This window comes from Balaenoptera ricei, chromosome 19, assembly GCF_028023285.1.
Source record: "Balaenoptera ricei isolate mBalRic1 chromosome 19, mBalRic1.hap2, whole genome shotgun sequence".
NCBI lineage: Eukaryota > Metazoa > Chordata > Mammalia > Artiodactyla > Balaenopteridae > Balaenoptera > Balaenoptera ricei.
Window position 1 is genome coordinate 59,343,123 of NC_082657.1, and position 240,785 is coordinate 59,583,907.

The 240,785-nt window shown below is 49.8% G+C and overlaps 7 protein-coding genes and 1 long non-coding RNA gene across 24 annotated transcripts; 3 read left to right on the forward strand and 5 right to left on the reverse strand.

Moving 5' to 3' along the window:
- Positions 1–15,070: 15,070 nt before the first annotated feature.
- On the reverse strand, positions 15,071–65,093 carry MBTPS1 (membrane bound transcription factor peptidase, site 1). Of its 4 annotated transcripts, none has more exons than XM_059903680.1 (26): positions 65,003–65,092; positions 55,775–55,830; positions 54,288–54,332; positions 54,100–54,181; positions 53,089–53,574; positions 52,117–52,374; positions 48,972–49,178; positions 47,293–47,403; positions 46,753–46,862; positions 45,048–45,164; positions 44,529–44,596; positions 40,740–40,842; positions 39,266–39,417; positions 37,775–37,936; positions 33,655–33,799; positions 29,492–29,680; positions 28,887–29,059; positions 28,284–28,399; positions 27,651–27,807; positions 26,780–26,904; positions 26,001–26,078; positions 23,332–23,472; positions 21,375–21,506; positions 20,391–20,517; positions 17,071–17,201; positions 15,071–15,889 (listed from the first exon to the last, which is right to left on the reverse strand). In XM_059903680.1, the coding sequence occupies exons 5-26, from the start codon at positions 53,255–53,257 to the stop codon at positions 15,693–15,695; spliced, it is 3,168 nt and encodes a 1,055-aa protein (XP_059759663.1). In that variant the 5' UTR covers positions 53,258–53,574; positions 54,100–54,181; positions 54,288–54,332; positions 55,775–55,830; positions 65,003–65,092; the 3' UTR covers positions 15,071–15,692. The 4 variants fall into 4 exon arrangements, with proteins under 4 accessions (XP_059759663.1, XP_059759661.1, XP_059759664.1 ...); XM_059903678.1 differs by having other exon boundaries at positions 54,288–54,395; XM_059903681.1 differs by lacking the exons at positions 54,288–54,332; positions 55,775–55,830 and having other exon boundaries at positions 65,003–65,078.
- Positions 65,094–66,698: 1,605 nt separating this feature from the next.
- On the reverse strand, positions 66,699–83,676 carry HSDL1 (hydroxysteroid dehydrogenase like 1). Of its 3 annotated transcripts, XM_059905076.1 has the most exons (7): positions 83,596–83,645; positions 77,393–77,544; positions 76,305–76,363; positions 73,181–73,406; positions 72,057–72,502; positions 71,620–71,847; positions 66,699–69,511 (listed from the first exon to the last, which is right to left on the reverse strand). In XM_059905076.1, exons 4-7 carry the CDS (start codon positions 73,398–73,400, stop codon positions 69,413–69,415), a joined length of 993 nt encoding a protein of 330 aa, XP_059761059.1. In that variant the 5' UTR covers positions 73,401–73,406; positions 76,305–76,363; positions 77,393–77,544; positions 83,596–83,645; the 3' UTR covers positions 66,699–69,412. The 3 variants fall into 3 exon arrangements, with proteins under 3 accessions (XP_059761059.1, XP_059761058.1, XP_059761060.1); XM_059905075.1 differs by lacking the exon at positions 77,393–77,544 and having other exon boundaries at positions 83,596–83,676; XM_059905077.1 differs by lacking the exons at positions 76,305–76,363; positions 77,393–77,544 and having other exon boundaries at positions 83,596–83,662.
- A 116-nt stretch (positions 83,677–83,792) lies between these two features.
- DNAAF1 (dynein axonemal assembly factor 1) lies at positions 83,793–111,336 on the forward strand. Of its 3 annotated transcripts, XM_059905560.1 has the most exons (12): positions 83,794–84,036; positions 86,142–86,277; positions 86,728–86,819; positions 88,447–88,668; positions 88,807–88,973; positions 91,907–92,028; positions 100,591–100,757; positions 102,084–102,341; positions 107,132–107,241; positions 108,908–108,964; positions 109,857–110,229; positions 111,011–111,336. In XM_059905560.1, the coding sequence occupies exons 1-12, from the start codon at positions 83,913–83,915 to the stop codon at positions 111,115–111,117; spliced, it is 1,935 nt and encodes a 644-aa protein (XP_059761543.1). In that variant the 5' UTR covers positions 83,794–83,912; the 3' UTR covers positions 111,118–111,336. The 3 variants fall into 3 exon arrangements, 2 of the variants coding, with proteins under 2 accessions (XP_059761542.1, XP_059761543.1); XM_059905559.1 differs by having other exon boundaries at positions 83,793–84,036; positions 109,857–111,090; XR_009499150.1 differs by lacking the exons at positions 109,857–110,229; positions 111,011–111,336 and having other exon boundaries at positions 83,793–84,036; positions 107,132–108,111; positions 108,908–108,942.
- On the reverse strand, positions 104,443–109,480 carry LOC132354027 (uncharacterized). The gene is made up of 3 exons (XR_009499151.1): positions 109,020–109,480; positions 108,692–108,914; positions 104,443–107,272 (listed from the first exon to the last, which is right to left on the reverse strand). It is a non-coding gene; the product is annotated as an uncharacterized LOC132354027 (long non-coding RNA).
- A 320-nt stretch (positions 111,337–111,656) lies between the features above and the next one.
- On the reverse strand, positions 111,657–120,566 carry TAF1C (TATA-box binding protein associated factor, RNA polymerase I subunit C). Of its 10 annotated transcripts, XM_059905556.1 has the most exons (15): positions 118,608–120,407; positions 117,792–118,015; positions 116,633–116,714; positions 116,354–116,451; positions 116,189–116,278; positions 116,020–116,093; positions 115,157–115,395; positions 114,944–115,060; positions 114,730–114,847; positions 114,572–114,643; positions 114,293–114,428; positions 113,993–114,136; positions 113,318–113,492; positions 113,093–113,230; positions 111,657–113,015 (listed from the first exon to the last, which is right to left on the reverse strand). In XM_059905556.1, the coding sequence occupies exons 2-15, from the start codon at positions 117,927–117,929 to the stop codon at positions 112,153–112,155; spliced, it is 2,484 nt and encodes an 827-aa protein (XP_059761539.1). In that variant the 5' UTR covers positions 117,930–118,015; positions 118,608–120,407; the 3' UTR covers positions 111,657–112,152. The 10 variants fall into 10 exon arrangements, with proteins under 10 accessions (XP_059761539.1, XP_059761540.1, XP_059761533.1 ...); XM_059905557.1 differs by lacking the exon at positions 118,608–120,407 and adding an exon at positions 120,425–120,566 and having other exon boundaries at positions 114,730–115,060; positions 117,792–117,930; XM_059905550.1 differs by lacking the exon at positions 118,608–120,407 and adding an exon at positions 120,425–120,514 and having other exon boundaries at positions 114,730–115,060.
- A 4,604-nt stretch (positions 120,567–125,170) lies between these two features.
- Positions 125,171–130,844, forward strand: ADAD2 (adenosine deaminase domain containing 2). Its single transcript, XM_059903773.1, has 10 exons — positions 125,171–125,630; positions 128,420–128,560; positions 128,916–128,963; positions 129,051–129,176; positions 129,258–129,408; positions 129,486–129,653; positions 129,728–129,957; positions 130,053–130,296; positions 130,533–130,653; positions 130,740–130,844. The coding sequence occupies exons 1-10, from the start codon at positions 125,171–125,173 to the stop codon at positions 130,842–130,844; spliced, it is 1,794 nt and encodes a 597-aa protein (XP_059759756.1).
- Positions 130,845–140,363: 9,519 nt separating this feature from the next.
- On the reverse strand, positions 140,364–152,040 carry KCNG4 (potassium voltage-gated channel modifier subfamily G member 4). Its single transcript, XM_059903774.1, has 2 exons — positions 151,201–152,040; positions 140,364–141,134 (listed from the first exon to the last, which is right to left on the reverse strand). The coding sequence occupies exons 1-2, from the start codon at positions 152,038–152,040 to the stop codon at positions 140,364–140,366; spliced, it is 1,611 nt and encodes a 536-aa protein (XP_059759757.1).
- Positions 152,041–197,282: 45,242 nt separating this feature from the next.
- Positions 197,283–225,377, forward strand: WFDC1 (WAP four-disulfide core domain 1). The gene is made up of 7 exons (XM_059904361.1): positions 197,283–197,652; positions 211,179–211,362; positions 215,315–215,398; positions 217,404–217,544; positions 221,883–221,924; positions 223,151–223,223; positions 224,941–225,377. The coding sequence occupies exons 1-6, from the start codon at positions 197,509–197,511 to the stop codon at positions 223,207–223,209; spliced, it is 654 nt and encodes a 217-aa protein (XP_059760344.1). The 5' UTR covers positions 197,283–197,508; the 3' UTR covers positions 223,210–223,223; positions 224,941–225,377.
- The last annotated feature ends 15,408 nt before the right edge of the window (positions 225,378–240,785 follow it).

Genomic DNA, 240,785 nt, shown 5'->3' on the forward strand with positions numbered 1-240,785 from the left:
CCATCGAGATCAGCACCAAAGGCTTTGCTCGTGTGGTCTCAAGCCCCTGACCGTGCCACCTCCCTGCAGCGGCTCCGTTTATACTTTGCGGGCTCCCGGAGCTGGACGGCGTCGCGGGCCGCAGTTCTGCTGCAACCACGTTGAGCGGTGCTCACCGTGACCCAGGCCTTGCAGCAAGCGCTCCCCGCGTCCTCACTCTGAATCCCGAGGGCTGTCACCGCGGTCCGTAGAGCGCAGGGCTCCCGCGGGTGGGGCAAGAGGCTCAAAACGTGAGCGCTGGCCAGGGCCAGGGCCGGAAATCAGCCCCGAGTGTGTGTCATCTCAAAGCCAGCAGTGTCACGCTGGCTCCTGCACCCGCCCAGACCCTGATGGTGCCTGGATGGGAGCGGACGCGTAAGGGAGGGGATGAATGGGTGAGCAGACGGCAGGATGTGAGGGGCTGGGGTGCACCCCTCCGGAATTCACATGGCTCTCTCCCCCCACATCCACCCCGAGGCAGTGAGAAAGGAGATCAAGGGCCCTCAGAGCGGCCTGGCTTTGTACTCCTTAATCTCGGCTCTGGGCGCCCGGGGCACCCCCCTGTCCCGCCTGGGTCCCTCATTAGCTGCCCATTAACGTGCATGACTTAGAAATTGGCCACTGGGCTGTGAAATTCCACTCAATGGGGAAAACCTCTTAATTCTGAGGGGCTTTGATTTGCACTCTGCCCAGTCTCAGGGCTGTGTGACCTTTCCCGGGGAGGAGAGGTGCCCCTTGGGGCCCCATCTGTGTGGGTGGGCAGCCCTGGTGGCACACGGGGCTCAGCCCAGCACCCCACACACGGCCCCGCGTCGCCCCCCAGGGGAGCACCGTCAAGGGATGTTCCAGGGTCCCTCCTTTCCGCCTCCACAGAGTACTGGTCACCTGTCAGGTTGGGAACTTCAGGGAGAAAGTGACCTCAGCTCATCTCTGCAAACCTTTGTCTCACCCTTTAGAAAGTTCTGGAAGACAGACCGGGGCAGGGGTCGGGGGGTGGGGTGGTCTCAGCAACCAGAGTGCCTAGGACTGAGATCCAGACCTCACTGGGGTCCCCTGCGAAATGGTGGTAACAGCCCCTGTCTGCCCCGCAGGGCCCTTAGGAGGACCCAGTGAGAAGAGGGTTACTGCTGTTGAAATACGCACGGGGCAAATCCCATGATCTGTACATGTCTGTGTTTTTACCTCCGCCTGCTTCTGAGCTAGGACAATGCTCTGAACCTGGGCTGCACAACACCCGAGGGACCCTTCAAACTGCCGGCGCCAGGCCCACCCTCAGAGCTTCGGATGAAGCTGGTCTGGATGGGCCAGGCACCAGGTTTTCTATAAAGCTCCCCAAGAGGTGTTCACGTGCCGTGAGGAGGAGGAGGTCAGCCCTGTGCGCCTGGGCTCACAGCCCCTGCTCAGCCGCAGCTTTGTGCCCCGGCTTGGCCCGCAGAAGCAAGGGAGTGTGCATGTGACTGGGAGGGCGGGCAAGTGCGCAAACCTCAAGTCCGCCTCAGCGGAGGCCAGGGCCTCGGGGCATCTGTGGGGTCAGGAGGGAAGAGGCACAGGGGTCTGAGGCCTGGGCGGCCTGGGCAGGGAGGGGAGGCGGGCAAAGGTGATGGGGAATAGGCACGGGAATCTGGAAGCACCCAGCAGAGGACGGCGCCGGCTACCGCCTGCTGAGACGGGGTGGAGACCCAACAAGGGCTTGAGGGATGAAACTAGCTGGCACTCCTGAGAGTATTTTCTTGTTTCTAGTTTCATATTTTGATCCCAATAAGCAAATACCACCTGTGTGCCACCTGTCAAGGCAGCCACAGGCCAAAGACTGTTAACTGAATCTGCAAGATATTCCCTCAGGGGGCGCACAGAATGACACACATGGTTAACATTTAGAATTTTCAGGGGTTTTGCCTCGGACAAGGTCAAGCAGGGATTGCTTCATCTTTTCTTCAGCTTTGTGCCCTGGCTTGGCCCTCACAAGGCGGCTTAATAAATGAAAGGTGGAGTGAACCAAACACTGAAGGAATAAAGCCTCAGGTCTGCAGATACAGGAGCTCGTGGACTTCTCAGGGCGACAGTTAACCTCTGCGGGAAACGGCGCCAGCGCGGGGACAGGAACCCAGTGTGGTCGGTGGGCTGGCTGGCGGCTCCCAAAGATGTCCTCACCCTCGTCCCAGAACTTACGGCTGTGTCACCTGGCCAAAGGGACTCTGCAGGTGAGAGCACGTCCAGACCTTGAGACGGGGCGAGTATCCTGGGTGGTCTGGGTGAGACCTCATCACCATCACAGCGTCCCGAGAACAGGGACACAGCGGGGTCAGAGGGCAGAGACGTGCGGACAGAAGCAGAGGGTGGAGTGGTGTGCACTGCAGGTGGCGGAGGGGCCCCCGGCCAAGGGATGCGGGCGCCTCCAGAAGCTGGAGAAGGCCTGGCAATCACTTCTTGCCTGGAGCCTCCAGAGGGAACCAGCCCTGAGTTTAGCCCCCCGAGACTGATTTTGGACTTCCAACCTCCAGAACTGCAGGGAATAAATGTGCTGTTTCAGGCCACTGCTTCCTGGTAACTGGTTATAGTGGCAGCAGGAAACGGACATACCCAGCATCGCGAGTTCTGACAGTCGGGCACCTCTGAGAGGCTGGAGGCCCATGGCGTCCCCACCCCCCCACCCCCAAGCTCAACAGCAGGGGTCTTTTCTCAGCCGCAGAGCAGAGGTTGGGGGCCTCCAGGTGACACACAGCCCAAGGGCACAGGCCTTGCTGTCCCCTCCCTCTTTTGAAGGGCTGATGCCCTGAGTCATGATCCGGAGTCCCACTCTGGGTGAAGGAAAAGAAAACTGCACCTTGGAGTGGAAAGTGAACAGTCTTAACGCTGACCCTCCTTCACCCACTGCATCCAAAGGAAGAGGCACCCGGGAGGCGTCAGCGGCCAGACTGGAGGCCGAGTCACAGGGCAGCGGGTGGGCGCCCAGCCCTGCAGGGTCTTCGTCACCTGGATCCTGACCCCCACATCCATGTTGACGTGTGGTCTCGGGGGCCAGAGAGCCTCTCCCCGTCTCCGAGCCGGGGGCTCCCACCTGGCCTGTTCACAAGAATCCTCTGGGGAGATTTGTGTGGGGTTTTCTGGTAAAATTACATGAAATTCACCGTTTTAGCCAAAGCGTACAGTTCAGTGTCATTTCATGCACTCACAATGCTGTGCAACTGTCACCACTGCTTAGTTCCAGAACATTTTCAACACCCCAACACGTCCCCACTAGCGGTCACTCCCCGTCCTCCCCTCTCCCAGCCCGAAGCAACACTAACCTGCCTCCTGTCTCTGGATTTGCCTGTTCGGGACACTTCACCCAGATGGAACTCTACACTATGAGTGTAATGTCTGCGAGGTCCCTCCACGCTACAGCGTGACCAGCGCTTTGTTCCCTTTAGGGCTGACTAGCATTCCACTGTCCGGATGGTCCGCCTGCTCTCATCCATTCATCCATTTGATGGGCACTTGGGTAGTTTCCACCTTTTGGCTACTGTGACTAACGCGGCTATGAACTTTCACGTACAAGTTTTTGTTTGAACACCTGTTTTCAGTTCCTTTGGGTCTACACCTAGGAGTGGAATAGCTGGGTTGTATGGTCATTCTGTTTACCTTGGGGAGCTTCTAAAACAGATTTCTCGGCTCTTCCCAAGGAGCATATGATTTAGTAAGTCTACAGCAAGGCCCAGGAATCTATGTTTACGACACTCGCCTGCACTGCCCTCATGTCACCAGCAAATTAAACCAACGTTCTGCGTGTTAATATCCTCTTAACGGCACCACCGTTAAAAAAAAAAAAAAAAAAATCAAAAATTTTTTTTCTCTGAAAACTTCTACTTACTCTACATATGACAGTCCTTAACTCACTTCATTTTGTAGCCAGTGAACCTAAGTAGCACCCCTATTATATCCAGCAAGTGGGCATCCTTCCCACCATAAGAAAAGGGGAAGCAGTCTGGCACTGGGGGCTCAGAGCTCAGGCCCAGGCCAGACCTGGGCTGGAATGCTGGTCCCACCTCGGTGTCCTCACCTGAGAAATGGCGGTGGGAGCATCACGGGACGGCTGAGACCCCCAGATCGCACAGTGCACGCGGACCCTGCCAACAGCAGGCCAGCGGTGCGCCCAGCAGAGGTAGCATGGCTGTCCCAGGGTAGGCTCACCGAGCACAGACCTGTTCTGGTGGGAGGTCCTCAGGGTCCTCACGCCCGGGCACCGGAGGGCTAAGTGCATGGGCAGGGAAGACCCCAGCTAGACCCATCTGCCGACACAGGGCGGGGCTAAGGGCGGGCAGCTGCAGGTGCCCTGCTGCCCTTATTCCTGGCCCATCTCCACGCAGTCAGGGCGCTGCCTGGCTAGATGAGCACGGTTAGGGACCAGCCCTGGGGCCCAACCTCCATGCCCGGCCCCTCGGGGCCCCCGGGGCCCCCGAGGAGTCCCAGGCCTACCTGTGGTTGTGCTGGGGTGGCTCCTCCTGTTTTTGGTTTTTAAAAGAAATAGAGCTGTTCCCTAGAACAATGAGAGCTCACGCCAGGGCATGAAAGGGAACCTTCAAAGCAGTAAGTAGGCCTTAGGCACATCTGTCACCACAAAGGGACCGGCCACTGGGACAGGTGACATAACTGAGCACTGGCTCTGTGTCCGGCCCGGGGCTACACGATATCAGAGAAGGCCGACGGGCAGCAAGTGGCCAGGTGGGAACTGGATGGACCCCAGGCGGTCTGAGTCTACAGCCAGGGCCCTGGATGGTGACACCCTCTCTGGAATGTTCCTCCCAGGTGGACCTGGGTATCCCACTGCAACACCCGACAAGGCCTCCCTTCTTGGACAGGGCAACACACAGCAGACCCCATCGACTGGTCCTCCGGAGAGCTGATGCCCTTTCTGCGTACGCTCGCCTCACTGAAGCCCTCTCTCCAGCTCAGTCTCACTGCTCCTTCACCACCCCCTCCTCCCTGACTCTGTCCCAAGGCATGCAGCTCCCAGTGGTACCGTTCTGGCTGGCAGACAGGAAAGGATCCACACGTCTGTGACCCAGCTGTTCGCGGCAGGCAGGTCCTGTGCCTTCGGTGCTGCTCTGATGCCCCCTTCACGCTGGGCTGCTGCTGACCGTCACCTGTACATGACCCCCATGCAGGGTTCCCTCTGGAGCGGCAGGAACCACAGGGCCCTACAGCTCTCGATACCTTAACAGCTCTCCTGTGTTGTCGACCTGGCCTCAACGTGTGGCCTGGGGGTCCATACTTGTCCATCTCTGTCCTCGTCCTGTCCCAACTACATGACCCTACAAATGCCCACGCCCAAAGGACACACGTGTGCACCGAGGTTGCTGTAAGAGCACTCGAGGCTGGGCCAGGGGCTCCACCAGCTAAAGGGGAAGCTGGTCTCCAGAGAACAAGTGGGGCAGTGACCAGCCTCAGCACGGGGAAGGGATGGGAGCAGGAGAGCTGGTCCCCAAATCAAGTAACACGTGTAGATGCAGACCTCGAAGGCTGGGCGAGGGATCCTCCCAGCAAGTGGGAACGGAAGGCCCCAGGTCCAAGCTCCCTCCTTAGGGCATGAGGTATCCAAGTCCCCAAAGAGGCGAACCTCAGGCCTGCAGCCAATGTGGAGATGTGGAGACCAGGAGCCCAGCTCAATGCTCTGAGGTCTAGAACTTCATTTCATAACCACATGGCTGCAGCATTAGGATGGCCTTACGATGGAGCTGCAGAAACACTCAGGTTGACAAACAATTTCTCTAATTCAATCATTTGCCAACATTAATACTGGGAGATGCCCCAACCAAAAGACACAGATTGACTGAATGGATACAAAAACAAGACCAATATATATGCTGTCTACAAGAGACCCACCTCAGACCTAGGGACACATACAGACTGAAAGTGAGGGGATGGAGAAAGATGTTCCATGCAAATGGAAATCAAAAGAAACCCGGAGTAGCAATACTCATGTCAGACAAAATAGACTTTAAAATAAATACTACAAGAGACAAGGAAGGACATTATATAATGATCAAGGGGTCAATCCAAGAAGAAGATATAACAATTATAAATATCTACGCACCCAACACAGGAGCACCTCAATATATAAGGCAAATGCTAACAGACATAAAAGGGGAAATTGACTGTAACACAATAATAGTAGGGGACTTTAACACCTCACTTTCACCAATGGACAGATCATCCAAACAGAAAATAAATAAGGGAAGACAAGCTTTAAATGACACATTAGCCCAGATGGACTTAATTGATATTTATAGGACAACCCATCCAAAAACAACAGAAAACACTTTCTTCTCAAGTGTACATGGAACATTCTCCAGGATAGATCACATCTTGGGTCACAAATCAAGCCTCAGTAAACTTAAGAAAACTGAATTCTTATCAAGCATCTTTTCTAAGCACAAGGCTATGAGACTACAAATCAACTACAGGGAAAAAAACGTAAAAAACACAAACACATGGAGGCTAAACAATATGCTACTAAACAACCAAGAGATCACTGAAGAAATCAAAGAGGAAATCAAAAAATACCTACAAACAAATGACAATGAAAACACAATGACCCAAAACCTATGGGATGCAGCAAAAGCACTTCTAAGAGGGAAGTTTATAGTAATACAATCCCACCTCAAGAAACAAGAAAAATCTCAAATAAACAACCCAATCTTACACCTAAAGCAATGAGAGAAAGAAGAACAAAAAAACCTCAAGGTTAGCAGAAGGAAAGAAGTCATAAAGATCAGATCAGAAATAAATGAAAAAGAAATGAAGGAAAGGATAGCAAAAATCAATAAAGCTAAAAGCTGGTTCTTTGAGAAGATAAACAAAATTGATAAACCATTAGCCAGAATCATCAGGAATAAAAGGGAAAAGACTCAAATCAACAGAATTAGAAATGAAAAAGGAGAAGTAACAACTGACACTGCAGAAATACAAAGGATCATGAGAGACTACTACGGGCAACTATATGCCAATAAAATGGACAACCTGGAAGAAATGGACAAATTCTTAGCAAAGTACAACCTCCCAAGACTGAACCAGGAAGAAATAGAAAACATGAACAGACCAATCACAAGCACTGAAATTGAAACTGTGATTTAAAGTCTTCCAACAAACAAAAGCCCAGGACCAGATGGCTTCACAGGTGAATTCTATCAAACATTTAGAGAAAAGCTAACATCTATCCTTCTCAAACTCTTCCAAAATACAGCAGAGGGAGGAACACTCCCAAACTCATTCTACGAGGCCACCATCACCCTGCAACCAAAACCAGACAAAGGTTTCACAAAAAAAGAAAACTACAGGCCAATATCACTGATGAACATAGATGCAAAAATCCTCAACAAAATACTAGCAAACAGAATCCAACAGCACATTAAAAGGATCATACACCATGATCAAGTGGGGTTTATTCCAGGAACGCAAAGATTCTTCAATATATGCAAATCAATCAATGTGATACACCATACTAACAAATTGAAGGATAATCTCAATAGATGCAGAAAAAGCTTCTGACAAAATTCAACACCTATTTATGATAAACACTCTCCAGAAAGTGGACATAGAGGGAACCCACCTCAACATAATAAAAGCCATATATGGCAAACCCACAGCAAACATCATTCTCAATGGTGAAAAACTGAAAGCATTTCCTCTAAGATCAGGAACGAGACAAGGATGTCCACTCTCACCACTATTATTCAACATAGTTTTGGAAGTCCTAGCCACGGCAATCAGAGAAGAAAAAGAAATAAAAGGAATACAAATTGGAAAAGAAGAAGTAAAACTGTCACTGTTTGCGGATGACATGATACTATACATAGAGAATCCTAAAACTGCCACCAGAAAACTGCTAGAGCTAATTAATGAATATGGTAAAGTTGCAGGATACAAAATTAATGCACAGAAATCTCTTGCATTCCTATACACTAATGATGAAAAATCTGAAAGAGAAATTATGGAAACACTCCCATTTACCATTGCAACAAAAAGAATAAAATACCTAGGAATAAACCTACCTAGGGAGACAAAAGACCTGTATGCAGAAAACTATAAGACACTGATGAAACAAATTAAAGATGATACCAACAGATGGAGAGATATACCATGTTCTTGGATTGGAAGAATCAACATTGTGAAAATGAGTATACTACCCAAAGCAATCTACAGATTCAACGCAATCCCTATCAAATTACCAATGGCATTTTTTACGGAGCTAGAACAAATCATCTTAAAATTTGTATGGAGACACAAAAGACCCCGAATAGGCAAAGCAGTCTTGAGGCAAAAAAATGGAGCTGGAGGAATCAGACTCCCTGACTTCAGACTATACTACAAAGCTACAGTAATCAAGACAATATGGTACTGGCACAAAAACAGAAACATAGATCAATGGAACAAGATAGAAAGCCCAGACATTAACCCACGCACCTATGGTCAACTAATCTATGACAAAGGAGGCAAAGATATACAATGGAGAAAAGACAGTCTCTTCAATAAGTGGTGCTGGGAAAACTGGACAGCTACATGTAAAAGAATGAAATTAGAATACTCCCTAACACCATACACAAAAATAAACTCAAAATGGATTAGAGACCTAAATATAAGACTGGACACTATAAAACTCTTAGAGGAAAACATAGGAAGAACACTCTTTGACATAAATCACAGCAAGATCTTTTTTGATCCACCTCCTAGAGTAATGGAAATAAAAACAAAAATAAACAAGTGGGACCTAATGAAACTTCAAAGCTTTTGCACAGCAAAGGAAACCATAAACAAGACGAAAAGACAACCCTCAGAATGGGAGAAAATATTTGCAAATGAATCAACGGACAAAGGATTAATCTCCAAAATATATAAACAGCTCATTCAGCTCGATATCAAAGAAACAAACACCCCAATCCAAAAATGGGCAGAAGACCTAAATAGACATTTCTCCAAAGAAGACATACAGATGGCCACGAAGCACATGAAAAGATGCTCAACATCACTAATTATTAGAGAAATGCAAATCAAAACTACAATGAGGTATCACCTCACTCCTGTTAGAATGGGCATCATCAGAAAATCTACAAACAACAAATGCTGGAGAGGGTGTGGTGAAAAGGGAAACCTCTTGCACTGTTGGTGGGAATGTAAATTGATACAGCCACTATGGAGAACAATATGGAGGTTCCTTAAAAAACTAAAAATAGAATTACCATATGACCGAGCAATCCCACTACTGGGCATATACCCAGAGAAAACCGTAATTCAAAAAGACACATGCACCCGAATGTTCATTGCAGCACTATTTACAATAGCCAGGTCATGGAAGCAACCTAAATGCCCATCAACAGACGAATGGATAAAGAAGATGTGGTACATATATACAATGGAATATTACTCAGCCATAAAAAGGAACGAAATTGAGTCATTCGTTGAGACGTGGATGGATCTAGAGACTGTCATACAGAGTGAAGTAAGTCAGAAAGAGAAAAACAAATATCGTATATTAATGCATGTATGCGGAACCTAGAAAAATGGTACAGATGAGCCAGTTTGCAGGGCAGAAGTTGAGACACAGATGTAGAGAATGGACATATGGACACCAAGGGGGGAAAACTGCGGTGGGGTGGGGATGGTGGTGTGCTGAATTGGGCGATTGGGATTGACATGTATACACTGATGTGTATAAAACTGATGCCTAATAAGAACCTGCAGTATAAAAAAAACAAACAAAACAACTAATACAAAACTTTCATTGGGTTATTTGTATGGAAATATGTTAATATAAATGTTTCAGACATTACATGAAATTTCTAAAAATCTTATATTTGTATTTGTATGGAAATATGTATGGAAATATGTTAATATAAATGTTTCAGACATTACATGAAATTTCTAAAAATCATATTTGTATTTGTATGGAAATATGTATGGAAATATGTTAATATAAATGTTTCAGACATTACATGAAATTTCTAAAAATCTTATATTTGTACTTGTATGGAAAGGTATAATGTTATAAGTAATAATCCTAGTTATTACTTTAAAATGTATATCTCAGAAATAACTAATTTTCTTGTCAACTGCATTATTATGAACTGTCATCAAATCTTTAACCGTGGTCATTTTTAAGTCTTTTGTCATTTACAGACAGTTCTGGGTGTACTCTGATGATTTTGCAAATATGTTCCTATAAAAGGGTTTCATCTTCAAGAAATACATGGAAAAGACTCTGACAAGTACAGGTTTCTGGTAACGGACTGTACTGCTGAACTGAATGAATAAGTATTTTCAGAACTCTAATGAAAAACTGATGAACTCATAAAAGTGCTAACAAAAGATCAAGATGAAAAAAAAAATTAATTACATGGGACTGAGTGAACTGATGAGGATGAGTATAATTTTTGTGACTTTCTGTCTGAATTAAAAAAAAAAAAAATTCCACAAGGACTCAGAGGCAAAGAATATACAAATCAATTTTCACTGCAAAGTAAAGGAGCTGTTGTTACAGTAGAGGATTACTGGACTGAATGTCAATACTATGACATAGTATGAGTGTATTTCATGTTTGGCAATTGCAATCATTGTTGCTTTTGTTGTGGTCATCCATGTACAATGCTTGGTGTCAGTCGATTTACCTCTTGTAAAAATAAAATACAGTGTGTGTGTGTGAAAAAAAAAAAAAAAAAAAAATCCTCAACAAAATACTAGCAAACAGAATCCAACAGCACATTAAAAGGATCATACACCATGATCAAGTGGGGTTTATTCCAGGAACGCAAAGATTCTTCAATATATGCAAATCAATCAATGTGATACACCATACTAACAAATTGAAGGATAATCTCAATAGATGCAGAAAAAGCTTCTGACAAAATTCAACACCTATTTATGATAAACACTCTCCAGAAAGTGGACATAGAGGGAACCCACCTCAACATAATAAAAGCCATATATGGCAAACCCACAGCCAACATCATCCTCAATGGTGAAAAACTAAAAGCATTTCCTCTAAGATCAGGAACAAGACAAGGGTGCCCACTCTCACCACTATCATTCAACATAGTTTTGGAAGTTTTAGCCACAGCAATCAGAGAAGAAAAAGAAATAAAAGGAATACAAATTGGAAAAGAAGAAGTAAAACTGTCACTATTTGCAGATGACATGATACTATACATAGAAAATCCTAAAGATGCCACCAGAAAACTAGTAGAGCTAATCAATGAATTTGGTAAAGTAGCAGGATACACAACTAATGCACAGAAATCTCTTGCATTCCTACACACTAACAATGAAAAATCAGAAAGAGAAATTAAGGAAACTCCCAATTTACCATTGCAACAAAAAGAATAAAATACCTAGGAATCAACAAACCTACCTAAGGAGGCAAAAGCCCTGTATGCAAAAAACTATAAGACACTGATGAAGAAAATCAAAGACAATACAAACAGATGAAGACATACCATGTTCTTGGATTGGAAGAATCAGTATTGTGAAAACGACTATACTACTCAAAGCGATCTACAGATTCAATGCAATCCCTATCAAATTACCAATGGCATTTTTTACAGAACTAGAACAAAAACTTTTACAATTTGTATGGAAACACAAAAGACCCCAAATAGCCAAAGCAATCTTAAGAAAGAAAAACGGAGCTGGAGGAATCAGACTCCCTGACTTCAGACTATACTACAAAGCTACAGTAATCAAGACAGTACGGTACTGGAACAAAAACAGAAATATAGATCAGTGGAACAGGATAGAAAGCCCAGAGATAAACCCACGCACATATGGTCACCTTATTTTTGATAAAGAAGGCAAGAATATACAATGGTGAAAAGACAGCCTCTTCAATAAATGGTGCTGGGAAAACTGGACAGCTACATGTAAAAGAATGAAATTAGAACACTCCCTAACACCATACACAAAAATAAACTCAAAATGGATTAAAGGCCTAAATGTAAAGCCTGACAGTATAAAACTCTTAGAGGAAAACATAGGCAGAACACTCTATGACATAAATCACAGCAAGACCCTTTCTGACCCACCTCCTAGAGTAATGGAAATAAAATTAAAAATAAACAAATAGGACATAATGAAACTCAAAAGCTTTTGCACAGCAAAGGAAACCATAAACAAGACGAAAAGACAACCCTCAGAATGGGAGAAAATATGTGCAAAAGAAGCAACTGACAAAGGATTAATCCCCAAAATATACAAGCAGCTCAATATCAAAAAAACAAACAACCCAATCCAAAAATGGGCTGAAGACCTAAATAGACATTTCTCCAAAGTTGACAGATTGCCGACAAACACATGAAAAGATGCTCAACATCACTAATCATTAGAGAAATGCAAATCAAAACCACAATGAGGTATCACCTCACACCAGTCAGAATGGCCATCATCAAAAAATCTACAAACAATGAATGCTGGAGAGGGTGTGGAGAAAACGGAACCCTCCTGCACTGCTGGTGGGAATGTAAATTGATACAGCCACTGTGGAGAACAGTATGGAGGTTCCTTAAAAAATGAAAAATAGAACTACCATATGACCCATCAATCCCACTACTGGACATATACCCTGAGAAAACCATAATTCAAAAAAATACATGTACCACAATGTTCACTGCAGCACTATTTACAATAGCCAGGACATGGAAGCAACCTAAGTGTCCATTGACAGATGAATGGATAAAGAAGATGTGGCACATATATACAATGGAATATTACTCAGCCATAAAAGGGAACGAAACTGAGTTATCTGTAGTGAGGTGGATGGACCTAGAGTCTGTCATACAGAGTGAAGCAAGTCAGAAAGAGAAAAACAAATACCGTACGGTAACGCAGATATATGGAATCTAAAAAAACGGTACTGATGAACGTAGTGACAGGGCAGGAATAAAGACGCAGACGTAGAGAATGAACTTGAGGACACAGCGGGGAAGGGGAAGCTGGGACGAAGTGAGAGAGTGGCATGGACATACATACACTACCAAATGTAAAATAGCTAGCTAGTGGGAAGCAGCCGCATAGCACAGGGAGATCAGCTCAGTGCTTTGTGATGACCTAGAGGGGTGGGATAGCGAGGGTGGGAGGGAGGCTCAAGAGGGAGGGGATATGAGGATATATGTATACGTACAGCTGACTCACTTTGTTGTACAGTAGAAACTAACACAACACTGTAAAGTGATTATACTCCAATAAAGATATTTAAAAAAAGAAAAAAAAAAAACACTGGGAGATTTCACATTCTCCAGATTGTAGGCTTCTCTTGAAAGATCAAAACATGTGCCATCCCCAAGATGTGGCCTGAGCGCTCCGGTGAGTCCCAGCCCCCTGAGACCCGCTGTCTCACTAGGGCCGTGTCCTCACTCCCTGGACCCGACTGGCTTACGGTACCCCAGCTTTCACAGTGCTGGGGGCAGGTGGTGAGCCGTCCACACCTGTGGAGGGCAGGCAGGAAGACCAGAGGCACAAGCCCCTCATTCTGAGATGTTGAAACCATGCTTAGGTCTACAGCCCGTCTATGAGGACAACACACCACCGTGAGCCTGTAAACGCTGACACTGTAAGGGCTGCTGGGGACGGGGAGAGCTCTGCGGGACCCTCAGCAATTCCTCTAAGTCCTCGAAGCAACAGCAGCCACGGAATGCGGTTAAAAGCTGCCAGGTCACCACTGTGACCTGCCAAGGGTGATACGCGGCAGGGAGAGTTGGGCGTTGGCAGCTCCTCCCTCATCCCTCGGCCTGGGCCTTTCTCCTCCCAGGACCTCACCAGCACCCCGATCCCACAGGACCCTCCGCCCTTTCCGGTCAGTCTGTCCTCACCTATGATCTGAAAGCTGATGTTTGGCTACTTGGAGGACAGAAAACACTGTACAGGCAGGGGTTACAAGTTAACAGGCTGCCTTGGGTTAGGCAACGGTTTCTTTCTCAGAAATGGCCCCTGATACATAAAAAGGACTTCATCAAAATGAAAAACTCTTATGCTTGTAAGGATACCATCAGGAAAGTGAAAAGACAACAGACAGAATGAAAGAAACAATTTGCAAGTCATGTATCTCATAAGGGACTTTCATCTGGAAGATATCGAAGAACTCTTACAAGTCAATAAAAAGACAACTCAATTAAAAAATGGGCAAAGGATCGAAATGGACATTTCTCCAAAGAAGACATAAAAATGTCCAATGAACACATGAAAAGATGCTCAACATCATTATCTCTAGGGAAATGCAAATCAAACCACAATGAGATGTCACTTCACACCCACTAGAGGGCTGTCGTCAGAAAGATGGGTAACTAACTGTTGGTGAGAATGTGGAGAAGCCGGGACCCTCGTACACTGCTAGTGGGAATGTAAAACGGTGAAGCAGCTTTGGAAAAAGAGTTTGGCGGTTCCTCAAAAAGTGAAGCATAAAACTATAGGATTTTACTCCTCGGTGCCAACCCAACAGAAATGAAAACTCATGTCCACATTAGAAATGGTACATGCATGCTCAAAGCAACACTATTCACAACAGACAAAAAGTGGAAACAGCTCAGTGGTCCATCAAGTGAGGATAAACAAAATAAGACCTATCCATCCGACAGAGTGTCATTTAGGTCCAGAAAGGAGTGAAGTACGGAGACAGCTACAACATGGATGAACCACTAAGACGCCCTCCGTGAGAGAAGCCAGTCCGCCAAGGCCATGCATTATACGACGCCCTTTTTATGAAATGTTCAGATTAGGCAAATTCATAGAGACAGCAAATCAGTGGTTGCCTGGGGCTGTGGGAGGAGGGAATAGAGGTTGACTGGCTGCTGGGTAGGAGGTTTCTTTTGGAGGCGATGAAAATGTTCTGGAATTATAGCGGTGATGGTTGCACAACCTTGGAATATACTAAAAACCACTGAACTGTACACTTTTAAACACAATTTTTTTTTTTAAACAGAATTTTGTAAGACGTGAATTACACCTCAAAAAAATATTTAACAGGCTGACTCAGAACCCATTCCAGGTTGTCATCAAAGAGAAATGCACAGGCGGGCAAGAGCCCATTACACACTTTTTAGCTTCATACAGGTAATGCGTATTTATTGAAAATTTTCTTCACCAACAAAGGTGAAATCAAGACCCAAATTACAAAACACGATGGCAGTTGATACTTATAAAAATAAAGCGAAGGGCTATGTTTCACAGATTTGTGCAAGTTTCTTTCAAAATCTGTCTGTCCTCTCATCAAAAAGGAGATCATGGCATCTGTGTTATTCCTCATGATGTAATAGTAAAAAACTGCGTTCCGTTGACAAAAAAAATAGCTTTGCTTCCATACAGCACAAGTCTTTAAAGTGACTTTTCCCCAACAATAAATATAGAAAATAGCCTTTATGGAGCACGTCTAGCTTGGTCAGAGCCGTTTCCTCCCCGACAGCCTTTAGAAGTTGTCCGAGTCTTTGGTGCACGGGCGGCCGGCGAGGTCTGACTCCAGGCTGCCCTGCGGGGCCCTCCGGCGGCCCCGCGCCCCGCACGACACACCGCGAGCCTGCGCTCCTCGCCGGGGGAGGCCCGCTCAGCACAGGCTCGCAGAGCGTTTCGGGCAGGGGGCCCCCGGGAGCCCACGGCTCCGCCGGCCCGCCTAGGCCACCCTCGAAGGCGCTCCCCGGCGCTCACAGCCAGCCGGGCCGACGTCACACCGAGGGGGCCTTTGGCGGGTGAACCTGCTGCACGAGCTGTGGGCGCTTCACCCTGGGCTTCCTCCGCTTTGGCCTGCTCTTGGCCTTGTTGATCTGCACCACGAAGAAGGCCAGGACCACCATGGCCCCCAGGAAGGCGAAGACGGGAATGGTCTGGCCCACCTCCTGGTTGTAGCGGCCAGGCATGATCCCTGCAGGAGGACAGCGGGGGACGGTCAGCCCACACGGCCGCGACCTCTGTGCCTACGCGACGAGCTGGGCTCGTAGTGACCCAGAGAAAGAACGAGAGAGAAGTGCGTCCAAACTCTCAGAGGAGGGCTTCCTGGGGCGGAGGGTGGGGTGTGAGGTCTCCGCCCTGCCTCCCCACCTGTGCTCCCTCAGAAGCCAGCGTCGCCCTTCTGCTGCCGCGGATAATCTGCAACGGGGGCGCCCTATCTCTGTTTTCATGAAAACCATGGAAGACGGACAAGTCTAGGCGCTGGTGTTACACTAGCTGGACGGGGGGAAGAGGGAGGCGGCCTGGCGGGGAGGTGAGGACGGCCGGCCATGCTTCCGCCGCTGGGAAGGCCTCCCGCAGATGGGACACGTGGTTGGGAACTGAGAGTGGCCATCGGAGGAACCTGGGTTTGTGCTGTCACACGGCTCTGTAACTGAGTGATGCTGGGGTTCCAGAACTAACCTTCATCAGTGCACCCCGGGACCTGTAGGCAAGGCCCTCAGGAGCTTGACATCAGCACACAAAGTCCCCAGGGTTGGACCACGTGGGCCAGGGTACCCCTTCCTGATCCCCGGAGCTCCTGGCCAATTCTTAACACCAGGAGAAGTGCCCCTGGGGAGCTGTAAACTCGTGCAAGAGCACAAGGGCTTCTGGAACGGAAGAGGAGCCCACACTCTGGAATGACTTGGTCCAATCATCCCAGATAAAGGACAACCTGTCCCCGACAGTCCGGTGAGGCCAAAGCCATTATCTGGCTGGTTGGGGGGACCATTTGATGTCACTTGGGGTGAGGGACACCCCACATTTAACTGAGAATCTCAGCTCAGGGAAGTCCCATCCTAGGGGGGTCGGGGCAGAGAATTGGTGAAGACGTCTGGGTTGAGGGTTCAGGGGCCATGCTGTGACAGATGGACATCATAAAAGAAATTCTAATTTGAAAATTCAAGTAGAATTTTCTAAGAGACGACAACATGTTAATCCTTTAGGTCTGCTTTTGGCCTTGTTGACTTGTACCACGAAGAAAGCCAGGACCCCCGTGGTGCCAGGAAGGCAGAGACACGAACAGCCTGGCCCACCTCCTGGGGGACGGAGGGAGGCTCTTTTGAACAAACCATAGTATGATTCAGCCCAATAGCGAAACGCTGAAGAACTGACCTCCAGGAATGTCCCAGGCTCCACTCTCTCCCGGAGACAAGGGCCTCACTTGAGGGCGATTTGGTCGGAAGCTGGGTACCACCACCTTGTCCAGGTCGATGGAGAGTAGCTTCTGGTGTTTCCAAAGATTACTTCAGGAAAACGGATTCAAACAAAATACAAATAAGCAACTGTACTGGCCCAAGGAAGCTGAGCCAATCCCTGAGAAGTAGAAAGTGATTTAAACATTAACGTGAAACGATGTCCCATCTACGTCTACCTAAACACAACTGTGGACAACTGGAAGCGCACTTCCAGGTCCCAAGACAAGAACGCCAAGTAAAGTCCGTACACACAAGATCAGTTCTAGAGGGTTTACACCACCAGCAACTCGAGCTTGCCTTGGCCTAAACCAGAAACGTCACCCGGCAGAAGGAGAGAAAACTGCACGTAACCTCTGAAAGGAGCCGGCAGATGCAGGTGAGTGGACACGGCCCGGCTGGAAGGTGCGCAGTCTCCACCGCGAGGCAGGAGAGCCGTGGGCACGGCTCTCTGACGGACGCAAACCACGGCGGCAAAGGGGGCAGACCTGGTGCCAGGGGCCAGCCGTCACCTTGGTCCTCAAGGACACCACTCTCAGGAGGCAGAACAAGGCAGACACACAAGTAACCGAGGCGCGGACAGAAACCATGGGAATAAAGGAATGAGCATCTGCCTAACCTGCAGGGCCACAGTGATGAAGAAAGGAAACATATGTGCTTTGCAGAATGTACTGGACTTGCTACGATGGCACCGTTATTCATATCACTAGTTCTAAGATCTGAAGAAGAACTTGTTCAGGCCAATACAACTTGTAACTGAGGAAGAGAGGCTGGTATACTGCCAAGAGCAGCCTGGGAAGACACAGAGATTAGAGCAAAGAGTGCGAATGGAAAATCTGAAGACTGCTGTGGCTAAAATCAGGGAAAAGAATAAAATATGCTTGCAAATTATGAACTCGCCATTTTTCCGCTTCTCATTCATTTGGAAATTGCTGGCCCATCTCTCACTTTGGCCAAGAGAGAGCAAAGAGTTCAGTTCTATCAGCAATCAGGATGAAGGTCAGCAGGAAGCCGACAGACACTGGCTCTGTAAAGAGGTTTTCCGAGCAGGAAACAGATAAGCTGCTATCTTGCCCGTCCAACTGGGCAACTGCTCGGAAAATGCCGAGTATTATAACCTGTTCTATTTTATATAATCTAACTTTACTTTTCAGGTTTAATCAGTCTGAAAATTAAACTGACAATGCTAAGTTACAGAATCAATGACATTTAAGCTTTATAACCCTGCAGGTGAATATACATGGGGCTGTATGTTAATTCTCACGGTCCTTTCCTGTTCTGGAATTTAATTACCTGGCAGTGGCCCCTTCTCGTTGAGCAGACGGGGTGACAGTGCACCACGTTATCATTTGAGAATTTCACAATGTCCCGATGGGAGGACAGAAGGTTAGCCTCACCCAGGGGCTCCTTACAGGTCGAACATTCCTGCAACTGCTCCGGGTACGGATGCCTGACGCCCAGGAACGACACCGGGAAATGAGTCCTGGTTTCAGGAACGGAGTGGCCGCCTGCACTCAGTGCTGGGCTGACGGAGCCTGAGCCTTTCCAGGGCTCTCTGACACTGTCTCGCGTCGCTTCAGAGATTCAGAATCTAGACCTAGATCTAGGTCGATGAGAACGGAGAACAATTTTCACCAAGAGATACAGGTGACGCCTGGTGGGTGTATTAAGAAGGAAGTCTTGGGAGTGACAGTGAAAGTCAAGTTCTAGGAGCTGCACAGCATCAGCACCCTCGACGGGCCAGGCCGGGCCTTGAGGCGTCGTTCGATGGGGACGCGCAGACGCCAAGGACACTGTTATCTGTTCTCAGCGTCCTGAGCAGCTCCGCGGAGAGTAACGGGGTTTCAGGGACCTCTGCCAACAGCCCCTGCCCGCTGGGCGTGGACTGCCGACCACAGCTGGAGTTCAAGTCTGGTTTGAATACTAGGTTGATGACAGGTTATAAATGAATGAGATGTAAAAATGGAATCTTATCAGAAACTAAAAAACGGTGGCATGGTAACTGAAATGGAAAAGTACTCAGTAATTAAAGTTTCAGGACCAGAAGTGCCGCCAGAGTAGAGAGCGTGAAGAATCTACAGTCCTGCTTCCCATCGAGCAGGTTCGGAAGAGGACGTGTTCATCACTCACTGAGTGGTGGCGCGCTCAGTGCTCTGCTCAGGACGACAGCAAAGCACAGGAAGCTTCGGGGCCTCCTGCAGGCAGCCCCCTCTTCGGGGCTCACAATGCAGACAGTGGCCCCCCGTGCCCTGCCACACACACCCCGACACCTGTACACACGGAGACCCACACGAAGCGGGCAGGCTGGTGCGGGAGAGAAGGCAGGGCCCCCCCCCCCCGCCCCGAGGGGAACCTGCCGCGTGCGTGAGGTGTGCTGCCCGTGAGGGGAAACAGCTGCTCGCGGCGTCGCTCAGGGGACCAGGAGCCAAGGGGTTGGGACTGCCCCCACAGCCACGCCCAGAACACGCGCCCCTGCGTCACCGTACCAGGACCTCAAATCTCCTCACCAGAGCAGGAGATTGTCCTGCTGGGGCCAGGCATGGCCAGGAGAGAAACAGGGAGAGGGACTGATCTAGAGAAAACCTGGAACCAGCGGCCTGAGCTGGCTCTTCTGCCCGAACAGAAAAACAGCAGGGGTCACTCAATTTTTGGCTTCTGAAAGGAAACGACAGAAATGAAGAGGCTGAGCTTGACAGATGGAGAAGCAGGCAGATCAACAGCGTCTGCGCCTGTCATGGTAAGAGGTCCCTTTACCAGGGACGACACTCAGCCCAGGGTGAGGGCACAGACGCAACTCCGGGCCCGGCGACAGGCCAGAACCCAGATCTACTCCTGAAGTCTCTGCCCCCGGGTGTGACACAGAAAGACCCTGTCTGTATCCCAGAATCAACACCGCACATGGGGAGCGCTCAACTCCCGAACCTCGAACTAAAGGAGCCAGAGCTTCCCTTCAAGGGGACATCACTGTCAGATGACAAGCTTTTTAACCAAGAGCCAACCAAACCTAACGGGAGGCTGATTACCCAAAGCACTTTTATGCAGGATATCACCAGGGTGCATAACTCTGAAGGTCAATACGGGAGTCACTAATTTAAAAAACCATCACAAAGTGACAAGCTAGACTTGATTATTCGATAATGATGTCAGTAAAATTCCATTCCCTCTTGTTAAAAAAAAAAAAAAAAAAGGCAATGAATCATAAACCCAGCAGAAGGAGTGGAAAAGCACAGCGTCACCAACCTGGGAGCCGTCTCATTCAAGGGCTGCGGCTTGGCCCACGACAGGTGCGGACAGGCCGGCAGCGCCCGGGGCTCAGGGCCTCCCAGCCGGGCCTCAAGGACCTTGGAGTACCGGTGCAGGTGGTTCCCTGGGCAGCACCCATGCCGACACCCGGGCCATCGTTGTTAAGAAGATGCAGGGGAAGAACAAGGCTTCATTAGTTGTCTGTCTGCGTCCCGGCCGTCAGGCCCGCTACACGCGCTTCTCGCCCGTCTGCCAGGTGCTCAGGGGCGAGGCCTGGCTGCTGCCGAGCGTGAGCGAACACACCAGGACAGCCGTCCCCTCTCACGTGGCCACGCTGCACACACGGCAGCGGCCGGGCCGCCTCACGGACCGTAACTACACGCACGAGGCTATACTCGAGGAGTCTGACCTGTAGATACACTTCGTGGAAACAGCTTTCTCTTCTCAAATGTTTAATGCTCAGGCCAAAAAGAAAATCTGCGTTTTCAAAATTCAAAATTCCTTTTGCTTCTCATATCTGTGCCGTCCTTTACTGCAGCCAAGGCCCACATGCGGCTACTGAGCGACTGAGAGGGTGGGTGTCGCATGTTTAAATAACAGCGCTCTGGTGAATGGGGCTGAAGAGTTTTATCACAATGAACTTAACCTGTTCCTTTTTAGTCCTTAAACGCGGCTACTGGGAAGTTCAGAACCAACCGCGGCTCGCACCGAGCGTCCAGGGACAGCCTGGGAGGAGGGGGCTCGGGCTGCGCGGCCACGGGGCCGTCACCCGCCAGGCGAGCTGGGGCCCTGTCTCTTCTGTGAACCGGAAAGAAGTACCTATTTTCAAGGGTCCCGAGAGGGCTTAGAGAGTAATCCCCGTGAGCAGCCCCAGCCTGGCGCCCGGTACCTAGAGAGCGCTCAGAACTGCCGGCCGCTCCTCCCAAGAGCCCGTCTCGTGGGACGACACGGGCGGGGGCGGGCACCCCCGCGGCCACTCACCTTCCATCCTCTCCGGAGCCACCGAGTGCGCCCCGCTGGGGGGGCGCTGCCGAGCCCCCGAGTGGCTGAGGCTGGGGGGCGTCACCCCGTACGACGTGAACTGCAGGAGCGCATCCAGGAGCCAGAAGCAGTCTGCGGGTTCAGCAACAGGCTGCTTAGCAACTAGATCTGTTTACAGCGACCTCTACAGGAAAATCAAAGCTGGCCCCCCGAACAAGGGGGAAACGGGACGGCAGAAGGTCGGGTCCCAGTACAGCCCTGTCTGTGGGACACTCGCGTCCTTCACGGTCATCGGCAGCCCACGCGGGCCTCACTCCCAGCCCCCAGGCGCCCCTCGGGTCTGGGTTCCTCACGACAAGGACGGAAGGGGCTCCTGCAGGGACGGTGGGACCACGTGCCACCACAGAGAGCAGAACCGCCCGGAGATCGGGGGTCCGCGAGAGAGGAGGGGAGAACCGGGCACCAAAGCTCTCGCCAACACCCGCAGGCTGTCCTGGGGGAGGGATCTAGATTTTCAGGTGAGGGTAGAGCCAGGACCACCGGGTGCACGCCACAGGGAGGTGGGTTCAAGGTCAACGCCAAGTACAAAGTCTAGCAGTCTGGGCCGCCCTGAGTCAGTGGGCCCCGACCACAAAGTAGGAAAGCTGAAAACGGTCAGTTATTTGGGGGGTCATCCCAGGGGGCCTAGGTGCTGGGCTGCACTCAACCAGCCTCCGTCACGGGGCCACACGGACGGATCCTTCCTATCAGGAGATGAGGGGCTGCACTGACTTTAAACCTGGGACCGCTGCTCCCCAGCTGCCACCGCCCCGCATCCCATCAACACCAGCGCAGGCGGGATGAGGGTCGCAGAGAGGGGACGGCAGGACGCACTTGTCTCCCGACGGAGCAGCCAGTCAAGTGCTGCCAGCCCCAAAAGCTCCTCCAGGCGGACACGGGAAGTGTAAGGACCAGGACAGTCTCTCAGGCATTTACCGTTTTAACAAAGACTCACCAGAGATCTCAGGTCTTAAAAGACAATCTCTGTAGAAATAAAACATTAATCTTCTTTCAACTATGACTTTAACCCTCACTTTTGATTTTTAAAAAAAAAACGTTCTATGGATTTATGTGAAATGCTAGGAACGTAGTCACTTAACCTTCACATCACAGAGAGAGAGGGAGGGAGAGAGAGAGGGGGACGGACACAGCGCAGACGCCCAGCTCACGCTCCAGCCGCCTCGGCCCCTCCCGTGAAGCCTGGTCACTGCCTGCACGTGAAGACCCGACTCCCCCAGCCCCTCCTGCCCGCCGTCCTCAGGGACCTGAAAGACTAGGTTCTGGTCCTGGTCTGGTCATCATCTCACCAGCAAAGAGACCGAACACTTGCACCCGTCCGTGCCTCCTTTACAAAATGAGAAAAATGAAAGTCTTTGGCCAAGCTCAAACCCCCAGATCTGACGGTGCATCGAGAGATGCCGAGGAAGAGGAGGGGCGCTAAGGACCAGCTGCCCCTCTCTGCCCCCACCTCACACCCAGCGATGATACCAAGCACCCCTCACGAGGGCCGAAACTCCCGAGTCTGGGATGAGGGCCAAGTGCTGGAAGAGGGTGGGTCAGACCTGAGAGGGGGCCTGCGCAGCAGTGCCAGGGACACAGCCTCCAGAGAGGGACGCCAGGGAGGGCAGAGACCGGGTAAACTGGCCTCCCCACCGAAACACGGGGGGCCTGGCCTCCGCCGGCCCCAGCGCAACGAGCGTGGAGGGGAAGGCAGCACAGCCTGCGAGCGCGCTTTTGCTTTGCTTATGAAACACGCCCAGCCCGAGATGCCTATCAAAACATCCCAAGCACCTGGCTCACCTGAGCAGCCTCTAGTACCAGCATCTCATGGGTGCCTGTCCAGGGACAAGGGGGAGAAGGGGCAGGAACCGCAAAGCCACCAAGGCCCACCCGCTGCGGCCGCGCCGGCACTTCTCACCCTTCTGCCGGTGACTGTCATCCAAGCAATTGGAGTCTCCGTACAGCACGATCCGGCCTCCACCCTCAGCCGGGATCTGATACAGCCCCAAAATGGGGACGTCTTCAACAACCGCCGTTTCCTGCTTTAAGACCTCCAATCCTGAAACAACACAACAGAAACAGCAGTGAGAAGTTCTGTGGAGGAACGAACAATTTTCCAGTTGCCCCTCACCTTTAGTACACATGACCCCCCCTGCAAAAAAAAAAACCCACAGCAAAATCTAATAATCACAACAGTGCCAACTTTTAGGATAAGAAAACAACATATAAAGTGCCACTAATTTGGGCTGTAGCAAAATTCACATGTGTGTATACGTATATTCCCATAACTCTCCTTTTCCATTTTCACTTGAAATGGTGGTACATAGTATTCACAATCCTAGAGGCGTTGCTTCTCCCTTTTTATCCGCCAAACCCAAATTTTTGTCTCTTCTTATTATGCTGAGAGGCTTATGTCTTCGGACCACACACACAAGGGGCAGCTCCTGCTCAACACACAGGTACCTCTGTGGACACAGTTATATACACTGGTGCCCAGGCTTCATGCTTAATAACTGAAAGCTAGGACAACCAGAACTAATTTTTAGAACATACGCCCACGTAGTTTTAGTTCAGATTTAAGGTATTTGTTACAGGAATCTCATAAATACAGTACAAACGCTCCCACAGCAGAGACTTCTCACCTCTGCCCAGACAGACAACACAATTTACAACGCTGACCACATCAAGAAGCCAACAGCGCACAGATGCCACGGGAGCAACCGCTCGACGGCGACACCGTCACATAATCAAAGTCTCCAGCCCTGAGGCAGACGCATCCCGCACGCTGGAGACGGCACACGTCTGCACCAGGATCCAGCATCGACTGCGCTGGTCACATCTAAAACGCCTGTGGCTCTAAAAATGCAGCGCTTCCTGCTCTCTACGGATAATCCCACTAGGAACTGAGTGGAAGGGAAAACAGGGTTTTCTTTGTCGGGAGGGAGAGACACGGCAGTAAAACAGATGAAGTGGGGAAAGTGCACACAGCATTGCCACTTGGCCTCGTGGTTTGACAGAGTTTTGTTTCTGACAATAGGGTCCTTTTTGATCCAGCGTAACCCAGATTTTCAAATTCCTATTTTGTACCCAAAAGATTACTCAACTTAAAGCCTGTTTGGAAATAAAAAGTCCCTTAAAAAGGATTCCCAGGTAATTAATTTTTATTTTCAGACTAGCAGAACACCAAAATAAAAGTATGCACCCTTAAACCTACTTTTGATTCCTCTCCCCCCCCAGAAAAGGAGCTACCAGATGGCAACAAGTTGACAAGGAGACCACGGCCTTCACCCCAGGGGAGTTTCTAGAAGCAACACTGCCCTGTGAGCAACGGATCTCAGGAAGAATTACTAACCCACGGTAAACTGTGCCAGCGGACTGGGAAGAGAGGATCATTTACGTTCTTAAAGTTAAAATATACCCTTATGAACACAGAACTACTTACTGACTGACTCTGCCCTGACTGGAAGGAAAGAGCCCCTTCCAGGCAACACAGAAGTAAATTCTACCTTGCAGACACAAACCGATGAGTGAGAAATCCTGACTTCTTGTCATTTTCAACTAGGGAAACTGTCCCCGACCTCCAATTACAGAAAATGACAAACTTCACAAGGAAGGGGGCCTTCCATTCTGAAATAGCAAATATCAACTTGCACGAGGAAATGGATCCAGCCTGAATGTTTCCGTGAGCCCATCACATTGGTCATGGAATACTCTCTCACAGCCTCGTACAGGCGAGAGGGACACATGGTGCGGAACCCTGGCTCTGGAGGGCGGGGCCGGGGGAAGAGCACCCTGGGCAGGACGGGGGCGGCGGCCGCCTTCGGGGAGGGCAGAGGCAGCCCGGGGCACCCCGCTCCTCCCGCACCCCGGTTTCCTCAGCGCACTCAGCAGTGTCACAGGTACTGATGCCAGGGGACGTGGCATCGTTTGCCTTCCTAGGTGATGGCTGTCTGTAGTAAAAAGGCAAAACTGAAAGTAACGACCTTTCTTCCCTTCTAATTCTTCAGGGAATTTTAGGAGATGACTGTAATATTCTTTGTTTACACAGTTAAGAAGTTCAAAGCACAGTCAACATTTTTCTAAAATTTTAGTAATCTGGCAATCACAGAGCAGAACAATTCATAGATAGTAACAAAAATTTCAAGCAACTTTGAAGATAGTCTTAAAAAAAAACCCTACAAATATTCAAAAGCCCCTCTTCTCCTGTAGGAAAGTCAACTAATTTTGCAGTGGTCACTACACACATATTCCAATCAGTAGCAAGAGACTGTCTTATCTTTCTGTGTATCCCCCAGAACATATTACACAAGACGTCTCACCTGAAGTGCCATACACATACTGCAAAGAATTTTTTAAAAATCCGAACTGCTAATGGGTACGGGGTTTCTTTTCTGGTGATGAAAGTGTTCTGGAATTAGATGGTGGTGATGACTGCACAACTTGTGAAAACAGTAAAAATCACTGACCTGCACACTTTAAAAGGGTGAATGTTATGGTAGGTGAATTATACATGTAATAAAACTGTGATTAAAAAATTTGAAAGAAAGAAAAAGGGAACCCAGAAAGTATACGAACGGCATTCCTTACCTTGGTCCTTAAATGTCTGTGTTATCACTATGCCATCTTCTGGAAATTTAGCAATGCTGCACCCCGACGCGTAATACACTAGAAAACAGTTGTTCAAAGTTACAACCTAGAAACACTGAATGCTTTCATCAGCAGCTACTCACTTACTGCAGATGCAATCTGTAGACATCATGTATTTTCTAAAGCTGTTTCTAAGCTTAAGGGAGGAGCTGCTGTTACTGCCTGGTCGCACAAACTGCAGGGAATTACCTCAAAATTCAAGCTGAATTATTCTACTAATCTAAGGTTTCTGGGTAGATTTTAGGAATTGGAGCTGTCAGACTTGGGGACGACCTAAGTCAGGATAAGCAGAGTTAGCGACTATAACGTTCAAGACATTGTTTTAGAAACTAGCCACCAAAATGAAAGGGGGCAGGGGGACTTCTCAAATGAGAGATGCAATTATTTCATAAACAGAATTTATACATTATCAGGGGCCTGGGGGGTATGACCTATTTGGGAACATACAGGACACAAAGAACCTTATAGGTGGTACCAGAGTTAGGAATGCTCGCAGGAAGTATTTTCATTTTAAAAATCTGGACAAAAACCAGGGTTAACACCCAGTGTTACAGGTGTCCTTTGTGAAGACACTGAACAGTTCTCTCCACAGACCCTGCTTACTTAGGTGATATCACATCACTCTCTCTCTCTGAAACTTAGACTTCAAAGACGCACGGCTTCTGCTTGCCCATCTCTGGGAATGATGAGCCCTACTAAAAACAAACACAAAACCTTACTGTCATGGTTTGCCAAGGTAAAGTCCCCCTCGTACAGGCCATCGCTGAATCCCATGTTCCAGACCGAGAGCAGCTCATTCAGGGCTGGGATGTTGGCTCCTCCGGTGTCCGGCATCCACCACTGCCTGTGAAAGTGATAGGGACTTAGTGAAGGATTAAAGCGTCCCACAAACGCTTGATATTTTTGTCACAAAGCTGACTTCTCCCACCGGAGTCCAGTCCCTCCACACTAGGTTTCAGCTAAAAACGAGCCTAACTGCCTGGGCTTGACTAACATTACAACGTAAACGCTCCTGCCGGTGTGCAGAATAAATCAGAGCTCAATTTATTTCATGAAACGCACCACATTTCACATAAACGCACTGCACAGAGAGCCTAGACCTTGAGAGGATCAGTAAAGGAAGAAAGAAGCTTATGAAGTTCAAGCCACAGACTCTAAAGAAAGAACATACATCATAAGGATGAGATACTCATAACACGCTGGGAATTCTTCATCGATAAGCAATCTACTGGAAGGTTTCTTTAAAAATAACTGTTTTCTTGGTGCACTTAAATGTATACAGATTCGGTAAAGGAGAGGTGGGAGAGCGGAAAAGAACTTAACAGAAATTTAAAGCCAAAGTGTCTAAGATCAACAAGGACAAGGAACCCTTTCAGTCAGAACTTGGGTCAACGAGCAGTTTACTTCCTTCACAGGCAACTTTCAAGAACATGTCCGCCAATGCAGAGAGAGCTTGCCCTCACCAGGCGTCGGAACCGGACGGCCGAAAAGACCACCGACAGGCCAAACGATCACTTTACGTCTTTGCTGGGGGGAATTTAATTCCCAGAAAGTCAGATTTCTCATGCAAATAGCAATTCGTATCAGTACCTCGTGTTCTCATCGTAAAACTTGACCTTCCTCATCACGGACGTGTTGTACCAGTCGCTGAAGACGATGAGCGAGAGGCCGCTGTCCACGTCCCTCCGGAGCTTGGCCGCCTCCTCGGGGAAGTACTCCTCCTCGCTATCCACCATGAGCAACGTTCCTGCGGGAGAGAGCGCCAGGGTGAGCACGGCCACCGCCCCCACAGGACCGCGCCGCTTCAGGAGCACGGCGCTGCGCTGGCCTCGACTACTCCGGTGACCGGCTGCTCGTACTCTGGTCTGTGCCCTGCTCCGCTTTAGAAGGGGTGAAAGAGAAAGGATCAGGGCCCAACAGCACGCGGACACCAGCCAGCTGCGGCCTGTTTCACGGGTGGTGCTCTGTGTGAAGGATATTCACTCACCCGAAGAGAAGCAAAATTCTGTGCTAGAGTTACTTTTAATTAAAAAAAATAATATAACAGAAGTGTACAAATGTCCTTGTCCCCAGTGATTCTGAGAGCTTCTTATTTCAGCTGAACGTTAGGAACACGGGCCACTCTCTCTGGTCCTGGCCGCCACTGGCAGCGGGAGACCCTAACCTGCCTCCACCCTTCCCCAGCTGAGCGGGACCGCCGGGCCAGCACCTCGTGTCCCTCACCGTACTGATTAGCGTCAAAGCACGTGAAGGGGGAGCCGAGGACTTCGACGAAGTAGCCCATGCTTCTCAAGTGCTGGTACATGTCCCTGAAGTTGGTGTGGATGTGGTCGCCATTCCTGAAACACAGGAAGCCCGGTACTAAAACCAACAGTCCTCACTCGGAATAAAAGCCGCGTGGCCACAGGGCGCCTTTCTGAAGGAGCAGCTCCACCGCCCACAGAGGCCTGGGAGCCAGTCCACTGGCACGAAAGTCAGCCTTTCAGACCAGCTCTCTCCGGGCTGCATATAAAGTGGGTGATAACAGGAAATGACCTGCGCGGCACACGCACGAAGGAGATAAGATGACGAGAAGGGGTGGCCAAAGAAGTGTTTCGTAAAGGGCACTGAAGCATCACTCTAGCGGTGGCACGGGCGTAAAAGGCCAGCAACCACCTGCACTGGACAAGTTCAGCCTGGCGACGCAGACATGCTGGGAGTGAACCAGGGTGGTCACACACGGGTGACCGCACATCACTGCCACTGATCACCTGTCCTCCTGTCCCAGCCCCGCCGAGGAAGGACAGGGGCAGCAGCGGGGACGGGCCGGGCCTGGCGGCCACTTACCAGTCCAAAGGGTCGTTCTTCATCCTCAGGTTGTCCCTGGGGAAGTAGCCGGGCGGGTAGCGCAGGTTGTGGTACTGGTCCCAGAGAACCCTCTTGCTTCGAGGAGGAGCGGGGATTATCTTCACCTTAATTGGGAGCTTCACCGTTGAAGTCTGTTCTGCACCACTGTTTGACTGAAAAAAATAAAAGGAATTTGAAACGTCCCTTTGGCTCAGAAGAAACCTTCAGGTTTTCAGGTTGGAAACCTCACTTCTATTTATCAATTTAACCCAAACAGAACCCAAGAATTTCTCACAACGACGGTAGGAGAGGACATTCGTGTATCATAATTAATTCCATTCCAATTCTTCTTTTAAGGGTTTCAGAATTCAAATTTAAGGCACCTGGTTCCTAAAAACAACTCGACCGCATAGCATTAGCCCTACTTTTTACAATCACCTGAAGCCTGAAGTTTGGCACAGAACAGCCCACCCACGCCCCGTTCACCAAGCGGGCTGTGACCCCACTGCTCGCCGGGCCGGGACCCCCATGGATGGCGCCTCACACCCCAGCGCCCGGCGCTCAGCCCGCCTCCCCTTCCCCACGAGCCCCCCGCGTGCACGTACGTCCACCTCTGCCGGGGAAGCCACGGTGACCGTGACGTGCCCCTGCGCGACGCCTTCCCAGGAGGCGGCCTGCTTGGTGACGGAGATGGAAATGGCCAGGTAGCCCGACCAAGGCCACAGCACTGAGGAGTAAGAGAAAGCCACCTCGATGCTGTCTCCGTTCTGCGGTAAGTAGGGCTGCCACTCGGGCTGCGGGAGGAAAGAGGCAGAGGCTCAGGTGAGAAGCTCCGTCCTGGTCACCCCCCCGCTCAGCCGGCACCAAGCAGCCCGTGCCCAAGGCCGCCGTGCAGCGCCAGGCCGTCACCCACCGGAGGAGCCTGGGGACACGGCCGCTGACCAACTCCACCTTTAAAGACAAGCTTCCCGCAAGCTTACAAGGAGGCGGGGGGTGCGGACACACACGGTTTGACGGAGAGCTTGTATCTGCAGAGAACTTACAGAAGAGAATAGTCCCAGGTTTGGGGTCAGATCTCAACTGGCTGTACGCTTCACGAATCACGTGACTTGAAAGGAATAACATAATAAAAGGACACGGCTGCACGCTGTCAGCAGTCAGGGTCTGGGCCAGCGACCGGGCTGGCGGAGTGCGCGCGGCGCCCAGGGGACGCGCCGGCCGAGAAGGGGACTGCCCGCCCGCCCGCCGCTCAGGCTTGAGGGAAGGCAAAAGGGAAGCACGAGACGGGAGACGTACATCAGCTCTCACAACGAACCAACGGTTCAAGCTAACCTAAACCACTCACTTCCCTCGCAAGCCAGAGCGCGACATCCTCCCCGCAAGTGAGTCAGCACGTTAAAGAGAACTGTGAGAAAGAAGGAGAATATTCGTAGGGCACAGCATCGCGAACAATGAGGAAGGACCGGGATTTTTAAGAAGTGCTTTTCAGACCACTGGTTAACAACAGAGCAGAAAATTAACTTTTATCCGTCGCTTGTAACACATATCAAGCTAACTCAACACAGATGAAAACATTAAAATTTAACAAGCATAAGAGGAAAGTGAGTAGAAAATAAAATTGAGATTTTTCTTATATTTCTGGAGGGATAAGCTTCTAATTTTTGAAACAGAAGAACTCACAAAAGATGAAAATTCAACTACATGAAAAAGTGAAACTTTTATAGAACCACCCCCCGACCGCCCAAGTTTTTAAACCACCTCTAATATTAAAGAGACAAGAAAACAATAATCTGGGCAATCTTTTTGCATGACACACAACGGTGGCTAATCTCTCTATGAAATGAAGATCTTGTTCAGATTGATAGGGACAACCTAAATTCTAGTGAAAAATGGGCCAAGGAAATGAAACACGAATTCACACAAGAGGAAATACAATCAGTAAACAAACATGCAGATACGTACCTTACAAATCATTAAACAAGGTACCGACTACCCCCTGTAGACTTAAAGTTAAAAGATGAACCACGGAGAAACAAACCAAATGTCCACCGACTGACAAAGCAGGGTCTATCCATACAATGAACCACTATTCAGCCATGAAAAGGAGTGAAGCCCTATACACACTGCAATGCAAATGAGCCTCTTTAAAGATACTACGCTCAGTGAAAGAGGCCAGTCACAAAGCCCACATAACATACCACTCCATTTATAGGAAATGTCCAGAAAAGGTAACTCCATGGAGACAGAAGGGGATTAGGAAATGCCAGGGCCTGGGGGAAGGGGAATGGGAAGTGTTAACAGGGGTTTCTCCTTCAAGTGATGAAAATGTTCTGGAATTATCCAGTATGATGGTTGCATCACTACTTGCGAATATACTAATAACCACTGAGCTGCACAATTTAAAAGGGTGCATTTTATGGCATGTGAATTTTATCTCAATATTTTAAAACCTCATGCAACTGGGAAAAAAAGGACATACCACCAGAGCAGAGACACTACCCCTCTGTACACCATCAGCGGCAGTCTGAGCTGATGCACCTCTTTTGAAAAGAATCTGGTATTACGTACCAAGAGCCATTAATAATGTTCATGCCCTCTCACTTGGGATTCTAATACAGGGAGTTTATGTTAAGAAAATAATTCAGTCTACAAACAATAAATGCTGCAGAGGGTGTGGAGAAAAGGGAACCCTCTTGCACTGTTGGTGGGAATGTAAATTGATACAGCCACTATGGAGAACAGTATGGAGGTTCCTTAAAAAACTAAAAATAGAACTACCATACGACCCAGCAATCCCACTACTGGGCATATACCCTGAGAAAACCATAATTCAAAAAGAGTTATGGGCTTCCCTGGTGGCGCAGTGGTTGAGAATCTGCCTGCCAATGCAGGGGACACGGGTTCGAGCCCTGGTCTGGGAGGATCCCACATGCCGCGGAGCAACTAGGCCCGTGAGCCACAACTACTGAGCCTGCGCATCTGGAGCCTGTGCTCTGCAACGAGAGGCCATGACAGTGAGAGGCCCGCGCACCGCGATGAAGAGTGGCCCCCGCTCGCCGCAAGTAGGGACAGCCCTCGCACAGAAACAAAGACCCAACACAGCCATAAATAAATAAATAAATAGATAGATAGATAGATAGATAGTCATGTACCACAGTGTTCATTGCAGTTCTATTGACAATAGCCAGGACATGGAAGCAACCTAAGTGTCCATCGACAGATGAATGGATAAAGATGTGGCACATATATACAATGGAATATTACTCAGCCATAAAAAAACACGAAATTGAGTTATTTGTAGTGAGGTGGATGGACCCAGAGTCTGTCATACAGAGTGAAGTAAGTCAGAAAGGGAAAAACAAATACCATATGCTAACACATATATATGGAATCTAAAAAAAAAAAAAAGAAAAAAATGGTCATGAAGAACCTAAGGGCAAGACGGGAATAAAGACGCAGACCTACTAGAGAATGGACTTGAGGATATGGGGAGGGGGAAGGGTAAGCTGGGACAAAGTGAGAGAGTGGCATGGACATATATACACTACCAAATGTAAAATAGATAGCTAATGGGAAGCAGCCGCATAGCACAGGGAGATCAGCTCGGTGCTTTGTGACCACCTAGAGGGGTGGGATAGGGAGGGAGGGAGGGAGACGCAAGAGGGAAGAGATATGGGGATATATGTATATGTATAACTGATTCACTTTGTTATAAAGCTGAAACTAACACACCATTGTAAAGCAATTATACTCCAATAAAGATGTTAAAAAAAAAAAAAAGAAAATAATTCAGAACAAAAGAAAACCATATATACAAAGATATTCAGTGAGATGTTTACAGTTGAAAACCACCTAACTGTTCAAGCAAGAAGAAATAGTAAGCACGTTACGATTCAACAATTCTACATAGTATTAAGCAATCATTAGAAAGAACATCGGTGCTTATATATAGTAACATTTAAAAATGTTTATAACGTGAGAACTGAAAAAAAAAAAAAAGACTAACTTTGTCTACCACACAAAGATAACTAAAAATATCTATTTCAGATAAGGGCTGGAAAAGCTTCTTTTTTTTTTTTTTTTTCTTCAGGCAACTGACTTTATTAATCTCACAAAATCATAAGAAATGTACTTTCTGTGATAGCTTCATGAAAAGTGAAATCCTGCAATCAAGAAACAGATGAAATGAGGGACTTGGAAATGAAAAAGCAAGGATGAATACAGTAAGTGTTGGTGGGCACTGAATCAATTTAAATACACCTATTTAAACAACTACAGTAATTTGTTAGAAAATATGATTTGAACTTTTTTTTCAAATAGTGGCTCTATTAGTGTGTGGGGCTGAAGTGGTTTTTCTGTTCTTTTTCCCGATCCTTTATTTTTGTGACAATGTTTATATAGTAAGTGTAAAACAAATTATAAACACAAAATTCAAATAAAGACCATGCCTTCTAAACATGAAGGCCCGTGTGTCCTCATTAAACAATAAAATAATTATAAGTGAGCCTTTAATTATAGGCAGGAAACTGTAAAAATGAAGACTCAAATGCAATTAGCTGATTCAGGAGTCAAACTCAAGATGCCAAAGTAAAAGAGTAGCAAACTGGCCTCATTACTATATCCCTGACATACATAAAGCACTCAGGGGAGAACAAACCACTACTTCCAATCCCCCGGCACCCGGACAGGAGGAGGACCTGTCCCTTTTAACTGCAGGAGTAAATCTGGGCCACGTCTAAGTTGGCCGCTGGCTGGAGGGCAGTCTCACCTTGTCTACGATTCTTCCTGTGACACCCATGCCGTTGAGGATGGTGACGTTGACGATCGTCGGCATCCCTCCGTAGTAGATGGGCTGGGAGCAGTAGGGCCACATGTAGGGACACTCGGTCAGATCGATGTAGCTGGGGCTCAAACTGAAACAAAAAATCCAGTGTTACAGTAGACGGCGTTGGAAAGCATCAACGGGGCGGGCCTGAGCCTCGGGAGGGCCTGCCTCCAGGGCTGCCCTCGGCTGAGGTCCGGGAACTTGGCTTCAGAACACGCCCCGTGCTGGGGAGGCCTCCTGGCCAACCTGCCTCGCCGGCAGCAAGGCGGGATGCGCGGGCATCACCTTTCCCCTCTGCGAGCCCAGAATCTGGTGGCTGCGGCTGGCGGAGAACGAGTATGTGACCAGTCCCAGAGCAGACCTGGGACTCAGTCTCAAGGCACTGGGGCAAAGATGGACTTTTAAATAACTGGAGCGGGGACGAATGGGTGGCCATTCGGCAAAAGATAAAATTAAGATCCCCACCTCAGACCATACACAAGAATAAACTCCAAATGGATCGGATACTCTCAAGTAAATAAAAGAAAGCCAACAAGCATTAGAAGAAAACATGGGCGAGTCCCTCCTTAACCTCAGTGCAGGGAAAGGCTTACCGTGCCTCAAAATCCAGGGGCAACAGCAACGACAGACTAACAAATATGGTTGTTAAAAAAGAAAAAAACCACATGGCCAAAAACACTTTCACAAAGTCAAAAGGCAACCAACAAACTGGGAGAAATACTTGTAATAAAGGGTTACTCACCCTAACATAAGAACACGTAAAAACCGAGGGACAAAAACCCCAGAAAAGAAAAATGGGTGAAAGAAATGAACAAACACTTCACAAGAAAGATATAAAAACAGCTCTTAACTCTAGACAAAGTGTTCAAACTCACTCATAACCTGAGAAAGGCAAATTAGAACAACACTGAGATAGCACTTCTCACGTGTCAGATTGGCAGAAGGTAGAGCGTGGCCGGACACCGCGGGTGAGGCTCTGGGCAGACAGGCAAGCTCCCACGGCACAGCCCTTCTGGAGGGGAAGGGAGAGACCTGGCAGAGCGCCCTCTGTTCTCAGCTTGGACCCAGCAACCCCACTTCCAGGAATTTTCCCTGGAGACACACTTCCAACAAAACTAAAATGCACAGGCACAAGCAGCTTAAAATTACAAAATACTGGAAACAGTTTCAATGCCCATATGTAGATATAGATATGTGCTTGAATAAACAAAGGTATCTACACTATGGAGCTGTAAAAAAAAACGGAGGAGAAAGATGTCTGTGAACCGACACAAAGTGACTTCCAGGATACTGTTAAGTGAAAAAAGGACAAGAGAATACTTATAGTAATGCTGTCCTTCACGTAAGAAAGGGGATATCAGATGGTAGGTATGTATCTGCTCGTGTGTGAAAAAAGAAATGCAAGGATAAAGCAAAAACTAATGGCGTCGTTACCTATGGGGGTGGAGGGAAGGGCAGGGGGAGCGGCGCAGAAGGGCTGAGGGGAGCAACACGTGGCCAGGTGCGCTCTGCGTGCAGCTCCAACCTTAGAGCCACAACCCGATACGTAACTAGTTGAAATCAACCAGGATGTGGGGGGGATCCGAAAAGAAACAGAAATGCTAACAAATGAACTCAACTGCATTGAAAATAAATGGCAAAACCAGACTGAAAGGGGTGTGGTGGGGAGGAAGATATTAACCTAAATCACTCTGGCAAACAGGAGACTACATGCTATAAAGCTAAAGATAAAAAGAACTACACACGAACACAATCCTCTAGTTAGTCTATCTCTTCTCAGCACGGGACGAGCTAGCAGTTCTAAAACTTGTCCACAAGTGTGTACTAGGACTGAGCAGATAAACATCGTGGCGAGTGAGAGCCAGGTTTCTGGCTGCTGGAGAAGGATAACCAGCCAGAAGGAAGACTCAAGATGAGGGCCGTGATGTCAGGTGGGATCAGGAGACAGATGACTGCATGGACAGACACAGAAACAGGTACAGGTGTGTGTGTGTACAGACACTCGCCAGCTCTGTCTGCTGAAGGGGCTAGAAACCACTATGAGCACAGCTGCCAAGAGCACACCTGGTGCCCAGGTGTCCGCTTCTAAACCCACTCTCCAATTAAAGGACCAGGGCTGCTCGGGCAAAGAACTGATACCGACACTGGGCACGGAAATGCTGCCAAAAAGTGAGGAAGTGCCCCCCAACTGATGGAGACATGCTGAAAAGACACAGGAGCCAACCAGCGGGAGCCCTAGAGAGCCAAACCTGGGACAACATGAGCAATAAAGTAAACAACGACACCAATGGATTATAACCCACAGAGTAAAATAGGTACCTATGTGTCCACGCCGATATAACTGAATAAATAAGAAAGGAGGACAGCTCTTCCTTACAGCAGAATTTCATTCAATAAATGCAGAAGGGAATGAGAGAAACAGAAAGTCACCATGGGACAATCTCTACAGTAAGAACTGTTACAGGGAGGAACCATCAGAGGACGCTAAACTTAGCGATGGAAAGTATGTTAGGAAACAAGATCATCTGTTTGTTTTTTTTTTTTTTAATTTTTATTGGAGCATAGCTGCTTTACAATGTTGTGTTGGTTTCTACTGCACAGCAAAGTGAATCAGCTATACGTATACATACATCCCCCCTTTTTTGGACTTCCTTCCCATTTAGGTCACCACAGAGCACTGAGTAGAGCTCCCTGTGCTATAAGAAACAAGACCATCTTCAAGGGCGTCCCCACAAGACACTTCGCAGTCACAACGGGACAGTCACTGCAGTGGACGTCTGGCCGAGACACCCCGGCACCAGACCTCCTGCTGCGGAGCCCAGCTGACGGGCAGCGGCGGGCCCTCCACGACATCTGTGCCAAGGACTGAGCGCAGAGGGCACCAGGGCAGGCCCCGCCCTGGGGGGCACAGGTGCCTCTAACAGGCGATTGTGGCTCAGGGAACCTCCGTGATCGGGAAAGGTGTCAGACCTGCGCTGGGTGTGAGGGTCCTCCTCCCACTCCTCCCTCCTCGCCCCCTTCATCCTTCATAGGCCCCCTCCCCCAGGAGGTCTCTTGGCCGTCTAAGTCCACGTTGGCATCTGCTTCCTGGAGGGTCCAGCCTGACACATCACCTAAACTTCATGATGCAGGTGAGCACCACCCAGGATAAAAGGAAGGACACTGAGCCAACTGTCCCAACTGGAGGAGACCAAGGACACGCGACGACTGAATGCAACGCGGATGCTGGCCTGTATCCTGGACCAGGCCAAGGACAGGGGTGGGGAAAATCTGGGTGAAATCCAAATACAGTCTGCAGGTTAGTAGATGGTAACGTATCAGTGCCAACTTCCAGGCTCTGAGGCTTCTACTATGGTTATGTAAGTTGCTAACATCAGGGAAAGCTAGTGAAGGGTTTGTGAGTCCTCATGCACCAATTTTTAAAACTTTGTTGTAAATCTAAAATCATTTCAAAATAAAAAGTGAAAAAGAATTCTTGCCAAAAATACAGAACCTCACTAATCACGAGAAAGCATCAGAGGACTCAGAGTCATGAATGACAAGACAGATGAACTGTCAGGGGTCCGGGGAGACCAGGGAGACATGGCAACTGCACGCAACGTGGGGCCTGGACCCTGGACCAAAGAACACGACGGGAGCCGGCCACTGCGCATCTGTCTGCAGACTAACCCCAGCACAGCATCAGGGTGCACCTGTTAGCTCTAGCAGAGGAATCACGGACTACCGAGGTGCTGGCCTGAGGGGGAAGCCGAGGAAAGGGTATGTGAGAATGTCCATACCATTTTTGCAGATTTCTGTAAACCTAAGATTATTTCAAAGGAAAGTTTTACAAAGAAAAAGAAATAGGAAATCACTACCTTAGACCCCTGACGTTACAAACAGCAGAACATGAGGAAGTGGGGAGCAATCCTGTCGGCAGCGCCCCAGAAGCAGCACTGCAGAGCTCTCCCTGAGGCCCCCGAGCATTGTGTGATGGGGGCTGGTTCCATCTGGAGGCTAATACTCTGTGCCGAGGAGCCCGGTGCAGAGAAGAAAGGCCTGTTCAAGAGGAAAGCACACCGACCTGGCCTGTGGCTTGTAGCTGCTGAGGACCTGGTAGGCTCTGAGGAGGTCCAGCTTGCCGTGGCCTTGTTCAAACATATTCACGCCGGGCAGCCTCCGGGCTGCTGCAATCAGGGCCTGCTTCATGCTGGCCGGATTCACCAGCTCCCGTCTCTGGACTGTGCTGGGGGAAAATACCATATTTGCTCATTTTCTCTCAGCAACAGAATGAAAACCAGACTATCCCTACCCTGTACGTGCGCAGTCATGTGACCTCCCATCTTGATCTGTATCTAACAGGAGCTTCTTCGGTAAAACTCGTGCAAGATGCGAACGAACGTGCTCGTTTCTGCACCTGCCCAGGGACTGACCACTCATCAGCCTTGCGCGTGGCTTGTGAGAACATGGACTCTTGGGCTAGCGCCCGTTTTTACTAAATCGATCAGGAAAACACATCTTCCCACTAACTTAACAGTCGACCTCAGAGGTTGCAGGAGACAAGAACAGCTAGGAGTTACAGGCTCCGGACACGTGGACGCAGCCCGGCCGGGAGAAGGGAAGGATGGAGGTGGGTCCTGCGGGGACTCGATGCAGCGTGGCCAAGAGGCCCGGCCTCGGAGTGAGGCCCGCTGCGTCCACGTGCTTGTTTTGTTTGGAGGCCCGTGTGTGACGCGTCACCCTGGTGGGTCAGGCCTGGTAGAGGGTTCATCATCGGAACGCAGCTGGACTCGGGCAGCGGCGCCCAGACATTCTCACTTGCTTTAGAACACCAGCATTAAAACGCATTTTTGTGTATCTACATATTATAAGTACAAGTAAATTTTAAGCCCCTAAATGCAGGGGAGAAAATCCAGTAAACAGTAAGGAAAAACTGACTCTACTAAGCTGCTAAATATTTTCCTACGATGATGGGTGGTCGTGGAGTGTAGCTAGACCTTTTCTAATAGGTCTAGATGGGAAATCTGACCTAAGGAGAAGTGAGGGGAGGAAAGCGGCATCAAGTCTTACTGGCAGGAAAAAAGAATCGCTCACAGCTCAGCCACAGATTGACAACCCCCCTCCCGCCGACAGCGCAAGACCCGGCGCAGGCTCTGGCTGCTCGCCGGGCTCTGAGGCTGGAAACGAAGAAGCGCTTCTCTGCCGCTCGGCATCTGTTACGAGCTCCTTCTCACACCACGAAAGCACTCCTGACCCACCGCAGAGGCATTTTACCCGCTGCAGGGAGATGAGGAAAGCAAAGGCTTCCTCCCCACTGAAAACATCTGTACGTAGGGAAGCCGCCGGGCTGGGCACGAAGACACAACGGCCCCCCCTCCTCACTCCTCTGACAGCAGGAGGCTTGACGGGCTCATTAACGCCCACAAGAACCACCTAAGAAAGAACGGACGCCTGCCTCTTCTGTAGAGACGGGGTGAGGCCCCGGGATGTGCTCTACATCCAGCCAAGCTGGTGACAAGCGAGACTCAGCTCCTGGTCCCCTGACGCCACCTCCTCCCAGCCGAGCCACACTCACCTCACCAGCAAGGTGACAGCGCCCGCCACCACTGGGGAAGCCACACTGGTCCCCGAGAGCGCCCGGCACCCGCCTTTCACGCCGGAGCCCCTCACTCCAGCGCCGTAGGTGACAATGTCAGGCTTCATGCGGCCATAGCCTCCTGGCAGCTCCTGTAAGCAAAAGCAGTGTGGTCTCTACCACGGCACACACACTGGCACACGGCCACGTGCAGTTATGAGTGAATAAAACCAGAACAGAAACGTGGGTCAGCTAAACACACTGTAACCTTAGTACGATGCTGGTTTTCATCTGAAATTCACTGCAGTTCAGAAGAAGCTTAAAGGACAGTATATAAAATAAAATTATTTTTGGTGCGTTTTGTAATGATCAGCATGACAGTAATGCCATAAAGCATTTTAAAAGTGAATATTTTAAATTTTGCTAACATGCAAGGCTGAAAACTGGAAACTGATTTATTTCTAGATAATTTAAAAATTAAAAATATGCTAGAAAAATCAGAAAATTAAAATTAAAAATTAGGGAAAAAAAAGAAACATTTTCCTTTACAAGGAAAAAAGTACGTGATATGACTGGATATTTCAATCTGGCACCAGAGGGGAAAGAATGACTTAGAACGGTGAGTATATAACCGTACAAGTAACCTGGGATAAGAGTTTAACTGAGAACTCTCTTAAGCTTCCCAGAAACTGGGGCAAAATGAGAATTACAACAGGAGTTCTATTCTGTAAGAAAGAAGTACACCAATTTGAAGTGCAAAAATCCTTCCCGGCAATCGGGCATAAATGGACTCTGGATCCTCCCGTGTGGGACACTGAGCAAAGGCGTCTTCACTGCAGCTCCACAGATTATTCAGGAACGCTTCTCAAAATGTCGTCAAAACACAGGCCTCGATAAAGGCCAAGGACATGGCAGGGGGGCTGGAGCAGCAGGGGGACGCCGAGGGCAGGTCAGGGTCCCCAAGGGCCGCCCGAGGGAGCACCGGCGACCGCAGCTCTGCTCAGATGGGAGGAGGAGTCGGCCGCATAATTAAAGCTCACGCAGCTGGACTAATTACCTTGCCAGAGTCATTTCAATTTTGTCCAGCTAAATGCAATCATTCCCATGTCAGCGGAGCTGATATTAAGCCGTGCTCACTGGCTTCTCCTGCTTCCCAAGGCCAAAAAAAATCACCCCACCCAGCATGGAGGACTGCCGGCCCTCCCCCTACCAGTCAGGGCCAGTGCACATGAATCCAACTGACCTAAATGACGAGTTACTCAGAAACAAGCTAAAAAGAAGTGGAGCCGGGAAACACAGTGAGAACCGGCACCTGCCCGCTGGGCCACGGGGACACGGCAGACACAGAAGGCGCCACAGCGCGTCCTCGTGGCGGGCTGCCTCCAGGCTGCTTTTCTCTCCGTGCTCACAGGCAGCCCCGAGGCCCTCACACGCGGCTCCCGCGGGCACGCCGGACTAAAGGAGCAGCGCCTACCCAGGTGGTCATTCCTCGCGACGAGAAGCGGGCGATGTTGTCCTCAAAGTCAATGCCGCCCACTCCGATCACATCCATCTGGTCAGCAGGGTTATTCAGAGTGCTGCATCGAGGCAAGAAAAAGACACAAAAGGCGGGGGAGAGGAACCACTCTAAATGAAAGATTCAAACAAGGGCAAGCACCCCCGGAACGGTCGGAGACCGCGGCAGGCTCTTCCGTGGCGAGGCACGTGCGGCTGTGAGCGGCGGGCCCGTCGCTGCCACCTCTGCCGGCTCAGTGGTCTCCTCACACGTGGGACGCCCTCTCCTGCTCTCCCTCTCTCCTCCCTGTCAACTTATCGCCCTCCGGCCCAAGACTCTCTTCTCCCCTCACTACTGCCAGGTGTGCAGGAGCCCCCTTCCTCCGAGCTTCCCAAGACTGACCACTACCAGAACCGCCACCTGCGTACACGTCCGTACACCACCTCCCAACTGCTGCGAGCGCAGCCCCCCCAGCTCGGTCCCTGGCTCCTCTGGGAAGGAACTGCAGCCACACACGTGCACCTGCCACCGTCAGAAAGTGAAAGTTCTCCCCTGGTCTCGGGCAGGTGTCCCCCTTCCTCAGGGGAACCATGGGGATCACTCATCTCTCCGTAACCCTGGGCTCCTCAGCGGGAAGACACAGATGCGTGTGAAAAAGCATGCGGTTCTCCCCAGCACTTCAAGGGCACTAGATCCGCAATGACACAAACGTTTCAACTACGGAGTCAAGATGGAAGTCAAGATGAACTATTTGAAAGTATAAAACAACCAGTTATGGAACTGCACTTCCAAGCTTTACCTATTTCCGCTCCACCACCACAAAATGAACTCCTGAACCACAACTGATTCCGAGCAGCTGAAGCGATATTAGCAGCAAGATACTACTGTTTAAACCACACGGAGTCGACCCTAGCATCACCTCCTTAGCTTACCCACCACCACCATGCTACCAGCTGGTTGTTCAGAAGCACCAAGAGTGATCTGTTAATTGGCTGACAGTAAAAGTTTACAAATTTCTATGACATCAAAGAGCAGAGATTAGAACAGAAGTCACTGGCAGAATTTCCCACTGAAGCTGATACCAAAAAACACCACCTTCCCACCCTGCCTCTACCTGCCAATCCCTATACTTTACACCCTTAAAATCAGGGGAAGGCATCAGAAAATCTTTGTTGGTGCTGAAAAGGGGGAAGTGTAGCTGCAGACTCCCTGGCCCCATGAAATCTAAGCATCAAGGGTGCCGGACCCCAGAGAGCTCCCAGAAGGGGTACCCGTGGGGACGTGTCGGGCAGCGCCACGCCTCCGATAAATAAGCGGGCTCTTCAAGTGCATTATTGTCACCTGACCAGCCCTACCCGAGGCCCAGCAGTAAGCCACACCCGTTCAGGCTGTGCCACGGTGACCACGTGCCACCCCCAGCCCACCCAGCAGCTGGCGGTCGCAAGATGCTGTGAGGCTCTGGGGGCAGACACGCGTCTGACACCGGGGCTTCCTCTCCCGGGATCCCTGACACACTACGCACGAGCAGCTCTTTGATTAGAAGCCCTCACGTGTGGCCGCCCACAGAAGTCACAGGATTTCAGAAGAGTGACCAGTGTGTGCAAAGCAGTCAGGACGGCATGTGGAAGAGCCGGTGTGAACGGAAAGAAAGGCAAGCTTGGGGGAGGGGGCCGGTCAGCAGCAGGATCAGGTGATGGAGAGCGAGAGAAACACGGTTTCCCCAGGGAGACCCGAGGAGGAGCCCGCTTGGAGGAAGACGCGCACGGGGCGTGGGGGGGGGGGGGCGGAAATGAGGCTACGGCTGCAGAACCAGGCCCCCTGTTCTCGTACATAAGGTGTTACCGGGACACAGCCACGGCCCATTCGTCTACACGTCCATGCTGCCTTCACACTACAAGGGCAGGCGAGTAGGTGCAACATACCATGTGGCCCACAAAGACTCAACTAGTTACTATCTGATCTCTTACAGAAAACGTTTGCCAACTCCAGGCTAGACTACTGAAGACCTTGAAAACCAAGGAGAAAAGTTTAGATCTGATCAGGCAATAATGATCCACTGCAGATCCTTAGTTAAAGAAACTGCTGGACTATGTTTTAACAACAGAAACACAGAAAAAAGGAAGAGAAAGGAACAGCTACCACTCACAGAGCCTCAGTGTTCATGGTGCTTTCCCTCGGCTGTCTCATTTCATCCTCACGGCCACCAACCGGGGCAGGTCTCGTGCCCTCCAGAGCCAGGCGAGGGGGCCAGGGCTCAGAGAAGCAAAGGCCCCACAGCCCGAGGGCAGGTCACACTTGCCTGGCTCCGTCCCCGCACCCTCCCCGCCACCCCACGCCCCCCGTGCAGGGAGAGCTGCGCTGGGGAAGACGAGGCAGGGAGAGCTGCGCTGGGGAAGACGAGGCAGGAGGCTGGGCTGGGGAACTGACAGGTAACCTGGGGAGGCTGAGCTGCCGAGGGCTGGCCTGGAGCGGGGACATCAGAAGTGGGGGGAGGGACAAATGGAGAAGCGTTAGAAAGAGAAGACATGGAAACTGGGTGAGATGACGAAGTAACTGGTGCTTTTCGTGGCAGAACTACAGTTGGGACGTGTTTACGCCACTCACGCCTGTGAGTCACAACATACACGACTGAGGACCCAGCCAGATCCCTAACCTTGGAGCCCTACAAGGAGATGGGATCGCTGACAGAACAGCTCTTGGGCTGGACCCATGACTGCGAATGTGCAGGGGTTTTGACCTATAGAATCACTAATTTCACAGAGTCCAGCCTAATCCCCACCCTGGATGAGCTCAGTCAGCGCTCAAGACGGCCTGCTCTGCCCCAGCAGCACGGCCAGGATGTCCCTGAAGACAGAGCGTGTGCTCCTGAAGGCACGAGCAAACAGCCATGCCAGGCGGCTCTCCTTCTGGATCAGGGCACGCCGAGGCAGGCTCTGTATGTTCTCTCCTTCCCCTGCAGTTACTTTAAGCCCTCTGCCACGGCACTGAACCTCACACGTCCCGGGAGCCTGGTAAAGGGGGGTGACGGACATCCCACCGCAGAAGCGTTTCAGCACAAGAGGTTATTTATATACATTATCTACAGAATAAAAACCAGAGCTGTAAGCAGAAAGAAAATTGGGATCACTAACCAGACAAAAGCTTACTACTGCCTGTGATTCAGTGACTGATGTCCCGCATTTCAAGCCACTTTAATACACCATAACCTGGCACAAAGGGACATTTCTGTGACACTGTTCTCTGGTCCCTCCCTATCTGACCCTTCTCCTCAGTCCCCCAAACACTGTGTCTGTTATGCCACCCTGCACTTTCTCCTCATATTAGTCTCACTGTATCTGTACCTTATTTTTCCTAAAAAGGCAGGCACCTCAACTTATTCACCTCTTTACCCCTGTGCCTTGTGCACAGTGGGTCTCAATAAATACGGTAGAATCCATTTATTTCTAACAGATTTACTTTCCCGACTGATTTTGGGGGTAAAAAGAGTAGAATAAAAACTTTAGGCCTCCAAATTGCTATTTCCAGCAAAGTTAAAAAAAAAAAAATTAAACAAAAACAAAATCGGCCTTGAGTTGGCAACTGCTGGAGTAAGTGGGCGCATGAGATTCATTACAAAGTCTTTTCTGTATGTGTTGAAAATATCCACAATACAAAGTTTTAGACAGGTATAAACAGGTATAGCAAGATACAGAGACAGACACACAACAGGTTTTCAGTTATTTCAAGGAAAAAAATACCTCTAAGGTTATTCCTATCAGGGGTACTTACCCATAAAGAGGCCCATCATTGCCAATAGCAGAAACCATGATGACGTTGTTAGCTGTTAACTCCCACACCTACAAAATTAACAAGCATTTATTTATGAAAGTACACCACTTTTAAACAATCAACATATAATTGTTCAAAAATAACCACAACTTCCAAAAACAGAACTAAAAAAAGAAGGGATCCCCCTGAAAGCGCAACACCAGGCCAGTACAGACGTGGTATGGCTGGCAGTCAGAATGTCCAGAGACGACAGACTCCAGGACACAGATCCACACGCACAGAGCAGACCCGGGCTTTCCAGGCACGCCCAGAAAAGACAGGCCGTGTGCTCAGGTGAGAGGAAGCAACACAGCACCCTGTGCTGCTTCCCACACAAGTCACCATGGCTCACGTCCTCACAGAGCGGTCACCATGTGGGGGACTAGCCACCAGCACACTAGACACGAAGCAAAGCGGGGCGCGAGGCAGAGCAGGAGTCGTCACCAAACACCTCGTCCGTCGCACAGTGGCAGGACCAACCTTGTCGACGAACGGGTGGTCCATGAAGTCGGGGCCCCCGATGCTCAGGTTCAGCACGTCGATCTTCTTCAGGATGGCGTAGTTGAAGGCGTCCAGGAACCAGGACGTGTAGGAGACCTGGCCCATTTTTAAAACAGTCCTTTAGGTGTTTCAGTGGAAGTCTCCAAATGCTAGATTCTCAGCAGCATGAAGTATTCACTTAAACTTCAGAAACAGATCCAAAGAACGACAAATGCTCTGCGATGTAAACTACTACACCCAGAGCTTCCAATCCTTGGGGCTGGACTCTGGGGAGAGGCAAGGTTCCCAGGGTCCTGTCCCGCCCGGTCTCACGTCCAGCACCTTCCTGACCTTACAGCCTGCCTGCCCAGGGAAGACCTCAAACTTCTAGCTGCCCCTCTTATAAAAGGACTTGTCCTAAGACACGTCTATTCAGTTAAGTGTTTCTAAATAGTTTAATGTATTGGTCTAATATTCTTTATTCCTAAATAGACTGAAGAATAAATGGTATCAATGAAAGTTATTTCACAGAATTATTTCTGATAGTTATTATTTCTCTCATGAGTTTCCCTACAAAAGTTAAATTACTTTGTGTATCGCCATTCACGTGTTTTATAAGATACAAAATTAAACTTAGAGTAGAAAACAATAGATGACAGAAAACAATAAAATAAGCACTGGAGGGAATGAAAAGCCTTTCAATCCAGAATTCTATATTCAGTGAAAATAGTTTTTTGAGAATAAAGATGAAATAAAGATATTTTCAGATAACTAAAGCTGAGAGAAATCATAGCTACTAGACTGCATTACAAGCAATACTAAAAGCATCTTTTCATGCTGAAAAGAAATTACGTGATATGGAAACTTAGATCTACAGGTAGAAATAAAGAGCACTGGAAATTGAAAATATGTGAATAAATACAAAATGTTAAAAAAAAAAAAAACCTTACAGTGGAAAAAGAATCCACATTATGATTAAGAATTATGTTTTTTAAAGGCTTTTAAAAATAAAACAATATATTTATATTTGCTTGAATGTGCAAAAGAAATTCTAGGAGGAGTGGGTATGAGAAAAAAAGAAACCACCACATAGGGAACACAGGGAAGTAAGGTGAGAACCTGTCGGACGGGGACAGGGTTGGGAGAAGTATCCCTGTGCTGCCTTTTGATGTTTTTGAACTATGTATTACCTATGCAAAAATGAAATTTTAACAGTTAATAAATACTAGGACGCTCCCTCTTTTCAGTAACGTTTCCAAATGCAGAGTGAGGGAACAAGCTTCTAAATCCACGTTACCCAACACGACACTGGGTGCTGGGCACAGAGGCTACCCTCAAGGCGGTCAGTCCAGCAGGGGCAGCAAACACACAAACACGGGGCTGTTCTCTCAAGCACATGAAGTGTGCCGAGACGTGGTGGGCAGGACCCCTGGGCCGGCCGGCGGGGCGGGAGAAACGGGAGGCCAAGGCATCCCCTTGGAGCAGGGTCTTCAGGGTTCCAGTGAGGCCCATGGAGGGGGCGCTGGGAGCCGGGCAAAGCCGCCCCGCGGAGGGACGCGAGGGACAGCACGGCACACGGGGGACGCCAGCCGCAGCTCAGCACCGCAGCCGTGTGCTGCTTTTAAACCAGCACGTTTTCTAGAGTTTTGACTTTTCACATTTTAATATCAACCCTTTACGTTTCAGGGGTCCTCAAAACACCTACCTGGTTGTTGGTAAAGACCCTGAAAATGTGAAGTTCTGCATCTGGAGCAAATCCCTGGCATTCCCGCATGCTGGCTATCACACCTGCCACGAACGTGCCGTGGCCCAGCCCTGTTGTCCAAAAGGAAGAAGGCACGAAACACAGCTGGTACGACGTGTGCCAAGATGCAGCATTTCAAACGAGCTCATTGTCCGAGCCCGAGACACAGACTCCCCGGCACCTCTCCGGTGCCTCCACGCAGAGCCCAGGCCTCGCCAGCCCCACCTCTGGGTCCAGCCGCTCCGGCCCTCCCCCCACAAGGAGGCTCCCCTCCACCAGGCGTCCCTCTCTCCTCACTCACCTCCCGACCTACTCTGAAAAGCTTCTGCCGACAGGCACGAAACAGCTTGGGTCTGTCTGAATAGCTGTTGTACACGGACTGTTTAAGCATGTACACAGAAAAATACCCTCTCAGCTGACAAAACGGAGGATGGGAGTGATGCAAGGCCCGCCTGTGACCAGAAAACACCCCCTCGGGCTCTCAGGACATCGGCCACCCACCGTCGTCCAGGGTTCGCTCGTTGGTCCAGTTGGTTCTCTCCTTCACGTTTTTGAAGTGGGGGTGCTTCTCACTCAGCCCGGTGTCAAAAACGGCAACCCTTACGTTAGCACCTTATTCCAAAAAGAAAGCACAATCGTGTTTGAGAAATCACCGTTTATGAAATACATCCCTCTTTGGGACCCAGAGAGAATGACAGGTGATCCAGGGCCAAAGCCTGCCCAGAGGGCACACAGCAGGCCAGGTGCTAAGGAGAGGAGGGGACAGCAGGGGAGTACCATCACCTGCCGCTAAATAAGACCTGAGGCCACACAGAAAGTCCCTCTGGACGCCCCTCAACGTCACCAGCTCTCAGGGGTGGGACCACCTCTCCCGATCCTCCACCAATGACTGATTTTCCCCTCTGGGCCATTTTCTCCAAGTCGCCATCTCCTCATCTGCTTAGAGAGGCCCGTGGGGCGAAGGGCACCACAAAGCACTCACTTACGGGAGGGCGGGGCCGTTTCTACTCCCGACAAGGACTCAGTGCTGCAGAGAGGGGCTGCCCACCACACACAGCGAAAACCACACTCTAAGGAAAACCACTGGATTGCACACTTTTCTATGATAACAAGTCTACTTCAGATACTGGCCAAAAGCCATCTGCTCCGATGGGAAACATGACTCATGCTGTGAGATCAAGGAATTCTAGAAAACACGTAGAAAAAAATACAAGATACTCACTGAAAGGCTAACGGAAGTAACACAGGTCATGTCTTTTTGGTATGAGGGTTGTATTTATGTGTCAATACTACGTTAAATAATCAACTACACTGAGATAACCAACAAAGTCTATTGTTTACTTTTTAAAAATGCAGACACAATACTGGAAACCAGCTGGTTTGGGGGGAATGAAAAATGCTTTTCTGATGGTTAGAGAATTTCTGTTTTGTGAAGTTTTCCCCCTAAAAAGATAAACCAAGAAGAGACAATAATTTAATAAAATGTCAGCCCCCCGGGTGTTAAGTCTGAGGCGCAGTAAGGGAAGGTCTTTGGTTCTCTAAGGTAAGGGTCTCTAAGCCAAGGAGAAATGAAAAGACACTGAGACAAACTGTGATGTATGAGGAGCCAGAGACATGGGCTGATATTTAGGGTCCAAACCTCCACATTAGTTAAAACAGGAATTTTCTGCCGTGATGTATCAGCAAGAAAAAAAATCTGATGGGTTGTGAGTTGTATTTCCCAGGATATGGTCGTTACTATTGTTTCCTGTTCCGAAACAAAAGGTAACAACCTCGACAGTCAATCACTTAGCCATGCTGCACACAGGGCACCACACCGGAGGGATACGCTCAATTTCACGGGACTGCCCAAATCAAGGTAACTATCTCTGGATTTGACCTCGTTCCCTGGGACATTACAGAACTCTGCTGGACTGCCAGTCAGCTCTGGCAGGGGCAGTGCCGTGTCTGTTCACATGTGTCAACAGGAAAGAAACACTCCACAATCTACTCCTTGTAACCTCAGAAACAGTACAGGAAAATAAGACACAAAAAGTGAACAGGACTGAAGAATTAGAAAAGCCACAGAAACAGATGCCCAGCACAACAGGAGCCAGAGACAAGGGGCGTCCAGCTCAACCCACAGAAGGACAGACCCGTGAGGCCCTGGAGGGGAGGCCGCCCCGGGCTGAAAGGCCCACCTGTGTAGCCCATCTGCCACAGCACGTCGGCCTGCAGCGTCTGGGCGACCTGGCGCGGGATGGCCCTGAGCAGCCGTCTACTCGAGTGTCTCCCGGTGGCGTGCCAGAAACCCGAGCCCAGGGAGAGGCTGGCCCTGCGCAGGGGGCGGGAGGACTGCCACTTCTGGCTCCAGCGGGTCTCGTTGCAGGGCACGGCGGCGGGGTCAGCTGCAGCCACGGGAGAGAAAGATCAGAAACGCAGGGGACACGTACCTGTCAGGGAAACAGTCACTCCCCCAGTGCAATGACTCCCTTCTGAAATCCCTTCTGCAGGGGGGTGATATTCTCTCCCCTCTGCTAGAAGGGGCTTCTCCGTGCGGTTAGAGTCAGAGGATATTATTTAGCCATCACGTTATTCCCAAACGGTTCTTTACCTGGAATTTTCTAACCAATGTAAGGCAGGGAAAGACTGATAAGATAATCACTTCTGAAGAAATAAAGTCAACTGTGATACTAAAACTGAAGAAATGCCTGGTTTTTCATCAGCCACTTATTCCCACTGAACCACAAGTGTGTGTGTGCTAGGCGGGGAGGGCGGAGCGTAAGAAAATGTCCACTAAGCGATGGTGAAGCTTCACCGTTTACAGTGTGATCCCTGGGGCAGGAAGAAGCCGTGTGATCCCAGGACACCTCGCTCTGGCCTTCTCCTACTGTGACCCGCTCAACGTCCTCAGCGTGCGTATCTGCTAGAACGTCACCCTTCAAACAGCAAAACAGAGGACTCGGGGGATTGCTGGGGGTGATGGAACTGTCTTGTATCTTGATTTTGCTGGTGGGCACCTGACTGCACACTTTTACCAAGACTCGCCAAACTGTGCACTAAAAAGCATGGATTTTACTATCTGTAAATACTTTTTTTTTTTTTTTTTTTTTTTTTAGTGGAAGAAAAAAGTAGAAGAAATACCACAAGGGCTGTCCCTTTACCTTTCAAAAACCATGCTATAATGAAGAAAAAACCATCTTTCAAATCCGTTTCTAAAGGGCAAATCTGTAATACCACTGAGGTTCTGTTTCTAAAACCAATTACTTTAGCTTTCCTTCTGGTCTCACCAGGCTACACCCATGAAAGTACAGGGACCGGGAAAAATATACAGTCATGTCAATTCCATTAAGTAATTATTTGCACAGTGCAACTGAAATTATTCTATACTGAACCTCCCATGTTGATTCTGTTCCTTCGGTCAACAGCCTGGGCACTAATTGAAGGACAATATTCGAACAAAGGACGGGTCTGCTGTGCTCTCCCTTCAGCAGACTGGGCCGCAACCAAAGGACTGCATTCAACTCTGGCTTCACTTGTTAAGGGAAAACAGGAAGTGTTCGAAGAAGGGGACTTGACGCCAGGTCGTGTTAGTAACCCCTGAAGGAACTGGGTATTTTTATTATCCTGGAGAGAAGGAACTGTTAAGGGGGACACCAGGATAGCCTTGAAATACCCTGCAGTGCTGTCTTGTGGAACTCAGGTTAGCTCTGTCTTATGGCCCATGGAGAGACCCGGGATGGGATCCAGAATGTGACAGATTCCAACCCAAAATAAAGCAAAGCCTTCGAACAACAGAGCCACAGAAAAAATGAACTTTTTTTTTGTTTTTGGCCATGACATGTGGTATTTGGGATCTTAGTGCCCCGACCAGGGATTGAACCCGGGCCCCAGCAGTGAAAGCACGGAGTCCTAACCACTGGACCGCCAGGGAAGTCCCAAAAAATGAACATTTAATGTCTGCTCACAACAGCCTAAGAAATCTGCTAAGCTCTCTTCACGCGCACTACTTCCTTTTGCCTCTGTAAGAACTCCGAGGAAGGTAGTACTATCTCCATTTTCTGGATGAGAAGCGCTGAAGCTTAAAGAATCTTTGAGTTGCTTACCACAGAAGGTCACGGCTAACAAGAGGGAGATACATACTATTTCCTTATGGGCTGTCGAGCACAGCAGCTGACAACCATGGTGGAGAGGATACGCAAGGGAACCCCAACCATGAGCCCCTACGCTTCCTGTCCTAAAATCAGCCCTTCCATGTTTCCTAAAATATTCTGCAGCTCTTTAAGATAAGATTAAAAAATAAAAAAGGCACAATTTATATATTTGGCTAACTGTACAAGTTTTGGTTTGCTTTTATCTTCCTGGATTGCTCTGAGGTTACTGCTTTTCAAAGAGAAAAAGCACCACGAGACGTGGGCTAGCAGAGAGAGCTCTGCGAAGTCAGACACCTGAATTCCACAGCTGACGCTTGAACTGGCTGTCACAGCATGCAAATTAGTCAGGCTTGTCCCCTGGGTGTTTTTTGAAACCTCAGAGGCTCTCAGGCCTAGTATATGACAGACAAAAAAAGAAAAGCAAAATTGTATTTCTTTTTCCATCTAATGAAAGAAATGACAATAAACGGTAATGGAACTAGCAATCTGTTGCCCCAGTTTATGTCAAATGGGGAAAAAAAACCCTTTCCTTTGGTAATACATTTGCTTTGGAAAATATTATGCAATAATATGCAACTTGTTATCTGAGGATAAACTTATCTCGACAGGCCCGAGTTGTAAGGACTAGGAAAGTAAGCCCTGGGGCTGAAAGGAACTCAGCAAATTCCTTCCGTCCCTGCACCTGCCCAGCTTCCCAGCTTAAACAAGCCCAGCGGAGGCGCGACGGTGCGCGGTCGCGAGGGTCTGAGAAAAGCAAAATGAAACCCAAGGAAGAGGTGTTTTGCAAGATGCCTTCAAAAATAAAAACATGCGCTGAAAGAAGCAAAATGCAAATAAAAAGGAGACTCAAAGACACCGTCTTCGTTTCAGAGCGTGAAGGGGCGTCAGGGCCTCAAAGCCTGGACGCTTTGAGAGGAACCTGGTGAAAATCACTTCCCACACGACAAAGATCACGATCACCCTCTACTGCAAACTTTCATTATTTGTTTCTATCAGAAAGAAGCACGAAGTCTCTTTTTGGTTTTTTAAATTCCTGCCAGGAAAATGTTCATGACTGACGAAACCGGACGGAGGGACAGGAGTATTCACTGTACTGCTTTTCAAATTCTGCCACGTGGGAATACGCACATCCTCCCGCTATTCCCAGCGCAGCAGAAACGGATACAGACCAGCCCAAGGCCACGGTACTCACACTCCGTATACTTGAGGGAACGGAAGACTTTCCGTTGGGGTGTTACCCGTTTGATGTTTGGATGATCTTCAAGTGTCAGCAGCCCCGCTTTCTGTTTTTCTTTTATCTGAATCACCTCAAAATCACTAGGGTAGTCACTGGATGGATTGTTTCGAGGTATAATTCTCCAGTTGTCGATTGCACTGCTCTTCAGGGCGCTTGAAATAAAGGAATTTCTAGCTTTGGCTGTAAAGTATCCATTGAAAGCCACGATATACTCTGCAATCAATGACCACAAAATAAAAGTGAGAATTTACGTACCTATATTATGACATAAGATTATACTTAATCTAAAACTTCCCTGGTAAAAGAAAACTTACATTATCATAAAACCTAGTAGAAAGAGGAGTAAACAAACAGACTAGTTTAAACACCCTGGATGGCAGTTTCCAGAGCTTTGAGCTAAAACAATGTGGATGAACCCCACTGATCACAGGACACATCACTTAGAATCAGATACCTGAGCTATTTTTCAAAAACCAAACATTAACAGAAATTTGAGTGTATGGCAGAGAAATGCATGCAAGTTTTTTAAACAGGAAGAAGGAATTCAGAGAAGCGAAGGCTCAGTTTTATTTTACCGAAAACAGTAACAAAATGTAGAGCAGATTATATAAGACTAATTGCTTAGTTGTCCACAACTGGTCACATAAACTTTCAGCCCCTCCGAAGTCCCCACCCTCACCAGCTACAATGACATCTGTTCCATGGAATCCAGTTTTAGGGAAATAATTCAGAATGTCAATTTCCTTGCTTCATATAAGCTAATTATACTGGAAAAACAAAATTCAGCAGAATTAACATCCAAACACTATGCACTCAGCCCATTCGAAATTTATTGTTTTTGGCAAAAGCTAAAGCTTACAATAAATCTGAAAAAAAACCGCATTGGGGGTGGGGGGAAGTCCCTAACCTTTAAAATAATATCATTACCATATTCCACAACTGTTGAGGAGAACTCCACCTTCAAGGTCAGGTGCGAACAGCCAGGGCACGGGGCCTTTTCAAAAGATTTCTTTTCCAGTCTGTCACCCAGATGTTTCTTCCCACAGAGAAAAACCACCAGCAGAAGCAGCCAGATGTGGACAAGCTTCATGGTCATGAGTGAATATGGTCATAAAATCGCATAAATTCAAATCGCACTTTTTTCTTCCTTGATTATAAGTTAATTTTTGTTTCAGCTAAAAGCTGAAACATTACTGATCAGCCATTTTATAGTCTTGTCCAAGGTAAATAAAAGTTAAATTTCATGGCCTTTTGTGGTTTGGCCTGAAAAGAGGCTTTCATTTCTTTCTTCGTTTCTTCTCCATCTTGGGCCTCAGGCTTCGCTCACTCTGGCCCAGACACCTGAGTCCTACGCTCCATCTGCACCACAGAACCAAAGTCCAACGGGGATGAGTGATCACTCCGTGAGCCAGCCTACAAAACAAAGCAAGCGCAGAGACCTCAGCAGCGCACCGACAGAGCCGGCGAGGGTTAGTGATCCCTGCAATTTAGATAAGAGGGTCAAAAAGACACACCAGCTACAAGACAGAATAAAACCATGGAACATCTTATTATTTCACTTTAGTTACTCCTCACTTCTTTCAGGGGAAAAAAAGTTTTAAGGCAGCTTCAAAAATAAAATAGGATAAAATAAATGAGAAAAATAAGGATGACAAATAACCCCAGGAATATTAAGCACACTGGCCCTGAGCACCCCAGCACCACGGAGGAGGAGGAACCATGACCCTTCGCCTATGGTCCTTACTACGCCTCTATTTCAGATGCCGTATTTTCCTATCATTTGCAGCTCTTCATCTCCAGGGTATTTCCCCAGTCAGCACTTTAATTCCCCATAAATTTCACCAATTTTTCAGGCAAAAGCTTGGTATACACCCTTACTTTCTGCTGTAGAATTAACACCTAAGAGCAAACTAATTTCCATGCAAGTCATGTACTTACCACCTTCTTTAAGAGACGACATAAATGATCTAAAATTACTCAAACTATGCCTCTTCAGGTTTTGAAATACTTTATGCCAATGCTATGAAGAGAGCACAGAAGAGTTTTTATTGTCACTAAGTGTATTTTACCTGAAGCCTCAACTTAAAGATTTTCAACCTGCTGAATATGTTATAAAATCAAATTACCTCTTCACTGGAAGTGACATGAGAGGACAGTCTGTGAGGTAAAAGCTGTTGCCAAAGAAAACTGCTGAGTATTAAACTGCACGTGAGCACGAATACCTTTCAAAATATCTGAATGGTCAGGAAAATCATAATTCTTCACAATGAAGAACAGAGCAGTGATAAAACAACAACACAGGCTGCAGCACGCCCAGAAAAATCCGTTGCACAGCTCACACCAGAAACATAAATAATCCAGCAGGGGGGAGACAGACCAACGAGACAGACAGGGCCTTCCATCGCTACTTATTTCTAAAAAGAAAACACGTAGGACAAGGAGTTAGCCCCCTTTCAAGAGAGGAGTGTCAAGGTGTTAAACCCATTCTTCCGGCAGAAACTGCTACCTGAGAGCAACAAGGAGTCTGTGGTTTCTGGAACTATTCATGTGTGCTTCTATAAACAGGAAAGCACTGATAAAGGAAAGTAAGGGTTTGGGCTTCCCTGGTGGCGCAGTGGTTAAGAATCTGCCTGCCAATGCAGGGGACACGGGTTTGAGCCCTGGTCCGGGAAGATCCCACATGCCGCAGAGCAGCTAAGCCCGTGCGCCACAACTACTGAGCCTGCGCTCTAGACCCCGCGAGCCACAACTACTGAGCCCACGTGCCACAACCACTGCAACCCACGTGCCTAGAGCCCACGCTCCACAACAAGAGAAGCCACCGCAATGAGAAGCCCATGCACCGCAACGAAGAGTAGCCCATGCGCAGCAACAAAGAGCCAACGCAGCCAAAAATAAATAAAATAAATAAATTTATTAAGGGAAAAGAAAAGTAAGGGGTTAAGAGTATCTGAACAATCTTTGAAGTTCAATAATTAGGACATTCATTGTTATAATAACAAATGATCCTGAAAAGCAGGCCTATCTCTGCAACTGGAGACCAAGGTTGGTGGAACAGAGTTAATCAGACAGAAATGAAATATTAAAAGTTATTTCCATAGCAACATGAAGAACAATGAGAATGCCAGTCATATAAACAAAGAAATTCAAAACAAAGACCAGAACAGAAAGATGGAAGAAAAGCAACAGGGGACACCAACAGTCACTCCAACCTATTTTATAGCAAGCCGCTTGGGAGTGAGGCCCAAGTTTTTGTTCATACTTGATACCTGCAGCAGTATCACAGAATACAACTATCTGAAGCATATAGCTGACCTAATTATAGTATTACGGGTCAAAGAAGAGAAAGCTAATCACTGGTGATAAGAGCTCTTATGTTAATAGGAAATGAACTTACAGTGAAAAGATTTAAATGGGTCTCAATTAAGGCAATTAAAAAAATAAAATAAAAACAGAATGCTAAAGAATCTATGACACATTTGGACTGGATATAACACAAATATTAGTGCTCCATACTAGTGAGCAAATATTAGACCTAACACGTTGGGTTAGATCAACTTCAATTAAACCTGTTCCAAAATAATTCACACACAGGTAAAGACAGTGAACTTACAATCAGCCTGGGGGGGAGATGGCTGATGTTCTCTTACAGCTGAGGCAGGAGCCTGACTTTAAAAGAAAGAGAAATGGAAAGAAAAGGTTAGGGATTCTGAAATTTTAAAATGCCTAATCAGTTCTCTTCCAAATAGAAACAGGAAACTTCTTAGGTCTTCGGAAAACAGGACACTGTACGATCGTAAGACAGTCTACCTTAATTTACTCACTACATCATACAAATTTATGAAGTGCTAACCAAGTTGCAGACATTGCCAGGGGTTACAGAGGAGACACGTGTTGTTAGTAGGTGAGGGACGCAGCCCTCCAGGTGGGATCCTGCAAGGAGGCCAAGCACAAACGCCAACGGCTAAGCCAAGCGCAGGAAAGGACGACAGCAAAGGAGAGGCACAGGGCCAGCGCCGGGGACGCGGGACGGAAGGAGGAGCCTTCCGGAGAGGCGGCTGGCAGCTGGCTCTGGCCGACTCTACCCCGGCAGAGCTGGAAGCGTGGAGATACGGAAAGAGAAGTGGGGCATCCTGAGCAGAGCTACATCCCGGCGAGGAAACGCAGGGTGCGCGTAGGAGCGGCCAGTCATCGGTGCCAGGCTGGACGCTGAGGCAGGCAGGGGGCTGAGCAGCAGGGCCAGCGGACAAGCGGAAACACAGCCGCTCAGAGCCGGCGGAGCGCCGCGCAGAACTAGAACCCCGCGGGGGCGGGGGGGGGGGCGGGGGGGGGCGGGGGCCCAGCGGCTCGGTTCCCTCGTCCAATCCGACCCATTTCCCCGGGAGCGCCAGAGCCAGGCACTGCTCCCGCGGCCCCGCAGAGCAATGAGCACACGACAACCGAAATCTCTGCCTTGTGGAGCGGCCCTTTCAGGGGGAGACAGGTAACACACACGATGACGAGAAGACGTGGCATTTAGCTGGTGATAAATCCTGTATTTTGAAAGCAGAAAAAAGAAAGAAGGGGGATGTGACAAGTCAGGGGGAGGGGTGAAGCGGAGACAGAGTGCTGCAGAAGCTTCTGGAAGGGGACTTTTGAGTGAAGACCCGATGGAAGCGGGGCGCTCGCCAAGCCACCTGGGGAAGGGTGCTGCGGGCGCTGGGGAGACGAGGGCAGGAGCCCGAGCAAGGACACGCCTGGCATGTGTCAGGAAGAGCAGAGGCCAGGGGCCAGGGAAGGGGACCTCAGAAGGGGAGATGAGAGGCCCGTGCCCTAGCGCTGAACGGGCAGGGAAAGCGTGAGCGGAGCAAAGGAGCCTCGCCGGCCGGCTCGCTCCAGCCTCCGCGTGGAGCGGACACAGGCGGAAGCGGGGGACCCCTGGGAGGCCCCTGTGAAGAGGGTGGCTTGGGCCACGGAGGGGCAGGGGAGGCGAAGGCAGAGCGGACAGACCCTGCTGACGACCACGTGCACGTGCGGAGGCAGGGACAGCACCGAGGCCTCCGGCCCAACACCCAGGGCGTCTGCCCCAAACGGGATGGCGGAGGCTGCAGGAAAAGCCGGCTCAGGAAGCACGGGCAGGACCTGAGTCCTCTCGGGTGAGCATGAGAGCTGGGGGGCCCGGCTCAGGGCGGAGGGGAAGAGGGAGGTCAAAACCCCCAAATTAGGGGAAAAATTTCCATAATGCACAGCGGTCACTGGTTTAGTAATTGAAAGGTCACTGAACCTCTCACCAAAGGGCCACACTAGCGAAGTCTCCAAACCACAGGGGCTGGAAAGAAGACACCCTCACGAGGAAAATTCCCAGGGAGGGGGAGGAACGAGAAGGCCGGGAAGGACAGGAACAAGGAGACACTCCCTCTCTGGATCTGGCTGACCTGCTTCTGTTCTTTAAAGGTGAACTAAAATCTGGGTTCTAGGAAGACACTCCTTTTAAAGAGTGACAACAGATATGGAGGTTTCTACGGTTTCCCAATCCCAGAAAGAGAGAGCTTCAAGACATAAATTTGCACCGAGGAAAAGAAAAACGCCACGGGGGATCTAGAGGCTGGTGAGTGATGGCGTGGGCACTGGGGACGGAAGACCGGCCACTGTCTACCGGCCTCTGCGCCCTTGGCCTGTTCGTTTTAAAGCTACGGCTCCCCCGACTCCTCCACAGGGCTCTGGAGGCACCCCTCAGCCGTGTCCACAACGGCTCCCTCCTGCTGTCACTCCACAGTGCAGACTTCAGAGTGTGTCCCCGAGGCAGGCTCAGCATCTAGTGGCAAGCACATACGCAGCAACAGGCGTAAGGTGAGCACAGACACCACAGGAAACGAAAACACTTCTTAGAAAACTAATGGGCCGAGGACAAGAAGGAGGCGTTGGTGGGAGCGCTGCAGCGGCGTGCAGGGATGGAGGCTGCGGGGGGAGGGGCCCTGGCGAGGGGTGTCAGCGCCCGCGTGCGGCGCCGGCAGTGACAAAGGGACACTGATTTGATCAAATAAATATTTTGTGGATAATGGGAGGCAGACTTCTCACTGACAGAGAAGGAAGTCTCACATCTGAAAGGGGAAAACTGGAATGAACCATGCAGGGTCAGAATAAAACTCGAAGTACTGGTGTGAACGCAAGGTTTTCAATATACAGACAGCGGTAGAAAAATACATTCACACAAACACACATACATGTATTTCCTAGCTCTGTCTGCTGAAAGGACACAAGGGCAGTGATATCCCAACAGGAGGGAACCCAGAACTGGTTTTCTAAATAACTATTCTCCATTAAAAGAAACCAGGCTCAAAAAAAAAAAAAAGAAAAAAAACCAGGCTCCTTGGAGAGAGAGCTAGTTCCAGGCTGGGCAGGGTAAACAGAGATGAGTCTGGAACATCTTCTTGTGCCAGAAAGTAAGGAAAAGCTCAAAGAATGGTGGGCACGTGTCAAAGGGACACAGAGGCCAGCATGGGATGACAATCTGAGCATCAAAGTAAATAATGAAAGTGACAGATCCCGACCCACTGAATACAACAGGAAAACATGAGTCCGCTGTAGCATATATACGTAAAATAAACTGTGAAGAGGAATAAGTTATTTACATGGTCTCAGAATGCCTCCCAGCAAAATCCTGATTTACGAAAGGAAACAGGGTAACCCTACAATGGAGACGCTTCATCAAGTTAACCAGCGATGGGACAAATGGACCCAGGTCCGCCAGGCAGACGCACTGGAAGAGCCTGGCATCACCTGAGGGGCTCCTGCCAAAGACGCACAACCTGAATCAGATCCTAAGGAAACATCAGGACCCAAATCGACGGACATTTTTCAAAACAACTCGCATAGAATTTCCATAAGTACTGAGGTAATGAAAGTCAAGGAGTGGCTGAGATTGAAGGTGACTCAAGAGACATGACCACTAACTGCAACTCAAGACTCTGAACTGGATCCCTTTACTGTAAGTACATTACTGGAATGAACAACTGGCAAAACCTGAATGGGGCCAACCTGTGATTAGCTAGCAGTGGCGTATCAAGACTAACTTCTGGATTTTGAAGGCTGTGCTGTGACTGCATAAAAAGGTCCTTGCTTGCAGGAAATGCCCACTAAAGTATCCAGGGATAATGGACATCAGGTCTGCAACTTACTTTCAAATGGTTCAGAGGGGAAAAAAGGGCTTGTATTGTTCTTGGATCCTTTCTGGCAGGTTGAATGGTTTCCAAAATATGCAAAAAAAAAAAAAAAAAAAAAGGTCCTACATTTAGTCTTAGCCTCAGGAGGGTGGGAGTATGAATTTGAAAATGTGGTGGAGGACTTCCCTGGAAGTGCAGTGGTTAACGATCCGCCTGCCAATGCAGGGGACACGGGTTCAAGCCCTGGTCCAGGAAGATCCCACATGCCGCGGAGCAACTAAGCCCGTGCGCCACAACTCCTGAGCCTGCGCTCTAGAGCCCGCGAGCCACAACTACTGAAATCCACGTGCCACAACTACTGAAGCCCGCGCACCTGGAGCCCGTGCTCCGCAACAAGAGAAGCCACTGCAATGAGAAGCCCGCACACTGCAACGAAGAGTAGCCCCCGCTCACCGCAACTAGAGAAAGCCCGCGTGCAGCAACGAAGACCCAACACAGCCAAAAATAAATAAATAAATAAAATAATTTAAAAAAAGAAAATGCGGTGGAGGAGTGGGGGCAACTTTAAGCCTCTTCTGTGAGACTCAGTCTGCACAGACCCATGTGTGCACAACCAGACCATGGACCTTGTCAGATAGGTTTACACCCATCACCTGCCACACAGAATGATATCTGAACACACCAAGAGATGGACTGAGCTAGTCAGAGAGAAATTAAGAGTATTTCTCATTCTAAGGAATTACGGAATTGAGATAGTAAACAGCTGGTAAAATTAACCCCAGTGTCTGTATAATCTACATTATAAAAATCAAGTAACATTTTGACAAAAATTGAGACAAAAACTGAGTATAAAATAAAATCATGTTTAAGAATTCAACCCAATAAAATGAGTACTCTCATAGGTTGCTAGTGAATGTAAAAAACTCTTATGACCTTTTAGAGTAATTTGCCAAAATATGGACGTAAAAAACTTTTAGTCTAATAACTTCAGTAATAACAACAACTAACACTTACTGAGCAGTTATCATGTGGCAGGCGTTATCCTAGTAGTGTGCATGTATTAACTCACTTAATCCCATGACAACCTATTCCTACCCATCCCCCCATTTTCAGATGAGAAAACTGAGGCCCAGGGTGGCTCAGCACCCTGCCTGGAGCCACCCCGCCAGTAAGTCGGGAAGCTGGGCTGGGAACTTGGGTGGTCTGGGTCCAGAGGCCACACTCTTAAGAGGTAGGTTACCCTGCTTTCCTAAAATCCATAGAAGTATAAACCTGAAAGCATACAATAATTTATGTCCAAGGATTTTAACTGGGAAAAATCAGAGACCACCTAAATGCGATAGGGGACTAGCTAAATAATTAGTTCACCCATACTATGGAATGCAATGCAGTAATTTCAAACTATGCTCCTTTGGAAGGCTGAATAATGGTCCCCAAAAGATGTCCACATTCTCATCCCCAGAACCTATAAATGTTACTTTATATGGCCAAAGGGACTTTGCAGGTGTAACTAAACTAAGGACGTCTAGTGTCCTGGATGATCCAGGTGGGTCCAATGTAATTACAAGAGTCTTTGTAAGAGGGAGGCAGGGAACTGATGATGGAAACATGAGGCTGAGGTGATATAGGAGGAGGTCAGGAGCGAAAGAATGCAGGTGCCTCTGGAGGCTGGAAAAGGGAAGGAAACACATTCTTCCCTGGAACTTCCAGAAAGAATGAAGCTGACACCTTGACTTCAGCCCCGTGAAACTGACTTCAGACTACCGACCTCCAGAACTGCAAGAGAATAAATTTGTGTTGTTTTAAGCCACCAAGTTTATAGAAATTTGATACAGCAGCCATAGGAAACTAATATATTTCCCAAAGAATATGGGGGAAATGCTAATGAAATATTAAGTAAAACAGTTCATGTACAGTGTGATCCAAATCTTGATTTTTAAATATGTATCTATATGCACAAGGAAAAAAGAACATGAAAAAATATCCACCAAAATGGTACCAATGATTCTATTACCTTTCGATATTATGATTACAGGTAGTTATTTTCTTAATTCTATTCATACCTTTTCACAAAGAGCACGTTACACTTTTAAATTAGATAAAACATATTATTTAAATACTTTAATAAATCTTTTAAAATAAATTTTATAGAAAAACCAATTTTCCGGTAAGACAGTGGCACAAAGTCAAAATACGTTAAAAATGTAATTTTATTTGTACATATAGCAGAGCTTAAAAGGGATCTATTTCCTAGGAATTGTTTTCAAAAGTCTCTGTGTCTACCTTCTAGCTTAAGGCTATGCTTTTAGCTAGTACATTCTGAACAGGTTTATCATCTGTAATATCACTTACTCATAAGGCCTGGTTAGGGCTGTTACTGGATCCACTAAGTGTTTACTGGATTTAATTTCTATAAATTCTCACTGTAGAAGACCTGGTTATCTTTCCATACAAAGGTACACCCTAAAAGATGGTATTTACAAAATTCTGGATTTTCCATAAATAAGTATAATTATGCCTCCAATAAAGGTACAATCAAAAAATATTTGACATTAAATACTAAATGTAAAATAAACAGCTCAAAAAATACAATGCCAGGAATAATATTTAATGAGACGTGTATAAAAGGGAGACAAGGTAGAGGAGATGTATTACTCGGGCAAGTGACAGCTATCATTCCTTACAGCTCTGAGAATCTTCTACTTTGCATTATAAAAGAGTATCACTAGGATTATGATGCTAGGTATAGCTAAAGTACCTCCAAAAGGATTTCTTTGCAAATAATTAAAGAACACAATTCAGATGAGAGGAAATGACTTGTATCACCTGATAGTCGTCTAATTATGAAGATGTGCCTTGCTTTTTAATGACCCTTTACTGAAATAGATCCAGAGAAAATTGAACTATTTAGGCCATAGAAGGATACCACTCAGTTCAATTAAAATTTGACTGTAAAAATACCACTTTCGTAACTAACTGCATACTTGACTGTATTACCATTGTTTAGCAGGCTAACATTTAAGAGATGCCAGACCACACTATCTTAAAACAAAGGTGTATTCTTAAGCCTGACTGAACCATTCATTCTGGCACATTCTGTCCATTAGTAGGTTTTGTAGGGGGCAAAAACACAAGTAATTCAGCCCCAAGAGTCAAGAGTGCCAAAGTTAAGGACCATGGTCTACACTGTTTTTATTGCCTATTCTTTCTCAGATGTGGCTCCTGTCTCCTTATTCTCTTGACCCTTCAGCCATCCAGTACTGGCCAGCCCCATATAAGGCTAGTACTTTCCTCATTTTATTTTAAACTCATTTTCTTAAGCAAAAAGACATTCTCAATATTAATAAACCAAGTTAACAGATTTCTCAGCGTGTCAAAACCGATTAGGCCACAGGGAGGAGGAAATCAGTCTCCCTAACCTGACTCAGGCCAAACACTGAGAAACCAAGGTCCAGCCTCCCGTTCTTAATATTTCAAGTCACTGAGGGCTGGCTGCACACAAATGAAAGAGGCAGCAGGCGGGGCAAGAACTATCTACCACCAGACCGACAGAAAATGCGATCAAACAACACGTGGATGGGAAGGGAACGCTAAAACCCCGACTCTTCAGAAGAGAGCCTGCTTGATCCCATAGGACCCTAGGTGCTTCTAAGGCTCTGCAAGCACTGAACTAGTATTTCTTTATTTATAGACACAACCAACTCTTGATTATAAGCCTTATAATATAAGGGATATAAGGGATACTTGGGGAGCACAACGGAGACAGCTTATGGGCAAGGGTCCCACCCGCCACCCCTGCCGCCACCTCTAACAAAAAGGGCTCTGGCCATCTGCATCATACATGGAAACGTAACATTTTATTTGAGAAAAGTGTCCAGGGGACTGCCCTGGCCGTCCAGTGGTTAAGACTCCGCACTTCCACTGCACGGGGCTCGGGTAAGATCCCTGGTCGGGGAACTAAGATCCCACATGCCACACAGCCCCACCCCCCCAAAAAAAGTGTCCTGAATGAATGGATAAACAAAATGTGTTATATCCATACACTGGGATATTACTGGGCCATAAGAAGGAATGAATTATTGGGGGAAGGCACAAACTAGGAGTTTAGGATTATCAGATACACTCTACTATATATAAAATAGATAAACAAGGACCCATTGTATAGCACAGGGAACTATATTCAATATCTTGGAATAACCTGTAATGGAAAGGAATCTGAAAAAGAATATATATGTATAAATGAATCACTCTGCTGTGCACCTGAAACTAATACAACATTGTAAATCAACTCTACTTCAATTAAAAAAAAAGGAATGACTTACTGATACAGGGTACAATGTACATGAACTTTGAAAAGAGTATGCGAAACAAAAGAAGCCAGACACAATGGCCACATACGATCTCACCTGAATACACGAAATATTCAGAAAAGACAAATCTAAGGAGACAGAAAACAGGTTAGTGGTTGCCTGGAGCTGGGGTTAGAAACAGGCAGTTACTGCAGATGGGCACCAGCCATCTTTTGGGGATGTCATCTTAAAATGGGTTATGGTGGTTGCAGAACTCTGCAAATTTACTAAAACAACAACTACCAACAAATACTGAATAAGTACACTTAAAGCAGGTGAATTTTACGGTATGTAACTTTACCTTAACAAAGCTCTCACGTTAAAAAATATATATATATAATGGGTGCTGCAGATTAAAGGTTGGGAAGAGTCACTGTTCTCCAAACCCCTCATTTTTATACTCAGGCAAACTAAGACCTTTAAGTGAGAGCGCTACTTACCAGCACAATCAAGACTAAAGGGCCACAGGAAACGAAATCCTCCAGTTCAACTCAAATCTTAAGCCACTCTCAAAGGACACTTGGAAGTGTCCTTCAGAATCTAAAGTAATTTGTAAATATTTAACTTAATCTGCATAGGCAAACAGGCCAAAAGTCTCAGGGGCTCTAACCCAAACAAGGGGTACACATCTTAATGAACATATGTAGACGGTGTATAACAGTCTCAGGCAGCACATTCAGGACAGGGCAAGGCAAGATTTTAAGATCCTACAGGTCTGAAAGGCATTCTGGTTCTGAGAGTCAACCAGAGCCTCCGGGACCCAACTTGCCGACGAGCTTCTTACCCCGCATTTTTGAAAAATCAGTGGAGCAGTGCGTACAGACCGAGACGGGGCAGAGAACCGAGGTCCCTTAAGATCTGATACCAGCTCCCTCTGGGAGCAGACCGAGAACTGCGGTCTGTTCGGAGGCGGAGGGCCAGGGCCAGGGCCAGGGCCAGGCATATGGTTTGACTCCGTTAAAGTGTATTTCAGATAAAGAAAACGGTGAAATGGAGCAAGCTACCGAAGCGTGTCAACACGCAGAGAGGGCCAGGCGGGGACACCAGCCGGGAGCCGGGCCGGTCTGGGGCGAGCGGAGCGGACCGCGAGGCTCCCACGGGCAGGCATGCAGTGCACCGGCGCGTCAAGCCGCCCGTCCTCCCCGCGGCCCGCACCGTCGCCCTCGCACCGCCCAGTCGTCGCCCCGCGGTTCCCGGGGCGCAACGAGGCCCCGCCGCCGCCGCCCGCCGCCCCCGCCAGCGCAGACCCCCGCCCTCGGGGCCTCGAGCACGCCGGGCACGCCACAGAGCGCGGGCGGCCGCGCGGGTACGGAGAGGCGGCGGCTCCGGGGAGCGGGCCGCCTGACGTACCTGCGGCGGCCTCACGCTCGGGTCCCCCCGGCCCGGGATAACGGCGCCTCCGCGGCGAACACGCCTCGGATCTCCATGCGGGGTGTTTACTCCCAACGCTCGCGATACTACGCGATCCGGGCGGGGAGACCGACGGCCTGGAGCGCCGGCCCCGCCGGCCGTGCGTGCCCTGCGTGCGCGCTCTGGACGCCGGGGGCCGCGGGGCCCGGGCCGGGAGGACAGACGAAGGTCTCGCGAAGTTTGCGGCCCTGGGGCGGGACCGGGGCGGGACCGGGTCGGAGTCCGGGGAAGGGACTGTTGGAATGGGCCGGCGAGGGATGCGTAGGGAGTTAGGGCAGGAGCTCACGGAACCTGCACTGGCCCGGGCCGGGCTCGGTCCTGCAGAGGACAGCCGTGGCGAAACGACCCCTGAAAGCTTCTACTCCAGCGCTCTCCTCCTGGGGCCTCTAGGTGTCCGGAGCGAGAGCCGGGTTCAGCGCGCGCCCCTTGCAAACCGCTACCCGTTTTACCCGCGCGGCAGCTGGGACGCGGGCGGGTGAAGTGCTTGCTCAGGGCGTGAGGATGCGAGTCCTCCCCTGACTCCCACCCTGACCGGCGAGACCCCTGCCCCAAGTCCGGTCCGCTCCACTCCTAACCCCTCGCGGCCTCGCCTGGAGCACGGACGCCAAACGGCTACCCCTTTTGAAGAAACAAGGATTAATGTGTTGAACTGTAGAAGTGCCCCCCCCCCACAAAATGTCTGGGTGATTGAGATCACGGGCTGTTTTGTGTCTAAATGTTGAGCTGGTCCACACTTGACATTGGAAACAACTGGGGGACTGAAAGCCTGTTTTACGTAATGCTGATGACAAATGATGTGCTATATAGTGAGACAAAACTGCTTGCATCTTGTTTGAACTTTCCACGGCACCATGAAGATACTGCGTGGCCCCAATATTAGAAACCACAGCACTGCATCTTCCCTTTAAGAATATTTAACCAAACTGATTTGATATAGTGGCTAAATACAGAATCCCCTACTGGCTTTGTGATCTTCGGCAAGTTGTACCTCAGCTCTTTTTACCTGACCTTCCTCATCCAAAAATGTGATATGAATACCTACCTAATAGGATGAGGGTTAAATGAAACATACACATACAGAGCTTGACACACATTCAATAAATGTGGTGGTTACACTAGATCAACCCACACCTGATTAAGTTCTCCCCCCACCCCTGCCCCGCCCCGCCCCAGATCACATCAATGTTAGGAACTTTCAGAGAATTCTTGACCCTTCCATTCGCAAATCCTCAAAATTAAGCACTCCCTGCTGCCACCACGTAAGGTACCTGATCTTAAACTTAACTGTGTTGTTCTACTCAGGGTTCTTTTAACAGCGCTTTAGGTCACTATGCCATTGAATACAAAGCCCAACTGTTAGGAACAGAGGTAGGCTGATGAATTGCAAACATCCTTGTCACGTGATAGTGAAGCCGGAAGCCGGGGAAGAGAGACTGCTGCCAGCTCCTGAGAATCCTAGAAACTGCAGGGGGCCTGGGGCATGACAGGAGGTGGCTTGGGGCATGACAGGAGGTGGCCTGGAAATTGACCAAGGAAGGCTGAGAGCCCCAGAATCCTGGTCTACCGGTTTTCCACCACTCCAGGTTCTAATAACTTCCTAAACTAACCCTTCATGTATATAATGAAGCATTCACAATTCCATGGGAAGGTAAATCTTTATTAACACTGAGTGCTATTTTAAAGAGTAACGGCCTGAGCCAATACTGAGACAGACACACAGAGAGACTAGTTTCCGAGGGCAAACAATGTCAACATTGAGGACACCACTTAACCCTCCGGTTCCCAAATGTGCCAAGATTTTAAGTAACTGAGGTTAAAGCAAAACGGACTCCTCCAAAGAGCTGTCTCTGCTCACCGACTCCCTTTTTCTTCCCACTCTTTCTTGAACCCACTACTTTTCATCCCCACCACTTTCATCCCCACCACTCGATGAAAATGGATCATGACAAAACCACCAGTGACCTCCACATCGCCGATGTCAGTGATCAAAATCAGCTTTCATCTTATTCAGCCTATCAGGAGAATGAGAGCAAGAAATCAACTCTGTAGTTTCAAAAGATTTATGAGACACGTGGTTACGCACAATTTTCTTACCAGCTTTTAATGAGTTACTATCACAGGTGTTCAGAGATTAATTTTTTGTAACTTTTAAATAATTGTTCCTACGGGAAAAAAATGTATCTCTCTTTCCAAACAACCAATTTACAAACATATGGAGCAAAACCTCTTCCAAAGGAAGCAGAAGCAACTGCTTTTATTGTTAAGTTTTCAGGCCACAGATTGTTTCAAAGGTTCTTATTTCCCACATTCTTAATAAGAAACCCCATCTACAGTGGTCTGATTATGACTCTCAAATGAGCTCTGGGAAAGGTAAAACCTAAGGAAGATTCTTGGTTTTGATCTTTCATGAACTTTGCACCAATCAGCATATTTACATATGTCATGCCAAGGAGAGAACTTTAAAAACATCACTGACATGGTTTACTTAGTCTCATCATATAACAATGATCCGACACCTAATCTATAAATATAAGACACTGCTGTACTACGTAACACCTTAGATATAAATACGGTATTTTTACATCAAGTTGCTGCTTCTTATGTCAATTAAAGTTCAAGTCACTGTGGCATGACGTCAAATTTTCTCTAGTCTTAATGACCATAAATTGTCAGGTGGGGAAATGCCAAATATGACAAAATAAAGGCTTCCAAGCCAACTTGGAAGCAAAACGGTCAGTTCTACGTAGTATCGTAGAACGGTCAGTTCTACGTAGTATCACTAGTGTGTAAATTTTCACACCTGAAGTTCTTCCTCTTATGTGATGATGAAGGCCTGATCTGTAAGTAGAAGAGCTCTGAACTTAACTTCTGATCTTGAGTCCAAGTCAGATCTGGAAATACTAAGGCAATGTCACTGGCAAAATTGTGGGCATAACATAAACGCATGCTTAGGCCTACTCGTAATGGAATATTATCTCAGGAGAAAGCAATTTCATGAAAGTCCTGATTTCAATTTACCGGTTTCTGAATCAATGTTGCAATATTAAACTGCGAATTTCAAATTTGCACATACGGTCATATTCGTATAGTGATTTACAATTGTCAAAGCACTACGTATGTGGTTCTCAAAAATGTTTGGCTTTATAGGACCTGAACCAAAAAGACTTCACAGTAGGTTTCAGTGCAAACCCATATTGTGGTGGGTTGTGCATAATTATCTTCATACCAATAAATGTATTCACTATAACGCATAAATCCATTACACGAACCAAGAATGAGCTTCTAACTTATTTCAACAGATACAATATGTCATATCACACACACATAATCTGTCCATATTTTAACTACTATTCTATAAATATTTGATGTTTACACCCATAATGCCACTGGAATGGAATAACGTTACATAGAAAAGTGTTTGACAAAGAGGTATAATAAGCTCTAAAGGGCTAAATTTGTTATAAAATGGGTCATAGGCTGCGAAATCATTACTTATCCACAGTAATTATAAATCAGAAGATGACTGAGGGTCAATTATTACATGTCCAAATCTAGGAATGAATTAATTCCTCAGTAGATTAAAAAAAACAGAATGTCGTAAGTAATATTATACTTGGCAAATCTATAGCACGAAATTGGGTAGCCTTGTTTAGTATGAAAAGGAAAAATCTAGAATTTTAATACCCTTAAGGTTCCACATTAAGCCATCTTGACGAGCAATCTTTTTTAAAGTAACTTACCCATAAATAAAGTTGCCTAGATGCACACAACATACATACACATATGGTTCTCTAACGAAGTATCAGTTGAAGAGCAGCATTTCATACACAGACAGCCAAACAACTAGAGTTACACAATACAGATTTCCACTAATTATACCAGCAATCTTACCTAGAAAATAACACTTTTAAATAGTTTTTCCTGATGAACATTTGAAAACCAATACTATAATTCATCTACTGAAATAATTTCCCTTAAGAAACAACACATGAAATTGTAAGAGCTGACAAGTCATATCATATTTCAATATCAGATTGCTAGTAGCTCTTAGAACAACATAAATCACACAACTTTTGAACAGCTTAAAAAAAAAAAAAAGCATCAAAATTTAGGTTTCCTCATCAGTTCTTTTGTGGTGGTTGTTATTTACTCTGTGCCATCCAAGTGGCCCTTCAGGCTTTTCCACAGCATTCTTAAAAGCGTTATGTTTGTTTTGCAAATGATGAGTCAACAGTATGCTAAATGATCAGTAATGAAAGAAAATGCAGAAGATAAATTACATGTGTTCTTCCAAATGTAGAATGCTGCAGGTTCCCCAAGTTGGCAACACTTCCCAACCATCAGCCAGCTTCACGCTTTGCAGGATAAGGCCTCCTTACGTAGGGAACGATTGAGAATATTTGCTCCCCACACCCAGAGCCATTCAGGCATATACTGTGCAAAAAGAAACTAAAAATGAAAGAGAAAAAGATTTTAAGGTTAGAACCCAAAGTCATCGACAACAAAATGCACACATCAGCAATCATTTAAACCAACAAACATCACCAATCCCATTAAATACAAAAAAGGAAAAAACCTTAGGTGCTACTGCACTGAGCACCTACTTCTGTATAAGACCCTATGCTAGACTCTCTGGGGAACAGAAAAGTGATCACCGCCCACCCGCCCCCTTTCTCTAATGAGGCGGGACAGACCTACATGCAGTGATACGATTTCATCTTTACTTAACGTGACATGAATAGCATGGAATGTGGATAAGAATTACAAATCAGCCCAGGAATAAAAGGCAGATGAAAGAGAAAACTGCATACGTGCTTAGTACTGCGTGAGAAAACTGGGGATTGAGGGGCAGAGTGGTGCTAAGTTAAACAAAAGCGCTGAGTCCAAAACACCAGGACCCTGAGAGAGTGTCTTGAGGTGTGACGAGGAAGGCTTGGGGACACAGGGAGGACGTCCACTGACGCTGCTCTGCTCCAGGGGGTCTCCAGGGCCACGTCCCCCCAGGGGACATTCGGCAAGGTCCAGAAACAGTATTAGCTGTCACAAGTGGGGTGGTGGTGCTACTGGCATCTAGTGGGCAGAGGTCCAGGACGCTGTGAACATCGTACAGTGCACAGGAAGGTCCCACAACAAGGAATGAGCCAACCTCTATGCCATTAGTGCCCAGGTGGAGAAGCCCTGCCCAACACTGACGGATCTGTCCGAGACTGAGCGAAAGTTTAACACCTTGTGTGTGAAGGAGGGGAGATGGACGGGCCCCTGGCAGGTGCTGATGTTCTAGCCTTGACCAGAGGTGTAGTAATACAGGTCACTCCACATTCTCCTTAAGAAACAAGACCCAGGTCACTCTGCTATTCCAGGAACCACAGTGAACAAGGCGGGGGTCCCAGCACGATGAACTGTGGGGTGAGGGTCCCAGAGTTGCAGCTGTTCCCAGCAGGTTCCACAGAAGCTTCAGCTTAGCCATCCTGGAGACAGGGGTCCCGTGTTTGGCCTGGAGCCATAAGTAACTACCTGTGAAAATGACCAAGGTCTCTTTGGACCTCTTTAAAGAGTAAGGATTTCATGGGAAAAATACCCAAATACTCCTCCTTGGGGCCACTGTCCTAAAGCAGAAGGCTCTAAATCCAAGGAGATGAAAGAAGGCAATATACGGTCCCTCAGGAGGACTCTGTAAGGAGGGTCACATTGAAACATGGGGGCGCCTGACATAGGCTAGGTAATCAGATCCCCCTCCAAAGGGCATTTTATTTTCAGTATTTACTGAGTGGAGATGGAAGCAGCATCTAAAAATCTGTTTGTTTTAAATCTCCTCTCATGACCACTTGCCCACTACAGGGGGACCAGCATCAAGATGGATTCTGCCCGTTTCCTAAGGAGGGGCAGGCAGAGACTCACTGGCTTGTCCCAGGGAGGTTCAGTACCCTGGGCAGTGGGAGGGAAAGAGCTAATGGAAAAGGAGAGAATTTCATCCTCTGGGTACTGACGGATCAACTCCGGAGGCTGACTCATCGGCCTGTTGAGATAATAGCAGTAACAGGAAAGGGGTGCCAAGTCTCCAGGCACTGGGAACTGTGGAAAAGCCGGGGGGCGGGGGGGGGGGGGGGTTCGGGTTCTGCAAGGCTCTGGGCGCCTTCGGGGATCCTGACCCGTGTGTCCAGGCCTGCTCCTGACCAATGTGACACAGCGTGGCCCCCGCGGGGACCCAGCTCAGTAGGACTTGGGAACAATGAGCAGAGGGGAGGACGTCCATAGCGAGGGTACACATCCAGCTTGTCAGAAAAGTGCACAGCGCTTAAAATACACATGCCATGCGTTCCCAAGAGACTGAGACAGGCGGGACTTAAAAAGGTTAAGAAACAAATGGGAATGGGGAAGATGGAAAAGAACTCAAAGAACGTGAGCTGGATCCTTAAACTGGAGCACTCTAAGGTTTGAGAATCAGGATTTACAATCCTCATCTTTCAGCATCACGCTTCAATCAGATTCCCATGTATCATTTAAAAAAGGTTTAGGATGCATTAACCTAATTACAAGAGCTGAGCGCACACTGTTACCTGAATGGAATGGGACCAGTATCCTGTGGTCCTTTTTGAAATGCCAAGGGTAGAAACAGCATGATGGGCGTACACTTGTGGCGAAGGCACCAACCACGGGCACTTGTGCAGAAAGCTGCCAGGGGTGGACACGTTGGTAGCTACGTAGAACGGGATTAGACTCTGTATGAAGATTCCTTTGGAAGCATATTCATACTGCAATGCTCTGCTGAAGTGGTCTAAGTAAGCCTGTTAAAACAGGAGGGGAAAAGACTTAATTTTTCAGGAACTCGGAAGAAATTCAGGAGGAAAAAAAGACTTAATGGTCATTTCAGGGAAAAAATATACAGCATAAGCAAACATGAGCTGCTGACAAAGAGCTCAACAAACTGGACCAAACCATTGTGATAAACGTTCTCCTGCATGATGATTTCACTTTCCAACTGGGAACGCATTACCTTAGACGCGGAAAACGCCGCCAGCTGGGGGGTTGGTTTGCAGCAGGAGCCGGAGGAGATGGTGACGATGGCCCCTTTCTTCCTCTCCACCATCCCGGGTAACACTATGTGGACCATCAGACTGGCAGCGGCAATGTTCACGTTGACGATGTCCCAGAGCGTGTCCTCCGAGACCTGCGTGAAGTACTGCGGGTAGGGGTAGAACACGCCCACGTTGTTCACCAGGATGCCAATGTCTCTGTCCTTCAGGGCTTCCCGAATCAGGCCGTAGATCTCGCGGCCGTTGCTGAAGTCCGCGACAATGACGTCAGTCTCCACTTTGTAGGTGTCGGCTATGTCTTTAGCGACCGTCTGCAGCTTCTCTTGGTTCCGACTGATCAGGACGATGCTGAGCCCACGGCTGGCCAACTCCTCTGCGTAGGCCCTTCCAATCCCATCTGTTGCGCCTACAGTACAAGCCGGGAAAAGTGAGCAAACTCGTTTCTCAGTGTGACCTTTAAAATGGACTTTAAATACCCTGTGTCCGGGTTTAATCAGGGAAGGATTCACACTAGAAATAAACCGAGTTCTGCAAGTGGTCAGTCAAGCACAAGGTCAAATCCAGGACACAAGCTAGTCAAATACTCGCCCAGACACTCTGACAGGCAGAGGAAGAGTTGTTTTACATTCACCAAGTTGACCGTGAGACACAGCGGGAAACTGTTTTCAAGCTCCCATCTGGCTTCAATGAGTGCCAGGAGGTACCTTCCTGGGAAACAATGGTAAATTAAAATGCAATTTAAAATAAGGGAAGTGTTTCTGAAAGTGGTACTAGTTTGTAAGGACACTTTCAAAACAGAGAGCAAGAAGGAAAAGCAAAGGGTAGGAAGCAGGGGCTGGAGCAGGGCTGGCAACATGAGGGGGCAGAATAAGAAGCACAGGAATCACAGGGAAATTCTTCCAAGACGAGGGCGGTAAGAAATGCGCACATAATCATAAGAGTAAGTCTTATTTTTTTATCCCATGAAAACATTACATCAAATTCAGTTAACTCCAGGAATGATGCATCCGACTTAAAACACAGATTAAACAGGAAAGATGATTTCATTTTTAGATTAGGCAAGAACTGAAAACTCCTCTCTTACCACTCACGACTGCCCATCTTCCATACTGCTTGATCAGGTCTGCTCTGCTCACCAGGCGCGGGACGAAATGCAGCCGGACCAGGCTGTAGAAGTCACAGACGACGGTGATGCTTTTCCTGGCCGTGTACCAGGCTCCAACCAAGGCGAGGGCTTCCACGTAGCAGTTGCAGGACCTGGCGATTTCCCTGTACAAGAGGTAGAAGCTGTCGACGGCAGCCATGGCAGCCTGCAAGGGAGGGCAGCGAGAGAGAGGTGGCCTTTGCTTAGTAAGTCAAAGGGACACGCACAGTGCGGGGGAAGAAAGGCATCTGAGGACATCAGAGCTTAGCAATTTTGCGTTCAAATAACAGTAACTGTTCAGATGCACACAGCCCATGGATCCAGACAATTTATGATCTCATTATTTAACATCTGTAGCTTATAAAGTTCTTTCCTTCCAAGAAGATGAGTCCACTTAGTTATCAAGAGTTACCAAATTCCTACTAAAATCCAGGCACTGCGCTAAATGTTGTGGCTACGGAGATGAACACAACACGCCCCATGCCAAAAAAAGCTCCTGGTCCAGCACACTGACAGACACAGGCCTTTTAATTCACGTAACAGCTGAGAGGTATGTTTCTTTCTTTGATTGAATTTATATTTATTCAAAACCGGCAAGCGCAGAGGGCCTACAATCCCCAGAGAGGCAAAGTAGAAGAAACAGAGGCAATACTAAGACAGGGCCTTGGCCTCAAAGACCTGACAACCCATTTGAGACAAAACTAAGCTCCAATAAACTTTAACATCAAATAAACATAAATTAGATTATGTATAAATAATATTCATAAATGTGTATTTAAAAAGAGATACTCCCCAAACTTGAGGAAATGGTTTTCTCAAACGATAGTTTATAAGCACGTTCCATCTTGCTGATGTCACTGGCGCACCATTACCCTTGCCTGGCCCCTTAACGTTTGGGGAAAGAAAAACCCAGTTCAATTCTTGTAGGTATTCACACAGCAAGCATCGCGATGCACCTGTTATGTGCCATGTACCGTGACAGACGCTAAGGACTCAAAGATGAAGTAAATAACTACCTAGAAGAAGAGACGGACATTTAACAAAACAACTTTAAATGCCATACAAACTGGGGTATGTACGCCTGTGCTCAGAAAGGCAGAGAAAGGCCAGGCACGACCGAGGCTGATGAACTTCATCCTGGACTAGACCCGGGGAACCACTGAGGCCTGAGCCAACTGTGTGCTATCAAGTGAGGGTCAAACATCAAAAAGGCCAGAACAGACCACGATGAAATTACAGGGAGCTCAGATATGCACAAACACAAGGATACAGCATTTACTATATATTAATAAAAGAAAATAGATTTAAGCCAAACACACATTTATGTAAAACTTCTGGAAGTGGTCCCTTTCATAGAAACTGCATTAGAATAGGAAAAAAATAAATCCTGGAACTAAGAAAAATCCCCGACAATAGCAGCAAAAATTGGCATAAGCTTAAGGAAGAATAAGTGAATTCCTTCCCACTCCACCGCAATGCAATTTGAGCTCAACCACGGTTTGCATAGTAGAGAAAACAAATTAACCCCTGGAATGGAACACACTGTAAGAATGATACCACACTGTGGTAACAGGCACATGAAATAACGAAAAAACTACTGAATATAAATATGTATATATCTATATATATCTGTGTGTTGAGTATGCACATGAGTGTGCAGTCCAAATTACAAACCAACAAAACATACAAAAGAAATATGACAGAAAACTGAAAGAAATAGGCAGTAGGATTCCTAAATGCCTCACAATGAGGATATAACCCCTCAAACGTTAAAATTTCCACTCCTACCGTAACTCTAAGCTGGTGTGGCACTAAGTAAGTTAAAGAAACGTCCTTCTCAAATAGCAATACAGGAAATGACTGAAGGGGCCACCTTACTTCCAGTAAGTAAAGTGCTGTACACTTTGGGGTTCTGTTCAGAGAAACTTACCTCCTACGATAAGGATGCCAAAATTGGTCAAGAAAAGAAAACATTATGAACTTTATTAAGCACACAAACCAATTACTTAACAAGGTAACAACAATTACATGCTCCCCTGGGGTAATGCTTCTTCATGGACCTCACTGGCTGAGATTCCCTAAAACATGAACTATCAAGATCAGTGCAGTCTGGGCTGAAGACGCTTTTCTTTTTCGGGTCAGCCCGCCCCACTAAGGCAGTACACTCTGGGCGCTGCTCCAAATCCTCTGAAAGACGTTCACAGTCACAGCCATCCACCTCAAATGTGTTCACCCCTTTTCTGCTGCGCATGAGCGCCTCTCAAAGCTTCCGGATGCTAGCGATGAGGCAGTGACGTGTCACCCTCTCCAAGGGTCCCCCCTGCTGCCCCATCTCAGTACACAGCCACATCCTGAGGAGGCAGGTGCTGGCTGGAGAGGCCCCTGCCGGGCACTGAGCGCTCACATTGGCTGCCGTCCCCGAACGGTGCTAATTCAAGATTCCCAGAGAAACAAACAAAACATTAGCTTCTTACAAGGAAGAACATAAAAACTGAGAATCCAAGTCCAACCATCCTAAGTTAGGAGTTCCTGAAATAATTTTTTAAAGTGGACACGTGCCTTTTGTCATAATTAATCAAATACTAGGCCATGAAGAAAGCAAATGGGAAACATAATACTTGTATGCACCAGTACTTTTCAAACAAAATGTGATAAAATTCGAAATAACAAAACTATGACCAAAAAAACTAGATACTTGGAACATTAAATCTGTTCTTCAAAATAACAGGTGGGCGTACATCTAAAATGTTAAAACAGTGTTTTCAATGAAAAATTGAAAACCACATATCAAGGACTAATGGATCGTAGCCAAAGAAATACTTGTGGGAAAATGAATTGCAGGAGTGTCTGTAATAGGGTTCCAGCTAAAAAGGTCAGGTATGCCTCAGGGAATGACCTCACCCCAAGGGGAAGCTGTGTAAAGGGAACTTCGACCCTCTCAAAAACCATTTTTTTCAAGAATTGAACATCTCACAAGGAAAAACTTCAGCAAAAGAAGCGTGACTGCGACCGAGTTCCCCGATTTTTCTGCTCAAGTCATTAAGTACCCGTGGTTTCCTCTTACCTCCTCTGCCAGCCCTGGGCCTTCAGGAATACACTGCTCTGTCTTCTCTGCAGGACAAGCTGTGAACAAAAACCAACAGGAAACAAATGCCTCTCCTTCACAGCTCAGCTGGGATAAGTTTATATAAAACTACGACCGAAGCGTTTTAAAAGTTAAGGAAACGGGACCACCCCCGTGCCGTGATTCCCTGCACAGGCAGCGACGCATCACCTGGTCTGGGAAGACGGCAGGCGCCGCCAGTGCCCGGCCAGTGGGAGGCTGGGCTGGGAGGCATCCCGGCTCCCGCACCTTGTTCCTTAAGGAACACTGCGTCACACTGGACAAAATCTGTCCAGACCGCTTGGAGGGAGACCCAGGACGGCGAGCAGACACCCTGCCCCCGACGTGTCCCGGGCATCTGCTGGGCTTCCCCGGGCCTCACCCTTCTCTGCAAACCACTGTGCTGCGCTCCAGCCACAGAGCACTAGACCCTCCGCTCGGCCGCAGCACCTGTTCCACACTCCCGGCTGATCCGGGCTGCCCACCTGAGCACGTGGGTCCTGGGCTGGCGGCAGCGGCAGGGAGGGATGGCCCCTTCCAGCCTGCCTGGGGCCGGGGGCTTAAGGATGAGGAGATGGAAGGAAACGCCAGGGCCACCTCTCCCCTCTCCCTCCACCCTAGACACTGCCTGGTGCCTGTTTCGGTTTTGAAACCCCCCACCCAAGGCTGCGTTCCCTGGGGGGCCAGATCTCCCCACACACACTCCTCCAGCACCTCACACAACCCCTGGCGCGGACGGAGCAGGAGCTCCCAGATCAGCTGCTGCATGAAATCGCACCACCCAGCCTAGCTCAGCTCTCAGTCCCGTCCCGCGGGGAGGGGACCACCAAACCAACACCTGCGATCCTTTACAAAAAGAAACCCCTCGTGGGCAAGGCCCCCGGGGCCATCCTGCGCAGGCCCAGCAGGAGAAGTGCAGGCATCGGAGGGGAGCAGAGACCAGCGGTGCCAGGGCCTCCAACCCCGCTTCTCAACCCCACCCACTGGATCCCCTGCACCACCAGTCAGGGGGGACCGTCACGATATTTTAAATTGCAATTCCGTGCTACCTTACACGTTGATTATCATTGCTGGATTCTTTTTCTTAATCGCGGATCATCAGAGGGCTGACGGCATTCTAGGTCTGAGATGCATCTCATCGTTCCCCAGAGGCAGCTCAACGTGGACAGACCTGACTCACGCCAACCAAACTCACAAAAGACTGATAAATTCAAACGCCAATTTAGTTATGAATAATAAACGATGCAGCCAAGAAGCCTAAACACACACGGTCACTAGGCTGTAGGAAAGTCTACGTGGAAAGTCAAACTACTAGGACAGCAATGAAGAAAGCAGCAAGTGTCCGACGCCAAGGACCCGTGCTGGGTCTCTCAACAGAGCGATTCCCCAGGGAGGAGGGCGGGGGCGAGACGTGCCTGGGCAGAGAGGAGGCACAGCCCGGCCTGCCGGGAAATGGTGACAGCAGCAACGAGCTCACAGCGCGGGATGCGCACCCTGGGGTGGAAACGGGGCCGGGAGGGGAGCCCAGGCTGTGAGATGCCTTTACGCCACACAGAAACGTTGGGCCAAAGGCAGGAGCTCATCAGGTTTAGCGCAGAAGGCGCTGGGGGCGGTGGAGGGGCAGTGGCCTCGTGGGCAGGAAGTCAGGCGGCCTGGGCCCTGGTCCATCCAGACGGGGACAAAGCAAAGCCAGACGGAGAGCACGCGGCTTTGTGACCGACTCCCTGCCGCTCCTCAGACACGCCAGACATTTTCACCCATTTGCTCGCACCTCGATGGACCATAAATGGCAAAGGATTGGAAATTCTACACGCCCGACATCCTCTTAATCCTCTCCTCATCCGTAAGTAGCTGATGGAAAATAATGTCTTTCTAATGGAAGAAGAAATCAGGACTACCCCCCAAAGCCATTCAGTTCTAGGAAAGCTCATGGAAGCAGTTTTAAAGGGGTTTACTACACATTTAGGTCAAGAAGCCTACCAAGGTACCCACAGATAGCAGGCTGCTTTTAACTTGCTTTGGGGGTTTGACTAGTTCACTGTTCTGTGCATAGGTACTAGTCTAAAACTTAGAGAAATCCATTACTTAGAAAGCAACACTGAAACACAGTAAAATCCTGGTCCCTCTACACCCTACCTGTACAAGTTATTATAAAGCTTTGTTTTCTTGCCTCTACGGAAACTAAAACATCAGTGAACAACAGAGGCAAACAGAACTGTCCCCGAAACAGGAAAAGCAGTGCAATTCCCTACTGTCTTCTAGGCATTTTCTACTTCTCCAGGGCAATATTCATCAGGGCTAAAGTACCCTTAGGTAAACTACGGAATTTGAGTGATTATGACGCGTCAGTGATTATGACTCACCCTCAGTAGAAACGGCACCACTCTGGTGAGGGACACTGATACAGGGGAGGCTCTGCACGTGCCGGAGTAGGCGGCATGTGGGGTCTCCGTACCTTCCTATCGATTTTATCATAAACCCAAAACTGCTCCAAAAAAGCCTAAAAACACCCCTTTGAGGTAACATCACAACTATGAAGGCATCATGGGAAAACTATGGTCAAGACTCCAAGGAGCAAAGTCACGTCTTCAAAGCACGGCTGCTGTGCCTGTAACATTATCCTGACCTACAGTTTAGCTGACTCAACTTCACCGTGAAAAAGGCGATCAGACCTAATACAAAACCCTTCGGGAATCAAAGAGCTCCGGGAGCAGTGTCTTGGCTGAAACACAGGCATCCCCAGGCTTTCCAAATGAATGCTACCTGGGGGTGATGCTACAAGAACATAAGACAGATTGTCCAAAATGTTTTCAAAGAAAATAAAGCAAGTATGATACAAAAAAGACAATTAAAACACCACCAAACAAAAGATAGTGGGGTCGGTAGATAATGGCCCTCCAATATGCCCACATCCTAATCCTCAAACCTCGTAAATACGTCACCTCATGTAGCAAGGGGACTTTGAAGATTAAGGATCTTGAGATGGGGAGATGATCCTGCATTATCCAGGTGGGTCCAATGTGATCACACGTGTCCTTATTAGACGGAGGCAGAAGGGTCAGAGTCAGAGAAGGAGCTGTGACCAAGAAGCAGGTCAGAGAGTGCCAGGGAGATTTAAAGACCAGAGGCTACTGGATTGAAGATGCAGAGAGGGGTCACAGGTCAAGGAAGGCAGGCACCTCCAGAATCTGGCAAAGGCCAGGATACGGATTCTCCCCAGAGCCTCCCCAAGTGACACAACCGTGTGGACACCCCGGCTTTAGTCCAGTGGGACTGACATGAGACTTCTGACCTCCAGAACTGTAAGAGAATAACTATGTCTTGTTTTAAGCCACTGAGCTTGTAGCAATTTGTTACAGCAGTCATAGGAAATTAAGATGGAGGGACGGACAGACTGTCAGTCTAGTTTTTAAGACAGTATAGAGACAAGTTGCAAATCCTGAAACATCCCTCAAACCAAAACCTTCCAGTGTGTTCAGGAACCAGAAAGTATCCCCAGAGGCTCCTCAGATCTTCGACTGGCTGAGGTGGTCCTCACCACCCTCGTCAATAGCCGGCACTGTCCAACTTTTCAGTAAGGCTGCAGGGTTAGGACTTTAAACTTTTTTTTAATAGAAATCTCACTTCACTCAGACCCTTGCTCTCAGCACTCCCGTCCTGTCTCTCCTCACAAGACCAGCTCAAGTCCCACCCCTTCTCCCCAGCTCAGTCCCAGGACTCGCTGACAAGCACCACGACACGCCAGCCCTGGGGATGGACTGATGGACAGGAGGCCCACACCCCTCTTCCCTTCCCTTCCCAGGTCTCCACACCCACCAGCATGAGTTCCCCTCCGTCTCTCTCCCCCACGTGACACTTAAACACTTAAACAGAATGCGGAGCAGTGCAGTATCTGGACTCTATCTTGGTTCCTCAACTAGAACAAAGGCCTCTTGAGGCCAGGAAATAGATCTAAAACTAATTTTTCTGTAATTTAAGAAAATTGGAAAATGTACACAAAACTTGTAAAACCTATTATGCACAGTTCAAAGAGTAATGAACAAAACACCCACACAGACACCCTACTTCACAAATCAGAGTCTTAGAAGCCCCGATGCTTCCTCCCTGGTCACATTCCCTTCTGCCACCCGGTGGGGGGGGGGGGGGTAATCAATCTCCTAAATTCTGATGTAATATTCCCTTGCTTCTTTTTTTTTTTTTAACAGTTGTACTATTACTGCAGCATGGATTCTGAAATATTCCGTTTTCCCTGGTTCTGACCTTTACATAAAGGAATCAAATTCCAAGTATCCTTTGGTGACTTGTTTCTTTCACTCAGCGTTGTTTTTGAGACTCACCCACGCCTCCGCAGCTGTAGGCTGTATACTCTCACTGCCGCGCTGCCTCACGGTACAGACACACAATTCACATAACCATTCTATTGCTGATGGGTTGTTCTCGTTGGTTTTGACTTTACAATTATGAACAGCACTGCCATGAACCTTCTCGTGCATGTCTCCTGGGCACGTGAACAAGAGTTTCTCGAAGGGATAGGCCTACGAGTCGAACTGCTGGGCCACAGGGCATCCACGAGTACAACGAGAAGCTGCCAAAGCGGCTGCACCAATTTACACGCCCACCAGCAGCAAGTGTGAGCTCATGCTGCCTCCTCTCGATGGCTGGCAACATCCAGCAGTTCACCTCCTGCCAAAGGCTGGCTGTGAAATGGGATCTCACCATGGTTTTCATTGGCATTTCCTGACTACTAATAAGGTTGACTGGCACTCTTTGGATGTTTATGTGCTGTTTGTGTCTTCTCATCTATGAAATGCCTGTTCCTAGCTTTTGACGTGTTGTCTTCTTTTTCTTTCAGAGTTATAGGAATTCTTTCCATATTGTAGATACTAGTTCTCTGTACGCTTTGTCTCTTTATAGTGCTTTTGATGAACTGAATGTCTTAATATTAATGTAGTCAAACTTATCTATCTTTTCCCTGCATGGTTTGGGCTTGTCAGGTTTTATTTCACAAATCCCATCCTAGTCCCAAGTCATAAAGATATTTTCCCATATTATTTTCCAAAATTTTTTTTACAGTTTTGTTTTTCAGATTTAATTCTTTAATCCTCCCACAGCCTTGTGATGGTGTGAGGCTGGGATCACATCCGTCTTTACTATTCCTCCTCAGCACCTGGCATGGTGCTAAGTATATGATATTTATTTAGTAAACAGAAGAAAATAATGCTTTGTGTTCAAAGTTCAAACTTCCCTCTCGGGGAGAGAAAACTTGAGAAGCTTCTCAAACTTTGCATCAGCACTTTGACGAAGTTATTATGGGTGTATCATGACTTTCTGGAATTTCCTTACCTTCCTTTGCCAAGTTGCAGTATGCCACTACCCTGAAGTGCATGCAAAGAGCAGAGCGCGGCAGTTCTCATCCAAGATCCGACAGCCCTCAGCTTCAGGTCTCCCTTTGTGCAGCGGGAATTAAAATAATAATAGCATCTACTCCTAGATATAGACCCAAGATAACCAAAGACTTAGGCTCACACAAAAACTTGTACAGCTGTGTTCATAACAGCATTATTCAACAGCTAAAAAGTGGAAACAACCCAAATGTCCAACAACAGAGGAATGGATAAACAAAATGTGGTCTATCCACATAATGGAACATTATTCAGCAATAAAAAAATGAAGTATGGATACATGCTATTCCATGGACAACCCTTGAGAACAGTATGCTGAGCGAAAGAAGCCAGACACAAAAGGCGACACATCACAGGATTCTATGTATATGAAATGTCCAGAAAAGGCAAATCCAGAGACAGAAAGTGGATGAGGGCTGCCACAGGACAGGGGGAGTGGGAAATGGGGAGCGACTGCTAATGGGGTGGGATTTCTTTGGGGGACGATAAGAATGTTCTGGAATTAAATAGTGGTGAGGACTGTACACCGTGAATATGCTGCTATGAGCAGTACATGTTTAAAATGGTGAATTTTATGTTATGTGAATTTTATCTCAAAAAGAAAAAATCTGCTAAAAAAATACCAATTTGTTGAACTCTATGCCCCTGGAACATTACTGTAGTGATTATAACCACAGACTCTGAAAATAGACATCCTGGATTCGAATCCACGCTCCCCATATAAGAGCTGTGTGTCTTGGGTGAAGGTGACATTACTTCACCTTACATCACCTGTAAACATGGGGCTAATAGTTCCTGCCTAAGATTATAATGAGAATTAAAGTAGATCATATGTAAAAAGCACTCATAACAGAGCCCAGAACATAACTGCTCCATAAACCTTGGCTATTAGCCACTATAATTCAGTGTTCAACGTTAGCGCTTGTCTATTTGTAGTGCTCAGGGTTAAACGGAGAGCGGGCTTTATGCAAAAGACTCCGCTAAGTGCTTTATTCCTATCATCGGACTTGCCCTCTCATCAACCTTACGAGGCAGAGTTTTAATCGTTCCCAGTTTACAGACGGGGAAACTGAGGCTTACCGAGGTAAAATGAAGAATTGGGCTGCGGGAATTCAGATCAAGGTCTACGAAAGTCCTGAGCCCTGGCTGGCGACGCCCACTGTAAGACCCCCAGGCAGGCATCCTGCTAGCATCACCGAGAGGGCCGCTGGGTTTGGCTTCAAGCGCCGGTCTGTGTCTGGGCTGCACGTTCCTTTGGAACAGCGACAGCCTCACTGGTCTCCAGAACCCTTCCCCTCCAGCACCGGGCAGGGCCGAACAAACGACCGCCGCTGGGTAACTGGTGGGGCCCTTTCTCCAAGAGCTCCCTTATTGTGAATTACTTCTACTTCAGAACAAAGACGACAACAACCAATCCCACTCAGACCAAGTCCTTTGGAAACGACAATAAAGAAGCACAAAGGGGTGATCTTCAGAGCCTCGTGCGGAGCACCTGCGTCAGGTCTGGGAAATAGTGGGGCCCGCGCTCGGGGTGGCTGGGGCCCCAGGTCAGCCGGGTCCTGGGGGAGGGGCGGGCCCAGAAAAGGGAGTCCTGTGTGGGTGCAACGCCGGGACGGAGCTGTGGAAGGGGCGCTCTGGGGTGACACTCTGGAAGGAAAGACGCTGGGGGCGGGGTCCGAGGGAAGGGAGGGACGAAAGGGTCCGGGAGGCCTGGGTGTCTCGGCGCTGAGGGCACTAGTCCAGGGGGGCGTGGTGGGGCGCAGAAGGAGGGGCCGGGCCGAAGTCCCAGTGGGCGCCGAGGGAGACCAGGAGGGTCCGGGGCCCAGGGCCCGGAGTGGGGGGCGCGGTACCTGCAGAGGCGACGCAGTCTCGGAGCCGGTCCCACCAAAGACGCTCGGCCACCGCCCCCGTCACCGCCGCCGCAGCTACCGCGGGCCGCGCCCCCACGTGACCCGCGCACGCGCTGGGGGCGGGGCCGTTACGGGACCCGCCCCCGGCATCCCGAGTGCGCGTGCGCAGCGGTTGCCGCGGGGGGTACCAGGGAAGCGTAGGGCTGCCAACGACGCAGACGCAGACGCAGAGTGGCCTGGCGGGCTGGAGGACGTAGAGATCTCACACAACCGGGCTTCCCCACTGCTACGGGGTGTTCAGTGTTTCCGGAATAAACATGCACCGCGAGGCCTCGGAGCCCGTGGCGGACGGGGGAGCGGAGCAGGACTGCGCGCGGGAGCCGGGCTTGGAGGAGTCGGCGGGTGACCACAGGAACGCAGGCCAAGGGGACCGCAAGGAAGGTGCCGACAGCCGCCCCAGGGAGGCGAGGGGGGGCGACGGGCTGCGCCCCAGCACCACACACCTAGTCTTCACAGCCAGCAGTTTCATACAGATGAGGAACCTGGAACTTAAAGAGGTTATAGAACTTGCTCCAAACAGATTACCCTCAGCCAGTCAATGACAGAACAGACTCACGCCTGGACAGTCTGACTCCAGAGCCCAAGCCCTCACTGAACACACCATTCTCCCCACCGCCCAACTTTTTAATGTTTTGACTGTTTCCCTTTATTGCCGGCACCATGTAAGATCAAAGGCTCTCTCCCCCTCTAGACGACAAGCTATGTCAGGGCAGGACATCCTGATTGAACTGGCAGTGGCCGGTCCAGTGCCTGATCTGTGGTAGACAGAGTGAATGACGAGCTGGTGCTTCTGACGTGACTCCTCAACAAAGTTTTCCGGAATGGGCTTAGAAAACAGCCTCCGCTCCTGCTTGGCTTGGACTGTAAGGGAAACTTTTTAGGGACTGGTAAAGAAACTACTTGATTTGTGTCTCATTTTTTGAACCCAGCCAACAAATATATCTTGAGCATTGACTGTCCAGGCAAGCCCTGTAAGAGTTGCTGTAGGGAAGCCTTGTTTCTCTGTGCACAGACACAGGTTTGAAGCCACTCCTGCTGGGTTCACACTACCCCTCTGCAACTTGCCGGCTTTATGGCTGTTTGCCCAGAGCTTAAGCTCTGTATAGGGCAGTCTCCTGTTTTGCAAGCGAGATAGTTATAATTAGAGTGTCTGGCATACATTGGGCCAGTAATAAATGGTAGTTCTAGTTACTAATATAAGCAATCAATTATTATGTATATTGAGCACCTAGTCTTTCTTCCACAAACCTTTATCTCGTGCCTCTTGTGGCTGGGCATTGTATGCAGTGGGAAATGGGAAATTATAAGATACAGTCCCACACACGGAGTGTTGAATCTCATTCGGTAGTCCACAGGGACACCCAGAGAGCAGCAGCAAACAGCCCTTAAGATTAAGTGCATTTGAATCAGCCAATTTTGATTGACCTTTAAAAAAAAATAAGTGCATTTGAACGTGTTCATTTTCTTTCTACCAAAGATATTCCCATCATTTTTGTTTCTTCTTGTGTGTTTTTTGAGAGCTTTTTTTAAAATTGAAGTATAGTTGACTTATAATATTATATTAGTTTAGGTGTACAACATAATGATTCAAAATTTTTATAGATTATATGCCATTTACAGTTACTATAAAATATTGGCTGTATTCCCTATGCTGTACAATACATCCTTGTAGCTTATTTATTTTATAGATGGTAGTTTATATTTCTTAATCCCCTACCTCTATCTTGGTCCTCCCTCCTCTTTTGAGAACTTTTTAAAAAGAACAGAGAACATTATAACAAACACCCATGTATCGCCACCGAGAATTGAAAATGATTAGCATTTTAATCATATGTACCTGAAGTCTTTTTTTAAAGAAATAAAACATTTCAGATAAGTTTGATGTTTTTTGCCCTACCCCACCTCTATTCCTAGTCCCATTACCTTCTCCCCGCCTCCAGAATTTTGTGTGGGTTCTTTCAATCTCGTCTGTCTCTCTCCCTATCTATCTACCTATCTATCTATCTATCTAAAATGTGTCCTTAAACAATGCATAGCATAGGTTTGTGTGGGTTTGATTTATGTAAATGATATCCTGTGCTTATTATGAAACTTTTTTCACTCCATATGTGTTTCTGCGAATTATCCATATTGATTGACATAGCTCCAGTGCATTCTATTCCAAGGCAGAATAATAATCTGTTGCTTTATTTAACCAGTCCCTATGGATGAACATTTGCATTGTTAATAGGTTTTGGCTGTTAGAAGTAACACAGAAGTGAATATCTTTGCACACGTCTCCGTGTCCAGCTGTACAAGAGGTTTTATCAAAGATCTGCCTAGAAGTGAAATTTTCATAGTCCTTATCAGTGCTTTAAAAATCACTGTGATACATTTAAAGAGTACCGGTTCCATGCTAAAAGTGGACAGTTATTCATCAAGTTGAAATTGGGGGACATTTTTTATACATTTCTCGATCTCTATAGAACCAATCTCTTATTTTACAGAAATTAATGATCCTAAGGAAACATGCCTGGGTCCTTCGGACACTTCCTACCTCAGCGAGCAGAAACACAGTGGTGATAGCTGGTCAGATGGTCGCTTAGCACACCAAAGAGATGACAAAGAAGATCGTGGCCCCAGGTACGTGGGTGTGCTGTTGCCAGTCACAGCACGCTTTTACCCACTAAGGTGGATGTGATAATCACCCCTTTGTCCAGATAAGGAAATTGAGGCTCATAGAGATTAAATAGTCGGCCCCATGTCTGAGGATTAGTCACAGAGTCAGGATGGCATTGCTCTGTGGCATAACTAACCACGATCTATACAACGTTAATGCTGGACCTGGAGAGAGAGAAACATGAGTAGTTCTTGATGACACAAAGGTACTTCTATTAGAACACACTTTGCAGTTTTTGAGAAGGCTGAAAGTCACAATATTGGATGAAGCCTTGAAAGCTATAAACAAAGTCATTGGGCATATAGAATATTGTGGAATTTGTGGACGGAATGGGTGTGGCAAAGAATTTATGGGATATATTTTACAGCTGACAAATTGAAATAAATTTCTTGTTCATGTTTTTCATTCAACAGAATGACTAAAAATTTTCTACAAAAACTGTGCAAGAAGCACAAGCTTTATATTACCCCAGCACTGAACGATACGCTGTATTTACACTATAAAGGTAAGGGTCTGGTGGAGGAGCTACCTCATGTCAGGTGGAAAGACTCTAGTGGTGTTAAGAATTACTCGCAGGGATCATCTGGTGTTCTTAACTTATATTTAAGTAGAAATTTCAGAGTTTAGTGGAGATGCATGGAAAAGCAATAATATTTCTTTGAAGAAAAAGTCTTACGTGACTGGAGTTAATATGGGTTCAAGGGAAACACGTTGGTATCTTTTATTTATATTTGCTAAAGGACTCATACTCTTTCGAACCAGTAGCTACTTGTAAATACTTTGGGCTTGGGAGGGTTACGTTGTGAAGGACTGTGTCGGTGTCCAGTATCACACATAAACTTAAGTTCAGGTTCATAGACGGGGCTATTCCAGCAATGAGGAAGCAGAGTGGTAACTCCCAACCTTGTGCTGAATTTGGGATGGCCACCCTGCTTCATCAGACCATCTTTATGTTCATTTGTTCAGTAAATGTTTACTGAGAGCCTTCTGTGTGCCCGGCAAGTGCTGAAGATACAGAGACGGATATGGTAAAGATGCTTTTGGTGTCTTGGGGGATAGGGCGGCCACTGTGAGAAGGTTCACGCTGTGCCAGGGAGATTCACGGAGGGCTCCAGCAGCACAACTACTTTAAAGGTGTGGAACGACCCCTAACTGGTCTCCTCACCTCCACGTTGCCCCCTCCAAAATCCTCCACCCAACGTCTAGGTGTAACAGTGATAAGATAACTTAGGAGGGCAGACCCCAGAGGACCAATATTTAAGAGGTGGGAAGAAGAAGAAGACCCAGTGGGTTAGACCGAGTAGAAAGAATTAGAGAGGTAGAAGAATTAGGAGAGAGATATGCCTATATTATCTAGTGCTGCCTAACAAATTATCCCCAAACTTACCAACTTAAAAAATTATCATTATTTGATACTGTTTCTGAGGGTCAGGAATCTGGGAATGACTTAGCTGGGTGGTTCTGCCTCATCGTTGCTATTACCCTTTTTTAATAAAAACTTCTGGTTAAAACTTTTCAGGCAATAAAACAAATGACTTTGAAAAAGTTTTGGTAATAGCAGGTGCACCGTGAATTACAAATCTATAATGAGTCACTCAAGGAAACAAAAATGTTTGTTTTCCTCACCTTAAATGTGGCTCATAAAACTGAAAAATACCGTAAAACCAGACCTGAAGTTTGGACTGGCTTCAGGTACAGCTGGATCCTGGTGCTCACCACGTATCTTCACGAGGCTGTTTCTCCCCTTTCCTTGGCCCTGCTTTCCCTTGTGCTCATTCATTTCAGACAGGTCACCCCTCACTTCCCCCGACTCCCAGGCGAGAAGGGAAGGTGGCTGCTTCAGTGTTAGGCTCTACCCTACCAGGCTGGCAATTCTAGCAGAAAGTTACCACTTTCCAATGGAGCCAGCAAAGCTCCCCAGGATTCATGAAGGTTGGCTCCACTTGGCTAAGCGTGACCAGCTCCCTGCAGAGAGCCATGGGGTAGTATCAGGACAGGGATGTCCCTCCAAAGAGGCAGTGGTGTAACTGAGGAAGGACGTGTGGATGCTGGGCAGATAGGCAAAAAAGAGGGTGACCCCTGTGCCTCTGAGTGTGTAGAAGCTTAACCAACTCCCCCTTCCTCCCCACTAGGCTTTGACCGCATCGAGAACTTGGAAGAGTACACAGGGCTGCGTTGTCTCTGGCTGGAGTGCAACGGAATACAGAAAATTGAGAACCTAGAGGCCCAAACGGACCTGCGATGCCTCTTCTTGCAAGTGAACTTGCTCCATAAGATCGAGAACCTAGAACCTCTGCAGAAACTGGATGCTCTCAATATCAGCAACAATTACATCAAGACCATTGAAAACCTCTGTAAGAAGGCCCTGCCGTGGCGGGGCGGGGTGGGGGTGGGCATTCTCTAGGCCCCCACGTCCACCACCGTTTCCTAGCGGAGGTTCGTAACATTCTTTTCCAACCGTGTTGCTTACTTCTGCCGACCTCCCCTTCCAGCCTGCCTGCCGGTCCTCAACACGCTCCAGATGGCCCACAACCACTTAGAGACCGTGGAAGACGTTCAGCATCTCAAGGAGTGTTTGAAAGTCTGTGTCCTTGACCTTTCCCACAACAAGCTGAGTGACCCAGAGATCCTGAGCATTCTCGAGAGCATGCCTGACTTGGTAAAACACACACACGCACACAACTTGCGTTATCTTGTGTTCTGTAGACAGCAAATCTGTTTTCTCTTTCCCCTCCCTCCCTTCCCCCTTCCTTTCTCCCTGCTTTCTTAACACGCATCACACTTTATTTTCCCTCTCTGTATTTTTAGCTGGAGTGTTTGAAATGCCAGGTGCCGTATCGTTTCACCCACAAATATTTCAGTGTGTATTCTTGACAGATAAGGGCTTTTTAAAAGCATCATCACAATACTATTATCTAAAATATTATCAGAATGACAATTAATAACCAGTCCATATTCAGTGTTCCCCATTTGTCTCAAAAATGTGCTTTGACTGTTGGGTTTTGCAAATCCAAACCAGATCCACACATCGTATTTGGATTATGCATCTCTCAAATCTCTTGATCTATCACAGTCTCCCCTTGGCTGTTTTCCCCCACCCCCCCACCCCCCCCATAAATCTGTTGAGGAAACCGGTCCCTCCTCTGGCTGTCAGCCACTTCCTGGATTCAGTTGACTGCATCCTCTTGGTGTGGTTTAACGTGTTCTGCTGTCCCCAGTATCTCTTGTAAACTGATGATGATGGAGCCAGAGACCTGATCAGATCCAGGCTCAGAATATAACTTTGAGGTTTGCTGTTGCATCAATCAGGGCACCTGTAAGTCTGGTTGCCTCTCTTTTTGTAACTTTAAGCTTGATTCGTGGGTTTGGCTGCTGTCAGTCAGATCCAGCCTTCATGAAGTCCCTCATCAACCCTTCCCCTGATAGTTCCTGCAGCTCCCGATGCACGTTGCCTCCATGTGTGATTTCATTAGGGGTCACACAGTGACCATATCCTAAGTCTCTTATTCCTTCTGCACCTATTAGCTGGAATGCTTCCACAAAGAGCAGTTTTGCTCATCAATTCATGCCTCCCTAATATAAAGTGCATATAGAAAAGGCTGGGATAGGGACTTCCCTGGTGGCGCCGTGGGTAAGACTCCGCACTCCCAATGCAGGGGGCCTGGGTTCGATCCCTGGTCAGGGAACTGGATCCCACATGCATGCCGCAACTAAGAGTTCACATGCCACAGCTAAGGAGCCAGTGAGCTACAACTAAGGAGCCCGTGAGCCGCAACTAAGGCGCCCACCTGCCACAACTAAGACCCAGTGCAACCAAATAAATAAATAAATATTTTTTAAAAAAGAAAGAAAAAGCTAGGATAAATGCTTGTTGGTTTTTTTTTTTTTTTTTATGTATTCCTTTTCAGAGAAATGAGTCAAGAACGTAGGAACCTCTAAAGGTGACAATGAGGTTGAACCTCTAAAGGTTCACGTTTTCATCGTGAACACAAAGATTTACAGATACAGTATTTGATATGATTTCACCCTTGCTGTCATTTTAATTTGGGGTGATTGAATGGTCCATCTTCTGGCCTGTTGCAACCCCTCCAGGCGGCTCCTGTGTCCTTTGGACTCAACTCCAGCAGCCTTTGACGACTTCCTTGCTTTTTAGTGTATATGTGTTGTCATGTGAACTAGGAAAAAATATTCCAAATAGCACACAAAAAACTTGAGTTCACTGTTTAGTGCTTAGGGTATGGATAAGAAGGAAAAAGTGAGTCCATTTAAAGAAAAACAGTAAGCAAATCATAGTTCAAGAACAATCTGTAGAGCAGACTGTCACCAAAGACTAATTTAGAATTTATATTATCACCAGTATATGGTGATAATATAAAGCTGTATTATAATACCCTTTTTTGGCCTGGCTGCCATAACAAAGTACCAGACTGAGTGGCTTAAACAACAGAAATTTATTTTCTCATGATTCTGGAGGCTAGAAGTCCGAGATCAAGGTGTCAGCAGGGTTGATTTCTCCTGAGGCCTCTCTCCTTGGCATGTAGATGGCCGTCTTCTCCCTGGGTCCTCATATGGCCTTCTCGGTGTGTGTCTCTGTGTCCTAATCTCCTCTTCTTACAAGGACCTATTGGATCATGCCCCACCCTAATGACATCATTTAATCTTAATCACCTCGTCAAAGACCCTGTCTCCAAATACAGTCACATTCTGAGGCGCTGGGGGTTAGGACTTCAGCATATGAGTTTGCTGGGGGGACGCAATTCAACCCATAACAAGAACAGTCTGCCTCATGGTTGTTTTGTGATGGCTTTTACATTCTCCATACACACGCAGCCCTTTAGTCCCTGCCCCTGGGGCACAGTGCTCCCCCCACTCAGCCCCACAGAACAGGTCACTTGAACCAGTATATTTATTTTCCTGAACAAGAAAAATCACTTTAGATATGAAAAACATTTTGCCAGTTCAGGCAAACCGATGTTAAATGTTTCACCCACATGTCACCTTGACCATTCACCTTCTTGAGTTTCATCGGCAGGAGGGGAGGTGACAGTATCTAAAGGCGGGGGGGACAGCACACTGGCACTGCTGTGTCACTTTCCCTTTCCTGGTCCCAACTTGACATCCAGGAGACCTATAAGTCTGGCAGTAGATAAGCAGGCACTTTGCATCCTATCCCCTCAGTCACCACTTCTTATTTGTCTAGCTGCTGTGTACATTTTCTTAAAATGGGTCCTGGCTGGGAAGGACAGAAAACGATCAATTGGAGATTAATTTCAGTAAAAGAGATTGGGCGAGCAAAACTAATGCAATCACTGCCCTTGGGTAAAGGCCTCAGGAAGTGTTTTCCAATATTGTTCTGGAAGGACGATGAGAGTTAGGATCTGAAGTTCAAGTGTAATAGAAGAAAGGGCTGCCCAATTCTCGGGACAGTTCTGATGGCGCAGAAACAAAGAAAGCCTCTGCCTTCTCTGATACCGTCTTCATGATTTGATGTCGACACTCCCTGTTTATTATTTTCAGAGCACTGCACATATTAACTGTTTTAATCGCATCCATTTTTCAGTGATTAATGTGGTTCTGCCTGTGTGCTTCCAGCGTGTACTGAATTTGATGGGAAACCCAGTGATCAGGAACATCCCTAATTATCGAAGGACAGTCACTGTTCGACTAAAACGTTTAACATACCTGGATGATAGACCAGTTTTTCCAAAGGACAGGTAAGGAAACGAAAAGCCTTTTGATCATACTTAATAGGTAATAGTTGAGCATGCTCAATATTAAACTTTTAAAAATTTCTGATTTTTGAGCATTTCCACACATCATTAAATATTCCAGTGAAATAGGTTTAATGGCTTACATGATTGTTTATAATAGGAAATTCTGTCTTTGAGCACTTATTCATAGATTTTTCATAATCCCTTGATAATTATCCTTCTATATAAGCCTCTGATCTCGTGGCCGGTTATTTCCTTAGGATGGAACCCTGAGTTGTATTATTGGATTAAAGACTGTGGTTTGAGACTTTTAAAAAGTGTTTTTAAATATTTTCTAATTGTTTTCTAGAATGTTTGTATCAACTTATAACTTCCCCAGACACAGCCATGTAAAAAAAAAAAAAAAAAAAAATCTTTGCCAGGCCAATTGATGAGTGAAGGTGGTACCTCATTTTATTTATTTAATTTTTATTCATTTATTTATTTTTTGGCTGCATTGGGTCTTTGTTGCTGCGTGCGGGCTTTCTCTAGTTGCGGTGAGCAGGGGCTACTCTTCATTGCGGTATGCGGGCTTCTCATTGCAGTGTCTTCTCTTGTTGCAGAGCACGGGCTCTAGGGCACAAGGGCTTCAGTAGTTGTGGCACATGGGCTCAGTAGTTGTGGCTCGCGGGCTCTAGAGCGCAGGCTCAGTAGTTGTGGTGCATGAGCTTAGTTGCTCTGCGGCACGTGGGATCTTCCCTGTCCAGGGCTCGAACCCGTGTCCCCTGCATTGGCAGGCAGATTCTTAACCACTGCGCCATCAGGGAAGTCGCAGTACCTCGTTTTAAATTTGCATTTTTGGGTAACTGATGGAAGTTGGTCATTTTTACTACCTTTGTCAGGCATTTACATTTCCTTCTCTATGAGTATTGCATTCATGATTTCTTCCCAGTTTCCTTTTGTGGGGATGCTTTTTCTTACTGATTCATAAGAGCTCTTTGCATATCAAGAATATTGAACCCAGGACTGCCATGTGTATCATCACTGCTTTTATCTGGGTTTTTAATTTACCTTTTTTTTTCTTTTTGGCCACGCCTCGTGGCTTGTGGGATCTTAGTTCCCTGACCAGAGATCAAACCCTCGCCCTCGGCAGTGAAAGCACAGAGTCCTAACCACTGGACTTCCAGGAAATTCCCTTAATTTACTTTTTGATTGAGGCCACTATTCATTCATTCCAGCTTAGAATAAAACCTCAGTAACTGGGATGGCCTGAAGGGAAGTGCAAATCTGAATTTTCCAACACTTAAAAAGAAACGTAGCTGGTAGTATGTTTTTGAACTCACAAATTTTAGTCAAACTAACACAGATTTCAATCGGAATGGGGAGCCTCCACTTGGACCAGGTAAGAGAACCAGGATCCCTGCTTCTGGGCAGTTGGGCTGAGATGCATCCGTTTCCCCAGCACTGAGCCCTGGGTGTTCAGGGGGAAAGCGGGCGGGCAGGGCCTGCGGGTGGACCTCCAAGCCCAGCTCTGCAGCTGCGGGTCCTGTGCCCGTAGCTGAGCGCCAACCTCCCCAGCTTCAGGTTCCTCATCCAGAAAGTGGGGACAATACTGACCGTGGGGTCCTTGTGAGTATCTGTTAGTATCACGTGGGACTTAAGCAGGTACCAGCTGGTAGGAGGAGGGAACCAGCGGGAACGGCTGTCCCAGAGGATTGTGAGTCCCCACACTGCGGCAGTGCCGCCCAGCAGGACAGTGTAAACAGGGACCTGAGCTGGGCCCTCAGCAGGGAGACCCCCGCCCTGGACGGTGCAGCATGACTTCTCTTCAGGATTTGGGTTCACCTGGGTTTGAAGCCTCATTCCAGCACTCTCTAGCTGTTCCACACTGGGCCCTTGACGTTCTCTCCACCTGGGATGCTCTTCACAGGTGTTTGCAGGTGTCTTCTCACCTGTCATCATCTGAAGATCTCCATGACTGACCACCTATCTAAGTAGCACCTTTGCCACTTCCACCTGCTGTCTCTTCAGCCTGATTTCTCAAGACACATCCGCGTCTGACACACTTGTTTCCCCATAAAAGGGCAGCTCTAACAGACCAAGCGATGTCATCTCTTATGTTACCTGCTGTATCTCCAGCCCCTAGAACAGTTCACCCATTTCAAGTGTACAATTCAGTGGTTTTTTAGTATGTTCATAGAGTTGTCCAACCACACCCCACAATCAATTTTAGAATATTTTTATCACCCCAAAAAGTAGCCCTTACTTATTAGCAGTCACTCCCCAACCCCGCTCTGCCAGCCCCTGGCAACCACAAATCTACTTTCTATCTCTCTGGATTTGCCTATTCTGGGCATTTCCTATAAATGGAATCATACGATATGTGGTCTTTTGTGAATGGCTTCTTTCACTGAGCATATTTTAAAGGTTCACCCACATTGCACCCTGTGTCAGTAAATACTTCCAAAATAATGCTGTGAAATAATATTCCATTTGGAAAGCCCACATTTTTTTTTTATACAGCAGGCTCTTATTAGTTATCCATTTTATACATATTAGTGTGTATATGTCAATCCCAATCTCCCAATTCATCACACCACCACCACCCCTGCCACTTTCCCCCCTTGGTGTCCATACGTTTGTTCTCTACATCTGTGTCTCTATTTCTGCCTTGCAAACCGGTTCATCTGTACCGTTTTTGTAGATTCCACATATATGCATTAATACACGATAATTGTTTTTCTCTTTCTGACTGACTTCACTCTGTATGACAGCCTCTAGCTCCATCCACGTCTCAACAAATGACCCAATTTCGTTCCTTTTTATGGCTGAGTCATATTCCACTGTATATATGTACCACAACTTCTTTATCCATTCGTCTGTCAATGGGCATTTAGGTTGCTTCCATGACCTGGCTATTGTAAATAGTGCTGCAGTGAACATTGGGGTGCATGTGTCTTTTTGAATTGTGGTTTTCTCTGGGTATATGCCCAGTAGTGGGATTGCTGGATCATATGGTAATTCTATTTTTAGTTTTCCAAGGAAACTCCATACTGTTCTCCATAGTGGCTGTATCAGTTTACATTCCCACCAACAGTGCAAGAGGGTTCCCTTTTCTCCACACCCTCTCCAGCATTTGTTGTTTGTAGATTTTCTGATGAAGCCCATTCTAACTGGTGTGAGGTGATACCTCATTGTAGTTTTGTGTTTCTCTAATAATTAGTGATGTTGAGCAGCTTTTCATGTGCTTCTTGGCCATCTGTATGTCTTCTTTGGAGAAATGTCTATTAAGGTCTTCTGCCCATTTTTAGATTGGGTTGTTTGTTTTTTTAATATTGAGCTGCATGAGCTGTTTATATATTTTGGAGATTAATCCTTTGTCCGTTGATTCGTTTGAAAATGCTTTCTCCCATTCTGAGGATTGTCTTTTCGTCTTGTTTATGGTTTCCTTTGCTGTGCAAAAGCTTTTAAGTTTCATTAGGTCCCATTTGTTTATTTTTGTTTTTATTTCCATTACTCTAGGAGGTGGATCAAAAAAGATCTTGCTGTGATTTATGTCAAAGAGTGTTCTGCCTATGTTTTCCTCTAAGAGTTTTACAGTGTCCGGTCTTACATTTAGGTCTTTAATCCATTTTGAGTTTATTTTTGTGTATGGTGTTAGGGAGTGTTCTAATTTCATTCTTTTACATGTAACTGTCCAGTTTTCCCAGCACCACTTATTGAAGAAACTGTCTTTTCTCCATTGTATACCCTTGCCCCCTTTGTCATAGATTAGTTGACCATACGTGCGTGGGTTTATCTCTGGGCTTTCTATGTTGTTCCATTGATCTATGTTTCTGTTTTTGTGCCTGTACCATATTGTCTTGATTACTGTAGCTTTGTAATATAGTCTGAAGTCAGGGAGTCTGATTCCTCCTGCTCCGTTTTTTTTCCCTCAAGACTGCTTTGGCTATTCGGGATCTTTTGTGTCTCCATACAAATTTTAAGATTTTTTGTTCTAGTTCTGTAAAAAATGCCATTGGTAATTTGATAGGGATTGCATTGAATCTGTAGATTGCTTTGGGTAGTATAGTCATTTTCACAATATTGATTCTTCCAATCCAAGAACATGGTATATCTCTCCATCTGTTGGTATCATCTTTAATTTCTTTCATCCGTGTCTTATAGTTTTCTGCATACAGGGCTTTTGTCTCCCTAGGTAGGTTTATTCCTAGGTATTTTATTCTTTTTGTTGCAGTGGTAAATGGGAGTGTTTCCTTAATTTCTCTTTCAGATTTTTCATCATTAGTGTATAGGAATGCAAGAGATTTCTGTGCATTCATTTTGTATCCTGCAACTTTACCACATTCATTGATTAGCTCTAGTAGTTTTCTGGTGGCATCTTTAGGATTCTCTATGTATAGTATCTTGTCATCTGCAAACAGTGACAGTTTTACTTCTTCTTTTCCAATTTGTATTCCTTTTATTTCTTTTTCTTCTCTGATTGCCGTGGCTAGGACTTCCAAAACTATGTTGAATAATAGTGGTGAGAGTGGACATCTTGTCTCGTTCCTGATCTTAGAGGAAATGCTTTCAGTGTTTCACCATTGAGAATGATGTTTGCTGTGGGTTTGTTGTATATGGCCTTTATTATGTTGAGGTAGGTTCCCTCTATGCCCACTTTCTGGAGAGTTTTTATCATAAATGGGTGTTGAATTTTGTCAAAAGCTTTTTCTGCATCTATTGAGATGATCATATGGTTTTTATTCTTCAATTTGTTAATATGGTGTATCACATTGATTGATTTGCCTATATTGAAGAATCCTTTCATCCCTGGGATAAATCCCACTTGATCATGGTGTATGATCCTTTTAATGTGTTGTTGGATTCTATTTGCTAGTATTTTGTTGAGGATTTTTGCATCTATATTCATCAGTGATATTGGTCTTCAATTTTATTTTTTTGTAGTATCTTTGTCTGGTTTTGGTATCAGGGTGATGGTGGCCTCATAGAATGAGTTTGGGAGTGTTCCTTCCTCTGCAGTTTTTTGGAAGAGTTTGAGAAGGATGGGTGTTAGCTCTTCTCTAAATGTTTGATAGAATTCACCTGTGAAGCCATCTGGTCCTGGACTTCTGTTTGTTGGAAGATATTTAATCACAGTTTCAATTTCATTACTTGTGATTGGTCTGTTCATATTTTCTATTTCTTCCAGGTTCAGTCTTGGAAGGTTATACCTTTCTAAGAAATTTGTCCATTTCTTCCAGGTTGTCCATTTTATTGGCATAGAGTTGCTTGTAGTAGTCTCTTAGGATGCTTTGTATTTCTGTGGTGTCTGTTGTAACTTCTCCTTTTTCATTTCTAATTTTATTGATTTGAGTCCTCTCCCTCTTTTTCTTGATGAGTCTGGCTAATGGTTTATCAATTTTGTTTATCTTCTCAAAGAACCAGCTTTTAGTTTCATTGATCTTTGCTATTGTTTTCTTTGTTTCTATTTCATTTATTTCGGCTCTGATCTTTATGATTTCTTTCCTTCTACTAACTATGGGTTTTGTTTGTTCTTCTTTCTCTAGTTCCTTTAGGTGTAAGGTTAGATTGTTTATTTGAGATTTTTCTTGTTTCTTGAGGTAAGCTTGTATAGCTATAAACTTCCCTCTTAGAACTGCTTTTGCTGCAACCCATAGGTTTTGGATCATAGTGTTTTCATTGTCATTTGTTTGTAGGTATTTTTTGATTTCCTCTTTGACTTCTTCAGTGATCTCTTATTTAGTAACGTATTGTTTAGCCTCCATGTGTTTGCGTTTTTTACATTTTTTTCCCTGTGATTCATTTCTAATCTCATAGCGTTGTGGTCAGAAAAGATGCTTGATATGATTTCAATTTTCTTAATTTTACTGAGGCTTGATTTGTGACCCAAGATGTGATCTATCCTGGAGAATGTTCCGTGCGCACTTGAGAAAAAAGTGTAATCTGCTGGTTTTGGATGGAATGTCCTATAAATATCAGTTATATCTATCTGGTCTATTGTGTCATTTAAAGCTTGTGTTTCCTTATTAATTTTCTGTCAGGATGATCTGTCCATTGGTGTAAGTGAGGTGTTAAAGTCCCCCACTATTAGTGTGTTACTGTCGATTTCCTCTTTTATAGCTGTTAGCAGTTGCCTTATGTATTGAGGTGCTCCTATGTTGGGTGCATATATAATTGTTATAGCGTCTTCTTGCGTTGATCCCTTGATCATTATGTAGTGTCCTTCCTTGTCTCTTGTAACATTCTTTATTTTAAAGTCTATTTTATCTGAAATGAGTATTGCTACTCCAGCCTTCTTTTGATTTCCATTTGCATGGAATATCATTTTCCATCCCCTCATTTTCAGTCTGTATGTGTCCCTAGGTCTGAAGTGGGTCTCTTGTAGACAGAATATATATGGGTCTTGTTTTTGTATCCATTCAGCAAGCCTGTGTCTTTTGGTTGAAGCATTTAATCCATTCACGTTTAAGGTAATTATCGATATGTATGTTCCTATTACCATTTTCTTAATTGTTTTGGGTTTGTTTTTATAGGTTCTTTTCTTCTGTTGTGTTTCCCACTCAGAGAAGTTCCTTTAGCATTTGTTGTAGAGCTGGTTTGGTGGTGCTGAATTCTCTTAGCTTTTGCTTGTCTGTAAAGCTTTTGATTTCTCTGTCGAATCTGAATTAGATGCTTGCCGGGTAGAGTAATCTTGGTTGTAGGTTCTTCCCTTTCATCACTTTAAATATATCATTGCCACTCGCTTCTGGCTCGTAGAGTTTCTGCTGCGAAATCAGCTGTTAACCTTATGGGAGTTCCCTTGTATGTTAATTGTCGTTTTTCCCTTGTTGCTTTTAATAATTTTTGTCTTTAATTTTTGTCAGTTTGATTACTGTGCATCTCAGCATGTTTCTCCTTGGGTTTATCCTGCCTGGGACTCTCTGCACTTCCTGGACTTGGGTGGCTATTTCCTTTCCCATTTTAGGGACGTTTTCGACTATAATCTCTTCATATATTTTCTTGGGTCCTTTCTCTCTCTCTTCTCCTTCTGGGACGCCTATAATGTGAATGTTGGTGCGTTTAATGTTGTCCCAGAGGTCTCTTAGGCTGTCTTCATTTCTTTTCATTCTTTTTTCTTTATTGTGTTCTGTGACAGTGAATTCCACCATTCTGTCTTCCAGGTCACTTATCCATTCTTCTGCCTCAGTTATTCTGCTATTCATTCCTTCTACTGTATTTTTCATTTCAGTTATTGTATTGTTCATCTCTGTTTGTTCTTTAATTATTCTAGGTATTTGTTCTTTATTTCTTCTAGGTCTTTGATAAACATTTCTTGCATCTTCTCGATCTTTGCCTCCATTCTTTTTCTGAGGTCCTGGATCATCTTCACTATCATTTTTCTGAAATCTTTTTCTGGAAGGTTGCCTATCTCCACTTCATTTAGTTGTTTTTCTGGGGTTTTATCTTGTTCCTTCATCTGGTACATAGCCCTCTGCCTTTTCATCTCGTCTTTCTGTGGATGTGGTTTTCGTTCCACAGGCTGCAGAATTGTAGTTCTTCTTGCTTCTGCTGTCTGCCCTGTGGTGGATGAGGCTATCTCAGCCCACATTTTCTTTATCTGTCAGCTGATGGACATTTGGGTTGCTTCCACTTTTTGGCTGTCGTGAACAGTGCTGCTATCAATGTTCGTGTGCAGGGTTTTGTGTGTGGACATTTGTTTTCAACGCATTTGAGTAAATACTTAGGCGCACGATTGCTGGATTACATGTAAGAATATGTTTGCTTTGTAATTGCCAGGCTGTCTTCCAAGGGGCTGCGCTATTTTGCATTCCCACCAGCAATGAAGGAGCGTTCCTGTCGCTGCACAGCCTTCCCGGCATTTGGTGTTGTCAGTGTTCTGGATTTTAGCCGTTCTGTTGAGTGTCAAGTGGCATCTCATTGGTTTAATTTGCACTTTCCTGACGTCCTATGATGATGAGCTTGTTTGCCACCTGCCTGTCTTCTTTGGTGAGGTGTCCAGCTCTTTTGCCCACTTTTTAAAATGTGTGTGCTTTTTCATTTTTGAGTTTTAATAGTTCTTTGTATGTTTTGGATACAAGCCATTTTTCAGTTATCTTTCTTGCAAATATTTTCTCCCAGTGCAGTTTGTCTTCTCATTCTTTTAACCTCTTCCCGTTTTTAAGTCATCTTTGTATTAATGAGTTGCAATAGGTCTTTATATATTCTAGATACAACCCCCGATCAGGTGTATGATTTGCATACCCATTCTGTGGGTTGCCTTTTATTTATAGTATTCTTTGCATGACACACATTTTTAATTTTGGTGGAGTCCAATTTCTCTATTTTTTTCTTTTGTCACTTGTGCTCTTGGCCTCATATCTGGAAGGCTTTGCAAACCACTAGAGTTTAAAGATTAAAATGTGCATGTGTTAATATGTATCCTTGCAGTCATATGTCCTGTGCCTTTAGTTTGATTTTGGGGAAAATGAGCAAGTTTGGTCAGATAGTATATGTTTTGGATTTACTTCGAACCTGTGACAATTCAAACCTCCCCAATTTCTGGGGTGTTCTTGTTTGTTTTTTGTTTTTAATACTCCTAAACAGAGCTTGTGCAGAGGCCTGGGCACGAGGAGGGTACACAGCTGAGAAGGAGGAGAGACAGCAGTGGGAGAGCAGAGAGCGGAAGAAGATCACAGACAGCATTGAGGCCTTAGCTGCAATCAAGCGCCAGGCTGAGGAGAGGAAACGGCAGAAAGCAAGCCAAGAGCAAGGTGCATGCTTGAGACACAAGGAGGACCCTGAGCTCCGTTTAGATTAAAAATCTGGGCTGTTGAACTCACAGTCTTTCATCTCGGGGACTGGGGGTGGGGGGTGGGGACCATTCGTTCATGTACCTGCGGATCCACCTGCCCTTGACCTCATGCAAGGACGGTGCTCAGGGCACCTTATTAAGTAGGAACCCCCTTCCTCCTCTTACACCCAGTAGAAGAGCCAGAGTCTCTATGTGTGCTTTTAAATGACATTTAGTGTTTTTCACCTAATTACAAAATGTGAATACGCTACACATAGAAAACATAGAAAGGCAAGAGTAATAACAGTATCATAGCAAGAACCGCTCAGTATTCAGTGCGGGTATTTCCTGGCTTTTCCTCATGCATGTAACACATATTTTTTTTTTAATAGAAAAAAATGTCATAGCTATATTGCTTTCTTTTTTATATATATAAATTTATTTATTTAATGTATTTATTTTTGGCCACATTGGGTCTTCATTGCTGCACGCAGGCTTTCTCTAGTTGAGGTGACCGGGGGCTACTCTTCTTTGCAGTGCACTGGCTTCTCACTGCGGTGGCTTCTCTTGTAGTGGAGCACGGGCTCTAGGCGTGCAGGCTCAGTAGTTGTGGTGCATGGGCTCAGTAGTTGTGGTGCATGGGCTCAGTAGTTGTGGCTCGCAGGCTCTAGAGCACAGGCTCAGTAGCTGTGGCACACGGGCTTTGTTGCTCTGTGGCATGTGGGATCTTCCCAGACCAGGGCTCGAACCTGTGTCCCCTGCATTGGCAGGCGGATTCTTAACCACTGTGCCACCAGGGAAGCCCCTGGCATAGCTATATTGCTTTTTGCCTACTCTTTTGAATCAGCATAATAGTCCCATAAAATAGACGTTCCCCTGTAGCATGGTTTTATTTCCCTTTTCCCAACTTTTACTTTTGATATTTTTCAAGTTTTAAGAAAAGCTTAAAGAATAGTTAAAATGAACAGCTGAATTGTCTGTTTAGATCGGAAGGTTGTTCATATTTTGGCACACATGGGCACACATGCACACAGTCTTTCCTGTTCTGCTGAGCCATTTGAAAGCAAAGGCAGACATCGTGGCCCTTAACCCCAAACACCTCAGCCTGCGTCTCCTAAGAGCCCCCTGCACAGCTTTCTAGTGGCTGTGTCCTGTGCCGGCAGTGCACGCGCTAGGCATCGCCCGGTGGGCTTCCAGCCCGTGTATTTAGCACCTAAACAGCGCTCTGATGACCATCCCGGCAGTTCGCCGCAGGTCCCCCTTGTCCTCCCAGGATGTTCCCAGCTCACTGTGGACTTCTGTTCAGGGGAGGTGCTCACGCCAGACAGTGCCGGGGACCTGGGCGCCAGTGTGGAAGGGGAGGAAGCGCCTGCAGAGGACAGAGAAAGGTGGCAGAAGACGGAGCTGTCTGTCAAGGAGAGCTTCGAGGCCAAGGACGAGCTATTCCCAGAAAAGTCAGAAGAGTCGCGTCTCCCGGAGGAGCTGCCTGTGGATGCTGACGGAGAGCCAGGAGGGGCGCACCCTGCCGAGGCCCCGCCACCGAGCCCCGGAGCTGCCTGGGAAGGTAGGTGGTTGCGAACAACAGGGGTGTCGCTGGGCCAGCACCCATCTGGGGGCCTCGGGTTTCCACTTCTGACTGCTGGGTCTGCGAGTTATCTAGAACCCCAAGGGGAGCCAGGACTGCATTTCTAGTATCAGCTTCAACAGGGTGCAAACAAATGGGTGAGACGCTAACAGTGTATTTGATCTAACCCAGTACATCTAAAATATAATAACTTATATCATCATAAAATTATTCATGAGATATTTTCCCCCTTTTGACACTAAGTCTTCAAAATCCAGCCTGTATATGCCACTTATAGCACATCTCAATTCACATGCTTACTTTTGAATAGTTAAGGTGAAATGCATCTCTATGAAAAGAAGCAAGTTGTTTTGGGCTGCTTCATTTTTTCAATTGAAATGAATTAAAAGTAGATACAATTAAATAAAATTTAAAATCCGGCCCCTCAGGAGTACTGGCCACATTGCAGGTACACGGCCATAGCTACCACAGTGGATGATGCTGATCTAGAAGGGCAGCCCACTGGCAGGTTCTCCCAAGTTCCTGGGGCCCTGCTGACTAACAGATAGACCCAGGACTCGGCCCTGGACACTGCCCATTACTGCTGTGTCTGTGCAGCCCTGGGAGACCCGAACCTTCCGTTCCCAGCCTGAGCAGGATTTGAGGTCCATCTGGGGAGGTCATTTGGTCTGGCCCCCACTGTCTGGGAGAGACCTCGAAGTAACCCTAGTCTCTAGACTGCCGGGGGGGCAAAGGCCACACCCCAGGGCACCAGAGATGGGTGAATTATCTTTCCAGCTGAAGATAATGGCAGGGCAGACTATCCTCAAAGATTAACTCAACTGAGCTCTATTTTAATTATTCTTTTCAAAACCTTACTGGCCACTCCATACCCCCAAACAATCAGTGCTCCATTATTCACTGGGATTTACTACCCACCCCCGTTTTGTTCAGTAACATCTGAAAAATTTATCTTGTAGCCTAGAGTCTTTAACAAGATGTCTGTGGGAAATAGAAACGCACCTTAGGAAGGAGGGGTGGTGTAGGGAGTGAGGTGACCTGTGACTGTGCTGACATCCATGGCCCTGGCCCCCATCAGGGATGCTGGAGCTCATGAAGTCCCCCGGGGTCCCAGCAGGTGAGGCGGGAGCAGTGGGCGGAGAGCAGGGAAGGAGCAGGAAAGTGCGTGGGATCTAAACAGCCAGAGTCACAGAGAGAACAGGCTCCCGGGGAGGGGGACATGCCCCGCGCATCCCTCTGATGCCCAACTCACACTTGTCAGGTGGCTGCCGCAGCTCCTCTTCTGACTTTGCCGTGAGACTGCGTGCGGCTGCAATGCATCTATGAGAAGCGTGACTTGTCTCGATTTAATTTCCCTTGGGAGGCACTGAAGCCCTGCTTTCTATGGCTCCTGGCACCACTTTGCTGGATGGGATTGTAGACCCTCCAAGACCTGGTCACTCCTTGGTTTCTGGGAGAGAATTTCTACTAGACAAGGGTCACGTTTTCCCTCAAGCTTCCCACAGATGGCGATGTTATAGGTTTTATTATTTAAAAGGGGCACTAATCATGTATTAAACACACGGGAAAAGGGCATTCTCTGAACTACTGATGCAGGTGTTGGCACGTGTATTCTGAGATCCGGATACAAGGTTTTGCCTGCATCCTCACTCCCACTCCGTTAAGTTTTTTTGCCTTGAAACTGCACCTAGCCTAGAAGCAGAGTTTTCTATGAGTGAAACCATCAATTGCCTTCCTGAACTAGGGGCACATTTAACAAGGAGCTGGCAACCTGCGGCAGGTCGGAAGAGGGAGGCACAGCCAGATGTTTATCTAACATGTCAGCCAAGGCCATGACTTCCAGCTTAGCCTCCCCAAAGTCCCACGATCAGGTGCTCTCACCATTAACCCATGTTACTGAGTTGGCAACTGGGGCTCAGAGAGGTGAAGTAACCTGCTCCACGTCACACAGCAAGTGATAGTGGGGGCAGAACTGAAGCCAGATCTGCCCGCAGAGACCAAGCTGGTCTCTATCTCGATTCACTGCCATCCTCCCTGCTTTTAAGCCCCCAGGGCCTTTGCTGCCCACCCCTCCCCCATAGTCCCCTCCCTACTGAGCTAAACCCTCTGGGTGTCCTGAGTCCCAAGAGGGGAGCTGGGCTGTCAGAACAAGGAGGTCCCTCTTCCACGCAAGTTACTCAACCCCAAGAAAAGCAAATTTAAATATAAAAGCCATCTGTTTAAAAAAAATCACTTTTCCATTTACCTTTCTTGCGTGGCACACAGTCTTTCCTTACAAGTCACGAGGCCTAGTGAAGGATGCAGGAAATTAGGAGATAAACGGTACGAGCAGCTCTGCTGCGTTTCCTGGGCTCATCCTCTCTCATCATGGAGTCAGGAACCAGGGAAGGCTGCCTGGGGACCGAGTCAGGGCTCGGAGGCTTGAATAGCTCCCCATCCCGATTTTTTTTTTTTTTTTTTTAAGAAATTAAGTGCTGTGTTATTTATTGCCCTTCTCCACAAAATAAGGAAGAAAAGTTTACAGAATATTCCATATTTACATTCTAGTGACAACACGAGTATAATTAAAAAATAACCCATGTGGGGCAAAGGTCTGAAATAGGATTAAAATGTACATGTTCTGCATCTTGAATCATGATGCCAGTTCCTCTCTATGGTTAAGATTTTCAGTAAGAAAGAGAAAGGGTTTTGCCAAGATCCACAACTATTTACAAAGCTCTTATTTATTTTCTCAGAATAACCATTAAAGTCTTGTGATGACCTCAGAGGAAAATGCATTCTTTTAAGAAATTTTTTAAGTCACAAGTGTGTTTGTTATGGAAAAGTGAATTTACTTGCTTAAGTTGTAAGTGATCTCAGTAATCATATTGATACTTATTAATCTACCACTCAATGTATTATATTAGACAGAAAGCACCTGACTGCTTAGTTTAGTTTTCTCCCTGCAAATTGCTTGAAATTAAAACATGCCTTCGGCCAATTCTGATCTAAATACATGACAAAGCGTTGTTCTTCCGTAAGTGGTAGGATAGTCAGGACTTGGTGATTGGTTTGAAAGATTGGGCAAAGAAGAATCTTCAGGAATGATGCCCAGGCTGCCGGCTTGGGTAACCAGTAGGGGAAGAAGATGTTCAGTGATACAGGGAAAACGTGATGTGAGCGCATACTGTCACGGAGACACACGTGTCCCACCTCTATCTGACGACACTCTGTCTAGAGGAGCCTTAGCTTCCTTCCAGTGGTCACCAAAACGGTACAGAGGATGACACACGCGTTTCACTAAAACACTCTGTGAACAGGCGAGGCAGCAAATTTTCTAGACAGACACCCTGAGGTCAGACCCAAGTCCAGCCCCGTAACCAGCTGAGCCACATCAAGCAAGCCACAAAACCTCCCGGAGCCCGTTCTAGCCCCTGCGAAGTGGGAACAGTCTCTGCCACGGATCGCATGAGGCAACGTAAGGAACACGCCCAACAACTGTAGTCTCTTCCCTGCCTCGCCTTTTCCCGGCACGCAAAGCCTAAGCAGGTAGGTTTTAGGAAACAAAGGGACTTGGCAGCTGCCTGGACTAAAGCTTCTGCTGGCTGGGAAGCTGGACGCCACGGTGCCACGAGCAGGACACAGGGGTCCGGGGGAAGGGCTGGTTGGAGGGGAAGCAGACTGCTGTCGTAATTAGAAGCTGCGAAGCCACGGGCACAGCCAAGTGGAAGAGACCACGACAAACCGGGCCTGGGAGGTGGGCCTGGGATCGTCCACAGCAGCCCCGGAAGCCCCTGCCCACTTCCTCATATCATTCTTTTTTTTTAACGTCTGTTTATCTACTTTGCCTATTTTATTTTATTTATTTATTTTTGGCTGCTTTGGGTCTTTGTTGCTGCGTGCGGGCTTTCTCCAGTTGTGGCGAGCAAGGGCTACTCTTCATCGCGGTGCGCGGGCTTCTCATTGCGGTGGCTTCTCTTGTTGCAGAGCACGGGCTCTAGGCGCACGGGCTTCAGTACTTGTGGCACGCGGGTTCAGTAGCTGCGGCTCGCGGGCTCTAGAGAGCAGGGTCAGTAGTTGTGGCGCACGGGCTTAGCTGCTCTGCGACATGTGGGATCTTCCCGGACCAAGGATTGAACCCGTGTCCCCTGCACTGGCAGGTGGATTCTTAACCGCTGTGCCACCAGGGAAGTCCCCCTTGTTTCATTCTAAACGGGTGCCCCAATGTGGCTCTCGAGTCAAACTGGGCACGGCCAGTCCTCAGGGCAGACAGCGGACCAGCGTGTCATGAGCAGAGCGGGGCCATTCATCTCTAATCATGGAGACCGGAGAGGAAGCAGAGGGCAGGACAGGAGGGGCCTGGGGGAGGAAGACAAGCCCCGTCTGGACTCCACGTTCCACAGGCAACCCTGCGGTGACTTCACAGGTCTCCCTGACGCTCGTGCAGCAGGAGGGGCTGTGAAACTTGGCCTTTGGCACCACGGCCTTTCTTTCTTCATCTCCTGGCCCATCAATCATGCCTTTTCCAAGGTTCCTGCGTATTCTTCACGGATTCCTGGCTGGTGCTTCCATCTCCAGGCTCCAGAAAGGGGGCAGCTGTCTCCCTTTCCTTTCAGACATAATCTTGTCCTAACCTGGGATTCTTGCAGCTCCTGTCACAGGGGCTGGAGGCTTTCAGACCCGAGGGTTTTGTCCTTCCTCTTGGAATCGCCTTAACCTCAGGTTTGCCCGTCTGTCCACGGTGTATGAAACTAACTCCAAGATTAATATAACTCTTTGTTGTTCCTTAGAATCAGCTCCCCAGACTGTGGCCACTGAAAGTGCATCAGGTACAGAGCTCTGTGGAGCTGAAGACTTGGAAGCCATCCGACTGGAGACGAAGGAGAAGCTCTTCATCGACGTACGTAATTGGTGCATCTGCAGAGAAGTACCTGCGGTACAGCCGGTATCAGATCAGACACAAAACTTCCAAATCCTCGCTGCCCAGAGTGTGGCCCTTGGGCCAGCAGGCATGGTCTCCCCTGAGGGCTGCTTAGGAGGCAGAACCCCGGGCCCCACCCCAGACCCACTGCTCAGAACCTGCAGTAAATAAGCCCTCCCCCAGGGGGGTCCGTGCCTGTGCACCTTCAAGACTGAGAAGCGATGGCCCAGATGAGTCCCCTTGAACTACGTCTACAAAACTCTTGACGTGTTTTCCCCAAAGAAGCTACACTGAAAGCAGCTCTGCCTGGCTGGCCGTATACACAACTGTTGCGAAAGCTGCCCTTGATCGTCAGAGCCTCATCCTCTGTGGACAGCTGCCCGTCCTCCTGGCTTCTCGCTGCTCCTGCACCCTGGCCTGGCCTGGCTGTCCAGCGGCCCGTCCCCTGGGGCTTGTTCAGTGAGGGGCCGCCTGACCTTGGGACTGATCACGGCCCGGAGCATGGCCCTCCTCCCTGAAGCCCTTCCGCTCTGATAACAGTTTGACATGCTGTGCCCACAGGAATGGGTCTCCGGGGACGTACACACTTTGCCATGACCCCCGGGAACGGTGCTTTGGTGGGGCGAGGGGTGGGGGCCGGTGCCCCCCACCCGTAGCCTCACACCCTGCTCGCCCGGAGGACGGCCCGCCTCTCTGCCCACGAGTGAGCTCCTTCTGTTCAAGCCGTGCGCGCAGCGTCGCCTGCCCCCGCCCGCTTCTTCCATAAACTCCTACACGGGTGTTTCATTCCCAACCTCACAATTTCACGTGGCTCAATAAGTGTTCAACTGAGTACAGCCAATATTCAGAGTGGGTTTCTGGTTTTCTGGGCCTGCATATACATATGACAAACAAAAGTGGGCAATTCTTCCCTAACATTTGATAACTGACCGTATACAGGACCCCAACACTAAGCTAGTACTGACTGTTCTTCCTCTTTGTCCGGCACTATTTTAAACACATCTTGTTATCGATTGATTTAACCCTTCCAGTAACTCTAAGACATAGGTACCATTGTCATCCCCATTTTACAGATGAGGAAATTGAGAAACAGAGAGGTTAAGCAACTTGCCCAAGGCTACACAGACAGGCAACGATGGAGCAGGAGTAGCAACGCAGGCAGTGTGGCTCCAGAGCCCATGCATCTAACCACACACTGTGCCTGCCTCACACGCTGGACGGGGTGCTATAGATGAAGATACCCCCAAGCACAGCACAAAACAGAAAAGCCCCCCTACTTTGGGGGAGGTCCAAAATAGACTCGTTTTATGCCACATAGAGTCCTAAGACAAATTTGTGTATAGGAGGTACGTCTCCCCCCAGATGAACTGGGTGAGTAACACCAAAGTGAAGTGGAGAAAGAGGTGGAAATTTTTGAAACATGTCACACCTTGCAAATCTTTCACCGATCAGATCCAGGTACCTGGTGTTGCCTCTGCGTGTGTTTCGAGCGTGCACGTGGCCTGAGTGGCCTGGGTCACTCCGCGGGCCCCTCCACACTCGGAGCACGTAGCGCAGGCTTGGTTGGCTGTGCGGCCGCGTCTGGCCCGTGGACCGGGCGTTGGGAGCGTGCCCTCCTGCTGACGGGGGTCGTCTTCTCTTCCAGGACCTGCCTGACTTGGAAGACGTGGATGCGGGCGGATCTCCGGGAGACCAGCACAAGGTGACCTCTCACACATCCCCCCAGTCCCACCTTCCCTTCCAGCCCCGTCACTGACCAGGTATCTCGGGAAGCTGCAAGCCCTTTGTGCTTGGTGCTTGAAGCCTTCTCGCCTCACCTAAGGAAATGCGGCTGTTTACTGTTGCTCCCCTTGCTGAGGCTTCACCACTAGCCGCTTTGGTTTTTTTGAACAGATCTTTTATCACTGATTTTTAATAATCATGTTCTGTACATAATTATCTGAACATTTTTTTCTATCCTTTTGATGTATCCGTATGTTCATCTAGTGAATGTCTGTACCACAGCGACACACGGGCAGGGGAAGGGAGGGAGGAGAGCATAGAAGGCCCTATAGGGACCTCTCCCAAGGTGACCCAACCCTCCTCCCTCTGGCGGTACTGAGAGCCAGTGTGGGCCATCCCTGGGGGGCCCAAGGAGAGGGAAGCCTAAGGTGTAATCTCAGGGCAGGAGCTCGTCATCGAAGGAGGGACACAGACACAGGAGACCACAGTTCCGTGGGGGCCTGACCTCCAAAGCACGACTAGGTGGCCGGGTGAAGGCGGAGCCCGTCAGAAGCCAAGGCTCACAGATGAACCGTTCAGGGACCCAGGAGGGTGTTGGTGCAGCAGGAACAGAGTGGGCGAGGGCCGTACCACACGGAGACCTGACGAGGGCCGGAGGGAGTGGAGACCTGGCTGCAGAGCTCACCGTGGTCTCTAGGGCTCACAGACGGCTGCCAAGGAGTGTCCATCCTGAGGCCGGATTTTCAAGCAGCAAGTGCTGTGCTCCCTCGGGCCCACAGTGTGACGGAATAAAAAAGCCGAATTAGCATTGTGCATTTTAGAGACTATGGTGAAAACAGAAATGTTCAAATACATCTTTTCTCTTTTAACAGAAGATGTGCTTTCCAAAGATTACAGCCATCTCGAGCCTGAGTGACGACAGTGACCCTGAACTAGACTACACCTCACTCCCAGTGCTGGAAAACACATCCACAGACACCCTTTCCAATATATTCGCAGTCTCCAAGGACACCTGCAGGAAGGCCGAGACGGAGACGCCCTTTACAGGCATATTTAAAGCAGCAGCAGAGAGGGACTTGGAAACCCACAGGAGAGACACCAAGGCCCCTCGCCCACTGATCCAGGAGCTGGACGACGATGAGCCTTCAGGGCGACCACCCTGGCCCCCAGCCTGCGAAAGGGAAGCCGCGCCAGCCCCGTGCAGCGAGGACAGGGATGGGGACCTGCTTCTGGCCTCCCCTCCAGGTAGTGTCACCCAACTTTCAAGGCTACAGGGGCCAAAAGCTTCTCAGGGGGAAATGGACTGTGGACCACCCAAACCCAGAGCGGGTGGCCACCTGGGCCTTTGCCCTAGGAATACCCGGGTTCTCAGAGGGGTCATTCACGACCTCTCCAGAGACCACGGAAATCGCTAGAGCATGTTCCTAAGTCGTCGGCCGGGGCCAACGAGCTGCCAGACCGACCCCCTCCCCGACCTTCCCCATCCTTGGCCCTTCCAGACCAAGGCTGCTGAGGGAAGGAGGGGACCGGTGATACCGCAGCTGGGAATATGGGACAAAACGAGGGTGACAGCTGGCCGGAGGGTGTGGGTCTTCCACGTGAAGGCCCAGGACCAGGATGAATGACTGTGAGATGGTGCTGGCCGGGAAGGGAGCTTCAGCAGGCGGGGACGGTGCCCACAGTGCCCGGCTGGGTGGGACCGGTAAAGCCACACCCTGACATGCCCGCCGGCCTGGCGCTGGGGCCTGTGCCCATGACCAGGGAGAGGCACTTTGGGGGAAGCTGGCTAGTGCTTGCTGGTCACAAGCGCACTGGGGGTAGCTCTGTGTTCAGCTTTGTGCCTCCGGGTATGCAACTCGGGAGCTGTTGAACGCAGACAACGCCCGCTGTAATCCACACCGGATGGCAGCCAGGCTTCTTGCTGAACACCAGCTTGCGTAGCTGCCCCGAGGCCAGCACGCGGGAAGATGTGAGGGCTGGCCGCACTTCCCAAGAACACCGAGTTACCCATTTCCTGGCTCTTTAGGAAACAGCCCTGAAAAGGATGAAGTCCAGTCTGAGACGGAGCCTGAGGAGTGCCCGGAGCCCAAGGCCAGAGAAGACTGGGGCGACATTGAATTTGGCCTGGACTGAGCCCAAGGCAGCCCCTCTGTTCTTGGACTAACAGGGACAGGCCCCGGCCTGACCCCCCAGCAGGGGCAGGTCACCCCCTTGCCTGGGCTCCCCTTCCCTTCAAAGAGCTGCGGTTACTGAGGGCGTGCAGGGCCCCGGACGTGGAAGGCTCTGTGCTCCCTGCTCTCAAAGCCTAACACAACCCCTGGTTATTTGCAGAATAAACCATGTAACTGTAAATGTCTCCTTGAGCACTGTAAACATTCTAGCACCCACGCAAGTCCCCATGTTATTGGCTTATTTGATGTCCGGTGAGTCACACGTGATTCACTTCATCAGGTACCCGAGACAAGGACCATTCCTCTCTTCACATGTGATCAGAAACCTAGGTCCCGCCCCAGGGCCCTGTGTCATTCCCAGGGGGTGTTTTCCCTGCAAGAGGGCAGACTCTTCACCGGAGCCACAGAGCTGCGGAGGAAGCGAACCTGACGCGCTGAATGTCTAAAGCCAAGTAAGGGGACGCAGCCTAGCCTGAGAAACTTGATCGTTCAAAACCAGGCTCAGGTGACAAGTTTATTCAACCCCTAAACGTGGGTCCAAAGTGCCTCCCTCTACAAAACGTTAGGTGTGTGTGTGTGTGAAGCGGTTTCTAGCACCATCTAACACCCAGCAGCGGAGCACCGGCAGGCTGGGCAGCTCACTTCACCGTCACTGGCCACGTCCCCGGGGGCCCGTGCGTGGCGGAGCCCTCGGCCGCCTGGAGCCCCCGCTTTCCAGCACGACACTGTCGGCTGGAGGGGATCCTGGCGACACTGACCTTCAGGACGGGGCTCCCAGGACTTCTCAACGTGCCCCTGGGAGCACGAGCTACAGGAGAAACGACTACCGTGTCCTCCTTCCTCCAACGTGGACTCAAATCGCTTCTGAATGTCTCCCGCAGTCACGAAGGCCTTCAAAAAGCAGGAAGGTCTGCACCCTGGCCCGTTTCAACCACAAAAGGCACAGCTTATCCAGGACAAAGGGCTCCCTGGAGGTGGGGGGCAGCTTCCCCGGGCGTCAGAAGCCCATGCGGGGCTTCTTCCAGTGCGGCTGAGAGCCGGAGCGGACGGCTGCCCGCTGCCGGGAGGGGGTGGCCCGGACGCTGGAGGCCTGGGAGGAGGGCACAGAGGCAGCCCCCGGGGCGTCCCCTCGGAGCGGCAGCTCAGCCATGTAGTCCCGGAGGGTCTGCTGCCGCTCCGAGGGGACGCCCCGGGCCCACAGCTCCTGGGTGAACTCCTGGGAGGGCGGGGTCACTGGGGGCTGAGGCCTGGCCTCGGGCAGTGTCCGCTCTGGGCTGGGAGGGGGGCTGGCGGCGTCTGAGAGGTCTAAGCGGCCGCTGAGTGAGGAGAAGGTGCTGGACAGTTGAGTCCGGCGCTTGTGCCGCTTGGGCTGTTTGCCGGGCCCCGAGCCGCTGCCCCGCCGCCTCTCCCACCAGGCCGCCGCCTGGCCCTCCCAGGCTGCCTCCAAACGCTCGCTGAGCTCGTCCTCGGGGCCTGGCTCGGGGGCGGGGGCCCGCTCTTCCGTGGGGAGCAGGCCCAGGTCCCTCGGCTGCAGGAGACGCCCTTTGGCCATGGCCGTGCGAAGACCCTCTGGCGCTTTGCCCTCTGCCTTCTGAGGCTCAAAGCAGCCCAGCAGGCGGCGGTGGGAGAAGGTGGGTGCAGCCCACACGGGGGGAGCCGGGGGCACCTCCAGCAGGGCCTTCAGCCACCGGCTGCAGGAGGCAGTGGCCTGGGGGGTCCAGGAAGCCGTGGGGGCAGGAGAGTCAGGCCCGGGCTCTCCCTGGAGGTGGAGGCGCTGGTGGAAGACGTCTCCAGCCGCCGAAAGTTGGAAGAGTGACAGCACCGGCGTGGAAGTGGAGGGTGGGATGGCGGCGGCCAGACCTGGAGGTAGAAGGACCGTGACCCCACAGCCTGGTGCGGGTGCGGCTCCTCAAACCCACTCCCCTGCCCCAGCGCACCTATGGCTGGTGCTTTCAGACGTTCCTGCAGCCGCCACTGACTCTTGGGCTCCAGCAGGGGGAAGGCAGAGAGGGAGTCGCTCCTGGAAGGGAGAGACTGGGGGGGCCCTGCCAGCCGGGGCGTGGAGGCCCCCTCTCCTGGAGGAGGGACAGACAGCTGAGGCCCTGCCCGGGCCCGGCCCCGCCCGCCCTCCTGCCCGCCTCCCGCCCGCACCGGCCCCTCACCTGCGACGTGCAGCAGCTGCAGCTCCCCACCCTGGCCCGCCAGGAGCAGCGGCCGCGGGAGGCCTGTGCGGGGCGGGGGCAGCAGCTGGGCCAGCAGGGGCGCGGAGGGGAGGCCGTGGTTCCACTTCAGCAGGGGCACCAAGGGGAGGCGCTCATCCACCAGGTAGAGCGAGAACTGGGGGCCCAGGAAGAAGACAGAGGGGACGTGACTGAGGCGTGGGAGAGAGGGACGGGACAGGTCCCCCTGGGTGGCCCCCTCCAGGGCCCCATGTGGCTCTCAGGGTAAGTCTCAGCACTCCGGGACCGGCCCTGACCGCCTCTCCAGCTTCAGCTGCCCAGCCCCGCACAGGAGGCACCCCCGAGCAGGTGGCACCGTCCCCTGTCCTGATGGCCTTGCTGGGAGAAGGGCTCTTGAGAGAGGCTTTCACCCAGCCTCCCCCAACCTCACCTGACCCTGGCACATACGCCCGAGACACACCCACTAACACCCAGGGTCCTGAGGGGGCGGGGTGGAGCCAGACCTCCTCTCCCCTTCCGGACACGGGGGGACTGTCCAGCTCTGGCCACTGCCCCCCACGCCCATGCCCTTCCCCCTTCCCCAGCAGCTGTCCAGGACCGTCTCCATTGACCGCCTGAGACGGTGCAGGACGGAGAGGAGGGGAAGGTGTCGCTCACCTGGGTGCAGATGAGGTGGAGCGTGGGGTGCAGGCACTCGGGGCCGCACTCCCCCAGGTACTGGGTGAGCAGGACCCGTTCCCCTTTCTGGCACGATGCTTCTGCCCCTCCACGAAAAAGCAGCAGACCACAGCCCGGCGGGCCCTGGGGGACACGGCCAGGTCAGCCAGCCCACGGTCCGCCATGTGTGGTGCCACCTGCTGCAGCTGGCCCGGGGCTCGCTGGCCCTGCAGCTCACCACGCCCTCTCGGGGGAGGCCCCCCACCCCATCCCCGCCATGGACCTGCTCTGCCCCCTCACCTGAGTGTCCACCATCTTCACTCCGGTGCGATCACCCACAGTCAGCACTCGAGGGTGGGCAGTGAAGTCTGCCCAACGCCAGGGAGAGGGGTCCCGGAACACAAGGGTCTCGGGGTCCTTGTAGATTTGCCGCAGCCTTGGGGAGACAGGCCAGCCATGGTGGGGAGACCGGCTGATGGGGGGAGACTGGGGTGACCTGGCCTGGGGTCCAGGACATGGGCCGGGTTCTGCGGGAGCTGCTGGTTGGGGTGGAGGGTTTTTATGGGGAAGGGGCGTTACCCGTCCTGGGGAGTCCACAGACAGATGGCTCCGGAACGGCTGCAGATGGCCAGCTCTCCAGGCAGGTGAGGGCTACAGGGCACACACGTGATGAATGCCAGGCCACCCCCTTCTCCCACGCCCATCTCCACGCAGACCAGCCTCAGTGAGCCCCTCACCTGAGGCTGATCCCTGTGGCCCCCTTCTCGACCTGCAACACCTGGACAGGGGCCGGCTGCCCCTGCTTACTGACCTTCCACAAGGCACAGTGGTAGTCAGAGCGGACAGCCAGCAGAGCTGAGGGATGGAGAGGGTGAGGGTCAGGGTCAGGGTCAGGGTCAGAGTCAGGCAACAGGTCAGTGAGTGGACGGGGGAGGTGTCTATGGGCCTTACCTTCTCCCTGCACGGTGCGGGTCACCACCTGCCGGACAGGTCCCCGGAGCCGGATATGGCCAGGGCCTCCGAGAACCCGGGGCTCACTGCCTGGGGTCAGGCTGACCTTCTGGAAGTCTGGGCATCTCGCTAAGGATAAGTTCACGCGTTATGGCCACTCAAGGCTCCCAACTTCCCGCCTGTCCCTAGAGCATGCCCAGCGAGGGAGGATACACAGCCTGTCCAGGGCGCCTCCTGCGGGGTAGACCAGCTGCCCAGCCCTGGGCGTCCTGCCGGGCACCCAGGCCAGCGCGCCCCCAGTGAAGGCGTCGTCCAGGAGCAGCTGCTCCCAGCGCAGGGCCAGCTCCTCGTGCAGCAGCTCCCCCAGGAGGCTCGCCACCGACGTGCTGAGGATCGGGCCCCCAAGGATGGAGAACCGGCGCTGGCGGTGGCTGAGGTAAGCCCAGGGACAGCTGGGGGCGGGAGGAGGAGGGTCAGGCTGTGGCTGATGGGGAGGAGGGCTGGGTGCCATCCCGAGGGAGGCCAGGCGTAGCAGACGCATTCTTCATCACCCTAGAACTTCCTCCTCTGGGAAACCAGCCCACCCTGTTCCCGTGCTGCAGTCACACGATCCAGGCCTGGCCACGTGGAGTCCGCCATCGCCCGGCCACAGGGATCGGCTCACGATGGGCATGACACCCAAGCCCAGCCAAGCCGACCACACCGCTCCCGGGACTTGTGCTGGCGCCTCAGGAAGGACACTAGCCCTTCCCCTGGAATCATAAACCACCTTGCTGCCACCTGGAAGCAGCCTGTCGAGGAATTAAGCCAAGCAGAGGCAAGAGGATGAGAAAATGAAGAGCCCTATTAACACCTGAACAGCTGGATGCAGCCGTGCCTGCAGCGCATGAGCTTCCGTTCTTTTCTCCCTCACGCGGCCTGTGCAGCTGGGAGCTCTGCATGGGGCAGCGTGGCCCGTGACTGCACGGGGCGTGTGGAAGCAACCTGATGGAAACCAGCATCCAGGCCCTGGTTCCCTCCACAGCCCCACCACCAGCTAGGCATACCCATCCCGTCCTGTCTCACTAGCCACTTGCCCCCAGGGCTGGTGTCCACCGAGGTCCTGGAGCAGCCTCTTCACGCTGACCACTGTCTTCTTCTTAGAGCGGCCCTGTGTGGAGAGGCCTCGTCAAGCTCACACGCCCTAGGGCTTACCCCGATGGGAAGTGGGGAGCCCCCTCTCCCGGCTGGCGAGGGGTTACTCACCCGTGCTCCCTCCAGTTTGAAATTCTCCAGCATCAGCTTCCCCAGGGGTGCAAAGGCTATGTCCCCATGGTCCCACAAGAACCGGCTGAGCTGCAGGAGGAAAGGAGGCCAGGTCACTAGGCACAGCCCCGGCCGCGTGGCACTGCGCGCCGTGGGGCCGCTTACCTGCTCAGTAACGTCCAGCACGGCTTGGGGCTGTCTACGGAACTGGTAACCTCCCCGGAAAAGCAGATCCTGGGCGGTCACGCCAGGGTCCCAGGGATCTGAGGGAAGAGTGAGGCCGCGGAAGGGCCCGGAAATGGAACCAGGTGTCCTAGGTGCCTGGAGGTGCCAAGGGCCCTGTAGGGCAGAATCAGCAGGGAGAGGAAAGGCCTCGCGCGGGAGCTGGGGGAGAGGAGCAGCGGGGAGCAGCTTGGGAGGGGGCCCCAAGGCCGAGATCCTTACCGGGACCAGGAGGCAGCAAGGGCAGCGGCCCAGGGGTGTCCGGCTCCCAGAGCAGGCCCTTGGCCACGTGCGGCGCCACGTTCTGAGGAAACACAACCGTGGCCACAACAGAACAGTGAGTGTGCGCCGGGCCAGGCGCTGCCACCCACTCTTTTATTAACTCATTCAATCCTCCCAAGGCACCGGCCAAACTGGTACGATGGTCATCGTCACTTTAACGATGAAGAAAATGGAGGCACAGCGAGGCCGTCCCTTGTCCCAGGCAGCAGCCACTAAAGAGAAGGGCTGGGATGTGAACCCAGGCAGTCTGACTTCAGTCTGTGCTCTCGACCTCCAGGCTGCACAGGCTCTCGCAGGAGCCGCTGGCCTTTGAGCCTCACTTACACTCAGGAGACCTTGTGGTCACTTACTTGGGACACCCACAGGCTGCTCCATCCCACTGCGGGGCTGGCCTGAGACAGCTCAGCTCCACACCTGGGGACGGAGGAGCGAGGCTCCCGCAGGGGCGGGTCTGATGTAAGCCCTTCCTTGTCAAGGGAGCCCCTCCCGCCCAACGCCAGTGTCTCTTTTAAATTTCTCGCCCACTTGCCTCTGCCGGGCGTAATCCTCGGCCAGCCTGTCTCCAAGTGGCAGCCAGATGGCTTAGGCTTCCGGGGAAAGAGCCGGCGTCCTTCGTGTCCCAGGAGATCTCCCCTCCCCTCCCCACCTCACCCCTACTGTACGGTTTCGGCATCCTTTCGGTTTCGCTCAGAGCTGTTCTCACTTTGTAATGATTTTATCCTTTGGTCTATTCACTGTCTATTCTCACTCAACCTAACTCTGTTCCATGGGGCAGGGAGCGCATCCGACTTACTCACTCTGGATTCCCAGGGCCTGGTAAGGCACCTGGCACATAGTAGGAGCTGTTCAGTGAGTATCTGTTGAACAAATAGAGGAAGAAAAGACGGGGGCCAACAGCTCCTGCTCAGTAAATCCTCTGCGGTTGGCAGGGCATCCTAGGTCCCCAAAGGAGGGGATTCTGGCTCAGCCTGTGTCTTAGCAGATTTGTGCCAATGCCACCCCACCCTGCACTCCTGCCAACTGGTGTGAATGCTAGGATAGGGGGGCCAAGGGACGGCACCCACCCTGCAGCCACCAAGGCTCTCCCTGCCATCCTCACCTCAGGACCTTGGGGCAGGGACTCCGGCAGGGTCAGCGCGTCTCTCCAGCTGCACATGAAGGACACGTCAGGGACATCGCTCAGACCAAGGGGGCCAGTCGTAAACAACGAGGGAGGGAGGGAGCTGGGGAAGTCCATCCTGGAAAACAGGAGCCACCCTGGCCTTCCTCAGAGACCTGAACCTGACAGCCACTTCCGGGGCTCCTGGGAGGGTGAAGAGTGCCCTAAGAGGAGAACAATTTCTTTGGGGAAGCAGATAACAAAGAACAAATGACTATGTCGCCTAATGCCTGACAGTAATAAGTGCTACGTTAAAACCAACCAACCAGCCAAGAGGGAGGGGATGGCGGTGGCCGAGGGGTGTGGTCTTAGCATCGGTAAGAAGGTGGCGCTCGGCATACCCTGAGCTAATGACAAGGCTGCTGGGAAGAGGGTACAGCAAGTGCAGAAGTTCTGGGGCAGGAAGTGTGGGAGAAACAACTGGGCAGCCATGGAACGAACTAGGAGGTGAGTGACGGGCCGAAGTCAGACAGGTGGCGAGGGGTCCGCTTCCAGCATGCTCTTATGTATTACGTTATAATTACACGTTCATAGACTACACACCCCACACTCTACGCTACGCTCCCAAGACAAACTCAAGTTCCCCAAAGCCAGAGACGAGTCTTATCTGTCTGCCTTCCCACTGTCAAGTACAGTACCTTCCAAAAAAAGGAACTGACTGTGTGTTGAATAATAATAAACTTATGTCAAAGGGCTTTGGTAAGTACAAAGTGCTCCAGAAGAAGAAACAGCCATATCATCCCTCTTTTTTGTTACCTGCAAAAATAAGAGCAGTGCCCACTTACTGAGCGCCAGCATCTGCCAGACACGGCACTACGTGTTTTATTCTTCTGTCCCGATTATGGAGTTCAGAAAACCGAGGCTCGGGAAAGAGCAACTTGTCGGAGGCCAACAGCCTGATCCCTGCCCTGATTCAAAATCCAAGTTCTGAACCACTACTCTCCCAGGCATCCAGAAGCAAACACCAGCCTTAGAGTCTCAGTTAGCAAAAACTTTCCCCCTCGGAACTGCAGCTGCATTGTATCCATTCAGTTTGTAACCTCCGGACATCCATGTACCCTCGGCACCTGGCAAAGTGCCCACCACACAGTAAATGCCGGTAAATACTTGCCAACTGAGTGAATGTGTGTTTCTTAGGGCACGTGTCAGCCTCATTCTAATTGTGGTTTATGCGTACAGCCTTATTTCTTCTTCGAGACTGCTCTCCAGGGGCAGGAACTGTATCTGATTCATTTCTGAGTTACTGGCATCTGGCTGTTGCTGTCATTCTCTTCCGTAGCAGGAGAGGACAGTGGCGGGAATGCGTCTTTTCACTGCAGGACCCTTTCACACTATCTCTCCACTTAAAAGGAACACCATTGCCCTTCCTACCCACCTACAAAATCCTCCTCATCCTTCAGATTTTCAGTCAGGAAGCCTCTCCCAGTTCTCCCAATCCTATCCCACAACACCCTGCATCCCTCCTCCAGAGCACACATTGCAATGTGTGATTAGATATTTAAAGGTAAAGCTATTTAATTCCAAACTGCTCTAAGAGTCCCCGTGGGGAAGAGACTTTATCCCCACTGCCTTGGTACTTACTACGTGGTAACAATCAGTACATAAAAACTGAAGGAACAGGGCTTCCCTGGTGGCGCAGTGGTTAAGCGTCCGCCTGCCAATGCAGGGGACACAGGCTCGAGCCCTGGTCCGGGAAGATCCCACATGCAATGGAGTAACTAAGCCCGTGGGCCACAACTACTGAGCCCGTGCTCTAGAGCCCGTGAGCCACAACTACTGAAGCCCGTGCGCCACAACTACTGAAACCCGCGCGCCTAGAGCCCGTACTCCTCAACAAGAGAAGCCACCGCAACGAGAAGCCCACTCACCGCAACGAAGAGCAGCCCCCGCTCGCCACAACTAGAGAAAAACCCGCGCGCAGCAACGAAGACCCAACGCAGCCAAAAATTAAATAAATGAATAAATAAATCTAAAATTTTTTTTAAAAAACAAAAAAACAAAAACTGAAGGAACAAATCCAGGAATGAATGAAGGAGCGGAAAAAGGAACCAAACAGCCTCAAACAAACGCAGGCAGGCTGAAGGCGCTGGTGGAGCCCACGACCTCAGAGAAGCCCCGAGACAAGACAGCCTCGACTTCCCGCCCTCGCCCTGGGCTCTCCCGGCCCGTTTAGACCGCCAAGCCTGCAGAGTCAGTCGGGTCTGCATTCATGCCAGGCCGGGCACGACAAAAAGTGCGCCTGCAATGGGATGGGAGAGGGGATCCGGGCGGCCCTTCCCCTCAGACATCTACTCGCCCACTCCCTCCCTATCCACCTCTTCCCACTCCACCTCCAGGCCCCAGAATTTCAACCCAACAACAGCAGAGGTCTCGCATCAAGCGCCGTGTGCCAGACAGCTGTTGCTACCACGCTTTACATCAGTGGGACGCTCCCCACTCCATGAGCCAGCGGCTGCCAATAACCCACTTTGTAAAGACTGGGCGACTTGTCCCAAAGCCACAAAGCCTGGGGCCCGTGGACTTGAGCAGAGGGACCTGCCTCTCTGTCCCGTCCGGGCGGCGCGCGCACTTACGTGGCCCCGGCCGTGCCGTGCTCGTCTGGGAAATGAACCTCCGCGTGACGCTCGCCTGACCCTCGTGCCACGAGGTAGCCCGAGCAACCTAGCTCCGGCGCCCTCGACAGGACCGCCCCACAACGGCGTTTACCCGTCTCTTGGGCTGGGCCGGAAGTGCTCCCTGGAAAGCAGGAAGTCCCGCCTCCCAGCCTGGCCTCACGGGCGCTCCAGAGCGCCACCTCCCGGGCGGAGGGGGAATTCGAGTGCAGGCGGCGCTGTGGGCAGTAGAAATCAAATGCCTTCAAATCCCAATAGTGAAGTCCAGGTTGACGGGCGTGCGAACCTCACCTCTGCTTAACTAACTTCCTACTTTACAGGACTGTTGCATTAATTCACTCAACAAACACTGAGCACCTACTATAAGCCAGGCACTTTTTTAGTCAGTAGGAATCCTACTGACTGTCTTTATATCCTGTGAAGCAGGCTTTCCAAATAGGAGTACAGGTACTGCTGGGAATGCATGAGGCTTTCCCAGTAGTCAGGCAAATACAGCTTTAGGCACTGGTTCCCAGATTCTAGCATGCATCAGCATCAACTGGAGGGTGTGTTAAAACAGAGTTTCTGATTCAGTGAGTCCGGGGTGGGACCTGATAATTTGTATTCCTGAGTTCCCAGGTGACGCTGATACTGCTTGTCTGGGGGCCAATCTTTAAGAGCTACTGTGCGATCATAAACATTACCCTTATCCAGCCCAGTAGTTCTCAGACCTAAGCGTGCATCAGAATCCCCTGGAGGGCTTGTTATAACCATTTGCTGGACCACACCCCCAGCGTTTTCAGGTTCAGTAGGTCTGGGATGTGATCCAAGAATTTGCATTTCTTTTTTTTTTTTTATTCAACTTTTTTTTTCATTTAAATGAATTCCTCTTAGAATTTAGTCCCAGAAAAAAACTTTCTCCTTACAAACTTTACGCTGCTTTTTTTTTTTAGAATTCCACATATTACTTATTTTAAATTTAATTCCTTTTTCTTTTAATTGGAGTAAAATTGCTTTACAATGTTGTGTTCGTTTCTGCTGTACAATGAAGTGAATCAGCTATATGTGTACCTATATCCTCTCCCTCTTGGACCTCCCTCCCACCCCCACCCCCATCCCACCCATCTAGGTCGTCACAGAGCACCGACCTGCGGTCCCCGTGCTATAAACAGCAGGTTCCCACTAGCTATCTGTTTTACACATGGTAGTGTATTTATGTCAAACCTAATCTCCCAATTCGTCCCACCCTCCCCTCCCCCCCCAAATTTGCATTTCTAATGAGTTTCCAGTGAGGCTGATGTTGCTGGCCCAGGCACCACACTTTGAGAACCATTACTTTAAATTAGAGTCAATTTCCAAATTCTTGGCTTCCATCCATATAGATTTTATCTGGGAGGTGCTTGGCTTCGGATGGTTCGAGCTTTTTGCTCCTCTGTGGAGTGTTGCCTGAGATGAGTGCCGAAAAAGGGGGCTATTCCAAAAAGCAGAGTCCCTGCAGGAGAAAGTTCCCGTAAGACTAAGAAAAGCAGGCTCAGTAAGAAGTAGTGATGGAAGGGTTCAGGAGAGGGGCCGTTTATATATTATATTTTTTCAATTCTTTCTTTATTATTTTTATTATTGTTATTATTATTTTTGGCTGCGCGGCATGCGGGATCTTAGTTCCCCAACCAGGGATCGAACCCATGCCCCCTGTAGTGGAAGCAAAGTCTTCACCACTGGACCGCCGGGGAAGTCCCAGGGGCTGACAGTATTGTGTTCGTTCATCTGAGTGCTGGTTACATGGCTCTGTGCCGTGTGTGGAAATTCATTGAATGATCCGTGCACTTTTCTGCGTGTATGTTATACTTCAGTAAAGAATCTTTTTTAAAAAGAAAAGGAAAAAGGAAGAAAACTGCTGGCTGTGACACTTGATGTTACTGAGACTTCAACCTCTAGGTCAGCCTTCTCAGCTACCTTAGAAATAGAATCCAGAAGTCCCTCTACGAGGGCAGGGATTCTTCTGTCTGTGTTGGTCACTGACGTATCCCAAACAGCTAGAAGATGCTTCATGCATATTTGAATCAATGGAAGAGGTAATGAATGAGATGGCTCTTCTGAGAAAGTATCAACACATTTACTTAAATTGAAAAAGCTAAGTCAGCCTGTTTCTGATGAGAAGTAATTCCATTTTAGCTGAGTGCTTTGTCTATGAGAGTAAGCTTTGACGATTAAATCATTTGGAGAGTGTTTTTCATAAATGGAATAAGCTAAGTCTGCATCTCCATGGTTTTGGTGAAAACATATTGGAAAGATGATTATAATATATAATAAACTAGAAATTGCACCTTTTCGTAACTCCGTGTGACTAAATAATTGGGGGATACATAGTCTTTCAAAATTATTTTAGGGGTATGTATGCCAAAAAAATTGAAGGCCTTTTATACTAGTTTCCTATTGCTGTTGTAACAAATTACCACAAACTTAGTGGCTTTAGACAACAAAACATCATACAGTTCTGGAGGTCAGAAGCCTGAAATGGGTCTCATTGGGCTAAAATCAGGGTGTCAGTAGGGCCGTGTTCCTTTCTGAAGGCTGTGGGGAGGCTTCTTTTTTTTTTTTTTTTTTTTTTTTTTTTGCCTTTTTCAGCTCTGAAAGCTGCCTACACACCTTGGCTCATGGCCCCCTTCCATCTTCAAAGGCAGCAATGGCCAGTTGAATCTTTCTCACAAGGCCATCTCTCTGATTTTGACTCTTCAGTCTCTTTCTGGTTTAAGGACCCTTGTGATTACATTGGGCCCACCAGATAATCCAAGATAATCTCCCTCTCTTAAACTCAGCTGATTAGAAGCCTTAATTCCATCTGCAACTGTAATTTCCCCTTGCCATATGATGTAACATAGTCATAGGCTGAGGCGATCAGGATGTGGACATCTTGGGGGTACCATTATTTTGCCTCCCACATCACTATTCACATCACCCATCCAGCTTCTGCTTGGGGAGGCCAATTCCATTTCCTCCTTCCTTCTTTCCTTTCTATAAACAAGCTGTCAGGTTTCCTCTTGTTACTGATATATACTTAACATGCAGTAAAGTGTACAAGTCTTAAGTGTACACTCATCAAGTTCTTACATACATATAAACCCACATAACCACCACCCAGATCACGACAGAGAACATTTCCATCACTCCAGAAAATTCCCTGGTGCCACTTGCCAGTCAATACCTCCTTGAAGAAATTACCATGATTCTGACTCATCACCACAGATTAATTTTGCCAGCTCCAGAACTTTATATAAATAGCATCATGTGAAAGATAGTCTGTTTAGTCTGGCTTCTTTCACTCAACACACATATGTGATTGTGAGCACAAAAGTAGCTTGTTTATTAAAAAAAAAAATATTACTGAGTAATAGTCTATTGTCTGAATATATCACCATTTGTTTGTGCAGTTTCCTGCTGGTGACGTTTCTGGGTTTGGTGACTCTGGTGAAGTCTTTGTGGATTTGTGTAGCCATCATTCCACTACTGAACACCTGCTATGCTGTCCCTCTACTAGGTATAATTCTGCTCTCTGGGCTTCACACGAAAAAAACCCCATAATTCCTGATGCCAATCCTTGAAACGTTTGGGAGTTTGAATCTATGCCGCTCCCCTCAGCTGCTCTTCCCGAGTCAAATGTTACTGGTTCTACCAGCTGCTGCTCCTATGCCTCCGTATCCACACTGCCCCAATCCTGGCTAGTGTTCTCAGACCCAAAGGTAGCAATCAGCAGCAGCAGAAAGAGTGACAAAGCTTACAGACTGTAAACTGAAAAATTGGTCACGTTTTCCCATTCACTGGCTCCAAGACTGTTAAAATTTCCAACCCCTTCAAGCAACTGTGTTGCATCGTAGCAGGCCATGTGTAACTCGTCTTCATCCCTAACTTCGTTTTATTTTTGTTATCTCTCCTTCATCCCTAGTCCCTCATCTTAACGAATTGTTGTCTTGCGATATTTTTAGGAACCAACCCAAAATCCCTTCTGGAAAAAAAAAAAAAAAAAAAAAAATCGGGGGGTGGATGGGTGGACGGTACCAAATGAGTAATTTTAGCTAGAGCACACATGGAGCACTTACAGTTGGTTTCAGGAAGGCCTACGGCGAACAGTTCTTAAATGTAGGTCCTAAAGATTCTGTGGGGCTGCTGCAATTGAAAACACCTTCATTTATCGAAAGAGGACCGACTTTCCGCCTCCCCCTGCCCCTACGCCCCCTGCCCCTACGCCCCCGCCCCTACGCCCCCGCCAGGCTCAATTAAGCAGCTGGGGGCAGGCTGGCATGACGTGGCGTGATTTGGGAGGCATCCTAGGACGGGAGCTGGGGTGAGGTGCTGGACTTGGGTCCCCAGACCCCTCCCCTGATCTTTGCCTCCCCAATACCAGGCAAGGGCCGAGAAGAAGTTAATGCGAGTGCACAGTGCCCCATCCCCACCTCCCACCTGAAGCCCCGCCCCCCGGAGGTAGGCTGTTGGCCAGGTGGCCACTCAGTCCACATCCAACGGTCTGGGAGACTGGCCTTCCCATTGGCTGGGCACACTGTCGGCCACAGCTTTATGGGCTCTCATTGGCTAGGAGCGAGGTAGGAGGCGGAGCTCTCCATGCGCTGTCTGTCGTGCCACGTGCTCCCCACGCGCGAGCTCGCTCTAGCATGTAAAAGGGCGCGGGTGGCGTGAGAACGTGCCCACTGTCCTCTCGCGTCCTCGCATCCGGCCATGGCTTCACAGGCCAGCGCAGCCCTGGGCATGGACACCGGGGCCCGCAGGAAGACCCGCCTAGCGGCGTCATTGCAGATCAGCCCCGGGCCCAGCCCCAGGAGGCCTTCGGCCAGCCTGGGCCCAGACCCCTGGGAGACCGCGCCCTCTCCCAACTCGGACGACGCCGAGCAGGGCGGGCAGCTCCAGGCCTCGGCGACGGGGCATGGTGGGCCCGGGGTGGGGGCCCGTGCCTGGGGACTGGGGGCAGCCCGGGCACGGGACGACTCGAGGGGAAGGATGGGGGGGTCCCCGAAGGTCTCCTTTCCGTCCGCAGGGCCCGCCGGGGAATTCCCGGCGGCGGCCAGACAGCTGGGCCTGCAGCTCAAAGACCCGCCACCGGGCCAGGCCGTGGCCTTGCTTACTCAGTGCGCGGCCAGTCTGGGAGTGTCCCTGATCTTCCGAGAGGACCAAACAGCAGGTGAGGCCCAGGAGGCTGGGACGGCCGTGTGCCCTGGGCCGACCCCAAATGAAGCAGGAGATCTGTGAGTTGGGCCTGAGCCTGGTGCCCGATGGTAGGCCCTGCTGTGAGCAGCGTGGTGCCAGGAGCACCAGGTACATCAGATTTCTAACTGGCAGGTCATGGCCACATCTGAAGCTTGGGTTGGTTAAAGGACCTGCCTCAAGCTACCCCAGCCTTTCGGCAGGCTTTTTTGAGGGCCAGTTACATACAGTTAGAGTTGCCATGCCGGCACTGGAGAGGAGATACCTGAGTGAGGGCCAGCCCCAAAGTCAAAGACATTATCAAACACAGCTTGATGATGGCAACACTGCAAAGAGATGTAATCATTACAATCCTCCCCCTGCCCTCCCCAAGAGCAATACACCAGGTCCTAAATTCAGGTTCCCAACTTTAAGCCAGCACATTCCCTGCTTCTCATGAGGCAGCAAGAGAATCATCCCTTAAGCTTTTGGGAGCATTTGTAAAACCTCCTAGGAGAACCCCAACGGAACAGCTCAAAAAGAGATAATGTGTAAAAAATCTACCCGGGATTTGTTTTAATCAGGTATGGTAAGACAGCAGTCGTGAGAATGACTGCCGTGAAGGAAGAAGTAAATACAGATCCCTAGAAACAGGAGGCACAGCTTGCCATGCCGGACCATGTGGGAAAGGATGGGGGTGGTCAGGAGGTAGAGGAGAGGGGAGAGCACAACCCAGAGCCTTTATTGGGGTTTTCTTGGGACAGAATGGTTGAGGCAGGGTAGGAATGCAGAGTAAGTTTAGGATTGAGGAAGGCAAGACAGTAAGTTTAGGGGTTGGGGGTTGGTTCCTAGTTGTCTAGTACCTGACCTGGGGGGTGATTTAGGGTATGGGGAGTGTTGGCTTGTGCGAGAGTTTGGTGGTTGGGGTGTGAGCTCTGGATTCGTTGGTTTCTATATGAAAGGGCGTGCTTGCGGGGGACTCATTTGCTATGTCCAGGAATTAGCTAGCCCTGGGAGGGTCGGTCTCTCCAGGATCAAATCTCCAAGTGCCAGAGCATCAGGAATACAGAAATAAGGCAATCGATTCAACAGCAATGATGCTAGCTAACATTCGTGAGTTCTGGATGATGGGCCAGGTGTTGTTTGAAAGCCTTCAGACAGTAACTCACTGAGTCCTCACAAGTATTCCTCGAGGGAGCACAATACCGTTACCAGCACTTCACACATGGGGAGACTGAGGCCAGAGAGGCCGTAGCCGAGAGGGGGCAGTCTGCTTTCAGAGCCTGTGCTGAACCACTGGGTAATATTGCCCCTCCCTTCTGCCTAAGGTCCCCCTTTCCACTGTTTACATGCGTAGGCATATTTTCAGTCATTTTTATTTTTTATTTTGGTAAAATTTCAAAGGATAGTATAAAAGAACTCCCCTAAACTCTTCACCCAGATTCTGCAGTTCACATTTGCCACACTTACTTTGTGTATGTCTCTCTGTCTCCCTCCCTTGTATATATTTATATATAAATATCCATGTTAATTTGTCGTGCACAATCTGAACACTGATTTACTGTTCCTTAAACACTTCAGTATATATTTCCTAAGAACAAGGACATCAGCTTATATAATTGCAGTACAATGATCGAATTCTGGAAGTTGAACATTGATATGATCCTATTAGTTAATTACCACTCACATTCAAATTTTGCCACTGGTCACAATAATGGCCATTTTTTCCCAACCCAGCATGACCTACCACATTAGCTCTTACACCTCTTTAATCTCCTTTCATCTGAACCATTCCTCGGAGTGTCTCTGGCTTCAGGACATTGATGTCTTTGAAAAGTAAGGGCCGGTTGTTCTGTAGAAATTCCATTCACTTGGGTCTGTTTCCTCAGGATTGGGTTCAGGTGATGCGTAACCAGCAGGAGCGCCTGTAGAAACCTCGTGCCCCTGGCTGTGCATCCCACCAGCAGACCTGAGATCTGTTTGTCCTACCCCTGGGATGTCAGATGGGAGGGCCTGACTAGGGTGGCGTCTGCCAGGTGTCTTCACTTCCCCCTGGGTGCGTCATCAGTCATCCGAGGGGGGCATCTCCAGATGGTGTGACTATCCTGTTCCCCAGAACATCGTCACCTCGTGGTTCTAGCATCCTTTGATGATTGTTGCCAGATTTAATTGTCACCCTGCTGGCTGCCGTGGATTCCTGATGCTAGCCTTCCTTCTGCATCTCCTAGTTGGCATTTTTGATGCCCTTTTAAAGTAGGTGAATCTCCGTGCTAGGGAGGGGTACTGAAATGTGGGTTCTCTTCTAAAAGGGAGACCTTTGGGCAACCAGTTTAGCAGCAGGTGCCAGTAAATACCGCGAACGGAAATAAATTTATGCCCTTTGACCAAGTGATCCCAGTTCTAGGATTTTCATGTCTCTGTTGTGTCATAAGTAACACCTGAAGTGGTAGTGTTTGGAAGATGACCCTTTCAAATATAGAAAAGAAATAGAGCTATGTGTTTGGGGAAAGACAGGGGACCTTCATCCTGGGAACAGTGTAGCCCTGCATGTGGGTCCTGGCACCACCTGGGCACACTACCTGCCCTTTGTGTGCCCCCTCTGTAAAGTGGGGTCATAGGGACCTATTTCAGAGGGGCTAGTGAGGACTCTGAGTGGGCATGGCCTGGGTGGAGGTCAGCAGGCCTGTCTCCTTGTCGTCCTCACTGGCAGGTGTCATGGCCCTTCTAGAAAGGGCCCACGATGAGGATAAGGTGCATGGTGCTACTTCTCAGCCCCTCCTTCCCCAGACCCCTGCTTGCCCTTCTCTGTGTCCGTGGAGCTGGATGGGGTGGTCTGCCCTGCGGGCACCGCCTACAATAAGCCAGAGGCCAAGCAGCAGGCAGCTCTGTCTGCCCTCCACTACATCCAGCGTCGGCTGGAGAGCCCAGGTACAGGGGCAGATGACCCAGGGCCCTGAGCCCCGGCGGGGGCGGGTGCATGTGTGTGGGGAGGGGTGAGTCGCTGCGGAGACCATCTGGGCATCAGGACCCGGCCCGCAGGGAGCTGGGGGGGGGGGGGGCGGTGTGAGCTGACCCCGGCCCTAACGTCCTTTGAAGGACGTTAGCAGTCCCTGGGGACAGGGACTGCTGGGGGCAGCCCAGGAACTTTCGGCTTCTGGAGGATGACCCCCCCGCACACACACATACACCGCTTGCCAGTGGGACTTCTTGGATTCCTGAAGGGCACAGGACAGGAGGGCAGACCCCAGCACCTACGGCAACCCGCCCCTTGTCTGTCTTCCAGAGACCCCAAAGACCCCCAGCCGGCCTCCACTCGCCCCCCTGAGCATCGGTAGGTGGGCCCCCATTGACCTGACCCCTGGCACGGGAGGGGCGTGGCCTGTGGGCCCCCCACCTCCGCCCTCTCCCTCACCCGCAGAGAACATCCTGACCCACGAGCAGCGCTGCGCGGCCGTGGTCAGCGCCGGCTTTGACCGCCTGGTGGACGCGAGCTCGCGGTACTGGGCCTGCAAGGGGACTGTGGCCGCGGTCATCCTGGAGAGAGGTAGGGCTGCCCTGCCCCTCACCTCGGGAGGCCCCTGGGCCTCTTGCTTCAGTCTAGTCATCTCTGCCCCCTTCCCCGCAGAGGTCCCGGGCGCCCAGGGCCACGCCAAGGAGATCTACCAGCTGGTGGCGCTGGGCACCGGCGGTGGCAGCTGTGCCAGGTGGCTGGACTTCTCGGGCCGACAGCTCCACGACTGCCACGGGCTGGTGGTGGCCCGCCGGGCCCTGCTGAGGTGAGGGGTCGGGGGGACCCTCTGCGGCCGCCCCGGGCGGGCCGGGCCGCCCCAGCTGCCGCTCCCTCCGCCCCCAGGTTCCTGTTCCGGCAGCTCCTGCTGGCCACGCAGGGGGGCCCCAAGGGCAAGGAGCAGTCTGTGGTGGTCGCCCAGCCGGGGTCCGGGCCCCCCTTCGCCCTCAAGCCCCGGATCTTCCTGCACCTGTACGTCAGCAACACCCCCAAGGGAGCTGCCCACGACATCTGGTACGTGGCGCGCCCGGGGAGGGCCGTGTGGGCGCGGGTGGGGAGAGCGGCCCTGAGCCCCGCGTCCTCTGCAGCCTCCCGCCAGCCTCGGAGGGCGGCCTTCCGCACAGCCGCCTGCTCCGCCTGCAGGCCCACATCCAGGGGCGGCTGAAGCCCGTCTGCTACGTGGCCCCTGCGCTCCGCGACACCCACGTGGCCTGCCTCTCGGCCAGCGACAAGCTGGCACGCTGGGCCGTCCTGGGGCTGGGCGGTGCGCTGCTGGCCCACTTCCTGCCCCCCGTCTACGCCAGCAGCCTGGTCGTGGGTGAGGCCCGAGGGCGGGAGGGCTGAGGCGGGCTGGAGCAGGGCGGGGAGCGTGGCGGAGACTCAGGCCTCGTCCTGGGCCTTCTGCCCCCGCAGCCGACCCCTGCCAGAACACCCCGGCTCTGGACAGGGTCATCCACGCCCGGCCCGGCCTCGACAGGGCCTTGGGGCCGTGCCTGCCGCCCCCCTACACCCGGACCACGCTGCACCTGTTTGAGGGGCCCTCAGTGGCCCCCTCCGACCCCCCCTCCAACACCTGCCAGGGCCTGAGCCTCAACTGGAGCCTGGGGGACCCTGACGTCGAGGTGGTGGATGTGGCCACTGGGCGTGTGAAGGCCGAGTGAGCGGGGCCCAGGGGCGGCGGGAGGGGCGCCTGGCGGTGGGGGTCCCCGGCCCCCTGCCCGTGGGGAAAGAGGGAGCATCTAGCCGCCAGCCTCTTACCGGTAATGTGACCCACCCCGTGACCCCCCCGGATTGTCACAGCGTGGAGGTGGTGTGAGGGGCGTGGAGCGGGCCTGTTAGTTTTGTCCTCCCTTGCCCTCCCCCGAACTTCGGTCCCTTTCTCTCCATCCCCAGCGCTGCCCTGGGGCCTCCGTCCCGCCTCTGCAAGGCTGCCTTTCTCTGGGCCTTCCGCCAGACTGCCCGTGCTCTCGGGAAGTCCCACCTCCTGGCCTTGAAGACCTACGAGGCAGCCAAGGTGAGCCGCTTCCCTGCCCCGCAGCCCCCCTTTCTCCTGCACCCCCAGCAGGCATCCTCTCTCCACCGGCTCATCTCCCGCCCTAGGCTGGGCCCTACCAGGAGGCGCGCCAGCAGCTGTCTGTCCTCCTGGACCAGCAGGGCCTGGGGGCCTGGCCCTCGAAGCCACTGGTGGGCATGTTCAGAGACTGAAACAGACGTCCGGGCCCGAGGTCCCTGAGCCCAGGCGGAGCCCGCTGGAGGAGGGCAGTTTCTGGGCGGGGGCGCGGGGCGGGGGAGGGTGGCGCCCGGGGGCACAGGGTGAAGCTGGGGGTGGGGGGAGGGCCTGGCGTGCTGGAGAGGTGGGGCGGCTGCATATTCGGGCTTGAATAAAGAAGCTGTTTCTGGCGGTTCCGTGTGTTGTCGGCTTTCTGGCGGGGAAGAGGGGAGCCGTAGCCCCTCGGTTTGCGAAGGGAGAAGCCCCTGTGGTGGCCAGGCCTCGGCTGGAGCCCTCCTCACAGAATCACTGCGTCGTCGTCCAGCCTGCGCGCCTGGGGGCGGCGGTGTGGTGTCTCGGGCGGCGGGTGTGGGAGCGTGTCCTCCCTGGTCTCCTTCCTTTCCCAGGGCTCGCCTGGCAGGGCAGGGGGAGAAGGGTGGCACCTGGCCAGAGGTGGCAGCCACGAGGCCCGTCGAGGCAGCTGGGTCGGCCCAGCCGCTGCCGGGAAGGGTGGCTTTGGGAGGAGAGGTGGGCCCCGGGCGGGCGGCAGCCCCAGATCCTGCCCTCCGCGTCCTCTGGGTTCCCGCGAGTGGGTGGGGTAGCGCTGGGCGCCAGCAGGAGGCTCACGCAGAGCTGAGCCCAGGCTTTCTCCGGGCCGCCCCAGCTCTCACACCGGCTGAGGCTGTGACCGCCCGAGCCCCTGTGCCCGCCGGATGGGGGCTGCGTAGCCTGCCTCTCAGGCCAGGTGGGCGGGTCTCCTTCCTTCTCCTCGGGGGGCTGCAGTGTGTGTGGGGACTACCGGGCTCTCCCGGGACCTTGGGTGTGGAGGGAAGATGCTGTACACTGCACACGTGCACACACGCGCACGTGCACACACACCCGCGCACGGGCCTGCAGGCCTGGGCGCCACCCCAGCCTGGGCAGGGCCCGCTGAGCACGAGTACAGGCAGCTTTGAAGTCTGGGGACCTGGGGCCAGGGGGGGCTTGAGGACCACGCCAGCCCCCAGCCCCACACCCCGTGGCCGGACGCTCCCTGCTCCCCCAGCAGTTTCAGGGTTCACAACTACAGACTGCTCTCCCCGGTGGGCTGGGAAGCTGGGCCAGGCCGGAGCAGGTGATGGAGCCCTGAGATAGCATCCCCTCCGTGCAAGCCACCTCCCGGCCCCGGGTGTGTGTGGCCTCGGCTGCCGCTTAACCTCGGTGCACTCGGGTCGACTCATCTGGAGAAATAACTGGAAGGCCAGCCCAGGTGGCCTGTTCTCCTCCAGCCCATCCGGCCTCAGGCTGGGCTTTCCCTCTGCCTGTCCGCTGGGCCCGTGCTCTCTCCCTTTCAACCAGTGCCGCTGTCAACGAGGGGACGTGGGAGGGACGTGGTGGCAGAGGAAATAGCTGACAGGCTAGAGGCTCTGGAGGCCCTGCACCCGAGGCTTTACAGATGCTGTCATGTCGAAGAGGTAGATGCTATCGCTGCCCCGCTTACTGGTGAGAAAACTCCCAAGGTGAAGTTGGGTAGCCTCCAGAAGAGCACGCGGGGTCAGGATGCAGCCGTGGTGCCTGTCCAGGCACCTGACTTCCAAGCCCCTCAATCCCACTCACCGCCTGGGCTGCCACTGGAGTTGCTTCTGTGACCTTGGACAGAACCCCCGACCTCTTTTATACCGTGACTGGACCGTATGGTTCCAGGAGCTCCCTCCTGGCTCCGACCATCTCTCCTCTGCTCTTTCCTAACGGCCACGAGGGTGGGAGATGCAGCCTTTGCCATCGAGAGAAAGAGCTGCGGGCTGGCGGGCTTGGGAGAGGGCGGGAAAGGGGCTGGGGGAGGTGGGAGTGGCTGCCAAAGGCAGGACAGGTGTCCAGGAATGTGCATGTGCAAAGGAAGGGCAGAGGGAAGTTTGAACCCGGATGGAGGGTCTCCAAAGCCAGGTAAGCGCTGATTTTTCTTTTTCTTCTTCTTAACTGAGAAAACAGCGAGGTTATTTACCAGTGTTGTTATTTTAAAGAAAACAAACTTAGGCCAGCTTTGAAATAATGATTTCTCATGGTTATTCTTTTCAGGGATGGAGAGGATTTTTAAAACAGCCAAGCCTATTAATTAGCACATTTATTACACATTTTTCCCCCCTGGAGGGGATTTAAATTGATTTCCTTTTTGTCCTGCAATGGTGACTACATCCAGAAATATACCAGCCATTCCAAACGGCAGTTCTATGCAACGAGCCATTTGATATTCATTAATCACATAATCAGTGGGTAAACAAGTTGTTCAGAATGACATTAACTCTGCTGTGTTCTGCCCAGTAAGTAATATTTGTCCCCACGTTGCATAAATCTGCCTGGCCAATCCTCCCCTCCGAAGACAGTCCCTATTACACAATATTCGCTCAGTTCCTTTGACTCAGCTTATTTATGATTGCAGGGTGACGATGAAGGCTGCTTCTGAAACAGAGAGCCTGTTAATGCTCTTCTTGGACCGATCCCCTCTGGGTGAAGTTTTGCCAACAACAGCATATTTGAGCAGGGAGGTGACGTAACCCAGCCGGGCACAGCTCAAATGCCGCTTCCTCCACGACGCCTTTGCCATCATGCCCACCTTCCCTTCCCTGCAGCTCCAAGCTCCGGGGGTCTGCCCTGGACCCCTGCACGGTGCTGCCCCTCCCCGTGTGTGGTCTTCACCGCTGAGCACAGGTGTGGACCCAGCGGCCAAGGGGCTACTCCACCTTTCCAAGCCTCAGTTTCCCCACCTGGGAAATCGGTCCCAAACGCGTGGCCTGCAGGGTCATGGTGGGATGAACTGAGAAGTGTGCCGAGCACTGTTCCCAACGTTAGCAGTCATCGTTGGTGGCTGTCATAGGGCCTGGCCGCTCCCAGCTCCCGGAGGTCAGCCTCTTGTCTGTTTCTCTCCATCCCCTCCTTGAGGTCTCCCGCATAGAACATGCCCAACAAACAAGCGTTGAATGTAAAATGAATGAATGATAGTATCTTCTCTTTACAGGAGTGGGTTAGAGGGAAAGAACAGAAACCCTTTTCTAAAATACGGCTCTAGAAGACATTTTGAAAATTTCCATTTTATTGTGAGCTCTTTTTTGCTGACCTGTAGAAGCATTCAGAAAGACCTAGAGAATGTGGATTAAACCCCACCTGAACTCCTTGTGTATTGTCAGTTATAAGAACCAATAAGTCTCCTTTTGTTTGTCTGCTTATTTAATGAAGTCTGATTAGAGATTCCTGTCCTTGGAAACAAAATATTTCTAAGTGATATTTGTGGGTGTGTCCTAAAAATGTATAGTGTTGGCTCAGTTCATCTCCCAGATAAACTGCCTGCATGTAAATCCTTGCCTCGGGGTCTGCTTATGGGGGAACCCAAACATCTGGGAGAACCAGGGAAGACCTCCTCAGGGCTGGTGCCACGTATGGTTAGTCCCATCACCACTCTGCCCTCTTCCCTTCTAGGACTTATCACAGGCTCTGCTTGTCCTATTTATTTCCTTCTTGACTTATCCTCTCTACCCCACTCTTCCCCTCTACGCAGGTCTACAGGAGCATCTGCCTTGCTGACAGAACAATGCCTGGCACATGGCAGGCATTTAAGAAACACTGCCCCAGAAACTAACCATTGCCCTTCCAACTTCTGACTTGGCCACAGCCCAGGGGTTGGTGAGCCCTGACCCCTGCCACCCATCACCTGGGGGACCCTCCCACCTCCTCCGATATCCCTAGGTCAGCCCCAGCAGTCCCCGAGGCTAGACCTGCCCCAATACACCAGAGCAGCCGCTTATCGCTTCTTAGTACAGTTTAATGTTTCTCTAGGAGTTGCAAGGGGTGGGGGGGAGCCCCGGAAAGCTTAGTTAGGAAGGCGCCAGGTGAAATTGCTGAGTTTCCCAGGGGATCTTATTTCAAGCCAGTCATTGACCGAGTACAATAGAAGCCTTTGGAACAGCAAGATTGGCTAATTTTAGCTCAGGGCGCCCAATTTCGTGCTTTTTTCCCTTTGTCCCCCTTGCAGGAAAGGTGATTTATGAAAGTCATATGCCTTCTCTGCGCGTCACCTGGAGCTGGCGGCCAGGGAGGCTGGGCTCATGCAGCCTCAGCCGGGCTGCTCTGGACGGCCCCAGAGCCACAGGGCTGGTGGGGACAGCGGCATCCCTTTGTTTTATTTTTAACTGACATTGTGTTCCTGGAGGTGCCCCTTGGTTAGATGTCAAATGATGGATGAGCCCAGCACTGGGAGAGGGTCAGGAGGCTCAGAGCTGTGGGTGCTGCCTGCCAGCCCTGGCTTTGCCGCCTCTGACCGTGTGACCTGCCCCATCACGTCCCCTTCCTGGGCCTCCGGGTCCACACCCGTAAAAGGGGCAGGTTGGGCCCAGTGACCATAAGGACCGTTTAGCTCTGAGAATCTGTGAGGCAGGCGGTTGGTTCCCAGGCTGGCAGGGTCAGGAGGGCAAGGGACTGTCCCCTTCTCGTGGCACCTGGAGAATGAGGACCTGCTCTGAGCCTCGGGGATGGGGTCACCTGCCAGGCGGACCCTCTCTCCTCCTCACCGAAGCGCCAAGGGTCCATGCACTGCCGGCCATCTGGCATGTTCTATCCGGCCTGCATGGGAGCAGGGGTTAATTTTGTTTCTTATTTGAATGCCTTGGGCCCGGCCATCACTCTCCTGCTCTCTTTCTCTTTCTCACTCTCCACTCCCTTGCCAGCATTTCCTGGGGTCACCTCCCAAATAAAGGGCTTTTATGTCACCGGTGATGGCGCCCCCAGGTGTGATACCCTGAGAGGGACACAACCTCACGGCTATAGTGTGTGGCCAGGAAAGCACAGCCTCAATCTAAGCAAAAGGAGAGGGGATGGGCACAAAATGAGGCATGTTTTACTAAATAAGGAGAGGTCTATACTCACCCCAAATTTCCATGTCATCTATGTCGAAGAAAGGCTGTGGAAAGATCCAGATCACAGGAGGCTAAAGAGATAAGACAAGGAAATGCAACCTCCAAGCCTATGCTGGACCCTGTCCCAGACGGGAAAGTCTATAAAGGATATTATTAGGTCAGCTGACAAAAGTGGACCAGGCAGTAGATTAGATTAAAATATTGCATCCAAGTTAAATGTGCTGACATTGGTAACTGCATTATGGCTTTGTAAGAGAATATCCTTATTCTTAGGATCTACGTACCAAAGTATTTCCGGTCTCCTTGGGCTCTCCATCTTAAAACGGAGTTGGTTTACCTTAGAGCTTCTATTCTTTTACTTGGGGGAGGAGTCATAGATTCCTTTGAGAACCTGATGAAATCATTGAACACTGCACTCTGAAATGCACATAACGTACACGTGCTTTGTTTCGTGTCATCTCCAGAGATTCCCAAACCCCTTGTGGAAACTCTTGGCTGGGAATCCTTGGACCGATGGTCTTCTGATAGGCTTTCCAGTTACTACCTTCTAAAGTTCTGAAAGCAAAGTGCCATGATATAGTCATCTATTCTCAAATGGTCCAGAAAAGCATACTATATAGATAATAAAAAAATAAGAGAGAGCAAACGATAAAACAAATGGGGCCAAATGTTTCTTAAAAGGCGTACTGGAGTTGTCTATGTACTGTTTTTGTTCTTTGCAACTTTTGGTCAGTTTGACATGTTTCCCAAATAAAATGTTAAAAAATCAATTGTAATCATTCAACAAGTGATGCCCACCATGAGCATTTCGACAAGAAGAACGGGAGGGAGGGAGTTTAACGCCACTGGAGGGAGGTGGGCAGGGGGCATGTAGAGCCGTGCACCCAGGGGTGAGGCACCCAGGTAGATGCGTAGGCAGGTGGCGGGCAGCAGGTGCACAGAGATCTTCATGAACTCCTATTCAAACTTGAACTACTTGCTGATTTTTGCTATGGGAGCAATTCTGTGGATTGTCAGGAACTGTGGTCAGCTTTTCTTTCTCACCTCTCCCTGTTTCTTACCTGCCCCTCTCTCTCCATCGTATAAGTTGTAGCAATGAACTTCCAGAATCCCAGACTGTCCACGCTGGGAGGGAATTTAACAACCATCTCATCCACCTTCTCCACGGGATCAATGAGAAAAGGAAGGCCCAGTGAAATCAATTTCCATGCCCATGTTATACAAAGGGTTAAGTGTTGGTACCCAAGGACCCCAAGACCACCCTCCTTACTCTGTTCAGGGTGGCATGGCAAAGTGTTACAATCTTGTCTTGAATATTTTCTTTGAGGTCTTGGGCACTGTTTCAGATGAACCTAAGAGCTAATATACTAGAAAGAGTGTCCTGCTGGGAAGCAGGCTGCTCGGATCTAACTAAACGAACATGCTGTGTGGCCTTGGGTAGGTGGCTTTCCCTCTCTGAGCCTTCGTCTCTCCATCTTAAAATGCAGAAGTTGATTTACTTAACTTCTTGTCCTTTTTCAGAGGTCATGGATTCCCTGAGGGTTGATAAAATCATTGAACCCTTTCTCAAAGCTGTGCATTTTGAGACACACATAATCTCCAGACGTTCATGGACACCTCATGGAAACCACTTGCTTAGGCTGTCTTCTGATGGGCCTTCCAGGTGTCAATTTCTCCAGTCCTAAAAGCTATGAAAATAGAGCCAGTGGGTCGAGCCCCACTTGCATTGCGTTGAAGAATTAACCCATCCATCCTCAGTTCACTTGGGCTCAACTCTGGCTATAGAGAGGTGTTGAACCAACATTTTAAAGTTGCCTCTGGGAGCCGCATGAAAATAAGCTTAAAGGGGCCTTTGCTCTTTTGCCTTCAGCTGGAAAATTTTGACTTTTGGCTGCAATCATGCCCATTGGCCTCCGAGAAAAACAAGCTCTTCTGGGAATCGCAAGACTCCTTTCAGCCAATGGGGATGAAGAGACCGCCTAGCAACTCGCTGGTCATCCCCATCCCACCCAATCAGCATGAAGGAAAGGCGGCTCTGCCAGGCTAAACACAAGGAGGCCCATCCCCCGGGACGTCGCAGGGAGGAAAAAAATAGAGCCTTTAATTAAGCCCCACATGTGAGCGATCAATTCCAATTTTCCACTTCTAATTTGGTAAAGGATTTCCACCGGGCATGTACTGAGACGTTATAGAGCCTCATAATGTTGGTGATGGGCTCACCTATTTTTCTTTTAGTCCTGGCACATTTTGTTCAGATGACTGGTACGGGAAACAGAGGAAAACGGAGAGGCCTGGGTGGGAGCCAGTCACAGGATGGGCTGAGCCAGAGTGGGGAGTTATTGCCTCAGGCACGCAGCACAGAAAAGTCTCCAATCAGAAGAAGAAGGACCGATATGGGGCCTGATGTGGGTCCCAGGCCTTCCCTGATCTGGGGTGAGCTCGCCCCCAGTGGGGGACATGACTGAAACGGGGGAGGGTATCTAGAAATTTGCACATTTTTAAAAAAATCATTATTTGCAAGTGCTGCACCTTGGGATTCAGAGCTCTCCACTCACACAGCAGCCCTGAGGGTCTTCGTGAGACCCCAGCTGGAAAACCACAGACCTAGCCCAATGCCTGAAACTGACAGAGAGGGGCTAAAGTCACAGGTGGCTTTTCTAGGGGGTAGGGCTTTTCCTTGTGAGACTGGCCACCTTGCCACTATGCAAAGCGCCTATTTGGTGGAATAGCATGGGAAGGACTGGGGGGTGCCCTGCTGACTTTTGGGGGGTTAGAGGGACGGGGACATGTGTGTCTGTCAGCTGGGAGGGCATCCGGAGAAGTCAAAGGGAGCGAGGACTCCCCACGAGATCAAGGCCAGCTTGAAGCTAGATGCTGATGTGGGTGCCCCCTGTGCCAGAGCCTGAGGCCACACTGACCCTGGCATTGAGGTCAGGGGAAGGCGTGTGCCCAGCACATAGTAGGCCTGCACTAAATACTAGTGGAATGAATGAACAGCACGTTAAGTTGTCCCCACTGATGAAATGCTAACCCGCTTACACGTGAACTACATCAGATCCACAGGTCCACGATCTTCTCTCCATCATCCATTTGCAACCCCGTGCTCTTAGCGGATTTACAGCCAACGGTGTGCAGCTGTGCACGGCCGAATCACTGGTGGGAGGTGCCATCGAGGCCTCTCCCAGGTGTGCTCAGCTGGGGAACAAAAGATGAGACTCCAGGGCTGCCACCACCTTGTACGATTAATGACGTGGAGGAGGCAGGCCCTCATGGCTTGCCTGAACTGCTCGACTGTTCCCTGTTCCCAGCTGGTCCTCCTGCAACCCATCCCACCATCATGATCATTCACACCTGCAGTCCGTTCACATCACCCCTTTCTCCAGCATCTGCGATATCTCCTCTCCATCTACCGAAATGTCCCAGTCCACTACACAGCATCTCATCCCAGCCCACCTTTCCAGCTTCATCTCCCAAAACAGCCCAAACAGCCCTCCGCATTCAACCCCTTCCTGTGTCTCTGTGAAGCCCTCCGTGAGCCAACTGCCCAGAAGGCACCGCTCTTTCCCCTCTGCTCAGGATGCACTGCTTTTATCGCTAATGACTTGGTCCTACCTCTGCCTCCTACTCTGGATGCAAAGGGCCGGGTCTGTTAATGAATGAATGGATGAGCAAATGAATTCATTTAAATATCAGCCAAGGACGTCTATTCTCTGGCATCAAGGGGTCGGGGTGGGGGGAGGGGGGAGCAGGCAAGGGGCAGATCCTAAGTCTGCCCTCGTTTCTACGCTGCATCTGTGGTGGCTTAGCTGAGAGCGGAAAGCCGAGGTCCCCGCAGTGCTGGAGGAACCAGCTGCAGGAATGGTTCTCTCAAGGGACAATGCAGTGCCCTGTGAGAGGTAGCCTCTGCCAAGGCCAAGGACCGGATAATTGGACGATGTCTCACCAAGAGCCCACGTGGCCAGGGAGGACCTGCTGTGCTGACAAGTGCCGCTCCTGTCCAGGTCCCAAGTGCGTCAGGAGGGGTGGCAGGCCACCATCCCCCACTGTGGGACTTAACGTGGAGGCCAGTTCTGCCTTCTCGGCTAAGAGCTTCCAGAGCTGGGGGGAGGCAGCTGCATTAGAAAAATGCCATTGGTGGTGTAAGCGGTAGGAGAACTGACCCCGGCTAGAACCCCCAGTAGAGCTGGGTGGAGAGACCTGATCAGAAGGGTTTGCAGTGACTGAAACCTCCAGTTCCTGGCGGTGGGTTGGCCCAGGAAAGAGGGTCTTCGGGGAGGAATGGAATTCTGTAGGCTTGGTCCTCTAGGTGTCTGGAACCTAGCCTGGGTTGTTGAAGACTCTGCAGGGAAGGAAACGAGATTAAAGGGAGACAGACCTAACCCAGCAAGAGAACTTGCTTGTGCTCAGCGAGGGGCAGGGAGAGAGGAGACGGCAAGTGACGTGGACGTCGTGGCCAGGAGGGTCAAGAATCACCCAACCAAACGTCTTTGGCCTCAAGCCCCTCCTAGCTCTGGGAGTGACCCCCAAGCTCTAGAAACACACCACTGGATGATGTAGGTGCTGGTGTTCTCCAGTTCGTGTAAGCCGAGGGCGATGGGCTGAAGATCTGGAATATTCAGGGGGGATTTTGAGTTACATGTATGCGATGGGCAAGGCAGGGCCCTCCAGGATCAGGTCTTGGACGTCGTTTAAGAGTTCGTGTTCACTGGCCGTGGCCGCGTTCTGCAGGCGGCGGAAGCGAGCCTCCAGCCTCTCCTGCTCCTTCTTGAGCTCCAGGTAGGAGTGCGAGAAAATGTGAAAGATGGACGTGGCCGGGAAGGCCATGATGAGGATGCCGCTCAGGATGCTGCTGAGCGCCACCATCTGGCCCGGCACGCTGCTCGGGACCATGTCTCCGTAGCCCACCGTCGTCATGGAGATGACGGCCCACCAATAGGAGGCCGGGATGCTGGTGAACTCCAGAGCTCGCCCGGACTCATTCTCGGCCACGTAGACCAGAGGAGCGAAGAGGGTGATGGCTACGCAGAGGAAGAGGAGGAGCAGGCCGAGCTCGCGCGTGCAGCGGCGCACGGTGAGGCCCAGCGTCTGCAGCCCCAGCGAGTGGCGGGCGAGGCGCATCACGTAGAGAATGCGCAGTGCCCGCAGCACGCGCAGCGCCAGTCCCGCCTTCTCCAGGTACGAGCTGCGCCTCGGCCTCGCGCCGTCCGCCTGGGGCTCGTCGGACACCGCGAGCGACACGTAGTAGGGGGAGAGGGCCAGGATGTCGATGATGTTCAGGGGCCCTTGGAAGAACTGGCACTTGTTCTGGGCCTGGACAAACCGCAGGCAGAACTCCAGGGAAAACCAGGCCACGCAGACGGTCTCCACGATGAAAATGGAGTAGCACTTACGCGAGCACTCCCCCTGGAGAGGCGACAAAACGCAGGGTAGGGAGGGGCCGGGCAGCAGCGTGGGAAATGGCGAAATCAGCACACTGAAAAGCAATGCCGTCGATCTGTAATGATACCGATATCGATTCCATATGCAGAGTCTCTGTACTAAAGATATATTCTCTCTATATTTTATATATTAAATATATATTAATATATGAACACGTACTAATATATAATATATTAATATTTATGATACACACCATAATATATTACTGTAATATGTATTATATAATACATATCACAATATACTGATATATTAAGTATAGCTTATATTAAACATTAAATATATATTCTCTATATATTCTTTGTATTGCATATGGTCTCTATATTCTATATATTATCTATCTATCATTTATCTATACATCGATGGAGCCCTGTTGTAGACTCTTAGTCATCTACTAAAACCCCCTTTTTACATAGTTCTCAAGTTGTGGCTGTGCGCATGGCCAGTCAGCTAGATCAGAGACCACTTTTCCAGCCTCCCTTGCAGCTAAGCATGGCCACATAACCAAGCCCCCACCCACAGAATATAAACAGAGGTGATGAAAGCTACCTCCAGTTCCAGGAGTTTGGTGTTGGCGTGAGTTCCTGCACACTCTTTCTCCCCTTCCTGTGAGCCAGGACAACCCAGATGGCCCTGCACCCCAGCTTAGAACCAGCAGATCGGACCAACGCCCTGGGAAGCATGAGCATCATGGTGGGAAAAATCTGGGTGTCAGAATGAGAGCTGCCCACTCGCCTCGGTCCCTCTTTATGAGAGAAACCAGCTTCTATTGTGTTGAAAGCTGTTCTGTCGTGAGGCCTCTTGGTTAGAGCAGCCAGGTTTCTCCTTTATGACATAAGCACCTCTTGGGTACCAGGCACTGCTCTGGTGCTGTCACTTAAGCCCCACAGTGATGCCATGAGCAGGCAGCCCGGCTTCATTTATGGCCCAGGAAATGGTCCCGAGCACTGAGATAACTTGCCTGAGCTCACATTCATAGTAGATGGTCTACCAGAGATTATGCGCTGTTTTGTAACTATTTTGCTCGCCATCCTGCATTCATTCATCCAACAAAATTACATGGAGGACTCACCTTGTGTCAGGTCCCATGCTAGACTCCGGAGGTAAAGGACTAGAGAAGCAGACGTGGTTTCTGGGGGCTTGGAGCCTGGGGCAGGCAGAGAGGACACCGGCAACCCTGTGATGCGGATTGCAACTATTTCCCTCCTGAGATCCCAGCCAGGTGGGGATCCAGTGGGTTCCTCACTGTGTCATTCACACCCCTGCCCCTGCCCCCAACAGAGACTTCCGCTAGCCCCTCTGCTACTCAAAGTGTGCCCTAGAACCTAAAGCATCAGACTCCCCTGGGAGCTTGTTAGAAACACGCAATCTTGGGCTCCACGGCATTCCTGCGGAGCCAGAATCTGCATTTTAACAATGATTTGTGTGCACAATAAGGTTGGAGAAGCTCTGGTCTAGTGCAGTGGTTCTCAGCCTTGACTGCATGTGTTAGAATCACCTGGGGGGGCTTTGAAAAATCCTGATGTCCAGGTCGGGATACCAGAGATTCTAATTTACTTGATCTAGGTTTTAGCCTGAGCGGTAAAATTTTCCAGAAGCCCCATCAATGATTCTCATATGGAGCTAGATTTGAGACCCTGACTCTAAATATTACATCTACATCTTCATCTCTATCTGCACCTATCTCTATATTGTCTCCATCTGTGTCTATATCTCTATCATCTGTATCTATGACAGATGAGTGAACCAATGACCAAAGCCAGTTGATTGAGTGAAAAGCAAGATGTTGACAAGCACAGTTTTCTTTGGATTAAAAACCTCTGACGTGGAAAAAGAAATTATTTCCAGTGCCTGGGCTCACAGGAATACTAAACTGAAATATTCTTTTTGTCTGGCCTTTGAAGAAAGAAACAGGCTGGACCGTCCTGATCTCTATTTGCCGGTGCAGTGCTGGGTAGCTCTCTCCCTTGGTTCTCTGCCTCGGGAGGGTTGAGACAAACGGAAATGACTCAGGTAAAGAAGTTAGCAGGCTGCTGCATCTGCAGATACATGAAACATTGTAACTGCCCGTTTGAGATGATTCACTGGTTGCAGACATAGCCTGCCTGGTCTGTTTAAGGGTAACTATCCTTCTCCTATCCTGGATTTTACAGGAGGCTGAGGAAATTCTCCAACACACTAGAGGTCTTTGCCATGACTGCCTGGGGTTTGCTTCAGGATTCTGGAAGGCTCAGGAGTTTTGGATCCTGATTCCCCAGTCCTGCTGCAAACTTGCTGTGTGACTTTTCCGTAGTCACTGCCGCTCTCTGTGCTTTAGTTTCTGATGAAGAGGGTGGAACAGAATCAGTATTTCTCAAAGCTGATTCATAAGCCCTGCATCAGAGTGCCCCAGAGTGCTTGTTACAAATGTGGATTCTGGGGCCCCCATCACAAAATCAAAGCCCTGGAGTGAGGCCCAGGAATCTGCATTTTGGCAAGGCCTCCTGTTGACTCAGAGGCACCTGGAAGTTTTTCAGCCTCTGGGCCAGATTCTCTCGATAAGTCCTCTTTCATCACTGACATTCTGGGAGTTTTTTCTTTGGTGTAAGAGCCTTGTGGGGCCTGGGAATAGTCTTCCCAGACCAGCGACCCAATAGCTCAGGAAGGTGACTCCTGGGAGGCAGAGGAGGCTCTGTGGGTCCTTCCTCCCTTTGCCTCTGGTGCTGGCTTTTGGATGTTCCAGGTACGCACCACCCACCTCCCACCGGCCACCTCCCTGCCCGGCAACAAGGGCTCTGCCGAGTCACCCCCTGCATTGCTGCTCCGCTTTGCATCCTAAACCAACCTCCCAGCACTGGTCCTCAGAGAAATGCCCTGTTAGCGGCCGGCATTGGAATGGCAGGGGTTTATGGGGTTCGAGCTGAGAAAATAATTCCCAGGCCAGGCAATATTTGAAGAAAACTAGAATGGAAGGAAAGAAAAAAGTCACTCTGTCTCTGAGGAAGTTTCTGGTTGTATTCTGTAGGTAGGATGAACGACTCATCCTGGTTTGCCCAGAACTTTCCAGGTTGAGCAACAGACAGTCCCAGGTCACCAGAACTTCCCCTCAGTCCTGGGCAAACCGAGATGCTTGGTCGCCCCCCTGGGGGGCTTGTCACCACAAATGAGGCGTGCTCTGATTCCTTCCTGCAATGCAGAGGAACATGACCAGCCCCAGGAAGGCCGGAGGGGTGAACGCCGTGAGAGCATGGACGAATGTCACAGACGGATATGGGGCGATGTTTCCATCCAGGTGAAGTCCAAGAGCGGGCAAAACTCACCTGAGGTGGACAGAATCACCAAAAAAGTGGCTGCCTCTGGATGGGGTTGGGAAGACCACAAACGGACCTGAAAGGACATTCTGGGGTGATGGGAATATTCCATGTTAAACAGGGCTGTGGGTGTGCCCCATTTGTTACATTGGACAGCTAAGACTTGTGCATTTCGGTGTATGTAAATTTCACCCATAAAACTGTAAAATAAAAATAAAATGAATGAGCATTGTGCTAAATGATTGGGGGTGGGAGGGGGTGGAGAGAGAGAGAGAACCAGAATGGCAGACTGTGGACCATCATGAAAGCTGAGACATGGGTACTTACTGGAGGTTCATTAGATTATTCTATTTACTTTGTAAATGCCCCAAATTTTCCATCCGGGAAAGTTTTTATTTTTATTTTTTAAATCAGAGTTGGAAATCAACACCACAGTGAGATACCGCTCCACACTCACTAGGATGGCTGTGATTATAAGGACAAAAAATAACAAGTGTTAGGAAAAGGGGATTAAGTGGTACAGACTACTAGGTATAGAATAAATAAGATACAAGGATGTAACGTACAGCACAGGGAATACAGCCAGTATTTTATAATATCTTTAAATAGAGTATAAGATACAAAAATATCGAATCACTCTGTTGTATACCTGAAACTAATATGATATATTAAACCAACAATAAGAAAAACAAGTGTTGGTGAGGACGTGGAGAAATTGGAACCTCCCAGACATTGCTGGTGGGAATGTAAAGTGGTATAGCCGCTGTGGAAAACAGGTGGGCAGTCCCTCAGAAAACTTAAACATACATTTGCTATATGACCAAGCAATTCTGCTCCTAGGTATATACCCGAAGGAACTGAAAGCACACATCCACACAAAAACTTGTCCATGAAGGTCCACAGCAGTGTGATTGATAACAGCCAACAAGTGGAAACAAGCTAAATGCCCATCAACGGATGAATGAATAAACAAAATATGATCTCTCCATATGATGGAATATTATTCAGCCGTAAAAAGGAAGTCCTCACGTGCTACAAAGCAGATGAGCCTTGAAAACCTTATGCTCAGTGAAAGAAGCCAACATAAAGACCATATATTGTATGATTCCATATCTATAAAATGCCCAGAAAAGGCAAATTCATGAAGATAGAAAGTATGTTCGCAGTTGCCTGGGGCTGGTGGGATGGGGGCAGGGAGAGGATGGAGAATAATTGGAAGTTTGTGCAGTGTTGCTTTTTAGGGTGATGACAATGTTATGGAATTAGTGGGGATGGTTGCACTACTGTATACTAAAAATCACTGATTTGTGCACTTGAATATTTGAGGGTATGAATTATATCTTAATAAAAAAGAAACTCGAGTTTGAGTCTGAATGGCCAAGTCAGTCTGGGTGAGGCAGGGAGTGAGGTCCACAGCCTTGCCCCATCCTTTCCTGAAGCTCCAAAGCAGAGCTGCTCTGAAGGGCTCTGGGGTCAGAGGGAGGCCAGGGCTCTCTGAGGACAAAGCCATTGTCCCTGAGGGTCCATCCGGACAGGCTGTCCAGCAGATGGGCTGCAGGTGCAGCGAGGGCCAGTTCTAGAAGTTCCATCTGGGAGGGACTCGGGGCCAAAGTCTTGACCTTGGAGTCTCCCTTGCACCCTCTGTCTCTCTCACAGCAATGCCTGCCACCTCCCTCTTTGGGAATGAGGCCAGAATCGGCCACGTCTTACCCGCTTAGCTCAGTGCTGGTCCCACTGCCCCATTCAGCAGTTCCACCCACCTCCCTCCCTTTCCTTCCTCCTGGCTGTGAAATCCATCATTTGTGCCTCTGGCGCTGGCCGCGGTCCTCCCCCTCCCGGTGCCTGGTGGTGCTGACTCACGCCTCTCCCCGAGAGCCAGGTCTCTCTGCCATCCTCCCCTCCTTCAGGCCCCTTCCACGGTCCTCTCCCTTGTCCCCCTCGCCTTGAGCCGCCGTCCCTCCTCCCCAGCCCTGTCCCTACCCTTGGCTCCCTCTTCCTAGCCGCCCCGACTCCCCAACCCTGGCACATGGGGGCTCTGAGGGGGGGGCTAGGAATTGGGCGCACAGAGACCAGGGCAGCGTGGTGAGGCAGGAGGGACAGCATGAAGTATGTATACTCAGGAAAGGGGGGCCCATCCAGGAAATGGGGAACAGTGCTTATTGGCTGGGATATAGGGAGACTCAGCAGGGGGCAGGGAACCCCCCCCCCCCCAAACTCCCAAAACAGGTTAAGAAGAATTCCGTAAAGCCATTACCAAATGTCACTGAACACAGAGAAGCTACAGAGCGGGCAGTTCTCTATGGAGCTGATCCATGATCCAAGAAAGGGCCAGGTAGGAGGAGACACTGGCTCTAGCACGAGACTTTCTATCAAAGGCGGGGAGGAGTGGGAGGGAACTGCAGCCCCAAAGGTGAGCTGCACCCGCACCAGGAGGGAATGTTCCATCAAGGGCCCCCAGTGGTTCCACCTGGTCTTTAAAAGTCTCTCTGTAAAAAAAAAAATCTCTCTGTGCCTTCCTTCCTTCCCCATCCCAGCGAGACGCGGAAAGCACAGCACAGGGCACAAGGGGGTGGGGGAAGCAGAGCCCCGCCATCCCACCCCCAACCGCACCGAGGCTCTGCTCCCATCCAGTGCACTTTGCACAGATGCGATCCAGAGTGTGTCCCTTCGCAACATCCCCGAAGTCCGAAGCAAACCTCTGGGCAGAAGTAGAAGCTAGAACAGGAGGCGATGTGAGAGCATGTGCCTGTGCTTGTCCCCAGGGGTCCCACGGACCTGGGAGAGAGTTTGAGGAACAAAGCAGATGTGCAGGCGGGAGGGGCATGAGCGAATCCCAAAGGTGGGTAAAAATTGCCACTGCTGGCTCTGTGCCGGCACATCATAAATAAACCATCAGTCCTGTTGCCTCCCTCTGAGCAGGTGCTGTCATTATCCTCATTTATAGGTGAGGAAATAGAGGCACAGAGAAACAGAGTGACTCGTCCGAGGGCAGAGCCAGGTAGCAGCAGTAAGGAGGAAGAAAAAGGTCAAGAGGAAAGGACCATGTGTTCAGCTGTAGCTGCCTGGTGACCTTCTGACTCCCCCAGAGGGGGGACAAGGTGCTCTGAACAGCAGAGAGGCCAGGCAAGGGCTACAAGGAAAGGGCGCTAGGGCTAAATGGCAGGGGTGACAGCCCTGGCAGAGGACCCGGGCGGAGGGAAGCAAAGAACCTGATGAATCCACCACTGGATGGACGGATAAACACACTGTGGCATTTACAAACAGTGGAATATTACTCAGCCCTAAAAAGGAATGTAGTACTGACATAGGCTACAACACAGATGAACGTTGAACACGTTATGTGGAGTGAATGAAGCCAGAAACAAAAGGCCACATATTGTATGATTCCATTATATGAAGTGTCTGGAATAGGGACGCAGAGACGGAAAGCAGACTGGTGGTTGCCAGGGGCTGAGGGTGGGGGTGGGGAGCGGCTGCCTGATTGGTCCAGGGTTTTCTTTTGGAAATGTACTGGAACTCGATAGGGGTGTTGGCTGCACAACCTTAAGAACATGCTAAATGCCACTGAATTGTTCACTCTAAGATGGTTAATTTTATGTTATGTGAATTCCACCTCAATTTAAAAAATGGAGCTGGGATGCTCATGATATAAGCTCCAAGAAAGTGAGAAATTTGTCTTATCTGCAGCATCTAGAAGAATAGACTTAGTAGGCACTCAGTGACTGTTGATGAATGAATAAAAGGGTAAATGTGGTGACTTCCTGTTAACTAGTACCTGATAAGTGAATAATGATGATGACTAACATTTTTTGAGCACTTCCTGTGTGTCGGCTTTGTTCCAATCACTTTACACGAATTACTCTTTTAATCCTCACCATAACCCCCTGAGGAAAGGGCTAATAGCATCCCCATTTTACAGGTAAGGAAACAGAGGCTCAAAGAAGTTAAGTGACTTTTCTGAGATCATTGAGTTCATGAGGGGTGAGGCCAAGATTCAAACCCAGAGCGTCGGCACTCAGAACCATTACCCTAGACAGAGAAGCACTTCACAAAGTCCAGATGCCTTAGAAATGCTAAGTGCCACTGAGGCTGAGGGTCTAGCCTACAGGTAGAGGGCCGAGCATTGGAAGAAGGGGTGCAAGGGGTCAGGTTTTAGAGCCAGGCAGAGGTGAGCTCAAATCTTGGCTCTGCCACTTACTAACTTTGAGCTTAGGAAAGTGATAAAAAAACTTCCCTGAGCCTCAGTTTCCTCATCTGTAAAATGGGAGTAGAAGTGGTATTCACTTCCCAAAGCTGTTACAAGGATTAAGTCCATCCTGTCAAATGCCAGCCTCCTGAAGGGCACTTAATAAGCATCAGTTCTCTCATCCCTTCTGGGCTGAGCTCCCCCAGGGAACCCAGCAGAGTCTGAATGCTTCTGGAGGTGCTTAGGCACTTGGCTTGGTCTTTCCTGTCCACAATGCCTCCTGCCTCCTCCATTTTAATTTGTAATCTCAGGCACAGACCTTGCACCCCAACTGCCAAGTTTACTCAAGGGATGTTGCCGTAAGAAGCTAGAAGAATTAAGGGCGAGGAAAATACTTTCTTCACAGGTGTGCTAATTCTCCAGCCCTGCGTGCCACCTCTTCCGCGTCTGATGGCGGTGTCCTGCAAGTCACATCCCCTCAGGATGACTTGAACCCTCACGCCTCTTGGGCACTTCCTGTCCCCAGAAGTAGCTGCCCAGCTTTGCAGTCGGTGCTGAATCGCTGCTTTCAGACTGATAAATACGAAATACCAGGCACGTGTGGCCGGGAAAGAACATCGTCTTTTTATGTAAATGTAAGGGCGCAGTTTGAAAGAACAAAGCCCGCCTGGTCCTCAGCCTCCAGGCTCTCTCAATTACCATCGAAATAGACACACATTTTTTTGGAGGGCTGCATCTCCCAGCCCCTCTCCGGGCAGAACACCCAGGGGTGGCTTCACAGTTGCACAGAGGTTGCCACTGGACCGGGGGCATCACCTCCCTCGTCCCACGAGGAGAAATGGCTGCCTGATTCCCCGGTTCTGCGGGCCTCTTACCCACCTCTGATTTAATTTTCCAAGTCCCTGTCACACCAACCTGTGTTCATACCCTGGGTAATTTTCAAAGCATTAGGCTTTGAAAAGAGCTTGTCCCTCTGCACAGTCTAAATCCTGGCTCCCTGAAAATCCATCCCTAAGAGGAACAGGCTTGTGAAAAATCCAGGGGTCCTTCCTCAGCAAAGGGGATCAAGGGCACCCTTAGGGGACAGGGGACGGAGGCCCCTTACTTTGTCCTAATCTTTTTACTGCAGAGTCCACATGTAAATATTTCTGTGAACAAGCAGGCTATTAAATTACATGATTTCGTGCTAAAGAATGAAAAAAAAAAATGCCTACAATTAGAGCTATAGCCCTCTCTATGCGGAAAAAAGCTGTTTGAAAGTCAAAACATTTTGGGTGGTTTTCTTTAGGACAACATACTAATAGGTTGAACAAGATACACTTTAGTCAGCAAATATTTACTGAGAGCCTACTCCGGGTGTGAAGCAATGGCTGGTTCTCCATCTAAGTCCTCTCTGTCTGGAAAGTTCTCTGATCCTCCCTGGGATATATGTTTAAGAGAAGGGAACTTAGGTCAACTGACACCAGTTATAAACCATATACAGCCTGCACTGCCGTATGTATATGTTTTATTTATCGGCTCTCTCTCTGCTGTGATGTAAGCTCCATAAGTTAGGTGTTGGGGAGCCATGGAGGACTATAGAGCAACATTTTAACTTAGGAAACAATCCAGTTCTCAGTTTGAAGCTCTCCAATAACCTTCCCAACAAAATGTTAGATTCTTATCTCATTTCTCAGACCATCCGGCCCCCTGGGGGGTGTGGGCGGTCTTCCACAGCTTCCCGGACAGAGAGGGCAGGAGTGGGCAAGCAAACGTTTCTGCTCTGGCCTCCTGGGGCAGGGTCACTTCCACATCAACTCATCTGTGAGCTCCCCATCTGGTGGGACTGATTGGGAGGCTCGGGAACAAGGGCCGAGAGTCTCTGCCATCATCGGCCTCTTCACTCGGTTACTCCAAGGAAGCTAAGTGCCCTGAACCTCAGTTTATTCATCTGACAAATGGAGCTGAGATGCCCACGAGAAGGTTGGCTTAAGGAGGTAGGGAATCTGGTCCTGGTCTAGTGCCTGGCACAGAGTAGCTGCTCAGTTAACATGCGATGGGTGCACGGACTGTGTACACCTTCATAGTGATGTCAGCTGTCTTACAGAAGAGGAAACTGAGGCTCAGAGAGGTGGAGCAATTCGCCAGTGGTCACAGAGCCAGGAGAGGCCGGGCTGGGCCAGCTCAGCCCACTAAGACCACGGTGGCTTTGTCAATGCCTGGCGCTCTCTATCAGAGGCAGGGCCCCTCATGACTTTCACGGGTGCCCTTTATGTGCTTCCTTCTTCAAAAAAAAAAATGTATAAAACTATCTTTTACCACTGCATTGGTCTGAAAATGAGCACAATTCACACTGGATCATATTTCTTTCTTTTTCGGTTGTGTGGAGTGTGGGATCTTAGTTCCCTGACCAGGGATCGAACCCACACCCCCTGCATTGGAAGGGCAGAGTCTTAACCACTGGATCGCCAGGGAAGTCCCTCTTTCCTTGTTGTTTGCAACGACATTAAACGTTTTCGTGGGCCCTCAGTGCCGCGGGTCCCGGGCACCACGCCCGGTAGAGAGATGGAACACTCACCTTGCCCTCCTCCGCCCTCAGGTCCGGCATGGTGCTAACGCACAGGCTGACGGCCATGGTGGCCACGAAGAGGATGGACAGACAAGCAAAGACCTTCCCGGGGAGCCCCGACTGCGGGTTCTCCACCATCTCTCGCAGCCGGTTCCTGAAGAGCGCCCCGCGGGACGTGTGCACGGCGGGGCGGCCGGCTGCCCGACGCTGCAGCGTCTCCTCCGTGCGCAGCTCGGCCACCTCGTCCAGCTTCCTCAGCAGTGTCTGCAGGCAGCACGTCTCCAGATTGGCTTCTTCGATCCCCCAGTAGGTCAGCTCCTCCTGGAAGGACAGCACACACATCTCCTGGAGGAGGACCAGCTTGCCTGCCGCCAGGAAGCTCACGATCACCCCGAAAGCGCTGGGGCTCCGGTCAAAGAAGAACTCTTGGTTACCCTCGTCGTAATCGTCGCAGAGCTGCGCGATCTCCTCGTGGCTCCGGCAGAAGCGGAGTTTGCTCAGGCGGCTCAGTGGAAACTCGTCCAGCGTGCTCCACGGAAGGAGGTACCGCTTGCCCCCTACGTTGACCAGCATCTCCTTCTTCAGGTCCGCCGTCCAGGAGGCGTCCTGCGCTCCCAGCTTCCGGGCCCTGCGGTAGTAAATGCCCTTGATGGGCGGGGGCTCCACGGGGCGTGGCAAGAACTGACTCAAAGGGCCGCAGGAGCCGAGGTGATGGTGGCCGGGATGCAGGCCCCTGTCTCTGGAAGGCATGGCTATCACCGAAGACGTCCTGGCGCCCGAAAGGGACAAGAGCAAGAGAACGGGGGAGACATCAGTCTCAGGGCAGAGTCCTAGACAGTATCTCCTCATGTCTGCTTTCCTGCAACTGCATCTGCATCATTTATCCTTTTAATCTTCCATCCAACACAGATTTACTGAGCACCTACTATGCGCTCGGGATCTCAGTGAACAAAAAGAGATGATGATGACATCCCTTCCCTGATGGAGCATTTATTTATATCTCAGAAGAATCTCCCTGGAACAGCTGTGTCACTTTCAGGCTGTGTGGTCTTGGGCATGTAGCTTAACCTCTCTGATCTCAGCATTGTTATGGCAATGACAAGACTTGTCCCAACTTTGCAAAGTACAGTTGTTGAAAATAGAGCTTAGGGTAAAACTTTGTCAAGTTCACTGCCAGGTTGCGATCCCTTACGGACTGCCACCCCAGGTAGGTTTCTCAGCCTCTCTGAGCCCTTTGCTTCATCTGCACAGCTGCGGTAGTTTGAGTACCCACCCCACTGGGCACAGTGAGGGTTATGTGCAGTAATACACGTGAAGTGTATATTAAGAACACTTCTAGATGCTTCTGACATGCCAGGCACTGACCCACATGCCTCTCCTATGTTAACTCATCTCAACAACCCCATGAGGTAGACATTAGTACATTCACTCTACAGATGAGGAAATTGAGGCCCAGAAAAGTTAAGTAACAAGGAACTGTATGTGGCACAGCGTCGGACTCCCAGGAGAAGCTCCACAACGATCACCTGAGCCCTCTTATTTGCTTTCCCACTTAGAGGACTTTGCTATCAATGAGAGCACTCCTCCGTGTTCATTGGGTGCTTGCCTCAGCCACCTTGCTGTGTGACCTTGAGTCAGTTACTCCCCCTCTCTGGGCTTCGGTCTTGTTATCTGTGAAATGAAGGGGCCTCTAATGCTCTCTCCATTTCAGACCTATTTGGGATGCTTGACTTACAGGAAATGTTTTAGATTTAGCCCATGCATTAAAAAAAATCATCGCCACAATATTTCTCATCCTCAGCCTCCCACAACTGTTTCCTGTGCTATTCATTCTAGCCAGAGCTGTTTCCAAAGCATCCATAACCTTACATTCCAAGATGCACTCCAATCAAGAGAAAAACTCAGCAGCTGAATGGAAATAAAAGTTCCTCTCAATTTCAGAGCCAGTTGGGTTCCAGCAGACAGCGAAGAGTTGAATCACAGCCGATGCATTTCACACTTGCTCACCACACAATAGTCTGTTATTCTGCGTGCATTACTTCGTTTACAATGTACGGCCAGAGAACGATGAGCAGCCTGCAGAAAGAAGAGTATTTTGAAATCAGGGGAGCCGCTTCCCAAGCGTTCTTGTTTTCCAAGTGAAAAGACGCAGAGCCAGAGAGCTGAAGTGACTCATCCAAGGTCACACAGCGAGTCCCAATGCAACCAGGGACTCTGTCTCCCAGCCGGGGGCTCTTTCTAGAACCCCCCAAACTGCTCTTTCTGAATTCACTGCACAAACCCTACTTTGTAACCCACTGCCCCCCAGAAATAGCCAGCACACAAACCTTCCAGAGCATGGGAAACGTGTTCACTCAAAACAGTGCTTTGACAAAGGACGTTTAAGGGCACCCTGCAATCCGCGCCCCCCGCCACTGCAGCAAACACTAACTTCTTCCCCCGAAGTTTAACTCACCCTCCTGTCTCAGGGAGCCTCTTTCCAGCTGTTTCTCTGCCGGGCAAGGGGAGCCCATGTCTCGATGCCCAGGGAAGAGACAGGTTTGTGGTGAAGATGAAGGGGGAGAAAAGAGAAAGCCCGAACACAGCAGTTTCTGGCAGAGTTAGTTTTCAACCTTCCTTTCCTTGCCTCCTTCAGAAACCAGAAGTCCGTTCATGCTGCAGCTCTCTCTCCAGCAGCTGCAGAAAAGCCCAGGAGGAGTGGGGTGGGTTTTTTTCCAGTCCCCTTTCCCAGAATCCCTTTTCCCCATGAGAGGTGAGGGTCTGAGGGGTTCGTGCTGGGAGGGAGCCGGGCCAGCTGTCCTGCTTCAGCGGTGGACTCTGCACTCTAAGTCCCACCGGGAAAGCCAGCGTGGTCCTGCAAGAGGAGGGGGTGGGGGGATGGGAAGGGCTTAGAAATAATCTCTCCATCAGCCAGGCAGCAGGCAGGAGCAGCCGCTGCTCTGCCAACCGCCTGGAAGGCAAGGACAGCTGTCCGCCCTCCCTTCCAAGGAGGAGCAAAACTCGGAAGGAGCGGAGGGCAACTTAGGGCTGGGGCATCTGCAGCTACCTGTCCGTGGCACCCCGGAAGCTCCTCGGGATGTGCTGATGATGGGGGGGTGCTCAGGTTGAGGCTGCAGGAGGAACTGCTTTTAACTAGCCCAGGCCTGGGACAGGTGCAGAGAAACCCAGCATCCGAGCGCTGGGTGGGAGTCCCAGAGGCTGCGTGATGGACCGGCAAGGCGTGTGAGCTTGGAGTCGTACACACCTCGATCTCTGGCTCCCATGTAAGTGGATGGGTGGCCTTGGACAGGTGACTTTGTGCCTCTGAGCCTCAGTTTCCTTGTTTGTAAAATATATGAGAAGGAGAGGGGGTTTGGGGAGAGTCACGCCAGAAGGCACAGGGCAGCCTCCTTCTGTGGGTTTGACAGCATGGTCGGGATAAAGAGGAAGAGGCCCAGTTCTAGGGCCTGCGTCCTGGCTTCAGCGCCGCACTGCCTTGCTGTGTGTCCTTGGGCAGTCACTTCACCTCTCTGGGCCTCAGTTTTCTGCCCCGTCCAATGAGGACAGTGGAAGCGGTGATGGCTAAAATTGCAAAAGCATCTTCTCAAGTAGGCGCTCAGTGTTCATTGGCTCTTTCTGATTTTCTTAAGAGGTTCTGAGGCCCAATCTCTTGGCTTCCAAAATGGGGTCATTATTATCAGCTCCATTTTGCAGATGAGGCCTGGAGGTCTAGGGAAGAGGCTTGCTCAAGTCACCTTGCTGGTTGGAATGTGCACTTAACAGAGACTTCGGGTTCTGGTGCAAGGATCTGGAAGTGAGGAAGTCCAAGCTTGAGTCTTCCGAAGCTACCTGGAGGCGAGTGGCAGGAGCGGGGGGACCTCCGTGGGCTTTCTGCAGCCCGGGCAGTGGGAGGAATCCAGGCAGGAGGAGAGGAGCTGATGGAATGGAGCCGGTCTAGGGTAGCACTTTTCAAAGGGTATTGCCTGAAACCTGAGGGTTCTGCACAAATGATCAAGGGGGCTGGAATGGGGCGGCGGCGGGGGGGCGGTGACAAAGAAGAGGGCAAGGAGGGATGAGATTCTGCCTCACCATGGCAGCTTCAATCAGATCGGTTTCCCATAGTGCGTCTATAAGTGTAACCCAAATAATGGCTGTGGCCCCGCAAGGCGCAGTCACCACACTCCGCCCACTCCGAGAGACCCCAGGGCGCCTGTTAGTGATGGAGACGCTCTGCCCCCTTCACCTGACTCCCCAGCTCTCTCAGACCTCACAGCTGCTCCAGCACCTCTCATACACGAGATACCAAAATCACCTTTCCAGCTCCTGCTGGCTTTTTCCCCTCCTCTCTCTCTCTCTGTCTCCCCACCTCCCCCAGCTCTTTATTACTTATCTCGATTTAACATCTCTGGCCAAATCTCCCCCAACCTGTTCCCCTACCTCTCAGTTCTCTTTGGATCTGGAGTGCATGGGTTCCAATCAAGAATTTACCACGTCCCTGCTGGGTGACCTTCAGCAAGTTTCTTAACCTCTCTGTGCCTCGATTCCCTCATCTGTGAAATAAAGATGATAGAACCTACCTATTGGTTTGTTATGGGTATTGAACATGTCAATTTACATTTATAAGGCAAGCAAGAAGAAGAAGAGTGTCTGGGGCCAAGCAAGTCCCATTTAAACGCTTGCTGTTACTGTGATTATTATCTCAACAAGTCACCCACAAGAGACCCAGAAAAGGGAGGAAAGAGTCTGAGCTCGCGGGGCCAGCCAATGGCAGGCCGGTGCGCTTTCCACAGCCTCAGTGCCTTCTATCAGCGCTGTCACTTTGTCCAGGCATAGGTCCTATGACTTTAGCCTGGTGTCCTGGCCCAGGGCATTCAACTGAGTCCTTCCACAGGGCTTGGTAAAGTCCTAATCCCCTTTTAACTTAATGCCACTGCCTTCCTGCCCACGATATTTCCCCTGTTGTGTACACTTGACCTCAGCTAATCAGAGAATGTAGCCAGGGCCCCATCCCTTTCTAGCCTCTTCTAAGTCTGGGATACAGGACAGCCTAAGCCGGCCCATCCTCGTTCTCTTCTGAAAGACTGCCACCTGCCACATTTTTCTGATAAAGGGATGGCCTGTGACCACGAATGAGTCTCCTAGGGCTGCTGTAACAAAATGTACTACACAAATGTAGTGGCTTAAAAGAACACATGTATTATCTTGTAGTTCTGGAGGCCAGAAGTGCCAAGTGGATCTTAGGGGCTAAAATCAATGCCTTGTCAGGGCTGCACTCCTGCTGGAGACTCTTGGAGAGAGACTCTGTTTCCAGTTCCTAGGGACTGCCCACACTCCTTGGCTGGTGGCTGCATTGCTCTGACCTCTGCTTCTGTCCTCACATCTCCTTCCCTGACTCTCCTGCCTCCCTCTTATAAGGACCCTTGTGATTACATTGAGCCTGCTGGATAATCCAGGATAATCTTCGAATTTTAAGATCCTTAACTTAATCACATCTGCAGAGTTCCTTTTGCCCCATCAGTAACATATTTGCAGGTCCCGGGGATTAAGATGTAGATATCTTTAAGCCCGGTGAGACCCATTTTGGACTTTCGACCTCCAGAACTGTGAAATAATAAATGTGTGCCGTTTCAAGCTGTTAATTTGGTGGCCTTTACTACAGTAGCAAGGGCGAACTAATAGAAACCCTGACTGGGGGAGGGGCAGGCAGGCCACAAACCAGCATCAGAGAGACTTGCAATTTGTCGAGGAGAAGGTCCTACCTTGTCTGCACAGGCAGGCCTGCCGGCACCTGCTTCCAGAAGTTAAGATCCATCCATCCATGCAACAAATACTTACTTACTGAGATCTACTCTGCTGCAGCTGTCGCTCACTGGCTGTGTGACTTTGGGCAAGTCACCTTTCCTCTCTGTGCCTCGGGAGAGATGGGGTAATGATAGTCCTTACCTCACAGGGTTAGTATAAGGCATGAATGAGTAAATGCACGGGAAGCGCGACTTCAGAGCCTGGCACATAGGAAATGCTCCATAAGAAATTAGTATTTTCATCGTCACTGTCGTGTATTATTACAGGAGCTCAAGCCTCCTGATAACAGAGCATGAGAAGAGCAGATCCCAACGTGTTATGAGTGAGCAGAGGAGGCAAATAAACGGTGGTGGGCTGTTAAATGATAATAACTGGCTTTCTGGGGGGGGGGGAAATGCTGATTTGTAGCATTTGCCAATTACTGTGGTGTAAATGCTCCTATCACTAGACTTCGTGCTGACAACAAAACATCTCGGCTCTTGCAAGCCCGTGCCCCTCGGCTCCGTGTATCACAGCACACGCAGTTCACCAGGCGACCAGGGTAACACTCCCCAAGCAGGACCCCCCCACCGTTAAGCCTCGATGGGCAGGCAGCAAGTATGTGATGCAAGAGGGCAGAGAGGCAGGTGGGAATCAAAAACGATGTGCTTCTCTACCTTGCCGAGGGCTACAGACTTTACGCTGGCCTGGGGGAGCCTTTGGTGATGAAAGCTGCAGTTCTCCACCCTGGAACATTCTAGCATCACCCTGGGGAGCTTACAAAAAACCCCAGCGACTGGGCCACATCCAGTTCAGTGAAATCTGATAAATTATATGCGTTTTTCAGAGCCCACTGTAACTCACTCGGATACTGCTGGAAGCAGTGTAAATTGGCACGATCCTTTTTGTTTTTTTGTTTCGTTTTTTTGGCTGCATGGCTTGTGGGATCTTAGCTCCCCGACCAGGGATCGAACCCGTGCCCGCTGCAGTGGAAGCTCGGAGTCCTGACCACTGGACCACTCCCCTGGTTCCACCCTTTTAAATGGCAATTTGGCACTATTGACCAAAACAAGAAATGTGGGTGCCCTCTGACCCACAATCACATGTCTAAGAATTTATTCGGCAGATATGCTTGTATATGTATGCAAAGACAATTGTATAAAGATATTCATTGCAGCATAGTCTGGGATAACAGTGGATTGGAAATGACTGAAATATCCCTCATTAGGGGGCTGGTCATTTATTTATGACTAAATAAATGGTAGTCATAAAGGCAAGAGAAAACTCTTGCTTTAACTCCGCTGTTAAAAAGAACCAGGAGAATCTGTATGTACTGACGTGGAAGGACCAGCACAGTGCATAAAGTTCAGGGTGCGGAACAGATGACCCTGAAAGCACTAGTTTGTTTGAAAATAGACAAGAGGGGTGTGTGTGTGTGTGTGTGTGTGTGTGTGTGTGTGTGTGCAGAGAACAGTTATTTCTGAGAATGGGTAAAATCTAGAAATTGGGGTTGCCTCTGGGGAGGGAAACCCGGGAGTCTGGGGAAGAGGTGGGAGGGAGAGGGAAGTTTCCTTTTCTCTCTATCATTGTGTACTATTTTATTTTTAAAAACCATGGGCATGTATTGATTGAAAATTTTCTTTTTAAAGTTAACTTAAAAGGCAGCTTGGTGCCAGGGCGGGAGGAGGCGCCATCCGGGAAGAAGGAGATCATTTATCAGCACCCTCACTGCAGTGACCTGATCAAGGTCCTTGGACCACTGGGGTCACTCAGCATGACCTCACGGGTGAAACCAAGGCAGCCCAGTAATCTTCATTATGGACTTGCAGTAAAAGCACACTCGGATCATTTCCCACTGAAAAGTCCCAAAGTGAAGGTGCCTCCAGGAGCCAGGAGGATGGCATCAGGCAGGCTGGGCAGGGGTGGTGGGGGAAGCCAAACCCCAGCTCACAGAGAGGGAATGTGGGTGCCATATTGTGGGACCTTTACAGTTTGAAAGGAGAGCTGTAAGCCTGATTTGTATGCGACATCTCTCAAATTCTAAATGTTGCCAACTAATGAGAAATTTATAAAGCGCCGTGGAGCTGAACATGTGCCCATCTGCTGACCTAGCAATTCCTCTCCTAGGTGTATACCCATGAGAAACGCGCACAGGTGCCCACCAGAAGGCATGGGTTAGGACACTTGTCACCGCGCTGTGATAACAGGGGCAAACTGGAACACCCACTAACAGGAGAGTGGGTAAATAAGTCACGTGTGTCCCCACAGCGGAATACCATACGGCAACAAGGATGTACACACTACAACCACGTGCAACAACACAAAAGCATCTCATAGCCAGTATGGTAAGTGCATGGAGCCGGGCGTAAAAGAGCAGATACAGCGTGATTCCATCGATAGAACATTCAGAAACAGGCAAAACTAACCCACGGTGATAAAAGCCTGGAAAGCGATTGCCTTTGTGGGGGCGTAGAGGGTTCTGGAGGCTGATTACACAGTGTTTTAAATCCGTGCAAGTGATGTGTGTACCTTAGTATGTATGTTGTGTTTAATCTTTGGAAGTGGGTTGTTTTTTTAAAACTACCACTGACGTGGAGGACCAAATAAGCCATGTCAGTGGGCTGGATTCAGTCTTGGGCTCCCCAGTCAGGACTAGATTGTCACAGTGAATGGCTTTAAAGTGGCTAGGCTTTCAAAGCTACTCCAGCCCCGGAACCTCTAATTTTTTGTCAGTCACCCGTGAATCCTGCAGTTACGCCCAGCTCTGTCTCTACATGGGCCGTGCCTGCCTTCCCTCCCTCGCATCCTCCTGGAATTCTGATGTCCTAGAGAAAACTCTACCACCAGTGGAGGTTTGCCCTCTCACCTCCCACCTCCTTTCCACCTTCCTTTTCTGGAAGGAAGGAGAGAGATGGCTGGACCAATGACAGCTGCTTCAGCTTTCTGTTTAAAAATATTGCTCAAGATGTAATTATCCCCAGTGAAAGATGCAAGCTCTTCCTGAAAGCGAGGCTGTCCTCAGGCAGTTTGCAGATGTTGTGGATATTCAGGGACAAGTCTCTGCTTCAAAGGAGGCATGTGCCATTGCTTCTGAATGCCAGGCAGCTGAGTCCTTTCTATTGGAGGAGGAATCGCCCTCCAAGGAGATCAGATGTTTTATATTCTGGTTGGGGGATTACAGAGCGGAACACATGCTAGGGGCTCAGCTCCCGCCACCCTCCAGGTGCCTGTAGCTTTTTATTATGACATTTTTCAAACAAGCAGAAAAATTGCAAGACTAGTACAATAAGCATTCCCTGCCTAGGCTCATAACTGCTAGCATTTTGTCATATTGACTTTATATATCAATATATATATATTTTTTTTTTCTGAAACATTTCAAGGTAAACTACAGGCACTGTAACAATTCACCTTGAATTCTTCAGCATGGACACCTGGAAGAATAATTTCTACATAACCAAAAAACCATCATCACACCAAACTCGATTAACAATAATTAACAAAAATTCCCTAACATCATCTAATACTCAGTCTATAATCAAATTTCCATGTCTCCAAAATGTCTTGTGTAGTTGTTTTTCAGACCAACATCCAATTAAGGGTCACATATGATTCTCCCAATTAGTTTAGATTCTCCCAATTAGATTGGTGGATTATATTTCTTTACTCTTTTTTTTTTTTTTTTTTTTTGCCTGCGTTGGGTCTTTGTTCACTTTGATCACTACTACGTATCACTGAGCTCTTTCTGTGTACCACGCGCTGAACGAAATAAACATTTTAACCCTTACAACAGCCTGATGATTGGTGGTAGATTCAATTATTCTCTCAGTTTAGAGATGGAGACACCGAGGCTTGGAGAAGTTAAGGAATTTGTCCGCAGGCATCCAGGATTCAACACCGGGTCTGCCTGCTGCTTATTCTCTACTACATCACACCAACCCCTCAAACTCTAAGACTAAATTTCTGGGGCTGTGTCCCTGCCTCAGGAGGTAACAGAGGCTGGGAGAAGGGTTCAAGGTTGAGTAAGAAATGCCAGATGAGACCAGGTACAGATTAAGCTGCCATTGGTAACCTTAAGGTTACGAAGATCCTGAATTTTACTTTCCATTTAATCTATTTTGAACATTCATGTATCATTTTGAAACCTACGTATGATCATAATGACTTAATACAACAGATATTGGTAACTATCATAGAGTTATTATTCTATTAATTTTATTTTTTAATGTTCAAGACAGTTGGCTAGTTTATGGGGCCTGTTACAAAGGGGTCCACGCAGATCATGTTGAAAGTGCTTGGTTCCCGCTGGAGCTACACTCCCTGCCGGGTTCTGCCACAGACAGAGCTCAAGGGTGGAGCCTGAGGGGTGATCAGGGGTGAGTAAGACCCAGCCCTGGACTTTAGGGCTGCATGTTGGGGAGACGGACTCACAACTGCCTGCAGCCAAGATTTAGAGAAATGTTAATGGGACAAAACACTGAGTTTCGGGAGGACAGGGAAATCTGAGATTGATTCTAATTGGGAGGATCCAAGGAAGATTTTTACAGGAAGGGCCATTTGAGCTGGGTGTGGAGGTATGAGTAGGAGTCTGAGCAGCGACACTGACAAAGGCCTTTGGGGCTAAGGGGAATACAGGAGAGAGGAGAAGTGTGCAGAGTGAGGCATGTCTGGGAAGTGGGATGTGTGGCCAGCTCGGGAGGACAGTCAGAGATTAGGTTAGAAAAGGAAATAGGAGTCAGAGAGAACATGGCTTTGAATGTTGGATCGAACACTTGCATCTTAATTTGAAAGGCATTACAGAGTCGTCAAAAGAACTCAGGAAGAATATGACCAGATCTAACCTACCTTAGGGAAGATATATCTAGGGTGGGATGCAGAGACCAGATGAAAAGAAAGACAAGACAGGGACCCCAGTTAGGACACCATGAAAACAGGGCGTGAGGCAGACAGCAGGGACGGAAGAGTCAGAGGCAGCCGGAGGGATGCAGACGAGATTCAGGAGGAGTGTCGGCAGGCTGCTCGTGGGGACTGGTGGGTGGAGGGTGGAGGAGGCTACGTGACCCCAAGATCTCCAGTCTGTGTGGCAGAGTGGATGGGGGGGCCAGTAACCCACCTAGGAAGCAGTGGAGGAGAAGAGGTTTAGGGGGGAAAGATGTCTGCCTGGTGGAGCTTGTCAGGTTAAGGGCGCCCAGGTGCAAGTGTTTGGGAAATTGCATTTAGAGCCCAGAGAAGAGCTCGGGCTGCAAGCTCAGGCGTGAGTCTCCTCAGACCCCCTTCCGGAAGCGGAAGTGGAATCACCCTCGGGGAGGTGCGGCTGAGGGGGCGGGGCGGGGAGGAGGGAGGCAAGTGATGGGTGACCCGGAAGGGATGCTGTGTGGAATTTCCTCTGCGTCCCAGGAGGCGAGAGGGAGGCCGGAGCAGCTCCAGGTCCTGGGAGGCCTGGAGAGCCCTCGAGGGAAAGGATTTCCCCCAAGGCCAGGTCCCAGATGAGAGGCAGGAGGTGAGTGGGGATCTGGGCTTGAAGGGAGCGGAAACGGGCTGATCCGGGTGTGTCCCGGAACCGCGAACCCCGTGCCTGGTCATGGGGGGCCTGGCAGGATTCTCCTCCTGCCAAGAGAACCCCCCCAGAGAGCCTTGAGGAGCCCCCTGAGGGCCTCGGGGGGGACAGAGGCCCTTTCAGAGTTTCCCAGGGATTCTGAACGACAGCCTGGCTGAGTCCATTTGGCCCGGCCAACTAAGCCGCCACGGGGGTCACCACACCTCGTCAGGCTGCAGATTAGTTCCTGTAAAGGGGTGAAAGAGGGTCTTAGAGGGCCTCCCCTGGACCCGCTACCTCTCTAACTCCCCTCCCCCACCCCCAGGAAGTATTTGAACTTGCATGGCTGCCCCTGAAGACGCGTGCTCCAAGGCCCTCAAGGAGAAGGATGCTGTTCCAGGTGAGTCTGGGGGACACGGGCCAAGCGGTTTCCCCCCTGGGGATCTGCTCAGCAACCTGACCAATCCGACGTGAGAAGTGCTTCTCCTAGACCAGGGGCTGGCTGGCTGTCGCCTGTGATCCCCCCGACTTCTTGCTCCCCAGGGTCCCCCTTTTCGACAGGCCGGCTCTCCACCCTCCGTTGTTGGGTAGCTCAGCCTGGTACCCACTGGGCTTGGCAGGATCCCTGGCAGGACAGCAAGGCAGCACCGCAGCGGGGGATGGGCTGGAGTTTCAGCAGGGCCCATGGCGTGGTGGACAGTTCTCCCCAGAGTCATTCTGCAGGGGCGGAGTCGTCTCTGCAGGGGCGGGGTCTCTGCAGGGGCGGGGTCTCTGAAGGGGCGGAGTCTGCAGGGGCGGAGTCTGCAGGGGCGGAGTCTCTGCAGGGGGCGAAAATGCCCAATGGCAGGAGATGTGAACTCTGGAGCCCAGGACGCCCCTGTTGGCAGTTGGGAGCCTCCAGGTGGGCACAGGGAGGGAGAGAAGCAGGCCCACAGCCAGGTGTTCTTACCTTTGGAGGTCTCTCCTCACAGAACATCCAGCTTCTGAAATGCGCCCTGACCCCTCATCAAAGATGTGCTTTGCTTTGCAAACATGTGGGGACATATTTCTTTGTTATTGTGCTTTTGCAATCTTTTGGCTGCGAGGAGCTGGCTGAATTTAGGATTGGTCCAGCTCCTCAGCGTGCTCTGTTCCTGTTTCAGATAGGCCTTTTCAAAATGAGACAAGAAAGCGACAGATTGGTTTTGATGTAATGAAATATTTTGGATGTCATCGGCCAGTGAACAGATACATAGGTTAACCATCAAAATCTATATTAATAGCAGTTGTATTTTTTCTCATGCTTTGGAAGCTTTGTTTTCAGAATCGTGCATCTTTTAGTCGGTCTCTGAGAAGCTTGAGGGTCCAGGGATCTTGGCCAGAGGGGCCCTAATGGGGCCAAGGGAGGAGGGGGAAGGGGCGCCGGGGAGGGACCAGGGGCCTAGGAGAAGGGCTGGGAGCCCAAGGTCTCCAGGAGAACAGTGGCCAAGCGGAGGCAAAGACTCATGTCCAAGTTCAGGAGGACAGGAGAGTTGTAAAGGAGGGGTCCCAAAGTCCCAAGGGCAGCTGGTGGTGTGAGGTCAACGTGGCAAGGTGCCACCAGGACTAATAAGCAGGAAGATGACGAAAAACTTGAGAGTAAGGCAAATGGATGCTTCTCCGTCCTTTCAATGTCACACTGCAGCCTCAACTAACAGGCCGGCCCGGGAGTAATTTATATTTAATTCTCTAAGGAACCGTGCCTTTGTTCGACTCACTTATTACTATTCATTAGGGTCCAGATTCTGAAGTGAACATGCTAACCGGCAAATTTGTGTCTGGTAGAGATGAATATGATTTCTCTCTGTGAGCAAAGACACCCCCAAGGCTATGGTTGCCTTGCTCTGCAGAAGGCTGACTGGTTCTGAATCTCACTCAGCAATCTTATCCCGACACTGTCAGGTGCCTATAAATACTAGGTGCTCATGTGCTTCTTGGACCAGCTTTGCCATCCCGTCGGCCCCCTCGTTAATGAGCAAAATAGATTTTCCACATGTGTTCATCCTACAAGAGGCATTTTTTAAAAAACTTTTTGAAAGTTATATTTTGATGCCCTTTCCTAGCCAAACATGCCTGCTGGAGGCCCAGGCAGGGCAGGCCCAGGGGGCTGTCGGGACCTTTTAGAGGATTTTTGGTCTCGTGGTGCCTAGATGCACGTGGAGTAGCACAGAGTTCGGCTCAGTTTGTTTAAGTCAGTCTGTGTTTCCAGGTACCAAATTCTGTTCCAGGAATCTATTGCTGTAAAACAAACCATCGCGAACTTAGTGTCATAAAATAACGAGCACTTTATTATGCATAAAAAAGTATCATGGATTCTGCGGGTCAGGAATTTGGTTGCAGTAAAAAAGGCTAGTGTCTCTGTGATGTCGGCCGGGAGACTCAGCGGCTGGTGTGACTTCAGCATCTGGGGCTGGCACCTTGGCAGGGATGGCCGGAAGCTGAGCTCAGTTGGGGCCGTTGGCCAGAGCATCTCCTGGTGGCCTCTCCAGCACGGTGGCCTGAGCGGGTGGTTGGACCTCTATCATGGAGCTCAGTGCTCCTGTGGGCCAAAGGGGAGCTACATGGTCTTTTATGACTCAACCTCAAAAGTCACATGGTGTCACTTCTGCTGTACTCTATTGGTCAAAGCCATCACAAGCCCGCCTACACTCAAAGGAGGGGGCACTGCCCTGCCCCTCAATGGGAGGGGCGTCAAAGACTCTGTGGTCATGTTAAATCTGCTACTGCTCCTTTAAATTTCTTTCGTTTTTGGTCATTTGATGACTTGTAACCTCCCATGTATTATAATAAACCATGAGGCTTTGTCAGAGCCAAGGGAAGACCAGACCTCCAGATTTTATCTTTGTTCCCAGTTTTGACTTTTGTCCTTGGGGTTTTTATCCAGTCATGGTATCTTCTTTCTCTTGGTTTTCTGATCATGAGGGTGGAAAATATGCCTATTGACATAAGAGAATATTCATTCTATACTTGGTAAGTGAAAGAGGCAAGGGAAAAATAAAATGGAAGACTATCTACCAAGGTGCTAAGTGGTTATCTCCGAATGGAAGGTTTAGACGTGATTTCTATTTTGTTGTCGTGAATAGGTATTTTTCTTTTTGTACAAATTTCAAGTATCGTGTGGAGATCCAGCTTGCAGGCTCTGGAGTGAGATCATCTGGTTTCAAATCTCAGTTCTTTCAATTTCTAGCTTGGGCAAATTACTTTGATTCTCTGAAACTCAGTTTCCTCATCTGTAAAATGGGGCTATTGATAGGCCAATAGCACCTACATCAGAGGTAGGATGGTTGTAGGATTAAATAAGACAATGCATGTAAAGCACTTACCATAGTATCCAGCATAAAGTAAGCAGTCTAGATTCGGGATTATTCTTAGTGGTATTATTACTAACAACTTTTTATAAAAGATAACCAACCAAAGGTTGTACAAGTATACAAAAAGGCAAATTATAGAATTACAGAGAACCCTTAAAAAAATAACTGGGTCTTAATTGTTTCTAATGCCCTGACAACAGCATCTCGTGTTAGTGTTTGTCTGTGTGTGTGTGTGTGTGTGTGTGTGTGTGTGTGTGTGTGTGTGTTTTATCAGGAGCCTAAAGCCAGTTTTATTGCTGGAAAAATATCTCATAATTTGCTCTCACACCTTTTAAGAGCTGATTGCTCCAGGCGTATTCCACCTTCCTGAAGAATTTGAAAATCTAGGGCAGTTATTTTCCTTAGAGGGGAGCGAGAAGGTCACAGAAAAGTGTGCTGTCCCGTGGATCCTCAATATTCTAGAGCAAGCCCTCAATCGGGCAAGGTTGAGAAGCTAAAAGCAATGAAATAATTGACCTTAATTTTTTTAAAAAAATGCGGAAGCTTTGTTTTTTCTCTGCTGGAACACAAAAACATTTGTTATCCTGAAAAGAAATGTTTCTTTGACTGCTTTTGCTGTCAGCAGAAATTTTGGCTTTTGCACCCAATACCCTTTCTAGCTAAATAAATAAGAAGGACAGACAGAATTATCAGTTGTGCATTTAGAGCAAGTCTGGAGGAGCACACAGTGGTGGGGAGGTGGGGTGATGGTCCCCTCATCCAACCATGGTGGAAGACGGATCCCCCCGCAGCACTGTGTCTCAGGACCAGGGCCAGCCTGGGTCCGACGAGATGGCATCACATCTTGCTCTGTTGCAGAGGGTAAAGTTGGGCCAGAGCTGGAAGTCTGTCAATTTTGCTCCTGGCATAAGGGCTGGCATGGAGTGGACATAGTTATTAGTAATAATATCACTAAGAATAATCCCGAACCTAGACTGCTTACTTTATCCTGGATACTATAGTAAGTGCTTTACATGCATTGTCTTATTTAATCCTACAACCATCCTACCTCTGAGGTGGTGCTATTGGCCTATTGATAGCCCCATTTTACAGATGAGTAGCATTGGATGGGTGGATAAATAGAGGAATTAAGTGGAGTTGGAGACACTTTCCTGACCCCTGAGCATCTGGGGACTCCCAAGCTCTGCTTGGGAGCTATGACCAGAATCCAAAGGAAAGGACACATTTTGGTCATTTTTCTGCATTCCACGTGAGGTTTACCTGGCTAAAGATAAGAATATTTATTAAAGACCGACCATCTCTCCCTTAGGGATGTGGTGCTGGGGTTGCAGAAAACAAGATTTTTTTTTTTTTTAATATTTATTTTTGGCTGTGTTGGGTCTTCGTTTCTGTGCGAGGGCTTCCTCTAGTTGCGGCAAGCGGGGGCCACTCATCGCGGTGCGCAGGCCTCTCACTATCGCAGCCTCTCTTGTTGCGGAGCACAGGCTCCAGACACGCAGGCTCAGTAGTTGTGGCTCACAGGCCTAGTTGCTCCACGGCATGTGGGATCGTCCCAGACCAGGGCTCGAACCCGTGTCCCCTGCATTGGCAGGCAGATTCTCAACCACTGCGCCACCAGGGAAGCCCAAGATTTATTTTATTTCAAATAATTTTCCACATTTTCTAGAATGAGCATGTGTTGTTTTCATATATTCATACAAAATTTATGACTATGTACAAAGAAAGCAGATGCACATTCTCCTCTTAACAAAGAATCACTGTTTTTATCTTGTTGTGCCTATTTCCGGACCCTTTTCGACACATTTTGTATTATATGCTTGAGGGCTTGCTGCACGCTCTTCTTCGTGGCCTCAGTTAGCCACCACCCCAACAGCAACTTTAAGATGAAGGCTTTTCATATTGTCTTTTTACAGATATGAAAACAGAAGCTCAGAGAGGTTAAGCAACTTGTCTGAGGTCACACAGCAATGAGGGGGTTGAGGGTCTGAAATCTGAGTCCGTGCCCTTAAACACCCTCCTGTACTGCTCCATCCTTTTAAACATAATATGGCAAAATTAATTTGCAAGTGTATTTTTTGTGATTTAAAAGGTAAATTCATTTTTTTAATGGGCAAAGGTGAGGGTGACAGCTGGCTGATAAGTGCAGAGGACCCGATCATTTCTCTCCCAGACCTGGCGCAAGTGCATTCAGAGTCCAGGCTCCAACAGCCCAGGGATGCCGAGGAGGCTGAAGGGCAGAGGAGAGGCACTGCCTTAAGTCTTGAACCCCGGTGGCCAGCCTGTCCTCTCTGTCACTGGGAACTCTTTCCAGAGGGTCAGCAATCACTTTGATACCATCAGGTTCTGTTCTCCAGGCTGTGAGGGTAGAATTTCATTTTGCTGTGGTAGGAATTTAGTTGCTTTCAGTTGTACCGTCTTACACCGACTGCAGGTGTTGACGGGTTTGAAGATTAAAGTATGCAGAGAAATTAATTATTTAAGGAAAAGCATTTGAACTTGAGACAGGATAAACCTAGATTAAAAAGCAGGAGGTCCAAACTGTCAAATACTGCCAGCATATTCTTCACGCTCGACAAAAATGAACAGTAGCCGACACTTGCATGAAGCCTTATAATTTACTAACTTGCACTATGTAGTTAGTTTTAGGTGATTTGGGAGGTCTCTGATACGGGTGTATCACTCCACTCTCATGGGTAAGGATGCCAAGGGCCAGAGAGGTCGAGTACCTGCCCAGGGTCACACAGCTTCAAAAGACCAGAGCAGGAATTGGAACCCAAATTCAAAGTTTCTATGACTTTTACGTACAGTATTCTTCTGCAGTTGGTTCAATACCAAGATATATGCATTGCTGCAGAAAGCATTCATTGAGGCTTTTGTGGCTCTGGCTTTTCCTATTCATGATGTATTGATTGGAGGCTGAGAAACAACCATTTGCAAACGTATTTAGGAATAAAAATAAGTCACATGGTGTCGCTGGGGACACTTAGGCAATCAGAAATTACACAGAAGACTCACTGTTGCTTTGGGTAGAACGTGGACTCTTAGTTATGGAAACAGTTGATGGTGACAACACTATAATGAGGCCATTGAATGGGCTCCCACAGCCTCATTCTGACCCTTGTGTATGTGGAGAAGCCAGATGTTCCATTTGAGCTCAATATCATCAAGTCCCATTGTCTCCCCAGCTCAAAGTTATTAAATGCCTGGGGTTGATGTAATTTTTAGAGGGTGAGATGGTAACTGTTGCATTTAATGGGGTAGAACTTGCAATTCTGGTTAAGCCTCGGGTAACTGGACAGACCCATGCAGAAACCCCAGCTCCGCCTCCTCCAAGCAGCATTGCTCAGGGAGAATGTTTCACTTCTCCAGCTAAGGCTCTATCCCCTTGTCATCTCGACGGGATAAGGGTAGTGTCTACAATGTAGCAGCGCTGTGTACGGAGGCCTGCCCGGTGCCTCCTGGGTTCGTAGCAAGCCATCAGTAAACATTCACCGCTGTTATTATTTTTGTTGCCAAAGGTAGTGGCCGTGTGCATGTGTGCATGTGTGGGTGCACATGCATGTCTTTTAAGGCCATGAGAATGGCTAGAGATTAGGAATGGGATCTCGGGGACCTGAGTTCTCATTTCCATGCGGCTCATTGATGATTCTAAAATCCTGGGCAAGTTATCTTCTTTGGGCTTCCCCTTCTATGAAATGAACTTAACCTAGATTATCTGTAAATTTCCTGTCTATATAAGACATTCTTAGAGTCTGTAATTCTTGTTCCAATTCATACAGATGGCAAAACCTCACCGGTGGGGAAGGAGCTGGTCACAAACACAGATAGGCTGGGAGGGGAGACAATAGGGAGTGGTGGGGATTGTGGTGAACTGGGGAGGGTGAGTCCCATTCGAAGGGGTCACTGCAACTCAGGAACAGCTGCCTGCTGCCACATGGGAGAGTGGGCTCCTCACAGCCAGATTTCCCTGTTTGTTCAAGACAAACCGGAACAGAGATTTTAATACAGAACTTCGCAATTCTTAAGTGCTGACAGCTAATTACAAAGAAAATGCAAATACCCGACATCCCAAACAAAAGTGTCTGAATGTCAGATTCAAACTTGGCCCACGTTTGTGGCCTCTGAACCAGCCATACCTCCAGGCCAGCATAATTCCCAGGCAAGATCACCCTGGGGACTGGGTGATCTTTTATTCTAACATTTTCTTTTAACATTAAGACCCATATTATAGTCTCGCTAGCACCAAGAAGGAGACAGAAAAAGGTCCCTGTTCTGGAAATGGTTCCTCTGTTTTTAGCCCTCTGGGCTCAACGTGGTTGATTACCTCATCCTGCGGGACTGCTCTTCTGGCAGAGAGCTTCAGGGGAACACCCTAAATCTTCCTCACCCACCTCGATTTCCACCATTAGCGCTGGAGACCCTGACCTCCTTGGACCCACACAGAGTCTCCCAGTCTGTTACCAGACATTTTTCCATAGTACAGATGAGTTTGAGTTCTTTGGGGTGTTTTTTTTTTAATTTATATAAATAAAAATATAAATTATATAGATAAAAATATGCATATCCTAAAATTGACCATTTTCATCATTTTTAAGTGTCCAGTTCTACAGCATCAAGTGCATTCACGTTGTGCAACCATCACCACCAACCATCTGCAGACTTTTTTTTCACTTGCAAAACTGAAACTCTTGTCACTATGAAATGATATGTCTCTATGAATTTGACTACTTTAAGTACCTCATATGAGTGGAATCATGTAGTGTCTGTCTTTTGCGTCTGGCTTATTTCACTTAGCATGATGTCTTCAAGGTTCACCCATGCTGCAGCCTGTGTCAGAACTTCCTTCTTTTTAAAGGCTGTATAACATTCCATTGTATGTACATATATGCCACATTTTGCTTATTCATTCATCCATTGATGGACTCTTGGGTTGTTCTTTTGGCTGTTGTGAATAATGTTGCTATGCACGGGGGTGTGTAAACATCAGTTCATGTTCAGTACTTTTGGATATATACCCAGAAGTGGAATTGCTGGATCATGTAGTAATTCTGTGTTTAATTTTTTGAGGAACCTTTATACTGTTTTTCCAAAGCAGTTGCAACACTTTACATGATTCCCAGCAGTGCGCAAGGTTTCCAATTTCTCCACATCCTCACCAACACTTGTTATTTTCTGTTTTTTGGCTTTAAAAAAATAATAGCCATGCTAATGGGTGTGATGGGTGGCTTTTTTAAGGGCTCAAGATAAGGGGAAGAGGATGATAGCACGAGGGACCTGGGAGATAGAAAGTCCTTGAGAGGAAACAGTATAAACGGCTCCATCACATGCAGCAAGTGCTCCAGAGTTGTGATGTCCAGTAAATGCAACCAAAAGTCCAGTTTCTCTATTGCAGGTGCACGTTTCAAGTGCTCGGAGGCACATGTAGCGGCTGGTGGCTGCCAGGTTGGACAGTGCAAATCTAGAGCACTCCATCATCACAGAAGGTTTTACTGGCTAGAGCTGCTACAAAGTTCACAAAATGCATGTACACAAATACGTCTCATTTTGATGTTTGGGACTCCAATGTTGGCCCTGCTGGTGACTTGATCTATGTCATGCAGCCTCTGGGTGGCAGAATCAAAAGGGGAGTCCCTCAGATTCCTGATCTAGTGTCCCATGTTCCCTTCCTCTTACCCTAAGTTCACACAGAGCATGGAGGGTGGTTGGGGGGGGGGGGAAGGGGGAGGGAGTTGATTACAAAGGATGCTGGTCCCACAGCATTTCCCAGGATTTGTTTTTAAAGATGAGTAGGCTGTGCTAATATTTCTTATCTAGTGGTTTATTAAAAGTAATGCACCAGATGCTCCAAGGATTATATCACCCTCATGGCCTGGTGGCTCTGACAGCCCTTAATCAGCTTCCTGACTGCAGCAGGCTCAGGAGATTCCATGACCTTGTGTAGCCAATTCTCTCTTCTTCCACACTAATATGTCAGCTGGGCACGTGGCCATGCAGAGCAAAGACTACATTTCCCAGACTCTCTTGCAGCTAGGTATGGTCATGTGACCAAGTTTTGCCAATCGGATGTCAGTGGAGGGTCGAACTGGCAGCATCTGGGGATCTATTTTAAGAGATGGCTGGCAGGCATGTGCCCTCTGCCCCTCCTTTTCCCCCTTATCCCTTTTTCCATTCTGTCGTCTGCAGCTGTCACTTTGGTTCCTGAGGACAAGGTTGAATGTTAGGGATGGAGGAGAGGAGCAGAGCCACTATGCAGCCCTGAACTGCTAACGTTTGGCCTTTTATTTGAATATGAACCAAGCTGCTGTCTGGGTTAATTTTTGGTCAATGTTATTTTTGGTCACTGTTATTTTTGGTCAATGCTACTTGCAGGCAAACCCAGTTTTAACTGATGAGCTAGGTGATAACAGTGGCTAACTATAGGTCAGGCCCTCCCTATAAACCCTTAACCCTCAGAACAGCCTTAGTAAAGTAGGGATTCTCAACTGGGGATGATTTTGTCCCGGAGGGGACATTAGGCAATGTCTGGAGACATTTTTGATGGTCCTGACTGTGTGTGGGTGTGGAGTGCTACTGATATCTCCTGGGTCAAGGCCAGGAATGCCGCTTAACATCCTACAATGCACAGAACAGTCCACCCCACAAGAATGATCCGGTTCCAAATGTCAATAGTACTGAGGTTGTAATGCTCTGCTTTATGTTTTGTTTTGTTACATATAAGAAAACTGAAGCCAAAGGGCATAAATTACTTGCCTGTGGTGACAGAGCTTGTAAGTGGCAGAGTCGGGACTCAAACCCAGGCAGTTTCAGTGCAGAGGTGAGGGTTGGCATGTACCATGGGGCAAGGTGTGGGATGCACCGAACATGCCCCCCCAAACACCCTGCACAGTCCCACCTTGTCTCCAGGAGTCTGGCAGCTCCTGGCTTTGCCACTCACTGAAAGAGTGACCTCGAGCTGGTCACCTCCCCTCTGGGTGCCCCAGTTTCCTCTGCGGTAGGGGTGGGGGATGGTAAAGCCCAAGTGCCTGTTGCGTGTATTGGTGAGCCCAATGCTACACCTGTACAGCGGCTCTCTGACCAATCAGAATGGACTTAAGCCCAATGCAGCACCTCTACAGTGGCCCCTGGCCAATCAGAATGGACTTGAGCTTAGATCCCAGAGGCCCCAACTGTGCAGAGCCAGCCCTTTAGTTGCCAGACCATGGGGGAAGCCGAGGAGGGGGGTGGATCTTGGAGGCTGGAGTTGGGGGGAGGCACTTGAGCATGTGCTGTTTGCTAATTGGTATGGAAAGATTTCAACACTTCAACAACCTGTACGGTTAATTCTGGTACCATCGGCCACATGTCAGCATGAGTAGGAGATGTAGAAATCGTTCAGGTCGGGAGGGAACCTGGCCTCGTTTGGAAGAATGAATCTGAAGAGCTGGTCTCCTTTAACCTCCAAATTATCCCACCCATCTTGGGTTTAAAGAAATTAAAACACACCCACCATTCAAATGAAAGGTTAGGGGTGAGAGGGGACTGCCCGATGAGCTCTACCCAAGACCAGGAGCTTTGCTATCGTTTAATTCATTTCATTCCCACAGCTGTCCTGGGAAGCGATGTGTTTATTATTTGCTCCCATTTTACAGATGAGGAAACTGAGGCCCAGAGAGACTTAGTACCACTTCCAGGATTTTGTAGCTGCTAAGCAAACTCAGGAGTTTGTTTACACAACCACCCCGTTAGAAGGCAAGAGGTGGGATTTGGGGGCCTGTGGCCATCTCTGATTTGTGCAGATGGGCAACTTTTTTTTTTTTTAAAGGATATTTATTTTAATTTTTTTTTAAAGGAATTCCTTTATTTTTATTTCTTATTTATTTATTTATTTACTTTTGGCTGTGTTGGGTCTTCGTTTCTGTGCGAGGGCTTTCTCTAGTTGCGGCAAGTGGGGGCCACTCTTCATCGCGGTGCACGGGCCTCTCATTATCGCGGCCTCTCTTGTTGCAGAGCGCAGGCTCCAGACGCGCAGGCTCAGTAGTTGTGGCTCACGGGCCTAGTTGCTCCGCGGCATGTGGGATCTTCCCAGGCCAGGGCTCGAACCCGTGTCCCCTGCATTGGCAGGCAGATTCTCAACCACTGCGCCACCAGGGAAGCCCAGATGGGCAACTTTTAACACTCAGAAAGAAATAGGGAAAGGACTGGCCTCAAAGGGCATTTGGCTTGCTGAGTTTGCTCAGTTGGGCTCAGCACCTAAGTTCACCAGGGCAGAAACTGACGCATTCCATTTCCATTTCCTGCCACCTGCCTCACCTTGACCCCTAGGACCCGCCTACCCCATTTGCACTCCCTGACTGGTGCCCTGTCAGCACCAGCCCAGGGTCTCCATGCCCCTCCTCCACACTCCCTGGCAGGTTTGAGCCACCTCTGGATTAAGGAGGCGCAAATGATTTGATATCTCAGCCTGGGATTTAACTGACCTCTTAGCTCAGTTGGAAAAATTTCCTCTCTCAAATAGCTGTTTTATCTTCCGCCCCTGCCACCACTTTAATTATAGTAACTCCTCATCAGATGCCTCAAACGAGAGGGAAAAAAAAAGGCAAGAAGACAAGACACTGGAACAGGCTGAGTTTCCTTTCTAGACCATTTGGAACACAATTGCTTGTTATCACCCTCTGAATCACCAGCTTTCACCTGGAGATTAAAAGGCATCCCTTGAGACCACTTGAAATGAACAATAAGGCATACAGAAGCTTAATCTTCTCAATGGTCCTGAAACCTGGGTTTTATGGGACATTGCCTCCCCCAGCCTCCAGTTTCCCATCTCAGGCCATCAGTTCCCTGGGCAAAAATGGTGCCCTGGGAAAATTCACACCTCCACAAAGTGGTTAATGGCGCATGAGACCATTTCACAATGTAACTAGAATGACATGTTTCCAACCTTAAGTTAACCTTCAGTGGAAGGACACCACTGACTAGACTTGGAACTTTTGAGTTCCAGAAGCTCCCAGGGTGAATGCTTTGCTTTGCTCTTTTCCTCCCTCCCTCCCTCCCTTCCTTCCTTCCTTCCTTCTTTCCTTCTTTCCTCCCTTTCTTTCTTTCAATAAAATTGAAGACTTTTATTTAAATTTTTTGCTTTAACATAAATTATAAATCTTAAGCCTTACTATCAACTTGCCTTTCACAAAATTGGAAAAACCACAAGTTGAAACAACATATTGATACTAATATATAATTCAAGAACAGTTTCAAGAGAGAACGCATTTTTAATACAACTATTTTATAATCGGTGTGGTGTCACAGAACCCAGGCATCCGAATGCAGTTTCTTAGGGTTCAGAGGGATGTAATAGGGCTTGACCTTCTGAGGGCTGATACAACTTAGCTGTATGAGTTCTGGAATAAGAAACGTAAGTGCTAATCAAATGTTCATCTTTAGCAGTCAGTATTTACCAGTGTGAATGGGTTTTGATGAAAGGTGATAGACCCAGATTGAGAAAACGTGACAATGGCCTCAGCAATTACAACTCACATCTATACAGCACCCATAACCCAGGAACTGTGCTAACTGCTTTCCAGGCATTATTTTACTTGATCCTCCCCACAACTCAGTGTAAGAGATGTTATTACTGCCCCATGTTACAGATGAGGACATTGAGGTTCGAGGGGCGGGCAACTTGCCCATGAATATGCATGCTGCTATTACGTTGCTTTGTGACCTTGGACCATTTGTTAGTGGAGTTCTTATATGGCTCTAAAAATGTAGGTCAGATTCTGACCTTGGCAGCTCGCAGCCAGGGTATAGCCTGTAGGAGTGTTTTGGGTTGGCCCTCAGAGTGTTATTAAAACTATGTGAATAAAGTGGAATTTGGAACAAACACTTTGGGAAACTGGCAGTTTCTACTAAAGTGAATTCATGCCTACCCTAGAACCCAGTAATTCCACTCCTAGCTCTTTCCTGAAGATGGTAAATACTCTTGCCAACCAAAAGACACAGACCAGAAGAGTGTCCACGGCAGCTCCATTTGGAGTAGCCTAAACGTAGAACCACTCACATGCCCATCAACATGGATAAATTGATTACTCTATGGTCGTACAATGGAAAACTCTACGCCAGAGAAGGTGACCGACCCACTGCTGTGTGTCAACATGAATCTCACAAGTACCGTTGGGTGAAAGAAGCCAGGCATGAACGAATGCACACTGAATAATTCCATTCATAGAAAGGACTAGAAAGGCAAAACTAGTCTAGTCTAGTAGAAGTCAGAATCGTGGTTACCTTTTAAGAATGAGAGGAGAATGCAGTCGTGTAGTGAATGAGATAGAGCGTGGGAAGGCGTCTGGGATGCTGGCAGGGTTCCCCAACTCCTCTGAGTGGCGGTTACGTGAGTCCAATTGCTTTGTGGAAATTCATCAAGCTCAATACTCTTTTTTTTTTTTTTTTTATATCCCTATCATTTTTTGGAACAGCTTTATTTGAGATATAACTCACATATCTAAAATCCACCCACGTAGAGTGTAAAATTCAGTGGTTTTTAGTATATTCACAGAGTTGTGCAACCATCACCACATCTAATTTTGGAACATTTTCATCTCCTCAAAAAGAAAATTGGTACCTGCTAGCAGTCATTCCCTCTGTACCCCCATCTCTTGGCCCAGGGCAACCACTAACCTACCATATGAGTTATATACTCTTTTTTTTTTTTTGGCTATTATTTTTTTTTTAACTTGTCTTCCAATCTTTATTTTTTTATTTTTTTTATACAGCAGCTTATTACTTATCTATTTTGTACATATTAGTGTATATATGTCGATCCCAATCTCCCACTTCATCCCATCACTACTCTTATTTTTTTTTAATTGAAGTATAGTTGATTTATAATGTTGTGTTAGTTTCAGGTGTACAGAAAAATCATTCAGTTATATATGGGTATATATAATACATATATATTCCTTTTCAGTTTCTTTTCCTTTATAGGTTATTATAAGAGATTGAATATAGTTCCCTGTGTTATACAGTAGGTCCTTGTTGGTTATCTATTTTTTACATGGTAGTGCGTACCTATTAATCCCAAACTTCTGATTTATCCCCCCCCCCCTTTCCCCTTTGGTAACCATAAGTTTGTTTTCTGTGTCTGTGAGTCTGTTTCTGTTCTGTAAATAAGTTCATTTGTATCACTTTTTTTAGATTCCACATATAAGTGATATCATATGCTATTTGTCTTTCTCTGTCTGACTGACTTCGCTTAATATGATAATCTCTAGGTCCATCCATGTTGCTGCAAATGGCATTATTTCATTGTTTTTATGGCTGAGGAGTATTCCATTGTATACATGTATCATATCTTCTTTATCCATTCATCTGTCAGTGGACATTTAGGTTGCTTCCATGTCTTGGCTATTGTGAATAGTGCTGCTATGAACATTCGGGTACGTGTATCTTTTCAAATTAGAGTTTTTGTCTTTTCTGGATATATGCCCAAGAGTGGGGTTGCTGGATCATATGGTAGCTCTGTTTTTAGTTTTTTAAAGAACCTCCATACTGTTCTCCGTAGTGGCTGCACCAATTTAGAATCCCACCAGCAGTGTAGGAGGGTTCCCTTTTCTTCACACCCTCTCCAGCATTTATTATTTGTAGAGAGTTATACACTCTTAAGTGTGTATGTAGTTATATTTAAATGAAAAAGTTACTGAATAGCCAGTGTACCTGGTAGGAATTGCACTGAGCTCCTAATTCCTATGGTCTTACACTTGCTTGTCTTGTACATTTACATCACCTGCCTGGGTTCCCCAGGCGTTCAAATCTGTGACTTTGGGAATAAACAATCTTGAGAGTGTTTTCCTACTGGAGTATCTCTTGTTTCTGGTTTCTTTTGCCTGGGAGCAGGTCTGGGTCAAATCATCCCTTAATTTAGACAACACAGTGGAGATATATTTGACAGCCAGATGTTGAAGTGGGTCAGGTTCCTTCTGTACCCACGTCACAGCTCTCCCTGGAGAGCGGACACCCATCTGGAGGGAGTCATTTCTGTGACTCCTTCACTGCCCCCGGGACCTGCTGCTCTGGGTGAGTGGGAGATGGCCCTCCCCGATGCGCCTGGCCAGTATGACTGGAGCCCAGCACCAGGCTGGCCTCAGAAGGACAAGGTAGGGGAGGGAGCAGAGAGTTGTATGTCTGGGCAACTTGAGGATATGAGAGTGGCCTGGCCTTGGGTCACAGTGGATGGGGGAGAAAAGTCGAAGGGAAGAGTTGTTCCCTTGGCTGGTCCAAAATTAAAAACTGGCAACCAATCACTGACCGTCTTCCTTACTTTCTCACAACAAACATGGAAGGTAAAAATTGCTCTCCCCATTTTTCAGATGGGGAAACTGAGGCTGAAAGATGAACCAGGCCAGGGACTTAAAACAGCAATGATTTGTGATTTTCCCACAATCCCATGCGTTGGCTGGGGCTCTGCTGATGGTTCTGGCTGGTCTCCCCTGAGCCCAGTCCTGCAGCCGGGAGCTTGGCAGGGAGCTCGACTGGGGCTGGAATGTCCAAGGTGGCCTCATTTGCTGGGGCATCTCTCCATAGAGCCCCTCCTTGGGAGGTAGTCCAGCCTGGACCTCTTCAGAGCATGGCAGCCGGGCTCCAAGAGATGTTAGGGGCTATGCTCGGAGTGCCAGCTGGGTGGGAACTCAGACAGCAGGCAATAAACCTGGACTGGGGATAGACAGAGGGCTTTCTTGAGGACGTGGGACCTCCTCTTGCATGGCTCCTTAGAGAAATGGTTAAGAGGAGGACTCTGGAGTCAGACTGCCTGGGTTCAAATCCTGATATCAATTGCCAAGAGCTTGGACCAGACACTTGAGCTCTCTGCCTCAATTTCCTCATCTATGAAATGGGCATAACAATCATCCTTGCTTCATAACCCAGCAGGATGTTCCTGTAAAACACTTAGCACTGTGTCCACACATAGTAAGTTCTCAAATTTAGCTGCCGTTGCTGTTATTGTGGTTAACATCATGATGATGATGTGATATTGACAATGCGGAGGATTATCCAGACTAAGGGGGATAGGAAAGAGGGTCCTACGCAGAAGGAACAGCCTCTGCTCCAGCCAGGAGCTGAGAGAACCTGATGCCCAGAAAGAATTGAAAGGAAACCTATATAGCAGACGGGCAGAGTTTGGGGGGATGGTAGTCACAGGCTGGAGAGGTAGGCGGGGGTAAACCAGAAAGCCTTTGTGAGGTAGGGAAAGGATTGGGGATTTTATTCTAAGGGTAGCAGAGGCCGATAGGACCGGGGCCTGCTGGGGCCAGTTTAATACTCTATTGCGGTCCTGCTGGCTGCAGTGGGAGTGGGCGGAGGGAGCAGGGATGGGGGTGGGGCAGTGAGTGCGGGGGCCTCTGCCTCATCCGTGGCAGAGGGAAGGGGGCTGGGAGCTGGCGGTTGCAGAGGGTAATAGGCCAGGAGAGCTTGAAGGCTGCAGGAGCAGGAGTTGCTGACACTTGGCGTTTGATGGGATGAGAAGGATGGAGGAGAGGGCAGTGTCCTGGATGCCTCCTGAGTCTGTGGTCTGGGGTACGGGGTGGATCCTTTAAGAACCTGGACAATACAGAAGGACCAGCTTTGGCAGGAGATGCTGATGGCTTCAGTTGTGAAGACACTGCGTTTGAGGGACCAGCGCTTCCATTCCCTGACAAGTGAGCTTCTAGAAGGAAGGACATGCCATAGGTGGAGAGAAGGGAAGCCTATGTGCTGGGTCAATAGCATGTATGGGGCTTGGAGGCCTGAGGGAGAAGGATCTGTCCTCAGACCAGAAAGGAATTTCGTATGATGGCAGCACAGGGGGTTTAAGCGACAGGGGCAAGAGGAGGATGAGAAACGAGACTGGAGGCTTGTGCCAGGACCACGATGTGAAGGACTTTGAGTGCCCTGGAATTTGCACCTGTCCTGTGAGTCACACATTGCTTCCTGAGGTTTTTAAGCAGGGAAGCGATGTGAGCAAATCTTTTTTTGTTTGGAAGGAGGCCAGAGCGCAGAGGGACCCCACTGGTGGCAGGAGAAGTTAATGCTGATGCTTTGAACCGGGATAATCAAGCCCTGTGATAAAGCTGCTAAGTCAATAGCTGGACGTGGGTGGGGAATTCATTAAATATAGATGTTTGCCGATGAGTTAAGATGACTATGGAGTCTGGTTCCAAGGATTAGAGGTGCAAACAGCCTGTTGACTTCTGTCACTTGGCAGCAAAAGTCCTCCTCAGAAAGGTGTAGAGCAGCCGGGCCCCCTTCAAACACAGATGGGAAGTATTTAGCATCAGCAGTATCTAGCCAGCTTAGTCTGGCAGCCACCTCATGAAGATTTTACATCTATCCTTCCTTCCATCCATCTACTCATCTTCTACTCACCCATCCGTCATTCTATCCATTCCTCCTCCTATCTTTCCTTCTACCTATATCCTTTCATTCACCTATCCTCCCATCAGCCCATCCTTTCTTCTACCCACTCATCCATCCATCCATCCATCCACCCATCCTTCCAACCATCTATCCTTCCATTCATCAACCTTTCAAGTTTCCCTTTCCTTTACCAGTTTTCCACCCACCCATCCTTCCATCCAACCATCTACCCATGCTTCCATCTTTCCTTCCATCTCTCCATCAATCCATTTTCCCACTCACCATCCTTTTGTCTTTCTTTCATCCACCAGTCTTCAGTCCATCCCTCCTTCCATCCACCCATCCATCCATCCATCCATCCACGCATCCTTCCCTTTACCCATTCATCATCCTGTCCATTCATCCTTCCATATTCCCTCCCATCCACCTATCCTTCCCACCCAAATGGATTTTTTCATCCACCCAGCAATCCTTCCATCTACCCATTCTTCCAACCACCTATCTTTCCGTTCATCAACCCTTGCATTTTTTTCTTCCATTTACCAGTTTCCCACCCATCCATCCTTCCATCCAACCAACCATCTACCCATGCTTCCATCTTTCTTTCCATCTCTACATCCATCCATTTTCCCACCCACCATCCTTTTGTCTTTCTTTCATCCAACAGTCTTCAATCCATCCATCCATTTATCTCCATCCTTAAGTTTTTGAATACCTACTTATTTCAGGTTCTGTTCTAGGCACTGGGGAGTGGCCAGCACGCAAGATAGACAAGGTCTCTTCTCTCATGGAGCTGACCTTCTTCAGCAGGAGACAGGCAGTAAACAAAGTAAACAAGAAAGTAGGAGAGTGATGGATGCTGGAGAGACAATTGAAATAGGGCAATGAGATTGACTGGGTGACTGCTTTTGCTAGAGTAGTTGGGAAGACCCCTCTCTCAGGGGGTGACATTTGAGCTGACACCTAAATGGTAAGGGTACAGACATGCACACTTTTTTTGGTGGTGGGACGAGAGCATTCTAGATGGAGGGAATAGCAAGTGAAAAGTCTTGGTCCAGGAGTGAATTCGGTGCGTTTGAGGCACAGCACGGCCAGTGGGGCTGGGAAGGGAGAGGCGGGGAGAGAGCAGAGCGTGATGATCTGCAGGAGGATGGAGCCAGGTCTGAGGACCCTAAAAGTCAAGCTAAGAAATACATAGAGTGATCACCACTGGAGGAGCGTGACCTGATCTGACCATATGAGTGTCTCCAACCCCATCTTTCCTGCCTTAGTCCTGTGTTATTTTCTTATTGTTGCTATAACATTTTACTGCAAATTTAGTGGCTTAAAACAACACAAATTTAATATCTTCCCGTTCTGGAGGTCATGAATCTGAAGAGGGTTTTACTGAGTTAAAACCAAGTTGTCGCAAGGCTGGTTCCTTCTGGAGCCTCTAAGGGAGAAGCTGTTTCTCTGTCTTTTCAGGTTTCCAGAGGCACCTGCATCCCTTGGCTCGTGGCCCCTTCCTCCTTCTTAAAGCCAACAGTACAGCATCTTGACATCTCTCTCTCTCTGCTTTCATTGTCACACCTTCTTCTCTGACACTGACCCCCACCCCTGCCTCCCTCTTATAAGGACCCTTATGATTACACTGGGCTTACCCAGATAATCCAGAATAATCTCCCCATCTCAAGATACTTAGCTGAACCGAATCTGCAAAGTCCCTCTTGCCACGTAAGGTCACATACTCACAGGTTCTGGGGATCAGGATGCAGATGTCTTTGGGGGGGGGTCTTTATTCTGTCAAGCACAGTCGGGGGGGGTCCCATCCTCACAGCCTTTTGCCATCACACTCTTGTCCTTTCTCCACAGAGTTATCAGAAGAGATTTTCTGGGAAATAGAATGGTATAGATGAACTTGTTTGCAAAGCAGAAATAGAGACACAGCCGTAGAGAACAAATTGGACACCAAGGGGGCGGGGGTAGGATGGATTGGGAGATTGGAATTGACATATATACACTATTGATACTATGTATAAAATAGATAACTAATGAGAACAGACTGTACAGCACAGGGAACTCTACTCAGTGCTCTGTGGTGACCTAAATGGGAAGGAAATCCAAAAAAGAAGGGATATATGTATAATGATAGCTGATTCACTTTGCTGTATAGCAGAAACTAACCCAAGAGTGTAAAGCAACTATACTCCAATTAAATAAATAAATAAATAAAAAATAAATTCCTTTAAGGGCTTCCCCTTGACCTCAGGATAAGGTTCCAGCTCCTGAGCACATGCCCGAACCCAAAGTTCAAGTCCTCGCCCATTTTCCTGTTACCCCCGTGACCCTGGTAAACTGATGGAAACCCCCCAAGCCATGGTCTCTGTACTAGATGTTCTGCCCTCCAGAAGCCCCTCACGACTAAAGGACTTAGTCCCCCAGCTACACGGAACGCTGCTGGCAGCACACGGCACTTAGCTACCAGCCCTCTGGAAAAGTCCTTCGCTGATGTTATGGTTTGAATTGTGTCCTTTCTCCTCCCCCACCCCCAGCAGCAACAACAAAATGATACGTTGAAGTTCTGACTTCCCGTACCTGTGAATGTGACCTTACTTAGAAATTGGGTTGTTGCAGATGTAATTAGTTAAGATGCGGTCCTATTGGATGGAGTAGGGTGGACCCCCTGTCCAATATGACTGATGTCTCATGAGAAGAGACACAGACCCACAGGGAGGAGGCCACGTGAGGACAGAAGCAGAGTTGGGAGTGATGTGTCTACAAGCCCAGGAACATCAAGGATGCCGGCCATCGCCAGAAGCTGGGACAGATGCATGGTACAGATTCTCCCCCAGAGCCCTCAGAAGGAACCAACCCTACCGGCATCTTGATTACAGGCTTCTGGCCTCCACGACTATGAGAGAACAAAATAGCCTCTATCCTGTGACTGGTCAATGGGAAAGGGGTCCCCCTGCTCTACCCCAGCACACCTCTGAGGGCCATCCCAGGTTCAGGGCTCCAGTGGGGTGGGCTGAGGCGACTGCACCTTCACCAACGTGCCCCTCTGCCCAGCCGGGCTCCTACCTTCCCTTCATGGGAGTGGTTCCTCCCAGCTTTCCTGCTGAACCTCGGACTGCAAGCCTCCATCAGAGTCTGCTTCCTGAGAGCCTGACCCAGAACTGCTTCTTTCTAGGGACTTGACTACAGCTTTCCCAGTTTTTGTTTCTTTGTTCACAAAACAGAACTAACGGAACCTCCAGTGTCAGGGTTAAATGAGATACTGCCTAAGCCCGCAAGGTCAAATGCCCTTTACTCCACAAATGGCCTGTTAGTGGTAGGGCAGCGGTCAAACACTCCTGTAAATCTTGGTTACAAGTCTCCTTCCCCTGCCAGACCAGAATCCCCTTGGGGTCAGTAACCACTTCATCCTTCCTTCCTTCCTTCCTTCATTCATTCATTCATCCGTACCCTCTCTCATTCATTCATCCCATTCCATTTCATTTGTTCATTCTGGTGCATGCACTGGATCCCACCATCCCCCTCCCCCATTCACACCAGCCCACTTTGCTTCATTTTGGACATCCCGCTCCATTTCATTCATTCACTCCCCGTATTCCACTAGTTCATTCTCAGTTCTTACTATGTGACTGTGATGTGAACATTTGCCCTCTCCCCATTCATCATGTTTTACGATGATACACAATGCAGTGTATCTCTTAAACACGCATCTTTCCCAATTTGTCTTTATTGCTCTTTGCTTAGCAAATCAGGCAGAGGGAATAAAGTCAAACCAGTTACTCTTCCTTTTTTTAAATTTTAACGTCTTTATTGGAGTATAATTGCTTTACAATGTTGTGTTAGTTTCTGCTGTATAACAAAGTGAATCAGCTCTACGTATACATATATCCCCATATCCCCTCCCTCTTGCGTCTCCCTCCCACCCTCCCTATCCCACCCCTCTAGATGGTCACAAAGCACCGAGCTGATCTCCCTGTGCTATGCGGCTGCTTCCCACTAGCTAGCTATTTTACGTTTGGTAGTGTATATATGTCCATGCCACTCTCTCACTTCATCCCAGCTTACCCTTCCCACTCTACCGTGTCCTCAAGTCCATTCTCTACATCTGCGCCTTTATTCCTGTCCTGCCCCTAGGTTCATCAGAACCATTTTTTGTTTAGATTCCATATATATGCATTAGCATACGGTATTTGTTTTTCTCTTTCTGACTTACTTCACTCTGTATGACAGACTCTAGGTCCATCCACCTCACTACAAATAACTCAATTTCGTTTCTTTTTATGGCTGAGTAATATTTCATTGTGTATATGTGCCACATCTTCTTTATCCATTCCTCTGTCGATGGACACTTAGGTTGCTTCCATGGCCTGGCTATTGTAAATAGTGCTGCAATGAACATTGTCGTACATGTCTCTTTATGAATTATGGTTTTCTCAGAGTATATGCCCAGGAGTGGGATTGCTGGATCATATGGTAGCTCTATTTTTAGTTTTTAAGGAACGTCCATACTGTTCTCCATAGTGGCTGTATCAATTTATGTTCCCACCAACAGTGCAAGTGGGTTCCCTTTTCTCCTTTCCCCAGCAGCGGCAGGCTGCTTCCAGCAGGGGGTGTCGTGACCCAATCCTACACCCATCCTTGACACCTGGTACCCACTTCATAATTAATGGTAGGTTTCAGTCCCCCGCTGAATATTGCCTGGGGCCGTCCCTAGCTTTCTCAGAGTTTGTTGGCAACTCTGAAATCTGCTGTAGATTTTATATGTCTCCCTCCGTCCCTCCCTTCCTTCCATCTCTCTTTCTTTCTCTTATTCTTTCTGAAGATTCAGTTGTGCTCACTTCCTCTACCCATCTTGCACCAGTTTTCCTAGACTTCTGTTAGACACATTTATCAAGAATCGGAGATGTCGCTCCTTGATCGCTGGAGGGCTAGGACAAGCTGGAAAAGTACATGGGGGCTGGTTTTTTGTTACTAAGAGTGACCCAAAAAAGTCTTGAAAATTTTATCAATTTTATCTAGGGGTGGGAAGGAGAAACTGAGATGCAAGTATGAAGGGGCATTGCTGGAAGCAAATTGCTTGCTGCTTGCTGCCACAGGGTCCTCGCTCAGTGAGCAGATGACGTTGGAGGTGGGGAGTAGCAAAGATGCTCTGGTTGAAGAAAAGGGGTTTCACGGCTCCCGGTGGGGCTGAGAGCCTCATCCATTTGTTCTCCAAGGAGCTGCCGCCTCCGCCTTTCCCCAACCCCGAGAGGTTTGGGCTCTGACAGTGAGCAGTAAGGTTTAGCTAGAAGCAGGGAAGGACATCTGGGGAGGAGGGAAGGGCGCCAGCGAAGGCGCATTGCCGTGCGTGTACCTGGGCTGCTTGGGCATGGCACACGTAACACACGGAGGCTTCACCACTGAGAAGATGCTCCGGGAGGGTCCAAATTCCTGTGCAGTCCCCTGGGAGCCGAGCAGGGTGTGTGGACATTTCTGCCAGTTCTCAGCTGGGCCAGGCTGGGCCAGGCTGACCCCAGGGTGCAGGAGCTGGGTATTGTGTCGAAGTGGAATCCTTGGGTCAGGGAAGCTGGGGCCCCTGTGACTACAGGTACTTGTGTGTGTGTGTGGGGGGTAAGGGGAATCCATGTCTTGGGCCATCAGGTGACTTGGGACTCATCTCCATGGTGACATGTCAGGGCAGCAAATGGCAGAGCCCCGGGCGACAGTGTTCCGATTATAATGGAGCCATCCCAGCCCTTGACGGGCTCGGTGACCCTGGACAAGCTACCTCCGAGCCTCAGCTTCCCCGTCAGTGACATAAGGCTTATGACAGTACCTGCCTCACAGAGTTATCATATGCATTGAGCATGTGAAGTTCTCAGCTTACAGTAAGACTATTTAAGTGTGATTATTGTTATTTTTATTATTAGGATTAGTTATTATTACAGCTGTCATTGTCCTATGCCCTGCCCCAGACCAGGTACACAAAATTCACAAGTTCCGCATCCGAGGGGGTGAAACTGCTAGGAATAAGGGGTGTGGGTAGCAGTGGGTGGGGTTTTCACGGGTCCCCTGTCACGCCTGGAAGCCTACAGGATCCCAGCTGCTGCCTACACCCCCCAGTTGGGGTGGGTGTCAGGCACCCTCTGAACAGCCCCCTTCACGTCGAAAGCTTTCAGCTTTGGCCAGGAGTGCGGCTGGTGCCTTTGACACTGACACACGTCTTTGTGTCCCAGGCATGCGCATCGCTCATTCACTCCCGTCCGATTTCCAGTCCTCTGGCTGATCCACGGGCATGAGATCATTCCCCAACTTTTTATTTTTTCCAGTGCCTTTTGCAATGTCACTTTGTGGTGCCCCCAGATCACAAGCACCATGAAAGTTAGTTATTTAAGAGTGACTTTCCAATTTTCTATAATGAGATCACCATGATAAACACGTAAAGAAGCACTGACTACGTGCTATGTTCTATACAAAGTATTTTTTATGTTTTTTTTTTTAAATTTGCACAACAGTCCTATGGGCCAGGTGCCATTATTGTGCCATTCTTTTTTTTAAGATTTATTTTTAAAAAATTTTTATTTTTGGCTGCCTTAGGTCTTCGTTGTTGTGCCAGGGCTTTCTCAAGTGGCGAGTAGGGGCTACTCTTCGTTGCGGTGCGCGGGCTTCTCATTGCGGTGGCTTCTCTTGTTGTGGAGCACGGGCTCTGGGCGCACGGGCTTCAGTAGTTGTGGTGTGTGGGCTTCAGTAGTTGTGGCTCGCGGGCTTAGTTGCTCCGCGGCATGTGGGATCTTCCCGGACCAGGGCTCAAACCTGTGTCCCCCGCAGTGGCAGGCGGACTCTTAACCACTGCGCCACCAGGGAAGTCCCTATTGGGCCATTTTTGATGGGGCAGCATGTGAGGCTCAGAGAACGTATGCATTTCTGCCCCAGGGGACATTTCTGGGAAGTGGCAGAGCTGGGATTTGAGCCCAGGGCCATGCTCTGAGTAATAGGCGATCATTGTAGACAAATTGGAAACTATATATTAGTAATAATGGAGCTACAATTAAACCCACCCAAATTCTACCATCCAGAGAAAGCCACCATGAGCATTTTTGATGGGAGGTCCAGGGCTATGAATGGTGTCCGCTGTGCCTCCTGGCTTGGGGCTTTCTTCCTGCCCGCTAATGTGTCACAGGTCGCTGTGGCTGGTAGAGTTGGGTGCCCCCAACACCACAGCTCTCCAACCCACCCTCTACGTATCTGCATTTGTTAATATGCTTGGGAAGGCTTTGCTATTTAGGTTCAAAGAAGAGGAACAAGAGTCTTTGGGAGGAAGAGCTGCCCCAGAGGACAAAGAGCCTGAGGCGCCTGGGGCGTCGAGGAGGGACAAGCCTGGTGTGTGGTCCCCTGGAGCCTCCAACTAGCCTCCCATCCAAGAGAGCTTGGAACTAGATATGAGCTTGGAGTTTGCCCAGCTGGACAAGATTTCATAACAAAGTGTCCTGATGTGCAGGGTGGAGCCAGGAGATCCCACATAGCACGGCTGAGAAGCTGTTGCTTGGTTTTGCACTGCTGATTCGAGACCCTTTGGCATGTCGATTACATTATGATTCTTACAGCAAGGCAAGCTGGTGCTCACCTCAGGGCCTTTGCACCTGCTTTGCCCCTTGCCTGGGAAATGCCTTGACCTTCTCTCCATACAGGTGATTCCTTTTCATCACTCTAATTTTGGCTAGGATGTCACCTGTTCAGAGAGGCCTTCCCTGCCCACCACCCTACCCATCTCATTCTCCCTGCTCATGGCTGTTTTATTTTCTTCACAGTACCCACCACCCTGAGATTATCTTGTTCATTCATTTGTTTCTTGTTCTGATACAGGGAGCAACTCTCCTCACTCCCCCTATTAGAATGCAGGCTCCCCAGGCCTACAGTAATAACTGGCACATAGTAGGTGCTCAGTAAATATGTTTAACAAATGAATGGGAAATTTCTGCCATTGTTGCTTGGGTTCTATCAGCTTTTGATCCAGTTAGAGGATGGAAAAGAGGAGGAAGGGAAGGGAGAAAATGAAGCAGTCACCGTGTGTGTGTGTGTGTGTGTGTGTGTGTGTGTGTGTGTGTGTAAGGGGTGGGGGTTGTTTTGCAGTGACTGCCTGTCTACCTGTGCTGGGCCTGGGCCTGTTTGCTCCTAGATCCACCCTCCTCTCCTGCTCTGGGGGATTTTACAAGGGGACTGATTCCGGTGCGCAGCTTGTCCCCAGCTCTTGTGTCACTGGGTTCAGCCAATGGGAGACCCTGATGGAGGGTGGAAGGGCACGAGGCAGAAGCCAGGGGGTTCTTCCCATCTCTGCGCCTGGGGCAGGGCCCCGAGCAGTGGCCATGTCTCCTCTGTGGTTCCAGCATCACCAGGCATCATCTTCCTGTGGTTCAGCTTCTTCCAGGTGACCCCAGATCCTGGGCCTGAGAAACACCACCCCATCTCTTTGTCCCCTGCCCTGGGGATGGGGCAGCACTGAATTGCTGTTGTTTATCTCCAGGTCACCTCACTGTCCCATGCTTGATTTCTCAGCCCTTCTGTAGCCTGTGTAACCAAGTCCCTGCGTTAATCTGTCTGCTTTAAATGCCCATCATTATTTCCGTTTTCCTGTGATACAAAATCTGTGCCTCTATAATAAGAAAAAAAGATAAATAAAAGCCAGAAAAGTGGTTGGGGGCTGGTTTTTGAGGAATGGGTGAGGGGGAGGGTAGGACAGGGGCCCGAGAAGAGCTGCCACCTTTCCCGCCCACCTGCCAGGGCTGGGACCCTGCACACCCAGCCAGGCAGAAATCGCTTTCTGAATTTATGCGCCCATCACACCATGATTTATGAAGGGACAGCTTGTTTTTGCCAAGTGATAGATTTATGTGCCCCAGGCACTGCATAATAAGGGTCAGAGATTCTTTCTTTCTCTTCTTTTTTTAAACTCATGTCAAGCTAAAGCGTTCTTCAAGATCCCTGCGGGGAAGGGGTGTCCTGCTGTACCTGGTGACCACTCCCAGTCAAGTGGCCCGAATCACTGACCCCCAGGAATGGAGAAGGCAGAAGGAGGAAGGAGGGGTTTGTGTGGAATCATCATGTGGGTTTTGACAGTGGTGTCCCCATGGTCGAATGGAGCCCAATCAGGCTCCCATTCTCTCTCGCGGGGCTCCTGGCTCTCGGGGGCTGCTGGCCATCGGGCAGATCAGCGTCCTCGGCTCTTGGGAGATGCTGGATGTCTGCAGAAAACCCTGGCTCAGCCCAAGCTGAGGCGCCTCCCCTGCCAGGGCAGCGCCATCATGCCTCCAGGAAGCAGGCTGTGGCCAAGTGCCCAGGCAGACCTGGGTTCACATCCTGCTCCCACCACTTGGAATCAGGCAATTGTCTTCAGCTCACAGCCTCAGTTTCCTCTTCTGCTAAGCGGGGTAACATTGTAGGAACCACCTCAAAGGGCTGGTCTGAGGATAAAGGAGAGGCCTATGTAAAGTGCCTAGTACAAAGCACGGCACATAGTAGGTGCTCAAGAAAAGTGAATCCCTACTGTTGTTCTCCTTTAGCTTCTTTCTCCTTTAGCTTCTGCTTTCGTAAATGCTCATCAGTCAGGTTGGACGCAACGCAAACTTGGTTTGTATCAGTTGGGATGTATTTGGCGGTCAGTAAGAAAAAGCTCCAACTCTGCCCGCTTAACCCTAAGGAAAACTAGTCCTTGTAATAACAAGCCCAGAGGTAGGATGGCTGCAAGACTGACTAAATTCAACAGCTCAGCAATGTTCCCAGGAATTCAGGTTTTTTTGTTTTTTTTTAAAGTTTTATTTATTTATTTATTTATTTATGGCTGCGTTGGGTCTTCATCTCCGCGCGAGGGCCTTCTCCAGTTGCGGCAAGCGGGGACCACTCCTCATCGCGGTGCGCGGGCCTCTCACTACCGCGGCCTCTCTTGTTGCGGAGCACAGGCTCCAGACGCGCAGGCTCAGCAATTGTGGCCCACGGGCCCAGTCGCTCCGCGGCACGCGGGATCCTCCCAGACCAGGGCTCGAACCCGCGTCCTCCGCACCGGCAGGCGGACCCTCAACCACTGCGCCACCAGGGAAGCCCTTGTTTTGTTTTTTTTTCCCATGCGGCCATTTCAGCGTTGGCCTCACTGGCTGATCAGCTCCCCTCATTGTGGCAAAGTGGCTGCTGCAGATCCTGGCATTGCATCCTGACTGGGTAAAGTCCAGATGCACAAAAGAACCACCACTTTCCTGCAGATCTCTGGGGTTAGGACCACTTTCCCAGAAGCACCTGCCCTGATTTCCCCTCACACCTCATTGGCCCAGATCAGATGACAGACCCATTCCTGAGCCAATCACAAGTAGGTGGTGGGTGGGAACACATGATTGGCTTCAGCCAGTCATCCAGGTGGTTAGGGCTACGGGGGGATCAGCCAACCTCATCACTAGGTGACTGCTCTTTGAAATCCTGCTCCCACCACCCTGTTCTCCAATTCCTCCCTCATCTCTGGATACAACTAGAGCCTTCTTCTTACCCCTTAAGACCCTCATGACTTTACACTCCAGCAGAATTGGAGCCAGAGGCAGGTGGCCCCTGCCTGGAAGATTCTTCCCACCTCCCATCCCAGACGTGTGGCTCCTTCCCATCTCTGGGTTTAGGCGTCACCCCCTGGACGCCACTTCTCCCCACCCAATCTAAAGGGGGTTCCCCATCCCACACGGCACCCCAGAGTCACTTCCTCAGACTTTTGTGTCATTTCAGCACTTAGCATAATTTACCTGCTTTCTTGGTCTGTGTCTCCCCACTGGACCGTCCCCTTCGTGACAGAGGGGATCTCCCCTATTTTATGCAGGTCCTACTGTGTCACAGGACACAGAGATCCTGGGTACCCCAGGAAAACACAGGATGAGCCTGGTGTGTATGAACATGGAAAGCATTTGCTTCCCTGGAAAGTTAAACGTTTCCTCGGGGAAAGGATTGTGGAATCTCCAGTTCACCTCCCAGCCATGTATCAGCAGAGGGGAATGGTCTGCCGTCCAACTTATTTGGAGTCAGAGGTTTTTTTTTTTTCATTTTTTAAAAATGTCATCCTTGGCATTTAAACAACATCTTGGATGGTTTCACCTGGCTTAGATTTTGTGGAGCCCACATTAGCAGCATCCTAGATTGTCTGACCTTGACCCGCATGAGGTTGACCCGGCCGAATGATTGGCCAAAAGAAACAGCTACATCATGCTTGTCTTGGTGGTTGAGCTGAGTTCTTGGTGATATTGCTGAGCTGTTGAATTTAGCTACTCCCTTGCCCTGGTGTAGGATATGGGCACAGATAACTGGAATCTGTTTCTGCCCTAGTCCTTTTTTTTTTTTCTTTTTTCTGGCCATGCCACGTGGCTTGTGGGATCTTAGTTCCCATGCAGGGGCTCAAGTTTGTCCAACCAGGCCAAGGAACTTGGTGCCAGGCGGTCAGCGACTCGGATTGCTGGCTGGCATTAGGATGGCCAATCAAAGCCATCTGGGCAGGAGCCCTGGGTGAGGAGTGTGGGAGCACCCATTTATCCGATCAGTGAGTATTTGCTGGGCCCCTACTATGTGCCGGGTGCACAGTACGTGAGAAAGAATAAACCAAAAACAATAAAGACGCTGTCCCTGCTCTTAGGGTGCTTACTGTCTATCAGGAAAGTCAGGCATGGTAAGAAAGAATTGTCACTTCCACCATCAGGTTGTGTGAGCCCCGTCAAGCAGAGGTACACGGGGCCGTGAAAGCCTGTTCTAGCGGAACTGAGCTACTCTGGAGATCAGGGAATGTTTCTGGGATGAAGGGACTAACTGTTTTGCCGAGAGCTGAGATATGAAGAAGACTTAACAAGTTTACTCAACAAAGAAAACAGGGAAGAGTGTTGGGAAGTGGGAACAGCATATGCAAAGGCACTGTGGCTAAGGCACATGGTGAGTGTGTGTAGGGGGCAGTCCAGCACACGGCAGCAGGGAGAAGCAAGAGGGAACGTGTAGGGACATGTGGCCCCAGAGGTCAGGGTGGGGGCCAGTGGGGGAGAGGCCAACTTTATCAGGGCTCCTGGCCCTGGCAGTTCATTAGAATCAGCTGGGGAGGGACTTCCCTGGTGGCGCAGTGGTTAAGAATCTGCCTGCCAATGTAGGGGACACGGGTTCGAGCCCTGATCTGGGAAGATTCCACATGCCATGGAGCAACTAAGCCCGTGCACCACAACTACTGAGCCTGCACTCTAGAGCCTGCGAGCCACAACTACTGAGCCCACGTGCCACAACTACTGAAGCCCGCGTGCCTAGAGCCTGTGCTCCGCAACAAGAGAAGCCACCACAATGAGAAGCCCACGCCCCGCAACGAAGAGTAGCCCCCGCTCGCCACAACTAGAGAAAGCCCGCACACAGCAACGAGGACCCAATGCAGCCATAAATGAATGAATGAATGAATAAATAAATTTATTTATTTAAAAAAAAAAAGAATCAGCTGGGGAACTTTGGAAACCACCAGTTCTGATTTCCCTGATCGGGGTTCTGATTCACTTGGTCTGTGCTGGACCTGGGTATGGGTGGGATTGAAACCCCCTCCCATGGGTGATGCTTCCGCGTGGCCAGGTGGAGAAAGGCCGGGCCAGACCAGCAATGCCCGTGGGGCGTGCATTTTTATCCGTATCCCAACAGGGCCATGGCAAGGTCTTCAGCTTGGGAGGTGGGATGGGGAGGGGTTTCACGATCATATGTGCTTTGGGGGAGAAACAAAAACAAGCAGCTGAGAAATAAACCATGCTTTGGGGGTGGGTCCAGGTCCTGCAGAAAAAACCAAGAGAAGCCTGTTAGCGACCTGGCCTGGCAGCTAGAGAGGGGCTGAGCCTGCTGATGGAATTGGTACCAGCCTCGGCTGCGGGAAGAAGGGGACCGTGAGCCAGCCAGCCTGCCCGCCGGACCTTTCCATCCATGTCCGTTGGCTTCGTGGCTTCCTACTGCTTGAAAGGGGACCTTGTACTGCAGCAATCCCGAAAGGCAAAAGGAAGCGAGGGAGGTCACATTGGCCAGAGAGCAGGGGTCAGTTCCGGGTCGGCGGGGGTGGTCTGGCCCTGGACCAGTCACTCTGGGGAGCAGGCGGAGGGAAGCTGGGAGTTTCCCGGCTGGGAGGGCATCCGCTGTGAATTAAGTGGGGAGAGGGACACTCAGCGGAGGTCAGGGACAGGCTAGCGGGGTGAAGTGAGGTCAGGGTCTGGCTGTCCAAGAACGGTTGGCCCAGGGGACATCTGCTTTCATTCCCGGGCTGGAGCAGAGCTGGGCGGGGCGGTTCTGCAGGCTGAGTGTGCAACTCCAGGGCCTTTCCCAGCGGTCCTCCCTGCTCTTGCAGAGGACACTGCCGAGAACCAGGCACCTCCTACAGAGGCTTACCTATCCTCTCTGTTTAATCTTGGCCCAGAGGGTGCAAAGGCTTACCCGACGTCACACAGCAGTATTTGGAACCAGGGCCATCTTCAGGCATACGTCCCAGGGCCCACAAGACTTTTAGGGGCCCAGGAAAGTGTTTTAAATTCTCTTAAAATTAGAGGAAATAAAAAGAATATATTCCAGGTTGGATTATATTTGTCCTTTTATCAATGCAGTCATAATAGATCATCGTTAATTTTTTTTTTTTTTTTCTGATAGAGGAAAGGGCCCAAGAAGGCAAAAGCACCAAGGGCTCATGGAATAACATGTCTCTGTTTGGATGGTGACACCCCCTCGCCACTCAGGTAAGGCGAGGCTCTCCTCCTGCCTCCCTCTCCTCCTGGGCATCGGTCTGCATCTCAAGCCCGTTCTCTGTCCAGCCTCGTCCTTCACTTCTCAGATGTGTGGCCACTTCGCCAGGGGACCTCTGCTGGCTTCTGTGACTAGGTCACTCCCCCGCCCCCCATATGCCCTTGTTGCAGCTTGGTCCTGTGGACACACGGTGCGATAGTTTTGAGCCCAGCCAGACTCTGAAAGCGAATGTCTGGGTTGCAATCCCAGCTCTACCAATTATCAGCCATGCATAGCTGGGCAGGTTGTTCATTTCTCTGACCCTCAGTTTCCCTGTCTGTAAAATGGGGATAGTAAGAGTATCTACCTAACGGGGTTTTGATGGATTAGATGAGTGATTTTTTTTTAAAAGTATTTGTTTGTTTATTTATTTATGGCTGTGTTGGGTCTTCGTTTCTGTGCGAGGGCTTTCTCCAGTTGCAGCAAGCGGGGGCCAATCTTCATCGCGGTGCACGGGCCTCTCATTATCACAGCCTCTCTTGTTGCGGAGCACAGGCTCCAGACGCGCAGGCTCAGTAGTTGTGGCTCACGGGCCCAGCTGCTCCACAGCATGTGGGATCTTCCCAGACCAGGGCTCGAACCCTTGTCCCCTGCATTGGCAGGCAGATTCTCAACCACTGCACCACTAGGGAAGCCCGTGAATATTTTTAAATTACTCCATTGTTAATCTGAGACTCAGTCTCAGCTATGAAATGGGATGATGATAGTAACTATCTAGTAGAGTTGTGATAGATTACATTAGTATTTTTGAAGCCCTTGAAACCACGCCTGGAGCCAGAAAGTGTCATCTAAGTGTTTATTAAAAACACTGATTATTATCTGACTCCTCTACTTGTTAAGCCCCATAAAGGCAGGGACTAGGCCTGGTTTTACTCTCCCTGGCATCCCCAGGCCTGGCACAGAGTAGATATTCAAAGGTCTGAATGAATGAATGTTTTCTGCTCCTCCTTGTATGCCTCTATGTCTCTTTCTGCTGGAAGTCACTCACACTTTAGTATAAAGTATGAATGAATGCCACCCTGTGCCCTTTCCTAGAGCACTTATTTGCCTGACCTGATCACTGTGGAAGAAATGTTCTGCCTCTTTGGGGAAGGAATGTGGCGCCTCAGTGATCAGGTGGGGGAGTTTCATGGGGGTTGGAAGGGCAGGATTTCTTCCTAGACCCTGGCACCACGAGCCATGTCCTCTGCTCCTTAGAGGGAGGCCCTGAGCACTTGCACCCTTTGTATTTTCTTTTTTTTTGGCTGTGTTGGGTCTTCGTTGCTGCCCATGGGCTTTCTCTAGTTGCGGCGAGCGGGGGCTACTCTTCGTTGCGGTGCATGGGCTTCTCATTGTGGTGGCTTCTCTTGTTGAGGAGCACAGGCTCTAGGCGCACAGGCTTCAGTAGTTGTGGCACGCGGGCTCAGTAGTTGTGGCTCGTGGGCTCCACAGCGCAGGCTCAGTAGCTGTGGTGCAAGGGCTTCGTTGCTCCGTGGCATGTGGGATCTTCCCAGACCAGGGCTCGAACCGGTGTCCCCTGCATTGGCAGGCGAATTCTCAACCACTGCGCGCCCAGGGAAGTCCCACCCTTTGTATTTTTAAAGGAGATATCTTCCTCCCTTTCTGGAGGGAGCAAAGCTGTCAGCAGGCAGTGGCTGTCAGACCCCTGTGGGCAGGCCTCGCTAGCTGGCCTCTGGCAGTAGAGGAGTTGAAAAGCCTTGCCAGCTCCAAGGCTTTCCCAGAGGAAACCCCGCCCACGGATCTGCAGGAAGTCACACTCAGGCTTGATGAATCCCAGGAGTGCAGCCCACGTAGCTTGGGATCAAATCCAGTTCTCCAGAGCTCAGATAAACCAGAAGGACCTCCGCCACTTGGAACATAAAGTTTTGAGGCTTGGCAGGAATTGGGGAGGAGTTGCCCGCCCTGACATCACGAGGGGCCCCAGGCCCTGGCCAGCCCCCTCGGCCCCAGCTGGGAGCGTCCAGGCTGGCTGTCAGGCCAGGTTCCTGCCTCGTCCTGATCAAAGGAAAGCGGCTGCTTTCCTGGGTAGATTTGTACCACGTTTATTTCTCGACTCAGAGCCTTTTCTCCTTCCACATGAAACCCGGAGGGCAGCCGTGTTCCCAGAATAGTCACCCCTTGGCTTGAAGACTTGGGAAGACCATTTTTATAAGTTAACGTTTTCAAGAAATTAACTGATGGCACACAGCTCAGTGCCTTGGGTCCCTATGGTCTGAATACAGCTGAGGAACTGATAGCGCAATTGAAGAACATTTATTGAGCACCTACTGTGGCCAAGCCCTGTGCCATGTCCTGAGGAAAGCGCCTGGGAGGTCAGTCATGAATGGGGGCTTTGGGAAACACGCCTGACTTTTGTGACCATCTCTTAGTCCGTAGACCAGGGATACGCCTTTGTGTCATGATGATGACGTTTATTCTGTGCATTGGGCCAGTGCCTACTGAGCGCTGTGCAAGGCACAGGGGTGCAAGCAGTAAGAGAGACGTGGGTACCTGACCTTGAGAGCCTACAACCTGCTGCAGGGTGTAGCAGCTTCCCTCTGCCGCTGTAGTGAGTGACCACAAACTCAGTGTCTCAGATGAGAGAAGTGAGGAACAGCGAGCATCCCACAGACACAGAGGCTGAGCTGGGACTCAGCCCAGGGGCTCTAAATCCAGAGCTCGGGTCCCTTCTGCTTCGCTTGGTTGCGTGTCACAGCGATCAGATGGGGCTTGGGTTGAGCCCCAGCTCTGCTACTACTGCCTGACTTCAGGCAAGTATTGTACCTCTATTTCCCCATCTGTAAAATGGACATCAAAGCAGTGCCTGTCTTGGGGTTGCTGAGAACAGGTGATAGAGTGTAGAGTTTGTGAAATATGGATCCTTGTATAAAACACACGCAAGCCAACATTTATAGCACACTTATGACGTCTGTGAAGCGCTTTACACACACAATTGCATAGAACTCTCCCAAGAAACACACGATGTGAGTAACTGTCCACACACCCACATTAGAGCGGAGGTCACCGGGGTTCAAGGACGCTCTTCCCACGGTGATGCGCTCCCCTGGTCCCCGTTCGGCAACAAGTCTTCCAAAGAAGCTTTTGTGGGCAGAAGAGTTTGTCAGACCAGCTCAAAACTTGGACAAAGTAGCAGCCAGAAGCCCCCAACCCATTCCCTGCGTGCCCACCCCACCCCCCAGAGCCAGCACACCTCCTGGGGAGGGGACCGCCCAGCCTGCAAGGAAGTGCTCCTTATCCCAGTGTGACAAGGCCACTCCCGGCCACGTCTCCAAGCAGCGTGACACCCCCGCCTGCTGCCGCTGCCTTCTGAGCTGCCTGGGCTGCAGACGTCTGGCTTGGAGTCTCCGGGCCAGATGCAATAGGGCAAGCTAAAAATAACCCGGTGGGCGGCCCCCATCGGGAGTGCGGGTCGGTGAGGGGGGGCCTGGGCTGGGCGCGGACACATGATCCCCGGGACCCGGCCGAGTGGAGCTGAGACCGTCCGGCAGACTGTGCACACTTCTGCTCCACACTTCCAGGACCCCCCCGCCCTGGCCAGAGGGCCCCTCTCCTCTGACCATCTGGGAGGAAATGCCTTTGACCAGCTGCAGGTTGGGCAGCGGCTGGAGGAGGGTCAGATGGGCTCTGTGCTTCCTGCTGCTGCTTCTCGAAGCCAGTTCTGCCAAGAATATCTGGAAACGGGCGTTGCACGCGAGGCTGGCGGAGAGGTCCCGTGTAAGTGCCCGGGCTGGGGGGGGGGGGGCGCGCTGGGAGGAGATGGGTGATCCCCGCACCGTACGGTGTACAAGCGCCCCACCCAGACGTGGGCAGGACAGGGCAGGCGTCCTGCTTTCTTTATCCGAGTTGTACCAAAGTCGGGTGGGGAGGCGATGGAACTCACAGCCCTCAAAAGACTCTGAGCCTGGGAGTAAAGAAGCCAGGGGCCCCTAAAAATGCACAGGGGGACCGTGACGTGCTTTTGCCTACCTACGTTTACTTTCTCCTGACAAATAGCACCTGATTTTAGAGTCCAAGGACTTAAAACTGAGTGTTTGTCTCAACAGTCAATAACCAAATGTCGATAGTCGATAGGATGCAATTATGCTTCTGTGCCGTTCCTGACTCATTCAGTACACATTTAGTGGAAACTGCTCCAGGCCGGGTGCTCTGTGCGTTCCCATAGGTACAACGTGGAGACACCAGCTCCCACCCTGCAGGGTGGTCGAGTGGGGGAGGCAGTCAGGTGACATGTGACAGCAGTACAAAGGGTTGGCACGCCGTGGTGAGAGGCGAGGAGCATGCGCCCTGCAGCCCTAAGTCTGCATCCAAGCTCTGCTACTCACAGGCTGTGGGGCTTCAGGAAAGTTGTTTGACATCTGTGAGCACCGGTGATCTCATCTGAAAAAGACAGATTGATGCGTTCCTTTCATCAAATATGTATGTTTGATCGCCACTATTTACCTAGGTCACTGTTGCCCTAGGCTGTGGAGATACAGACTTATATGTCCCCAAGCCTTGGGGGACTCGTGTTACCCCACAGGGCTGGGCTTGCAGAGAATGAATGAGACGTGAAAGGAAAATGTATACAGGCACACCTGATCTTATTGTGCTTTACAGACACTGCGTTTTTACAAATTGCCGGTTTGTGGCAACCCTGCCTTGAGCAAGTCTCTCGGCGCCTTCTGTCCAACAGTGTTTGCGCATTTTGTGTCTCTGTGTCACATTTTGGTAACTCTCCCACTACTTCCAACATTTTCATTTTTACTCTATTTCTTATGTTGATCTGTGGTCAGTGATCTTTGATGTGACTATTGGGAAAAGATCACGACTTACTGAAGGCTCAGAGGATGCTTAGTGTTGCTCAGCAACAGGCTGTTTTTTAATTAAGGTGTGTACGTCGAGTTTTTTAGACATAATGCTATTACACACTTAATATGCTACGGTATAATGTGAACCTAACTTGTAGATGCACTGGGAAACCAAAATATTCATGTGACTCGCTTTCTTGCAGTGGTCTGGAACCAAACCCACAGTATCTCCAAGGCGTGCCGGTACTGTATTTGGTGACAAGTGTTGAGAAGGGAAATAAAGCAGGAAGGGGACTAGGAGAGAGAGTGGAGGTAGGAAGGGTGTCACTTTAGGTCCCCCACCCCAAAAGGGAGCACACAGGCATAGAAGGTTCAGGAAGACAATACCAGCACTCTCAGCCTATAGGTGAGGAGTGTAAATGACTCCATATCTGTCAAACACAGTGCATAGCGAGTGGTCCTTGCGTCTTGGTGACTTTTACTCAAATATTAGGAAATTGGTTGGTGTTTGCCTCCCCAGGTGGAATGTAGGTTCCTCACAGTAGGGCCTGATTCTGGCTCCCTCAGTGCAGTGTTCCTGGTGCCTGCCATGAAGTAGGTGCCCCATACATTCTTGTGGATAAATTATGGGCAAGTGCAATGGAAGCACAGAAGAGTGTGTGCAGCTCTGCCCCAAGAGAGTCAGGGAGGGTTTTCCAGGATCGGGGACATTCAACCCAGGGCTTTGAAGGATGAATAGGAGTTTTCCAGGTGGAGAAGAGGGAGAAGGGAATGTTTAATGACCCCAGGCACCATGTGAAATGAAACTGTATTGAGGCTAATCTCAGCCTCCAGGGCTCACACTCTATAGGTCAGGCAAGAGGCCACACGGGTGTAGAAAAGCATAGTAGCAAGTGAAATGGTGGTAGGTATTTGGAAGGAGAAGAGAGACCCTTGTCAAGTTGGACTCCGCCATGCTCTTCGCTGTCCCAACAAGATGATTTAGGCCTCAAAGCATCCAGCGCTTTGGTTCTAGGACCACAGAGAGATTTCCAATACATCATCTGGCCTTATCGCTACCTTGTCCTGGAGCGTCCCAGGGGCTGATGCCGTGACATCTCTCTAGGAGGAACGAGGAGGCTAGGAGGTTGGGGACGATACGCACTGGAGGTCAGGGGGAGTCTCTTTAAAAACACAGGCCTGGGTGGACTTCAGGGACCAAATTACTTCTAGCCAGTTTGTCAGAATGCAAGCACTTTGAGTTTGTACTCATTGGACTGGAGCTCTTCCCTGCTATCAACAGACATCAGCTTCCCTCTCCGGTGCCCGGACACGGGAGAGGTTTGTGCCAAGACTGTGCCTCACAGAGAGCCCCTGGGGAAAGACAGGCTGTCGACTGGTGGCTCAGAGGATAAGGAGGTTGGGCAGGGCGCCAGGCCTAGGAGTTTTTCAGTGACATCTTTAATGAGCTATGCAGCCTCAGGCTGCTTGCTGCCCCTCTCTGGGCCTCAGGTCATTACCTGGGAAATGAAGACAAAGGACCACATGACCTCCAGGGCCCTTTCAGTTCTGATTCTAACATCCATGCAAATGTCCAACAGGGAATCTAGGAGTAATAGGAAGCAGCTCCGCATATTCAGGGGCAAGACTTCTTAGGTGGCCCCCATTGCCCACCCCAAGCTGGGTGAGCTCTTCAGCCTTGGCCCTGGACCCCATGGGGCAGGTCAGGGCGAGGAGAGGCCAGGTGTCCAGGATTATGCTGAAGCCAGCTCATACCCACTCCAGAGAGTTAAACAGAGCCCTTATTAAAAATGAAGTCATATAAACATATAATTTACATGAAAAAGGAAGGAAGGAAATCCTCCTTATCAGAAACATATCACTTCCTAATTATTTTGGTTGCATTCTTACCATTCTCCCTGCTCTCAAGGTCATTCATGTCTGTGGCATCTGCACGGTAGAAACACCATCTATCACGGAGCTATTACACTTCTCTTCCCAACTCCTCATTCAGTGGCCTCACATTGGTAGCTTGAAATCAGCCCCAGTGAGAGTATTTACACCATGGAAACTGGCAAAGGCTGCACATGGAGAACTGGGTGTTAAACCCGGACACGCATGAGGCTGCCTGCATCTTGGCTCCTCCCCTTCTCAAAGCCCCGCCCCTTGACAGAGTGGGCAGAGGGGGCTGAGGAGGTCCGGGGAATTTCCTGGATGCTGTGTGCATTTTCCTGCCCAAGAGACAGTACCTGAGAGGAAGACACGGGAGGCCCTTTAGGGAGGCTTGTAAGGAGAAGAAGACTTGTCCTCCGTGAGCCTCCGTTTCCTTGTCTGCCGCGTGGGAGACGGCAGTGCTACTTTGCAATCCAGTGGAAAGACCACGAGAGCCTTCAGCTTGCTGCCCGGCCAGAGAACACCTCTCTCTGTGTACTAATAAAAACAAAACAAAGACAGATATTTACGAGGCTAGATAAGAGGGAAAGGAACAGGCTAGGAAGAGGGATGTTTTGTCAGTAGCCCAAGAGGCTTTCTGGGGAACTCAGGGTCCGTTCTGTGGAGCTGGTGTTTTGGGATTTGCTTTCCTGCCATTTGATGGAAGTTATAAGAACAGTTCTTTGCTGAGTGGTCCTGTGTGTCAGGCCAGGCTAACTCAGGATCCTCTGAACAAACCTACCAGGTGGGACTTATTGTAGCCGCCATGTCGGCTTGGGGACTGGGTAGCCCCATGGTCCCCATGTGTCACTGTGGCTATGTGTCTGTTTTGTACCCTAAGCTCCCATTCAGGGCAGCTGGAAATGGCTAGGCAGTTTGCACCCTGCCCAAAGGTGCCTGCCCAGCGGAGGGGCAGTGTGGGGCTGCAGCAGCCCAGAGCGAGGATGTCATGCGTCCTGCCGGACGGGGCACCCCTTTGCAGCTGGCCTGCCCAGAGCAGCAGCTTCTGGTGACGAGCACAGAGGCCCCGTGCGAGGCGCGTTCCCCGGTCTCCCCAGGCTGGTCCTCCTTTCCCTCGTTACTTCTGTGAGCCCGAGAGCTTTCTGGCGCATCTTTTATTTTTTGCTAAGTTAGCAAGAGTGGGAGAGGCAGGTGGCCTGGAGCTGTGGGTACCTCCCCTCCGCTCTCATCATTCTCTGAATCCTGAATCCTCACCTTCATCCTGGAAGCTCTGTCCTCGGAACACGCTCGGCCGACACACGGGACGGGCCAAGGTGCTCGGGTCCATACCGTGGGAGCAAACGGAGCTGAAGGACCACGGCCTGGCTTCCTCAGCCCAGGCTGGGACGCCTCCAAAGAGTGATCTGGACAGTTTCTCAGAGGTTGCCCTTGGGTTTGAGCTCCAGGTGCCCAGGGCAGTCACCTGGGCATTGACGGTCCCCAGATGGCACCCCCTTCCCTGTCTCACGTGCCCCCTCCCCTGCTAGAGCTGCCTGGGACCCTCTTGCAAATATACCATCTGCACTAAAATCCTAGTCTCAGGGTTTAATTTTGTCTCCCCTACCCCCAAAAAGATGTGTTCAAGTCCTAAGCCCTGGTGCCTGTGAATTTGACTTTATTTGGAAATAGGGTCATTGTAGTGTAATTAATTAAGATGAGGACATCTTGAAATTAGGTAGGCCCTTAATCCAGCGTGGCTGGTGAGCTCAGAAGAAGACAAGAGAGAGACAGAGACACACAGGGAGAAGGTCACGTGGAGACAGAGGCAGAGATCAGAGTGACGCGTCTCAAGCCAAGGAACTCCAAGGATTGCCAGGAGAGAAACATGGACCAGACGCTCCCTCACAGCCTCAGAAGGAACCAGCCCTGCCGACACCTTGATTTTGAACGTCGGGCCTCCAGAGCCGTGAGAGAACACAGCTCCATTGTTTTCAGGCCCCCAGTCTGTGGTGTTTGTTACAGCAGCCCTAGCACACTCACACGGTCAGCCTCTGGGAACCAACGTAGTCAGTTCTGCTGCTTGCAACCAGCAACCCCAATGGTCGACTCTTCCCAGATGAGGGCATTCCGGCCAGAGCAGAGAGTGACTCACCCCACACCATTCTGGCCGTGGACTGGGGAAGCTATCACTGTGCCCTCAGAGCCCTGGAGGCTCTCCTTGCTCCGTGAAAGAGGTGAGATTGATTGCACCCCTGCAGGACCCCGTCATCAGCACCACTAGGGTGCATCCTTCTGGAGGGGAGGGGCTGCTCAGTGGGCCCTGGAGCGTTCATGGTCAAGACCCCGCAGGTCCTCCCTGGGGGCTGGAGAGAGGCGATGTGACGTACCGCGGTGAAGTGCCCCACTGTAGGCTCGGCCATCCCCGAGGGCCTAACGCAGAGCCTGACCCGTCACAGACGCTCATAAACATTTTAAGAACGAGGGGGAGGAGCTGGATGGATGGGCGGGTAGATGGAAGGAAGGAAAAATAAATGAATAGTGTGACTTTGGGGGTGACTTCCTCCTCTCTGAATCTGGCTTCCGTACCTGAGGTTTCAGTCCTGAAATTGATTCCAGGTGGAAACGAGCAAGGGGAAAAGTATCCAAGAACCGTGTGGTTGTAATCTGGGACCCTGCATGCAAGGAGGCAGGAAAGCAGAGGGAAACTTACCTGTCATAGTGGCACTAGTCGCGGTAACCAAAGTGGAAACAGCCCAGACGTCCATAAGCTCAGAATGGATCAATAAAACGGGGTCCATCCACACAATGGAATATTATTCAGCCATAAAAAGGAATGAAGCACTGAGACACGCTCCAGCATGGATGAGCCCTGGAAACATGCTCAGTGAAAGATGCCAGTCAGAAAAGGCCACATAGCCTGTGATCTCTCTGTATGAGATGTCCAGAAAAGGCACATTCATAGGGACAGAAAGTAGATTAGACGTTGCCAGGGGCTGAGGGGGTGGGGATGAGGAGGGACTGCTTAACGAGAATAGAAGTTTTCCAGAAAGGAACACAACATTGTAAATCAACTATACTTCAGTTAGAAAAAAAAAAGAATTTGTTTGGGGTGATGTAAATATTTTAGAAATAGATAAGAGGCAGTTGTTGCACAATATTGTGAATTTAATCAGTGCCATAGAATTGTACACTTAAAAATGGTGAAAATGGCAAATTTTATGTTATATTGAGTTGGCCAAAAAGTTCGTTTGGTTAGTGAATATATTGTTCAATAAAATTCTTGGTGAAAATGAAAAATGTGTCTTTTATTTTTGCTTAAAACCAAACAAACTTTTTGGCCAACCCAATGTATTTTACCACGATAAGTTTTTTAAAAAGCAGCGGGAACCTAAGGTACATCTTAGGGATTCTGTGAGGGTCTCCTGGTCAGGCTTGTCTTAGCTTCATGGTCCCCTGCTCAGAGGCCCGTTCCCTGATCCCCTATTTAGGTCTCTCTTAAAAGTTTTCTTAACTTCTCGACTTCTTCTTCCTAACATTTAGCTCCCTTATTATGCTCTGCATGATTTTTTTTTTTTTATTCTGGCTTTGTTTCATTTTACATTACCTACTTTCACAGATAAACAAAAAGAAAGCAATTCGTTTGCTTTCTGTGTGGTGTTGGGTTGGTGTTTGTCACATGTCCTGGAGCTGAGCCACGCGTGAAGGCAGGGCCAGTGTCTTCTGGTTTAGGTCAGCTCTCCTCGCCTGCAGCCAGTGCCTGGCACGTGGTAGGCCTGGGAACTATGAATTTACCGTGAAATGAATGACTAAATTACCTTAAAACCTTCTAGAGCAGAAGAGAAGGGATGGAAAGTTCTAGAAGACTCTCAGGTGCACAGCAGGGCTCAGTGGACACCAGCCGGAGGAGCTGGCCAAGTTTGCACTCTTGCCCTCAACATGCACTGAGATGGCTTGTCCTGGTGTGAGATCCTGGGTTTTTGAGTACCTCTCTGAGGAAGTCCCGTTAGCCACGCACCAAACTCTGCTCCCGGAGCCCAGCGCGTCCTGAAGGTCTCAGGGCATCAGGAAATGGCATTCAATGCACACTGAACTCTAAGCCCTCTGTTCCAGGGAGAGACATATTTTTAGATCTTTGACATCCGAATTCCAGAGGAAGAGTAAGTAAAGCTTAGAAGAAAATTGGCTTTCTTCCTGCACCAAGCAAACCAGTCCTGGGGTGCATATTTGTTGGTCAGGCCGTTAACTCTCTGGAACATTCCAAAGAAGGGTAAAGCTCTTGCAGGGGAATGAAGGGGGTGGAGTGCTGAGGGAGGGATGCGGGCAAACTGGGGCAGCTTTGGAGACTGAATTCTTTCTCCTTAAATGGAAATGGTTTCAAATTTTTTCCTGATTACAAAAACAATGATGTTTACTCTGCAAGACATTCAGACAACACAGAAAGTCACAAACAAGTAAAAATATTCTAAATTCTCCGAGACACAAGCTCTGTTGACATTTTGGTACGTGTGAGTGCCTAGACTCTTTCGTGAAGCAGTTATGCTCGGCACACATTGTTTTCTTAATGTTATTTTGCTCATATTGTTTAAAATTTTTTTACTGAGATGAAATTCACATACTGTACAATTAACCACGTTACAGTGGACGGTTCAGTGGCATTTAGTGCATCGACAGTGTTGTGCAACCACCACCTCTGTCTAGTTCCAGAATATTCCCATCACCCCAAAAGGAAAACCCAGACCCGTTAAGCAGCTGCTCCCCACTCCCCTTCCCATACTCGCCCCCCCCCCCGGCAACCACCAATCTGCTTCCTGTCTCCATAAATTTCCCTATTCTGGACGTTTCATATAAACGCGATCATACAGTACGTGGAATTTGTGTCTGGCTTATTATTCATATTGTTCTGTACCATGCACTTTTCATTGAACGATATATGGTGACTATGTTAATATGACAGATCCGTGTCCTCTTTTCAGAGACTTCTGTGGTGTTCCAGGGTACGGACGTGCAGTTGTTTATTTACCCAGCCTCCTTTGGTTGGGCGTCCAGGCACTTGCTCCAGTGGACTCTGGATTTGCACTAGTGGAATCGGGCTTCCCACTGAAGCAGCCCAGAATTGGCATTTCCCTACCTGCTTCCTGAAGACATCAGAAGAAGAATGGCTTTGCACATCTATAGAGGCTTCTAAAAATATCCCCACAGGGTATGAAAAAAAAAAAATAGCCACCAGGTCGAAACCCTAAGGGAAACCATCTTTATCCAAGTAAGGCATGCAGCGCTGGGACATTCTTGTCCGAGCTGTACCGTAAATGTATGTTCAGGAGCTACTTTGAAGCAGACTTGCTGTACCATCCTTTCACAGGGATGAAAATGAAAGATGGAGATCATGGGTTGTCTGGGATGTTCGTGAAGGATGTTGTCAGTCTGGGGTGAGCTGGGATTTGACATGCTGTTGTTTTATTTTCAGCTGAGTGGCAATGGAGGGCTGGGGCTGGCTGGGGCTGCAGAGAGCGGGGGCCAGGACGAGTTCTTTCCAGAATGTATCCCTGGGGGAGGCAGTTACATGACTACATCCAGAGCTGGGGCTGGTCCAGAGGCGGGCAGGAGGCAGGGGCGTGTGAGAGAGGGGGACCCCGAGCTGACAAAACGGAAAGAATCTCACAGGTGAGACTGGGAAGCAGCTCCCCAGATCCAGGCTCCCGGGACAGGAAATTGCCAGAGTCAGACAGACCCAGGTTTGAATCCTGCCTCTGCCACTGGCCAGCTGTGTGACCTGGGGCAAGTGCCTTTAATATTTCTGTGTCTCAGTTTCCTCACCAGTAAAATGGGTTAATAATAGCAGTGAGGGCTGTGCTGAGAATTCCGTGAAATTCAGTATGTGAGGACCTAGCACAGCGTTGGCACACAGTGGGAGCTTAATAAATGCTGCCTGCCCTGCAGTGATTATGAGTCAGCCTGCCCAAGTTCTGAGCCTGGCGCTTCCCCATATGGTGAGTATGCGCCTCAGTTTCCTCACCTGTACAATGGGGTCAGCAGGTGTAACTACAGGGGAGCGATGGATGCTACCTCAGGGGACCCTCAGGGAGCAGTGCTGGGGCGGCCGCTTCCTCTTAGGAACTCTGCCAGTTGTTTGCCCCCATCCCCCCCACCGCCCCCCCTCCCTCCCTAGAAATGATGGCACTGCTGCGAGAGGGTTTCTTGCTTGCGCGTCTTTAGACCCCAGTTAGATCCTGAACTCCTTGGGGGCAGGGACCGGCTCATAGGTTTCTTTTGCATCTGCCTCAGCATCACATCTAAAGCATCATTAGTGTGTGAGTGAATCGAGGGCGGGAAGGAGGGAGGAAGCAGGAAAGACCAAAAATAAAAGTAATGATAAAACCAACCGATCAGCATCGCTGAGCAGAGCACCCACCGATGTGATCTCATCTGCTCCCTCCACAAATCCCTGCAGCGGGCGCTTACTTCTGGGCCCATTTTGCAGATGAGGAAAATGGAGGCTCAGAGAGGTCATTTTCCTGTATAATGACACAGCTACAGGGGTCCAAGCCAGACTCATCTAATTCCCACACCTGAGCTCAAATCCCTGACTGTTGAGGAAGTCACGGCCTCAGCGCCGTCCATCTTGGTACACTTGAAGGTGGGATGTAACTCCTAAGTTCTTGCCCCAAAGGAAGAGGAGGCATTAGCTGGGCAAGGACAGGGAAGAGTTCTGAGTGCAAGGAACAGTGTGCAGAAGGCCCCAAGGCCAGGAGGAGTTTGGGGTCCCAGCAAACCTTCAAGCACTGACCCCAGACTTATATTCTGGATGCATTATTCTGGCTTCAGGAGGGAGGAGTGTAATATGACCCTTCTCTGCCGGTGGCCTTGGGCAAACCTTTAATTCTCTGAGCCTCAGGGGGCCTCATCTTTAGAGTGTGGATAAAATAGGACCTGCCCCTCCTGGACTCACGTGACCAAAGGCGTGTGCAGATGCTGGGGGAAAGGTACAGCATGAAACAAACACGAAGGGACAGCTCCACATCAGTGCAGGCCACCTGGCCTGCGGAGCCACCTTCACAGGGACAGTGTGCAGGTTATTAAACGCCTAGAAGGATGAAGGATGCCTGACACGTGGTGAACCGCCAGTAAGTGCTGCCCGTCACCGTCACGCCTCCATCATTCTCATCGTCACAGCTTTCAATCAACCACAACAAAAACGAACTGAACACCTGCTCTACACCAGGCACGGTCGTAGGTGCTGGGGACACAGGTGGGAAGAAGACCGAGTCCCTAGGAGGACACGTTGTAGGGGGGAGAAAAACAGTAAACCGAACAGTGAATCAATACACGGTCCTCCCAAGGGTGATCAGAGGTTTGGAGCTACGTAAGGCAGGCAGAAGGGAACGGGGAGCGCCAGCTACGGGCGCATGTGAGCAGAGACCTGGACCAAGTGAGGGCTGGAACCAGCCGGGCATCTCAGGAGGGAGACACAGCCCGTGCAAAGGCCCAGAGGTGGGACCTCAGAAGAGAGGCCAGGGCGCTGGCCAGGAATGAGCAAGGGGAGAGCGGTGGGACGACAGGAGGGAGGCCAGAGAAGTGGAGGGGCAGGGGCACGGGGTCTGACCTTTAGCCCGAGGACTTTGGCCTTTAACCTTTAACCCCCGTGGGCTGGGAAGGTGATCTATTTATTTCGTTTATAAAAGTCCAGTTCTTTCTCAGAACTCCAGGAAACATCCTTTGTTTAGGACCCTCTGTGAGCATCACCTTGCATGACATGAAATATTTTTCAAAACATTTAATCCTTTAATCTGGGCCCCTCCGTGAAATCGGTTCTTTATCACCCAGGACCATCTGTTGTTCCGGCAGCACCATAAATCACTGGGGCGATTTGACTTCTAAGGCGCTTATCTCTTTTGTTTTCTCCAAATTCTGAGAACCGACATTTGAATTTTCCCTGGAGAGCGCCCCTTTTGGGGGCTGCCCTTAGGAAGTCACCCACCTGGGAGGCGCTGGAGGTGGGTGGAAAGCGTTTCCTGTCTGATCTCCAGGTTCTGTTAAATTTCATAAATGAGGCTTGATGTGAAAACAGGCTGGGCGGAAAAACCAGCCGTCCCTTCCCAGCCACGCCCAGGCATCCTACCTCACCCTCCGAAGGAGGCCAGGGCAGCTGTCACCTCCGATTAGGATTCAAATGGCGGGGCCCCAACGTGGGTCCGATGTTGCTAATTCTTAAGAAAATGAACTGAGTTAATGGTGCGGGATTATGTGCCCTGCCTGCATCTTGGATATTATTCCTGAGGATACAGGAATTTGGGGCACCCAGCCGAGCAGAGGATGGCAAAAAGGCTGAACCAGGAGTTAGAAGATCCAGGAGTTACAAGGTTGCCCCTTTATTTTGGCTTCGTTTCCGCCAAATGTTGGCTTTGTATTCATTTTTGCTTTTCACAAGTTAAATGATTTATATAAGGGAGAAAAGATGAATTCTCTGGGTACAAACTACTATACACAAAATAGATAAGCAACAAGGGTCTACTGTAAAGCACAGGGAATTATATTCAATATCTTGGAATAACCTCTAATGGAAAATAATCTGAAAAAATATATATGTATAACTGAATCACTTTGCTGCACACCTGAAATTAACACAATATCGGAAATCAACTCTGCTTCTATTAAAAAAAAAAAAAGAAAAGAATTCTCTGGCTGAAGCAGGGAGGGCCAGGAGCCCCACCCTCCCCAGGCTGCACCCCTCCCCCGCTCCACTTGGTCACGGTTTCCTCCCCCCCCAACCCCCCACCCCGCCCAGTCTTAGCCCCTTGTGGGGGGGGGGGGGTCCCTGGGAGGTAGTTTGAGAACACTGGTCCTTGTGATTGCGCGCGTTGGCAGATGCGTCTGGTCGGGACCTGTTCTCGGTGACCCGACGCCCCCTACTGGGCACTGGGAGCAGCGCGTGGAGTTTCCGCAATAGCTGTGGCGGAAGGACGTTCATGCATCCTTGACCTTTGAGGGCATACACCATTGTGTAGCTTGCCTTTTGTTTATTTATTTACTAACATACAAGGTTTTCCCTGTCATTAATCATTCTTCTTAAGTACGTCTACCTTTTAAGTTTTTAAATTGTTTTCTTTAAATTGAAAAAAAATCAATGTGTTCATGGCAATATATATATATTGGAATCTGTGCAGAAGAGCATGCAATAAGGGGAAAAAAGTGTACAATAAGGAGAAATCTCCCTTGGCTTCAGAACCTAATTCTTCTCTCCAGAGGCAATCTTTGACCAATGGCTGCTGTGTATTCTTGTATATCCTTCTAAAGATGTTCTAGGCCTGTTAAACATATGCATATTACATGTGTGCGCATATGAATATTTGGAAACATAGGTGACGAGCAGATAAACTGTTCTGTATCTTAATTTTCTTCATGAACCACCATCTCTTGGGGATCTCTCATCAGCAGGTTTTAGTGGCTGCATGCTACTCCAGTCTGCAGACGTGCATTATTTACTTGGATGGTACAAGGTGCAGGAGTTTGAAATACATATATGATGGGGGAGATCGGGGGACCAGTAGGTAAAGCATTTTAGATAGGTGGAGCAGTTCAGGCATAAGCCGGAAGCGGGGCAAGCCAGGGTGGTTTTTCCCCCAAAGAACCTACTCTGTATCTAACTCTGTGCCTGAGTGTGCGTGCGTGTGTGCGCACACCTGTGTAGAGATGTGTAAGACCTGCCCTCCATACACCCCACCTTCATAACCAGAAGCAGAACAGTGTTCCTGGCACAGATGGGGTCTGGTGTGACTTCAACTCTCCCAACCCCACCTCTAAAATGCTTCTTTTATTGGTAATGCGTCCACACTTCCTATAAGTTAAATAGGATATCGTATTTTTAACTCTTTCTGGAAACATAGTACCAAAAAGTGTGAAAATCCTGAGTTCAGCTCCATGAATCCCCACAAAGCGAACACACCATGGAACCAGCACCCAGATCGAGAAGCAGAACGGGGCCAGCCCCCAGGGACCCCAGACCCCCTTCAGGTCACCACCCACCAGGTGACCACGCTCCTGGTCTCACACCAGACATCAGCTTTGCCTGTTTTTGAACGAAAACTATAGATGGATTCACACTGTATGTTCTCTTGTGAGCTGACTTCTTTTTTTTTCTCAGTGTTATGCCTGTGACGTTTATCCACGCCGTTTGCTACGTGAATTTATTCATTTTGTGTGTGATTTGTAAATTCTCAAAGCTCTATATGAACACATGAATTATAAGAAGTATATAAATATGTGTGTATCTATGTGTGTTTGTATACATACCTATACATATATATATACCCTATTTTATATGTAAATACATACATATATGTACATACATACATATAAACATCGGGATAGAAGCTTAACATACAACTCTTATCCAGATTGATTTATCCTTTTTGCTGCTGATGGGCTTACAGTCATTTCAGTTTGGGGCTATTACAAAGAGAAACAGTGTCCTTTCATCCTCAGAGCAACCCGCTGAGGCTGGTTCTGCTGTGATCACGCGAGGACGCGGCGGCTCAGAGAGGCCCAGCGACTCGCCCGCGGCGCACAGCACCCGCCCCGTCCCGCTGACGCCCCCTCTTCCCGCAGGCCGAGGAGGCGGGCGGCCCCCGACAGCCCCGCGCCGACCGTTGCCCGCCGCCCCCGCGCTCGCTGCCCCCCGGCGCCTGCCAGGCGGCGCGCTGCCAGGCTGACTCTGAGTGCCCGCGGCACCGGCGCTGCTGCTACAACGGCTGCGCCTACGCCTGCCTGGAGGCCGTGCCGCCCCCGCCAGGTAGGTGCTCCGTGCCGGGGGAGACAGGATGGGGGGCGCGGGGAACTGTCCTGCCCGGCGCTGCCCGACTGGAGGAACAGCTGGGCTTACACCTGGACCCCCTGGGCGGGCCGCCCTGTGAGATGGGAGCACAGCGCTCCTGGAGCAAGCATCCAGCTGCATGCATTGAGCGCCTGCTGTATGCGGGGCTCGCCACTGCCGGCAGAGAACTACAGTCCAGGGGCCGCCCGTTCCGAGGAAAATACCCCTCCTATGAAGATGGGGCAGATTTCTCATAAAAAGCCCAGATTTCCAGCTTTTCCTTTCTTTTAATTTTTTTTTAAATTTTGTTTATTTTTGGCTGCGTTGGGTCTTCGTTGCTGCGCGCAGGCTTTCTCTAGTTGCGGCGAGCGGGGGCTACTCTTCCTTGCTGTGCGCGGGCTTCTCACTGCGGTGGCTTCTCTTGTTGTGGAACACGGACTCTAGGGCGCGGGCTTAGTTGCTCCGCCGCATGTGCGATCTTCCCGGACCAGGGGTCGAACCCGTGTGCCCTGCATTGGCAGGCGGATTCTTAACCACTGTGCCACCACGGAAGTCCTCCAGCTTTTCTTAAAAATACTGGACCGCATTCCCTGGGCCACCATCTGCTGGAGCCTCAGGTGCCCCTAGATGGCAGCGGGGGCGGCCTCCAGGTTTCCAGGGACCCCACAAGGCCCACTTGACTCATGACGCCTGGCCCTGGGGGTATTTGAGATGGAGACCTGACACCTTAGCGATCCAGGTGGGCATGCAGACTCCTGGGTTCAGATCCACTGGCTAGCTGGTCACCAACTTAAACCCGCACTTGTGAAGCAGGGCTGAAAGGAGAATGGGCAGCTCACACGGAGTGCCCCGTCCGCCTCCGGCGAGGAGGAGAGAATCAGTAGGATGTTTGTTGAATCTGAACGGGGAATCTCTTTGGGAGACGCAGTCCTCAGGGGTTCATCTGTGGAGGGAAGGAGTTTCAGATCCCTTCTGGAGAGGTTTGGGAGGGGAGGGAAGGGAGCCTGGGAGGAGTACAGGGTGGGGCTGATTTTGGGCAGCTGAGTGGAGAAAAGCTGCCCTAAAAGTTTCCTCCGCTCCCAGTTCTGCTTGGGGCTGAGCCTTTGGAGGATAGCAGCCTGTTAGGACTGCACTTCCAGCCGGAGGCTGTGGTCCCCCTGGGCCCTCATTACTGAGGCCTACCCCCTCCTCAAGGCCAAGGTGAGAACGAACACACCCAGTTCTCTTTGGGGTGAGGTCACATCGACGACAAGGGACTCAGCACCCTTAATAATGCTCATAATTACAGTCTGTGCTGCCTCTGAGTACTGCCTCATGGCCACGATGGCTCCTACAGGGCCTTTTATGAGAAAGACAAAATGGCACCCCTTCCTGGTGGAGGAAGTACGTAAAAGTGTGCCCATCTGGTTGGACAAGTCGAAAAGGTGCCCCTTCCTTTGGACTGAGACTGGGCATAGGGACTCCAGCCTTACTTGCTGCCTAGAACAGGTGCTTCTGAGCAGTGCACAAACTGTACAACTGTCCATGACATTCCAAATGGCCTTTCCTTACACCATCTCATTTAATGCTCACACAGTCCAATGGGGTGGAGAGACCACTATCAGCCCTGTTTTACAGCTGAAGACACGGGAGCTCAGAGAAGCTGAGTACGTTGCCCAAAGTCACACAGCAGGCAGAGCTGGCATTTCAATTTAGTCTTCTGACTGTGGAGAAGTGTCCACTGCCTTAGGCTCTGAGTGTAGGGATATGGGGCCCCAGGCTCATTTGTGGGATCCCTCACTGCCCAGAACATCCTTCCCCCGGACACCCACACAGCTCACTTCCTCACCTCCTTCAGATCTCAGGCAGAGGTGGTCACTTTCTCAGAGAAGTTTCCCTCTCTAAATGGTAATCTTTCCTCTGGCTGTTGCTTACTGCCTTCTGGCTTAAGCTTTCTTTATAGCCCAGTCTAGAATATTGTGTTTCATTTGTTTCCTGACCATTCCCCTGACTTGAAGGTCAGCCCCGTGAGGCAGGAAGTTTGGTTTGTTTCATTCACTGCTGTATCCTCACTACCTAAAATAGTCTCTGGACACATAAAAGGTACTCAGTGAGGAATGGATGAATCAATGAAAGCCTAGCTTTCACTGGCCAACAGGAAGAGCCGACAAAATATTAGCCAGTCATAATAAGAATTATGATAATAATATCTAGAACAAGGTTCCTCACCCTTGGCACTCTTGACGTTTGGGCTTGGATAATTCTAGTTGGGGTGGGCAGTGGGGCGCTGACCTGGGCAGCATCCCTGGCCTCTACCCACTAGATGGCAGTGGTGTCCCCATCCCATACTGGGACAACCAAAAATATCTCTAGACTTTACTGGATGTTTCCTTGGGGGGCAAAATCGCTCCAAATTGAGAACCGCTGATGTAACATGACTTGAAATGCACCAGGCCCTGTTCTAAGCAGCTAACACACTTCCTTGCAGTCAGCATGTGGGTTCCCTCCAAAGCAGACCCCGAGATAAGGTCTTGAGTGAGGGGAGTTTATTTAGCAGGTGAGCCCAGGAAGTTCTAGTTGGGGAGCAGAGAGGCGAGACCCTGGGCCTCCAGGCCTTTAGGGTCTGCATATTGATGGGAGACCTTGACCAAATTTCAGTATTCCAAAAAGTATAGCAAAATGTGTACATTTCCTTGTACAGGAAAAATTAATACATTTCCTATTTAGTAAAAAAATAGCATTGAAAATACATTTTCTAACATTAAGTCCAAGGCGGTGGGGAAAAGGAGGGAAGAACCAGAAGATTGGAAATAGAGACTCTGGAACCATGTCTCACCCCTCTCGTTTGGAAGTTGTAAACTGCTGGTTCTGCTGTTTCCATTTCCACACTGAGAGCAACCATCTTATAACCATATTGTGCTCTTTTAAAGAAAAAAGCTAACCGGTATTTTTACCAATCCCTATCTAGGTACTTTCAAAGGCACTAGACAGCACATCAATCTCTTTATTTTGGAGTCAGACTAAAGCAGAGGTCATAAACGAATGTGATCCCAGACCAGTTTTATTTAATCTCCAAAGTACTTAAAATTTTAAGAAATTATTTGCCAACATTTAAAACCAAGAGTTTATATTTTTTTAAATACAGACCTAAAGTTAAAAAAAAAAAAAAAACACCCAGAGGCTCTGGGAACACGGGGAACAGCTGGCCAGAGCTGACCAGCCGCTGACCCACTGAGGCAGGAACACTCTCCAGTTGGCCGTGATCCTACCCAGCCTGCCTTTCTCCTTTATGTTACCTATCTGTCCCCAGAGGCATTTGGGTTTTCAATCCCTATTTGGGGCTTTGAAGACCTTCCAGTCTACTACATGGTCACTCTTCCTGTTAAAAATGTATTGGTTAGAGAACAGGCCATGATGCTGTAACAAAAAGACCCACAAACTCAGGGGCCCAACCTATTAGACATTTACTTCTCCCTTGGTTAAAAGGCCGGAGTCGACAGGTGGTCCATGACAGGCAGGTGTCTCTGCTCCAGTCACCCAGGGACCCAGGTTCCCTCTGTCTCGTTGCTCCACATGGTCCAAGTGGCTCCCAGTCTGCAGGAAGCGGGAAAGAGAGAGGGAGGGGACCCGACAGGTAACCATACAAGGGAAAGCTGGGATGTGGCCTCGTTACTTCTGCTCATATCCAATTGGCCAGAACTCAGTCACATGGCACACCTTGCTGCACGGGAGGCTGGGAAATGTAGTCTCCAGCTTGGCCAGCCAGTGCCTAGCTGAAACTCAAGAGTTCTGTTACTAAAAGGAAGGGATGAACTTTTGCTGGGGAACTGAGTTGTTTCTCCTGCAGGGCGGCTCTGTGTGTCATCCCGAGATGCAGGCTCCCCATCCCCAGAGGCTGGGGCATTTCTCAGCTGCCTGAGGGCCTCGATTTAACCATCTATTATCTTGTCAGTTTTAGACTGGCTAGTGCAGCCGAAACCTCGATGGCTTGGGGGCAACGGCTGGCTCCTGGATGGCCCTGAGGAGGCATTGCAAGGTACCTGCAAGGTGATGCCCAACCCGACAGCAGAGCCAGGGTCCCCCCCCTTCTCAGGTGCCCCCAGAAAACTGATAACCAGGGTCAGCCTCTGCTCCGGCAGGCTGCCTATCCTCAAATACTTGGCCCGCTTGGACCCTCCCCACCCCGACACGGAAGGGCATGGCTGGGTCTTGGCCAGGCTCTCAGAATCCCCAGAACAGTGTGGGGTTTGACTGTCCCTGGCAATGGGGTCTCCTCCCTGGGTGGAGAATTCAGAGGAAGGGGGCTTGGGGTTTTCAGATCCCTCAAGTCACCATAAGGGGTTCACTGCTCCCTGCTGACGAGGCCTCCTTCCGGGGTGGGTGGAGAACAGTTTCTGAAAGGAATGGCAGGCAGGCCCAGGGGCCTGGAGCACTGTGGGGGTGTGGCTGTGAGGGAGCTCCTTTGCGTGTGTGCAGCTGTGCTTGTGACCCTGCATACATCCGAGTGTGTGACCGTGTCTGTCAGGGTGTGCAGCTGTGCTTGTGACCCTGCATACATCCGAGTGCGTGACCGTGTGTGTGAGGGTGTGCAGCTGTGCTTGTGACCCTGCATACATCCGAGTGTGTGACCGTGTCTGTCAGGGTGTGCAGCTGTGCTTGTGACCCTGCATACATCCGAGTGCGTGACCGTGTGTGTGAGGGTGTGCAGCTGTGCTTGTGACCCTGCATACATCCGAGTGTGTGACCGTGTGTGTCAGGGTGTGCAGCTGTGCTTGTGACCCTGCATACATCCCAGTGCGTGACCGTGTGTGTCAGGGTGTGCAGCTGTGCTTGTGACCCTCCATACATCCGAGTGCGTGACCGTGTGTGTCAGGGTGTGCAGCTGTGCTTGTGACCCTGCATACATCCGAGTGTGTGACCGTGTGTGTCAGGGTGTGCAGCTGTGCTTGTGACCCTGCATACATCCCAGTGCGTGACCGTGTCTGTCAGGGTGTGCAGCTGTGCTTGTGACCCTGCATACCTCCCAGTGCGTGACCATGTGTGTCAGGGTGTGCAGCTGTGCTTGTGACCCTGCATACATCCGAGTGCGTGACCGTGTCTGTAAGGGTGTGCAGCTGTGCTTGTGACCCTGCGTACATCCGAGTGTGTGACCGTGTGTGTCAGGGTGTGCAGCTGTGCTTGTGACCCTGCATACATCCGAGTGCGTGACCGTGTGTGTTAGGGTGTGCAGCTGTGCTTATGACCCTGCATACATCCGAGTGCGTGACCGTGTGTGTGAGGGTGTGCAGCTGTGCTTGTGACCCTGCATACATCCGAGTGTGTGACCGTGTGTGTCAGGGTGTGCAGCTGTGCTTGTGACCCTGCATACATCCCAGTGCGTGACCGTGTCTGTCAGGGTGTGCAGCTGTGCTTGTGACCCTGCATACATCCGAGTGCGTGACCGTGTGTGTCAGGGTGTGCAGCTGTGCGTGAAGCCGGCTGGCTGTGCTTGTGGCCGTGTGTCTGAGAACTTGTGCATCCCTGTTTGTGCAGGTGTGTGCGACTGTAGGGGCGTGTGTGTGTGCAGGATTTGTGTGCATGTGAACGTGGGTGTGGATATGGCTGTGTGTGTGTGTGTGTGTGTGTGTGTATACATGTGTTAGGACTTGTGGGATGGCGAAAATGTGTGTATGTGATATGTGTGTGTATAGGATTTTGGTGGGTAAACACGTATGTACGTGTGATTATAAGCACGAGCATATGTGTTTCATTGTGTGGGGATGAACGTACGTGTACTGGGTTGGCCAAAAAGTTCGTTCGGTTTTAAGTAAAAATTGATGTTTTTCATTTTCACAAAGAGCTTTTCTTGAACAACGCATTCGCTAGCTGAACGAACTTTTTGGCCAACCCAATATGCATGTCACGATGCCTGCATGCGAGGGCATGTTTGGGATCATGTGACTTTGGGCTGCCCCTGTGTGCATGTGTGTGTGCAGAGACCCCAGACACAGCGTGGAATCTGGGATGCTGATGAGAGCCCCCCGCGTGTGTGTCCCCCGCAGCAGAGGCCTGCAGCACCACAGAGGACGGGGCCGAGCCACTCCTCTGCCCCTCAGGCTATGAGTGCCACATCCTGAGCCCGGGTGACCTGGCTGAGGGCATCCCCAACAGCGGGCAGTGTGTCAAGCAGCGCCGGCCGGCAGGTGAGTGTGGACACCGAGCCCCACCCCACTCTCCCCGGAACCCCCCACGGGAGACCCGTCCCAAAGGAAACCCCCGGCCCCTGAGCCTGGCCACGCCCTCCTCCTGATCCCTCTCTGCGCTGCTCCTCTCCACCTTCTCCCTCCTCATCTGAGCAGGATGCGGGCAAACCCCAGCTCGGCCACCTCCTGCCTGGCTGACCTTGGGCTCAGTTGTTTCAAATCTCTGAGCCTCGGTTTTCTTATCTGTAAAATGGGGCCACTTCATGCTGGGTTATGGGGATTAATTGAAATCATACGTGTGATGCCACAGCAGAGACAAAGAGGTGCCCAGTAAAAGTTGAATAATCTATATCTATCTATCCATTTTAAACTGCACAGAATTTGAATTGTCTGAGAACCCTTAACTTCTCTCTGCTAGAACTGTTCAGTGTGACTTAATTAGTATTTGTCTTTGGAGACAAGGCAATAAATAGTTCAGTGAAGGGCATGAATAGTGTGGCTTTAGTTTGCATACTTTTCCCCAGGGGGGCAAGGAGGACAGAGGAGGGACTGCTGAGGGTACCTAAAAGTCACTACTGCCTCATGCAAAGCGTAAGGTCGAGAGGTTAGGCATGGAATTTGCCAGAAATGTGTGGCAAGCAAAGAATCGGGAACTTCAGGGAGATGGAGGGGGTAAGCATGTCAAAGTTGAGCTTACTGGAACTTTGAGACCATACCCTCCAGGGCCCACGTCCCCACTTCAGCATCTGTTAGTCCTAATAGCTGAGGATAGCACATCGGTCAAAATCGGGGATAATCACAGCGACCTTACTGGCCCAAAGAACCCATCACATGCATTATCTGCCGAAGCATTTCTTTTTCCTCATTTGAGAATTTATTTCTCTGAGGTGTTTCAAGAAAGACATCGATGTTAAACCTGTTACACATTTAACATCAGCATCATTGCAAGTAATAAAATTATGAGACATGGAACTGTCTCGGGAATCCTGGTTCCTGGAGTTCTGAGCTTTGAAAAAAATTACGTATAAAAGGATTGGAACCAACCAGGAATCTGAGATTTCTCCTACATTACACTTGCTATTTAGGGTTATGAGTAGGTTCTCCAGCCAGACAGCCAGGGTTCCAGTGGCCACTTGGCCCCTTGCTGCTGTGTGTGGCAAATTGCCCAACCTTTTCAGGCCTCGCTTTCCTTATCTGTAAACAGGGCTAATAGTAGTTAAGCTACTTCACGAACTCTTTGAGGAGCCACTGAGTTAATCCATGTAAATAGACCATGTCTGTAGTTTCTCAAGCACAGAACCGAATCCCTTCTGTTGGCACCACTGCTGTCTGTAGACACCACAGTGGACTGAGTATGCAGGTGGACGGGATACGCAGTCCTTCGGACATACAACCCCAAGAACAGGCCAGCCTGTAGGAACCTGCTGGAAGGGGCAGCTTTTTCCAAAAGAGCTGGGGATGGTGGGGGTTAGTCAGGAGTCCTCTGAACCGAAATGTCATGTTTATAACTGGAAAGGCCTGGAATCACGTGGCCTTTCTCATCTCCTGATCGTGCTCATTCAGTTACATGACCTCCAAGACCAGGGTAAGCCAGACAGGTTCAAACCCGTTCTCGAGGCACCAAACTAGTTCAAAAAGGACCCACTTCAAGGATGGAGGTAAACAAAGAGACAGTCAGGTGACTGTACCGATGACGCCCGGGGTTGATTGAGGCCCTTGTGGGTGCTCCGCTAAGCTTCAGTGCGAGCCTGCAAAGGCAGAAGTATGACCAGGAGCAGCGTTGAGTGTGATTAAGACTGCAGGCCACTGAAATGGGTTCAAATGCTGCGGCATTCTTCCCGGGTCACCTTGGGCAGCTAACCTAAGCTTTCTTAGCCTCAGTTTCTTCATCTGTAAATTGGGGCAATGAGGGTCACGATAGTAATTGCTTCTTGGGGTAGTGATGAAGCTTGAATGAGAGAACACTTATAAAGCGCTTAGGGCAGCGCCTGACACATAGTAGGTCCCCAACTGATGTGCGCCGCCGTCACCTGTCTTCCGCAAGAGGGAGGACTGGAGATCAGAAACGTGCCCAGACAACGCATACACCTAACAGGGAGCAGAGCGAGAATTCCAAGCCTGGCCATCTGCTCCAAAGCCCATGGGTGTGTGTCCTCCCCCACCCACAGGAATGATCGGAGCCTTCTAGATAGAAATGTAATTGAAATTTCCCCTAGCCTTGTCCCCAGAGGGCTGTCACTTAGCAATAATTATTGGTAATTGTACAGGAGTTTGGAAGCATCTTAAATTCCAACAACTTCCCTTGGAGCAACGGGCTCGGGGAGGAGAGGAGCGCTCTTGTCCCAGGGTAACCAAACAAAAAGCCTTGGATTTTAAGTTTTTAAAAAACTGCATATTTGAGGTAATTTCTTTTTTTAATTTTTAAAAATTTTTTGGCTGCGTTGGGTCTTCGTTGTGGTGCACGGGCTTCTCATTGCGGTGGCTTCTCTTGTTGTGGAGCACGGGTTCTAGGCGCGTGGGCTTCAGTAGTTGTGGCACGTGGGCTCAGTCGTTGTGGCTCACAGGCTCTAGAGCGCAGGCTCAGTAGTTGTGGCGCATGGGCTTAGTTGCTCCACGGCATGTGGGATCTTCCCAGATCAGAGCTCGAACCCGTGTTCCCTGAGTTGGCAGGCGGATTCTTAACCACTGCACCACCAGGGAAGTCCTGAAGTAATTTCTGACTTAACAGAAAAGTGGCAAGGAGAGTCCCTTGGACCCTCCACCCTAATTCATCAATTGTTAAATACTGTTTCCTTTGTCGTGCTCTCTCTGCCTCTCTCCCAACCCTGCACTCTCTCTATATATAAATCCACATAGTTACTTTTTGGGACTATCTGAGAATAAGTTACAGGTCTCGTGCCCACGCCTAAGATGCAGGTCTCTGCTGAGAGCCGGCTGCTACAGGGGGCCAAGGGCCGCCTGAGTTCAGCCTGGACCCTGACGTCTGAGGAGTTCATGTCTTTCTTGAGAGAAAAATGAACATCAACACAGGCATTAGATCTGATTTCTCGGCGAGCAGGGCCGGGGTCCTCGGTGCATCTTTTTATTTTATTTTATTTTACTTTATTGAAGTATAATTGATTTACAATGTCATGTTAGTTTCAGGTGTACAACACAGTGATTCAGATATACACATATATATATATATCTGTTCCTTTTCAGGTTGTTTTCCCTTATAGGTTATTACAAAATATTGAGTAGAGTTCCCTGTGCTATACAATAGGTCCTGGTTGGTTATCTGTTTTCTACATAGTCGTGTGTACATGTCAGTTCCAACCTCCTAGTTTATCCCCACCCCGTGCATCTTCTGAGTGGGTTCCATGCTGCTCCGATACTGACCATCCAAGACTGAGATGTGGGAGATGAGCCCCCCCCGCCCCGACTCTTCCCTCTGACAAAGTGACCTCACTGGGTGCTGCCTGGGCAGCCCAGAGCAGGGGCTCAGATCCATAGGTTTGTTTTGCCAAAGTGACACTTGGTGGTAAACACACCTGGTGTGAGGAAGGGGTCCAGCTCCGCACAGACCACCGTCTCCTGCCCATGGCGTCAGGGGCCAGAATTCACCCCCAGGGAGAAGGGAGGAGCAGGAATGTTTCGGAGAGCCTCCGGCCTGGAAGAATTTTGCCATTTGCTTCAGAAAATAGCTGTAAATGGAAAAATCGTTGTAAACAGTAGTCGTTGAGGTTGCTGATAAGCTCTCTGCCCGAGGGTGTGGATCAGCCGTTGGTTCTGTCGCCTTGTACAGTAAATGTCAGCGCTGGTCCTGGACACCCTGATGATTTTTAGGATAGCCACAGAAGAGAAGGAAACAAAATGCCCACTGAGTACATAAATATGATTTTTATTGAGATATGATTGGCATAGAATATTAGTTTCAAGTGCACAAACGTGATTTATTAACCTTATAGCAGTCATATGAGACTGATGCACAGAGGGGGAGGGGTGAGTTTACCGGTAGACGCATTGCCAAGTGAAACGTCTGCATGATCTGGCCAGGTTTCTCCACTCTCCCACGTTAAATTTCCCCAACTCCCACCATAAAATGTTTTGCTGCTGTGATAGGGTGGGGGCTGAGGAAGGAGTTGGTTGATGACAGTCAACAGTGGGAATTGGGTCGTTCTGCTTCTGCATTTAATCGGCTGCAGTGTCACACGTCACTGTAGCTTCTGGAAAATTCCATTGTACACTTGTGAGAGAATGAGAGTGAAAAACACAAATAATTTCTTAGCATTGTTATGAAAATAGTTTTGGCCTTATAAACTCCCCGAAAGGAGTTTAATCCTCTCACTTCTTTTCTAGATGGGCGATTCTTACGACACAAATTTTACAAAGAATATCCAGGTAAGAGAAGAACCATTCTTACTTTGCGGAGGGTACTAAAAAGGGCAGTGGGCATTTCTGGGGTGAAGAAAAGAAACCCAATGGACAGTTCTGAGAACTACAGTTTGAAGCTGCTATGAAGGAAAATGACTGTATTCTCCCTGGTTGCTTTTATGCTGTCAGATGGCATGTTGGGGGTAAGGTGCTAGGATGCCAAGATGCTTCTGTTGTGAAAAATCTCTCCTCTAGCCTGTGCGGTCCTCCATGTGGGCAGGAGCCATTCCAGGCTGCAGGGTGGGACTGAGGCCGCAGCTCAGGGATGGCTCATAGGGGACAAAATGGGAATTAGATTGGGAAATAAGGTAGAAGCCCTGTTGTCTGATGGTGGGCAAGAGGGGCTTACAGCAAACACAGCTTCATGCTGAACATCAGAACCTGGGACTAGACATGCAGAAGTTCCTCCTGCTTTCATTGAGGGAATTAGAAAATATGGCTGACACCATCCCTCCAGCCAATCATCGATCCAATTATCCATCGATCCATCGATCCATCGATCCATCGATCCATCCATCCATCCATCCACCCACCCATCCATCCATCCATCCATCCACCCATCCATCCATCCATCCATCCATTCTTCCATTCATCCACCATATCTTTTTAAAGAATTGACAGTACATATTTATCAAAAATTACTCTTCGTGCCTTGCTGGAGGTTGCTACGTTTATGAACATGGCAGACCCAGTCCCTGCCATCCTGCAGCTGATAGCAAGCAAGAAAGTATTAATAAAAGATGAATAAGGTCCAAGTGGTTATTTAGTGCCAACAGTGATCAGGGCCATTGAGGTCACATTCAGGACACTGTGAAAAGGACACCTTAGACTAGGATGTCAAGGAAGGCTTCCCAATGAGGGGATATTGAAGCCCAGTATCAAGAATAAGAAATAGTGGGCAGAGGGACAGCAGATGTGGAAATCCTGAGGTGGAATCAACTTGGCCATCACAGCAGCCGGAGAGCGTCGTGAGCACGGGGCTGGGGGGGAATGGCAGGAGTTGAGGGCAGACCACACGGGCTGGGGGGAACAGCTGCAGGTGGGGACTGGGGGACCTCTTTGGGGGAGGAGAAGGGGCAGGGCCAGGGCGCCGGGCCAGGCTGAGGTGTTTGGACTTAGTTTGGCTGGTGAGCCGTGAGCATCTGAGCAGGAATCCACACACCTTCCCTGACAGAGCCCACTTCTTTTCGCAGAGGGTGCCTCCAAAAATGTGGCAGAACATGGGAAAGGACAGCAGAAGCACTTTCAGTAAAGCGACGGCAGCAGGTAAGTGGGAGGCGGGATGCGTCAGTGACAGCAGGTGGCTTTGGGCAGCTAGGTGTCCAAGGTAGCTTTCATCACGAAGTTGAACAGTGGGAGGGCAAGAGTAGGGCTTTATCTGCGGGTAGAATTTGGAAATTCCCTTATAATTTCAAAGTGAACATACGAGAGCTTTGGGCGTGCTCAGAAGTGGAAGTTTCTATAGCCCGTGGCCCTAAATCCAAGGACCAGACTAGGTTGTAACTTACACATTCCTTTGCCTTCACACCTCCGTGAACAGACAGACAAGCCCTCCTCTGTCCCATGAAGTTGGTCCCTCCGTCTCCCTCCCTCTGCCACGCGGTGCTATCCAGGGCCAACTCTCAGGCGTGAACCGGGTGCCCAGAGGTTCAGCAGTCATTCGTGGAAATCTCCAGTGTGTGCAGGCGTGGTGCTGGGGGGACGCCGTGGATAAATCGGGGCTCCTGCTCTCGGGGGCTTACATCCTAGTAGGAGACTAAACCGGGCAACCAGTAAGTCAGCAAGAAAGGCCCAGCCTGCAGTAGTGTCGTGAAGGAAGCTGGACAGACAGGTGATGTGATGTGGGGTAGCCAGGCGAGGAGGGAGCTGCTTCAGATCGGGGCCAGGAAGGAAGGCCGCTGTGAGCAGGTGATATCTGAGCCAAGATCTGACACGGGCACCCAGGCAGAGGGAGCGGGAAGGGCAAAAGTCCCGAGGCAGGAAAGATCTTGCTTTGAGGAACCCCAGGGAGGCCACTGGGGTGGGAACAGAATGATGGTGGGGAAGGCTGGCATCAGAGGTGACCAGGTAAGGAAGGCACAGGCTCTGCTCTCAGATGCTCTTCAGGGTTAGATGCAGGTGGATGCAAAGGTCCAGGGGTCTTGGCCAGTAAAACCTGAACACCCACCCAGCACTGTGAAAGCTCAAGTCTATGCATGGAAAAACAAAAGCCCTTGAAAGCGGACAATTCCGCCACCCACCGCAATGCCCTTGAAAAGCAAACATCAGGTTTGAGATTCAGAATACTCAGGTGTGAGTCCTGCAGGAAAATCTAGAGTCCATGGGGATTGATGCCAACATGTCTATTACCTGCTGATGACAGGAACAGTCCTTGGAGTGGGTCTGACCCACCTGAGTCTGTGAACCTTACACAGGGACATGCTGGGGCCAGTGGGAAAGAACGGGACAGTGAGAGATGATTTGGGATGGCTCTTAAGAACCAGCCGGCCAGAACTTTAAATTCCTGCTCCACCACAAGGTGACCTTAGGCAAATGACTTCCACTCTCCAAGCCTCAGTCTCCTCATCTGTAAAATGGGAGTGATGGGGAGGGAGGCATTAGGAACTAAGTAAGATGGGAGGGGAGACAAGATGGCAGAGGAGGAGAACACAGAGCCCACCTCCCCCCACGAATGCATCAAAAATACATCTCCACATGGAGCAACACTCACTGAAAACAAACTGGAAACTGGCAAAAAGATTCACGTACAACCAAGGTTGTAAGAACGATCCACACAGAATCAGGTAAGAAGGGAAGAGGAAGATGGAACCTAGAGAGACTTAGCAGTGAGTTAAGAATTTAGTCTTAGTGGAAGCTGGCATCTTTCTGGTGTTTCCGGTGGGCGAGGAGGAAGTGGATGACACACACTTTTGACCCCATGTTCTTGGGTTCCTATGAACCCAAGCAGTGGTTCATATTCGTTCCCTCTTTGCTTCCCTTTCAGCCAACCTGGAAGAACATCCCTCCACTTTCTGCTAAGCCTCAGAAACCGTTGGGTAAAAAATGATTTGACCCCCAGAGGTCATGCCCAGCTCAACAGAGCATGACCCCAGAGATGCTTGGAGACAGGACCCCTGGCTCTCAACCCCTGGGTGGCCGCACCCGGCAGGGTGACTTCGTGGGAGCCACTCGCCAGCTCCGGGTCCCTGTTTTATCGTCCTGGAAATGAGGCCCACCTAGCAGTCCCCTTGACCTTGCAGCTCCCCAGATCTCCCGTGGGAAGAAGTCACTGCCTTTGTGAGCTGTGTGAAGCCCCTTTCTAAGACAGAGGTCAGTGTCTTGGTTGGTACAGATTTCTTCCAGGTTTGACTCTTGGAGGCATGTACCCATCCCAAATGTTCTCAAGATACGTTTGCTCATCATAAAATGGACGTGAACTTACCTACTCATGCGTGATTCATAGTGTTAGCACCTGATGATCTTAAATTGGAGGTGCGGAAGCCGTAGAGTCCTGGGAGTGGGAGGGGGATGGGTGTGATTGGGGTGAGATGTCAGCTCAGCTCTGCTTCTGGACCCCTGTGCTGTCTGGGCCACACGTGTACCGTGTCCGTGTGGGTCCCTCTGAAGCACAGGGAGGAGGATTTGATTTATTAGGAAGCGATTTATTAGGAAGGTTCCTGGGAAGAACTAGCAGAGGTGTGGGGCAGTGGGGCAGGAAGAGAAAGAGGTCCTACCAGGTGATGTAAGGTGGTCCCGAGGAGGGTACCTTTGGCGAGACCCCCTGGGGGTCCCAGAGGCAGCCTGTGTCCCACCAGGACCAGCTCCAGGGGCGGCACCTATACAGGTGCTCAGAAGGGCCCCGCGCTTGGTTTAACAGAGTTGAGCAAGGGGCCCGCATGTTCATTTTGCAAATGATGTAAGTGGGTTCGAGTCCCACTGTGGCGCTGGCCCCTTCAGGAGGCAAGGGAGCCGAGCCCCGCTCAGTGGTGGGGTAAGGGCTGTCCCTCGGAGGAGCGCTTGTCAGTTCCGGGGGCAGCCCACCCCCTGCCAGGGAGGGGACCCAGGAGGACACGGGCAGAGCCCTGGGGGCATCTGTTACACAATCCAAATCTCAACAGTGACTGCACCAAAATGGACGCACACATCCAACGGCTTTTGGGGGAAGTGATTCAATTCATTGGGCATGTAAGACAGCCCCATTGGTGACTGATATGGATCGATGATCAATCATTCGGCAGGACTTGACCTTTCAAATTCCAAGATGGGCTTGTGCGAAGACTCCTGAGTACCCGTATTTTAAAAACAAGCATCTCTCCTCACCCCTGCCCCCCACTCACGGCCCTCCCCCAGCCCACACATCCACACTTCTTCTGCAGATAACATCCAGACTCTCTTGGAAAATACGCCAAGTCCAATTTAAAGTGGAAACTGATGACCGATGGGCCTTTTTTTTTTTTTTTGGTCGTTTCTGAGCATCCGTGCGTTCACATTGCTCAAGAATTATTTTGATGGTTTCTTTGTTTTTGCTTTGTTTTTGTGTATGCAATATGAGAGAAGAACAGTCAAGCGATTCATGTCAAAGTTGTGTAAAGTGTGCCTTTGTCACACTGGCTGGGGGAGGTTTTGACCTTCCCGTTGATGGAAAAGGAAGATGCCTTTATCCAAGAATGGCAGGTCCGACCAGAGACAAATCTGATTTCCATCTCAGATACTGAGGTTTATGTCAATCCATGCGAGGCATGTTGTGGAATTTATACACGTGATTTCAGGGGTCACAGCGTGGGTCACCCATGAAATCCCCAGCGCCCCATCTGTCTGTGCTGGAGGGTCCATCTCACTGGTCTGGACGGGACCTGAGCAGTTGGCTAAAGCTCCCTCCCGGGGAGGTGGCGGGAATGAGCAGCCAGACCATCAGCGCTGAGGACCAGAGGTCTGAGGGACCGTCCCCTTCATGGCTGGCCATACGTGGCAGGGGTAAACAATTACAACCAGCAGAGACTTGGGTGTCAGAAATCTGAAAGGACTCACCCAAAGTCACACAGCCCGTAAGTGCCAGGGTCTGGATTCCAAACTGGTCTGACCTGCTCACAGCTCGGGCTCCAGAGACCCATCCAAGCACATTCCCTCCAGCCATGGAGGCCCAGAAGGGGACACTGCTGGTGTACGGATCCGCAGAGGGCCCTGGGGACAGGGTGGAGCTCACCCCCACTTCTGGGGGCCTGTCCACTAGGTGGGGTGGAGAGAGTAGAGGCTGGTCAACCTGGGTTCTGATCCTGGGCAAGGCACTTCCCCTCGCTGAGCCTCAGTTTCTTCCTCTGTGAAATGGGTGCGATAAGGGTAACTGCCTTTCAGAGTTGCCGGGGAGGATTATGAGAGATGGTGTATAGAGAGCAGTCAGCGGGTATGGTTATCATTCTTTATTATTATTACCTTGGCCCAAGAGTCCATGGGCCCCCAGCTGAGCGCCTCTGTTTAAGCCCAAATACCGAGACTCTAATTATCTCACTTCATCCATCAGTAAGTTTCATTGGTGCATTTCCCTTAGGTTCAGGGTAATTAATTAACTTTCCCACTCACTCATCGGGTACTCATTCACTCATTCATACATTCCATCTATCAAGAAATATTTACCAAGCACGAACCACCTTTTCTTGGCGAATGCAAGATGCACGTTTTTTTTTCACCTTTCCACGTCCCCGAAGCTGGGAAGTGTCCTAGTCGTGACCACCAGGCGTCATTGCCTGCACGTGAGCACATTTAAACATGCAGGCTGGGTGTAAGCAACTCGGTGGAAACTTCCAGGAAAAACCAAGGAACCGCCTTCTGGGAAATTCTGCGTCATCAGAATCTTGGGGATTCAGAGGCCACGTTGGCAGAAAAACTTGGACCCTGGCAACTCTGAGTGGAAAAGTGATTCGGAAGGGTTTGATCCAAGCGTGATGACCTTCTAGGAAAGACCTTATCCCATTTATCTCACTTACATTTTCTTTCTGATGTATGCGCAAGAATGAGGCATGATTAAAATCTATGTCTAAATAAATCTGAAAGAGGTCTTTACTAAGTTTACAATAGAAAGGTGAAAGCATCATAGCAGCTTAGTTGGCAGCGCTTTGTATCTTTTAATTATATATAATGTTCTGCTTGGGTTATTATGATATATGCTGCCTGTCTTAGTTTCCATCTGAGACACAGAGGGGAACAGCCCAGAAACAGTCCCTGCCTGCATGGCGTTTATGGTCTAGTGGGGATTGGAACCACCGCCTTCTGACTCCAGGGCTCTGCCCCTCCATCACGCGGCCCCAGGGATGGGCCTGCAAGCCCCCTTCCTGGTGGAACCTCCACTCTGCCCTCCCCGGCTTTCCCCCTTATGTCTCTGCCCCGGGTCCTCATTCTGGAGGAAGACACACAGATGAATGGGTGATTGCAGGCACTGGGGTACGTACCCGGAGCTCAGCTGTGTTTCTTGGCTTTGAGCCCAGAGCACTGTCCCCTTGGGAGCTGGCAAAGCCCTTCCTTGGACCTGATTGATTTGGAAACCGGGTGTCAGGGCTGCTCACCTGAGCTAAAGTGTGAGCAGAGGTCCTGTGGTCCGGGACGTGACAGACCTCTGGACTTGGAGCCGGGTTCCGGTGGCGGTCGCAGCTGTGTGCCCCTGGACACAGAGCTTAGCCTCTCTGAGACTCAGTTTCTGCCACGATGGAACGGGATGACGCCTGCCACACCTGCTGCAGCACGAAGGAGATGAGAGTTGTGAAAACAGGTGGGAAACCCGGAAAGGCCTGTCCTGGGTCCTCAGGGTGAAGAGGCAGAAGGAAGGCAGACAGTGCACTGGACCAGAGTTGAAGGACCCTCAGGGGCTAGAGGTCCGCTGTGCTGCTGGCAATGACAGGATCCCGGCCGAGCAGCTGGGGCAAAGAGGGCCGCCAGGAGAGACAGGAGGCGTGGATGGGGGCACCGCTTTGGTGCTAGGCTGATGGGGTTCAAGTCCCAGCCCTGCCACTCGCTAGTGTGTGATCTTGCACAAGTAAGTCACTGTGCCTCGGTTTCCCCATCTGCAAAAGGGGGTGATGATACTCTGGGCTGTGATGAGGAGTAAAAGTGTGGAAATATGTGCAGTTCTCAGAACAATGTCTGGCTCGTAGCATGGGTTCTATAAGCAATCGCTGCTATTGTTGTTATCGTCTCTAAGGCAGAAGTGAGCGGCCACAGCTTGGGAGGACAGGACCACACCTGGGCTTCAGGGACAGCGGGAACCAGGGATGGAGTCCCCCACGTCTCTCTGTTTTCTCTGGGCGGAGCCACTGTCTCCTCGGGACATGAGAGTAGCCCCAGGCAGCCCTAGAGCTCCATCCAGCACATGCTCCCCGTGAATGGGACGCCTCCCCTGTGACACCCTGGGGAAGGCACCAACACCTGGGCCCATCGACTGAGGCCTTGGGAAGCAGGGAGGAAGAACCGGCAGGTCCCCCATCAGCAATGGCCACGGGGGTGAGGGTGGGGATGCCGAGCCAGGAGGGGGTCCCAGGAAAACGTGCACATGGGGCTGGCCAGACAGTCTCCTAGATTCCACCTCTCATTCCACAGGGGAGGGCAGCAAAGACCCCACAGTGTCTCGCGACTTGCCCAAGGTCACACCCAGCCAGGCAGCCATGGGGGACAGTCAGCTCTTACAGGAATCTCCCTCCGCTCAGCCGTTGCCCTGTATTATTTCACTGCTCTCGTGGCAACCTTAACGTGGTCGCCAGCACCTTCTGAGAGCGGATCACGTGCCAGGCGCCTCTGGAAGCCCTTTACAGAAACCAGCCACTCATCCGAGCTCTTCCAACCCATGAGGAAGAGACTCTTGACACCCATTTTACAGATGAGGGAAACTGAGGCATGGAGAAATAGTCACTTAGCAAGGATCACAGAGCCAGTAAATGGCAGAGTGAAGATACAGACCCAAGTAAACTAATTCCAGATCTGACTCCTTGGGAGGTTCGACCTTTGTCTTTTTCTTTTAAATCAGCTAGAAAAAGCCTTTAATTTGTGTGGTTTAAGAACACATCTAGGGACTTCCCTGGTGGCGCAGCGGTTAAGAATCCGCCTGCCAGTGCAGGGGATGCAGGTTCAAGCCCTGATCTGGGAAGATCCCACATGCCGCGGAGCAACTAAGCCCGTGCGCCACAAGTACTGAGCCTGCGCTCTAGAGCCCGCGTGCCACAACTACTGAAGCCCGTGTGCCTAGAGCCCATGCTCCGCAACAAGAGAAGCCACCGCAGTGAGAAGCCCACGCACCGCAACGAAGAGTAGCCCCCGCTCGCCGCAGCTAGAGAAAGCCTGCGCGCAGCAACGAAGACCCAACACAGCCAAAAATAAAATTAATTAATTAATTAAAAAGATAAAAAGAACACATCTAGGTGTTGAGTTTTGGATGAAATAGTTGACTTGATTATGACATTCTTATATCTGCAGCCATTCAGAACAGAGAGATATTACATAGTTGTCAGTCTCCCAGGAAGTACACATTATAGGAAGACTTTCTGGAAAAGACTGTAAGAAGGAAAGAATGCAGCTGCTCTGTTTTTTTTTGCCATTAGTTGTTGAAGTCAGATTCTATTTCTTACTATGGTCGTCTACCTGTTTTTATTTTTCTTTTTTGAAAATAATTTTAAAACATTTTTAAGGGACTTCCCTGGTGGTCCAGCGGTTAAGACTCTGTGCTTCCATTGCAGGGGGCGTGGGTTCGATCCCCGGTTGGAGAACTAAGATCCCGCGTGCCACGCAGCGCAGCACCCCCCCAAAAAATTTAAATTTAAAGTAATAGTAAATTCACAGAACATGTGAGGAAAGGTCCAGAGAGGCCCACCTCCCCCTTGTGTAACTACAGCGCAGTACTGCCACCAGGAAGCTGGCAATGGCACCATCCACAGAGCATGTGGGTTTTCTCTGGTTCCACAGAGGAACCTGGGAGGGGAGAAGCGATTCACCCAGGGTCACCTAGCTTGGAACTGGCCATTTCCCCCTCTCCCAGGAAGTGCAAGAGGCCGACCCCACTCCCCCGAATCCTCAGTCTGGAGTTTTCTCTCTTGCCACACACACAAAGCCTCCCATATTGAAGAGACCACAGAGGCCATGGCCACCTCTTTGGCTGTCTGGGGACCGTCCCACAGCTGTGGGGGGCTGGGGGGGGGGATGCCCAGCCTCTGAGAGAGCTACGTCCCTCCAGAGGGTAAGCAGGGCCCCAGGAAGCCAGGAAACAGTTGGGCAAATCAGCTCAGCCTCCTCCAAGGCGCCTGAAAAGCAGCTGGACCCTGGGGGCACTTGGCTGAGGACAGGAATCTCACCCACAGGGCCAGCTTCTCCATAAGAACAAACTTAATTAAACAGTCTCTCTGTCCCTTGGGCTGGCTGACATAGCCACCGTCTTCCCTGGGGCCAGTTTCCATCAGAGTTGCCAGGATTAACTATCTTCCCGACCCCAGATCTTTTTGTAGACCATCTCACAGAGATCAGCAAGGCAGGGTAAAGGGAAGGCAGAGGGGCGCCCTTCCAGGGGACATAGTGCCGGACAGACTTTATCTGATGACCCCAGGGGAGGCCTCTGCGTGCTTCCACCTGGGAAGAGGTGAGCAGGCCCTCAGGTGAGGCGCTGGTGGCACCCAGCTCCAGACAGACTTCTCCCTGTGGGCGCCTGCAGGCTGCTGCCTGAAATTCCACCATCCGAGAATCATCTGTTGTCGACAGCTTGGAGGTCTGTGGAGTGTGGATTCCTCTGGAAGAGGTTGGAGGGGGAGACACTGGTGTGTGGGTGATCACAGGCATGGTGGAAAGGGCTAGGATAAAGCTTATGTAGGCTCTGGGCATCTGTGCAGGCTGAGAGGTCAGGGAGGGCTTCCCAGAGGAGGGGCTTCTGAGCTAAGTTCACGGGTACGAGTTTTCTGTAACTACCATACAGATTACCATAAACAACAGAAATGTAGCGTCTCCCAGCTCTGGAGACCAGAGGCCCATGTCAGGGTGTCAGTAGAGTTGGCTCCTTCCAGAGGCTGTCCCATGCCCCTGTCCAGTTTCTGGGGGTGGCCAGTAACCCGTGCCATTCCTCATCTTGCAGACCCATCACTGCAATCTGTCTTCATCGTCCCATGGCCTTCCCCTCTGTGTCTGTGTGTCCCAGATTTCCCTCTCCTTTGGTTTATAAGGACACTTATTGGATTTAGGACCCACCCTAAACCCAGGACCATCTCATCTCAAGATCCTTAATTGAAGTACATCAGCAAAGACTCTATTTCCAAATAAAGTCACATACACAGGTTCTGGAGTTAGGATGCGGACACAACTTTTTGCGGGGGGACACAATTCAACCCACTCAGGAGCAAGTTAGCTAACTTAGATTGGGGGAGAAGAGGAAAGGCATTCGAGGCAGAGGGAACGGTATGTGCAGAGGCACAGCTGGGCATGGCTGGAGAAGAGGGGCACTCTGGGAGTGGGAGGATGTGGGGTAGAAAGTTAAGCGGGTGCCAGCCAATTCACATCTTGAGTTTGAACTTGACCGTGAAAACAGTGGGAAGCCACTGAAGGGTTTACCTGGGTTATGATCTCGTTTGCTTCTCCCCAAGAAGGCCAGTCTTACGGTCTGCATTTACAGATGAAAACACTGTGGTTCAGAGAGGTGAAGTCATTCGCCCAAGAGACGACCATCAGGAAAACGGTGGAGGCAGGATTTGAACTCAGGCCTCATCTAACTCCATAAGTGGGAAGACAAACGCAGCAGGGATCTGCGTCCGTGGAAGGCTCCTCAGGAAGGAAGAAAGGAACGGAAGTGAGATCAGGTGCCAGGATCACCGCCCCACCTGACAGCGGTTCTCTAATGTTGGGCCTGGAGGTTGCCATGTTGATGCTCTGAGACCAGCCTCCTTGGCCACACCTGATTGGTGGAGAAACAGGTCACCTGACTCAAGCTAAGCCTGTCAGATTCCTCCCCCCAATGCTCTTGAGTCTTTTTGACGTCGGAAGGTAGCATGGCCGTGACTAGGAGCCTAGCTCAGGAGCTTCCTCTCAGCAGCGTGGCCTCAGGTAACTTCTTGAACCCCTTGATGCTTCAGTTCCTTCTTTGGAAGTCGGAAGGATGAAAGCAGCACCTTCCCGCATGGCTGCTGTGGGATTACATGAAATCCTGGTGGTGAAGCTTTTCGCCCAACACCTGGCACACAGACAATGCTGGGCAAACATCAGCTGGCTCTGCTAGTGGTACGGACAGGGGGATGGGGCTTGGGGCTGTGCGGAGGGCACCTCCTGCCTTGTCCATGAGGAAGAGGGACGGGAGAAAGAGCCAGTGGGAGAGGAGGAGGAGGAGAAGGAAGAGGAGAGAAAGAGAGAGAGAAGCCAACAGGTTCTGGACAGCTTTCCAGGACTTGCTTCCAACTGATACGAGACTTGGCCGCCCTCCCCTTCCTGTACTGAGGTTCAAGGAAACAGCTCAGTGGTTCCCAGTCGCTGGCTGCCCCTGACTTTGCCCTGGGCTAGCACAAATGGATTTTTTTTTTTTTTTTTTTGCAATCAAAACCAAACCAAAACCAAAACAATACAGAACACCAACCAAAACACGCCTTGATTGAGACGGTTTGGCAAGCTGAAGGCCCCGTGGAAGCCACTGGAACCACCTTTGAACTGGATGCCAGGGATTTCCTGCCTCAGACCCAGTGGCTACAGAAACCCCTGGCAGGTCTAAGCCACACTGTGGGGAGGCCGTCCTGCCTGTGACCGCCTGGAAGCCTCACGTCCTGGGAACACACGCGTGGCCTCCCCACCCCACCTTCCACATCCACACCACCTGATCCCAAGTGGGCAGGCTTCTGGAAAGTTCCACGCTCAGCCCAGGAACTTGTTGAACGGGTGCCTTGAGATGGGCGAGTCCCCTGCCCATTAGGCACTGCCCTGGCCAGGCTGGAGAATGCGCGAGAGCAGAGTAAATTGAGGGGATTAAAGTCTCATGGGTTATATGCCAAGGTGAGCGCTAACATCTAACATCCAATGTGTCCTCGACATCCAGGTTGGGAAGATGCCACCACCTGCATTGAGAGCAGAAAGAATCAAGGCTCAGATACTGCAAGTTTCTAGCTCAAGGTCAAACAGTTTACTAAGTGGGGAGCCAGAGCTTTCTTCCTACCTGAGATCAAAAGGCTTATTATTAACACTTTCAAATGTAAACAAGGCGTAGAAAGTGGTAGAAGGAACGTCTTTGGACTCATCAGCCAGCTACCATTGCTTCATCCAGACCCTCAACTTCTTGCAGAGGTAGAGTCTGGAGTATTTTAAAGTAAATCCCAGACATCATATACATCACCTGTGAATGCTTCCGAATGCATCTCTAACAGATAAGTATGTTTTTTAACATAATCCTAAGGTCATTATCACAGGACCACCTGGACGGGAAAGTTCGAGGTGGAACCACCACACCACGTGCCCTGGGAGGGAGCACGGTCCCAGCCAAGTCCTGCTCTTCCCCGGCAGGCAAGTTCACTAGAGCAGCAGTTTCCAAAGGGGGTTCCTCAGGCCCACAGCATCAGAATTACCAGGGAACTCATTAGAAATGCAGGTTCTCAGGCCACCCCAGCCCTAACGAGTGAGGAACTCTGGGGTTGGGCCCAGCAGTCTGTGTGTGGGTTTTTTTTTTTTTTTAATTTTATTATTTCTTATGGAAGCATAGTTGATTTACAATGTTGTGTTAATTTCTGCTGTACAGCAAAGTGATTCAGTTATACATACATATATATATGTATATATATATATATACATTCTTTTTCAATATTCTTTTCCGTTACGGTTTATCACAGGATATTGAATATAGTTGCCTGTGCTATACAGTAGGACCTTGTTGTTTATCCATGCTGTATATAATAGTTTGCATCCGCTAATCCCAAACTCCCACTCCATCCCTCCTTCACCCTCCTCCCCCTTGGCAACCACAAGTCTGTTCTCTATGTCTGTGAGTCTGTTTCTGTTATGTAGATAAGTTCATTTGTATCATATTTTAGATTCCACATATAAGTGACATCATAGGCTATTTGTCTTTCTCTGTCTGACTTACTTCACTTAGTATAATAATCTCTAGGTCCATCCATGTTGCTGAAAATGGCATTATTTCATTCTTTTTCATGGCTGAGTAGTATTCCACTGTATATATATACCACATCTTCTTTATCCATTCATCTGTCAATGGACATTTCGTTTGTTTCCACGTCTTGGCTATTGTGAGTAGTGCTGCTATGAACATAGGGGTGCATGTATTTTTTGAATTACAGTTTTCTCTGGATATATGCCCAGGAGTGGGATTGCTGGATCATATGGTAATTCTATTTTCAGTTTTTAAGGAACCTCCTTACTGTGTTCCACAGTGGCTGCACCAGCTTACCTTCCCACCAGCAGTGTAGTGGGGTTCCCTTTTCTCCACACCCTCTCCAGCATTTGTTATTTGTAGACTTTTTGATGATGGCCACTCTGACTGGTATGAAGTGATACCTCATTGTAGTTTTGATTTGCATTTCTCTACTAATTAGTGATGTTGAGCATCTTTTCGTGTGCCTATTGGCCACCTGTATGTCTTCTGTTTAGGTCTTCTGCCATTTTTCGATTGGGTTGTTTGTTTTTTTGTTGTTGAGTGGTATGAGCTGTCTGTACATTTTGGAGATTAAGCCCTTGTCAGTCCCAGCAGTCTGTGTTTCAGCATGCCCTCCCGGTGACTCTGATGCCATCTGGAACTCCAGAACTGCTGCTCCTGAGAAGGATGACGGCCCAGGGAGGTGTTTCCCTTCTTGCACTGTTGATTTCTTATTTATGCAGCTTCTGGCTCCTTCCCCAAAGGATGCTGAGGGTTTGGTCTTAAGCAGCGTTGCCTTCCAGCTGACTCAGGAGCCCAGTGAGTGCACCCGCTCCCGAGGTGACCCTGAGCCAGAGTTTCCTCCTCCATAAAATACGTGGATGACAGCACCAGCCTCCTAGTCCGGCTGTGCAGAGAAACTAGTTAAGTGCTTAGAATGGTTCCTGGTGCACAGCGAGTATTACAGAAGGACTAGCTGTTCTGACCAAACAGGGGTGGCAGAGCCAAGGGAAGTATAGCCTAACCTACACACCATCGTAAGATGCTTGCGAGTGAGCTCGAAACACGTCCACGGGAGCCTGCTTCTCACGGGCAGGGCCGGGGCGGGGTGGCCTCCCGGAAGAGAACGGGAAGGAGATTTGGGGGCTGCTCAGCGGGAAGAGCAGGGAGTGCCCCTGAGGCAGGGAGACTACAAGACACTGCCATGGCCAGAGATGGTACGGGAGGAGCTCACGGTTGCCCAGGGCGATGGGCTCCCCAGAGTCCCGGGGGGAAGGCGGGAGGGGGGGCCTCTGAGCTGCAAGAGCTGTGATGCATCTGGGAGCCTCAGGAAGGTTCCTCTCCCCCAGGGCCCCGGTAGGGAGACAGGAGGCAGGAACAGTCAAGCACGGGGAGCCCTGGACACCAGGAAGGCTGGGGGTGCAGGGGGAGCAGGAGGTCATGGCCGGGTTCCGAGCTAACACTGATGAGGCAATTGCCCCAGGTTTGGTTGTCCCCAAGGCTCTGCAACTTCAGTTAAGAATTGTTCATTTAAATAGGTCACAGGCTCTCAAACCCTTGGTTTACATGAAAAATCTAACAGAGGGATAGAAACCTTGTTTCTTTTACCTGCAGGCGTGTGACAGAAGAGTCATAGGTTTTAACCTTTGAGGGGATAGAGCTGCCAATCAAATAATGTGATCAGGACAAGTCACGATGTGAGACCACCATCCACCTGCAGACGTGGGAGAGGGTCACAGTGTGAACTCCCAAGGTGTTTCATTTTGAAAATACACTGACATTAGCCAACCCTGCCCCCTTAAAAGTCCTAGAAAAAGTGGCCACCTCTGTAGCCTAACACACAGATTGTGGTCTTGAAATGCCATTTCCCATTTTTTTGAAAATTAAAAAAGCAGGGCTTCTCAGAGACATAGCTGATTCCAGGGCTGGAAATGTACAAGAGAAGGCTGGAATATTTTGTTTTCCCAAATGGCAAGGGAACTGTCAAAGAGAGACTCCTGGGATTATGCTAAAAGAACTCTGAAGCCAGGTTGAAAAGGCTCCCCATGGTCAAAGACATGACCATGGGAGCTTCAGGAAGGATAATATTGCATTGGATTGAAACCCATCTACGTTTACATTCATGAGTTCACAGGGATGTTTTTAAAAACTAGTGGATCTCCTTCGGAGGATGATAGGAACTGGCTTGTTATCTTGAAACCGGTCAAGGGAGGGAATCAAGCAGTGATTCTGCCTTCCTGTTTCCATTGGTAACAAACTATATATAGATGAGAGGAAGCATCTCCTGATGAAAGTATCCCAACTAATACATTGAAAGGCAATTGATAGGATTGGAATATCACAGTTTTGCAATCCCCAGGGAATGAGTGGATCTGGATATTGAACATTAGTGATACTGACATCACAAAAAGAGACCACCAGCCACAAGGAGCCTCCTGATGGAAACACACAAGACCAAGGGGATGGAGCCTTAGCCTGATCCAACCTCTGGATCCCACTGCCAGTTTGCAGGAAATTCCCAGGACAGAGGGCCATGCAGCACTGCACCTGGAGTGTGCAGCCAGCAAAATCCATACTGTGGGGAATGCTACAGGTCAGACGGCCAGGGTGTCTCAACAGATAAAATGGAAGGGGTGGAGGGGAAAAAGATGGATGGAGCAGTGGGCAGAATAATGGCCTCTCAAAGGTATCCACGTCTTAAGCCCCAGAACCTGTAAATATATGACCTGACCTGGCAAAAGGGCCTTTGCAGGTGTGTGACTGAGTTGAGGATCTTGAGATGGGAGTCGATCCTGGATGGTCCAGGTGGGCCCAGTGTGGTGACAAGGTCCTTATAAGAGGGTGGCAGGGGGGTTGAAAGCAGGGTGAAGCAGCATGAGAAAGACCCAACCAGCATTGCTGGTTTTGAAGATGGAGAGAGGGGTCATGAGCCAAGGAATGTGGGTGGCTTCTAGAAGCTGGAAAAGAGAAGAGAATGGATTCTCCCCAGCACCTCCAGAAGGAATGCAGCCCTGCAGACACTTTGAGTTTAGTTCGGTAGGGCTGTTTCAGACATCTGACCTGTAAGAGAACCCTAAGAGAATCTATTTGTGTTGCCACTAAGTTTGTGACTGTCATGGCAGCCCTAGGAAACAAATGCAGATGGGAAACGTGTTGGTTAAAGAACTGTACAGGACATAGGAAATGATGAACATATGACCGTACGTCAGGAGAATGGGTACATCTGTGGGGAGGGGCGTGGTTGTCGTTGGAGGGGGCACATGGCGGAGCCCGGCTGGTGGTTCCGAGGGGGTTCACCTGGTAATCATTCATTAAGCAGTACCTTTGTGTTCTGTGGCCCTCTAAGACTGTTTCATTTCCGTTCAACCAGGTAAAAATCGTAACAGTTGCAAGGAGGATTCCGTGGGGTAGAATAGGATCTCATTCTCCAGAGCTGTTGAAGACACAACGTTTCCTCTTCCTGATCTAGCTGACATTTCTTTCGCCAGCAGCACAGCGATTGGCACGAAGGGAAAAGAAAGGTCTGTGGAGCTCATAACTTATATTATGCAAAGGAGCGGGACAGAGCAGACTTATCAACACATGGAATATGGGGTGTGAAAATGTTTGCAGTGTACATATAAAGCCCAGGGTAGCAGACGTGGCAGTGCCTCCAGCCCCCTGACCCTCAGCATCCCCTCCTCTGCAGAAAGCTGCTTCCCGAGAACACCTGACTCCCCATTGAGGGCTCTCTTTCAACTGCAGGAACACGGTCAGCCCCCATCAGGGAGGACCAGATGGCCCCCTTCCCAGCCCTGCCTCATTCCCCTCTGCCAGCGTTTCCTGGGGTCACCTCTCAAACAACATGCGTTCAAATCTTTGGGTTTCGGAGAACCCAAAGCAAGACACTGAGAAAAACTCTAACGAAGTGGGAGGAGGTGTTTACCCTAAAACACCTGGTTACAGAGAACACCTGTAGCCTTTACCCGACACTTCCTCCCACCACCACTGCCCCGCCCCCAGCTCCTCCCACTCAGCAACTCTCTGCTGGATGGATAGGCGGGTGGTCCCGGAGCCCATCCCACTCCCACTGGGGAAGTTGAGAAGGACGGTTCTCTCTCCCTCCTCTTGCATAGTCCTGGCAGACCTGACATCCTTCCACCAAATTCCCTTTCTGTTTAAAATAACCAGTCAGTTTCTGCTGCTCGCAGACGGGAGGTTGGTAACTGATACAGCCTGATAAGGTGAAGCTTAGCGTTAACTGAGCACGAAACAGAGCACGGAGGTTCCTGAGAGCTAAGACCGAAAGTTCAATGCTGGGAAAAAGTGGACAGTTCATCAAGGGAGAAAAGCTTTTTTTTTTAATAATTTTTTATAATTTTTATTTTTTTTAATTTTTATTTATTTTTGGCTGTGTTGGGTCTTCGTTTCTGTGCGAGGGCTTTCTCTAGTTGTGGCAAGCGGGGGCCACTCTTCATCGTGGTGCGCGGGCCTCTCACTATCGCGGCCTCTCTTGTTGCGGAGCACAGGCTCCAGACGCGCAGGCTCAGTAGTTGTGGCTCACAGGCCTAGTTGCTCCGTGGCATGTGGGATCCTCCCAGACCAGGGCTTGAACCCATGTCCCCTGCATTGGCAGGCAGATTCTCAACCACTGCGCCACCAGGGAAGCCCAAAAGCTTTTTTGTTGTTGGTTTTCGTTTGTTTGTTTGTTTGTTTTGGTAAGTTACCATATCCCATGATGCTCGCCAGGCTCTGAAGAGTAAATAGAATTTTTTTTTTTAATTAAAACAAGCGTATGAAACATTTAAAACCTTAACAAAACATAGAGATTGATACAATAACCTCGGGAAGGTGGGGTTTCATGGGTGCAGGGGTGTGGCTGAGAATTCGGTCTTACTTGATGGGTATGACGTTGGGCATTCTTCTCCTGTTCTAACTTGTAAGAAATGAGGTTCAGAAAGCAGGGCCATTTGTCCAGGGCTCCCGGAAGTCGATCGGAGAGTAGAAATCGGCCATGTGAACTGCTTTCCGTAAGTCTCTGCGCCAACCCTTCTATGCACTGAAATCCTCCCCGCTTCCTGCGCCCCATGCTCTGTCCACTGCCTGGCTTGACCCAAAGACCCAAGGAAGAGCGTGATTCTCTGGGCTCTGATGAACTGCTGTCGGCTGTGGGGATCATGTGTGGGGGTACCGAAGCTGCCTCCCCCAGGCATTTCTCAGGGCGGGACCCCACCTGTGATAACAGCCCCCGTGGACAGCACCATTGCTAGTCCATCCGACAGCTTTGGAAGGGGCTCAAAAAGGGCGCCCACCCTCTGCCACGAGCCTCTTCAAATCTGCAGCGGTGTGACTGGCGCCCCCAGGACCTCTGCACAACCTGTGCAAGCCCACTTGGCAGCCCTGCTGATCCCAGTAAGGCTCACTCAGCACCAGATAATTCCTCCATAACCACCTGCCAGGTGTGTGCCATTTTCCCCTTTCAGAGATGAGAGAGGGTGACACACGTGGCCCAGGGAGCCTGCATCCCACATGAAGGGCTTCCCACGGGAGGGTGGGACGCGGGGCCACCTCTGTGGGTATGTCCCACCCACCCCCCCCCCCCCCAGCCAGCAGCACGCTGGCTGTGATTACACGTCCTCCCTTCAGCCCAAACCAGGAGCCACAGATATTATGCAACTGCCCCTCTTCTAGACTGTCTGTCTCCACCCTCCTCCCCCGGGCCTGGCTCCTCTGTATTCCACAGTCCTGGCTCTACATCACCTCCTTGGGAGTCTTCCCTGAGTCATCCAGGT

Bases quoted from the DNA above. Each gene is read 5' to 3' on its own strand.
- MBTPS1 (XM_059903679.1), bottom strand. From the start codon at position 53,257: ATGACCATGAAGCTTGTCCACATCTGGCTGCTTCTGCTGGTGGTTTTT. The intron at 29,060-29,491 runs GTACGTGCACGC...TATTTTTTTCAG, and splicing joins CTTCCCCGGCAGAGGTGGAC to TCAAACAGTGGTGCAGAACA. The intron at 26,079-26,779 runs GTAAGGTTTTGT...ACTGTTTTCTAG, and splicing joins TACCTTGGCAAACCATGACA to TGTATTACGCGTCGGGGTGC.
- WFDC1 (XM_059904361.1), top strand. From the start codon at position 197,509: ATGCCTTTGACCAGCTGCAGGTTGGGCAGCGGCTGGAGGAGGGTCAGA. The intron at 211,363-215,314 runs GTAGGTGCTCCG...TTATCTTGTCAG, and splicing joins GGCCGTGCCGCCCCCGCCAG to TTTTAGACTGGCTAGTGCAG. The intron at 221,925-223,150 runs GTAAGAGAAGAA...TTCTTTTCGCAG, and splicing joins ATTTTACAAAGAATATCCAG to AGGGTGCCTCCAAAAATGTG.
- ADAD2 (XM_059903773.1), top strand. From the start codon at position 125,171: ATGGCTTCACAGGCCAGCGCAGCCCTGGGCATGGACACCGGGGCCCGC. The intron at 125,631-128,419 runs GTGAGGCCCAGG...CTCCTTCCCCAG, and splicing joins CCGAGAGGACCAAACAGCAG to ACCCCTGCTTGCCCTTCTCT. The intron at 128,964-129,050 runs GTAGGTGGGCCC...CCTCACCCGCAG, and splicing joins ACTCGCCCCCCTGAGCATCG to AGAACATCCTGACCCACGAG.
- KCNG4 (XM_059903774.1), bottom strand. From the start codon at position 152,040: ATGAGGAGATACTGTCTAGGACTCTGCCCTGAGACTGATGTCTCCCCC. The intron at 141,135-151,200 runs GTGAGTGTTCCA...TCGCCTCTCCAG, and splicing joins TGAGGGCGGAGGAGGGCAAG to GGGGAGTGCTCGCGTAAGTG.
- TAF1C (XM_059905557.1), bottom strand. From the start codon at position 117,929: ATGGACTTCCCCAGCTCCCTCCCTCCCTCGTTGTTTACGACTGGCCCC. The intron at 116,452-116,632 runs GTAAGGATCTCG...CTCTTCCCTCAG, and splicing joins CTTGCTGCCTCCTGGTCCCG to ATCCCTGGGACCCTGGCGTG. The intron at 113,016-113,092 runs GTGCGCTGGGGC...TTCTACCTCCAG, and splicing joins TCTGAAAGCACCAGCCATAG to GTCTGGCCGCCGCCATCCCA.
- DNAAF1 (XM_059905559.1), top strand. From the start codon at position 83,913: ATGCACCGCGAGGCCTCGGAGCCCGTGGCGGACGGGGGAGCGGAGCAG. The intron at 86,278-86,727 runs GTACGTGGGTGT...TTCATTCAACAG, and splicing joins AAAGAAGATCGTGGCCCCAG to AATGACTAAAAATTTTCTAC. The intron at 92,029-100,590 runs GTAAGGAAACGA...ACTCCTAAACAG, and splicing joins CCAGTTTTTCCAAAGGACAG to AGCTTGTGCAGAGGCCTGGG.
- HSDL1 (XM_059905075.1), bottom strand. From the start codon at position 73,400: ATGGCTGCCGTCGACAGCTTCTACCTCTTGTACAGGGAAATCGCCAGG. The intron at 71,848-72,056 runs GTAATGCGTTCC...CTGTTTTAACAG, and splicing joins CGGCGTTTTCCGCGTCTAAG to GCTTACTTAGACCACTTCAG. The intron at 69,512-71,619 runs GTAACAGTGTGC...TTTCATTTTTAG, and splicing joins ACTGGTCCCATTCCATTCAG to TTTCTTTTTGCACAGTATAT.